The sequence below is a fragment of the Zonotrichia leucophrys genome, chromosome 8 (genome assembly GCF_028769735.1).
Source record: "Zonotrichia leucophrys gambelii isolate GWCS_2022_RI chromosome 8, RI_Zleu_2.0, whole genome shotgun sequence".
Taxonomy (NCBI): domain Eukaryota; kingdom Metazoa; phylum Chordata; class Aves; order Passeriformes; family Passerellidae; genus Zonotrichia; species Zonotrichia leucophrys.
The window spans coordinates 21630622-21917745 of NC_088178.1; the positions used below are offsets into that span (position 1 = coordinate 21630622).

Here is a 287124-nt window from a genome sequence, read left to right on the forward strand (position 1 = left end):
TTCTGTGGGACACAAACGCTGCCCTCACGCCCCCGCTACACTCCTGCAAGAGGCATCCTCATTGCACACCGCCCAGCCTCCTCCTGCGAGGCAGCTCTGGCACGGACGCAAGGGCTGTTCCGCCCGGCACGGCCACCGCTGGCCGGGACAGCGCAGCCCGGAGCTCGCCGCGGAGCCTCCCCCGGGACTCCCGCACCCGTCCGCCCTCAGCGCCCGCGAGTCTCGCTCCTCCTCCCGCAGCTCTCGCGATAGCGGCGGCGGGCGGGCGCGGGGCGGGAGGGGGCGGTGCCGCGGCGGCCGCGCTCGCTGACAGGCGGCGGGAGCGGGAGCGCGCGGCATGTCCGCGCCCGCGCGCCCCGCGCGCAGGTGCCCGCGGCCGCCCCGCCGCCCCGGCGCTCCGTGACCGCCGCCCGCCATGGGGCCCCGGCCGTGCCGCCGTCGCCGCTGAGGACAGGAGGAGGAGGGGAGGAGAAGAAGAAGAAGCCGCCACCGCCGCGATGAGGAAGGGCCGCTCTCGGGGGGACAAAGCGGCGCCGCCGCCGCCGGCGCGGAGGGAGCCCGGGCGGGCGGTGTCCGGCACCGCGGCGGAGCGCAGAGCCGCCCTGCTGGGGGGCGGCGGCAGGAAGGAGCCGGAGGATGCCCGGGCCGCGGGGGCGGCGGAACGGGTAAAGCCGGGGCGCGGGGCGGGGGTCGCCGTTGTTATGGAGACGCGCCCCGCGCGGGCCGGGACCGCGGCGCTCCGGCGGGGCAGAGCGGCGGGGGGCGCGGGGCGGGGGCAGCGGCGGCGCCCGGTGCGGCGGCAGCCCCCGAGCATCCTCGCTTGCTCCGGGCGCTCCCGCAGGTAGATACCCCCAGAAGGGCGGAGGGTGGAGCGGTGGCGTGCCCGTGCCGGTGCTGACGGCGTGGCGTGAGTGAGTGAGGGCTGCGGGAGCCGCGGTGCCGGGAGTCTGCCCGCGTGCCGCGGAAGGCGGGGGAGGATGCAGTGGAGCCGGGTGTGTGCTGTGTGCTGGCTGGTGTTACTAATCGCAGAGTACATCTTTCTAGTAACCCTCTGTGGGTCACTCCCAATCGCGATGGTAATTATGATGCGTTTTCCAGCATTTTAGGTCTTAATTCCAGGAGTGGTTTGTTTAGGAAACATAGCGTACCTTTGCAGAGACTTGAAAATGCACAGGCTTGTTACATGTGAGCGTGTGTAAGTTCAGCATGTCCACTTTTGTGTCTTTCATACCCACAAAAACAGGATCTACTGATGGGTGCTTAGGATTACAAGGACGAGAGACCAAACAGATACTAAATCAAGTTTAGGATCATCAACACTTTGGTTTGGTAGTCCTAGTTCTACAAGAGATAAAAATGGGAGGTGACACTTTGCAGTGGAAAAATGTAGGTGACAACTAATGCTATTTTTTTGTTTATTTGACAAGAAGGAGAAAGTATCACAAGTATGAAGATTCCTGGGATGCAGTAATTCATTGCCGTGTTTTGCCATTTTTTGGAGCAAAGAGAAAACCTAGGTTCTTTGTCAAAAAGGTGTTTTAAATTTACATCATTGTTCCAGATGCACAGCTTTATGCTCTTTAAAAAAGGGTTTTTTTCCCTAGAAAAGCTGTGTTACATTGCCTTCAGTTATGGCGGCATTGGATTTTGGCTTTGACTAGTGGATATCTCTTGAATACAGGTTTATCAGACTGGGCCCTTGAAGAGGAGTCATCTAGCATTTTATTCTCTAGTGCTTTGTTAAGCCAGGTGGTTAAGAGGGGCTGCTGCTTTTGATCTTTATTCTTTCCTGAAACAACTAAGGAATACTGTAGTCTTCATTCAGGGAAAAGAAATCTAAAATCAGAAGAGGTCACTCAGTATCTTCCTAGCTGTCTGTGAAATGGGCAAATTTGTAGAGCAACCAAATGCAGCAGCAAGGTGTTTGTTGTACTATTTTGATGTATGTTTATGATATTGACACGGAAATGGAAGGAAATGATTTCCATTCTTGGTGGTGTGAGTGAAACGTACAGATCTTGCATACAGAACATGCTATATCTTGAATAATGTACTGAACACTTGGGCAGTTTCACTGAAACAACCCCAATGCTGCAAACCAGGGAAGGCTGCAAATTCAGAAGTGTCAGTTTTTGAGATGCACCAGGCTTTTTAATGGGAAATAGTGTCAATTTGTGTTTAACTTGGGCACTCTGACTAGGACCTGGAGTGACTTGTAAGAGCAGATGTTTGTGTGCTGGCAGGTATTCGGTGTGTTGGAAGAGGAATTTTTCAGCTAAAGTTAAGAAGGCTTCTACTCAACCATGCGTGAGATACTCCCCAAACTTCTAAGAAGAAGCTCTCATCCCTTCTCCCCTTTTGCCTTTCATTTAAGGTTTTGTGAGTGTGGTAAACAGCTGCAAATAAATGGGTGTGTTGGACAAATGTGACAAACAGCATTTCTGTCTTGAATAGCAATAATTCAGCGTTTATTTAAATGTTGGTAGTTGGTAGTGTGCGTGTGGTAGAAAAGGCCTTCTGAGATGCAAAAGACAGCGAGACACTCCATTTTCACTGATCCATCTTGTAGCTTGACAAGTATTTCCTTTGGGGCCCTTCTGATTTAAGTAGCCCAGTTGTTCCCAAGTCTGTAATGTGCCCTCAGCAGTGCCAGTGCAACAGTGTGCACAGCTGCAGCAAACCATTCTGGATTAAATTCCCATCTCTTTGTTTGCCATACATTTGCACAAGTTTGTGGCTGGGAGAGGCTGAGCTACTCCAGTGTTGAAAAAAATCCTTATCAGCCTGTGCCTGCAGCAGTTAATCACTGTACTGACCTTAAGGCCTTTGAAAATCTGGTCCTTTGCTGTGCTCGCAGTTCCGACGTGCCCACGATGAATGTTTGCGCTTTCTCGTGCGTTGTGCAAGAATTAAGAATGGCTGTAATGGGCACATTAAAGATCCCTCTCGCCCAGTGTCCTGCCTCTCCCAGCTGCCAAGAACAGATGCTTGGAGGAGAGTACAGTGTATATTGAGGAAATGCCTCTCCCAGCCTCCAGTAATTTGTGGCTCATAGGTTTCCTGAACCAGAGGTGATATTTGTTTTTAGAGCCCCCAGTGGGTTTTTTCTTCTATGAATTTGTCCAATTAAGTGTTTGAAGCCATGTATGCTTGTAGCATCCACAACATCCTGTGGCTGAGTTGTAGGGCTTAAACACATTTTGTGTGGAAAAAACACTTATTTTTGTTTGCTCTTAAACTTTCTGCCTGCTTGGTTTCATGCCTTGCTTGTTCATTCTTGTATTGGTAGAGACAGTGAAAAGGAGAATCCATGTCATTCTGTGCGCCTTATGGGTTGATGACTTTTTCTTGTATTTACCGTCCCTTGCTTGTGACTTTTCCAGAGGCACCTCAGAAAGAAGTTACTCTACCCCTTTCATTCTCCTTGCTGTCTTCTTTGCACCTTTTGCAGGTATGTTTCTGAGTGGAGACAGTGATACAGGAATCCAAGGAACAGGGTTGGGTTGCAATTACCAGGACCAGCTACAGTATTTCAGCATATGCCACCCAGTAAACTTACATAGCATATTAGATTTCCTTCTTTAATCTTTTGCATGCTTTTTCTAGACAATCTTTAAGCATTGAGTTGGCATTTCTGTGGAACTGTGATAACTCCAGTCACTCTTTTAAGTGGTAATAACTAGTTCAGAACTTGTGATTGTGTACATATTTTTTAAATACTATGCATCATTTTACAACTACTTGCTATTTTACAGCCCACTTAAACAGTATCATTAAAATCTTCTTCAGATCTTTGGTCTTAGCTTTTGCAATCTTCAGTAGCTTTAAGCATTGTCAGCAAACTCTGTCTCATGATTGTCAAACTTCTTTGCTAGATTTTGCCTTAAAATACGGAAGGTGTTGACCCCAGGAGAGATCCTTGTGAGACTCCAGTGGTGATCCTTCTTTTTTGGGAAAAAGGCCAATTGCTCCAACTTACTTCCAGTTCATCAGTCATTAACTCATGACTGAATTGTCCTTCTTACTCTGTGACATTTTAGTTTCATTGAGTGAGGGCATCTTTGTCAAACACAGCCCACTTGGATTTCAGTAAAGGATCAGTTTAATCATGGTATGGTTGCTGACTGCACTGAAGAAGAAAATTGGGAAGTTGAGGTGAAAGTGATTTTTGTTCATGAATGACAGTCACCCTCATCCAGAGGCACATTTCAAGCACTAGGCTGTTTCCATATCATGCTGACATAACTCGTTTTAGTGATATTTATAGTGAAAGATTTGACATGGATCATAGCCAATATTTGTCAGAATTGCTTTTATTAGCATTTTTTCTTCAGGTAGAAGACAAAGTCCCCATAGAAAGGATTCTTCAGTTTCTAGAGGAGATGGCTGTAGAGGTTGTGATGGAATTATACAAGACCAGGGGGTGGGTAGCAAACAGCAACTTGCTGTGTCCTCTGGTATTGAGTGTTGACTCAGGCTTTGCAAGAGGTGGATCTTCATGCTCAAGGTAATACCTGTACTTTGTATTTTTTTTCCCCGAGGGATGCAAAAGATCCAAAGGAGGCGATTAAGAGTGGACATTATTTAATAGGTAGGCCAGATCCACCTGAGGAAAACCCCTGAAATCAGCTAAAATCTAGGAGAACATTGGAATGGGGCAAATGCATGGTGCTTGCTTTTACTTGTCTGTATGGAATGTCTTTGTTGTTTTTTCCATGAAGAGTGGGAGCTAATGTATCCCTAACAAATCTAAATGCTGTCTTCCTCTAAAAGCAGAGGGATGATAAACAGAGGTGAGGAAAACTGTAGTATTGTCACAGGTCTAGTGGGATGGAGGTTGAGAGAGAGTAAAAATAGAGAACACTGGGCATCACTGAATGACATTTTCTGCTCTAAAGGCATGCAGGGAAGTAGGGAGTGCAACCCAGGGTGCTTGCTTGGATACATGACAAGGTGAGGGAACAGAAACAGACCCCATCACTTCCGACAAGCTTCCCACTCTTGCTGTGGGTGGCCAGATGTGCCACCCATTTATGTTTGGTTGCAAAGTATTTTCTGAGCTTTAAACAAGCTGAGTTGCAATCAATTCATTTAACAATAACGGTCTCTAGGAACTGTAGTGCTACAAACTTTCTGAGAGTAACAAAAATATTCCTTTTTTTTCCCCACCTGTCTTTGAAACATTTTAGATCTTTCTGTCCCAAAGCCAAAATGGAGCACTGAGGTTATTCAGTGTGCTGTCTGTGGAGCTTTCCTGAAAGATAAAGTGAAACATCTCTCTTAGGAACTGATCTTATCTTAGCATTAGATCATGGTGTGTTTGTCACCTCTTCTGAAAGCTCTGCCAATGTTTAATTATTCCTGCAGTTAGAAAACTAAACGACATTTTACTTCAACGCTTGTTTTGTCTAATGGCCAACTTTCAGCTGTGGAATATGCTTGTGCTAGCACAGGCAGTAAAAAATCTCTACTATCTGATCTCTTTTCCATGTAGAAGTATTTGAAATGTAAAATTGAGCTTTGGTTGGAACAGAAGACACTGAGTTCTTTTGCTTCTAGAACTGTGTGCATTTCCCTCTTGATTGTTCTTGGAGTGTTTGCCAAACCCAGGTAATGCTCTGGCAGCAGCCTGGAGTAGTGTGATTGCAGACAAGCTTCTTCCTTCACCACTTTTGGATACTTGTCTTTTTGCAATTTTTGGGATTGCATTACCACAGTTGGGTGTGTCATATGAGAGAGGGTTTTGTAACGTTATGCATATGTGGATATTTCTCCTCCATCTATGAGTAAAATCATGCAAATTGGTCCAAGACTACTTGTAAACGATAGGTTACAAAGCTTATTACTCCTTTCATGTTGTCATTATATTTTGATTCTTTTTTTTTTTTTCTTGGAAGGAATAGCAAAGGATCTTTTCCACTGACTTCTCACCCTGTTCTTTTTTGGAAAGCAGTCAGTGACCAGCAGGGAGAAACTGGCCAAACCCCAGAGTGCTACTCAGATTTATTTTGTCTCCACAACTGCAGAGAAGCTGTTACCATGCTTTCCTTGCTGCGTGGCAAGCCTGGAAACTGAAGAGATCTTTCTTTTTTCCTAATTAGAACTTCAGTAGTTCAAATATGCTAAGTGTTTTCTTTTCTTTTCCCTCTAGGTGACATCAGTGCTAGTAAAGGCAGTACCCCTGTTGTGATGAGCTCTGTATGTAGACTGCAGAACAGTTTGGTGTTCTTTGGTTGTTTCTACCATGAGTCTTCCCTTTTGATTGACAAGTGAAGAATAAAGTTTTTGGAGTTCAGTTGGCACTTTGCTTCTCAGTTTTCTCTACAGCTCTGACTCAGGTTGCTGGTCACAGCTGTGTTGCAGCTCTCCCAGTCATGGACCCTGTGGGTGACAGCTCACAACACTCAGAGCTGTTCTGTATAACTTCATGTCAAAGCCTACAGGCTGGGATGAAACTTAATCTGAAGAAGATGAAGGTTTATTTTCAAAATTCAAGCACATAAACCAAATCAAATGGACTTACTGTTAGCCATGCAGATTGCATTTGCAATCTAGTGTAGTTTGTACAATTCACATTACATATTCTATAAAAGCAACCATAGCTTAATCATAGCCAAATATATTCTGTAAACATCATTGCTCCTTTTATTAAAGGAGGGATGGAGTGCTGCTAACTTCTAGAAGATCAGGAACCATCTGTTTATATAAATGCTTATTACCACCCGTTACGTGAAATTGTTTAGGGTTGATTTTAGGGTAGTTCTGACCTGTGTCTGTTTTGTCAAGGGAGCTAAAGAAATTTCCTAAGGAGGACATTGATAAAGACTCCTGAATTGCAAGTTGTGATTGTAACTTTCCAGTAAAAACTCAGTTACTGTTTGCAGACCTCAAACTTCCTTTTCTCATCTTCCTTTGTTGCTGTCTAGCTCTTTTTCTTATGGCAGGAAGAAAGCAAAAAAAAAGTGCTGTTTTCTAATAAAAAGCACAATTCTAGCCTGTGGAACTTCTAACATGGTTAACCAGAGTCCAGGGTGCATGGTTGGATGGCAGGCATTCTTACTTATCCTCAGACTTTATTTTCTGAAGTTAATTAGCTTTTCTATGGAGAACTAAAGGTAGTCAGGAGGCCAGGGTGTAGCTGTGGAGGAATCAGATGTTCTCTTGTGACATGTTCTTTGTTTTCTTCTTGGTCATTTCTCTGAGGAGGCAGGAAAAGAAACCAGAAAGAACAAACCTGTCAGTGCCCCATAGGTGTGTCTCACTGCCTGCCATGAACTGATTCTTGTTGATGCCAGAGCTGCTCCTGCCTGACTTCTTCATTAGCCCCAGTTTTGCCTTTCTGTGTCCTCCTCAAACAGAGATGGCAGCTCCAGGAGAGCTCTTACTCTGGGTTCACTTCTGTGTTCATACCAATATTTAAAAATATGAGGTGCTGAAAAAGTGACTGAGGGAAAGAGTCATCTAAAAGCAGGCAGAGGGAAATAGAATCAAGGGATCAATTCTGTAATGTGCTTATTAGATAATAACAGAACTGAGCCAAAAGAGACATCCAGATGCAGACAAAAGGCATGTGGAGTCAAGTGACCAGTTCTGCAATGGGCTTGTTGGGTAAGAGCAAAGTGGCACCAGAGGGCTGATGGCACTTCTCTGGCCTGAGAAAATGGAATCATCACTTCTCTCAAAGTTGAGTATTAATGGACAAATTTCTGTTGTGTAAATCAATATTTAGGAGGCATTGCATCAGCAGCTTAGATGATTCAGCTTGCCCATGTGAGATTTCGATTTCCTGTCACCAGTGAAGAGTAAGAGCAAATATTGTATTAGCCACATTAATTTCATATCTTGCATATTAGAATAGCTAAGCAGGCAGTGGAAAGATACAGTACACTGCATTTCTTGTCCAAAAGCAGAATAGAAGTGAAGGAGCCAAGAGAATTCTTCCAGAAGTGCTAGGGTTTGGTGTGGCACTGCTTTTCTTTAGAATAATTATTAGCCTTAAGGGGGAAGCTGCTGCTACTTACTGTTTGTTACAGAGCACTTGAGGATAACAGTGGGGTGCTGTCCAAGGCTTGGATTAGGCAGCTGCAAAGCACTCAAAGATTTTGGATGTATTCCTGACTGGATGCTTTGGGAAACCAAGTAGCATATCCAAGTGTTATTGTGTTGGAGGAATGGGTATGTGTTATTGACTTTACACCTAGCAGTTGACTTCTTGAGCAAGCTCACCTGCCTTCTTGCAGCCCAGAGTGTAAATGTTGTCCTGCCTGTCAAGGTAGTTCTTAAAGAGTCTTCAGAAGGGGCAGTTCTTAATTTTGCTTTGATAGGTATTTTTTATTGCCCATGCTGCCTGCCATAAGCCAACATTGCTTTAGTGCTATAAGAAAGGCGATGGATTATTGAAGATATGATGATAGGCATTTATTTGAAATGAAATTTTTTTAAAGTATTTAATTCCTATTCATGGAAGCTGAGTAGCTGAAGCTAACAAAGCACTGAAGACCACCAGGCTGGTGAAATGTTTGAGACTAAACCAAAATGCTTTATCCATCAGCAAGACTTTGTTCCTCAAGAACCACAATAGATAAATGGACAGGTCATATAGAGTCTCAGTGATTTCATTTCCACATCAAATAATGATGTGCTGTGGTTAGTGTATTTTTGTAGTGATGTTTGAAGCCTGGTGAAAATGCTGCTCTTTGAAGGAAGAAGCATGAACACTCAAAAGACTGCATTGAAACCAGATTTAGAACTTTTTAATTTGCTCTTCCTCTAAGCTGTGTCTTTTGTGAGTTTTTATTTAACAGTTAGGTTCCATGAACCCCAAATCTAGTAATCTGTCAGAAGTTATTTTCAAATGTTCTGTTATAAATACATGTTACAGTGCAGTGAGGGAAGAGGGTTCAAGACTGATGGCTTGGTCTTGCAATAATTTGGAAGTCTAGCTTATAATTTTTTTTCTATTTGAAATTGGTGTAGTGTTAATGGAGTCTATTCTGTACATGGAAAACAGGATGATGCTGTGTTTCTTTTCAGGAAAGAATGCTATTGGACTTGCATCATAAATATTTTCACTTTTTGTTATACATGTAGTAAACATTTTTACCAATAAAACATGTTTAAAACCTTTTAGTTGCTCTGGATTTTTATGAATGTAAAAGCAAGACAGCAATTCAAAACATTCCATGTACATGTTTAAATTTCCAGAAGCAGATGGAACTGTTGAGGGTGGGCTCTGGAGAGTGTAAGAATTTTTGAAATGTAATTTCTGATTTAGTCTTCATGAGCTGTCTATATAGGAAGATTTTCTGTAATGATTTTTCGTTATAAGGTGTGAGAAATAATCCACCATAAACATTCTCAGCTGTTTGTAGCCAAAATAAGTTGATTAGTTAATTGATTGATACTTGGCAAATTTTTGTCTTGACATTTACTGAGTCATGCTGTGTTCTGAAACTCTTGTAGGTGTTTAACATATCAGCTAATTCAGCTAATGCTAAAAATACTGAACAAGAGTTATAATAAGAAGCTGATTTTCATTGCACTTTTAGAATGCACCTTCCATTATCTGCTCATTGTCGAAACAACCAGCAATCCATTCAGGACAGATTTCCAGTGAAGTTTTTGCTTCTAAGGGGCCCATTCAGCTGGTCCTGACTTCTTGCAGTGTCTGTGAGCTGTCTTGTGGAAATTGGCTGGATATACACTGTGTGTGTTTATCACTTGGATATGTTAGCTCCTAGCACAGCAGGATTGGAAACCAATAATAGGTTGTGTAGGTCCTGCCATCCCTGTTGAATTTCCCCTATGGGATTTGATGGAAGAGTTCACAGAGCAGATTGTCTTTCAGGATGGAAGAGACACTACAGAAAGGTTACAGTAGTAAACAAATGCTGGCCTGCAGCATTCAGAAGGCAGTTTTGCTAAAGACTAAAATTATGTGTGCAGTTAGACCCAAACTTGAGACACTTTTGTTTGTTTGGATTAACAAAGTACAACAAAGCTAAGTGGAAAAGGTACATCCACCAAGGAGTGAGGGAGGTTCAGTCTGTGGGATGAGAACTTGAGAAAACATTTCAGCTGCATTTCAGGAAGCTTGAAGACTTCTATGAAATCCAGTACTTGTCAGATTGATTAATTGATGCTCAAACTTGGTTTCCTTTTATCCTTTAAAAATATAGCTATCATGTTTTGAGCTCGATAATAATGATTTAAAAACCTAGTTTTCTAATACATTAGTTTTCTTATATGCCTTTCTGTTGCTGTGTATGATGGGAACTTTGCGCTGCTGCCTCTGCAGACTGTTTTCATCCCACTCAGGGTCATGCACGTGCAGAAGGACTGCACAAACACCCGAGTTAGACTCTGCAAGTGGTTTGAGCCTAGGTCCATGTTTCCAGGATGTGCATGTGGAGTTCTTTTGGTGGGGCCTCTTGGGATAGGACAAGGGCTAATGGTTTTAAACTGAAGGAGGGTTGATTTAGATTAGATATAAGAAGAATTTTTTACCAAGAGTGTGGTGATACACTGGAGGAGTTTGCCTAGAGAGGTGGGATGTGCCCCACGTCTGCAGGGGTTCAAGGGCAGGTTGGAGGGGATTTGAAACAACCTGGTATAGTGAAAGGTGTCCTTGCCCATGGCAGTGGGGCTGGAACAAGATGATCTTTAAAGATCTCCTAACCAATCCCAATACACTATTCTATGATTTCCAGGTATCCCAGGTACTAAGCTAGAGATTTGCTTCTCTTTGCATTGAAGGGCATACAGCTCAGAATGATCAAACTGTGTTTCTCTGCACTCTTAAAATACCATTTGTCATTATGAAACAAGTACACAAATGACAAAACTACCTTTGTCTTCTATGCAGCTTTCAGAGAATACAACTTCACTAATGCAAGCAAAGTGTTAAACTCTGGAAAAGACAAAACTGAACAAGAGTGTGTAATGTCAGCGTGGGGTGCTACTTGGAAAAAATGCACTGATAGTGAAATGATTTCATGTCTAGCAATGTTTCTTTGATGTTTGTTCTGTTAATCTGGTAGCTGTGTGTCCTCTGTTCACTGAGGACTCTCAGCAGCTCTCATGACTGTATCATACTCCAGTTTTATTGTAAAGGAGCTTTTATAATGCCCCAGAGCAAGGAAATATCATCTCAAAAATTGAATGCCTAGTAATTAAAACATGTTTATTAGTTGCTGAAATCACAGCATTCAATATTTAGTGTATTTACAAGCATTTTATTATCATCAAAATAACATTTTAATATGGAGCCTTAATAAAGACCTTTAGAAGGAAATGAAGGAATCAAGTCAGAACTGATGTCAAGTGTTCTGGGCAGCACCAGAAGATCAGAGAACAAATGAATGAATTATAATCACTGTTTTGGAGAAAAGCTTATAAATGAGTTGTCTGGCTACTGGGGTGACTGAAGGCATTTAGATATTTAAATATCCAGGCATAGGTGGGTCCAGTGACATATTAGTAGCAAATAGGTCTTTATTAAATTGCATCTGTGCACTATGAAGGTGGCAAAAATATGACCCTGAAAGCTAAATTATTCATTAATTTAATTATTTGTACATTCTTTGACATTTACATTAATCTCTGTTTTAGGACAGAGGTTGTTTCCAGGGTTGTTTTGCCAGTTTAGCAGACACTTCAGCAGGAGTGTCTGCTGACTCCAGTCTTTGTTTGAGCTCAAGGCACGGTGCTGTTCATAAACCCAACACTGGGCATTGTTTCTGTTCTCAGGCAGAAGAAATACGTCTTGTCCTTGAACAAATTTTGCCTTCTGTTCCTTTGTGATGGAACTGTATTACCCTGCTTGGTGAGGAGAAGCTTTTGTGCAGATTATAGAGTTTCCATTTCTTTGTGCAGACATTGATAAGAATTGTGAATTACCTTATCTTTGCCATTTAATGGGGTCTGTGACGAGAAGCTAAGGACTAAGCACTTATTGTGTGTCCAAGGGTTGGCTTAGTTTTGTTTAGGTCTAAAGCCACTGGTAGTTTTAGTCACAGTTTTATAATAAATTGGTAATTTTTTCCCCTGTTCTGTACATGCAGATCTGCTGTTGAATCTCAGGGAAAATTTGTTCTCAGGAAAAACCACACACAAGTGCTTCTTATTTTTGGCTCTGAATTGATGTGCTTATCTCATTTGTGGTAGGAAGTGAGAAGGTTGCAGATGTTTTATGGAAACAAAAATATTGATGCCAAAGAATTGGAACTTCACAAAAAACCAAGTTTTTTTCATGGTCCAAATAGAAATCCTCCTCAGTGATGATAACACCAGATTAAATTGAATCTTGGTCTCTCTTTGTCATGTATATGAACAAATAGTGTTTTAACTCTTAGCAGTCCACTGGTTCTTGTTATATTTTATTTTGCCAGTAATCTCTGTCTAGCTACAGATGGTTTCACTACTGCTACTATTCAGGCCATATCTATGATCCATAAAATAATCCTGGGCAAAAAAAATAGGGTTGCTAAAGTGGATTCCTGTTGTGTTTTCTGGTTTCATACCTTGCTTTGTGCAATATTTGTTATTCAAGTGAGCTTTAACAGTTATGATCAAGTCTTAAAATTGTATTACCCATCTGTAAGTAGCCATTCAGTGTCTGATTAGAAAAACCCCTTGAGCTCACCTCAGTACTTCTCCACCAAAGTTCAATTTATGAGTTATTTTTAAAATTTTCTTTGTAAGCAGCTTCATTTGAAATAAGCCTTGGAATAGCAGTTGGGCATGGATTTCTTTCCTCTGGTCCCCTTAGTCTTGGGACATATTTTAAGGCAATATCTCAATACTTTCATTAGAGATTGTACTTCAAACTTAATGCACCTTAACATTTTTCTTTGGAAATTGCTTTTTGCAAAACAAGATTAGAACTCTGTATTATTAGTAAATAAGTAATTTTTATACAGCACACACATTTTAATACACTGTTATTGTTCACTTGTCAAGCTTTGTATTTTCAGCTACTATTTTATTTTAAAATGTATTTTATTTGTGCCTTAGACATGGAAAACTCTATATTGTTTTGGGTCAGGAATCAAATATGAATACAGATAACACCTCTTAGGTTTTCCAACTCAACCTGGAAGTTCCTGTCTGAAATATATAAAATCAGATAAAACTTCCTTCCTGGTTCTATTGCTATGAAGCAATTGTTTGTTCGTGTAAATTAAATGAACTTAAAACTTACCATTAGGTTTTGTTCATCTCTGTTCCTAAAAAAACAGGGAGTTTGACATTCCAAATAAAAATTCATTGGCTTGTAACATTTTACTGGGCATTAAACAGAGTTTACACAGGTATAGGTGGGTATTTTATGTTGATTTGTTCTTTCCCTGTGAACGAGACAGTGAGACAATGTCAGGTGCACAAAAATCAATATAGTTGGAGATCTGAAAGCTCTAAAGCGAGCCATCGGAGTTGCAGGGCATGAAGGTGCCCTGCAGAATCCTCTGGTAAGTCTCCTTTTTATAACCAATAGGAAATCACAGGTTTCTTTGCCTGCATGGATGAAAGTGCAGCTGTTCCTGCTCTGGCTCCACGAGCAGTTCCCATTCTAGTCTGACCCACAGCCTAGGTGTGCTAACAGGGGTTTAAATTCAGTGTTTTCTGTGTAATAAATATCTGAATAAACCTGTGAGGAACTGACACACCAGAAAAGTTTGGCTTGCTGATACTGTGGATTAGGGTCTTCAGCAGATCTAAACATGCACTTCTATTTAACCATGTAAAACCTCATTGACAAGAATAGGGAAGATAAATGAGATAAATTTGATAACACACAGGATGCTAAAGAGAACTTGAAGTTATCCTAGTCAGTGATGCTGGGACTCATCACATGCTTGGCACATCTTTTGAGTCTATTGAAAGAAAATCTTCAGAAAAAAGTTGTTTTGATGTCTTATAAAATCCAATTTTATTACAAATCCCTTTTTTGGTGGGGGTCATATTTCTTTTAATCCTTACAGCATTTGAGTAAGGATGATGAATGATAGAGTTGTTTTGTTTTATCTGGCCAGGAGTTAATTTCCCTGCTCAATACAACCTTTTAATGTTTGCAATACTCATGCTAGAGGAGCAATGATAAAGGAATGAGGTGGCCTTTAATGCTCAGTGTCTTTGTTCAGACTGGTTTTGTTGTGAGTGCAGCTACTGAGCCTGGTGTGGGGTTTGGAGTCTTGATAGATTGATAGTGGTGTCTTTGAGCCTCTGTGAAGTCTGATACAGACTTAAGAGGCTCTGTTTCTTTTTCTTCCCTTGATGAAATTAATTTGGCTTTAGGCATTTACGAGCTGAATTCAACAATTACTCTTCTCTTTTGGCTGTTGAGGAGATCTTGAATAGGGTTGAAAACTTTGTTTAACCCATTTGTGTTTTCATGTAAGGACCAAACATTCAAGCTGATATAATTTAATCGTCAATTACCTTCTTTTTTAGACTGTGGTTCCATTAGGAATAAAACAATTCTGTATTTCAATAGGCCTCATAAAGGGGCTAATAGTGTACATAGTTATAAATATTTACCTTTTCTTTTTAAATACCTTTTTCATGTGATCCTGCAGCTGGGATGCTTCACAACAGAGTTAACAGCACTGACTTCCCTGATGAAACATTAAATCTTCTAATTCATTTGTTCTAATCAAACATGCCATGTAACTCCTGAAGAGTTAACAAGAAAAGAAATCTCATTGAAGAACAAGATAAGGAGGGTGTATCTGATAGTATGGGCTTCTGATACTGGGTCTTTTAGGGAACTTTCATTTATTTTTCTTGTTTGTTTGGTTTTCGTGCTGGGATTTTTTTTAACATGAAATTTTGAGTTTGTAACCTTTCTGTCATCTGTGATATAACTGCCAATGGGTGTGCAGAGGAAGCTGTAGGTATTCAGAATGGTAAATGTGTGCATGATGTGTTCAAAACATCGCTGTGGCAAATAACACTTGGCTTTGCAGTCATTTTGCAAACTTAATATTGACACTAAGTTCAGTTTTTGTATTTACTGTTGTAGGAATGTTGGAATTTATTGCAAAGTTCTTTGAATAAATCTACTACAGAGAAAAATAGTGTAGAGCTCTTTCTGCCTTTAAATACTGACCCTTTTATATAATGCAATACATTCTGTAAAGCTTTTCTCTGTTGTTGATGTTGTAAACCAATATATTATAGCCCCTAAGAGTCTATGTTGATTTACTGTAATTTTCCTTGATTCTGCTGTCTCTGACATTTTTCAGGGTGCTGCTGGCAAGTACATGAGTTAAGCAGATACAGTTAAAAAGAAACTTAGTTGCAAATTCTTATTTAGCCTATAATTTTGGTCACATGTGGGCTCACCCCAGCTTCCTAGTAAGCTGCTGGCCCTCTCCTCTCAATGTGTAATGCCCAGACTAGAAAGTTAAGGCAAATTTCAGTGCTAAATACTAAAGCATAAATACTATGATTCCATTGCACTAATTGCTACTTATACAGATAGATATTTGTTCTGTGATCTGTTGTCCAGGCCTTTAATTTTCAGTGTATTTTAGAGTATATTAGAGCAGGCCTAATGACAGGATCAGATTTATCTTTCATTTAGGGTATGCACACAGATGATATAAAGTGATGAGGAAAGGCTGAGAAGAAAAAGAATGCTTCTCAGATGTGCACACAGCCCTGACACAATAAGCTTTTATCTTTTAAAGGACAAACAGTACTGTGTTAAAAAATAGAATGCAGCTTTCAATGTTGACTATTTTTGGTGCTTTCAAAATATTCAGAAAGTATTAAGTTTCCCTCAAGATACATTGCTCATTGGTTATATTCCTTAGAAGATGGGCTAATAAGAGTGAATTCTTGGCCAGTTTATTGTAGTTAAATTTTCATTCTTCCTTCCAACAGTTTGCTAGGATTCACTTCCAGATGACCTAAGGTTGTTATGCTCATTAGGCTTCATAAAAAAGGCTTCTCATTTTTCTTACTAATGGATTTCCTGTTCATGGAAAACTTTTGTGTAGATTCTCCAGCCCCTGGCTAACAGTTTAACATATTTTGACCTGCAGACTTGAATATTTGTCAGTCACAATTGAGTGCTTTTGCTTGTTGTAGAGATTGTGAGGCAGTTTGTGTTTGATTTAATTACACCACAGTTACATGCGAGGAAGTGCCCTTTGCATGATCTGTTATTTCTTAAATATAGGCCATAAAAACAGGGCTTGAGAAGTTTTATCCCAGCTTTGGTCTGATGCTGATGTATGAGTCTTGCTGACTGTGTGATGCTTCACCTGGCAGTCAAGCAAAACAAATCCACACTTGCAGTATTCACCTGCCTTTTGGAGATTAAAGACCTGTGCTGCTCTCTTGCAGCACCATTAAATGAACAATGGTTAAACAAAAGAGCTTCTGACAGCCCTTGCAGTGGTTTAGTGCTTGTTCTTTTATATCCTGCTTTAATTGCTTGGAACTCTTCCTGTGCAGTGAGGGCTGAGGAGGATCCTTGTAGCTGTATTCTGAAATTACCAGATCAGGTTTTTAACAGGGGTTGTAGTGATCAGGCAAATTGAGAAGCACTTTTGGCTTCTTGTCTTTTGTCTGCATCCCCTGTGACAATCTGGTTCTGCCATCCAGCTGTGTGTGATAACCCCAATGTGAGGAACAGACTTATTCCAGTATCAGAACTCTTCTAGTGCTTTTTCTGTGCAAGTGTGGTGAGTGACTGAGCTGAGAAATTCAGAGCCTCTTGATAGCCAGGAAAAGCTTTGCCCATTCTTCTTCACATCCTGCTATTTCAAGTTATGTGAGCAAACTTTTGTGTACCTTTGTAGGGAGTGATAGCAATAATCTTTGCCTAGCAAATCAAGATTATGTGATGCTTTTATCTTCAGCCCTAAGCTTTGCAGGAATCAGCTGGCTGTTTGAACCTGATTTTTAGCTTGTGGCAAAAGCCACAAGCCCAAAGTAAATGAAGTTCTTTATCACCTTTGAAAAGAAATGAATGGAGAGAGGCTCACAGTCCTTTTCACACGGTGTGGGCAAAGTGTTACGTGCTTACTAATGCTTTCATCTTTAGGGCTGTAAAATTGTTTTCTTTTGGAAAGTGGAAGTGGAGTCTTTAAAATTATGGCAGTTTGTTCTATCTAATCTATTCTTCAACCACTTGCTCTGATAGATTCATTTACTAGTTTGAAAGCATATAAGTAAAATTTTGCTCTACCACTGCAAAGAGTTTCTTTATTCATCAATTTGGAATGTTGTGTAAGATTTTTGTGTTCTTTATAGGTATTGCTTTGGGGCAAGGACAAGGGAAGATCTTTTCCTGTAGTTTTTTCCTTCCTTGTTTGAGAGTGGTAATGTAATCTACTGCTATTTTCATGCAGTTCATCTGTGATCTGCAATATCAAAGCAGGGCTTTGATGGATGAGTGAAGTAAATTGCAGTCTTATGGAAGACAGCTCTATTGTTATCAAGCTAAAACTTTCCCTCTTCATTGTTTTTCTGACACAATATGGACACAGCTCTTAGAAAATGAAATTTTAAATTGGCTGTGTTGCACTTAGCATTTTTTAAAACATAATAGGATGTCTCAGAACAGTGCACTTTTAAAAAACCTTTAAAATATCTATTTGAAAAGTGACTTTAACAGTATATTAACCTGCAGAATTTGATTGGAAGTCTTTTCTTCCAGACATTTAACTCAGAAGACAAAGTCTTCTGAACATTGCCCAAGTGTTTAATGTGCTTAACAAGAAAAGGGTTCATGAAGAGGTTTCCATATGTAATATGTACCAAATCCTTCATTTCTAGAAGACACCCTGGGTTCTTTGGTGAGCGTGGGAAGCTGTATTTACCTTTCTACTATTCCTTTCTTATCTCTGTAGTAGTTTTGGTGGAAAGCTGAACCTGGGGACAGCTGTCACAGGGAATGGCTTTTTGAGAAGTAGCTTATGCCGCTGGGCTGACCTCAAAGGTGTGTGTGGGCAGGGTGCTGGAGCTGATCAGATGCTGTGCTAGGAGTAGGTGTGCCCTTCAGCTGGGGACCTTTTGATTTAGATATTATCAGAGCTACAGGATTTGTGTACTGTAACTCAAGAAGACACATTGAGAATTTGTAATTATTTTTGCCAATAAAAGGAGACTGCATAGAGGGAAAAGGGGAAGGGTGGGGAAGTGGGCACAGTACTTTTGTTTCTGCCTTCAGTGCCTTTCCTTACCTGGTGTCCCAAGCTGAAGAATGTTCTTATTTAGTTGCAGCTCACTGAGAATGATTGGTGAGCGGTTTGTGTGTGTGTTTGTGTGTTGAAAGGGAGGTGAATGTGCACCTGCAGGGGAAGAACCAGAACAACAAAGCAAACGAAACCTCCAAAACACCAACAAACACCCCCAAAACTTTGAAGAAAGAAGTCCCAGTTAGAACACTTCAGTTTAAGTTAGTCTTTGACATTTTAATTTTAACTGCTGCTGATGTGCACGGGGCCTTTCAACACATGGTTAATTTCAGGGAAGTAGCTGGATACTGAAGGATGCTGGGAATATTTGGAATTGAAGCATAAGGAGTGTGAGAGTGTAAGCTGGATGAAGTTCTTAAGTAATTTGTTTGTAAGCTGGAGTGCCCATGTTCATTTTTTGTTTTTTGTTTTTGAGGCATGCTAATTTCAGTGTCACAGATGGTAAACATGTGCCAGATTTCAGGCCCTATAGGTGTAGGACAGGCCTTATTAAAAGTGTGTGCATGTTTCTGTGTGTCTACTTACAGTAATATACGCAAATATAACCATGTTCTTCCATCCTAAATAGAAACAGCAGACTCTCTGCCCTTGGCCTCTGCAGCTTTCAGAGTCCCCTGTGCTGGGGCACTGCTAATGCTGCAATTTAATATTATTTAGCTTACTCCCAAGTACAGAGAGAAAGACAGGTAAATGCCTTTTCAGCTCTCCAAATGACAGAAAAGGAGAAGAGTACAGGCTGCTGCAAATGAAGGACTTCAGTACCTTTGTGGGGAAGGTCAGAGACAAATGAAAATGCGATGCTCTTTGCTCCAAGATGTGCACAAGGAACCATAAGATTGAAACAGTTTTTCAGCTGAGCAGTTTTCTCCATTTCCCCCACTCTTGCACCAGCACAACTGCTTGCAGCTGTATGGACTGGGTGACCTGACCTGCTCTGGTACCCAGCTGTCCCTGTGATCTGCTGTAGACCCTATGGAGACTGAAAGTCTGAATTTTATCCAGAGCAGCCTGGGAAAGTCTGCAGGAAAGCGTGCACCACTGAGGCTGATGTGGAGCAAAGCACTGCTGTCCCTCAAACAGTAATAAAGTTATTCAGTATTATGAAGTGCCAAAAATTTCATGATTAGAAGGAGATGGGGTCTAAGAAAGGTTGTGAATGAGTGACTCAGAGTTAAATGAGAATTCTATTTCAAATCCCAAATCTTTTTTATTTTTCATATAAAGCCACTTTATTTATCTCCTTCCCCTCCCCTCTCTTCCCCTTGAGATTTTTAAAGTGTGTGCTTCTGGTCTGGATTTGACAGTTTGAGGCATAACACTGTAGACTGAATAGATTTGAATTAATGACTTTAGAAATAGAGTTTGACTTGAATCTGCAAATTCTAATTAAAAACTGTAACTGGTAAACTAGTTTTTGATTTAAACATAATTTAAAATTATGTTAAATCATGTGGTCATGTATCATGCAGGGAAAGTTATTTTTTTCTGCCTCAGATGAGATTTTTATGAGGATGAGCATGGCCTGAAGTGCTGTATAGCTAATGAGAGGCATTTGAAATAAAATGGAGGAGTCCATGAAAACAAGTGGAGTGTTTCACACTGCAGAGAAGGGAGAACTTGAACTATATGGGCTATAATGGAAAGTGTCACCTCTTCAAATCCATATCTGATAGCGAAGCTTGTTGTTCTCCTTTGGGTGTGGAATGAGAGTTTGACACTTCCAGAACAATGAAAAGCATGAGGAAAGCACTCACAAGTGGTTGTGCTTGACACTGCTCTGCCTACGCTGTTTTGACTGAAATCTTGCTGTATGCTGTGAAAGGAATTCACATGTGTGGGCGTGTTTCTGACAAATACATGTCTAATTTTGTTTGTAGTAATAACAAAGACATGACACAAAGGCTGATCCTTATCCTAGTTATTATTTGGTTATGCATATGGTCTTCGTAGAGCTATAACTTATAATAGCAGTTTTGGGTTGCAATAGACATTGCAACAGCTTCTGTATAGGTATGTTACTCATAGGCTGGATGGAAGAAAGATTGAAGAAGATTGGAGAAAGTACTTTTGCTTTAGCAGGAAATAGCTTTAATCAAAGCTGAGCTTGTTTTTCATTGCCATTTTGTCCTAAATACTGTAAGAGAAAAGAACTGCTGTAGCATAATTGTGTTTTTCTGACTATTATTAATGGCATTTCTTGCAGCAGTGGTGTTCAAGGACCAGAGTTGACAGGGACCTTGTGATGTGCTTTCTGTGCAGCTATGGGGCACCAAAGAGGGGGATGTTAAATGTTGTTGGTTTGGTTTTTTTTTTTTTAGTGGCGTGTGTTTCTTTGTATTTTTTTGAACAGTCTCCTTTATGCTTTGGAGATTGCATGTTTCAGACAGGGGATCCTTGGCTGGCATTAACAAAGTTTTGCATGTTTTTCTCTCTCCAGGAGATGATAACAGAGTCCACTCCACTGCGTTGCAGGAAGCTCAGCAATCCTGACATCTTTTCATCTGCTGGCAAAACCAAGCTCCACCGTCAGCTAAGTCAAGATGACTGCAAGCTACGAAGAGGTAGCTTGGCAAGTTCTTTGTCAGGTATGCCATTTTGTAGAGTATGACACTTGGTTAGTATTAAAGAAAATTCAGCATTGTTGGCATAACAGTCATAATAAAAGATACTGGTAAGGTGACCTCTTGTTGGCAGGGCATACAAAATTTGATGTAAGAGAAAGATGCAAAAAGAAATATCAGTAGGGAAGAGTGAAAAAGCCTGGACTGAGATTTTTTATATTGCCCAGAGTGAAAAGTTAAAAACCAGGGTTTAATATGTAAAGTTAAAGAATGGAGTTGTGGAACTTTAGGTGACACATTGGTGTATTCTTACCCCTTTTAACATCAGCACTGAATGTAAACTTGCCCACTTTGCCCTTTTGTTTCATACTGGGAGACTGACTTTTATATCATGTTTAAATTACTATTTAGTTTCTTTTTGGCTTCAAAAACATTGTAGGAAATTGTCATTCAAAGTAAAAAATCTTATTAACTTAATGTTTTTTTCAGTTCATGTAAAATTTGTTTTTTCTTGTGAACGTGATATTCAGCCTTGTAATTGAATTTAGTTTGTCAGCTGTAGAATCATTGGAGCAAGCATAGGCAAGTAATTAGCCAAAAATGGACCAAGTTCAGTAGTTTTCTTTTTTTTCAAAGTCTTTGTTACTGGGCTAGGGGCTGGTTTCACAACTGTTTAAAACTGATATCAGAGTCTGTGGTGCTGGAATAGAGCACAGAGAGCTGCATGATCAGTCTAGAATGAAAGAGCTGATATGCCCGAGTGCCACTGTTATTCTGTAGGGTTAAGTTGCAGCCCATTTCCTCCCTAATTAGGCTGCTTGCCTATTTGCATGTTAGTGCAAGAGCTGGGAGAGTTGAAAATTCTCAGTGGGAGAGAAAGAGGAAGAAGGTGAAACCACTTTTTTTGATTTATATGATTGTGAAAATACATCCATCTTTTATCAAGGGAAGATAAATATTTTCATGTTTGAGGTGTTAGGTGTAATAGAAATAAATAAGCAGTAAATTATGTGTATTTTATTTTGGCTTGGCCTTGACTTAGTGTTTTGTTTGTAGTAAGTGGATAGTTTTTGAAAAATGGAAACATTCATAATGTTTTGTACATGTGCAAGTTTGTTCTCCAAGGTAGGTTAATCACTAGAGGAGAACAGAACTTTATGAACCACACAGCTGTTGACTGACTTCAATGGCCTAAGTTAATACTGTAGCTTTTTTTTTCCCTTTGACTAGAAGAAAGCAAAGTAAATAGGAGGAAGCAGGAAAACTGGACTGTCTGTTCTCTTTTAAAAATAATTTTTCTGTTTGGAGATTGTAATTTCAGAACAAGAAATTCTATATTCTCCAGAACCTGTTGGTTCATCTTGATTACTTTTCAGTCTACTATACCTGATTCAGGAAGGGGTAAAGAGCCTGAAAAAGATCAGTCTGAACCAAATGGGTAGAGAAAATGTACAGGTTTAGATGTGTATTTTCAGTGTAGGTGTTTGGAATGTGTGTAGAACTTGAGGCATGACAGGGAAAGGCTTTAGCTTTAAGTTCCATCCTTAAAATGATTCCTGCTAATTTTTTGTCACAGAATCAAATAAGTTTGAAGAATGCAGATGACTGATTGGCTGAGATTTGACTCTTGATGGAATTCTACCCTTCTGGATTCATGTTTTGTGGAACAAAAGGAGATATTGATAACCATATCTTATAGAGATTTAAATAAAATTATTCTTGTCCTCAAGCATGGGTATTTTAGACTGCTGGATAATTATATTATTTGACTTGCTATTACAGGATATCTTTGTTAGTGCTGTATAGGGATAAATACAGCAATGTACATTTGTGTGGTTTTAGATCTCTGCTGACGAGTTGTTGTATTTATACATTATCTTGAAAATGATCAAGCCATGAAAATCATGGCCACAGCTGTAAGCAGCTTGAGTGGGACCAGGAAGAGGGTGCTAATATGTTGTGTCTCTGTTTGCTTGACAAAGTTGGGCCTGCTCATCTCTCACACACTTTGACTCTTTCTGTTGGTGTATACTTGGCCCATTGCCTGTAACTATCACAGAAAATCAATCTTAACAAGTTTAAAAAAGAAAAAAACCACACCACTTCCACTCCACACCTTTCCCCAGCATCATGGCTGGTCACATTATGTGGCAGCCTTCCAAATATTGCAGCCACTGTTATGGAATGAATGTAATAATTCACATTTAATTCTGAGGTGCAGTTGAATTTGTAAACACCTTTCTGCCTCTGAGAGAACAAGTCTTTCTGCAGCATATTTGTGATTAAAGGTGTAGCCTTCCTGCTACTTACTGCAATAAATGTCTCAGTCCTCTGTGATTCCTGAGCATGTAGTAATCCATTGAATGCAAGAATCTTTACTATGGTTGGAAGAGGGTGTGTTATTTAGTCCCATAGTCCTAATTTTAAGGAACAGAGGTATTATCCACTTCCATTTTGCAATGGGGAAATTGCAGTACAGGGCTTGGCTGACCAAACTTACAAAGTAAGTCATGTGGAAGCTAATAACTGAACCCAGATTCACAGACTTCTTCACTTATGTGTTTTTAACCACAGAAATATCTTCTCTTTTTTCTTTGTGGATGACATTGTACATAAAAGGAAGCTGTCAAGCTCTGTGGAGTCAAAATATGACCTACTTTGACTTTGGTTCTTTCTCATTGTGGAAATTTACTGCTTGACATTTTTCAAAAACGAGCGTTGCATTGACTAGAAAATCAGTGTTGAGCAAAAAATATCCATCCATTGTTCAAAGCAAGACAATATTTAAACATACACTGTATTATGTTACAGCTGTGTGAAATGCAGTGCTCAGTGTTCCAGTGGTAGGAGGAGGTGGGGATGTCTACATGACCAAGCTACTTAGAGGAGACAATATTTTACAATTAGGAATCCATTTTCAGAAGAAATTTTAAAATTATACTAAGGAGGTTTTGCCTTCTTTTTGGGCATATAATGTTTCCTTTTTAAAGTGAGTGGAATATGGGAACTTATAAAGTGATAGCAGTCTGTTTTTACAAGGTGTTTGGATTTCCCCATTATCTCACAATGTAAAGTAGATTTTTTTGGAAATTGTTAGTTATCAAGCATAATGAATTTACAGGTAAGGTGCTCTTACAAATTTCAACCTACCAAAATCTTGAAATTGCTTTTTTTAATAATTTCTTTTTCTTCCCATGCAGTATTTGTTCTCAGCTTTGTACTTTGAACTTGCAGACTTGTTTAGAAACAAGCTGATGGTATTTTGATTTTATTTTTAAAGGAAAACAGCTACTTCCCTTATCAAATAGTGTCCACAGTGGAGTGGGGCAGACGCTGTGGCAGCCTCCTGGAGATACCTCCAACCTGGTCCGCATGAGAAATCAGTCTCTGGGACAATCTGCTCCCTCCCTTACTGCTGGTTTGGTGAGTGCCTCTGGGAATGAATACTCATGGTGCTTTTGGGCTATAAAAAGTGATGGGATCCTGTGCTTTAGTTTTTACCTTGTTTCCCCTGTTCCTGCTCAGTGAAAGCAGCATTTTGTTCCTGTGGGACTTTTTAGGCTACAGGGTGAGCCAGGAAGAGAATGTGTTCATCCTGCTTTAGACAGAAAGTAGGAGAAGATGTGTGTTGAAGAATCATTATATCATTGGAAGTCTAGGAGATATGAGCATGGGAACCCAACCATTTCAAACAAGTTTAATTGGGAGGCAGCTTTCTGAATATCTGCCTCTGCCTGCTTTTCTAGGGAATAGCTGGGGGGATGAATCTGAAAGGGATAACTCTTATGTCCAAGTAATTGAAGAGCTGAAATTGATACATGCTCTTCTTTGTGGTTTCTGTCAAGAGGTTTTGGTAAAAAACTTTTGGGAAAATATTTTCAAGGAATGTTGCATCTGCTAAATTAACATTTTCTAAGAAAAGAGTGGTCTGTATGGGGAAACACACTCAGGTGGCTACAGTCAACTCTGAACTGCACACAAAAAGGAACACAGGTTTTGTTTGTAAATTTTTCTTATTATCTATAAAATTCTAAAATCAGTGACATGTGAGGACAAGAAAAATCCAAGGGTAGAAAAAGACAGTTACTTGTGAGCAGGCATATATGCAACAGAAATTGTTGGTAAGTAGTAGATTAAAGCCAAAGTTGATTTTTTTTTTGCTGAACAACTATGTGCTATTTGTATAACACGTTTTACTTAAGTGAGGAATTTTGGTGTGTGCTACTTATAGTGCTGCAAATAACTGGGTAAATTTATGTTTTATTGTAAGACTGCTTAGAAGCAATGACCCCTTAATTCTTTTTTTAAATTCTGGATAAAGCCCTGAGAATTTTTTGGGAGTTCCTAGACAGTTTGGCACCACCGGGTTATGAAAGGAAACTTAAATCTTTAAGGTTCAAAAAGTCACACTTTTGTGTTACAACAAATTTTGATTTCACAATGAAGTAATTGTGGTCTTGACATTTTCAGACTTGTTACTATATTGAAATTCTTCTGATTTGGTTTAATTGTGTTGTGTCTTAATTTGGTGCCTGTTCAGTGTTTGCCTTAAATTTATGCTCTCACCAATGGCTCTAAATTCAGTGGCAACAGAAAGGGAGAATGCTCACATGAACTTGGCTATAAGTATTTATCTGAGAGGGATTAGAAAAAGTAATATGTTAAAACACAGGCCTGTTCTCTAGAGGCAGATAAATGCCTTGAAGCTTCCTAGCTTAGGTTAATGAAAATAACTGTGCTTTAAAACAAAGCACTAATTCTCAGATATTTAATTTGGAGTACTAGGCTGTTGCTTAACAGCTGTGTACAGCTCAGCGAGCTGCAGATGTTTGCATGTTACAATTCTGCATATTACTCATATTATATCCTGTGTTTTCAGTTTGTCAAAGCAGTGTTTGTGCTGTCTATCAAATGTTCTGATCTGAAACACAATGCCAATGAGTTATTTTAAAATAATTTGAATTTCTCTCTTTCCTAAGTAAGGCAGAGAAATTAATTAATCTCTGAATCCAGTTTTTGTTCCTCTGTGATGGTGTTAAGGTGTTGAACAATATGGTCACTTTCCTATCTCTGTGTATTCTATGATGGGCTGTATGTTTCATTACAGTTGCACTTAATTAAGCCTAGACATTACAAATTTTTATGTGAAGTGGGTTTCAAAAGCAGTGACTAAAGAACATCACAAGATGAACACCTAATTAAATGCAGTGAGTCCTGAGATTTTGGAGCCACTTACATGTTTGCAGCTGTTTTAATATGCTTGTGGTATTGAAATACGTTTCACAAATTAGAATAGCAAAAGGTCTCTTGCCAGTATAATTAATCTCCTTTGAAGAACAGCTCTATTAAGAGATGAGTAAGTTCAGTAATGCAGAGTGTCATTTTAATATGCTAGCCCTGACTGCTAGAGCATTTAATTCTTCTATTATTTGTTATAATACAGTAGTTGGATAGCTAGAGAGAAGTGGAATGTGATTTAGGAAAGCCAGGAAAGCTGTGTGCATTGTTTCTGCTTCCGCTTTCTGGGTCTGCAGGTGTCAGTAGATTTTGCTTTGCTAAATTTCTTTGTGGCATTAAGTAATGTGTTTTTTTTTTTTTTTATTTCTAACCACTGCTAATCCTATAGGTTGTTTACTGTGCTTGAATTGCATTCTTTCACTCTTTAAAAATATTTGCAAAGTTAAAAGGTAAGTTAACAATAGCAAATCTAAAGAAATAAGTTTTCAGCTCCTGAAACAAGCCTGATAACTTGGCTATTTATCAGCAATGACTCCAGAACTGGGAATACATAAAATTCTAACTTGCTAAACTATATAAACACAATTTATTGTTGGGCAGGATCTTTCAGCTTGTACATGTGTGATAATCTGGATTAATGTGCCTGCACAGCAGTTGCCACTAGGTCCTTGACTTGAGAAAGATGCCAGGGCAGAGTGAATGCTGAGTGCTGTCATTGTGGAGTGGAAGGTGTTGATCTGATCTGTGTGCCTTCTAAATATATGTGAGGATTTTAGAGGATGACCTTCAGTTCATCATGTACCTTAAGACGAATGGCTCTGATCCTATGAGATTGAATTCTGCTGGGGAGTATCCTATTTAAGACTTTAAATCCCTAAGATAGCTGAGGAAGTAATCAGAGGAAAACACATAAAGCATCATTGTGGGCAGCTCAGTGGGATTTCCTGCTGTCAAGACCCAAACGCACTAAAAAAACTGGGTGGAGGGAATATGTATGGAGTGCACATTTAAGGAACAGAAGGGTAATTTTATGGAAGATTTCTTTTGACTTAATTTTGGGTATTTATCTGAGATCTTATCCTGTCATAAAAAGAGTTAGACCTTGGACTGTGTTTTTTTTTTTAAGGGATGTAATAGAATTCTAGAATATGCTGAGTTGGAAGGGACCCACAAGGATCACTGAGTCCAACTCCTGGCCCTGTGCAGGACACCCCAAGAGTCACCCCATGTGCCTGGGAGTGTTGTCCAAACCCTTCTGGAATTCAGACAGCCTTGGTGCTGCATGTGTTTCCCTGTGGAGCCTGTTCCAGTGCTCAACCATCTCTGGGTGAAAAACTCCTTCCTGATATCTGACCTAAACCTCTCCTGACTCAGCTTCATCCTGTTTCATTGAGTCCTGTCACAGGAGATGCAAAAGATCAGTTATGTGGGTGCATTCTCTTATGAAATAAGGCATAGAGAACATCAGGGTTTCTAATTTTAGAAAGGAAAACGACCTTGTGAAGAGATGGCTGTGATTGTTGTAGAGAGGTAGATTGGGAGTGTCTTTCTTGCAACTGTTAATTTTGACAAAACACAATGTGAATGAAACTGATTGCCAGGAGCAATGCCATAATAATAATATTCCATAGTGAGCATTTATTGGTGGGCAAGGGGTGACTTTCCCCTCGTTTTTATTAAGGGCAGGATGCTTAACTAGAGCACTACACTAATGCTGAATATGCTTCTTTATTTGTGAAGACTGATTCTGTGTGTGTGTCCCATGTCCTGGCCCCTCACAGAGAGCATCTCAAGCACCCTCTCCAGGGTTTTGTGAAAGAAACATCTGATAATGTGCAACCCATTAATTAGGACTACATCTCTTATGCATTGCTCACCATCTAATGCCTGGAAAAGTCTGAGATGTTCCAGGAATAAGAAACTGTGCATGTTCCTTCTGCCAAGTGTGGCGATAGGAAAACGTTTGAAGAAGCCTGTCAGTGGAAATTTAGATATGTTTGTGAAAGAGATTTTCAAATTCTTTTTTTGATCCTTACAAACTCGAATTTTCTGAGGTGCTTCCAGTACTGAACTGAAACTTGTGGCACTCCTTGAACTGAAGAACTGCACATAATTTTTGAAAATGAGATTGATGGTTTCAGCTGGGTGGTTGCAGCTCTATTTAGTGTAAACTTTTTTCCTTATATTCTGGGGTACATTATGGGATGTGGTCAGAGCTGTTTCTTCATCTTCAGAGATGAAGGCTGCTGACTGTGCAGTTGGTGCTCTGTTAATCCTCTGATGCCAGACTTGTAAGATTTCCTTGTAGGGTCAGTCTTCACAGGATAATTTCAAATGCCTTAGGGTTTTACATTTACTTTCAAACAGAGTGAAAGTTGAAACAAAGTGAAATAATTGCATGTTCATTGTGATTGTACACAGTGCCAGAGTGTTAATCTTTCCCTCATCTTGCTCTAGAAGAAATGGTTAAAGACCCAAGCCTCTTAGATTTTGAATAATGATCTGGAGGGTAGAAAAGCTCATATGCAAAGATTTGAAACAACTCTCAACTGAAGTATCTCTGTGGAACAACACTCAGTATGATTTATTGTGAACATTCAGTTCCTCAAAGCTGTGTGGATTAGGCAATGCTGAGTGGAATGGGGAGAATGGGTCATTCTTGTGATGTTGGGGCCTTGGCTTGGCATGTGCTGGGAGCTGGGAACAGACAAACCTCCTCACACTGGGGTGTGGTGCCTTTGGTTGCCAAGTTGGGGTATGCTTTTTAGATGTAGGAGATGATATTGAGTTTTTATTATCTAAATTTTTGCTCTTTTTTTAAAAATTTATTTCGTATTAGATATATATTAGGAATAGAATCAATTGTACCCAATATATAAAGTTCCCCTAATAGCACATTTCCTTTGTGCAGGATGCTGTATATTAAAAAGAAAATTAAAATGTGTTGTTCCTGGCTAATTTGCTACAGGTTTGAGTTAGTGAGTGAGATTATTACAAGGTGGGTGATTGCCTTTGAATGCCTGTGGAAGTGGAATGCGAAGGCTGTGCTTTCCTAAGCCTGTGCAGGGCTCTGTGGAGCTGGGTTGCCATCTGCTGGTGTGCCAGGGCTGGGGACAGGAACCGTGAGCTCCACGATCCAAGTGAGTTTCTGTCAAACGGCGTTAGAACCCCAGTAACCATCAGTGATTTTACAGCAGGGCTCTGTTCTTTCCGGGACCCTGTCCCACAGCAGCCCCTTGTTAATAACTGGCCTTTTTCTTCAGCTGGAGTATGAATTCACTTTGTAATGCCGTGCTGTGGTTTGCAGCATGCTTTTTCTGGTAACAGAGAGATGATGGTTGGGACATTTACGAAGAAAAAAAGATTAAAAAAATAAAAAATATTATTTGTAGCCGATTCTATAAATAAAATCGGGAATTTTGGGTGGCGGCTGTGTGAGTTGCGCTGCGGCCTCTGGCCTGGCGGTGGCGCTGCAGCCCCGGGCGTCTCGCGAGCCGCGGTTCCCGCCGGGAATGTCGGCCTGGCTGTGGGACGGGCCGGGGCCGGGGGCGGGGATGGTTCCCGCAGCTGAAGGAGACCTCAGTCCTGTGTTGTTTGTCAGTTCAGAACAGGAATCAATAATTCAAGAGGCCTGGTGAAGTGCAGTGGAGCTAGAAGTTCCAGCTTCAAGGGAAATTCCATCTCCGCAGCTCCTGCTTGGCCCCCAGCGCTTTAATGCATTTATTATATATTTATTTGTTATATCCTGTTTATTATTTAGCATCTCTGCACTATGCAGGCACCTGGGCAGTGGCTGTTAAACTCAGGGATGAGGTCTTGGAAGGAATGGGGTGGGCAGACACCAGACACAGCATCTGCTCTCCCACCACACCCTGCATCCACCAGTGAGGTGCGTGCATGGAGCTTAGAGTTCCACCTCCTCACAAAAGAATTAGATAGAATCTCTTTTAATTGAAAAATACGGCACTAGTTCAGGGACAAATCATTAATGCCAGTTTTGCACAGTGCTACCTCCTGTGGATACTTACTACAAATCCAGGCGTTTAATCTGATGGGAAAACTTCATTTATGTTTGTGTCTTATAAAACACACAGCTGCTCTTTTCCCAAAATGTTTTGTCATGGATAATGTTTCTTTTAGTTTGCATTTTAGGTGGTAACATGTTGACTATTTAAATGTTGCTCAATACAGATAAAGATAGTTTTGTTTAAGAATAGTCCTGAAAGTCGTGGGTGATGAAGGTAATAAATTATTTCTTATTTCTAATTTCTTATTAGGGAGTCAAGAACATTCAATACTTGACTGTACAAGTAGGATTTCATATTTTTATGTTGATAGAAAAGGAAAAGACAGCAAGAACAATGGCTGCATGAATGAAGGGATTTTATTACTTTATGAAGGCATGGAAATTGCATTTTAAATTGGCAGTTGTAATAACCGGAGTTAGGAAGTAAGTGGATTTCCAAATTAAGAACCACGTGTGAAGTCTAAGTTTATGAATACTAATTAGATATTTGCATGGACATATGCTGCAGGGTCTGTTGGGGAATCTTTGGGGACATTATCAATTTTGGAATTTGGATAGGGCCTGAGAAAGAAGTATGGAGCAAGTTCTAGACATTTGGCAGTGTTTAGAGTGCTTGCAGAGACTCACCTTTGTCACAGCTTTTAAGGTGTCTCTGGTAGGAAACCAAAAATGGATGTGCTGTGACTCTGTGTTTTCATGATAGATTCAGGACACTTGCTTCACACTGGCATCCAAAACTGGTAGTTCTGATTGGTTTTTCACTAGAAAACTTAATTCTGAATAATTCATGTAAAGAACAGAAAATTTTTGTGATAAATTCTATACTAAAGTTATATTTACTATATAGTGCATATTACTAAAGCACAGTCAGCATCTTGCTCTGAAGAAACTTCAGCATATTACTTAAAACACAGTCAGCATATTTTTGCTCACTTCAGTTATAAGTGAATTCCATTTTGGAGTGGACTCATTGGCTTAAAGGAGGTTTTTATATTTGAAAGAAAATGTGAACACCCTTCTGTGTAACCTGGGGCTTGTCATTGTAGGAAATATGAATTCATAAAACTTGCCTTGTGATAATTGTTAGGCACTAGACTGTCAGTTTGAATGATTGCAGTTCTCATTATCTTCAGATGCTGCATGTTATTTTTTTTGTCTGTGAATATGTTGAATTGATTTTTGGCACATGCAGTCACTTCTCTTCCTGACAGCAGCACTATTGTAGGTGTAAAGTGAGAAACTGCTGTAGTGTGCATGGAAAATTAGCTGTTTTGCTTGGGGAGCTATGGGGAACTTAAAATACAGTTATTCAGACTGTCTTGAACACACTCTGTGGAAGAGTGAGGCTTTGTTCCTTGAGTGTTGTTCTGTGGTTCTCAATGACCTCTCTATAAACACATACTGATGTACACAATAAAAGGTCTGGGTTTTAATTTAAAGTAGTTGAAAATCTGCTGTTTTATTTCTGGCAGATATTTCCATAAAAAGGCACTCTGAGATGTCTGCATTTAGTATTTTAATATGGCTGCCTTCTGTGGCTGGTAATACTTCTTGAAATAGTTTCCTAGGATGTGATAATAGGAGGATGGGTCTTAAAACATGAAATTGTTTGCTTAAGTTTCAAGCTGCTTTCTTTCAGAAATGCAAACTGTTTTGAGCCTTAGGACATTTATAAGAATCCCCTGTAGCATTTTGACTGAGCAAAAGCTTTGGACGTGCTCTGTAATTAGTAGCATAATCCTCCATGTTTGGCTGCCACTTTTTGTTTGGTCTGTTTCCCTGCACTGTGTCACTTTGGTTTATCCAAGCCATGCAATGTGTCTTTCCAACAATCCTTTTCCAGCCCCAGAGACACAGGGATTGTTTATTTTACCACTCTCAGGACAGTGGGAATACAGAGGTTTGTGTGCATCCCCTCTGAAGAGCTGCAGCTCAGAATCTTTCCTAGGAGTTAATCTAAAATCCTTATTGCCTCGAGATTACCAGGGTGGGAGAGGTGAAATCTCTTGGCAGAGATAAGGGTAGCCTTGTAAGTGAAACACAAGCCTGGGACTTATGCAACATGCTGATATGTGAACTTTGATAAGCTCAGGTACAGAGAGGTTCAGTCCCTTGGTCACCTCAAGAGCTGAAAGTGAAGCGTCTGTGAGATTCTGTAAATCTCAGTTTATTAATGTTTAGCAGATGTTTGCAGCTCAAATGGATGGTGCTGTGGAATAATTTAATGCTGCAGTCACTGTATATAGTGTGCCAGGATAATTTTCTTATTTCTGACTGTATTCATATTTAGATTTTCAAGTCAGTTGTTTAAGAGCTGAGGCATGCCATGATTTCTTACCTGCCCTTGCTGGGTTATTATTGCTAACCTGAGCATTTCCACATTAATTGTGAGTTTCAGACTCTTCCCTGGTGGGAACTGCAGAGTCCTTGTGCTGTGAGAACATGAATTCATGAGAAGTATGAAGTCAGAATAACCAATATATTACCAAGCTTGATTTAGAGTCAATATCTCTAATTCTTCCCTTATTGTGGCATTTTGGATTGATCAGAATTCTTTTCACTGAAAGCAGTTGTGGCCAACTAAGTACAAATAATGTAAAATTTGCTGAGAGGGCGCCTTACTGACTGAGGGGCTTCTGCTTTTGTTGTTTATTGCAGTGACCAAGTTTCCATTAAATAAACAAGATTCTGTGTTCATCATGAATATAAAACACTGTCATGTTGAAACTATAGTGTGAGTATGCAAAAATGTGTCAGTGTGAACTCTCAGCTATTTGGCAAAGGGCAATGTTTATAGAAGAGGATTGAAAGATGTGCAGGGTTTCAGATCTGTCATAAAAGGATGTGAAATGTAATTAACCTAAAATAACCTTAAAAATATTTTTAAGCCTGATAAATTAAATGAGCTGTTGAGATAACTTAATGAGAGATTTTAATTTTATACCTTAAATAATATCCTATTAAAATCCTGAAGATTTTGCTTTGTGATGGAATCCACTGAGATTTATATTTTCACAATGACCTCATGATTCAGTAACATTGTTAATATATTTGGTGCATACTTGAGGGGGAAGGTCTAGGTTAATGGCAGCATTTATTCTTTAAGTGCTTGAAGCCACAAAGCTCTAATTGAAGATTGGAATGTTCAAACCTCATTATTTTAATGTGGTCATACAGTATAGTGACACTTAAAGTAGTTATATGATGAACTCCTATGGCAGGGTTCATAATTTGTCCATGAAAACAAATTATTATGTGAAACTTTGAATTAAAATTCTCTGCCTTGGAGTTTAAATAAAACATGAAACTTCAGGTCTAACATGGTTTCTGTATTTGTCTTTGCTCAAATTAGCAACAAGCATTTGCATACCTTTAACGCAGAGAATTCTGCTGTGAATTGTTTACACAAAGTTACGGTGCATGCACTGAATCTCTCACACAAAGCTGCCTCAGTAGGTGCAGTGTGATGTTTTTGTTTCAGGTGGTTAAGCCTGCAGAGGTACTTTTGGCAAATCCGCATCTCAAATTTTCTAAATATTGAAAGTAATTGGAGTAATTTAATGGATGAGCTGTTGTCAAGGAAAATACATGCAGTGCTTATCACAGAGTCAGGAATCCAGGGCTTGGAGACAAAGGTCGGAATGTTCATTCCTGCTTGCATTTCATCAGTGCTGCCAGCCTTGGTCAGGGCACTTCGCACACTGAGCTGCCTCCACTCTGAGCTCGATCCTTTTGAGACCTTCCCACCTCTTCTGTGTTCCCAAGCTCTCCTTTCTCTCCTGTGTTCTCCCAGAATTGTTTATTTTTCTCCACGGCTTTCCCTACCCCCAGAAAAAACCTCCTCACAGTAAAATTCAGTTCTTATTTCTTGATGATAGCCAGAAAATTCTGGCTAATTGTGAATTTGGGCTGCTTTATGCACAGATATACTTCTACTGTGACCTCTTTAGCCCCTCTCCACTGTCAGTTCTTTGGGCTGTGGGCTCCTGGTCTGGGAACTGTGAGCACTGTAGAGTTGTATCTTGTATTGAAGCTCAAAATTCGCACTCCCCTTTTCTACTGTACAGTTTCCAGTTCTGGTACTACCTTTATTTCTTTAGTATCTCCTTGCTAAATGAACATTGTTCTGAGTCATGAACACTGTTCATTTAGCAAGCTCTTTGAGTATGTTCAAATGACAGTAATGCAACATAAAAGTCAAATTTGTGGGTATTATTAAATCTAACAATAACTATTTGTTTGGTTTTAGGTAAGGTTCTGATGTTTTGCCTTAAAATTCATCTATCAAATATTTTCTTTATAAGAAAGTAAAATGTAGAGTGTTACGAATTTCAAATGCAAAAATTTCTTATCAAAGTTAATTCTTGAATTTTATTAGAATGAGATAGATAGGCTACTGAAAGGGAAGTTTGGCAAGATAAATGATTAGGTGTTTGAAAGGAAAGAAGAACAATGTTTAATATGGCAAACATGCAGAACTTTCTGAATGGAGAGGAAAAGAGCTATGTCAGCATTGCCAGATCATATTGATCAGGTATCAGCATCAATCCTGATTAAACAGGCAGCTGTTTAAAGTGGTGTTTTTGACAGTGACATCTTTTATTTTCTGTATGATTACTGGCCTGCTGACATGTTTACTTTCTCAATATAATTTACATTTTGTGTTTAAAATGTTGCTGACTGAGAAATTGTTGAATTATGCAAGGCAGAGTAAAAAGAAAATCAGACCTTCTTATTGCTGATATGAACATGTATGAATATCAGGTAATGCCTTCAAACAAACCAGTTGATTTATGTAGCAACTTAATTCTAGGAAAGCACTCTAATAAATTGAATGGCTTGCTTATCTTCTTATTTTTTTATGATAAAGGTGATTTAGAAATAATTTTATATATATATATATACACACATACACATACATATGTATATATGAGATTTAAAAAGAAAATGGCTGCACATGTTCGTCTAAATAAGAGCTGTTGAAACCCTTGGGAGACCCTGTTCCATGTGGTTTATTGTCAGACAAATCTGTGGTATCAACTTCCCAGGGAAAGTGTGAAGAATGGATTAAAAACAATTTAAGGGTGCTTGGCTATTAAACTTGGGTCTGCAATGAAGTGATAGATGTCCCTTACAGTTCTAATTGCTGAATTTCTCTATTTTTCCATAAGCAAAAGGTGAACTGCTCTTCCCCCTGGCTTACTATAAATTGCAATAATTCCAAGGGAAATGTATGATGGTGCTTAGTTTCTTCAGTGGAGTACATTAATGATGCATGCCTTTCCATCTGCTTTGGATATTTTTTTGTCCCATTATCAACAAGGATTTTATCATCAAGCTTTGCCTCCATTGAGTGCAATCTCCATCTGAGAATAGTCATGGACAGCTGTTTGTAATGGTCAGATCAATTTTTCTTTGCACATCAGGAAACATCCCCAATAGTTTGGGTGTTCAGAAATAGGTAACCACTATTTCACATTCTGGAGCAAGCCATGAAAGATTGTTTGAGCTTCATTTTGTGTCATGGAAAAAGGATAAAGTTGATTTAACTCCATTTCACCTAAGCTATATTATTGAGCTTATGCTTTGTAGTATAAGCTTCTGTTCTGTGTTGAATCCCCCAGTTCAGAGTAGTGGGAAGCATATAATAATGTTTCACTGCCCATAAGTGTAATTACTACAATACTGTATGTTTTACAGATAATTAATCCCATAAAATGCTCAACTTCTGTCATGGCTATGCTGAGGACTGCCTGTCTCATTCACATGCAGTTCTGTGTCCATTATCCTGTCCTCAGACTGTATGGGAAAGATTTTGGATGGGTGGTGCTGCATGTTTAAAGCCCCTGCTGTCTGCTCCCTTTTGAAATAGGCAAAGCACACACCACCAAGCCTTGAAGCTTGGGTCTAATTAAGATGTATTAATTGTGCATTGCAGGGGATGCTGACTGCAGTGTGCTAAGGAGGAATGGGCACCCTGGAACAAAATTTTAGTGGGAGAATTTACTTGCTTCTGTGCAGACTGGGCACATGCCATGATGAGAGCAGACTTTACATGTTCAGTGATGGTTTCATAAGACTGATCATGCTCCAGCAAAGATCCCATGGGAGGAGGAGCTGTTTGTGTCCTTAGCAGTGCTCAGTTCTGGTTTTAAAGGTAATTAAAAAAAAACATCCTAAGAACTGAAATAGAAATAGAGGTATGCAAAGCTAAAAACAGTCAAAAAACAACCTGCTTTGAGTTTCAAAAAGATGAGCCAATTTAGAAAGAGAAGCATGAAGAACAAGGAACATTAGTGAAGAGATCTGCATCTTTATAGTCTTCACAGAACTGAACTAAGGACCACTCCTTCAAGGCAGCAGAGGAATGCAGAGTTCCCCTATCCTACCTATGAATAAAAATTAAGAATGGTTAAAAGAAAAGCAGAATGGTGAGGAACAGACCAAAGTAGGTTGTTAATTCTGTGAGTAAAAGGAGATAATGACACAGCTTTAAAATAATTCAAAGATGAAATGTGTGAACTACTATTTGTGCTGTATAGGCAATTGCTTAAAATAGTCTGAGGACTGGAAAATGGCAAATTGAGTACCAGTATTTGAAAAAAGGGATCCATGAGAGATTAATGGAGTTAGAATTGCAGATGTTCCCTTCATGCTGTAGGTGCCTAAATCTTAATTCCTGTGGGTGTAATTTACCATTTGGTTGCATTAACACGGTACATGCACGGAGCAGGTCATTCAGATCACCCTGACAGTGCTGACCTCACTGTTCATTCTCTGTTAGAATTCATTTGTCATCAGTGGCTTTACTTTTAGGTCACCCATTCAAATAATGGAATCATAGAATGGCTTGTGTTGGAAGTGACCTTAAGGACCCTTTTGTTACAACCCCCTCCCATGGGCAGGGACACCTTCCACTGGACCAGGTTGCTCAAAGCTTCATCCAGCCTGGCCTTGAACACTTGCAGAGATGTGATATGCACAACTTCTCTGAGCAACCTGTGCCAGTGCCTCCCCACCCTCATAGTGATAATAATTTCTTCCTCATATCTAATGTTATATGCATGGCTGTTCTTTTGACATAGAAAGGTCATATTCCCTAGCAATTCTTCTGACAGCTACTTTTAAAAATTCAATTGATTGGCAGGTTCTTAACCCAGAAAGTTTTGCTGTTTCCTAGAGATACATTTTCTTTAGAAATGTGGTTTTCAGTCAAGCTGTAAGCATGGAACAATTCAGAGCCTGATGTATACATGTTTACTTGATCAGCAGAGACAGTCATTTAAACAGCCCAACCTCTACCTCTCCCATCCAAAAGCTCCTAAGAACTCTTCTCAGAAGCCACAGTGATTTATTTACAGCATTTTTTTTTCTATGAAAATCGCAATAATTAATTCTTTAATGCTATGATGCTTCACTACTTGTTCTTTGGAAAAGCTGATACAGAACTGAAATAATTATTTTGCCTTGGACATTGTCCTAGCTGCTCTGAAACCTCCTTGATAATCTGCTTACTTGTTTGGCTGGGCAGGACTGGACTTTGGCTTGTCCTCTGCTTCCTGTTGCAAAAGCAGCTTTGGTGGCAGTTCTGAGAAGGAAAGGGAGCTGCTAGCGTGGGAAATTCAGGAGCACAGGACAGAGCAAATCAACTACAATCAACTGATAATGCTGATGTCTGATAACTCAGAGGTATATTTAGAATGCTGCTGCTGTTTTCATGTTTGTCTTTTGTTGTCCATTGCAGCTCACACTTTCATTTAGTTGCTTTCTACTTCAGTGACTTCGAAGGAAACCTAAGGAGACAGGGGTTTCTTCAGCTTCATTAACTATTCTGGAAAGAGCTTCTCCTTGCCTTGAATTCCACCTTGCCTGTAGACATTTGTGTTCTGCTATGAGATCATTCTGTCAATGTAGGCTTGTTTACTTTACAACTTCAGCAGTTTTGGGAGGCTCCTTTCAATACTGAAACATCCACCTTTTGCACTAACAGCAGCATGAGACTGTGAATTACAACTGATGATTGTCAGTGTTTCCTTCTTCTAGGAAGACCTAATGGTTTGGTAGAATTGAATTCTCTGTTTTCTAATGTAGTTTCCTGTGTTAATTGGTTTCTTGCTGGATCCTGTCAGCCTCACTGTGATACCAGCCTTCTGAGAAGCTTATTTTGTGGATGCATTGAGAAAAGGCTCTCCTCCTTTGATGGAAAGAATTTTCTCTAGGGACGCTGCCAAGTCTCAGAAGACCAAGAAATGATATGGTTTTGTATATAAGTGTAATCAAACTGGCATTCATGATCATTTTGTCTCTTTAGAGCAGGAACAGCTCTGTAGATGAATATATATTTTTGGCATTGGCTTTAACCAAAATTGAAAATAATGGTATAAATGATCCTGACTGCCAGAAACACTGAACAGTAGTAGGGAGTCAAAGTTTCTCCAATTGTTCCTTCTTTCCTCCTAACTTACAAGCTGCTGGCCAGTTTCATCCAGGCTTGAAAAGAATAAGAAATGTCAAAAATAACTGTAATTGCAATAGTATAAGAACTGGAAAGCAAGTGGGAGACACCCCCTCACATTCTCTCAGTGACAGTCAGTTTATTGTTGTTTATTGTGGTTTGGCAGCACTGGTTGACACTCAAATATGACAGTGCTGGAATAACTGGGGGAGATGCTGTCTTCAGCTGGGTGGAGACCAGAGCAGGAGAGCCAGAGTTACCTCTGTCAGGGCTATGGGAGGGAGCAGGAGAAAAAATGCCAAACTCAAGTCTGTAAGAAATTGGGCATCTTTAGTCCTTATTGTTGAAGAAGCAGCTTGTTTATACTGCAGTAATGAAAGAATCTGGCAACCTTCTGTTTGCAAGAGCATGGATGTTCATGACCTAACTCTGGGCAAGGTTGGGAGGGCAGCTTTTGAAACACTTCCCTGTAGCCAGTTTGGCATGTTGCTTTTGCTGTGGGAGGAGTGGTGGGATGCTGCTCCAGCAAACTGAAGATCTTTCCATGTGGTGGCCTTTGCAGTGCCCTGTGTTTGTCCCAGCCTGGGGCTGCACTGCAGGGTCAGCACAAGGAGTGATGGATGTCTTCCCTGGACTGTAAATCTGACCTTCCAGAAAGGAGGGAAGGGAACCCTCATGGTTTGCTTGTGCATATTGGAGCTGAGCATGCTTGTGGCATCATCTGCAGTTTATTTCTTTGCTTTTCACTACTAACAACATTACAAAAATTAGTATTCTACAAGCTTGAAAGACAGACTATTATCTAATTGGCTTTTGGTTAGGAGGATACTGATTTCTAGGTCAATGTAAAACAAATGAGCATTTAAATTGAAGAGGAGCAGCTGTTCCAAAGCCCCTTTCCACAGTGCCTGGTTTTGTTAAGGATAATTATGTCTAATTTTAAATTATGATAGCTTTGAGTATTGAGCTTTGCCTTGTTACATCCACTAGCTCATTCTCCTTCATCAGTAAGAATGTTCTATCATGGAGCTGGGTTTCTGATTGGATTTATTTTTCTGGGCCTTCTGAATTATGAAGAGAAATACAGCTTTAAGGATGGGGTTTTCAACACTTTCATGCCAATGTTACCACACTCACATTTTATTTTTCGAGGTCTCAAAACTGATACAGCGTGTCTGATTCCTGTGGAAAGATACTGCTGGGAAAATACATATTTATGTAAATGTGTAAGATTTTTGTTCATATTTTTAGCTTGACTATGGAAACGTCAGACTCTAGTGCTGAAAAATCCAAGAAAGCTCTTGTCAGCCTTGGAAGGAAACATATGCTAAAGATGTCCTGTGGATTATGTTCTGCTTGTTTCAATTAACACATTGATATTCTCTGTCACTTCTAGAGACAAAAAGCCCAGGTGACAATTCAAATGATGCATGAAAATAACATTTCAATTTTTACTGGTGAGCTCAGATTTTTTTTTAAACAAATAACAAAAGATTTCAACTGTTTTGGTCAATGTTACATTAGTAACTCAATAGTATGTCTGAATTCTTTAAGGAACATATATTGTAAAGATGCTGCAGCAATGAAGCACATTTGTTTTCTGAAACATTTGCTTCTGGACATGTATTGTGTCACATGTAAGAATTTTGTGTTTGAATTTAATTTGGAGTAAAGTGTAAATGTATCAAGAAATGCAAAACGTATATATTTGACTATTAATTTGAAATCCAAGCATTTTTTATCTGCTACTTTTATGGAAGGAGACATGTTTTCACATGCCTTTTAAAGTAATTATTATCACACTTTTCTTTTGAGAAATATTCTGTGAGTCTTTTAAGCCAGCAGTTGTACTGTCTTCTGTTTCTTCTCTCCTGACTGAATGTAAATGGTTCTATTAAAAAACACCAAAAAAAGTTCAAGAGATTGCCAAATTACTATTATGTCTCTACTCTTTTTTTAAAATGAAAAATAGCTTTCAAATGAAAAAAAAAAACCAAAAAACCATAAGAACTCATAAAAATGGGATGTCTGATGCAGATCCTGGAAAAAAAGTGAGACTTGAAAAAAAAAGTTATCATTGTACTGTAAATCTTTGAAATCCTGAATGAATTCATTATTTTTGCCTTTCTTCCTGGTTTTGTTCAAGTTTAGTGGATAAATGTCAGAAAAAAAGGATATCTATAAAAAAGCTTTTAACTTGTCCAGCACTTTAGGGAGATGACAAAATTGTGAGAAATCAATAGCAAAGTTTTGTCTGAGACCAGAAGCGGAAGAATAAAAACCTGTCAGAATCCATCAGTAAAAAACTGCTGTGAGATGTCTCCCTGGATATCGATGTGAGCTTAGTCAGGTATAAACAAGGAGAGTAGGAGAGAATAAAGCCCTCTAGTTCCAAATGTTTTGGCTTATCTTCAAGTATTTATTTCAAAGGTAGTGTTTGATGTATATTATGTTGGTCTTAAGGCAGCAAAATGGTACAACCTTTGGAGTCTTGTTTAAGCACTTTAATGTCAGCGGGAAACCAAGGTAAAATTCATGGTATATAGAAATGAATTCTATGTGGATTAAGTTGGAAAAATATATTCAGTGCTGTAGACTCTGTTCTGAGCAGAATAATTAAAGAAAAAGCAGTTGTTGAGTTTCATGGCATTTTTCCTAATGGGTTTTTTCTTAATGACAGCGTGAATCATTTTTTGTAACTATTTTACCAGTGTAATAGAAGAGGTTCCTTGTGTCATGAAAAATCAAGTGTTTGTTTTGAAGAAATGAGTGTTCAAAATGACAAATATCCAACAGATACAAGTGGGAGGAAGATACAGTGAAATACGGCTCGATTTGGTCTCACACCTCTGCAATTTCTTGTCCTTACAACTCTTTAATTGAAAAGTGCCATCTTTCTATAAAAACTGTCTAGCTTGTACTTCAAAGTTAAATGTGGCTTTATTGATGAAGGAAGAGTTGGAAGCAGAAGTTTGGGAGGAGTTCACAGAAAAGGGAAGTGTGTATATGCAAACCACTGCTGCTGTGGTGAGGCTGCAGCAAGGGCAGTGCTGGTCAGGGGTGTGGATAGTGGGGTAAATCCTTTGTGTGCAGTCAAATTTTGGGAGTATTTATCAGTAAGTGTGTTTGCATGAGATATGAGGTAATGCATCTGTAATTTGTAGCTTTATAGAGCTAGTTTCTAGGGCAGAATAGCTTCTGGGCTAACTGGATTCAAAATGTCTTTTTCCTGTGGGATTCTTGAAACTACAGCCTTTGTTTCCATAAGCATTTCAGTAAATGTCAATAGCTTCATTTGGGAAACACACAAGTTGGTATTGAGTTCTTGAGCTTTGGGTTTGTTGCTGTTCTGATTGGAATTATTAATTGCTGAGGTTTAAGTCCTAATGTCTGAAACATGAGGGTTGTCTTATAATAAAGTAAGAGAAACTTGATTTTGGTAGTCATCAAATGTTTAGTAAACAGAAATTATATTTTCTTCAGGCTTAAATTTGCAGCCTATACTGAGAAAGGCTTTTCTGCCTATCAAAACCATGTTTCTTTTAAAAATGGCATTGTGTTTGAAAGGTAGCATGAGAGGAGCTGCTTTCCATTCTGCTCTTATGGCAGTTCAGCTCCAGAATATGAATTTGCATAGCGAGTCCCACTTTTTCTATAAATATGAAATTTAATTGGAGATTCCTTTCCAAAGATGTTAGCCTGAGCCAAGGTTCTGCCTGGAAGCTGGTGTCTCTTCTGTATGTGCCTCCCTGTTACAGTATGGAAGCAGTTGTTCTGTAGATGAATGAACTCTTTCCTCCAGCCTTGTCGGCAGCAAATTTACATTTGTATGGAAGATGAGTGGGAGTGCCGCCTTTCAGAAGGCATTGCATGTGGGGGATGGGGCAGTCTGGCCCGGGAATCTAAACCCAACAAACCGGGAACAGACAGTGTGCTGTGAAAGCCTGAGTAGTGTGTAAACCTTGAGGATTTTCCGCATTTTTCAGCGTTTCTTTTTCTGGGACCAAGGCTTGTAAGCGGTGGCTCAGGATGAGTTCCTGCTGTAGTTCATTGCTAATGCTCAGCTTTGCTCCAAAGGTCTTACTTTATCAAACTGAATCTTGTAAATAGGCAAGACATCCAGAAGAAATTCAGACAAGCTGTCAGGCGAGTTTCCTTAGGTTGGCTGCCAAGTTGTTGTTTTTCTTTTTTTAAAAAACAAGTTACCTCATCAACCTTCCTGGTTTCAGTATTCTGTCAGCGTATCTCGAAGAGACACATTTTTAAATCTCCAGATAAACACAGCTTGATCAAAATAAATAAAAAAGCCCCAAGCACTTAAGTTTCAGTTTGACAGCGAAACATTTGGCTTATTTTTTTTTGCACAGATAAATGCTACCAGAGACTTAAAAAAAATGTCACTAAAGTTGTCAGCTTTTAAAATTTTGGAAAGTGATCTTTTTTTCCCACCAGACAATATGTTATGTAAGGAAATGCTATAGCTTTAAAGTTTCCCACAGCTTGATGTCTTGTTGCTTTTAGTTTTGATTAAATAGAGTAAAAACTATAATGAATTAGCAATGATGAAATTCATAATTTACATTATGAAAAATGTAAATTTTGAATCTCAGTATTTTAGAGTAGGGCATTGGTTCAAAAAACTCCTTGATAATACAATATGTAATTAAAACCATTGCATCTTGCTGCAGAAAATTGAAAAGCTGTTGGTCTTTTTAGTCTGATTTTTGGATGGGAGCACTCTTTGTGTGGCAAAATGTGAATTGGTGATCATCACAAGATCATCCTTTTGTGTAGTGCTGCCATCCTTCACACCCCATCTCCAGTGATGGGGCCCTGGTTGTGTGAGAGACTTTATGGTGTTTTTGTAGTTATTATGAAATATCAAAAGTTTCTAAGTGGTCAATATAAGTGGACTTGGACCTCTGGAAGGACCTCCAAATTCTCTGGAGTTATGAATTTAAGGAGTGCAGCTATTGAATTCACTTAAGCTATTCTAGACAGCACATGCATTTTTGATCCACAATGTGATGATTTGATTGCCAAGATGACCTTTACTGGTTTTGCTTTTTTGGTAATGGAAGGTTTCAATTCTGATGCAACAGTATAAACCACAAAAGATGTCAGGATGCAGTGCCAAGAACCTGAAATGACTAGGAATTCGTAGCAGAATTATTTGCCTTATTTTAATTTGTAGTTTTTTCACGGATGTGGAGTGATACCTGAAATTCACTGCAAATATCAATTACAATTTCAGATAGGTAGTTTATATTCAGCATAGAAAGTACAGTATGCAAACTGAACACAGCTCAGAGATGAGCCACGTGATTCCACACAGATATGTCTTTGTGCATATGTAAATGCACTCTGATATAGTAGATACAGACTCCTTTCTTATTTATTCCCCTTTGCAGTTGCTTTGGTGAGTAGAAAATGTGAGTAATAGGGTAATAGCTTATTCAAGAATTCTCAATTATATTTCAGTAAAATGTATTGTACACAGGTGCAATTGCACAACTTCTAAGTGACTTCCTGTGGTCATTGTTTTTCTGACTGTGAAATTGGTCTGTCCTTGGTCATCTTCCACTGATGCTATTTGAAAACCTGTGGGCTGCAGAAGAGCTGAAAGAGTTGTTGTTTTGATGATACTGAAGTTAATAGATGGAAAACTCCTGTCATTTTCACCTCGGAAATGTTCTGACCTCTCAGATTTTTTTCTTCTACAAGACATAGAAGTGATAGATTTTGGTAGCAGGCAGTGAAATGGGGTCTGAATCAGCATGAATGAGAATAGATTTCTTCTTATCAAAAGACATAAAATGCTGTCTAGAATCCAAGCACAGACACCTCCTAGAGACCTCTGAGAAGTAGGGTTGTTTGCTGTCTACTGTGTAAAAAGTAAAATTCTAGGTCCTCTTAATATTCTTCAATGTCTTGTCATACATATGGCTTTTCCTGGGATAATTAAAGGAGATTAAGTTCTTAAAGTCTTATAACACTGATGTTTTTCTACCCTGGAAACATTTTATTTTGGATTATTCATTTTATCAATATTAATTTCAAAATATAGGCCACAGACATGATTTTCCATGGTGATGTCATCAATATTGTATCTAGAGACAATACCACTAAATTTATGATGTGTAAATTCTCTTGGTCTGTTCAGAGCTTCCTTGAACTGTCATAGCTACACCTACACACTATTTTTAGAATTACTTTTTAGTTTACAAATTCACTGTTACACCTTGTTCCTTTTTGGAGTTTGGGTGCCTTTTAGGATGCAGGACACTCCTGTCTTGGGCAAGCACTGCCTTTGGGCTTTTTACTTAAACAAAGCCACAGAACAGTTGCACTGGCTGAGGCCAGTACCTTATCTCTGATTGCAGGTGTCTAAGGCAGAGTCTCTTCCCAGAACACTTGCAGCTGTTTGTGACTCTGGGTCAACTTCAGTGTGTTTCCCTCTTTTAAGGGTTTTGGCAGATTCTTCAATGCATTTGTCCAAACACTTCTGCCCATGCTTGTGATTCTTTTCCCCTCCAGCCTTTTACAGCCAGAAATAGCCCAATGTGACTGTTGTGTAAAGCAGTAGCTCCTTTTGTTTCTTTGGAAATCGCTCTTAGCCTGGTTTAATTCACCCCAGTATTGGCAAGCTGATAAACTGCCCTTCCCTACTTACCAGGCTAATCCTTGTAGGAACATACTGGAAGTTCATGGCCATTTCCATTTCTTGATGTCTTCAAATCAACATTCAATTAAGAACTTTCTCAGAGCTTTTTCAGAGCACTGCAGCTAAACAGGAATTGGTTGGATTATGTCAAGGAGATCCCAATGCTACACTACCCTTTCTCTTTCCCTATTGCTGCAGAGCAAAGCAAATTTTCTCAAGACTTGTAAATTTGATGAAGGGAGGAAGAACTGAATTAGGAACTTACCAAAGTTGTTGGTTAACCAACCTTGAAGTCCCTACTTTAATCCCCCTTCCTAATTTTTTTTAGTGAAGTTGAATATTAAGGTAGGTACTCTTCATTCTTAAAGGATTCAAGTATTACATGACCTCCTTATTTTGATTTTTCCCCCCCCTTATTAATAGGTTTTTTGTTAGACCCTTTCTTGGTGTTGCCTGCATCTGGAAACTGTTTGGGAACTTTCTTCTAGAATGAACTTTTTATATAATTGATAAAATTACATTTTGTCCTTTGGTTTCTTTAATATCCTTCAGTAATACATGCTCTAATGGAATGCCTTGTACAATACTTTCTCATCTCTAATTGGAGACTTACCTGCAGACCTTTTAGGATGTTAAAATCACTGTCTAAGGGTGGTGTAATATTTTGGTGAAACGATGAGTAAGTTTAAATTTTTAAAGGTAGTATTTAGTAAAAAAATGTTCAATGTCAGAGAGTTGCTTTGAAATTCCATTTGTCCTTTGCTTGTTTCAGTTTGATCCTAAGTATTTTCTCCCATCTTCTTTCATCGTTGATTTTCTGTGGTAGATTTTGCTGAAGGAAGAAAAAAAGAGGGTGGATGAGTCTTAACAGTTAAACAGGAGAGTAGAAAAGGTGCTTGCCCCATTTGTGATGTTTTTGGTCGTGGTTTTTGATCTGACATTTAAGCAAACACTGAAGAAGGGAAGGGGACAGGGAAGCTGGAGGAAAAGCCATGCCTGTTTTTTTTTCCAGCAGCCCCACTTGGCTTCTCTACCCCAGAAACTGGGTAAGTGTGGCAGGCAGCCAATTTGAAAGCATCCTTCCCAAGAAAGCTTGAAATTTGGAAGAGAACAGATGATTCTCATGGTATTTCAAGACTCATGCCAGGCTCAATCAATTACAAGTCACTTGTGAAGACATATTGAGAATTGGCAATGTCTGAATATTACGGTAAATAATCCAGGAAGGATTAGATGTAGATGTGCCAATAAGAATGCTTCCAGTTATGTTATGAAAATAAGTTATGGTTATATACTACTGTTATCTGCCTGAAACATTTTCATTTAGTGGTTGATATAGGAGGAGAATACAATGGGAATGATGTTGCATGATTGTTAAGATGCCTTGATTCCTCTCACAGAATGTGTTATTTAATGCTGGTGCCTTTAGAAGAGGTAAGATCAGTGATCCTGCTAGTTCATGGTCTAATAGAAATATTTCTAAAATCTATTGTAGACTAAAATAAACTGCAAAGTGCGTGTAATGTATGTGAGCATGCATGCCAAAATGTTTTGTTTCTATGAGATTTTCTTAGGTAAAAATAGAATTTGTATGGTACTAATGTCTGATAACTGAAGTTAGTATTTTGTATTTTTTCCTGAGGAAGCTTACTTCATGGCAGAATGCAAGAAATTATATTGAAATCCATCATGAACATTATCCCAGTGAAGTCCTATGATCATTTTACATTCCTGTATGCTTTTAAACAGCTTATTCTGTATTTTTATGTCGCTGTTCTCCCCGGTGGCACATCCTCAAGTTCTCCCGCAGAGTTTTGTGGCTGGCTCGCAGTTCCCCAGCCCCATTTGCAAAAGCAGATGCTGTTCCTTTAAAATGAAGTGGCTCATGGAGTTGTTTTCACTAGCGCAGGTTTTTATATGGTACAGTAGGCTCCATGCAAATGAGCTCTGCCCTCTCCGGAGCGCACAAAGGCGCTGCAGCCCTCGTTCGGCATTCGCTCGTGTAAATCGGCAGATGGATGGAGGCAGGCACGGCAGCCGCAGGATTTATTAGCTGCTCTCAATAAAAGACCACACTCGCTCCGCCGAGGATCAGGAAAAAGCCTGGTGAATGGGATTGAGTTGTATCTGCTTTCAGCTGACTTTACAATGATGTGTTCAGCTCATGTGACTGGGTCACTTAGCACGAAGATGAGCTGAAGATTTCCGTGTAAATCTCCGCTGCTCTAAGCGCGGCCAGCCCCGTGTGCTCGGCCGGAGACTCCTTTGGCTCGCAGCTGTCAGAGCAGCGCTGCCCGGGCTGGGCACACTTGAGGATGTCTGCCTGAAATCCCCTCAAAAACACAGCTCTCGATGAAGTTTGATGTGTGTATCTCATGAAATCCTTCAGAAGTTAGGTTCTTTTTAAATACAGTGTTTATATTCAGAAGTTATAAATAGACTCTCTTCCTAAGCTTCTATCAGGAGATGAAATCTGTTGCTTTAGCTTTCTGCTAAAATATTGAAGGTCATTGCGGCAATAGGTTGTTCATTATATTTGCAATACTTTCTTTTTTCCTTTTTAACCTAGAAAGGGCATGTGTAGGACAAAGGCTTTTTGACATGCTCAGAAATTTAAATGATACTGGGATGAACATACCTAGATTTTTGGTTTTACTGAAATGGTGTTCGGTATAGCTAGAAGCATTTTTGTTTTATTTTTCAACACATGCTGTATGCTCGTGTTTTAAAATGGCATTGGCATTATGGACCTAAAGGGGCAAAGCCCTTTTTGACCTTGCTGGAGTTGTCTGTGTGAAGGTAGCTGGAAAACAGAAACTGCAGGACAGACTGAAAAAGCCTCAGCTCAACTGTGCTTTTTCATCTTTTTTCCCCCCTGCCTTTTTGCTGTGGATGACGATGAGGGAAGGGCTACTTCAGACAGCTCTGTCAGTGATGAATAGATGAATGAATTCTTAAATGTTCAGGACTTGCAACATGTGTTCCAGACCCTGCAGCACATGAGAGTCGCAAGATCTCAGCAATGAGCTGAAGAATGTGCCGTGCCTGCTGCATGGAGGAGCCCAGCATAGCTCAGAGATAGCAGAAACAAAAGAATGTGTGACAGTATCTGAAGAATCTCACAGTTGCTTTGTCTTGCAAAGGAGTAAAGGAATTTTTCAGAATTGGGAAAAATAAAATTTCCATGGTTTTCATAGCGAGATTTTTCTGTATTTTTTCGGTGCCAGTGTATCATCCTGTGTGCCCACAGTATTGCTTTTTTAGTTAGCATGACTGTGTGTTTTTTAAAGGAAATGTGACCTGGATTTTGTGAGCTTATTATGCACAGTAAATGAAGGCAGCTGTTTTAGCTTACTGATCCCTTATAACAGCTCGAGTAAATTGAAATAAAGCAAAAATGCGTGTGTATGGGATCTGAATTAAATTCCACTCTTTGGCCTTCTGTGGAGTTGTGGATTATTATTATTATTATATATTTGTAGACAGTTTTGTGTATGAGGGGAGTGAGACATCCAACCTTGAAAAGATTTAGGAAAGTCGAAGAGATTTTTTCAAATGTGACCTGCTAAATCTGCCACAAAGAGGCAGACAAAATTACATAGAGATAGTCAGAGATTGGGCTGCAGCTCTCCCTGACAGGCAAGTGAAAGACCATGTCCTATTTTTAGCAAGTGGACAGAGGGCGAGTGGGAGGGGGAGAAAAGTTTGAAAATAATGGACTTCTTTAACAGTTAGAGAGCAAAGCTAGTGAGAAGCAAGTGAGCTTTAGTGATCAGCAGTGGAAATATGGATGATTCAAGTATTCTTCGAAGAAGAGGGCTGCAGGTAAGTGTAACTTCAGCCTTCTTTTATTTATTCTTCTGCTTGTAATGTGACAGTCTCATAAAAATGCTGACAGTTGTTTGGTGTGAATCAGATTGACTGAGAACATAGCAATGATACTAGAATTTGAGTTTTTATGTTTTTACCTAGTGTATATTTTATAAATTAAAAGCAGGATTTTGTATGCAGTAATAAAATAATATTCTAATGTCTTGGATTATATCCAATAGTTTTGTGACCATTCCTATGGTAAGAAGGGAAGTATAAACTATGAGGCTTACCTTATTTTTGGGTATTCACTTTTACAGATACATAGAAAAATCTGTTACATGACTTGTCAGACTTGCCTTAGAGTAGCCATTTTACTTGAGCATTAATTAAGAATTAAATGTCAAAGCAGATTGAATATTCTCATTTATTTTTGACATATGCTTCTTTACTACTTCAAATGCACAGTAATCCAAAACCAGAATGCAGTTCAACTATGCAAATAGTATTTATATTTTACTTTCAACAGCTATCATTGTTGCAATAAATACTTTAATTTGTTTTGAACCCAAACATCCTAGTGAAGTTTTATTTTGTGTTCGTGCTGTGGAAGCTGGACTGAGTTGCACTGGTCTGACAAGCAGCAGTCTGTGCCAGTGTCAGTGGTGTGTGATAACTGAACTGATGCTTATGGAATAAAACTGCTGGAAGTGAGTGAGCTCCAAAATCTTGTGTGAGATGGACAGGGAATACATTTGTGCTTGAGAGCAACATATTCTTCCCCTCCACCCCCCTTTTCATTGTAATAGGATGGTATATAGCCCATTACATACTTGCTAGCATAAGTAATTGTTTATAGACCATGAATGTTGCCTATTAAATTAACCATGTCTGTCCCATTGTTTAACTTCCTTTGAGGAAAATAAATTTAATATTTTAACATATTGCTATTCATGCCTTGCTGATGCTTTAAGGCAATTACAAAGTAATTGCTGCCTTATGTGAATATGTTCTACATCTCACCTTTTCATTTATTTATTTATTTCTTATTAGTATTACTGAAATAGCTTGACACAGTGTGCTGCATATACCATGGTGACAGTGTATTAGGATAGTGCATTTCCTCATCATAAAATTAGCTGTATTTACTTTCTGTATAGCTGAGTATATAGGAATAAGTAAGACTATTTGGGGGTGAATTTTTGGATAAATTAATATTTATTTTCAGTGTATCTAATTAATCAAAGTTTCATAAGCAATAAGATTTGATCATCTGTGGACAGAAACAATTTTTTTTAAAGCCATTTAGGGCTTTTCTGAACCTAGCATTTCTCGTGGATGTTTTATCTGTTTGACATGCCAGGGAGTGGTTCTCATGGTAATTCTTTAGGGGAGTATTGGAAAAGGAAGGGAGGTTAGAGGAGACCAAATGTCCACCAGTGTCAGCAGAAGACACTGCTGGGGATGTGAATGCATTTCCCTGGTTTAACTATGTAACATGGTGAAATGCCATCATTTTGGTGGCCTTCAGTATTTACTGTCTAGATGTGGTGTTGTGTCTTTCCTCAGTTGGGTAGGTAGTGTAAATGCATATGCATATATATATATATATATAGGTGTAATCAATATCTACATCAAAAATGCTTCAGGAACAGAAAATAGGCTAATAGGATATCAGGAAATAAGGCAGATGTTCAAAAGGAAGTTAATGCTGGATGATTTTTTTCCCCTCTGTATTTTGGAGTAGAATTTTTGGAAGAAATTGTAGCTTGGAAAAGTGACCATTTTATAGTCAATTTCAACTTCAAAAATCAGGAAAAATTAAAGAGCTATTGGGACATTGCCAAGGCAATATGTTTAATTACTTCCCTTGGAGAGCTGGGTGATACTAGTTTGAAAGGCCACTGATGAAAAAATTAGTTTCTTAGTTCAAGCTGGATGTTGATGATGTTTAAAATGAACATCACAGCCCAAATTAGGTTTTCTAATCCAACCTCTCCTCTCAAAGCAATGCTCATTCCAAAGTTAGATCAGGCTGCTGAAGGACTTGTCCAGGCTGGTTTTGAATGTATCTAGGGATAGGAGATTTTGTAGCCTTTTTTTTGGCACCTGTTCTAGTACTCAATCAAGTGCACTGTGAAAATCTTGTTTCCTTTATGTTTCCCTACATGGCACTTTCTAAATGCACACAAATGTTTGCCTTGTGCTCCCTTTTACCTCCATCACCTGAAATGCTTGTGATACCAACACTGTGATAAATTTGTCTTCCTGGGGAACTCTCTCAGCCCTGATCCCTGCAGGAACTAGATGTGGACTAGAGGGAGCAGATAACCTAAAGGAGCAGGAATGTTATAAATATATATATATATATACATGCAAAGTCAATATAGTGGCACGTGGCCCTTCTGTATCACCTTCTTTATTTGTTCAGTTCTGCTTTTGGTGCATCCTGTCTGGTGCCACAGATTTGGTCTACAAATTTGTAGTGGTGAAATGTGTGGAAATTTAAGGTCCAGGAGAGGCAAATCAGATTTCTGTGTACATGTAACCGTATATATTTATATATTTATGGTATGCACACACATATAGCATGCTCACAGTGTGATGTAGCTCTGCAGTAGTATTGAGAAAAGGCTGAGAAAGAGCTTCTAATAATGGAATATTCCTTTAATTTCTAGGCTTTCATTTTAGGTAATGAACTTGGACTTTTGACATAAAATACTGCCTAGGAACAGGTGCTAAGTGGTGGAGCTGTTTCTGCTGCTCCATACAGAGATGTGTATTTGGACTTCTTAATTATTTGGTGTTACATAAAATGCATTGTGATGTAGCCACACGTTAGGAGGCTACCTAGGTTTGTTATTGTTCCCTGTACATTTGTTGTAGCTGGTATTTTAGTGCAAATCATAGCAGTAGTACCCAGTGAGTCCCTATGAAGATGAACTGGTATTTTGATCATCTTGCACTAGAAAATGGTGGGGGTTTTGGTTTCTTTTGCATTGCAGGAGCTGATGCATGTGTGCTTTTACTCTTCTCACGCATGCAAGAAATTGGAGATTCTATCCCCAAAATCCTGATGAGTGAATGCAAGTAAGAAAAGTAATGGAGAGTGTGATATTCCAAATTTCAGACACTTGCACACAGTTTATATTCTGCATTTGTGCTATGTAAGCAGTATTCACATGTGGCTGGACATTATCACCACAGTTCCCTGCATCCATATTTCCTTAGAGTGTGGTATCTCCCTTTCATTTTCTGCTGAAACTTGGGCTAACTTCAACTAGCTAATTTACTTTGTGGGACCACTTCTGTGCTTGAATGTGCTTATCTTGGCTAGTGTTTCTACTGCACAGCATGTTTGGCTAAAATATAATATACCAAAAACCCCATGCCTCCTAGCCCACCAGAAGAAAAATTCATTAGTTTTAGAGATAAATCTAACATTTTCCTCCTGGGGGCAGGGGAGAAATAGGGCATAGAGAGTATAATCTGAGTATTTGGTGGACTTTTCCTTGAGCTGATTTATTTTACTCTAAGGACTGAGCACTTTTTTGTTTTGTTTTATAGGGAAAGGGAATCAGAAAATCAGTGGAATCTCTAAGCTTGAATATATTTAACAATAGGAGGCTGACTGCACTGTACAGTTTAAGCCTTCTCTGACACACCTTTGGCCATAATTTAGAGACCCTGAAACTTGACTAGCTCTTCAATTTTGTTTCCTAAAGAGTGTCTTTTAGAATTCTTGAAGACCTTTTTTGCTGGCTACAAAGCTATTACAAGATCTGATAAAAATGGTGTTAGTAAGAATGTTGCTTTTTATTGTATTTTTATAAAAAATTAAAGTAGAAATTGCTCACTAAAAGCTTGTAAGTTGTTCACAGTGAAGGGAGATGCTAAATGGGACTCAAAATTTGATTTTTCTGTTTTGCTGTTAAAAAACTTCTGAAATACACATTAACTGAATAATTAGTATCTACATTTGAAACTGAAAGTTACCTTAGGAAGTTTAGCGTGAAGATAGATGCATACATACATATGTAATGATCTTCAGATGTTACCAGTCTCTTGGATTTGAGTTTTTGGAACTGTGTGCTGCAGGGGAGCCTGCCATGGGAAATATATTAACAAGACTTATTTTCTACTGCTCACAGATTTACTAGGAACATAACTGAGCCCACAGGTCAGATATCTGCTGAAGAGCTTCCAGCAGTGATGATGTAGGCAGTCACCACGTACACTGACATCTGAGGAAGAGGTGATAACATGAGAAGATAAATAAAAATGATTTATTCAGATACTGAAATTTTAAACTCAGCATACCAGAAAGTGCATACCAGTTTTCTTTTTAAAAATATTAGTTAAAGAAAAAGATTTTTTTTTAGGTTGGTTTCCAAAAGAAGCAAGATTTATGTTTAGGCTTGGTTCCTGTTCCCTTGGTAAATTTCCAACACCTGAAATTAATTAAGAAGACAGTCTGAGTTGTTTAGCTTCTGTGACAATTGGCAGCTGACAGGAGGAGTGGGATGTGCATTGGCATTACCTGTGTGGAGAAGGGAAATGACCTTGCTCTTGTGCAGGGGCTGAGGGTGTCCAGCCTGTCTGGGCAATGTGCTCTGTCTTCTGCTGAGGAGGGGAGCTGGGGAACTCTGACTGCAGAGGAATGGCTGCTAGAATTCATTAACTAGATCACTCATAAGCAACTGGTTTTGACTAAAGCCAGTGGAAAAATGCTGTGAAGTTTCATTGTACGAGTCTGTTGTAATCTGGTGCTGGGATGCTGTGTGTCACCCCATGGGAAAGTGGATTGTTGTGAAATCTGTGTGGTACATCTCATTGTAGGACTGAGAAATCGTGCTCAGACAGGTGTGAAGCCTTGTGGGTTTTTGGTGATGTCTTTGGGCATGTGAACTTTCCCACTGGTTTGGTTTCTCAGGATTGGTGCTTGTCGTCCACTTGGCAATGGAGTAGGGAAGGGAACCAAATTTGGGGGGCCATGAGCTTCTGGCATTCACTTTGAGGACACTAGAAAATGTACCAAGGCAAAAATGTGAAACCTTGTCAGAATAAAAAGTCCTTGAAACATGGACAAGGAGAAAAGGTTAAATGGTTTGCTCAGGCAGAAAAGATGGCATTTAGCTGCTGTCTTCAGGGTACTGTTAAATTGGTTTGATAATTTGCTGTAGTTAATGCTTAAATAAGTGCTTTCAGTTTGTCAGTAAGGACATTGTGAATGCTTGTATAGCTGCACGAAACTATTTATTTTCAGGCTGTGAGGAAAGATAAAAATACCAGTAATTAATATTCTACTACTTCAGGAAGAAAGGTTTTGTTAGCAGGTGACTGCATGAAAGAATGGATGTATGTGTGTGAACCTGAGCCCAAGGAAATGCTGGGTAGAGGAATTCTTCCCAAAAATAAACAGCAGTACCTGTTTCACACATTTCATTGGCTTGAGCATGTCAGCTGGACTTGCTTGTTGCCTTGAGTGGTGTTTGCTGCTGGTGGCAGGGGTGGCTGTGCAGGGAGTGGGAGTTTCTTCTCCTCACCATCAGCCACTTGGAGTGTTCCACTGGTGTTAACATCGCTGCATTTTGTACTTGCTTAATGCTGGAAATCCCAAATCTTAAAGGGAAACCAGCTCTCCAGCCTAGCAACACAACATAATGCTGCCATGCTGCAAAACTGGTGTTTAATCTGCTTATCTTTAATAGTCTTCACTGCTTACACAGACCCACTTACCTCTTTAATGAGAAGAAATGTCCTGCAGTGAGGCACTGTGTATTTTGCTTCTAGGCTTATGTCATCAGCCTGGAAGTTGAAATTGGTTAGAGCACATTTTATTTTCCTGCTGTCAGTTCTGCTGGTTATGGTTGCCTCTTCAGTTCTTCAAACACATTGAAGGATGGTATAGAGTAGGTGGTGGTTTTTTTTTTGTTTTTTTTTTTTTGGTAAAAGGAAACCTAATTAAAACATGCCAAGTGAAAAAATCTAATTTTGATAAACTATCACTATTCATTGGGAGTAGGCAGTGCTTTTGTGTTTTCAACAGATAAATATTAATTATCTTTGCATTCTAAATATTTGTAAATTGTGGATAGTAGTCACATAAATTACAGAAAATGTTTGAGGAGTAGTGGTATTTAATAACACCTAGAAAAGGATCTCTAAAATGTCAAGAGATATTTAAGGTCAGTTGTAAATATGTGGCAGTATTTCCCATGTGATTTATTAGTTGGTCCTCTTTTATTTTGTATTAAATTGCTTTACCCAAGCCATTAGTATTTATCTGACCTGTAGAAGGTATGGGATTTTATAATTTCTGAGATCAAGACAGGATAGGCTTTTCAGGGTTGGTGATTCTTGAATTTCTAGGAGCTGCTATTAAAAACATGAAGTAATTTGTGGACTCCAAAGTGTTTCAGTGTTATTCTCTGAAGGAGCTGATATTAAATCTTAAGATTTTTTTAAAAGAAATGAATACCCAAGACTTTTTGATGTGCATTCTTAGCACAACAATGAGAGGCAAGAAGCTGGATTGCTTTATTCAGCAGCTACATGAATAGCAGAGTGGTTTTGCCCACCAGAGCAGTGTGCAAATGCAACTGTTTTACTCTTGGCATCCAGATTGGGTCAGGTATTCCCTGTAGTTTGTTTTCAATTGTGTGGATGTATTCTGAATTTTCCAATCTGTGACTATAGTTTAGCAGCTCTTTCTCTCTTTCTTTTTCACAAAATGTTTAAAGTTTACATAGTCGTTCAGTAATTGAGGACATGGAGTTGGCTTTGGTGGAGGTGGACTTAATATTTATTAAATTTTGCTCACTGAATTTTCCTGTTTCTAGTTGTTAAAGGTTTTTCTTAGTTGTGTGACTTCTGGCCTGGCTATCTGTGACATTCAAAAGAATTGCTAAACAAAATAAAACTTGCCACCTAAAACTACAGTAAATTCAAGTGGTATGAAAATTATTTGCTAGGCTAGGTTTAATGTAAGCAGGTATGCTTCAGAAATATGAATTTTCACTTTACTCATATCTTGTGAAAACATTGGGTTTGTACTGTAAATAATGCAGCAGAGTTCCTTAAACTTGGCTTATGAGCTTTGGAATCATCATCTCTATTTAAAGATTTGCTATGAATCACACTTTCTAGTTTTGTGATTCACAGTGTGAAATTCTATTCCATGTTAGAAAGCTAATTTCAGCTTGAATTCAATTATTGTATACTGTAGTAGAAATATATAATACATGACATTTTACATAAATGCTTCTGTGTGATTAAACCTTGAAGTTTCTTTTGTTTCAAGGATCAAGAATGAGATCCAGTAAAAAGTGTTTGTTTCAGATTTTGATTGTCTTTATTCTAACATTCAGCCTTACTGTCCATAGCTGTTCTCCAATATCAATTTTATTGATATGTGTGGAGGTAATTAGGGCCATTTTTCCATGCATCCCCATGTGTTTTCTGCTGTGGGGCTTTGGGTGAAGTGCTGCACTGCAGGCATGTCATAATATAGTGAATTAAGGGTTTAACTCTTCCACTTTCTATGCAGAATGCTTCCTGATAGATGTCATTGCTGTCCTTTGAATGAATTTCTTAAATAGATAATGGCATTTATAGTTCATTTTCAGAGATGAGGTATATATAGAGATCTTTGAAACCTGACTTTGAAGTTATCAGCACATCATCTGTGGATACATTCTCTGCATGGAAAGTGGTTCAGCTTTGTTTTTACCTGGTCAATTCTATAAATGACTCATTTTGCTAATAGCAATGCTCCCTTTAAATCAAATTGTTGAAGCACAACAGATGCTTTTGTAGCCAAAGGTTTCTTTTTCAAAATGCTCTTGGGTATTAGTGTGATAAAATCATGTTTGGAATGAGGATGAATATAAATATTACCTATTGTATGGCACAGCTTAAACAACTGTAACCTGATATAATTACTTTTAAATTACTTTCCTCAAAAGATGAAAATATTAATTGCCTCTGACATTTATCACTTGTTTTACATCAGCATAGGCTAATAAATGTCACTTGTACTGCCAGCCAAAAAAAAGAAATGCTATCAGATGTCACTGGGGTAGGTTGGTGTATATTCTGTGAAAAAGGCCCTTTCTGCTCCACTGGTCCATGAGCTGTGGTTTGTTCTGCTGGGGGTGACTCCATGGTCTGAAATGGAGCGAGCCAAGCCCATGGCCAGCACTTCCCAGCAGATCTGTGGCCCTGAGAGTGTTTCTGAGTGCTTCCAGTACTACACTGTTTTTTCCCCTTAGGTGTATGTAGTGATCTCCTTTTAAAAATGTGCATTGTTTGCCTTATTTTTCATAATTACAGTGAACAGTTTGGCTAAGGTGGAAGAATGTGTGCTGACTGGTAGAGAGATCCCCTGGGGGGGCAAATTGTGAGGTGCCTGTTGGGAGGCAATTAGGATCTTAAAACACCTAAACAATGGGGATAAATTTGAAGGCTGAAAGAGGAAAGAGGAATGGATTGTGGTGAGCTATGGGCAAGAAAAAGATTGGAGGTGACTTAAACAGGGACATGAGTGATTTTACATTTGAGATTGATTTCAGATTGCAAAGGCTGTGGGCTGACAGTTTATTCTCTCTAATGGTCCCCAGTCATTTACTGTTTGTTTTCCTAGCTTTTATCTTTTCCTCTTTCAAATGTGAATGTCAGGCAGCTTCCTGTTCTGGGCTTGTTGACTGTTTTGGTAGGCCCTTCCTTAAAACTCTGTGGACCAAGTTTAAACCTGGCAGTTCTGTTGCACTTTGTCTCAAAACATTATTTATGAAATAGCACCCAAAACTTCTTGTACTGAAATGGGCAAACATTGAAGTTTTTTAAAAACAATTTTATAATCTGGGATAGTTTTGCTGTGTGGTGACTGCCTGCTTGTAAATTTTGAGAGTTTGACAGTGCCAAGCTGATATTTTTCTTCCAAAGTGGCTACCATGAAGAAAGCCCCTCAGGGACATGAGACTACTGGAGACCTTCAGAAAGCAATGTTGTGCTTGATTAAGTTTAGACAGATGATGGAGTGATGTAGTAAAATCATTTTTGTTAAGGCATAATACAACATAGAATCCAATGTAGTACCATTGGGACTGATAAAAATGAAATACTAAAGAAAAACCATGCCCTTACATACAGCTTTCAGCAGCAGATGCAATAGGTGTAATTTAGTTGTGTGGTGCTGGGAACATAATATTGATTTACCATGAATCAAGAGAAATAGTTTGTACCTTGCCTGGCTGTATGGATTGCAGCAATCTTGGGGAAACCTGTTACCTAAAAATGGTGCTCTAACAGAGTCCCTTCTCTTTGATAGTGGTGGGGAGGTGAGTGTAGCCAGGTGAAAAATCCAGGTACATATCTAAATGGGGGAGAGCGGGTAGAGGTCCTTACATGCTGCTGCTGTGAGTTGCCAATTTTCCATGTACTTAACTCACACTTCTTGAAAAGACCAATTTTTTTAAAGCAATCCCTTGCATAACTTGCATAGAATTGAAGGCAGTGGAATGAGAGGGGTTTGGGGTAGATCTTGCCTTGTATTACTTGCAGAAATAACTTCATCCTTGTGTAGCACTAGATAAAGATATTTTTTCTCTTTAAAAAAAATATCAAGTAAAAAAGCATTTGTGGTAAAGCTGCAGTGACTTCAGAGAAGGTCAGGCTGGTCACTGTGGCATGTGAGTTCTATCTGGGAGGCAGTAGTTCTCTTGGTCTTTAACAGGAGAATTACTGGATGAAGTGATTACTATTTGTGTTTTTTGGCAGACAATATAATGCTACCAAAGGGTTTTACTAACTTCACCTTTCAACCAGAAAGAGCTGTATTATCTTACTATTTGAGGGACTGGTGTATGGCTTTCATTCATTTACCCCTTAATCCTCAGGTGACCTAGTTTATCCTGTAGTGAGATGGCTTTAAATACCCTTGACATAGACCCTGATACTGAAAACAAAGCACTCCTGTGTTGGTGTCTTGGGTCTCTTTATGTGCTCATGACTGATATCAGGTGAAAATGAGTGTTTCAAGAAACAACTATTCATTTTTGGTTTTGGACTTAAAAAATTTCTGCGTTGTAGGCAAATTGAAGCCTTGTCACAAGAGGCTTTGCCTCCCCTCATTACTCGTCATTTATGCCACAGTGCAGATCCTTCTTCCAGATCCCACTTGTTCCACAGGTGAAGTCAGACAGAACTGTGCATATTCTATAATGGGACTCAAAAGGGGGTTTTATAGTTGAGTTCCTTCTGTTTTCTGAAAACTTTGGAGTTTAACAACCATCATTTCAGTATTCTCTGCTTTTCTTTCAGGAAGTGAGCTTGATTAGAGGGCTGCTAAATTAACGTCAGCAGGGTGCATTGTGCAAATGAAACCTGACCACTTTAGAGCAGAGGGGATGTTTGAAATGGAATGGTTGCCTTTTTTTTCCCCAGCTGGCAACCTTGGTTTCTCCCCAAATACTCTTGGTGAGGAATTAGTACTTCTAAACTCCTAGAAGGCAGATTTCAGAAAGCATTAAAATGATTCCTGTTGGTATTTCAAGAGCCCCCTGCTCTCTTGGAAAAGAACCAAAATAAAACCCAAAAAATCAAGCCAGCAAGATACTTAGCTGTAGAAATAAAAAGAGGCCACCTTTGTACCTGGGCTGGGTTTTTGGGTCTTTGCTGAAGGCTCTTATGGGAATGGTTGATTTGGCTTTTGTTAACTTTATAAAAAAAAGAAATTAACAAATGCTGTTTGTTTTCAGGAGCCAATGAGAGGCATAAATTTACATTGGTCTTGTGTGGAACAGGCTGTGGTTAGGACAGGGAAGGATGGGTGAACCAAATATATGTGAAAGCTGCAAGCACTGAGTTTGGGATACTGAGTTAGTTCTGACAGAACACAAAACAAAGGGAATTCCTCTTTAATATTTGTGTGGCAAGCAGACTTAGGAGTATATTGTACTACACAAAGGCAGGGGAGAAAAACCTCTTTGCCACTTTTCATCTTGGGTGTATGCCAATTTTAAAAAAGCAAAACTAGAATACAATCCTATTATTAGTGTAACAGATCATGATTGATAGTTGTTATGGCTAGAAATTGGTTTTAAGCACTGTATTTTGGAACAGCTTGAGCAATATTATAGGCTTTTACCTAACATGCCTCTCTTAAAATCCTGTTTCTGCTCTCAGTCTTTCAACCATGCAAGGTATCTATTTTTTATCTGTTTGAAATAACACTCACTTTACTGTTCAATAATCAGCCCTCTTTTTTTCCCCTCTGAAGCTACCATTTGTTATTTGTGTAGCTCTAAACTGCTCCATAGCAGCAAGAAAACCATAATGAAACTGAAAACAAAAACTGATTATGAAGACAAAAAAAATTTGTAAATATAATTGAAGTAGTAGTTGTAATAAAAAAATGTACTTAATTGCTTGAATAAAGATTTTTCCAAACTAAGGCCATTTTGAAGATTTATGCTTAAAAAATGTAGCCAAAGGAGTCAAAGTAGCTGTAAAGATCATAAAATGCAATAAGAGAGAGAGAGAGAGCAATAAGGTAGAGATAAACATTCATTACATTTGAGCAGGATATTAGTTTTTAAAGGTTAAAATATTAAATAAAATTCAGAGGAAATCTTTCCTAATTAAAAATGAGGTAATGTGAGAAAAATGAAAGTTGAAGTAGAAGTTGCACTCAGATTTGTGGTCAATGCTTGATGTCCAAGTGGGGACCGGTGACGAGGGGTTTGCTCAGTTGGGGCTGACCCTGTTTAACAGCTTTGTTGGTGATGTTGGATTTGGGCACCCTCAGCACATTTGCTGGTGTCACCACGCTGAGTGGAGTGGGTGACACGCTGAGGGGAAGTGATGCCATTCAGAGGGACCTGGCAATGTGTCAGAAATGTTCTGTGAGAGCCTCATGAAGGTCACCAAGGCCAAGTGCCAGGTCCTGCACACGTGTTGGGGCAGTCCCAGCCACAGATCCAGGCTGGGACGTAACAGATGCAGAGCAGCCCTGCCCAGAAGGAGCTGGGGATGCTGTGGGGAGAGGCTGGACATGCCCCACCCATGGGCACTCCCAGCCCATGATGTGAAATGTGTCCTGGGCTGCATCCAAAGCACTGTGGGCAGCAGGGGAAGGGGGGAATTCTTCCCCTCTGCTGTGTCTGGTGAGACCCACCTGGAGTTCTGTGTCAAGCTCTGGAGTCCCCAGCACAGGGGACACATGGAGCTCTTAGTAAAAGACAAGTCGATATTTGAGCTTGTGTTTTGGCTGATTGAGAACTTTGTGAGGTTAACAGGAAATTAGGGAAGCAGGAGGATGAAATCCAAATGCCAGGCTGTGGGAATGGTAAGAACCCAGAAGGTCCAGAGCCTTCCCGTGCCTTCCCATGTGAATCTTTATGCACAATGTTAATTCTTGTTACAGTGAAATGAGTTCTTGAGTCAGTGGCAGGTAAACTGAGCAGTTGAAATCCCAAGTAAAAAGAGATACCTGTCAACCTGCTAAGAGTTGTTTGCCTTTGTAAATTTAACAGAAATCAAAGTCATGGAAACAAAAATGAAAAAGTAGAAGCTTTAGATTTAACAGTAGTAAGATGCTTAGAGGTTATTCACCATTGCTGCTGTGAAGTAAACTGGGAGGTTATTGAATTTTTGTCTTTGGAAAAAATTACTTTAGAAATAGTACCCCAACTTCTAAGGTCAGGCAGGCTAAACCAAATGTTTTAAAAATTGATTTATCAAGTAACTGTCAAGTTCTTAGGGAAAAACACAGAATTAAAAAGAATAGAAACTTCATAGGTAGAAACCAACAAAATGCTACATCCAAATAATTGAGTAAGTTTCCATGAGAGAAATGCTGAAAGGATTGCTCTGGAAATATGCTTCTTGTGTTTTAATTGCTCTGTCAGAGAAGACGATCTCATTAACTTCTGTTTCTCATATTAAAATCCATGTTTGGGTCCTGTAAGTGGTTCCATACATCATCTATTTCTATTATCTTTTACTAAACGTCTGAGTTGGTTTCAAATTCATATTATGGACGAAAGGTTGCACTAAATGTTGAATCTAATCATATGGATATACTGTCTTTTGAACATTCCTGGAAGCAAATCTTATTTTGCTGCTTTAATATGTTTGAAGTCCAAATTAATCTTACACCTAGATTAGCATTACTGGGATGTGATAATGGATTAAGTACTGATCTTTTCTGCCCCCTGTTTCATCAGCTGCTTTCTTCTGCAGGAGTGGTAATTGCTTTGGAATGGAAATCTTCAAATAGTATTTCAGTTGATAAAGATTTGTGCAATATCCATGCAGATATTCTTTTGCATTAAAAAGGATTTTTCTACTATTTATTTTGACACACGTTAAATAGTGTAAGAGATATCAGAATGTGAATCATAATTCCTTAAAGAACTCATGTAATAGCTGTATGAGTCGTCTTGCAGAAATAAAAAATCATAACATGGAGATCAGCTCATGAAAATCTTAAAGTAAAAATATGAGTATCAAATAAGAAATAGAACACTTATCCTACAAAATACCTAATGCCACAGGACTGACAACTTACAAAGCAACACTATGATAAGGGGAAAATATGCAGTATTAGCTCAATGAGAAAAATACAAACATTAGTACTAACACTACAAGAAAAGTGCTAATGTTGCTAATGTGAATAAGGTCTCCTGTTTTTTGTTACTGGTAAAAATTCATCTGTACTATTTTGATCTCAAGCGTTCAAAGACAAAGCTGTCAGTTTCATGGAGCTTCAAATTAAAACATAACATAATCACAATTTTGGAGTCCAAATAGAAACACAAGTCAGCTTTTAACTTCAGATGAATTCTCCAGGGCAGGCAAGTGTTAAGAAAGTTAATTAAGATAATGTGAGTAAGGCTTTTAATGGACTTGCAGCTGTGCACGTGGCCACCTACTGCATCAGCTTTGTGTCTTTGTGTCTTGTCCTTACCTGGGCAGCTCCAGGCATTTAACCACGGCCTGGTTTGCAGACAGTTTGAGAATTAACTGAGAAATAAGACCATTTATGCTGTTCCTCAAGGACAGTCATGAAACAATGGAAAAAACTCAATTGCAATATTTAAGGGCAGCCAGTATGCACTGAGGTTGCAATAATAAAACCAGCTTGCAGGGAAGAGATTAAAACTTCACTAACAACAAAATATTAAATATGATCACTTGCTAAAAACAATTTGAACTTTCAATAGAGAAAAGACATAATTGTACAAGAAATTGATTTTTGGGCATGGGAGGCTGCATTCTGATGCACAAGACATAATAACAAGCTAATGCTAAAAGAAAAGCACATTAGCTCCTGTTGTCCCCTAATACTGGACACAGTAGAACTTTCTCCAAAGTACAGAGAATTATAATTTTAATTTTTGCACAGAATACAAGATGCTGATGCATTACCAACACTGCCAGCAATCTGAGTTAGATCTGAAATAATCCTTTCTCAGTTAAGAAAGATTGCATCTTCATCTCCAGAAGCTGTTCAGGAGAGACCTGTCACTCTCCTCCTGTTGCAGCATTAATGCTGGAGATTAACCAAGCAGTGTAATTCCAAAGTCCATATTATAAGTATGTGCAGTATGAAATTTAACAACCAAGTCAAAATTCAAGTAAATATTCTCACTGATTAACATAAAGGTGCTAATTACTTTTTCAGCGGTGAAAACCTCAGTGATAGAGATGCAAAAACCTGAAGTAACAGCTCTTAATAGTTGCTGGTGGAATGGCAGTCAAATGACAAAGCCTTTGAATTCTTGGTAGCTCTTCCTTCTCCTGGAAGAAATCCTGATCCACAGTGTCTTCAGGAGTTTGATTCCTATTCCTGGAGTGCATCCTCTTGTGAAAAGATGTGGTGATGTAGCTCCATCCATCCCAAATGACACATTTGTGGCATAAGAAGTATTTCCGCTGAGACTTCTGTGTATCAGCAGCAGATGGATCCCTCTGTAGTCCTCATTTGCTGGAAATTGGGGCTGAGAGTCTTGCAGCAAATCCCTCAGAAGTAAACTGCAGTGCAGTAGAATAATGGAGTGGAGTAAAAAGCCAAAAAGGTTGATTGTACTAAAGAGGATTCACTGAAGGTGGGCCATAAAACAAACAGAAAAGTGCTCCCACAGAAAATGGCAATGGCAGCCGTAAAATCAGATAATAAAGGGATCCTACCATGAAGACAAAAAAGCAAAAAACAATTAAGCCCCCCCAGAGAATCAAACTAAACAGAAAACAGAAAGCAAACAGGCTTAGGACAGGGAGACACAGGCACAGAGCAGCAGCCATGTTGCCACTAAAAAAATCCTGTGCTTAAGCAGATTAGGAAAATTCCTCTTGCCCTAAGCTCTCACAGTTTGCCTGCTATATATATTGTAGGCTATTTTTGAATGCCTCCATAAATTACACATGTAGAAAATGCATTCCAGAAACCTGTGGCTTTCAAGCCTTTTGTTTTCCAAAGAAAGAATTCAGTTGTAAAAGGTGGTGTTGGAAATAATGCTGTTATCTGTGGAGCATCGGAGCAAAATTTCCTTTTGTGGTGTCTTTGAAGTTTGTATATATACAAAAGAAAATGTGGGAGCTTTCCATTTATCCCAGGAAAATACAATTTATTTGTGTCTGTGTATTCATAGAAATCGTGTGTATGAAATAATGTATATATATTGTCCAATTGTACCTCTTTAGTACTTAAAGAATTTAAGTACTTCATTGCTACTATTTTACAAGCATAGCCTTCTGAAAATCAGAAACTTTTAGTTTCCATTTGTATGGAAATGGAAACACACCTATTTGTATGCATCATTTCTTGTGCCAGCATTGTCCTTTGTTTTGAGTAGCTTTCCTTCTGTGAGAATTCTTCCCTCAATTAATCCATGAGATTGTCCTCACTGCAGCCAGAGACTTCTTGTGCTGAAATGATGGCTGCCAGCACTTGAATATTCATTTTAGATAGACTGGAGGCTCTCCTTGCTGAGCTGTGGAAGGCATAATCATATGGATATACTGTCACACTGCAGGTGTTTGAAGATACTTCTCCTTTGGCTAGAAAGAAAAGTTATTTCCTTTCTGATGAAAACCTGTTCAGTAGTGGTTGGAGGGTTTTTTCTAGCTTTAGGCTCAAGTATGTATTCCATAGGAAAATGAATTTCAGTAATAGTAGCAAGCTGTCTTGTCCAGGAGTCTGGCATTTTTCTTTGTGAACAATGTGCCCAGAACCAGACATGGCATCATAGCTGCTGATGTGCTTCTGATTGAGCTAATGCCATTATAATAATTTCCATATTATGTTCCATCTTGTTCCTGATGCTGCCTAGCAGCCTGTTTGCCTTTCATTCCCCAATTAAAGCTGTCCATTGTCTTCACAGTTTGTCCTCTGTCCTTTTTCAAATTAGTTCTAATTTGGCTGTATGTGGGTGGGTGAGGAGTGAGTTGTGTATATCTGATTCTGGCCCTCTTGCCTGAAAAATTCCTCACACTGCCAGGATTTACAGGAAACCCACATTTGGTTCTGTGCAGTATCTGCTATTGCAGTGTAATCTGGAATTAAGTTAGGAAAACTCAATCTAAATGGAAAACTCAAATCTCAAATTTCTAACATTTTGCAGTAATAAAATAACAACACACTTTGGAACTTTGCATTAGTTGTTTGGGTTTTTTTTTTAGTTCTGTAAGTTTTTTTGACCCTCCTCAACATTAGCCAGCTGTCTGCCTGATCATCTGGGATACTGAGAATGCCCAATGTGTTCAAAGATGCAGGAGTGAAAGGAAAAGAAATTTCTAACTTGTATGTAGAACAGGGGACAATGAAAAGGGTGGCTGTCATCAGCAAAGAGAGAATGCCTCAAGTCAGCATTTAAGAAGAAGCCCATAAACTCAAAAAACTGAACTTGCTCTTGGATAGATCTCACCTATGTTTAATTTACTTAAAAAAAGTAGAATAGATTGGGAGGAGAGTAAGTTTAATTACTACTTGAAGGAGAAGCTTAATTAGCATTAAGTTCTAGTACCTTACACACTGTTAAACATAAGAGACAGGTAGAAATCTGGTGTCTCAGTGAAGGCTTCTCCAGTTTTTGCAGAGAATGCAGCTCACAGGATGGAGCAGATCTTCAGTGTGTTTGGGTGTGTGGTTCAGGGAGCTCTCAGCACTGAGAGCACAGGTTTGCTCTTAAAGTGCCTGAACTGGGCAAACCTGGTAGAGAGTCTCAGAGGTGAGACCTGCAGGGACACCACAGGGGCAGCCCCACTGCGCTGCTGCTGAGGGTGGACCTGACCTTTTAGACAAGATCCACCTTCCACCATTGCATCCTTCTGGTCTGAGGAGGCTCCTGCAGCAGAGATGATGTCCCCAGGGATAAGGGAAAGCTGTGATAGTGGGTGATTCTGTGAATAAATGCAGCTAGCTCAGGTTCTGTGTGGGAGGTTCAGGGAGGGAGGCTTCCAGGGTAACTCGAGGTTGCTGAAATACAAGATTTCTGTGATAACATTCTCTGGAATACCTGCCAGTTCTGTGTGTGAGAATCTGTAGACAAGAGATTAGTAGACCACATGTGTGGACAACATAAAGGAGTAAAAAGGAGGAATTAGGTGTGATGGGAACTGATCACCTCTTTGGGATCAAAGGCTTCTGCCCGGGAGGAACACTGCACCCCAGTCAAGACAGAGTCATGCTGTGGGCACTAAAAAGCAATGTAGAAGGCAGAGGACAAACCCAAAACAGCATCTTTTTTAGAGATCAGACTGCTCTTTTGTTATCCTGGTGAAGCACTGGCCCAGATTGAAAACTTCCATTGTTGTGACTTGTTCTAATTTTGCAGCTTCCCTGATCTTATTTAATGTTTCCTGATTGTTGCCATTGCCTTGAACTGAGAATTGGTAGCACAGCCCTGGAACTGTATTTTTGGCTCTTACAGGCTGGGTTTCCTGCCCAAAGGGATTCTGTGATGCATTTCTTCTGTAATATTTTTATCCTGGTAAATTTCATCCACAGAGCATCTTCCCTGCTCCCACAGCTTAATCCATCAATCCTGATCAGTAAATACTGACAGCGCTATCCCACAGATTATCCTCCTGTGGGCAGGTGTGTGGGATGCCTGTTACAGAGGTGGCTGTTTGATACCAAATATACTTTTGTTTTATTTTCCAGGCTTCTAGAATTCATGTAGAAGCACTTGTAAGTTCTGCTTTGCTTTATGCAGTACTGCACATGGTAGCTCCCTGGCATTGTAGCCAGATTCATTTCCCTTTCCTGTATCTTGCTATTATATTGTTTATTTGCCTGTTGGCTTTTTGAGCCCGTTTTTTGCTCTCTGCCTTTCCCAGGCTCCAGAGACTTATTTGCTGTGATAGCAATACCTGAATCTGTGAAGCAAAAACCTTCTAGGCATGAAGGAAACCATAAATGGAGATTTTCAGACTCTACAATGAACCGAATTTCCCACCTTTTCCATTGAAATGAATGGACATTTGTGTAGTGTGGTTCCAATATTATTTTGAAAATACTATTTTTTGGTCAGTCATTTGCTTTAATAGTTTCTAGGTCTGAACAGTGGAATGCTGTTTAAGTACACTGAAATTAGGAAAACTTGAATTATTAAGACTGAAGATAAGGTTTTGCTCTCCTCAGTATGGTAATTTTACAAGCAATTCTTTAAAGTTTGTATAACAGTACAGATTCTGCTTCCTAGAACCTGTACACATTTAAATGCTCTCTATCCATTTGCATTTAATGTTAAACTTGGGTAGAGAGGCTATAAATATTCAATTAGAATAAAATGAAAATGGGAAAATGAAAAGAATATTTTATTAATCTATAATGTCTATTGATTTTTAGGTGAGTAGGCATAATGTCTATTGATTTTTTTTTTTTTAAGGAGCATGTACATAACAATTTAAGCACTCTGGACATAAATGCTGGGCAGCTTCTTTGAGGTGGGGGAGGGAATATGACTTGAGTTGCTTTTCCTTCTTCTGAAAAATAACCCAACACCATGTTAACAAAGCAATAGACTTTCCCAGGGGCTCACCTAGTAAGACACCAGGCTCACTACATCTGAAAAACTGCTTTTAAATGTTTTTGTTGCCCAGTCTCTGGTAGTTCTTGTGTCCAGGTGAACCATCCTAGGATTTTTCTTAAATAAACACTAACCTGACTTTTAAATTTGTTTGAAAGATAAATGCTCCTATAAAAGTAAGTGATGGGCAGAAGAGAAATATTCATTATTTAAGAAGCTACTGTGGAATTAAAAACAGTGAAAATAAAGTGGTACCTGTGACACACCTTTTTTTTTTTTAATCATGTAAGTGAGGAAAGATCATTTGAGATGCTAAGTCTAAATTGTCACTTAGCACATATGTAAATCTGGACTAACCCCAGGGATTGCACTGGGTTTGTTTTGGGTGTGTGTGTGTTAGAGAAATCCCCCTATAGCCAGTCATGTGTAATTCCTTGAGTAGATGGTGGGTTTGCTTCCTGGTGTTAAAATTCTGAATTTGACAAGTACAAAATTTGCATTAAAAAAATAAATCTAATAAATCTTTAAATCTCCAAAGTTTTTTTCCTCCTGGTTGAACTGAAATGCTTAAAATACAGTGGTGAATTTGGAGCAACGTTTCAGCTCCAGGAATAGGATTTAAATTGGAATTTAAGTGGGAATCGCCATCTTACCTTTTCTTTGCTGTGCTTTTTACTTTGTGAGAAACTGAAAAGTGAAACATGTTAAAAGAGCTTTCAGCCTGTTCCAGTCAGATCACATTGGAACTATTTTATCAGTTTCTAAACTGTTTTATTGAAATGAAAATTATCAGTTATCACAGAATTTAAATTTGGAGGTGAATTAATGAAATTAATTCAATTTTGTGTATGCACTGAATGATTCTACAGGATCACTTTAATGCTTTTACTAATCCTTTGTTCTGGCTGCTGAAGTTGCACTTCTGTTGTGGGAATTTGGGAGCACCAGGACAGATTGTGACAGCACTGCCTGAGAGAAAACATTGTGGAAATAGGGATTAAGGAGTTAAACAGCTAAGGGAAATAAACCAAGAATTTTCTTGATGAAGAAGATAACTTATCATACCAAGGAGCATGGGTAGATGGTTGCTATCAGGAAATGAAACCTTGAGTCATTCTTTCAAAGCTATTTAGGTTAGTTCTTCACAGATGGTCCCTAAACTTCCATTTTTTTGTTATTTCTTTGAAGTTTGGTCCCTCTCAAACAAAAATGTAACAAGTTCAGTGAAAAATCTCATAAGGCTTTTTTTCCCATTAGTTATCAATAAGAATTGCTTTATTGTCCACAGCAAACATTCTTTGTGTAGGATGTCCTCTAATGTACATAGCAGCACATCAAAATTGTAACTTCTACTCTGAAAACAGCTGTTGAGTTTGGGCTGATTGTTAGTGAGGTGGGATAGACAAAAGAAAATTACAACAAAACTTCAAAAACAGCAGTGGGAAAGCTTGTGCACAGGTATAGACCATTTGTACTTAAATGCTTCGATGTACTGAAGCTTTTTGCCTGTTAGATAGTTTGTAGTTTCCATGCTGCTTTTTCTTTCCAGTATGAGTAGCTTTTTTTGTGGCTTTTATGAAATATGTATCAGAGGATTTGGTTCTGGTATTCAAGTTCTCCTACAGTACATTACAGACATGAGTTAAAAACATTGTATTAAAGACTTTTTGGCTCCCCAGAAGCTATTCTGAACTGAATGCTTTAATCATGCATTGAATTCAACCTGAAAGTGTGAACAAGGCCATTGATTAGACTTGTGGTTTTGAGACCTGTCAAGTTGAGGAAAAGCCCCTTCCTAAATCCTCTTTGAAGAAAGAGACTGTTCAGTGACAATTGGTGATGAATTTTCAGGTACTGCGAAGTCTTAGGAAATTTTTTCTGTACCCATAAATGCAAACAGGAATATACCTTAAAACCTCACTTTGAAGCCAACAGCTAAATTAAAAAAACCCTTGCAGTTTCTTCTAAAAAGAGTGGAGGATGAAGAGGAATGCACAGCAGAGAAATTGCAGTGCAGACAGTCCTCAGTACCTGCAAGGCTTTTCCTGGTGACGAAGTCAGTGCTTGTTCTAATTTGAAGTATGGTAAAGGACAGAAGGCAGAAGTTTTAGATATTGATTTGTATCTTTTGTCTTGATATTTTTAGGAGAGTCCATATTTATAATTTAAATGCAACAGAAAGAGAATCCTTGCCAGAACATGTCCTTGTAATAGAATCAGCTGTTTCTGTCAGCCCATTACAGAGCACAGTAATCGCCCATCAGAGCTAAAAGTCATTAGGCACAGTCTGCACTTTCTCAAATCTGTGCTTTGGGAGTGAGTGCCTGGATTTTACCACTGCTTTAATTGGGGATGAATTTTCCTTTACTCTGAAACAGATCTCTTGGCACTGAGTAAACCTGAATTATCCAACTATATTAAATGTAGGGTTGTTCATAAATAAATCTGTAAAAGATGCTTAAATGTATCCCATGCTTTTTCATAGGAGAAATCTGAGTGATCCAAAAACTTCAGTTCTCTTGACATTTGCAGAATTTATGATGTAACTGTAGGACAGAGTTGGATGTGGTTATTTAAAAATATGCCCAGGGATGAGGTTGGTCAGTGTCTGTGGTTCCCAGCTCACCTGTCTTTCATTTTGAAAGCAATAAATGCTGCTTTTGTGAGATATGTTCTGTCTCTTCTAAGCCTGCAGTTGTTCTTACCTACACGAGTAGAAAACTTTCCCTACATTGGGTTTGATCTGTAAATGAATGCTGAGCTTGGCCTAGAACCACTTTGCAGTTTCTTATTTTATATTCCATCTTAGAGCATTGTCACACTGTTGAACCCTTGAAGTTAATATAAGATTGTGATTTTAAAATTAGAGTTCAGTTGGTGGTTATTACAGTTCTGTCTCACTGAAATGGAGAGGACAATTTAATTACTTTTTTCTAATATATTTTTTTTCTTTATGATTAATTTAAATATGCCTAAGCAGAAAAAGCCCCACCAAGAAGTTTGAAAGTATGCATGAAAGATGATAGGAAAGCATGTTCCAATTTAATGTTTGGTTTTCACTGAAATGATTGTTTTTCAGAACTAATAATAAAAAGTTGTGGTATAAAGGCTTTGTGTTATAACTGAAATGAGTCATGCTAGATGTGTAACCACCTTATATATCCAGGGGGTGAATATTCTTCCCATACAGATAATATGTGTAAATGTCAAATAACTGTGGCTTTTGCTTTTGGTGAAAAAATTATTTATTTTTGAGGAATGAAGCAACAGAGCCCTTTCTTTCATCACTTTTGTCAAGGGTTTGTGCTCCAGTGTGGAGCCCAGCAGGCATAAGCAATATCAGAGACTATTCACTTCTGAGGGCAGAAAGAGAAGTTAAAATTCTCTTGTTTGCTTACAGAGGTGTAAATACTGTCTGGCTCTGATTATTCCAGGTTTTCACATGGTGCTCAGCATGTGGATTTCTTCATTAAGTGGCTGATGTCTGTAACTATTCCTTTGCAGGAAACGCTCAGAGCACCCTGTCTGTCCCTCCTTCCGTGGTTTTGTGAGAAGCAGTGATTTGAGAGGGGTAGGCTGAAGTGCCTCATGTAGCTTAGCTGAGCAGTGGAAAATTACATCTGCTTGTTCTGTAAATAATGTCCAGTCAGAGCAGATGTAATTAACTACTGAACTTAATGGATGCCACGTGAGGTTACAGATGCTATCAGTCATAAACTAGATGAAGGCAAGGGAGCTTTATTTGCTTGGAAATCCTTTTAGGACTAATTACTAAATATCTTTAAAACTGATTGCTTATGCTTTCAATTTCTGAGAGTGTTTTACCATATCTATGTGGAATGGATTTGATGCAGCTTTAAGGAGGGATGGGAGACACTTTTATTGTTGAGGTTTTTGAGGAGCTAAAAGATTTCTCTTCCCTGGGACTTTCTCCCAGAGCTTTACTGTCAGGAAACTTGGTGATATTTTAGGGCTGCCCAAGCTGTTCAGCTGTCTGGCAGCACTGGCCTGACACATTTTTCTTTTTGTCTAAATTAATTGAGAAATAGACAATTGTAAAGATAAAATTCTGTTAGTGTGTCACAAGCCTTAGCCTAACATTGGCAAAGCAAGTGCAGGCATGGGCAGTGCCTCTCAAAAACAACCACCAAATTTAATTTCTGCCTGTTTGCTTTCAAACACTTCACAACTGGGGAGTCAGTGAGAAACCAGCCTGACAGACTGGGCTGGTGGGAGAGATCTGCTGCTGACATTAACTCTGAACTGACCATGTGCCTTTTGTTCGTTCAACTATGGTATTGAAGAATGTCCAATTTATTTTAATATAATATAATACCAGTGTATCTCAATGTAATTTTAGGGGCAAACTTTGATTTTTGTTCATGGTCTGTATTGACAGTGCACTGAATGAATATGAGCTGATGAGCCAGGGCTGGAGTTTTCATGAGATGCTCATTGTTTTATATAGATTTTTGTAGGATAAACCAGAAAGGTTCTTGTGGAATCCTTTTGTTGGGGTTGGTTATTCAGTTTTAAGAGATATTTAAAGAGTTTTAAGAATCAAATTGGTTGTCAGGTAGCCTTGGTGACAGTTAATTTGTCTAGAAACAACATTTTAAGGAGTAGACGTGTGTATAGTAGAAATATCAACTGACTTAATCATAGATTAATATTAGTATGAGCTACAAGGGAGAGAATAACACTGGATTTGTTTATTTGTAATGCTCTTGGCATTTTTAGCAGCTGTGACTGTTTCCTTGTGACCATTGCATGCCCAGTCTTGAAGGAATTTTTGGTGCAAGTCAAGACAGAGTAATTTTAAGGGTGGTTTCTAACAATAGCATTACAGCTGGAGTTCTGTACAGCTCTGAGATGAGACTCTTCCCTGCATTTTCTAAAATTTTGCAGAATGTGACCTTTTGACTTAAATTTCTGAAACTGGCGCCGTCTGGCAAAATGGAAGAGAATTTTGAACAGTTGCTCCCATTATTTGGGATGAGTGTTCAGTGCTGGGCAGGCTCTTTCACACATCAGGAATCTGCTTCATGGCCTTGTAAAACTAGAATTAAGTAATGAGAAAGATTAATGAGCTGTCTAAGCTGTGTGCTTTATTACTCTCAGTATTCCTTTGCCTTTAGGCTAATTTGTGCAAAAATATATAAGGAAGATTTGGAGCATTTATTATTGGCATTATTTCTCAGGTTTTAAAGTATTACCTTTTATTTACAGAGGACTGCCATGTGTCTCACTTTTTATTTTGTTGCTACACACACACACACACACACACACACACACATTTTGGGTTGCTGCTGTTGTTTAATTTGGGGAATAAGTCATCATAATGATCTTCCAGAGCTGCTGCTGTTGCAATTTATGGATTGTCTGTTAGGAGAGTAAATTCATAGTTTTTCTTCTGCTCTGCTGTTTTTTTTTCTATGCTTCTGCATCACATCTAGGACTCTGGGTGCAAAATTCAAGCTCTAATATTTAAATTTCCTTTTTCCTGCTAATGAAATTGCACCTTAAAAACATTGTCTCTTATGTGCTCTGTAACATTTAAAAGTAAGTTTGGTAAGTGTACTTGAAGAGGGCTGCTTCTATGATTGGTTTTATTTTTTTAGCCTTGAGGAAAGCAATCAAATTAATAGCAAATTAGTTTGCTGATGTCTAAGGACTGAACAGCTGAGTTACTGTACCCCTGCTATTGTGGCCAGGGCTCTTAGAGCTTGTCTTAATTTTCAGAGGCCACTCTTTGTTTAACCACAGCTGAAAAGCTTGGGATCGAATATAAATCTAGGAATTGTCTTTATTATGGGAAGAAAGAGACTTCTGCTTGGCTGAGGGCATGAAATCAGAATGACCCTGTGCTCCTGGTCCTGAGAAACAGAGACAGGGACGAATCCTGTGGAGGAAATGGAGCTGCAGGACTGCAGTCACTCACGGCTGCTGAGGACGTGTGGGTGCCACCTGCCCTGGGCTGTGGGTGCCCCCTGAGCTGTGGAAAAGCTGTGCCTTGTCCTGGGGCTGGGCCCTTCATCCCTTGGGAATGTGGTTTGCATCCCTTGTTTTTATTGCCATTTGCCAGCCATGACGTGTGGTCTCAGTCCTGTTTGTTGCCATGAGCAGTGGCCCATGCTGTGCGCTGTGTAATGTTGTATTTTGGGCTGGAAAACATGATGTAATGTACAAAATATGGAGCAGACACTCCAGCTTACTGAAATACATATAGATATAGTGTATATATATATACACATGGGAGTGGGCACTGAAAATATTCTGAGGAAAGTGTGAATTCTTGCCTGTTTTGAGATGTATTCTGGAATTATTTTAGGTCAAGTAGCAAAAGTCCATAATCTTATGGAAAGCCCTGAGGTTAAGTGATATGAAGGGTTAGTGGGAAGCTTCTGGTCACATATATTCTTGACAAGTTAATGCACAGATGTGACCTGGATCCTTAGCTTTGCTCACCAAAGAATAAGTTTCTGTTGCCCATTCAGAAGGGCTGGTGGGGGAGGGAAAATAATTTGCTGTGTTTGAGAATTTTGCTTGAAGTTTAAAGGGCTTTTAGCTTTATTTCCTTCTGCAGTAACTCCAGTTTGAAATAAATCCAAAGGCTTTTTATTTTGCTGACTAGTAAGGGATTTCTAAGCTGAAGAGAAAAGAAAGACTGGAAGATCTAAAAGCATGAAATGCATCATTGGCTGATTTGTGACCTGTGGGTCGAAAGACTGATATACACTGAATATTTAGAGAAGTAGGGCTGCCTGTTAGTTAAGCAGCTGAGAGTTTTTTCCCCATTTGGTTTTATATGTTTGTTGCAAGTGGTATTTTTATTGTCATGCAGCTTCTGCTGAGGTAGAAAATGAATCAAAACAATAACTTTATTTTGCTATGAACTTGTAGCATGTTTACGGTAGCACTGGGTGAACAGATACACTATGGACTATTCTGGTGTCACACACATTTTTCTGGAGGCTGTGGCCCTTTGCCACCATGAAGTGAGATTTCTTAGGAAAGGGTGGTTCCAGGCAGTTTGTGTGGCACTGGGAATATGGGGGGATGCCCTGGGACTGAGCTATTCATGGCATTTTAGAATTTGTGTGACGGCAGACATAAATTCAGTAGAGTGCAGAGAAAGGTCTGGGAATTAAATCCATGTCCTCTGAATATTTTGAATGGTATTGGCAAGAAGCTGGATATTCGTTTTCTGTATTTTAAGTATCTCTGTAGCTAAGCAGATGAGCTAACAGTATGATCCTGAATTTAGTTTCTAGAAAGTCGGTAAATTACAGAAAATATCTGCAGCATATTCCATAGGTTCATCTGACCTTCAGTACAGATACAGTTTCAGTGTTGCTGTTTAAAATTCTTCACTGATGAGTTTGGGAAACAAGTTCAGATGTAATCATTTCTAGACAGAGAAATTGAGAAGTGCTGTTTTTAATAACCATTTACAGTGATATGGTGAAAAGAAGGAAATTATTTTTCCTGACAGATTCTGATAGCAGAAAGAAAAGCTTAGCATGGGGCATTTTTTTTTTTTTCTTAATCACCATGAAAAATTCTTTCCTGTTAATCTGATGGATGGATTACAGTTTGTCCTTGCACGGCCAGGTTGTACTTTCCATCAGAATTGGAGATTCCAGCCCTCATTATATCATTTCTGTAATGCAAATGGTTATGTATAGAGGGAGATTTAATTAATCCCCTGCTGGTTGGTAGTATACCCTAAAGCAAACATAGTCAGCAAAGGAAAAAAAATTAAAACAAGAGTGCATGGTACCAGGTCACTGACTGTCAGTGGAATTTCATCATCTGTGAAATATTAACTTATTAACTGAAATGTATTTACTCTTATAGCTGTAAAAATATTTGTCTATTGTCCCAACTGGTATGATAGTGAGTACCTTGCAAGGGAGCCAAGGTCAAAAGCAATCTCAGGAATCATGCTGTCTGCTCTGGCAAAAATATGGAACATCCTGTGTGGTGATGGTTCTCATTTTAATTTGCAAGGACTCCATTTAAGCTGCCATCAGTGCAGGCTCCAGCATCCAACTTTGCCTGTGGGTCTGTGCCATATGTGCAGATACATATTCAAGGACAAATTACAAGACTGAGAGAAAGTGACAAATTTGAGTGATGGGTTCCTGTTTTTTCACACTTTTGTAACATAACGGATCTGCTGGAACGATGTGGGCTGTATTGTAGGTCAGTGAACAAATAGATTTCCAGACTTTATTTCCTCTCCATATTGTGTGCACACACCTATGCAAAAAGCCAGCACTCTTCCTGCTGCTTGAAACATTCCTGTTTTCAGAAGCAGTTTCTGTATATAAAAAAACTGAATAAATGTTTCAGTATCTATGTATTAAACAATGTATTTTACAAACAAAAATGATCTTTCAAATGACTGGTATTTTTTCTCTTTAGCCTCTTTGCTGCATGTAAAATGAGAATTGAGTTCTCTTCTGTAGCATGATGTGGTGTCCAACTGATTTTATAGCCTCATGATTGAGGTGATGAACTTAAGATAAAAGGAAATATAAGGAACTCTTTTGAAGGCAGATATTCGAATCAGCTTTTTATACATTCTGCGATGCTGATTTTCTTTCCCAAGGTTCCTTTTTAACTGCTCATCTGAAAATCTGCTGCTTCTTTTGTCTTGTAGAGATCAAGTTGCATGTTTAATAATTATGCCCTGAAATGTGGAACTGGTACAAAAAATTAACTTTCAGAACAGTCTGTTCTTGTCATTTGGGTACTGCAAGATTTAATACACTCCTTATTTTTTAGGATCTGTGAAAGTAGTTCTTTATTTCCACTTCTGAAAGTTCTTTGTGAATAATGTGCACCAATATTTTATGGTGTTCTTATGCTATTTAGCACTTCATATAAATCAAATATAAATGTAAGCCTCTGTTTGGAGGGTTATATTGTTGACCTAGAGAGCAGGTGGCATGGAGCTGGCTGGAGTAATAATGGTAATATAAATATAGCTGCTGGCAGCACAAGTGCTCAGGGAGGCAGATGTGCTGTTGGGAGGGGCAGTTTGGAATCTTGCAGGTTCCTGTGTTGTTCTCGTCAGAAGGGTGGGCTTTAATGAAAAATGTCCTTCAGGATAAACTAGCATATTGAAAGGATTGCAACTGCACCCTTTAAATAGTTTCAGACCAAGGAATCACAGCTCAGCACTCTTTTATTAGTTATCTCACCTCTTAAAATGTGATTTATTTTTTCAGGATACATGGAAATGTAATGCCAAACTCCTTTGTGGTGTGGGTGGAAACCAGTTAAATCATACCACCTACCTCATAATGTACTAACTAAAACATTTAATCTCTATATAAGTGATACTATGTATGATTCTGAGTAGACTTTAGTCTTTATAGGGTGCTTATGGAATGCTGTTGGACTTACATTTTTCATAATTATTGAATCACTGCTTTTGTAGTGCTGCTCCATATGTTTGAAACCACCCTGTCATTATAAGATCCAAACTCTCTTTGGTCCCATTGCACACATTGAGGTGTTGAGCTGTCTTAAGACCCAGCTGAGTCTCAACCCTGCGAGTGTATCCCCATCTCTGGGGGGCATTTTCATTGTCCCCTTGATCCCCTGGAGATCTGCAGTGTTCTCCTGGCAGTGGCATCCTCAAAAAGTAAATAGTTCAGCAGTTGTCTGCAGTCTGCTCCCTCCTTTCCATCCCCAGGCGTTTTCTCTCTGGGGTGTAACTTCTTCACACACAAACTCTGGTGATCTGGGAAAGCAAATCTCATCATTACACTGCTCGTGGTTGTGTAATGTCCAGCTCTGGTGCTTTTACCTTGGCCCATTTTGGGGGATTTTAGGGGTTGTTACTGGCTCTGGAGAGGCAGAGAAGGGCAGAGAGTTGGGATAATGCATTGTCATTTCTCCAGAGGCCAGGGAAAGTGCTGCAGAGGCCAGGACATGGTGGGCTGTGTGGCTGTTAGGGTTTGTGAAGGGGATTTTAAGACTAACATGAACTGAGGCACAGTGGAACAACAGGTATAAAAATTGATTGTTTTGATTGTGCTCTTTGTTGTCAAGACCACAGCGGTATTAAATGGGAACTGCTGCCTATTGATTGCACAGTTGCAATGTGTTTGTCAAGGTGGTGGTGCAGAATGAAGACAATTCCTGCATGGATAGGATAATATTTCAATTGCATTGAGATGTCATCTGCCAGGACATTGTTCCTTCCTTATTTGGAAACTCAGTTTCCAAGGGATGTTTTCAGGAACAAAGTCCCAGGCAGTCCTCCTCCTAACCTTGCGTGGATTTTATCCTGAATTTCTTACATTATAGGAAGTATTAAAGGTCGTATTGTTTGAGTAAAGCAAGAGTTCTGTACGGGAAAGGATTTGTCCATTCCTGTTCCTGGGCCATGTTTCTTGTGATGTATGTCTGGTAATTACAAGTCACAATTACCAGAGCTATGCTGCTGCAAGGGAGTGTTCTCTCTTTAAATGACTTTTCAGCTCTAATGACTAGAGCAAAGCTTGTAAAAATGAACCCTAGAAGTTCAAAAACTAGAAGGTAGTTAGATTTAAAGGTCACTGTTTTGCTTTTTCATCCAGTACTATGAAATTCCAGAGTTTTATACATACATTCTAAACATTCCAGGGACTTACTGTGTTGGAATCAACAGAAATACATCATTTGAATAGAAAAGTGCCTTCTGCCAAGGGGTGCCATCTTCTTTGAAAAGCATAAATTAAATACAGCTGCTCATATGACGAAAGAGATGTATATGCATGTCTAACTAACACACTAAAGAAACATCTAAAGAAACAGGATAACATATAATCCCTATATTTTATCTGTTTTTTTTATTCATTTGCAGTAGCAAAAGCTGTCCTTGCTACATAGGTTTCACAGTTGGAAACTAATTCTTTCTAACAAATGAGAGTGGAAGAAATACCTTTTTTAGAATATAAACCACACAACCTGTTATAGATGCTAATGATTTATTATCTTACGCACTTGAAGTGTTTTGATTAGATCTTGACAAGTTTGTCTGACGACAGGAATTTATTTCTCCATGCTGTAAGCTGTCAGCCTTGAGATAATTCACACATGGAATTTGCTCGGCACTGTTAAACTGTAATGAAATTTGAAATTATGGAGAACTAATACTTGGAAAGAATAATGGCATGTGAGAGTTATTTATTCACTTATTTGTTATTAGTGGCTGTAACTTTTTGGTATCTTTGAAAAACTTCAAGCCAAATCCAATGTGTTACTGATCAGACCAGTCAGTGCCTGTCAATAGCATTGTTAGTCATGTCAGTCAGCACAAACACTGTGGCTAAAGATGGAAAAGAGATTACCTTACCAGTGTTATGGATTTGATTTTTTTTTCCTATTGATTTTTTTTTCAATATTCAGTGAAAACACTGATTTTTTTTTTTCTTAGAGGGGATGAAAAACACATCCCGTAGATCAGTACCCTGACATCCAGCTGGTGTTTGCCGTGCTGGTGCTTGCTGTGCTCAGCCGAAGCGAAGCGGCCGGGGATGAGCGCGGCCCGTGCCGATGTTTTAAGGAGAAAACCTCCAGAATCAGGGGCCGGGCCGGCGGCCGCGGCTGCCACCTGGCGGTGTCCGGCGGGAGTGCAGCCTCTGCAGCCGGGCGGGGCCGGGGACTGCGGACAGGGGACAGTGCCGGGGATGGACCGTGCCAGGGGATGGGCAGTGCCGGGGATGGACAATGCCAGGGGATGGACAGTGCCAGAGGGACAGAGCCAGGGGATGGACAGTGCCGGGGATGGACAGTGCCAGGGGATGGGCAGTGCCGGGGATGGGCAGTGCCAGGGGATGGACAGTGCCCGAGGCGGGGACAGGGGACAGTGCCGGGGATGGACAATGCCAGGGGATGGACAGAGCCAGGGGATGGGCAGTGCCGGGCATGGACAGTGCTGGGGATGGGCAGTGCCAAGGGATGTGCCGTGTCCAGCAATGTCCCCGCCTGGAGATGCCCCTGGGCTCTCTTCTGCAATAAAAACGGAAAAATCCCCCGTCTGCCTTTGCTTGTGCTGCTGAAATGCAAAATGCTGCTAAAAATCGGAAATAGTGTTTGGCCTCGAATTTTTTATGATAATACATAACATAACTAATGTGTATATTTAAAAAAACCAAATCCAAATCACCTCCCAAATGCACTCTATGGCATTAATTCTTCCTCTTGGTGAGAGTGTGAGCCCATACTGCAGCAGCTGCAGGCACACCACGTTCCACACTTCTGGAAGTGGTTCGGTCTGATGCTGATGAGGTATGTAGGACAGAATTAATTACTGCCTTATCTGTGCTCAGGCTTGAATTTCAAAGTTATGTTTGCTCTGTTGAGTACTTATGATTTTTAACTCCAAAGGCAATGATTGTTTAGGCAAAATGAGCAACCTTCATACCCCAGACTGTGCATTGTGAATGTGCAGCAGCAGAGCTGTGCAGTTCCACACTGAGCATGCGCTGGGAAATGTCCAGCTCTTTATTCATTCCACCTCAGTCATTTATTGATAAATAAATCAGTAATATATAATAAAAAGTAAAATTAACTCAAAATTTTTTGTTTTTTCTTCTAGAAAGAGCTCAGTCTCCCCAGAAGAGGAAGCTTGTAAGTATAATTATTTTTTATTCATCCCTTGGTTTGTTTTGAACATATATAACTGTTCAGTTGTGGAAGTAATTTAGATGGGCAGATGCTCTGTTTTCTCTGTTCAACATTTTCGAGAATCTGTCGTGGGCTTGGAAAGAGCTAGCTTGGATTTCTGTGAGACTGAAGCCTCTATTCATTTCCCTAAGTGTAGCAGGAAAAGCAGGGGTAGTGTAAGCTTACTTCTAATTACCAGCCTGAGCTTGCCCTGATACCAAAGTAGCTGCAGTGTTGAGTGCTGCCCCTGTGACGGGGCTGAAGGGACTCCAGAGGAGCTGCTGATTGTTTATGTGATCTGGACAACTCTGATCACTGCTCTCCAAACAGTCTGTTGACAGAAGTCTAAGCACACAGCTCCTGGGCCACACAGGTCAGGGGTTTGTGGAGCAGGCAGCCTGATAGAGGTGTCTCAATAAAGTAGTGCATGTCAGGAAATGTAGGCTTTTAAAACTGTCATTTAAACAAACAGCAATTTTTTTTAATGCATTATGATGCTTAAAGAATTTCAGCGAACTAACTTGGTGTTTCAATGGTATTATAAGAGCTTAGCTTCTGCTATGCTTACAGATTTATGGTGGAAGAAATTGCATTATTGATTGCATTATATAAAAGAGAAAGCTTTTGTACTGCCTGCTATTGCATTATGATTTAAAATTGTTTCCCAAAGCTTGTGGACTACAGACATGAAGCTCACAAAAGCTTATAACCTTTCTTCCTCAGGTTTCTGGTTCTAATGAGAAATGATTTTCAGTCTTTCAGTGTAAGCTATCCCCTTTGTAACAGAAACAGTGTTTGGAAAATGCTGTGTAGAGCTTGTGATTCAGGGCTGAACAATACAGAGGATCAAAAGGTCTTTTTTTAAAAGTGGGGCATGACCAGACCTTTTTGTTTAGTTCATATGACAATGATAAACCAGTCAGGGAGTTATTTAAAGAACATGAAGCACTGACTGGTTTTGGGGTTTTTTTAACCAGTATGCCTCAAAGGCTGGCTTAACGAGATTTGAGAGCTTTCTAAGACAGGTGGTGTTCATCATTTGAAGATTATGAAAGTTCTTTGATCAAATAGTGGAGCAGTGAGTTACCAGTGAGTTTTTTGTTGAATGTAATTTTTGCACAAAACTTTTGGAATTGAAATTGAGGATGCCAGAGATATTCCAGCTCATTCCAGCATGGAGGTGGGTATGACACAAGACTAGTCATGTATTTTCATTTGAGCTGTCTGAGATACAAATGAAGTGCTTCAGATGTGTAATGTTTTAGTTACTGGTAACTAAACCAAATGACTGAATATTTTATTTCTGTATTACTTAACTCCTGCAATTTTCATTACTTCACTTTAGTTTTCTTCCACGAGTGAGTGCCTTTTAAGCTGTCACTATATGAAGTAATTTAGCAACCTGTGTCAAGAAGATCCAGGCCATAAATTTTAAGCACAAGGTTTCAGCTATTAGTGAGACTTAAGATGTATGAAGAATTGAAATGTCTTAGTTGCCTGTGTTGTCTAGCTGATTATTTGATTGTAGTTTCTGGAATTACAGATTCTCTATCAAGTCAAGTACCAAGTGTAGTCCAGAACCAAATGATGTTTTGTGGTTTGAGAAGTTTTAACTGTTCATGAAGTCAGTGGTGCATTGTGGCTGATACAGACCTGTGTTGATGATATACTATGAAATGTACAGGCTCACTGAAAAGGCTCTTGTGGAGTTGATCTGCTTGATTTTGCATATGCCAATATCAGAGTGCTTACTTGATTAAAAAAAAAAAGCTCTTTGTTTTTGAATTAGAAATTAGAGAAATTTATATCAAAGGAATAATTATAATATATGCATGTAATAGAAGGTACAATATACTATGTATAAATTTGTTCAACCATTTTGTCAAAAATAATGGCATTTCAACTCTAGGCAGTTCTTGGTTCTTCTGGAGGGTTTTCCTCTGCTGAAATCAACTTTAATGTGAACCTCATATTCAAAAACAAATTCTGAAAATAAAATTTATTCTGAAAAGCTGCTGTTGTGCTGTGGCTGATGAGCACAGGATGGGTGTAGCCATGTCCTGAGTCATTGGCTGTCAGCCATTGACTTTTGATCACCGACAGAAGCAGAAGCAGGAATGGACAGGAGGATGAAGTACCTGGCTTGGAGCCAGAAACCCTCAAGAGGTGCATGAATTTCCTTTGCAAACTCCAGCCTTTGTAGCAGTTGAGTAGCAATTGAATTATATACAAAAATCAGCCACTCAGCATTTTTTTGTATGCTAGTCTGGAGGTTGGGGTGCACTTCTGTAAAAAATCTGCTACTGCTGAGTCGTTTGGTGATTGCTTTGCTGGATTGTTGAGTTACAAAGGTTTTAGCCTGTGGATCAGCTTGGGTATTTGTCATTGCTGAATGAAAAAGGATGAGCTATTCCTGAAAATGCTTCTAACTTTTTCTTTGTGTGACTCTCAATATTTCATATTTCCTGAGTCAGTATGAGTAATCTCTGTTTTATTGCAGGGACTGATTATAAGCAGGGACAACAAGAGCTGCTGTGCTTATTTGTGCTAAGGAAAAGGAGTGGAGTTACATGTCTCACTGTTTTTGTCAGGAGAACATGAGAACTTTTGTCACCTAAAGAAGCTCTTGGGTGGGAGCTGAAGAGAATGAATGGTGGGATGGAGCCTGTGAAGTCTGTTGATGAGTGTTGATGACTGTTTCCATATTAGCAGAAGGAAACACAGGCATGCTGTAGGGGATGGCTTTGCACTTGGGTATCTTGCAATCCTAATTTTGAAATAATCAGCACAGAGTGAGCAGACATGTAAAACAGATGGGGGAATTGTATGCAGGGTGACATTAAGAGAAATGCCTGATAATTTAGATACCATTTTGTTGTTAATGTGCTTAAAGTGTTTGTGTTTCTATGGGGGGTTATGTTTAATGCACTAAAGGAGATGATATTCAGCTGAGTTGTAGGCTGCTGAGAGACTGAATAGTTAGAGAACAGGAATAAGTAGTTATATTTTGTCTCTGGTGTGGTTCAATAATCAGAGTTCAAAGTTTTCCTTTAATGAATTATGCATATAAATGTATTGGTTATGTTTTTCCCCATGCTTTGTTCACAAAAGAAATAATTACCATTCATGAATATTTTCTTTAGTTTCAAATAGTGGATGTGGAGTGATAGACTCAAACTTTGATCTCCAGCCTATTAATCAAAGTGGTTTAATTATTTTCAGCCATTATCCTGTTCTGTTCTCTGTAGAGATTGGTTTTTGTATTGTTGGCTGCAGCTTTCACATGGCTGTGATGTGCACCTGCATGTGAATCACAGCAGAGACGTTCCAGACTGGAAGGGACAAAGGTGGGGACTTTGCAGCAGGAGCATCCCGTGGTGCAGCACCTCTGTGTGTGTGTTCATGTGTCTGGGAGCAGTGCAGCACCCACAAGATCAGGCTGCAAACTGCATTTCCTCCTGGCTGCAGGATGCCCAGCACCAGCCTGGAGCTCACTATTGCTCCTACTTGTCTCCTTGGCTGAGCAGTAGTCACTAAATCCAGTTGGGGTTGCCCTTGAGCCATCTGGTTTCTTGTTCAGCACCCCAGTAATAATAAATTAATTATAAATTCAGTTCTTTATAGCATTAACTTCATTGACCTGTTCAGGCTTTTTAATGAAAAATGTGAAATCCTCATGGTTTCTAAGTCAGTGTTCATGGTTGCTGTAATTTTTGTGCTAAATGTAAAATTTTCTGAAAAGAAAACACAGCTTTCCCATATTATGTCCAAATTTGAAAAGAGTAATTTCCTCAGCAAACTAAATTTGCTAAACCAGTTTCTAACTTCAGCTGTAAGTTTTTTTTGTTAATTATTTCCTGCTATCAACCATCTGTATCAAATATACTTTAAAAGGCTGTATACAAATGGAAAAAGAAACTGGAGGCATAAGAAACGTGAAAAAATAGTTTTAGTCCAGAATATATCCAGTAAAAATACACATTTATATGAACCAAATATTATACATTGTTGTTTTGATGGTGATTGGTGCTGGTAAAGAGTAGTATTTACCTGAAGTTTTTATGTCTGTCTCTGAAATATGGTAAGCAACATAAAAGTGTTTGTTGAAGATGTGTGCAAGCCTTTTATGGTGGTCTTTATTCCTTCTAATCACTTTTTAAGGCAGCTTATGTCCCCTGTGGGACTTGTTTTCTCTCATTCTCTCCCCCCTTCTCTGCTTTACCATTTTAGTTTAAACCTCTGAAAATTCTTAGTTTCTGCTGCCCTAGACATTTCTGAGAGGGTTTCATTAAACAAGTCTTAATCATAATTTGTTAAACTTGCCCCCAGCTTCTTGACAGTAAAATAACACACAAACACACCAAGGCATTTCTTTGGGGGCATGTGTTGAACTGCTTGTATTTTTTTTCGAATGTTTAGACCTTGGAAACAATAAGAAGTTTGATGGCAGGAAAGAAAATTTCTGGCCTTTAGTGGTTTACGTCTTCGTGCTGCCATGCTCAGGTGCGGTGGGAATTTGCTCTGTGTCTGCAGAGAAATGGGGTATATAATTCAGTTTCTGCTCCTCTTGGCGGGTGAGTGTTTCTGCTGGTGATGGATGGATGCCGTTTCCCTGCCAGGAGCCAGTGCCACTGTCCCAGGAGTGGGAAAGCCAAAGTGCAGGAAGTGGATGAAAAATGGTTCTGAAAAGGAGTAGAGAATTTTGCTGCTTTTGCACTCTGTTCTGATTTGGATGATGAAATAAAGTAAGAAATAATGCCTCCAGTCAGTGCATTCTGCTTGTGGTGCTTTATATAGATGGGGAGAGAAAGAGGTGCACTCTTCTGACCACCCCATCCTTCTATGAGCATGTAGAAGCAGCTCACAAGCAGTAGGTCAAAAATAACCTGCTGCTCTTAAGCTGATCCATGAGGCTGGTTCTGGAGGTGGAACATGCTGAATTATTCTTGTGGAGCTCCACAGCACTGCTGCTATTCCTGTATTAGACTTTAAAAATTATTTGAAAGCATTGTTTCTTCAAAAGAAGTGATTTGGTGAATCAGGAGTATTTTAGTGTTATGTATAGACTGTAATCTCAGAGACAAAGAATTTATGGAGGTTTTCATCAAGGATTTAAAAGTGGAAAAAGTATTTTGTGCAGTTTTTATTGTCAAGTTTCCACTACTTAATCCAGGCTCTCATTTAATAAGTACAATAGAGTTATTCGTAGCATACCAAATTTGTACTTTTTGTTGCTTGCTGTGCTGTCTGACTCCAGAGGCACAGTGTGGGGACAGGGGCTTTGGTTTTGTAAGGAACAGGGAACAGCCATCCTGGCCCTTCCTCCTCAGCCCGGCACTCTGCTTTCCTAATTGCTGAGAGATTGCGATTTTGTAGTGTGGGGCTGCGATCAGAATCGTGGGGAGGTCTGAAGATCAGAATTGTCACCTGGAATTTGACTTGGTAGATGAGTATTTGTGAATGGCAGCCTAAATACAGCCTTTAGCACTCTAAAACCTATATAGTTTTTAGAGTGCTAAAGGCTGTATTTAGGCTGCCATTATATATATATATATATATATATAAATAAACCCATATATGTAAATATAAACATACACGCATACACATATATACATATACACATATACACATATATACATATATACATATATACATATATACATATATACATATATACATACATGCATACACACATATATACATATATACATGTATATGGAGACTTTTTTGAGGAAAGTGACATTCTTACGAATACACATTTAAAAAATGTTGGGCATCATTTGGGGGCAGTTTTGTTAATAGCACAGAATTGATTTTGAGCTGGTTGAAGTCGCTGTTTGCAAGCAGAAGTGTAAAGGGAACATTTTCTCCTGGTGAAGGTGTTCCCCCGTCCTTCCCTCCGGCTCCCGGGCTGCTGCCAGCGCTGCTGCCCTGTTCTCGCTGCTGGAATCCATAAAGTCTCTGTGTGGAGCACAGTCTGGGGGTTTCGGGAGCTGTTTGGAGCTGCTGTAGCCGAGGGATTGATTTCGGAGCGGGCAGGTTCCCGTGTCCCGCCGCCGGGCGCAGCTGCTCCCGCTCCCTCTGAGGGCTCTGCCGGGCATCGGGAGCGAGCGCCGCTCTGCCCCATCGCCCTGCGGTGTCCGGGCTGCTCCGAGAGCCCTGCCAGAGCCCTCTCACTGTGCCGTGCCCCCCTTGGCTTTGCTGGGGGCGGCTGCTGCTGCTGCCGGCAGCCCCGGCGCTGGTGGATCAGCGGGTGATGTGCGGGGCTCGGCCGGAGCGCGGCAGGACCGCGCTGCTGGCGCTGTGACAGGTCAGATGGCCCCTCTGTGTCCTGGGCTCCTGCCTTTCCTTCTGCTGCCCTCCGCTGCCTTTCGCCGGATGCTGGGAACAGCCTCGCAGGAGATTTTTTAAATCTGAATATTTTATTTTTTTTTATAAAGAATTAGGTTTTTGACATGAGCTGTGTGATTAATCTGGACCATTGCTGAGGTGTCTGTGACACGGGGGTGTGTGAAGAGCTCGGCATTGCACTGATTGTTCCGTGCTCTGCGCTGGAGCGATAACAGTGGCCTCTCCTCCCCAGCCCTAAGCCTCTTAGGCTGGGAAGAGGCATATCAGTGTATCAGCACAATGATGAAGCGGAGGAAACAGAGGCTCGGAGCCCCATCTCTGCGGATCCAGTAAGGACTGTTGTGAAAAAGAAATTGCACTTAATCGTTTCGAATGGAAGCTATGAAGAGGAAAAACTGGCCAGAATTTTCTGTGGCCAATAGACGTTGCTTTGATTTGTTAGAACTTTCTTTATCTGTCATGCTTATTTGGCTGTACATGAAATTTCAGCTTTAGCATTTTACTTTTGGGGAGTGTTGACCATGAAGTATAGCCAAAAAAAAAGAGCAATGTTTCAATGTTTTAAACTGGGATACATTGTGGTTAAATTTTGTCCCAAGCATTAGTGTAGTCAGACTAAATGTTTGTAACTCTGTCTTTCTGGTTTGATCATTCTTCAGATTTAAAAAGCACTTTTAATAATCTGTCAGAAAGCTGTCACAGCGCTAAAATCTTCAGAAACCTTTGTTACCTTTGCTGTGTTCTAGATTTAAGAATGCTTTTGAAAACTTCTAGATTTGAAGCAAGAAGTCTTAGCTACATTGCCACATGTATTTCTACAGATGGAATTTTAACAAGCATTTTCTTTTTAAATGCTCTTCCTTTATAAGTGCTTTGAAATCTACTAATGGAAACTGCTATTTATGATCATAATTATATTTATTATTTCTATTAAGTAAAATTAAGGAAATTGTATTTTTAATACTGTGTTCTTAAGTAGAGGAGGTGAAAAGAATCTGTGGTGTAGTCAGTGGAGGGAGGAGCAGGGTAAGAGGCAGGCTTAACCTTTCCTGTCTGCACACTGTAAAGCTCATCAGCTGTTTAAGCAGAGATTGCTGTGGGGAGGATTTCCAGTGTATAAAGGCTGCATTACTGATAAGTATTTGGATTCATCAGGAAATTCAAAGCTTAGGAGCATGGACGAACATGCTTGACTTCAGGACCCTAAGTGTAAAATATCTGAATTATTAACCAAAACAGAAACATGCCTCAAATTTCCATTTTGCTCACTTTTGTGTTTAAATATGGTAAATAGAAACTTTTTTTCAGCCCTCAGTCAAAAATCAAAGTTATAGGTATAAGAATACACTGGCAATAATTTGTATTCTAACACATAAGCATAATGTATACCAATAATTGTAAGTTAACTTTTACTTTATTTTTAGTGAAGGACATCTCATCGTGTATAGTTCACTAAAGTAGGTGTTAGAATCTCTGCTCTGTGTTTATGTACAAGTCTGTTTGCAGCTTTTTGCAAAGCAGCTACTTTGAGACCTTTTCTGTGCCCTGTGTGAATACAAATGTGCCTTGGCTGCTGAGCCTGCAAAAGCAGGAGAGTGCACAGAGCTGAGCACAGAGCTGGGCACCAGCACCCTCAGCTGCAATCCTGATGCTGCCGTGGATGTGCTGTGGACATGTCACTAAACCTCTTCATGCCTCAGTTTCCCCACTGCTAAAATTAGAATAAAGCCATTTTGCAGTGCTGCTTTCAGGCTTAATTAGTTGTTGCTCTAAAACAACTGCCACTGCTAAATGTTGTTTTCTAGTTAATGGTTTGTGTCATTCATATTTTCACAGTTGTGTGTTTTGGTTATTGCCACAGCTGTGGCATGGAACCATGGCTCCCAAATTGTGAAGGCAGTGATAGAAATGGTCTATGTTTGCTGATGGTGCCATTATTAATTTGTTCATTTTTCTCAATTAAGCACTTTATATTAGAGATTGACAATGATGTGTATTCCAGAAAGCCTGGAAATCACTGCAAGAAAGGATTTGGATAATTCCATATTGGAGGATTTTTTGTAGTGGAAAAATAACATTGAATAGATATTAAATTGACTGAAAAGTACATTTTGATTTGGATGATAATGGAAAAAAATTACTTTTGACCACTTAGTTTATTGCATTTGTTTAGAAGATATAACTTGTATTTTGAAATTATCTTTTTTCTTTATTGAAACAGAAGATGTAATATTGACTCTGATTTTTTTTTTTTCTACTGTGGTACCTTGTCAGAATCTCCTCTCCTTTGTTCTCCCACTGCCGAGGAAATGATGTTCATCAGCACATGTTCTCTCCTACATCTGCTCCAGGTCTGCAGCATCTTAAATTCCCATTTAGTGCTGACTGTGCACTTGTCACTTCTCCTCTAGTATTTTACCTGAACTCACAAGCCCAGAGCAATCCATCTAGTCCATGCTACAGCCATCCTTTTCAGTGGAGGTAAGGACAGGTATTAACTAGGACTTTTTAACAGTTTGGTGTTGGTATAACCATCTATGAACTTAACAGCTTTACAGTTCAAGAGAATAACACCTAACAGAAGGAAACAGCTTCCTACTCAGAGCTTACTTCCAGCCTTTTAGTGTTCAAGTTGATGTTGTGTTTTGGGACAAAGTTTTTGTAGCTTGCATGTAGCCCTATGTAGGGGAAAAGATAAATTGGATTTAGGAATGGAAACCTGTCTGGTGGTGTGTGCATGCCTGTTCCTGGTGGTACCTTGTGCAGCTTGTACCGTGCAGCAGAGGAGCCATCACAGGCATGTCTGGTGTCAGGAAAACCAATTTAAAAGTCAAGCAGCCTAAAGTGGGGTCCTTAAAAACCCCTGTTTAAGTAGTGAGTCTATGCTAAATACTGCACCCTCTTCTATTCCGTGGAAATCCACTCTGCTTTCTTACAGAGTTTGGCAGGCTGAAGTCTCCAAGCACAGGGTACACAAAGGATAAGGAGTAGAATCAAGCCTGTTGTGAGCAGGCTTTAGTGAAGGATACAAGAGTTTCCAAATCAAAAATAGCCCAAACCAGCTCAGTTTATATTAAAGCATTTAACAGCTCAACTGATACATTTTCCCTTCAGGATTAGCTCTTGCTCCTCGCTGTGCTCGTGTAGCACAGGCACAGCCATCAGCCACCCCAGTGGAAACCTTCAGCTTCTTCTCTCAGGGGGAATGTCACCAGCTCTCAGGGGCACAGTCCAGGCAAAGGCTCACACACGCTGGAGATCTTTGCGTGTGTGGTTATGAAACTGGAGCTCAGTGGTACCTACTTAAAACTTGAGCCAACACAGCACCACAGGGCTGGTTTTGAAGTTCACATGCTGCAGGGTGGATGTGGCTGGTCAAATTTCAGTTACTCATCAGGTGGTAATGCAATAGCCCCTGAATCGAGATGTTATTTCAGAGGGAGGTTGGTCTTGCTGGCCAGCTCTGGTAGGACTAACCAGAAAATGTGAAGTTGAACTATTTTAGGCTTCTGCCCCTCTAATGCAGAGTAATGTATATGACATCTGTTGAGTGGAAATCAGGTTGTCAGCAGAGGAAAGGGACGCTGCATGTGTCTGTCCTCACTGTGCATGGCCATAGGGAAAGGCTTGCCCAGCCTCTGCTGCTTTCCCTGCACGTTGGGCAGCGCTTGGTGACAATTCTTAATAAGGTGCTCACTTTGGCAGCACTTGGGGGAAGTGAAGGGCAGCAACTACAGAACAGTCTCCTAACATTTCAATGTCATGGCCATCAATCTAATTTTAAATGAATTTTTATTATTTAAAGGCTGGTATTGGGTAATGTTCCTTTAAACAAGGATGATTAAACTCGATTAAATGCTGTTTAGCCTTGGGGCTAATTAACAGACTGGTAAGTGGCAATTAAATATCAAGATTAGATTATTGTTAAAGTCAGCTGAGAATGGTTCTTTTTGGAGATGAAATCTGATGCTTATTGATTATTTTCAAAAACCTTTTTGGTACTTACTGCTTTTTCTTCCTCTGAGAAACCTTCAATTTTCAGAGTTCTGACATGGGTCAGTGAATAATTTACTCTTTAAGAACAATTCATATAAAAGTCTTAATAGCAAGCTTTATTCCACTGTTACTATGGACTCCTTGATAATAATGTTTTTCACATATGGGGACCTTCCAGCCATCTGCTCTTTTAATACTGAATGGTTGATGATTCACAGATACATGGTTCTGTGTGAGAGCTTAGGTCGACTATAATAAGTTTTTATTTTTGTCGTTGTTGCTTTCACCTGTGCAGCTCTTGATCCTGTTTTATCCTGTTTTTCTTTGTTGTAGTTTTGTTTACTTGGTTACAGTGCCAGTGATAGCCATTCCTGCTTGCTTAGAGCAAAGGTTCGTCTTGGCAAGTTCCCCCTGTCATTGATCTGCTCAGCTTAGCACCTCAGGTTAGCCAGGCAGTGATTCATTTCCATGGCTATGCAGGGAACTGCTGGAAAATGTAACAAGAAAAACTTGTGCCTTCACTTTAAATCTTCCTCACTTTTTACCTTTGGTACATTGCATTTGCAAGAATTCGCACAGATTTTCCCTCCTTCCCTATATTTCGTGGTGCCATTGATAATTTTATGTTGACAGATGAACAACTGTTGGTGCATCTGATGTCAAGACAGATGGCATGGAAGTTCATGGCTTCTGAAAGAATTAATCTAATTAAGATTGAAAATATTTTATACATAACCTTTGAACAAATGAAAATAATGTAAACCTTGCAAAAGAGTAAAAGGAAATGTGGTCTGATTACAATAAAACCAAATTGATAACAGGTGGAATAAGACTGCTATAGTTGATGGAAATGTGGGTTGGAATTAAGGTCATGCATCTTTAGGAAGAAAAGAGAATTATGTCCAGAATTAAACAAGTTGTGATTTTTGTCTTTGGGATCTGGCTTGCACTCTTCTGGGGGTAACAGGAAAGTCAAATTACTGAAGAAGAAAATGAGGCCATGGTTCACAGCTGGTCCTCTTTATGAGCTGGCAAATCTTTGTGCACCCATATTTGTCCTTTAATTTAATCAAAATATGAATTTACAGCATTTTTTGCTCTCGGGTTGCTTAAGAGATGTCATGAATTGATTGTTCTAACTTGGAAGTGATGAACCGTGAGATTAAAGGAGAGTGCAATTACCCCCATTCCAGAAAATGTTACATTCTGTGTAACACCCTCAGTGAGATATAAGACATTTTCAGTCGTTCTAGAAACAGTTTAATTTGTTTGTGGTAAAAAGGATGAAAGTGTCCAGGTGCTGTTTTTCTGGCATCTCTGAGTGCTGCAGCTGAGGTGAAGTCTCAGTGGAAATTTGCTTCAATTTCCTAACAAACCAAGGGAAGAGTTGGCTTCAGCTGCATCATTCCAGGGGCATTTTCTCGTGCTATTTCAATTTCATGAATTCATACCAGTTGTGGAACATGTTCTTATAGGGATGTATGGTGGAGGTTATTTTTATAGGAATGTTTTCCCTTGGAAATTCTAGCTTTAATGAAGTCTATTGGAAATAGCTATTAATTTTTTTTATAGCTTTTCAGAAGAGTTTAATACAATTTTTTCCTAGCCTGTACAAAATCTGGTCACCATTTGTGGATGTGATGGTGACCAGACCCTTGCTGTCTTATTTAAGTAAAACAAAACGGGAAACCTAATGTTGCTCCAAAATAGTCTTTAAGCACACTACATAATTACTTGATCAGTGTGTAATTACAATGTTATGAGTTTTATATAATTAGGATTTTATGGACATCTGTGATATAATTTAGGAATATATTAATTTATTTACATAAAAAGGCTATTCTAGGAAACAAGCCTTTCATCAATAATTGTGGTAAGTAACAAGAATATATTATATATAGGCATCCAGCAAATGTCCTGGAGGGCTGCCTGCCTTTATTTAAATCCTTTTTTGTACAAGCTGTTGCAATGGATGAGGGCAGGCCTATATTTAGAGCTATGGCTTGTTTGGGTGTGTGAGTGAGGTTGGGTGGGCAGTGTCCTGGGCAGGTCTGATCCATTGCAGTGAATCCAGTGGGCTTTCCAGGTTTGCAGGGTGCTGGTCAGCAAACCCTCCCCAAAGGGTGGGGATGGGACATCCACCTTCCTGGAATGGATCTCCTGTTAGGCCATGGCTCTTGATCCTGTGTGTGAGGATTGCTGGTGTGCCTCGATGAGAGCCTTGTAACTCCAGTCCTGCTGCTTCAGGCAGGTCAGAAATCCCTTCCATAGCACAAGGATGTAATCTTGGCACACACATCCCCAGATCACCTGAGGTCTGGGTTTTGAAGATTGCATATATTTTACATCAGGGCCGTCGCTGTAAACAGAAGTTCCTTATTTTTAAGGAAGATCAAAAACATTTTAGAATTCAGACTTGATAAGTTTCTTTGTTCTTATTTTGAAATACCTCAAGGCTTATCAAAAGTTGTTGATGGTTTCCTATCTTTGCCTAAATTTTGCTTAGTGTAAAGTCACTTGATATCATACAGGTTTTAAATTTTTTTTTTTGTTAGAATTTCCTATTTGACAAATGCTGGAGGATTAATGAAGAGGCCTATGTTCAGTTTGAATGACATTTGGAAATTGTTCTTGTTTTGCAGTAAGTGTTATCCTCCTGGTTTAGTGCTTGATTTGGTACAGGTTCTGCTTTCTTAAATGTGCTAAATAATTGGTCAGAGTTGACTGCAAGATGGCATAATGTCACTTTTGGAAACAGTGTAGATCAGCAATTCAAGAATAATGAGAAACAGAACAACTTTGTGGATATATCATTATGCATAATGTGAAATGATGAATTTTGAGTAGGTAAGCTTTTGGCAACTGAATTCTAATCTACATCTCACATTGAATGAATGAGTTTCCCAGAATTAATTTCTTTTTTAATGGAAATTTTTCTCCTTATTCCTTTTCCTTTGTACTGGTTATTATTCTTGGGAATAATTTTTCCCATCTAAGAAACTACATGGGAGGGTCACACTGTTGATACTTGAAATGTGACAAGCTCAGATAACTTCTTGTGTGTCTTAGGCTGACAGGAAACTGTTTGTTTAATATGGTTGGCAATATTGAGGTACGGTGGCCTGCATGGTTTAATTTTTTCATGTGAAGGCATTATGCAAATGCAAAAATCCCTGCATCCTGCCTGGAGCTGCAGTAGCAGAAGAGTTAAACCCTGGGGTTTGGAGCCCGAGGTGTGAATTCTTGTCTCCTTCCAGGCTCACCATTTGGCTGCCCTCCATGGGACCAATTGTAAATCACAACCTGGTGGTTTGACCTGGGAAATTGGAGGCTCCCAGAGGGGAGCTTGTTCTTGTGACTAGGAGTTGGAGAGCTTTGCTGTTTGTTGGCCATTTCACCTGTAAACCGTATAAGGTTATGGTTCATAACTGGTTTTTCTATATAATCGTGTGATCTATATGTGATCTGCTGGTGCACCTGTGTGTGAGCTGACTCATTTACTACCCCTGCACTGTTCAGAGTTTGGGATGCTTGGGATAAGTCAGCAACTTCCAGGGAGGAACGAAGAGCTCAGAAGGTTCTTAAGAGACTGTAGTAAATACTGAAGCCTTTCTTTTTCTGTCCTTATCCTCAAATAACAGAGAGTTCCTCAAACGACAGTGGTGTGCTCCTTCCAAGTAGTCTCTCCTTCAAAGACTTTTTGATCTTGAATACAGATGCAGAAACATCCAGAGCACTGAAAGATTCCTGGCACGGGAATAGTTCTGAGAAAGAAATAAATTCTTAACCAGACAGTCATGTGTTTAGTATTGTTGATAGACAGGGCCATGCATTTTCCAAGATTTGTTTTTAATTGGACTATGAGGCAACCAGGGGCTATTTTTAGTTTTAATTTGGAAAATCAGTGAGTATGCAAAGAGGGCTGTTAATGTCCTGTGCTGAAGCACTGATAGTAGAGATGTCCTAACAGTGAGTAGCTGGTGTCACCTTCGTGGCCTGGAGCTGGGGGGAATCAGAGGTTATTTTATACACACAGCTGTGTGTGTCAGCCCAGGACTGTTCCTGCCCATGAGCAGTAGGTTCCTATCCAATGCTTTTCTTTAAAAAATTGCTTTTTGAAGACATGTGTTACAGATTTTATTTAGTTAGAGAAACCATTTAGTCGATCAATATTAACCTGAAGGCTTAAGGAAGGTTTAGGATGTAAAGAAGGAAAGAGATTCTCAGGGTAACTTTTCACCAATTTTTGGAATGGCAACCCATTTCAGCTATGTCTTGCTATCCTGAGCTATGGTGAACTTTTGTCTCAAATTTATGCTCTTGTTTGAATATTCATAACTACCATGCCAGAGAGCCTGCAGAGCTGCTTCTGCTGTAAATGGACCCACTCATGCTCTCTTTTCTAGGCTGCATCTGTGCTCCCCTTTTTTTCAGTATCTCTCTATTCCTGTTTTTGTTCATTCATCTCAAATATGCTTCTTTTAGTGCTCTAAGTTCCCTCTTCCCCTCATTTATCTCCTGAAATTTTGCTACTTTGGCTACTTGTTATTATTCTGTCATTCAATCCCTTGTGTGGTACTTGAGAGCATAATCTTCTAACCTAGTTTACATTACACTGTCATTATGAATTATTAATGTTCTAAAATAAAATCTTCAAACCGTAATCTTTGCTGTGGTGAAAGAGCTCTGTGTGCTTTTGTTTCCTTCCTGTTCTCCCTGTCCTTTCCTTTCTTCAGACCTTTAGGTCTTTAGAGCAGGGATGTTATTGATCCAGCCGTCTGGGAAAGACTTGCTGCACTTAGAATTGCATTGTCACATCTCTGGGCTGAGATGGGCATTTATTATATAAACACTAAAAAAGCTACTTTTGGAAGTAATTCTTTTGATTCTCATCAAAGACATGCTGCACAAGTAGAATGATAATGTATGTTTGGGTTATAGCTTGTCTGAGAGGTGAATATTATTTTTCATACTCTTTATTAAAATTTTGTTTTGTTTCTGGGAGTCCCACTTGTATTTGTGAGCAGAGGAGAAATTTAAAATAGCAGAACAGGTCAAGTGATAATTCTCAGCAAATTTTTAGCGCAAAATTTTCCACTGAAAGACAAAACATCCCTACTAGCTTTCTTCCACACTTCATTTAATGCAACTGCTTGCCCATAGTGCTTCTGAGAGAGTGGAAGATTCCAGAACCACAAAACGCCCAATTTTCCGAGCAAATCAACGCACAAATATTGACCAGAAGCGTTCCTTTAAAGCCACGAGTGTCTGCACTGCCCTCGCAGGGAACTTGCAGCTACTTGGAGCCGAATGCAGTTGATTGGAGCTGCGTGTGTCTTTGGCATGGAGGAGAGGCCGCGGGGACGTGTCCCGGCCTGCGCCCCAGGGCTGAGCGCGCAGCCTGGGCCGCCGCCGGCATGGATCCCGCAGCCGGGACGGCTCCCAGAGCCGGGACCTGCCGCCTCTGCAGCCTCCCCCTCCGCGTCCCCAGCAAGGACAGCTGCAGGCTGGGCCGCAGGACGCCGCACTCGCTGCTCTACATCGTGCTCTTGTGAGTGCCCTGCCTTTGGAGCTGCGCCGGCCTGCAGGGAGGGCTCGGTGTGCGCGCCTCACCTGCGCTGTGCCCGCTGGTGCGTTTGTTCAGGAGCCTCTGTGGGGTACTGAGCACCGCGGCCGGCTGCAAATAGGATTGGCTTTTCTTGCTGGCTGCATTTTAATAGGTGGCACAGAAAATGGTTTTCTTAAAAATATTTTTTAATATTGTATACATTTGTGCTTAATTTTTTTCCCTTTCCGTAATCTCTAAAATCTCTATAGTGCTACATCTCCTAATAAATATTTCAAAGAAAAGAAAAGAAAGTGAATACAAGATGGAAATTCCCATTTATTAACACCTTCTCTTTTTCTTTCTCTTTTCTATCTGAGATGGCTTAAAAGTTCATTGGTGAGGTGGGTTATGAAAGTAATTTATTTAAAAACCAAGAAATTTTGTTATAAATTTTTGTTTCTAGCTGCATTATTTAGATTTATTTGTGCCATTTTTAATGTTACAGTAGAGTGTAGTAAGATACAGCATTGCAAATGGATAAATTTTAGTTTTAGTATTTATGAATGTTTCTCTGGAGACTGCAGAAATCATTGTGAGTTCCATATCTGTCCATTCTGTACTTTATTTCAAAGCTGAGAATTCAGTTTGAGTCAATTTATCTTAATTTATTAAATCTGCTTCTGTGTTCTAACACTTATGTCTCCACTTATATATAGGTAGACACATTAAAGTCATATATAAAATAAATGTCTTCATTCAAGACCTTCTAAATAATACGTGTATTTTAGGAAGCCTTGGTTTTGTAATGAACCACCTTTGTGGGTTTCTCAGAATTACAGTAGAACAGTTGATAGAGTTGTATAGTTATTTAGAACTGTATAGTTATTTAGAGTTGTAGTTACTTAGAAATCTGTGGTCCAGGCTTGTTCTTGTGTTGGATCTGTTTATATGTTATATATTTTTCTGAGGCTCACAACCTGGAGTAGTTTGTTTGTCTGACAGTTGATGATATCACAGTTTTCCCAGACTTTAAGACTAAAAGCTAAGCTTTTGCTGTGAAGATTCGTAGTATTCCAGAGGAATGGCTAAAATAGGGGCCAATTTATCTTAAAAATGCATATCCAAATAAGGATGTAATTCTGCCTTTAAAACTAGATAAACTTTTTCTCCTTTTTTTGTGTGTGTGTCTGTCTACTAGCACCCCTGATGTTTCCCAAGCATGGTTTTGATTTCTCATGTCTCTTTTGTACCATGCTTATTTTGTAAAGTCTATTCTTATCCCATGCTCTAACTTCATTAAGAATTTATGCTTGAAAATGTAAAATTCATCCTCTTCGTCTGTTCATTACATTAGCATTCCCCTTGCTCCCAGAATAACTCTTCTTAGCCAACATCCTACAAAATAAGCTTTTTGTCTCAGAAAAGCCATGGTAAATGCAAGGGCTTTACAATATCCTTAACATTTCAGCTGAGCCCAAGTGTGTTAACCAGGGAAAGAGGAAACGAGCTGTGGAGTGGAACGTCCTGCGCCAGAGATTTGGGTTGGAGCAAACAACCTGAATTATACTGAGAAACAAATCAGATGCCAGGGCTTGTTTTGGAGTTCAGGCTTGATTTGGTCTTCAGGGTAATACACTGTGAAACAGGTGACAGCTCTCCCTGCTCGCTGCTCACCAGTGTGCCCTGAGCCTGGGGGCATCATGGTGATCCTTGGCACGGGCTGCTGCCCTGGGATGTGCTGGGGGTCTGTGGTCCTGCATAGATGAGGGGAACCCTTTTTGCTTTTGTGAGCTGGTAATTGAGAGCTGAGTAACTCAAAGCCCTCTAATTCACTCACTGAAATACAGCTCAGTTCCCTCCCTTTGTTGTTTGCTTTGTTCATTTTACCTTAATGACTTGCCTGTTGTCTTGGTTTAGTTTTATCCATCCTTTCTTCTTCAGTCCTCACTCCCTATGAAGATACAAAGTCTGCCAGCCTCCTTTGCTGCTGCTCTTACCCTAATTTCTCCTTTAGGCTCTGCACTGTTGCTTCTCTGTTAATGACATAGTTTTGTTGGAGTGGCTATGGATCCTGCCTGTCAAGGACTGTGTGTTACAGCTCTCTGGGATATGTACAAACCCCGTGTTACAGGAATTAGCAGTAGCCTGGTGGCGTTACTCAAGTACAGGGAGTCAGAGGTGGGAAAACTGCAAAGAGTTGAAGTGCTGTACTTCATCATGGAGAGGCTGCTGCAGGCTGGAGTGGCAGGAGAAGAGATTAAGCTGTCTTCCTGTTTGCAAATCCAGTTGCACAGTGAATTCATTAAGACTGTATTACAGGTTAAAAAGGAAGTTTTAAGTGCTTTAGGATGAATAATACATGACAAAGATGAGGAAATGCTGTGGTGGCAAGAGGAGGTTCAGTCTGTATTTTTCCTTTGGATAAATTTTGGCTGGTGAAGAGGAAGAAGAACCTTTGGAGGAAGATGTTTGGGCTACAGCAGCACTCTGTGATGCTGTATTTTCTGCAAGTGCTACTGAGTGTCCTTAACTACATTTTGGATAAAGCGTTAGAAGACTTCTGTGTAAACAGGAAGTGACATTTTCAGATCTGATATTCAGTATTGTTGTTTTTCAAATAACATTTCTCAATTTTTATGGCATTTGAATCACATATGGAGGTTACATTTGATTAAATTGGACAACTGACATTTGAATCACACATGAAGAAGGCTGGGCTAGGGAAAGAATGCAAGATCCAGTAACTTATTTAAAGAGGATAATTGACCTTTCCATGGCATCTGAACCCAATTGTCAAGTCTGTGAGTTTGAAATTATGTTAGGCTTGTGTTATATTGGAGTAGCTGAACGTCTTACTAGTGTTGCTTGGGAAGGATAGTGTTGCATGGAGCATGAACATACTAATAAATGATATTTTTGTAAATAAAAATACAGAGAAAGAATATTTCTTATTAAATATTTATAGGATTTGGAGCACAATTAACTTGGTATTTTAGCACTGCTAACTTATCACTTATTTAGTAGTGTCTTCACTTAAAAGATTGTGATGATGGAGCTGTAGTTGGCATCCTCTATATCTGAGTACAATTTTGTGAGGGTTGTTTTAGACTGAAATCAGAGCAGTTACTTGTGCTTAACTGTGCAGTGATATTGTAGTGCATTAGATAGCATTTCAGGCTGTCCTCTAGGATGGCAACCCCTGTTAGTTCAGTAACTGTGCCCAATTAAAGTTACATGAGGAGCTGGCAGTTCCATGCAGGTGCAGTGCCTGATAGCTGCTTCAGTGAATGTTTCTGATCCTTTGAATCATTAACTAGTGCAATCACTAGGCTGTTCCCTGCTTAGGGAATACACACCAGAGGGAAGTTTAGTTGTTCTTCACCCCCAAAACCCGTGGCCACAGCTGTTTCTTGAATCTCACACAGATACATCTTTGGGAGCCCTTTTATACAGAGGTAGCAGCTGAAGCCCTTGGGTGCCACTGTAGTAAAAGACTATGGCCCTTTGGATCTTGGGTGGTGGCTTGGTGATTTCTGCCCCAAAAGGGAGAAATCTGTAGTTTTGTAACTTAGTAAATGATAGAAAAGTGAACCTTGAAGATAACGTCCAACCTGATGTTTTCTGTCAGACTGTTGCTTGGGAGTCTCGCGATTGCAGGCGGCTCAAAGACAGTCTGTTCTTCACTTGCTTAGGTCACTGTTCAAATAATAATGATGCCCTAAATAGCTCAACACACATCTCCCATGTCATTTTTTTAAAGGAACCTTCCCTTTTTTTTTTTTAAGCATAAATGAAGAATTTTCTTCTTTCCCTCTAGTGCAAGACCAGTTTTCTGCTGGGGTTTTTACACCTTACACGCTTTTCAGTGTACGGTGACACAGAGTGGGTATCTTCACCTGTGTTAACTTACGCTCACTTACAATGGAATAATTTTCTGTGCTTGTTGGGCATACAATTTAAAGTTTAAAATCAGTCAATATGCTGTTTGTAGAGATGGAAGGTATCTACTTATGTTGTGACTTCTCCAAAGAATTTGGCTTTGCTAGCAAAATGGTTTTAATTTCTGGGTATTTCTAGTGAATAATTTGTGTATTTCAGTCTAATGACTGAAAAAAAAGTTATGTCCCAAGTATCATGTTTTTATGTGAAGCTTAATATAATGTAAGCATGCATGTGATGGTGTAATCAGCAAGAGGTATGTTTTTCCCACTGGCATTTCAACTGGTTTCCGTTATAAGTTTTCCTTTACCACAGTGTAACTTGTGAAATTCATCTTAATTTGAAAACTACTGCACTATTACACGGTTCATCCTGGTTTAAGTGTTTAAAAATATAATCAGTACTTTGTGGAAACTTTTCCTGATACATAGTCAGCTTAAAATGTAGTCAGTCACATGAGTTTTGATCTTTGGGATATTCTTTTTCAAAATTACCTCATTGATCTGCTTGGTACTGCTTCAGACTTTTCAGGGAGTTCAGCTTACTTCTAAAATGACGGATTTTATTTAAAAGATGATGATCTTATACCGAGGAAATTTATTTAATGATAAATGTAGCTGCTGTAAAAAAGTCCAGAAAGCAATGGGTTTCATGTGGACTGTTTGCCTAATTGCGTTCTCATTTAATGTCAAGCTTAATTAATGTCTTGCGTTGGTAATGGTAAAGATGAGAAATAGGGAAAGTCGTTGACACTGACTATTTATAACTGTCCAGTGGATGCAGTGTCATTAGGAGGGCTCTGGAAACTGTACATTTGGTTGACAGAGAAATACTCCATCATCACAGGAGCTGCTGAAATGTTCTGCAGGTGGTCTTTTCAGAGGACAAGTTGGGCATAAAGAAGGGAAGGTGCATTAGGAAGATTGATGGAGACTAAATATCCTGAAAGGCGAGTGAGAGAATGTTGTAAAGGAAGAGGTTTCTTCAGGCTTGGAATAATTCAGGGCCTGGAATTCACAAAGAGGTGTTAATGTTATTATGAGTTAAATAAAATAGAAAACTCATCTTGTAACCTATTTGTGTGAATGTGTTGTTGACATGTGCTCTTATATACAGATATGGTATATTTTTGAATCAGTGAGAAGTTTCTGGTCCAAATTTTCCAAAATGTTTTGCTGATTGTGCAGAGACAGTAAAGCAGTTCCTTCAAAGGATTTCATTTGTCATTGTAGGTGTGAGAAAATCCTTCTGCTTCCTATATTTGTTGCTACTAAAGACAATTCTGCAAATGTTGACACTGTCATATTTTAAGACATGACTTATTTTAAAAGCTTTTTGACAGTTTGGTTCTTCTGTTTTTCTAGCAAAAGCAAGTGCTTCTGCATCTTCAAGTGTGGTGTCTTCCCATTTTTTTGGGTACTCTGAATTTCTTGGGAATCTCTGGGTTCCAAAATGAATGCTTTGCAGGTGCTGATTTGCAGGATTAGAGTCTGTGACTTCCATGTGGAACAGGCATTTTGAAAAGCAGGAATATAAAGTGTTAAAAGAAATTTCTGCTGGTTTTGAACCAGTGTTACGTAATTCTCAAAGTGCTTTTTGCAGTTCTTGGGTAAAAGCTCTGCAGAATTGTGTTAAATAGCGAGATGGGTGAATGGATGGGTTTCTGATGATCGCAAACAGCCCATCCCCTTCCCTGCTTGGGGTGCCCTGTGTTGCCCAGGAACAGCAGAGGATGGACAGGGTTTAGCTGGATTAACATTGCTGTAGGGCTGTCAGTCACTGATGCCCATGGAGAAATGTTCTCCTAAAATGGCTTCTCCTTTTTGTGTCCTTCCTGCAAGAGATGTGAAAGTGCTGCTGCTGAGTACACTGATAATGAATGATATGTCTTCAACTACTGAGTTTTCAATCATTTTTGTAAAAAGCGTGACTAATACAGATTTAGGGGTGTTAGCTGATTGTGATCTTATTTGCTAACTATAAGCAGTCAGAAATTTATTTCTACTGTGATAGGTTTATTTTGTTAGTTGACTGAACACTTTTATTCCACCATTATTGCTCATGAATTTCAATTCATGTTTTAGCTGACAGAGTAAAATTTTCATACCTTTTCAAAACCAGGGTTTATTGGAATTGGAAGGTCACGTAATATCCTGAATATAATTCCAAAAGGCTAGTGTTCAGTTTCTACTTGATTGGTATATGATATTATGTGGACACAGAAATGAGTGTGTTTATTCTTTCTCATTAGTAGTAGACAGTGGCAGAGTTTGGTTCAGTTGTACTCTAAATTGACTTTGTGAAATCAAACCACTATGTAATGTAGATTAACTTTGTAAAAATGTTTAAAAGCACTAGAAAAGACAGTCGTGTTATGCAGAGTCCAAAAAGTCCCATTTGCCTGTTTTGAATTCCAGATGGAAGGGAATACTTTGCTCAATCAGATACCGTGATTCCTGATTAATGTATGTATTAAAAATATGTAATTATTTAATGGAAAATTATGAAGACCATCTAATTCTTCCATGAGATTCTGCAGAAAGCTGAAGTGAATCTAGTGGGATTTCTTTCTCCCAGACATTTTTGTGTATTTTTTTAGGGCTGTATTGTGCTTGGAAGGCTGTGCCAGCTGTTGATTGTCATCTTTCTCATGACTGTGATAAAAAGCCACTCAAGAAGGCTGAAATATGAGAACGTCATTAGCTTTCTTACTGGCAGAAGTGCTTAAAGAAACCACAACAAAAAGAAAATAGATTGCATACTGAAATGAAAAAAAAAATATAAAAGCAGCTCCAGTGAGGTTTTGTTTAGACCCAAGAAAAAGCAAAAACATGGCAAGAAGGTTCTACAGGCATGAAGGGGAATAGTGAACTTGTGGTTAATGTGCAATGGGGGTGTGTGGGAAACCTCTGATGTGCATCACACGAGTCCTGCTTGTGTTTTGTTGTCAAAAATCAGCTGGTTGAGTTGTTTTTGGGCACCAGGTGCCACGTAGGAGTTTATGTTTACTGTGACTGACATGGATCTGGTGTGGCTGACTTCAGGGGGAGAATGGATTTCTGTTTTTAAACTGATCTTAGGAGGCATTAGAAGCTTTTTTTTTTAAATTAAAAATCCACTTGGGTTACTGAAGATGAAAGATGGGATTTGTTTAAAGGTGGGAGATTAATTAAGAATAATAAGCAAAATGCCCCATATGTGCCTCATGTAGTTAGGAAAAGAAGAGCCACCATGTCAGAATAAAAACACAAACTAGGCAGGCAGTGGTGCTTTCTGTGCACACACAGCTTAAACCTCCCTGTGTTATTCAGGATTGCAAGCAGTGCCCAGTTACGATTTTGAAAATACTGAAAATATTTTGCTTGTAATTAGATGAACACAGAGAGATGTATAGAAAACATGTATGCTGTGCATTCAGCAAACTCCAGGTTTAAAGTGTATTAGGAAGAGAATAAATATCTCGTTTTGCACTGCCTCCTAAGGTGGAGGGAGGGAGGCAGGGATGGAGCAGGGAGAAAACAGAGGCAGTGGAAACAGCAGCAATATGTACGCTTGCCTGCCTGTCTCACATTAATGGAACAGCTTGCAAGGTCTACAGGGAATTTGCATTGGCTCTGTCACTGGTATTATTTAGTTCCTTATTTATTGCTAGTGGCTTGATTGTGCTGTATTTTCCCAGCAATGAAAGCTTTTAAAGATCATGTCTGACTCCTTTTGGACAGTGCTGTCCAATTTCTCTCTGCCTGCTACCAGCATGTTGAGACGATCCAAAAGGTAATCTAAGGATTTTCTGAGTTATTCTTACGATGTTTTTCTAAGCTACTTGTTTTAATACTGTTTAATCTTGCTTTTTTTTTCCTGTTTTAACAGATTGAATCATATTCCTAGTACGTTAGATATGATTTCTTAATTTCTGAATGATTTGTAATTGTATTCATTGTAAAAATCATACTGTGCAGATCCACCGTTCGTTCTTTTTAAAGATATTTATTTAAAGGCATTGTTCCTTCTCATACTCTGTGAATATGATAAGGGGTTTGTTTCTGCAAAATGATGGATAGATGCTTGTTGGAAGGAAGCTGCTTTATTATTTGAAGTAGCAAAACGGTATTATGTTGAAATAGGCAGCAAATGAAAGACTTGCAAATATTTTGACTTATAGCACTTACGGTCTTCACAGAGATATGCATAACCTTAAATTTTAAATAATGCTTAATACATTTAGCATCTTTCTTCTTATTATAGATGTGAATATGTTAATGTAGCAGTTAATAGGATGAGTGTTTGCATTTACCTTGCTCTCTGGATTTTGATAAAATCCCATTGAAGTGTGTGAACTAATGAATGGTATCGGATCTGATGCTGTACAGGGTTGTCCCTTCAAGACTGGGAAATATCAACATAATTATCACTCATCAGGTGCTCTGTGAAGCTTAGCATTTGTAGCCTGAAAACTTACTGGTAAGACTGGTAGGTAGCTAATCCTGACTAAAGCAGTATATTCAGATTTATGAGTAAACAGTTGCAGCTGGTACCAGAATTTCTCAGCAGCTGGTTTGTTGATACAGTTAATAATCTGTGTAAGACTCAGAATATAAGCTTTGGCTTAGGTTAAGGGTGAATTTTGTTCATCAGCTATTAGAAATTATATTAATCTTTTTTAGAGGATTAGCTTCTTACCAACTAATATTTCAGGGGACTCTTTAATTTTTGTTATTATTCCACATTTGTGATTTAAATTTTATTGAGGTTCTGTTCTGTGCTGCCATCGACTTTTAGAAATCTTAGTGGCAATGAAGAAATATTTTGTAAATAAATAGGGATCTTAGTTGCCAGGAATTGCATTAGCAATGTTACTATTTTCAAAATTGTTGCCTTCAGCCTGTTTTTTTAAAGTAAAAGAGCTCCTTGAGATTCAGGTTGTGTGTTGATGTCTCTGCTCCAAGCAGTAACTTTCACATCCATTGAGCAGTTGTAGGAGTGGTTTCATGGAGTGACAGAAGTGACAAAGATAAAGCTTCACATTTTCTTACAGATTTCTTGAATTTGGCTGGGGAGAGGAAAGGGAGGCAAATTATTCTCCTGTGCCTCCATTTGCACAGGCTGAGGTAGGTTGGACTTGGCTTCCAGGTGCTCTTGGCCACCAAGCTGTGGGATGGGAGCAGCCTGGTGCAACGAGCCCTGGCTCTCTGTGGAGCCAGGGGAGCTGGGCAGAGCCAGGAGCTGCTCTGGGGCGCGTGGGGAGGGAGCACACCTGTGCATAAAGAGATAACCTGTGTTAGACCTGCAGCTTCTGGATCCTGTCATTACTGCTGCTTGCACAACTTTGGTTTCCTGAAGCTCCTCCATTCCAACTGGTGACTTAAAAGGTAGTATTTTGTGAAAATTCAGCAATAATAGTCTTCCAAAGAGAGTAGACACCCACAGTGTCTCTCACAACAAAAATAAATCATCCTTGTTTTTCAGTATCTTGTTAGTGTGCCATTTTGAATATAAAATTACGCATCAAAGTCAGAAACAATTTAGCGATACTAACAAGGTTTCAGGTGTGATATTTTGTCAGAAAACTCCTGCTCAAAATTTACAATTCCATTTATTGTTAGTAGTCAGAGTACAAAAAGAAAGAAATTGATCTGTAAATCCGCTGAGCGTCTTAATGGAAAAGAGATGACTTTTTATTGATTTAATCACATAAACGAGTATTAGGTATTTCAAAATGATCAAACAGCACTATGAGTATTCAGAGCAGAGAGCTGCTGCACGAAGTCATGTGGTGGAAATCCTATTTTGCACAGGATGGAAACTGCAGCCTTCAGCCAGCCTCAGCAATGAAATATTTGAGCATGTGTGACAGTTTGCTGGGAATATCACCTTCTGCCGAGCCAGGCTGGCCGCCTGCCAGCTCTTTGCCTGCGTCTTGGGGGAGATGGGTGGGCAGGTTGGGCTGGTCTGAGGAGTATTGTGATAAATCACTGCAATAATGTGATTCTTGCCAGGGTATCCATCCTGAAATCCCATGTCCACATATGCAATGACTGCTCCTGAGAGTATCAGGGCTGTGAGAGTGGTCACTGCACATGGAGTGCGTTGCAATGCCATGACCTGGGTGTTTTTGTGTGCTAATGTTCTCAGGATTGTGGCATCTGGGCACTAGGAATGGAGTAGTCTATCACTAAATAAATAAATAAATATTTTTCAGTTTTAATTGGCCCCCTTTTGAAGCACAATGTTTGCTTTGTACACTTCCTTTAAAAATTCTGATTCCAATTTAAATTTCTCCTGTAACTTTGCAATCTTGGTCATGTTTACCAGTAGAGAATTTTTTACTGTGGCAAATATTTGATAGAGTTTTCCTCTGCTCTGTTTTTAAAACTTCTGTACAGTCCCTTGCATTAGTAATAGCTTGTGTGCTCTTAATTCAGGGCTTCTCCTCCTTGGTTTTCTCTCAGTTTTAATTTGGTTTCACATTGCAAGAAGGGGTTACTTGTGGTATTCTGCCTACTGAGCTACAGCACATTTCTCTATAATGGCTTCTGATATGTACTAAAAATCCTAGAGGGCTTGACTCCCATATGGCTTCCCCTGCATTAGGAGGCAAATGGGAAGGACTCCTCTTTCTGCTCGGTGCATTTTGTGGAAATGAGCTCTCCCTGCAGCTGGTGGGATTCTCGCCGCAGCTAATGGCTCTGCAAAAGTGAACCATCTGCTGCTCCGGTCAAAGTGCCTGCCTTGCTTCTGCTCCAGCCTATTCCCAGAAGGATAGAGAAAGTCAAGAGCAAACTGTAAATACATAAGTTTCTCATGGGAGGGGTGACATAAACATAAATCACATTTACCTGTCAAACTGGTTCTGTATAAATATTTATGAGTTTAAACTATAGGAGAAATATGAGAACTCCTCAAAGGGTTCAAAGGGCATATGGGGCTGGTATTCTGATATCGGCTCTACTGAGGCATTGCCTATTGAAATTGGATTATGGAAAGATAAAGCATAATTCTGACATATTTAAATTAAATGTCTCTGCATTTAAGTCCTTTTGTTTCTTTACACTTTGGGCGTATCTTGAATATACTCTTGCAATTTGATAGTAAGAGCGCTGTAGAATTGTGCTTGTTGTGTTTGCTGGTCTTGTAAAACTGACTTAGAATGCTGATTTCTAATGTTTCCTCATTTTTTCATGTTAATCCTCTCTGGGTTGAACCAGCTGTGGCTGTGGGTTTTAATGATATCACTTTTGTTTAGTGGCTTTCTCTTTGCAAAGTTAAGATGGGAGATTTGTAGGTTGAAGCGACTTTAAAGATAATTCTGGAGGATGAAAAAGGTGGATTTTTGTGAGGAAGGACATCTTGGATTTGTATCTACAATTGCCATTGATGCTTTAATTCTCTTTCCTCTTCTCCTTTTAATGAAAGGGCTTTAGCAGAACGAAAATTGGTTAAAATCACAAGAGTTAACTGCTTGTAAAGTGTAAAGCAATCTTTAAGTAGCAAAACACCTCGAAGATCAGTGATTCTGTGGAAATCATTGTAATTCATACAAACAGCTCCTTTGTAACTAAGAAAAATGTTTTTCATTATTGATATAGTCACAAACAGTAAGAGAACCCACCTTTCCCTGGGATGTAAATGGGTGAATGGCAATAATCAGGTGGCCAAGAACACATAATTGGTGCTTTCTGAGGCATTGGTGTTTTTTTGGTAACTTTTCAGTTGCCATAACAGGACCACCTTAGACAGTGAGTCCATACATATTCTCCCCAAATGTATTCAGTGTCTTTTTTGTGCTGATTCATCTGGATTGACATTAAAAGCTGTGTGTGTCAGAAGGATGCCACCTCCTCCATATATACATTGTCACTTTGAAGAAAAACAATTAGTTTGATTCTAGCAGAATACTTACTTTTTTGTGGTAACATAAAGCTAGCGTTAAAAATGTGAGTCTATACTATAATTAACTTTAAAGTGACAGCTGTCTCACCACACATTTCCTTGCTTAAATGAATAACATAAGAAATATTTCCCTTATGTTGGGAGGGATAGGAAAGACCTGGAAATCTGATGCTTTTGATAATACTTAGCTCAATTCTTTTTGCCTAGCTCAGCATATTAAATGACCATCTGACACTCATAATTGGAGAGGAAATTTCATTCAAATTACTTCTGCTAGGTGTTTCAATATGGCCTTAGGACAAAAGCACTGCTTGGGGGAGAAAAGATCTCCACCTTATCTTCTGAAAATCTCTTTATGACAATAGTCTGTTGGATTGCATGGAAATGTAATGGATATTTTGCTCACTAATGGATGAGTTTTGGTGAGCTTCCAATACACTCTCCATTACAGGATATTTGCACTACTTAAATACAATGAAAGAGGGTGGTCCAGTGAATGGAAGGGAGGTCCTCCTAAAACCCCCAAACATTTTTAATGATTCAAGCAATCCGCCTGGACTGTTTGTATTTTCTAGTTTATGTGGGATTCTGGGTAAATCATATTTTATGTTGATTTTGAATACTGTTGGCAGATTCCCTCTTGACTAAAACCCAGGGAAAGGGTCTTAGAGGGTTAACATTGAAGTTTTGAGCCTTGAAAGCTTTTTGTTCAGATCGAAACTCTCTTGTATGAACATTTGGCTATTGCCCAGGACAAACCAGTTTTTCAAGTCAAAACCTTTGTGGAGAGGAAATGAAGCAACACACAAATTGCAGACAATTTCATGAATTATTTGGATCCTTCACATGAACGAGACTGCTGAGTATAAAATAATTTTGCACTGTTGTTTTAAGTGAGATAAATGAAATAGTGGGGTAAAAGACTGGTTTGAGGAGAGGTATGAGGAAAAAGGAGATCCTGAACTTTACAGAGGACGCTCAGATCAGGTCAGTTCTGCTGTGGAAAGTAAGACAGGGAGTACACGCTGGCACGTGATTGGCCTGGAAATGTGCAGTTCTTGTGTTTAATTGAAGTCGACACATTTGGGTGTTGGAATCCTTACAGAGTCTGTGCATCTGCTTGTTTTGACTGTTTTTTGTCTCTGACAAGTGCATTTTAAATCTGAGTGCCCACCAGCCTTAAGCTTTGGGATGGACTTGGAGATGTATCTGGATGTGAGGAACCCCTGCCCATGCCAGGATGTGACTCTTTGCAGGCCCCTCTTCTTTGGGCAGGTGCGAAGTTGTGGTCAGGAGCAGACTAAGAGATGTTCTCTGGTGCACCTGGGATTCCTCTTATTTTACTGCCAGCCAGATGTTGACCTTACAAAGAACCATACAACTTATGGCAATTTTTTTATTTTATAAAAAGGAGACCTTACTTAAGGAGCTGAGGGACACATTGTATGGCATGTCATCTTCTATCACCAGACACCTACCTGGAGAGAAATTACTTAGTTTTCAGCTGGGTGCTCAACACTTTGGATTGGCCACCATTTTAGTTACTATATTCAGCAAGTAAATATCTTTTCAAACTATAAGGAGAACACCTTTGAAGTGATATGATTCTACATTTGTAGCTAATTATCAGATAATCCCTGAATAGTTTTTCTCCACTCATAGCCCAATAATCTTTTTTTCCCTATTATTTTCAGGACTACAGATTAATACCTAATATTGTTCTTTATAGTACCTATTTAATGTACCTAATTAATACCTTTATAATACCTAATGTTCTAATTAATACCTAATAGTGTTCTTAGAGTAATTTGCTGATAAAATGAAACATACTTCTGTAGTGAAATGTCATAGGTTATTCCAGGCCTCTTAAAAATTTAAAGTCTGTTTTGGTGTTTTTTGAGGGTTTTTTTGGTTCTATGTCAGCTGAAGGTGGAAGGATCCAGAGAACTGGAATTCAGAAGGAGGATGCTTTCAAGTCCTGTGCAGGGTAGTCCTTGTGCCAGATATGAAATCCAAGCCACCTGATACCAGTCTCTTTTGTCTATCATTTTAGGCAATGCTATGCAGCAAGCTGGACGTGTTTTGAGATTGTTGGCTTAATCAATCACTATCTTCCCACAAAAATGCCTCAACTGTCATGTTTTATATGAGGACAAAGCTTAGTAATGTACTGAAAATCTAAGCAAGTGTTATACATCAGTATGATGTCTCCCCATATTCATTGCTGCCTGCTGTGTTTACGTAGCACTCAGCACATAATTTCAACTCCTTCAGAATTTACAGAAGATGCAAACGTCACTTGCTGTGTTCTATTTGGTGTTGAAGGAGTTCCTTGTGGTGTCATGCGACACTGGCAGTGAGCATGTGCCAGAGCAGAGGCTCTCAGTGACGTGAGGTAAAAAATCTTTTGCAGGCACACATGAGAACAGCCATGCCCTGGATCTTTGTTCTCTGAGGAAGCAGGCTTGGATCCTGCAGTGCCATTTGAAATTACTTATTTCCAGTACATTGTGTGTTTTCCTGTCCTGTAATTTTTTTTTTTTTCCTAGTCTTGATTGCATGGTAAATTAGGATGTTACAATTAGCAGACCTAATTTAAATTAGGCATGATTGCTGTGGAATTTGAATACCTGACTTTCTCTCAGTGTTTGCATTTGTCTTCCTCTGTGTCTTCATTTGTGTATGTTCTGCAATTTTCATGGGTCTCATTTGTTTTCCTGCTGGCCAAGCTGGTTTCAGTCTATGTGCAGAACAGAACTAGGGCAGCAAGAATGCTGGGATTTCACAACTCATGGCTCCCAGAAATGAATTTTACAACAATCTTTTACAGAAATAGGCTAATGTTATTTAACAGCCCTATCTTTCCCCACTTTGTCTCACAGAAAATTTGGGCTGTGTTTTCCTGTGCTTGTGAGTTTCTGCTGGAGTTTGTTAGACACCATTTGTAAAAATAATGCACAGATGTTCTTAGTTTCTTTAGTTATAAATAAGTATATAAAGTATTCAAAAATCTTTTAGCAGTTTCTTTGCTTGCATTCTGATCCAATTTTACACAAGGTACATTTATTAAATATCTGCTTTTTGAACAGTTGTGTAAATTATGGCTCTGATCTTACTAGGTTTTGGTTTTTTCATTCTTTTATGATTTCTTTTTGTTATCACTGCTACCATCCATTTATTTTTGATACATTAATATATTTATACATACTGCTCTCTACCATCTTACTGGAAATGATTTTGATTTTACTTTTTAGCCTTCTTAAGTAGAATTGCTCTTAAAACAAGCACACTTTCTTGGCAGTGGTGAGCTGCTTCACCCTTTGGATGTTCTACTGGTACAAGCTTTCGCTGTCTGCTTGTGACTTCTAATGTTTGTGTTTTTCTTCTGCTCAGTTTTGTGAATGGTTGTTCCAGCTTCAGTCCTCTAAAATTTCAAAATCCTGTGTGTGTGTATCTATTTGTAGTACACAGTCGTATAGTTATTAAACGGGAACAGCCATCCTTGTATGAAAAATTGATGGCTGTTGGATAATGAACATTTGGCTCAGCAAGTAGGCTTTACACAAAAGAATGAGGTTTAACATGTAATCAGGCTTGATTGTTCCAGAAACTTCCCCTTGCTGCAGATCTGAGGGCTGCTCTGTGTGCCAGGGCAGGATCTGCGCTCGGGGCCTCCCCCTCTCCTCCTGCCCTTGGTGGTTTTGTTGCTCCATTAACAGGAGATGCCTTCTACAGGTGTATTATCTTATTATTTTAGTAGTCAGCTTATTTGATCTGATGTACACTGAAGTATAGCTATTTAATGTGTTATTGTAAATAATTTTGTCATGTCTTTTTAAGTGTGTTGTTTTTATCCAGGGTAGTGGTTTATTGACAGACCTGCCTGTGTAAATGAGTAAGGACCACATAAACCGAATACTTTATTTATTTCAACACTGCAATGTATCTCTCTACATGAATTTACACCAGTTTTAGTGGCTACACTGAGCATTTTCAATGTCCACAGAACTTCAGCTCCTGTCTGTCCCCTTCTTTGATGTTTAGAGCCAAATCTCAATAGCCTCTTTTCCCTTTCTGCGATTCTGTGAGTGCATTGATTAGAAAGGTCCCAGGCAGCATTTCCTCTTCCAAAGCTGAAGGGAGCAACCTGAGCCATCTGTATTCTCTCTTTGTATCTGTTTCGAATTAAAGCACCACCTTGGCAAACACATCTCACCTTTATCTTGCTCTGGTAGGGGACTGCTCTGCTCAGCCCTGGTGGAGTCCAGGCAGGGAGAGCATGGCATTTTCCTGTCTAAGCTTAGTCCTGGACAAATGTCAAAAGTTTTGTAGCCTGCCCACTGAGATTGCAGGTTTGTTTGGGCCAGGTATTTTCCTAATATGTCCACTGGACTAGTATCAGTCTACCTTAGTGCACTCGTGCTTTGCTGTTATTTTTTAGAGATGTTCTTGAGGCTTTTTCTCCCATCTTTGTGTGTGTCTGTGCAAACATGAGCAACAAACTGTTTTCAATGCTTCTGTTTGAAGGGCTTTAGAGGCTGAATTTTTGTGTGTACATGTATATATATATTTTAATACTTGCACAGGAAAGTGGTTTTCCCCTCTTGAGGAAATGAACCTTTCTTCGTTGGACTGTCTTTTAGAAGTAACCTGTTCTTTTTTTTCAAATTTTATTAAATTGATGCTGATATTTTTCTTTTGGTTTTATTTTGTAAGAAACTGCTAAGAGTTGGGAAACATTATTGCTTTAGGAAGGAGAAGGTTTTGGTGATGAAAATAGAAAGCACAATCTCACCTTCTAAGTTTAGAAGCAAAAGTATAAATGTAAATGATCATTGTAAGGTAGGCAGATGGAGACTGATTTACTGCATCTATGTCATTACCTACTACACCTTGCAACTGGGGGTGAATTTGAGAATTGTTTGTCTATTCAATGAATATTTTTCTATATATTCAAATTCTGCAAAGTTAAGAAAGGCAAAATGGAATTCTAATAAGATAAAAGAGCATGATTCTCATAGCAGGTAATGGTTAGGGCAGTGCCTGGATCAGAAAGATAAGGAGGGATGAGAGTGTTGATGTAGCAGTGGTGCAAAGCATGGTAATGTATATGTGGCAGTTTACCTTGGTTTCTTGCATATTTTTTAAAAGGCCAGATATTTTGGTCCCTTTAGCTTCTGTGTTAAATCCAAAATATCTCCAAAGCCTTTCTGTCAAAAGGTATGCAGAACTGAAAAATTGAGGGATGATGGTTTTACGAAAAGCTATCTAAAAATGGTGTGGAATTGGTTGCAGATGGGGACCAGGGGAGTGGTTTTATTGTCTAACAACATGCTCTCTTTGTTGTCTGCTCTTCTGGCACATCTGTCCAGATGTGGTGCTGTGTTCTGTTCAGGATTTTCTGTGCTCTGGTATGATGGAAGCTGCTTGCATGTTAAATATGCTGGGTGATGTTTGAGGAAGTTGATGTTGCTGAGCTGAGGATGGCAGTAAGTGAGGCTCATGTGCAAAAAGCAGAGGCACCAGGGGTGGAAGCACAGCCCAGCACTTGTCTGAAAGCCACAGCAGAGATGTGGTTCCAGCTGGGAGGAAAGCACATCACAAGTGTAGCATTCTGCCAGGCAAGCACAAACCCTGACACTCTTCAGTTGTTCTCCATAGCTGGAGAAGATGAGTCTTACCAACATAGCAAAACCTTTCCAGTGGAGCTCAAGAAAGCACCTTAAGAACTTGTATTTTTAAAATGTGCAAATAATTTGATTACAAACATCCTAGTTTTGTTGAGAATGTTGCCACCCTGGTTATTACTCTACTGGTCGACCATGTGAAAATCTGTGTTCTATGCAGTAGAGGCAACTCCCTGGACAGTCTGGAGATTAATTCTAGAATAGTGCATTGTTAGAATAGATTTAAAATTAGAACAGTAATTAATCCTCATGCTGAGGTTTGGAACCGCAGGTAGCTGGTAATGAGCTAATTTGTAACATTTTTTGATTCTTAAACTAAGAAAATGCTCTGAAACAAAATGAAGAGAACTGATAGTGTTGCGTGCTGCAAAGCAACCAAATGAGTTTTCTTATTGTTTTATGTAACATTTACATTAAACCTGAAAAACTTTCTTTCCATTTTCAGCTCACTTGCTTTGTTTGCTGGGTGCATCTTTGGGGAGAGTGTTTAGAGTAGGTTTGTTATATTGCACACCTGTATGTAATTGTACGCTCCACGGTTAGAGGATTTGAAACAATATAAAATCACTTTGTCATTTCATTCTGGAATTTGTTTACTTGTATTTTTTGGAGGAAAAGAAATGTGATAAACCAGCTTCCGTGAGAATTGCCAAGTAGAGACTTATTTAAAAAGCAGCTATGCTATGTGAAGCATTTAATAATAGATTTGGAGGAAATGGGAAATGAAAGTATGCAGTTATGCTTAGCATTCATTCAATCAGCCTTTCACACTTTGTGATGTAACTTCATGGCAGTATAATGCATAACACAACTGAAGTAGGAGATGGTAGTGCTTGAGAAGGTTTGTTTTATGTTTTTGCCCATTAAATAATGTCTGTATTTGTTCTGAGATCTCTCTTCCATAATCAGAGATTTTTCCTTACTTTTGTTCCTTTATGCTAAAACAAAAATAGGCTTGGAGTGTGTTCAGAATAAAGTGGATTTACGTAGTTGAGAACGGCTGTACCAGTCACTGTAATTTGTTGTGACATCTCATTTTGTTTGGCCTTGCAGAGTTGTTCCTGTGTTGTTAATAATGCAAAAGGTCTGGACTATACAGAGTGGTGTAAGCAGGTGTGCCCCAGCCTCAAGCATTAGGCAAATTAGACATAAATTTGGTGTTCACTGGCAATTCCAGCCTTTTCTTTTGTAATTTCTTAGCTTGCGGTGATGCTGCTTCTTCAATTCAAGCTCTAAATGAAGTAGGAGGGCATGTCTAACATATAGCTTGGTTTAGATGAAAGGAAAATGGCCTTTCATGCAATAAGTTAATTCCTAAGTACAAAGATGTTAATTTTCCTTAAAACAAAAGAACCATCTGCACCCATTTTACTCCTTGCTTTGTAAGTCTTGCATTGCTTGACTCTGTGTTCACCTCGGTTAATGTGTTTGGTAGCAGGCTGAGAGATGTGGTGGCATTGTGGAAAATGATGTCCCTCGTGTGTTTTATCCCTGTACACTCTCTGGATATCTGTACAGAAGCACAACCCACACTTCAAAAGCTAACTGCATCTTTTTCCTCTGTGCTCTTCTTTTTTTGTCCAGTTTATTCTGTCTCATGGGCATCAAAACAATGGGCAGTGCAAATTTGAGTGGAGCCTGGCTTGCTGAACAACTTGCATCTGTTACTATGCTTGTAATAATTAAATTGTAGGAAATGTTTTGTGGAAGAGGACCCTGCACTCAGGCAGTTGGTTTTCATTGTTGTTTTTATTTAAGTTCCAAAGTTAAATCCTATTTGAAGTTCTTCAGAAAGATGGTGGAAACAGGAATACTGTAATCCAGTCTCAAGATCATGGGAGTTAGGGATTGATCTTATAGAGGAGTGAATGGCAGGTACAGATTGTCCAGAGATGCACCGGATAAAGGCTCCTTACTTGTTTAGTCTGGCCAAACAACCAGGAAGGAATCCAAATTCAGGATGTTTCCTTCCTCCTGGGACTTTAATGCCAGGAAATAAAAAGCAATTTTCCTAGGTAATGTTGGGAAGAAGATAGTTCTGTGTCTGTTGTGGTGGAGACTCTGCCTGCAGCCCTTAAGAAGTTGCTTGTTGGACTCATGCTTCCACCCTTCATATCTTAACCGTGTGTAATTGTATTCCTTTACAATAAAAGGAGTGTTTATTGTAGGAATGTGCAACCCCCCAAACCTACACCATGAATAATAACACTTTTTTCCCCCCAGCTATTCTAGGATGAATAATTCTTAAACTATTCTTGAATGTAGAAAAAAAAAAGAAATCAGTTGAACCAGATGCTTACTTATCTATTTTAGAGAACTAATTATCCCTGTTGTTGGTAGTGCTAAAGCTTACAAAATTGCTTCCATCTTTGAATTACTATAATTAAGACGATAACTTCCACATCTAGTTAACATTGCTGTGCAGCTGCTGCATTCATTGACATGCAGATTTTGGATTTTGTAAATTTTCTGTCATTGTGAATAAAAATTTTAAATACTTATTTTCATTTCCAAAATGTCTGTTTCTCATAAAGAACTCTTTGTAAAGCAAATCAACTGAAACCAAACTTCTGTAATATCAGAGGAGAATCTGGTGAAGTTTGGTTAGGTGATATTACATTTTAGGAAAATATGTAACCACAAATAACTTTAGTAGATATGACTGCTCTGAATTTGGATCCCGATTCACAGGGATTTGAGGTCACTAAATGGAGTGTCGAATCTGGAACAAGTCTGATGTTTGGCTTCTGAAATGCTATTTTGAAAGAAGTTAGTGCAGGCAGGAGTTAATCTGGGACTCTGACAACCTGAGGTAGTTCAAGAAATTTTAAAATTAAAATTTTTGGTTGAAGATTGGGCTTGATGATCTTGTAGTTCTTTTCTAATTTTAGTGATTCTATGACAAATCAATAATATAAATAAAATGCATTCATGAACGGTAACCAAAATGTGATTTAAGCTATACTTTTTCCAAGTATCTTATTTCTTCAAGTTGATTTCTGTCCAAGTCAATGAGAAAGCTCATGCAATCAGTGTTTTCAGTGTTATCCTGTTTACTTACATACTCTAGCAGTTTCATCTACGAGAAATTCCTCAAGGCCTATAAATTCAGATGGATTTTGAGAAACTTCCTTATCATTATTCATTTATAATAACCAGCATCTCTATGAAATTGCATGATAGTGGTGGTTGGTTATTTATATTTACATTGTTTTTTTCTGTGGCCCTTGCTTTCATTACACGGATGCCTCCTGGGCATTAATCAGTTTTGCTCGATGAGTTGAAGATGCCCCCTGAGTAAACTGCTAAAATAAAGAATCAAATATCGATTCATGCTGAAACTGAGTCATTGATTTCTTTTTCAGACTAAGTAGACACAAGAAACCAGGTGCACTCTTGTTGCTCCTTTCAGAGGCTTGCCCTGGGCTGGCCGTGGGTGAGGAGGAGGAGGCAGGTTGGGGTGCAGATGAAGAGCTGGGGGCTGCGTGCAGGTCGCAGGTACAAGGCCAAATGTGCTCAGAAATAACTCTGGGCAAGGCTGCTGCCTCGGGGCACATTGCAGTGGGTCCAAAGGCAGTGTCCAGTTACCGGAGCCGGGCCATGTCCTGCGGGGCTCGGTTTCAGGAGCGCGCTGGGGACACTCCAGTACACGTAACAAATGATATTTTTACTGCAGGCAGACAAGTTAACTCCAGAAACAGAGTAAAAGCTCTATTTCCATAGTGATCCAAAGGCATTGTTTCAGCTGTTTCAATGTAAGATATCCATATTTAGAATTAAACCGAGGTGCTGCTGTGATCTCACAGGTTTCTGGACTCGGGTTTGGCTGTGTGTGTGTTTGAGCGGGGAAGGGAGGGCAGCACCTCCAGAGCTCTGCATGGGCTGGAGCTCAGCCCTACAGCTTTGAGCCCTACAGAAACTCTGTGCTTTTAAAATTGTGTTTTGCCTAAGCTGGAAGACCTGGAGGGGATTTGGTCTCTGAAATGATGAAGTGAGATCTGAGAAATAAAAAGGTTAACAAGACCCGTAGCAAATTGTGAGAGAAAAGGAGGTTCAGGGCAGGACTCACCTTGAGTTTAATGAAAGCAGCAAAACTTTGGCTTATAAACAAATAATAATGCTTGAAATCTCTGTGGACTGGTTAAAAACTGATTTTTTTTTTTTTCTAGTTAAAAAGTAAGATATAGCCAACCTTCTCCCCTTTTACTTTCTCCTATTACTCCTGTTTTCTTATGTAGATTGAATTAATTTTTGAGCAAGAAAACATACAGTATTGTTTCAAGAATTCACAAATGGTAATAAATAATAATTAATGCAATTTAAAGGATTAACAATACGATCTCATTATCTTTGGCCTGGTAGCTCACTTTTGAGGCGAGCACTGTCTGTCTGGCTAAAATGAGCCTTCCAGGAAATGATTTTTTTTTTTCAGTGGAACTGCTTCTGCCAACACTTAAATTGACTAGTTTGAATTTCTTTGGCACTAAGCCCTGCTTAAAGCCAGCTTTGCTTCTTTCATATTTATCTGTTCTTTAGGAGGTGCTCAAATGCTGTCATAGTGACTTGTGGGGGGAGAGGTCGTCCCACTGAACTCTGCTCGTTACCTCCTCCCTTCACCCTTTTTTGTTTTAGTGCCTACCAGAACTTCATCACTCTTGCTCTGCATTTCCTCTAGGATTCCTACATCTCTTAAAAGCTTCTTCTCTATATGCAGAGGGCTCTCTTCCACCAGTAGAGAGTGTGATTGTACTTGTGTATTTTTCTCAACATAGAACATGAATTTGAGAAGTTGGGTGTTGTGGTTTTAGTCTCTGTGTTTAAGTTTTGCCTTATTGCCAACACACATAAGTCATAGCAATGGCTAAACAGACCCAAGTGGTGTTTCTCTTTTGCAGATGAGAGATCCAGGAAAATTAAAAGTTATCCAATGCTGAGGGTGCAAAGAGAATAATGTTTTATTCCAAACTTGGGCTAGGCTTTCACTCCAAGCCTTCTCTCCTCTGGGTACATTTGTGTAAACCTGGCCTATTTTAAGGGGTCTCAGCTGTGCTTGCTCTCCATCCCCTTAACCCTTTCTCTTTTGTCTCCTTATATTGGCAAAGACAGCAAAGAAAATGGGTTTATAAAACTCTGTTCAATTGGGAAAATGCAGGCAAGCAGTTAAAAAGCTCTGAGGCTCTGAGTTTGGGACAGTTCACTTCCCCTGTTATGCTGTGGTTTAAATATACCAAGTTTCCATAGTCAGCTCCAGACATTGCTGTGGTAAAGTGTGCTTTAGGAACTCACTTTAGCAAAGAGATAAAACTGTAGAGAATGGAGCTCTGTTTTCTCACTGTACTAGTGGTTTCTGTGGAGCAAGATCTTAAATTCTTACATTATATTTGATACTAAAATACCCAGGATTTTTTTTTATTTCTTACATAGTAATATATATTACACTAGAATACTCAGGAATTTCATGATTCAAGAAAGATTTTGTGCTAATGTAAACAATGATTATCTAGTATTAATGTTGGAATTGAATATTCTGGGTTTTTTTTCAGCAGTTACTGGAATAGTGTAACTGAAAACATGTTAAAAATATCTGTGAACTGGGATTTTAAGCTTCTTAAAATCGGGCTGTTAGTTTTTCCATGAGATGTGCACAATGGCAATCAGTTTTTGGATGGACTGTTGTTGAATAATACATGAATGTAAATGGAGATTGTATGGAATCAGTTGGATAATTCTGAGGAATGCTTTAAGTACACTAAAGAGCCTGAATAGCAGTTAATGGTGCTTCAACTTTATTACTGTTTATTATAGTTGGCAGTTCAGTTGTATTTTTTTCTGCATCAAGTTCTCTAGTTTCCTATAGAACAGCAATAAAATAAGCTTACAAATAATAATAGTCAGATGCACTGTATCCTGTGGCAGCAAAATAGTTTTGCATTAAATTGTAGCTCTTGGCAGGCCGAGTGTGTTTATTGTTGGGCAGCTCCAGCAGATCAGTCAGTGCACCAAGGACCTGGCAGGCGTCAGCATTTGGGGTCTGCAAGCAAAGAGGCTTTTCCTGTGCCTGGGGAGCCCAGTGTGGAGCTTCACAGGGCACCCCTGGAGTGGGGCCAGAGAGCTCCTTCCTCAGCCTTTGCTCAGCTTTCCCTGCTCCTGGCTGTTCTCCCACCCCATCAGCACCAGTGGGATTCGAGGGACCTGTTTTGGGAACTGCTGAAGTGAGCAGGAATGTTTGTGCCATGGGGGAAGCAAGCTGGAGGCACAGAGAATGATGTATGTAGCTGTGGTGCTGGGTCAGTTCTAAGATTTTGCTGGCAATTTCATTTCTTCTGTTTAAACAGCGGGAGAAGTGGCAATCACAAAGGGATTTAACTATCTAACTGCTCTTCTTCACAGATCCCATAATTTAAAAATGTTTCCCTCACCCACTGTGATTCCTTTTGTCATCTTTAGAGCTAAATGTTTGCTACCAGCAGTCACAAGCTGGGAAGCAAATGGAGGAACACATCCTTCTCTTCACTTGGCTCAGCTTTCCCAACAGGGAAAAAATAAATCTGAACTGTCCCATAAGAAGTGTCACTTTCCTTGCTGGAGCAAAGTCAGGGCAATGAGTGGAGTTGATGTGGTGGAGGCGTGTCTGAAACTTGCTTTGCAGAGTTTTCCGTCGGTATTGCCACATGTGTTCACAAAGATTTTTGGATGCCAGGCTTTAAGTTTGATTAGTAATCCCACTCATCTGCTGGGTTGTGCTAACACTTTGCTCTGTAATTTTAACTCTGCCCTAAGGAATATGCTCTAGTTTCTTATAACCAAGCCTACAATTGTAACGGATTTATTTGCTACGTTGGGTATTGGTAAGAGTATCCAGAGCACTCTGGGCTATATTACATTGTTTTTTGTGTGAGTTGTAAAGCATGAGTAGCCCATATTCTGTGAATCAGGAATAAATTACCAGCTATCTCCAGTGGCCTGTGCAACAAATGCTTCCAGAGTGTTGAAACACTTGCTGCTGACAAAGTACCTCTCTTCCCTGTACATTTCCTTCTTTGCAGGATCACTACTGAGGTCAAGGGTATGAGAAAATCCCACCCTAAATACAGAGAGATTCCTCCTTAGCAGAAAGAGATTCTGCAGGACCTGCCTTGAGGTGCTGTTGTCCATCTGACCATGCCTAATGTTTGGTTTGTCTTTCTTCCCTTTTTTTCAGCTGTCGGACAAGCAACCGGAAGAGTTTGATTGTAACATCCAGCACATCTCCAACTCTCCCACGGCCACATTCCCCTCTTCATGGACACACAGGTAACTCCCTAGGACTGCTCCACCTGGGAAGCATCAGCACTCACTGCAGTGAGTTTGAACATACTGATACTCAGCATCAAAGTATGCCCTATGGAAATTACTCTGACTGTGGTTTTTCACCTTCTCTGACTTGTAAGAGGGTCCTTATAGTTTTAAAATAAATAAAATAAATGTTTTATGTTCTGCACTTTCTAATTTGCTTCCATATCCACCCTCCACTCTTCCTGGGGGATTCAATCCTCTTACATCCTGCAAAAGAGCCTGAGATGGAAAACGAAGCCAAATAAAATTAGATAAATACATTTCAGTAAATCTCTTGTTCTGAGTCTCTGAGCATGGTTAATTTGTGCCAGTGATTTAACTGCAGTTCTCATGAGGAGGAACATCCTGCCTGTCTCCATGTGCCTCTGGCAGCCTGGCAGCTGTGCAGTGTGCCATCTTATGGTCTCTGTCTGCTCCTCATAGCAGCATGAGGTGTTTGGGAGTTTTATTTCTTTTTGACACTGCTCCCAATTTTACCATGACAGCAGCTGGGAAATGCTCATTTCAGAGCACATGGGCAGGGGCTTGTTAGTCATTGAAGTGAAGTGTGTGGAGATGTTCTTCCAACAGAAAAAGAAGGAATAATTCTTCAGAAGGGGTCACACATGCAGATTCAACAGCTTGCCTGAACAGCATGTTCCCTTGTTTTTATTGCTGAGGGAGGTAGATGGTGTGTGACAATTTTGGTTTTGCTGTTTCAAAATGCCAGAGAGGATGACTGGGCTCCAGGTAGGTCCCTGATGGGCACCAGTCAGTAGCAGGAAACAGCTGGAAGGTTTGTGGCACCTCACCCACAGTGCAGCCTCTCTGCAGACGCGTCAGCGCTGCGTGTGAGACAGGAATGTTGTTTTCATTGTAGTCACACTGCCTTCCTCCTACATGGCAGTATGTTCTGTAAATGCTTTCTGGAGACTGAAACTGAGGCAGTGCTGAGAAAGAACAGCAAACTGATGGGAGCTCAGCTAGAAGGAGCCATCTGCTTCTGTTTGCAGAGCTTTGCATCCCGAGAGGGGATATCCAGCCTGTTGAAAGGAAAAGGAAGGCTGAAGTTATTGTTCAGGGATGCCCATAAAAGCCTCATTCACTCTTAAGTTTTCGTAAAAATCTGCCACATTTTCTTGGGATGCTATAAAATGTTCAGTTACAGAAAGCTAGGAACATGCTTTAAATACATTGTTATTCTACAATGACCCATGATTTTCAAATTAAAATGTTAACAAAATCTTACGGATGGTATATTAAAACCATTTTCTGCTTCAGAATCTGATAGAAAATGCAGGGCCAAAAATGTGTATAGGACCATCTCCTTTCACTGCAAACTCCCTTGTTGCTGTTGTGTGGTTATGGTGGCAATAATTTTGTAAAATTTAGTTTAAACAAGGCATTTTTCTTGGTAGACATTCTCCACTTAGTTATCTTGTGTTTTCTGCTTTGAATTCATATACATATATATGTAGTTGGTTTCACTAAATTCTAAATTAGCTCTACAAGCGCTTAACTGAGAAAAAAATGCTTGGTAGATTGCAACAAGATATTGACATGATCATTGGTCAGAAAGCAAATGCAGAAATGTTCATAATAGAAACATGTACATTGTATTTTCTTTTGATTTACTTTTCTCCTCTGCTTGAAAATTTAAATTTTTTTCTGGTGGTTTTGATGCTGTTTCAGGCTTTATAAGCTTATAATTTATTAAAAGTGTGTGAGTGTGTTCTGAAAGGAAGAGTAACTACTCAGTGGTGTGCCACCTTACTTTAGCAGTAATTTTCAAATATTTCCTTTTTTTCTCTACTGTTGCATATGGGATTTAAAATTATTAATTGAAAGGGCATCCTTTGCTACCTGCAAGAGTAGCCAGTACTGCAAAGGAAGATCAATTTATTTAATTTGGGTCCTCTACCAGTACTATATTTAGGAGTCTTCCCTGGGAAAAAAATAATTTATTCAAGAGACAAAAGTAGATGAAATTTAGAGTAGAGTCACAAATATTTTCTTAAGAAATATCATATATGAGGAGTGAATTTGAGAACAGGCTGTGATATTTGTTTAGTATTTGAACAGAATCTGTCAGTCTGTTTGTTCAGGCACACGCAGTGATGAGTTACTAAGAAATGCTGGGGCCTCTCCCCGGCCTCTTTTGTCTTGAACTTTTCTCTTGTCTTCTTAATGCCCATTCTGAGCCTCTGCTACAAATGAAAGGAACAGCAAGCATGCAGAGACACCAGAGAGGCTTTCTAAATGTTTCTGTTCAGACACCATACTAAAATAAATTCCTAAAATACTAAAACAAATACACTAAAATACAATGCACTAAATACACTGAAATAAATAAATGGCAGTAATATCAGGAGTTACTCTGCTGTACATGATGTAAAAGTCAGTGGGTGAGGTCTAGGAGAGTTCTTTCTGTCAGGCAAACCTGGCTCCTCATGAGCACTGCTCCAGGCAGAGCCACTTACTGTCTCAAACAGCATCCCAACATGATTCCAGGCAACTTCATGTCCTAGAAAATGTAGAAGAAAAGTATTACTTACAGAGCTCTGAACATTTGAGAAAGAAGTACATCCAAACATTTTGAACCCATGAAATCACTTCTGAATCAAGAGCACTTAAGTGTGCTAGTTCAGTTTTCAGACTGTGTGAAACAGCATTTTCAGAATGAGCTGGTACTTTGGCATGAAGAGCTACAGCTTGTGGGGAGGTCACTCTGCTGGTTTAGTCTCCCAAACTTGTAGTGGCCATTTTTAGGAATGCAAGTTTGAAAATTTTGCCTTTATTCTAAATTCTTTTTGTTTTGAAATGAGAGAGGGAAGTAAAGAGGTACACATGTGTACTCCTTATTTTTTTTCTATTTCTTTGAATCCATTTTTTAAAATCTGAAAATTGCAAAGAGGTTACACCGTAAGGATCATAACTAAATTGCCATAGATTATATTTTAAATCAAAATTCTTAAAATCAAAGTTACATTGTAATTTAGTAGTAAAGAGATAGGTGATTACAGTGGGAAATTGAAACTCTGGCTATTTTAAAATTTACTTTCCACAGCTGTAAGTTACCCAGGTTGCTCTCTGGCTTCCAGTGGGGCACCTGTCACTGCTGGGACCTTTGCCCTGCTCCCATCTGTAATTGCACACGGAGGGAGCTGCTCACAGGCAGCACTGTGAATTAAATGATTCTGCTATTGCACTGCAAGTTCAGTTCCACCTTCTGGCAGAAAAATGGCTATTGCTGAAGTACCTATTTATTTAATATTTTTAGAGTGTGCAGAGTATGTAACATCCCACCCTAGATCCTGCCCTGGTTATCAAAGCTGAGGTTCATCAGCACATCATGCTGTGATCCTTGGCTGGTCTGAGAGCACTGGTCTGAGGCATTCATTGTTTATGAGACTTGTGGTACACAGGGTGCTTTAAATATGGCCATAATTTTGAAATTTGTGTGTGCTGGAAGGCATCTAATTCTGTAGCATGTGCATTGTCTTTAGCTGCCTGCTTTAATATTCAGCAAATAATTTGAATATCCTGCATAGAAGACCACAGAAACTTAGCTTTTGTGTTTATTTATTGATTTTTATGGCTCTCAGAAGCAGGTTTTACAGCATGGTTCTGATGTGAATTTTGGGGTTCATGACCTGTCTGATGAATGTCATTCATGTTTGTAGAGGATGTGTGAGACTGTCATTGCCTGTGAGGTCTGGTTTCATATTTTGAAGGTAGTGGATTTACAAATGCTTTGGCTCCATCCTTCTTCCTGTGTCCGGAAGATGTGAAGGTTCCTGCCTGAATTATTGGCATTGGTGTTGCTGTGTTGATTTACCTAATGGGCAATCATTCTGTGTAACAGCCTCCCTTGGGACAGGTATTTCAGGTTCAGTAGTAGCCAACTATAACCCTGGAGCAGCAGGGGAATCTACCTTTGCTGCAGAATAAATGGGGTTTCGATCAGCCTTGGTGAGCAAGGCCATTGCACTCAGGCTTCTCTTATTAAAATACCTCCATCTACAGCAGATGCAGCAGTGCTGGGAAATTTTAGGGAAAGTAGAAATTCCCCTTCTCCCTGTTGTTGTTTTAAAAGCTTCACCCAGACTTGAATTGAGTAGAAAAACTAATTGCTTTTCATTTTAAAACTAGAAGCAAATCACAGGGGATCTAATTAAAATTCCAGTGTCTGAAAGGAAATATGCCATATACATCTGAAAAAGTAGTTGCTTAAAAATTAGTAGTATCTCTGTACCACACAGTGCAGGCTCAGAACAGTTTGAACACCCACATACTTAATTTCAAAATTTAAAAACTGTCATTACCCAATTTGCTCAGTTATTCTGAAATTCCATTTTGATCATAGCCCAGAAAGTTCCAAGATTGATGAAGATGTAAAAAGGCAATGACAGTTCATTGCTTGTTTCTAACAACATTGGGCAATGAGGTTTTTGATCAAAACTATCATCTTGACACAGTAGTGTTCATTGCCAGTAAAGTTTGAAAAATGAGAAGGCAAAGGCCAAGGTTTCCAGCAAAGCTGGCAGCCTTCCTTGTTTTGTCAGCTCATCTGCATCACCGTGGAAAGGCCTCACTCCTGCAGCATCCTAAAATGCTCCTTCAGCTTTCTGCTACCAAGTGGTTGGTGACCCTGCCCCTAAGGTGTGTGCTGCTGCCAGGACATGAGTTGTCATGCATGACTCAATTCTCCACTTGGATTTCCTCAATCCCCTTGGAAGCTTGCAGTGCCTCCCAGACTGGAACTGTCAGACCTCTCCATCTTCTTGTGGTTCAAAAGCAGCAAAATGGTTCTGGTTTTCCACTGTGACCATAAGAATTAAAATGAGTACAAGCTTAATAAATGAAACAACAGAAGTTATTTAGCTATGGGCCTCTGATCACTCTCTCCCCTCTGCACTTGGGATATACTGGGAATGAGTTAAACAATGCCCAGTTTTGGATGAAGACTTGAATTGTTTTGTATTCAACTGTAAACTTGTTGTTAGTCTTAGCTAACAATATGAAAGGAAACCAAGGCAAAGGAAAACAAACCTGTTGCTCAAACTCTTTGTTTTTAATTTACTTTGCTCTTGATGAAGCAGATTGTGGAGTGGTCTGGAATTCACTTACCTCTCCAGTTCTCTCATCACCCCATGACACATGTTCCATCAGCCTGGGGCTGGTTTAATCTCAACCAGCTGCTATTTTTCCCCTTGCAGACTTGCAGACCAGATGGAGTTTGCTGGCCTGTGCTGCACTGTGGCCATCCTCCTACCCCAGGAGGTGCCAGCCCGTTCCCCCTCTCCTCCTCCTCCTTCCCTGCCCTGACACACGAGCCAGGTGTGCACACCTTGCCCACAGAGGCTGTGCAGAGATGCTGCTGCAGACTTTTGTGCCCCTTTTGTGAGGCTGACGTGGGAGGGAACGTTGCCTTCAGCTGAGCACTGTGCTCAGTGGAACAGCAAAGGTGTGTGGATAACTTGGATTGAAATTAATGTGACTTAATTATAAGCTTAATTACAAGCTTCAGTAGGCTGCTGGATGGGACTGTAACCTCAGGATCACTGCTGCCCTGAGGGGCAAGCTGGGCAACTTGAGCTTCTGAAACAGAGACAAGTCCCTTGCAGATGGCTCATGCTTGAGGTTTGACTTTTCAACATGGCTTTTAAAATAAAACCATTTTATATGGGATCTAAATTTAAAACCATTTCTGATGTACCTTGCAGTGTATTGCTTTTCCAGAATCTATTTCATTTTCCTGGTCTTATTTTAGTGCTATATTGTTGTGTTTGCACTAAGAAATTGCTGTTGACACTTTTACTATGGATAGTTTCTCTTCTGTGCCTGTATTAATGATAGGACAGAGCAAACCACTTCATGCCCAATAGAATGCACACTCACTGATGTGAAGCTTCTAAATTCATCCATATCTTTGAAATATTTCTGTAGTTAGTTTGTAAATGATCCTGGCTTTCAGAAGGGCTTTCTGTGTGATGGTTGTTTTTACTTTGAAATAAAATACATTGCAATAAACCACTCACCATGATTACACACCATATGACAAAGCCCAGAGAAAAAAAAAACACACCAAAAATTAACTGTTTTTTCTTCTTGTCTGTATAGTTTCACTGGTAGTTTCATTTTCATGATAAAGTACTATTTCAGAAAAGTGGTAGTTAGTGTGAATGCTGATAGGTTTTAGCCCAGTCATCTTACATATAAATAGTAATTTTATTATGTGCAGTTTTCATGGTATATCCCTTTTTTTTCCTCAGTGAATTTTGCATTCAACCTTAGCATATATTAGGAAGAAATGTTTTGTTACTGTTTATTTTTCCTGAAACTGTCATGTGCCTCTTCTAACTCAGCTTTTTCATTGACAAGTGTAAGAAAAAGCTTGTAGATAGAAATAACTGCAAAATAATATAAGACTCTCTTGTCTATGGGTGGTACATTACTTACCTGAAAGTGGGAAATGAAACATACCCTTTAAGTTATTTTAAAAGGAGGAAAAATACTGGTACATCTATGTCAGAACATTTCTTTAGCAAGCTAATGCTCAAAACTCAAAGACTCAAAGCTCCATATTTCCAGTTATTATTGACTACAGTGTACAGTTCAAAGTCTTTCAGAAGACTGAAAACTTACTCCATTTGTTTCAAATGCGAACAAAATGGTTTTGAACTGTTAACTTTTGCTTTCTTAAACAGGTAGCAGCCCCTTGGACAGTCCCAGGAACTTCTCTCCAAATGCACCTGCTCATTTTTCCTTTGTTCCTGCCCGAAGGTAAGGCAAGATCTGTTCTCTTTGGACTGGCAAGCAAATAGTCTGTGCATTTTTTTTACTAATGGCCTGTGGGTTAGAACATTTTTGATTGTGTTTTACTTTCTTTGATATCTCCAATTTTGTTTTATTTTACTCCTTATGGCTTACATCTTGGCAGCACCAGAATGTATTAGGGGCTTTTCAGACCTAGAAAAAGATAAAGTAAATGAAGCAGTTAATGCTGCCTGAGGAAGAGGCAATGTTCTCCCAGAAGAACGACATGTAGGGCATGTGATATGACACATTATTTAGTCAAAGTGACATTAAAGCCAGTCATGATTAGGGTAATTGTAACTTAGTTGTAGTCCTAGATGTTGCTCTCACTGAGGTGTATTGAAAATGTACTGATCTTCTTTGCTGTGTCTGCACGAAGGTATAAAAATACCTTAAATTAGGTGTGCACCACCCTATGTCTTCATTCCCTGCCTTCTCACTGGTAGTGACTCCTGACTTTTCTCTGCTGTCTGGGCATTGATGTCAAGAGAACATTACTGCTCAATGAGGAAAATAGCTGATAATTGAAATTGCAAGTCTAAGAGAACCTCTACAGGAGCAGCACTGAGAGACCCCAGTGTGGAGCTGTCATTTGTCCTGCAGCAGGGCTGGACAGGTGCTGCTCATGCTGTGTGTCAAACTGCTGGGAGGAAATCTGATCCCACAGCGGTGGATTTAGTGTAAGGAACAGGAATGAGAGAATAGAGACTGCTGGGAAAAGCAGAAAAATGGTGATTTGAATGTTGAGTCCCAGCAGGTAGGCAGAAATGGATAATGACGCAGAAAGTTAAATTTTGTGAGAAAGAAAGAACAGGGAAATTAGAGAGCTCCCAAGCAGTGCTTGTACACAGGAGGTGGATTATTAGATGATGAGGAAGGTATTTTGGATTTATTAAACTCTGCCTTAGTTGAAAAAAAGCCAGTCTGTATTAAAATGATCTGAGAATAGGAAATGTGTGATCATCCTGAGAGGAAGTAAGTTTTCTGAGAAAGGCAGATTTAGCTTGAGGACTAGTTAGAAAAAATGATAAGTCTCAAAACTTCAGAGAAGAATAAAGGGTTAGGATTTGATGGAATAAAGTACACTCTTTATGTGAAGGGCAGGAAAATCCTGGAGCATTTCTCCATTGAGGTGATTTGCTGGAAGACCTGGTGTCCTTGGATTCTGTGTGAAGCAGACTTTGGTCTTCTAGTCTTATGTAAGAAAATGCTATTTAATAGCACATGAAATGTAAGAGACTGGATATGTATTTTCCTGTTGCCTCAGAGAGAAAATTAGTGCTTTAGCTGCAGCTTAAACAATTCAAATGGACTCATCCACATTTGTTTTTAAAGCCTGATCTGGATGTATTCAATAAGCTCTGTTGAAATCAACTGAACTTTTACCAGTTTTCACAGTATCTGAAGTATCTCACAGGAGTTCTGGATCCTGGAAAACAGTAGAAAAGTTGCAGCAGAAACAACAGTTATTGTCAAAATTTAATGTAATTTTTCAACACCATGTTTCAACTTGATCCTTCAATACGGCTTTCTAAAACTCTGAAGAGTGTTCTTCTGCACTTTTCCACTTTTTAAATCTAATTTTTAAAGAAATAGGTGAATAAAGGTTAAGCCTGTCCTGTTGAGTGCAGTGGTTCATTTTATAGTATTCATGTTCCTCTCTACACTTTTCCTGCCAGGGAAAAGAACACTTAAGCACTGCTTGTTTTAGAAACCTGTTTCTATTTTCTGCTTGCATTACAGCCTGAATAGCTATGCCAGCAGTAAGAACAGATACATACTGAATTACCCCATACTGGTATCAGAATAACTTCTATATGATGGAATTAAGGAATTACAAGTGTGGTGCCAGAGAAATGGATATTTCACAGTACCCTTTTCATTGGCATTGCGTGGGGCTTAAGAGATCAGGCCCTTGCCTGATTTCCTGCCTTTGCCATCACAGGAATTACTTGTTGCTGATTTTCTGCCTTTTTTAGTGATGTAATTTCTTCATGTATTATCCTGTTTGGACATAATTTGTGAATTCCATTCTTTCTTTATAGTCCTGTGATGAGTTCTTTCTTGAGATGGAATAGGAAATTTGTTTGGAAAGCTTGTGTTTTTGTAAAGCCACTACAATTTCCTGCGTGGTTGTCCTTAGTCTGACTTGTGATTAACCATAAATCCCTTGTTAGATGCCCTTTCAATGATTGTGTCATAGCCACAACACTATGGGCAGGAATGTATGGTTAATTCTGCTCATACTCACTAAAACTGATATTGGAGAAATACCAGTAACAGAAGATGAAGGTTTTTTTTTTCAGAAATCACATGCATCATTTACTGCTCCTTCTCTCATAATTATTGTACAATTTTTTCCACACAGCCATGGACACAGAGCAGACAGGTAATGTGGATCCCATTGCTGCTGTTTGTGTGTGTGTGTGAACTGTGCTTCTGTGCAGCCAAGCTCGTGCCCCTAACAAGTTCATGCTGTAACAACCCCATTTAGGCATTCAGCTTCTAGTCTTTGTAGTAGAAACAGAAAATCTTGATATTTTGGCTTAAAATATGATAATCAGGTAGTGCTCTGGAGAAGATGTGCTGTTTTTCTAACTCCTTGTTTGAAATTTATCTGCTTCTTCATGAAATAGCATTTAGCTGCCATAAAAACACCTCCATAATTAACTAATTAAAATATCATTATAGAGGCAAAATTTGTTGTTTGCATGTCTTTGTTGGGCTAGCAAAGCATCTATATTAAATAAAAAAACCTAAAGTTGTCATTCCAAGTGTCTTATCCTGAAGTAATATTGCACGTTGTCTCGCTAAAAGTATGTTTATTAACAAAACAATAAAGTACTTTGAAATGCTTTGCATAAATGTAGGAGGAATTTGCTTTAAAGGTCTTCCCCCTTCCTTGATTTGGAAGATTTTCACTCTTGTCCCACTTCTTTCTGCTAGAGTAGAGCTGATATGTTTGTCCTGACTCTTAGCACATTGCTTGCCTGGATTGCATCAGCAGAAAACAGCCTAAGCATGAAGGGCTGTGCTGGAATTTTCTAACTGAAAAAGATATTTTCTTTTAACTTGGTCAAAATGAAAATTCTAAAGTTATTTCAATACACCATTTAGGTAATTCATTTTTTTTTTAAATGAAGCTTTTCTTTTGCAAGAAATGAATAACTTGTGCAGCAAGAAACAGAATGTTTTGCTCTGGGACTGAGGATCCAAAGTGAGGTTGAATCATTGACATAAATATTTCCCCTGAGCCCCTGTATGTTACAAGAAACTCAATGAAGATTATTGAAGTTAGGTGTTCAATCCCTTACCACAGCATGCTACAACTTTGTAATGTGGATAGTTGTTGTTTTTCAGGGTTAAGAAAGGAATTCCATTTCACTTGAAACGATTTTGAGATTGTTCTTTTACATTTAATTGTCTTGCCAGAGAAAACATCACCTGTGGCTAAATGGGGTTTAGCTGTACCATAGGCATGCAATAAAAATCTGCATTACAGACTTATTATTTTTTTAATGCATGAAGCATGAGTCTTTTTAAAACTCTATTGACATAATATTCTTTCAGTGATGTGGAACAGTGAGTTTATTTCCCTCTCATTCTAAGATAGATGACAAAGAGAGGTGTGCATCAGTGCCTGAAAATAAAAGGAACTAGAGCTGGAAAAACTGTAAACAGGGGTTTTTGTCTTGGTGGGCACAGATAAAAGCACCTTTATCTGGAGGCTTCATGGGTATGGATAGTGGATGAGAAATATTACTGTGAAGATAACAGTTGAGGTTTTTATAATTGCTATTTCAGACCTGTACCAAATATTCTATTTTATAATGCCATTGCATAAATGCACTGTATCTGTGTGTACCAAAACCTCCCATGTCTCTCCAAAGTGAGTTAGAGCTGTTCTAATTCAGCTTCATGTTACAACCCGTTACTGATAATCTGCTGCATGAAAAAACCCAAGCAAACAGAAACTGACGTGAGGAGGAGACTTTTAACATCCATCCCACTGTGCAACAGGACATGGTTGTCCATTTTAAGGACGCCATGTGGGAAAATAGACCAGAGCTAGAAAAAGTGCTGTGGGACTGAGCTGAACGTAGTCCAGTTTCCATCCTCACTGAGATTGGGTTTGGGGGAAGAAGAGAACTTCAGACAGGGCAGCACTGATTCTTCTCAAAGCTCTTGTGTAGTTCCTCAGTTCCTCAGTTTTGACACTGGCAAATCAAGACCTTTCTGCAGTATCACCACAATATTTTGGTTGTTTTCTCTGAGGAACATGTTTATTTGGCTACAACAGGGAAGTAACTGCTGATGTTATAGTGACTGGAGGAGAAAGGACCCTAGGTGAGATTTCTGTGATTTACTCGTGTATTTGGAGTGGGCCCCTTGGCTCTATTCCTATCTGCTGGGTTTAATTTTCCAGCCATGCCAGGCAATGTGCTGGGCAGGATGCCCTCTGAGTAGGTAAACAAATTAATCTGCTTCCAGTTGATTGTTGATCTAATGTAATTTTTTTTGTCCTCAATCTGAATCTTCATTTGGAAGACAATGAGCTGCATAAGTATGATAAGCATGAGTGTCTTTTTCAAAGAAGTTTGCAGGGAGCTGTTTGTATTTGTCTGTTTTAGGAACTCCAAGTTTTGTACAAGTACAAAGCATTTACTTAATGCAGGATTCTGGTGCCCCTTCACTTTAGCTTTTCTGAGGTCGCCTAGTTTTGCTTTCAAAACTTACTCTAATTGCTTTTCTATAAGTGTGATTGTAAATAGGATACCTGATTTATCTGAGTAACTCAAGGCATTAATAAAAGCGTGAGGTTAGGAGATACAGAGGAGGAGCTTGCTTATTTCTCTCCAGAATTAGCCACACTGTGTTCCTGACTGTGATTTCCCTCATGTTTTCCCCAGAACGGACGGACGCCGCTGGTCCTTGGCCTCCCTTCCTTCGTCTGGATATGGCACAAACACTCCCAGTTCAACAGTTTCAGTAAGTGACACTGACTTTTCCAAGCAATTCAGTTTCTACAAACACACCCTAACAAATCAGCTTCTGAGTCTCTACTAAAATACTGGATCTTTCTTCATTGTTTTGCTAACATTATTTAATATACTAATTATTTTAAAAATTATTTTAATTACTGGTTCTGCTGCTTTTTTCCTCCATTTCCCAGCTCCTGTCATCTTGCACTTTGCCTTCAGCATTGGTGAAATCCCAGTGCAGCACTTGGCTCAAGTGATCATTTGAGAGGCACAAAGTCTCCAAAGTGGCAGGACTCAGAGATAGTGCACAAATACCTTCCAGCTCTCGGCTTTTTGTAACTGGGGAATGAAATTCTTGTCTGCTTTCAACTACTTAGTCTGAAAACCTCTTCTAGTAGGCTAGCAGAAAGAGAAATTGATAAGCCACATCTGTTATTCAGCCCCTGTAATTTGAACCTCCTAATGAAGCTTTCCAGTTCTTACACCCATCATTAGAAAGGTTGGCTGCAGTGTGCTTGAGTTCTGTCAGCAATACCACCAAGCTGGTAGCACCATGTTAACCCTTGTAACTCTGACATGCTTCCTAAAATGAATCTTATTTTTAGTTTAAGTCAGCTCAGCGTTGTGGTTATCCCCATTAGAACCTTGTAAAGACAAAGATAGAAATATTGGAACTAAAAAGTACAGACTTAATGTAACATGCTTTTGTATGTGTCTATGGTGTCTTCAACTGTGTGGTAACAAATCACTGCCTCTTTCCATAATACTGATCATTTGGTTTTGTATTAATTATTTAGAATGTGCTCCTAATAACTGTAACACCTTCATTAATTAGGGCTCATTACTACACATTATGCAAATCTTACACTGTATCATTGTTTTCCTTGTGAACTGTTCTAAGTTCATCCATAAACTTTCTAGTGCCTCTCAAACACAAATTTATAAGGTTTTTTGGGGGTGAGTGTTAAATTCAATCTATATAGAAAAAGAAGAAATTGGGGTCAAAAGTTTCCTTTCAGTATAAATTGATATGATTAAAATTTGATTCTGCAATGTTAATCTTATCTCTATAACTTCATTTCTTCAGACACATTCTTGCAAACTCTAGTTCACACAATTTCTACCATTTGTTACTTTCTGAGGTTCAAGACATTTGTTTTCTTGTTGAGTTTGGGGTGCTTTTGTCTCCTTGGAAGGCCGGTGACCTGATTTCAATGTGCATACAGATATGTGGGCAGGAGCACAGAAAAATGTACAGGAAAAAGATGTCCCTGGTTGCACTGCCACACATTATTATACATTCAAGCACTTAAGAGCAGCTGTTAAGAAGAGGCTCTGCTTTGGCCTTTATAGTCTTAGGTTAAATCTTTGTGGGCATAATCCATGTCTAAGTCCTCTTCAAGCTATGGGAGCATGGAGCAAGCACAGTTGCCTTCCATATGGATGGCATCCAAAATTAGCTTGGTCATTGGTAGTCACTGTGACAGCTTCCAGTTTGCTTGTGAAGATGACACTTTTGGAGGCCAAACTGCAGTTTTTAAAGAGTTTGTAGTTTGACCAGACTTAAAGTGGATGCCTGTGGAGAAAGAAAAAGTAACAACACCAAAAATCTGTTGGAAGCATCAGTTCTTGCTTTGAAATTGGGACATCAAGGCCACTTTTAGAAAGCTTTTGGCTTTCTGGCATGAGAAAGCTGAGAACTTTCTAAAGTTCTGTGGTTTTTTCTGTACTCAGTTATCATACTTGTCTCTTGTCATGTTCCCAGAAATAGATAGGCCATTTTGATTAATGTTTTCCCATGAAAAAAACAAACAATTCAACAAATCTGAGATAGACATGTCACATAGAAAGCATCAGTTCAAATGGTAATTTTTCAGTGTAAGTAACAGAGAAGTGTAATGAAAAGCATAAAGTGATACTTGTAGTTAGACCTGAATTCAGTTCATTCAGGAAATTGGTTGAAACATGTAATTCCAAGGCTTTTATTTTTTTTTCCCTAAGTGACTAAGTTCCTCATCTGTAGACCTTTTGCTGGTTCAGTAGTAGAAAGACTGAAATGGGCTGTTTAGTAAGCAGTGATGCAATTGTTGGAGCTATTAAACCTGGTATTACATTTCTAAGCCAATCCTATTATCTCAGTATTTCACAGATTAGAATTAATTTGAATTGATCTGAATAACACCTCTGAAGTTGATAAGCAGTGTTATTCCTGCATAGACTTGGAAACTGAAGTAAGAGGCAGTGAAGGGGCTTGTGAAAAGGACACAATGAATTAGTGCTGCAGATAGGAATTTAGCAGAAGTTTGGGTTTCCATTTCATATGATCAGTCCTCAAGATTGTTTCTCTCTCAAGCAAGAAAAGGAAGCCAGTAGAGCTTTGCTCTAGATGTGCCAGTGGGAAGTGAAATATCAAGAAGGGCCCAGTCCATTCTGTGTCCTGCTGGTTGAGTTTTTGTGTGAAAGCAAGAGCTGACCCCCATCTCTGTGACCAGAGATCACCTGCTGCACCAACCTACTGAACAACCCAAGGCATTTACCTAGTCCTAGGTCAGTGAGTGAGAACCTGTAGATTCTGCTTTACTTTTTACTTCCAAATGAGGGATGACACTTCAATCAAAACCAAACCACATTTACCCTTTTCTTTACAAATCATGAAGACCAGATGTAGCATCAGACCAACATTGAAAAAGCTGAAGAAGACCTTTCTAGTTAGGTGAATCAGTTAGATGGGCCAGTATACAATTATTTTTAAACAGTTAATCTGCTCTTCATTTTCTAGATGCAGAGTTAGTTTACAATCAACAATAACATAGATTGATTTTTTTTTTTTTTACTGGAGAATAGTTGGCTAATTCTGCATGTGTAATTAAGACACCAGGGGGATATTTGTATTAGTCTGCTGCAAATATTGAGTAGTGTGATGTGATTATCTGCAAATCAATACTTCAGAAGTGTTTCACTTTGCTTTCATGCTTTTTCATTGAAAGGTCATATGCCTTAATACTGCTAGAGAAGCCCTTGGCAGAGAATGTCCATGGTCTTTATCTTCAGGGCCTTCATTAATTATTCTCTGGAATTCTAAACTTTGTGATCTGATTGCTTTTAGGGAGAGGAAGTGTAGGGAGGATTTTGCTGTGCTGTCCATGGGCTGACTAGCACTACTTCCCCAGTGATTTTGCTGTTGGGAAACATAAAGTTTTTAATGATTTTTCTAGATTATAACTTTTGATTTTTTTCTCTCTAAAAGTAACTATGTGCTAAACTAATTTGTTTTGAATCAGACATGCATTTGCAATACCAGAACTTGGGTATCTGTTAAGGCAGGTTTTTAAGTGTCTTTAGTACTTCCTTTTCTGTAAAATGCCTCTGTGCAGTGCAGTGGGAGTGGATCTGGAGCCAATTAAATTTTTGTCTAAAATAGGATCTTTAGGCTGATATGTTCTTATATTACCAGATTTTCTGTTCCTTACAATACTTGGAATAAAAACTACACCATTTGAACATTCTATGTAACTTGTTCATCTCAGATTTGCTGCCTGATTGGGTTTTTCCCCTCAGAAAATGTCAATCCAAGTGATCCAGCTATATAAGTAAAGACAGATATGCTTTCTTTCCCATGCTAGGGGAGTTAAATCTTTGGTCATATGTTTTATAACTCCCTCCTACCAATACTTCTGGTACTAGGATCTAGTTCTTCCAGTCTAAGTGAAGGTTGTTGTAGCAAAAGGAAAAGTTTTTCTGGAACAGTGTACATAATTAATTTCATCAGATAATAAGGAGCTGTGGAACTTAGGTCAGGGTGATGTTTTTAATAAGGCCCACTGGTGTTGTTCAGTGCTACTCTGACTATTCAGCACTTCTTTTTTTTTAATTTTCCCTTTTGTTTTTAAAGAGAATTTTTAATTTGTCCTTACGTAATTTATTTTCTTCTCTAAAATGGAAAGGGGCATTGAAGAATCACACACAAAAAAATACATTTGTTACTTGACCTTCAGCTTTTTCCCCTGGAATGTCTAACTTTGATATTATTAGTATTTTCCACTAATATTTTCCACAAGTACTTCTTTTAATCTCAGGTTTTATGAGGTTCACAAATTAAAACAGTTTCATGTCTATTATTATCACAGAACGGGTCATATAAATGCATCAACTTGTTTGCAGAAGAATAAAACGTTTAGCTCACTGATGAAAAACTTTGTTACTCTTACAAGTCAGATACTTTATTTATTATTGCTTCCCTGGTTAGAGAAGAATCCTGATGGGTAATGAAAAGGAGAAATAAAATCCTGATCATTTACAATAACAATTTCCAGTGAGAGCCAATAACCAAAAGAATCTGAGGTCTGCACAGCTCCATAGCATTTTGCATGCCATGAAGCTCCTGAGCTAAGAGAATGTGAGGGAAAAGGAAAGAAAGTTGCTCACCACTCCAGGAACCTCCTTGTCCTTTCCTGAGTAGTGCTGGTACTCACGTGCCTCCCTTTCTGTCTCCTGGTAGTAAATTATCTGCATGATCAGATGTGCTGGTTCCAGAATCAGATGCAATGGTTCCCTAGCCCTCTCCCAAAGTTTTCCTGATCTCACCAACTCTGTCATTGAATGTAAGGGTTGGCTTAGCCCGATGAGAGCAATAAAAAGAGGCACCTGGTCTGATAAATAGCTTTCTTTTCCACTGGAGTGCGCAGTGTCTGGCAGAATCCATTCCTCTTCCATTCATTAGCTGACCCCTATGCATGCGTTTAGTGCATTTCTTTTCTGTATTTTTTTCTGTACTCAGTCATCATGCTCATCTCAGGAGAAGCTGCACCAGCTGCCCTTTCAGCCCACGGCAGATGAACTTCATTTCCTGACAAAGCATTTCAGTACTGAGAGCATCACTGATGAAGAAGGGCGCCATTCTCCAGCCTTAAGGCCTCGGTCCCGCAGCCTCAGGTGAGCTTTGGATTGCTTGTGGAATTTTTTAAGATGTTGGACACATTTATTGCATTTCTATATGTGCTTTCAGATCTAAGAATAATTACTTGTAGTTGCTTTGTTACGTGTGTTTGAAACTTTTAATCAGCATTTAACTCACCTCATCTGATCACAAAGGATTTTTTCTCACATTGCTGAGCTTTTGGATTGCAAAGTGGTTGGTATACTCTGCTTTTGTATTTTCACAATAACTCTATGAAAACATGATCAGCAAGTGTCTCAAACTAAATGCATAGGGTGTAGATTTCCTTTAGTGAAGTTTCTTCTCAGAATTTTGCTGCAATATCATAAGGATGTGGTTATAACCACTTTTAATAACTTTTCTGGCAGTGCTTCAGAATAGATAACGTCAAAACCTTAAATGGAGTTGCTCCCCATCACGATTTTTTAATAGTGCTGAAAATGTTTCTGCTGCATTAATAATTGAATAATTTTACTTTTCGTTCAGAGAACTGGTTGTTCAAAGATAACTGTCCAGGTTATTTCCTTGTGTAGTTGATTTCTCCCTACATAAAACCAGAAGCAACTAGAATTTCATCTTCCACAGAATTACAGAATGGCTATGGTTGGAAAGAATCTCTGGAGGTCATCCTGTGCAAAACCCTTTTCAAGCTGGCTGCCCAGGATCATGTCCATATAGCTTTTGAGTATCTCCAAGGACAGAGATTCCACAAACTCTCTGGGCAATCTTTCTGCAGATCTCTAACAGCTATGTGGAATAAATCAACAAACACTTTGTATCGTGGCAAAAGCCTCCAGTTTTGCTATGCCTTTGGTGCTGGACCAAGTGAACAAAAGTCTAGGGAAAGTCTAGACACACCTTGTGTCTAGAAAGAAAAGGGTTTTTACAAGCAGGGTTGAAGGAGGTGAAGCCTTCATTCATCTGAGGATGCTGGAGGTGGATATCACCTTTAAATTAATGAACGATACTCAAAAACTCTGCCAGCTGGAATTGCTGAATCAGTGTGCCCAGCTCAGGACTTGGGTGGGAATTTGTAAAAGTAGGAAGTGAAACAGGCCAGGATAGTAACAAAACCCATGGTGAATATCATGTCATGGCAGAGCTGACCTTTCAGGATTATTTGTCATTATTTGTGTGTTCTAAACTTCAGTGCAGGCTGCATGGTAATTGCATATGGACCTGCTAAGTGAGTGCTGTGGGTAGTGGCACACTCAGCCAGGCACCTCCTCAGTGCCATGTAGTAAAGACTAATTGTAAATTCTGTACTAAGTCCCTTTGAACCATAGTCCTGCCACCGATAACCCTGACCCTGCTGAGCAGTGGAACTGTGGTGGCACCAGTTCTGTAGGGGTGAGGCAGCTCCTGCAGACACACATGCTAAAGTAATGATTGTCCTCTAGCACAGGTGTCATCCTGGTGTAGAAAACACTTCTGCTAATGCAGGAATGATATACATCATCACGTAAAGAGCCCAATTTTATTTTCTTCCTTGTTAATATGGGTTATCTGGTTGCAGAGAATTTTGCCTCTGTGAGCCAATTTGAAGCAGACTGATCATGGAGTAGGTTTATAATTTGTGGTGGGATGAGATTAATTCAGTGTGTCATATAACTGATTAATCTTCTTCTCTTGGATACCTTTTCTGGCTCTCTCACTGGTTTTTGTTGTGAAAATGTCCACCCTTATTGGTATTCCAAAGCTTAGAAAGAAGTAATTTAATTTTTTCAACTCACTGTGCCTCATTTGGTTTTCATTTTGCTTATTGCCAGTCCTGTGATGCTGTGTGACTCTGAAGCACCCTTGCCACTACCAAGCATTCATGCTGGTCCTTGCACCTCCAAGGAAAATGGATAGGTCACTCCAACCAACTGCAGCAATGTTTGCAGGAGCAAAAACCCTCTCACAGAGGGCAGCCTGTGCTTGTAAACAAATACTGAAACACATGCAGACCAGACCTTGTTCACTGCACAAAGCTTGCTTATTTATTTGCCCACACTTCAGAGTTACCCCACTTGGTGAGAAGATATTTTCACTTACTTAAAAGCTGAGAACAGCTTTCGTTTTTCAACATTGAATTCAATTAAGCAGTAATTTCCTAAAAATGTATTTTTTCACTCAGTGGTCTTGTTTGATCAGCTTTAATGAAAAGCAGATGAACAAAATACATCAGACATTTCCCTTAATTGGCAGCCATGGCTTTATAATTTAAAAGATGGTGTCATAGTTAATGATGGTGTCATACACATAGTTAATGTGTATTCATTTTCCTTCCTATATGACTGCAGCCTTACATCTGTTTTTGAGAGAGGAAGTGGCATTTTGAGATGTCACTGCCAAATGCTGAGATTGTTTTTTTGTCTCTGTAATCCAAGATAATTTTTTTAGAAGTGCAGATGATCCTTTTATGCTCCTAGGTATAGAATATTGCCTAGATGTAACTTTTGGAAAAATATATGTACTTTTTTGGCTAGAAATGTACCATTTTCTAGCTGCAAATGTTCTGTTCATACAGAGCACTCTTAATGATCAAACCGGATGATAAAACTTACATAGTGTGCAGTCATGGAGGGTGCACTGACAGATTGGTAGCACCTCTGCTTTGCTTGAGGTGTTCTGCCAGTGTGCCTTGAGGATACTCATCTTTTATTTAATCGTGCCTTATTTGAAATGCCCAGAATTTCTGCCCTGAAGAAATGGCACTGGTTCTTTCCCAACTGCTTCCCTCTGCAGGGGGAAGGAGGGAACAAGAGACCAGTGCTGGAATGCAGAGGTGTGACATCCTTATAAAGCTGCTTGCAAAATCCAGGAGCCTGTTCTCTCATCTGTCTCAAAAAGGTCCAGTACTCACATGCTCAGTCAAAGAACATATTTCTATGTGATCCACCTGTTTAGGTGCTAGTAGTGTGTCTTCTGTAGAAGAAAAGACTTCTTTATTACCTGCACAACTAGTTCCTAAATATCATCTCTCAACTGTTCTCTCTCTCTCTTTTTTTTTTTTAAATTTTTAATAATGCAACCTTCAAATTCTTTCAAGTTATTGACCAACAGGGAGATCCCCAGGCTACATTTGTTTTGTTCAGATCAATCCTGGCTTCACCTGAACAAGATCTTTTCTCCCTGGAGTAAAATGCATGAAAAGTTGTGAATACTTGCACTAAACTTGGCATCATTACTCTTTTTAAGTTAAAGAGATGCTGCCTTCCATCTTTTCCCAGTTCTCTTCACTTGTCATCTTTAGCAGTTGCTCACATGTGGGAATGTGTGGATAATGTCAGAGATAAAAGTAGAGTTAACTAATAAAGACTTTTTCAGGAGCTGCCTTTGTGCAGTCACTCAGCCCACCAATCTGCCCATTTTTCTTGATCTCTTTTTGTATTTCAGGATAATGTTGTCTAGGTAAAAAGGGCAGAAGATTGTTGCAGTGAATTTTTATGTAGTTGGAGTAGATGAGATCATCCTTCTTCATCTCTTTGCTGGGTAGTGCTTTTTAAATGCAATCCCCCAGCCTGACTTTTAGCACGCTGGATCCTGCTGTTGAGAATATACAGACAAAACAACTGGAAAATACTAAAAAAGACTCCTGATGATAAAATGCCCAAGAAGCAATAGGTGTTGTGGAAACCAGTGGCCCACACAGTCCATTTTTATCTTTCATCCTGCAGGCTGTGGGGCTCTCTCATCTCAGTGCACTTCAGAGGCAGCTTTAACCACTTGAGTAACCGTGGTGTGTTCATCCCTTCCCGCTGCTCTCAGGCAGGGCCATCCACCACAAGCTGTGGAGCAGGGAATCAATCCCCATGGATTTGGGGAAGGATAATAGTTTTATATTCTACAGCACAAGGCATCTGGTCCTTCTGAAAACACATTCTAACTGCATTACAGATAATGTTGGTCTCTTTCTTCCTCTTTCAAGACAGTGTGTCCTGTGAACTTTACTTGAAAAGGTTTTTCAAAGTGGTCAGTTTTATATTTATTAACTTTTGGGTTCACTCACCTTTTCTGTGGTTTTCTGTTATGAAGAAAACTGGGTATCTTTATTTATTCTTTGCACTGCTCATTACTCCAACTTTGTGTTTTCATTCTAAAGCAGTCTCAGTCTTTGCTGACATGCATAAAACCCCTGAAGTATTGGAAAGCAGAAGTTGCAGCCCCTGCTGCTGGGGAAGTTTTCTGACTTCTAGTATTAATGTAACTTTCATTACCTCAAAGATTTAAATATTTATTTATTGGGAGGAGAAGAAAAAGTCTCACCTTCAGCAGAAGGCTTATCTTGGTGCCTACTTTATCCAACTTTAGCTCTCTGGTTTTCAAATTCCTTATTTTGTGTGTCTGGAAATGACAGAAAATTAAAGCCTATAGTTCTGCGTTTCCCATGAGAACTGACTTCGATCATATCCTGTAAATACAATCTAATTAAACCTTTATATACAGTGTGAAAGCAGAGGGAAACACAGTGCTTTTTTGCTTTTTCCTAATAAGTACAGCTGTCATAGTGAAGGAGAAATTACCTATTCATAAACATCTCGGTTTTATTTAGTCATCCTTAAATTAGATTTTGTGAGATTTAAGTTATTGCGTAAACGTTGCTCCTCAAAATAGCTCTCTATAAGCTATTTTCACTTTGAAGCATCAGATAAGGAGACATGAGTTTTGACAGGTTGAAGGCAATAGAAATCTTTGTGGGAGATAGATATCCCTGAAAATCCACCTCCTCGTTGTCTCATAAAGAGGAGGAAGCGTGAAGGAAGGGAAAAGAGAGAGTAGTTTTTCATTCTGCTGTTAAGCTTAAGGGGACAGATATTATTCTCCTAATGTCTGCTCTGCTGAAATGAAAAACTCACTGACAATAATCACTTCTTTGACCTACCTATCTGCACCAAGAAAAGGGAAGGAGCCTGCCTTTTGTTTTAAATTTTATGCACGTGCACAGCATGTGTCCTCTGTTTTGCAGAAAATAATCTGTTCTTCTCTGAGGCTTGAAATGTTAGACTGGTTTGGTTCTGCCTGTGAAATGTTTGGTGCTGGGTAGATGTGTGAAGCTTTTGCATTTGAAAAGATGTCATGCCAGTAAAATGTCTTAGACTCCTTTTATCTTATTTCTAAATTTCCTTGTGTTCTCCCTTGGTGGCATTCAGTTATCTGTCCAGTCCTTGTTCCTTTTTCACCTGATTGTGTCCTAGAGGTGCTGTAAAGAACCTGGCAGTGCTTGGCAGGGCAGCCTTTGGTTAGTTATTCAGGTATCCAGCTAATTTGTTCCTTAGTTTACCAAGCTGAGGATCAACATTCAAAATTATGGTGCAGTATATATATATGACAGTATATATATATGACAATGTGCACCTTGAACCGAATTTTTATCCAGAGATTTTTGGGTATTCTGTTGTTTTGGTTGGTAGAAAGTGGTAGAAGGTGAGAGACAAAACTGCAAATGCCCAAGGAAGCACTTTCTTACCAATTGGTGTGCACAGAAATTGTTTTCTAAACAAAAGCAAACACAGTAAATTCTCCTATCATGGGTCTCCCTAAGGAAATGCTACATCTGCTGGCAGGACAGCTCAAGTAGCCTGATTTCTGCAGAGCTCTTAATTTCCTGTATCCGTATGAATAAAGTGCCTTGAAAGCAAAAGGCAAAATCCCTCATGTTTTATTGTAGCCCTAAGACAGCAAATACTTAAGCATGTGCAAATTTTAGTGTTAAAGTGAAGCATGTGTGTGCCTCAGTATTTCTGTGTAAGTATCAAAGGGCTCATATATACTTGTAATTTATACCTCACTTAGATCACACAGAGAAGAATTACATCAGAGAAAAGTAAATTCTTCAATAACTGTTCACCAAGTCCTCCAGCTCCATACGAATTACCAGTAAACAGTGTAGTGTTTGTGTCAGCATGTTTGGTCTTAAGAGAAAAAAGGATAAGGACAGCAGGCTAAATGTGCAGGGGAATTTGCTTATAACTCTGCAATTTGAATGTTTTTACCCAAATGTTTAATTATGTCATACATTACATATGAATATAAATGTAGATTTCTTTTTAAAGAAAATTCTTCTTGATTAAAAATAGCTATCTATGAATCTAAGGGAAGCTGATGAAAATGTCTTTTTACTTGCTATTCATAACATCCAAATCAGTTTTCTTCTTCTTCAACATAAGGATTCAGTGACAGATTTAATCTGAAGTGCATTTTCTCAAGCTAAGGGATAAGCAGTAATAAAAACAAGACATGATGTAAATTCATGGAATTTCAGTACAAGGCATGAAAAGAGTTAGGTACTGCTGCAGTCTATGACACAATGAGTTAAATTTTCTTTGAGTTGTTAATATATGTTGCCAAAAGAATGTTTTTTGCTCTAAATAGGTTAGCAGGAAGGTAGTAACTGTAATGCATTCCAAGTTTAAAATGCATTTATTCCATTTAGAGATCGATTTCATCCTTCACTGGAAAGTTTGAAATGTTTGAAGGCATTCAAGATAAAAATGTATCTTTTGACATAGAGTATTTTTAGTAGTATTTAGTACTCTTAAAATCATGAAGACAATAATCATATAAGATGCCAAATAATTGAAGCCCTTGTTTGTTTTGAACACTGAAACAAGGTAGCTGGAGCACTGTGCTGCTGCAGGCGATCTGTAGCTGGGGATTATCTGCATTACCTCATCCGCCTGTCCTTGGTGGCAGAGTGAGTCAGAGCCCTGCATACCATCAGATGTGATGAAACAAGATGCAACCTTTCTTTAAAAAACCCACCCAAACAGTAACATAAATGCAGCTCATCAAGATTTACTGTCCTGGTTTTTTTTTGAGTGCCTTAAAGTTTCTTGCAAACTGTGCATAGATGCATATGGATCCATGGTGTAATGTGCATCAAGGGAATGCAGCTTTCATAAAAGAAGTCTGTCCCTGTTGCCTGTGGGATTTCTTTTATATGTAAAATTTAGCTGAATAACACTGCTCGTGCAGTATCCTTCAGAAAAAGGAAAACAAATCATCCCAACTTCCTTACTTCCTATTGCCCTGCTCCCTTCTGGCACTGGAGACTCCAGAGCTCACTGTGATTTCTTTTGGAGTAGGGCTGCTCCTGCTGCCATGGAGGGCAGTCACAGGATGAGGGGAATAGCAAATGTATCAGCAATAAATGTACTGGGGTTTTGCAAGCTTCTGTGTTAGGGTTTGCATTCACTGGAAACGGAATAGGGGGGTTTCTGCCAGAGCCTGTGTGGGGACAGGGATGTCAGCATCTCCAGGAGACTGCAGACTGTGCCAGGATCTGCTCTGAGGTCCATTAACTGCATAGTACTGAAGTGACCTCAAAGCTTTGGAAGGGCTATGGTCAATGTGGCAGATTTATGATCAGCAGTGGGTTTTGAAGTTTTGGTGTGATATCTGTAAATGATAACGTGATTTCTTTTCTCCTCCAGCCCTGGTCGCTCTCCAGTTTCCTTTGACAGTGAAATAATAATGATGAATCATGTGTACAAAGAAAGGTTTCCAAAGGTAAAGAAATACTTTTTGAATAATGCATTCAATGAACTTGTGTCCAAGCTCAGAATTAGTTTGTAGGGCTGGTTGGAGAAGGAGTCCAGCTTTTCCAGCCCATTTCCAAGCAGTGATTGAGAGTTTGAAGCTGCCTCCTCATCTTCATATCTTAATTCTGCAGTAGAAGAAATAGCTTTGGTATATGTAGAGATTGGGATGGAAAAGGCTGAATTGGTTTTTTTTTTTTGTTTGTATTTAATATTTGCAAAATTTTGATGTTGTCTATTGACATGAGAAATTCTCACAAGAGTGAGAAGAAGAGCCATGCCTTGGCTTTTTAAAAAGCTGGATAATGAAACCTGTGGAAGCAAGTTAAAAATCAAAATCTCATTGAAATGAGTGTAAAAGATTGTGTATCCCACAGCTGTCGATATGGCCATTCCTTCCTGTTCCACCACCAGCAAAAATAGATGTTTCTCTGGAGACAGGATATCAGGGCTTATAGTGATAGAAACGCTGCGTCTTTCTTGCTTGGGGCAACGATTTTCAGCTTCCACAGTCTTGTCTGAAAGTTCTGAAAACTGCCTCACATCTTACATCCTTACTTTGGAGACCCAGGGAGGAATACAGCCTCAGGACCAAGATATTTTATGGTCATTTACATTTTCAGAAAGCGTGTTTAGATTAATTTTTGCTGTTTGCTCATGTGAATATAACTTTTGCCTCTGATGTGCTATCTTGACTCTCAGAAAAGGCTACTGTATTTTGGAATATTTTTTAAGCCTCGTGCCATTTGATATTGCAAATGTTTCTTTAGCACTCTACTTGTTTATGCTTTAAGGTCTGCCTTAGTAAAATTCAGGAGTAATTTCTCTTTATTCTGCACTTTTAGGCCACGGCACAGATGGAAGAACGGCTGGCCGAGTTTATTGCCTCCAATGCTCCCGAGAACGTGCTGCAATTAGCAGATGGGGTCCTAAGTTTCATTCATCATCAAGTTATTGAACTGGCCAGAGATTGCCTAGATAAATCACGTGAAGGTCTTATTACTTCTCGGTACTTTTATGAGCTGCAGGAAAACTTAGAGAAACTTCTCCAGGATGTAAGTGCCCTCTGGAAAGTAGAATATGTTATTTTGATTGAAACTTTAACCAATAAGCCAGAGCTTTGATTTTGGGAGAGACAGTATGGATTCCAGGGGAGGGGCAGCAGGTGGGGGGTGTTAGGAGATCTGAGATGTTCCAGTCTCCTGGAAAAGGATCTACTGTGGGTGGATTTGAGTAAATCACTTCACCTGTGAACTTTGTTAGTACAGAAATTAAATGTGAATATAAGTAAGTCAAAGGCAGTCTTTACCATTTAAGAAAATTGAGTTTATTCAGCTGAACAAAATTACTGAAATATTTTCTCATAAACTTCAGGACTCTGAATGACTTATTAATTGCAATAGAGCCTTGAAGGAGTGAAAACACCATAGCTATTAGTGTTGCTGTAAATTTTTCACAAAAGATTTTCTTGAGCTGAACGTAATCCAGTTGTGGGCTTTTAGTACTTGGATGTGTTTTGTGGCATTCAAAGCATATGAAAATACACAAGGGGGCGTAATTTTAATGCAGTCTCAGTATGCTTCAGCTACTCATTAAAAATTGCTCTTTCCCTTCAACATGAAAACAATATTAAATTTCAAACATCTCTTAGAATTTATGCCATAACTGTTGTGAAGAGTCTGTGCTATTGCCAATTGCTGAGTCCAGACCTCTGTTTAGGAATATCTTCCTAATCCTCTTCTTTAATGATATAGCAAGCTGAAAAAACTGATTTTATAAATATTGCATTCTCAGATATCAAATATCACAGAGACACCTCGAAACAGAACATCTAAAATACTTGGTTTTCTGTTATGATTTTAATTTTATTTTATCTTTATTGCAAAGTTTGCCAAGTCACTGGCATGACTTGCACTAGATTGCGTCCCTTTGCCACTCTTTTCAGACATTAGAAAAAGGAAAATGAGTAAAAATACTATATTAATATACATTTGTTGTATTAAAAAGCTTTGTGAAAGCTGCAGGAACTTCCCTTGTATCAGCTAAATTTTTTGGCTGCCCCATTTATGTAAGTGTGGCTGTAATTTTTCTGGTATTTGTTATGCTTGAGAGAAAAATGAGTAATGTTTGGATCTGTGGTGTTCTTCTTGGATGGGGAATATAATTTTGACAGACCAAGAGAGGTAGGGAATATCTTTTGAGGGTCTATATGATTGTCTGCCTATTGGATATAACCACTTGTGAATCCCCCTTCTATCTCCAGAGTCTGGAAGCAGAGTATTTGCACATGTCAGCTGTGAAATAAGGGATCAGGTCTCTTTGGGTGATGGTTTGGAAGCTGGGAAGGTTTCATTAAAAGTGACTTTGTATGCTCAGCAAAATCCCTTATGTTTCAGGGGCACAGGGGGACTACGCTGTGTTTTACTGCTTCTGGTAGCAGATCCTTGGAGCCTGAAATTCTCCCTGTCCCTGACTTTCCTCCCGTGTGTGGACAGTGATTTCTTACACCATAAGGAACTGAGAGAGCCATAAATTAGGGCTGGCCACTTCCAGTCTGCATTTTCAGTCCTGTCTTCTGGCCTGAAGAGGTTAATCAGGGTCTCAGAGAAGGTGTGGGACAGATAAATCAGCTTTTCCTTTTCTCCCCTTTCCCTCAGAACAAATCCTCAAAATACACTTAAATGTCCCTTCTCCCTTGATCCTACAGGCATTATCCTGCTGCTCTGAAATACTGGGAAAGGTGCCATTGGACTGTGATTAGAGGAGATGCAATGGTCGTCCCTGAGCTTGCTCAGGAATTGACCTTTGGGGCTTTCCTTGCCCTCTTCCTCCTTAACATCTGCAGAGTGAGGGCGAGAGAGGGGTCAGCTCTTGAGTGTGATTGATTTACTCTGGGAAGTCAGGTGGGCTAGAGGTGATTAAAGCAAAGTTTAGAGAGGCAGAACAGGCTGGGAAGGAAGGGAACAAAGACATTAAAGACATTGGAGGAACACCAAAGGCTCCATTCCACTTCTTTCTCCTTTGTTTTTTTTTTTTCCTGTCCTATGGATTTTTCTGTTCCTTAGCTTATCATCTTTTAGATTTTAATATTTAAGAGCTACTTGTTTCCTCTGCTTGCCTAGTCTGTGCTTTGCACTTCAGACTGCATTCTGCAAGGAAATAATTGGAACATTTTAGTAAAAATATATAGAAATTGGTGATATTATTTCCTTTGGAGGACTCACCTGAAGCACAGGACATTTTGGAATCAAGTTTAAATTATTCCAAATTTGATGGCAGTATCTTAACCTTTGTTTAGGTTGTAAAGTATCATAAATAATAGGTACATAAATAGTACCAATTAGAAGGTAATTCAAAGAGCTGTTCAGCTTGGGAGTTGTATGGTCTGTGTAGGAGGCTATGGAGTTTTATGGCATATTTTTATAACATACTGAAAGATTGGAAAGATGCTTTATTGGTGAATAATGAGGCCAGCAAGTGGCAGAAATATCCACAGATTTTCTTACAATTTTACTGTGAAAGAATGGATTCTCTCTCTTAAAAATTCTTTTTAAGGTATTGATTCTAATACCTGTTAACAAAGTAAACTTGCACAGCATTTCAAACTATAAAATGGAAACTTGATTTAATATATTGTAGTTTGAGTAAAAATGTACAACAGACTGTTTGGGTATGCAAATAATGAGCTGTTTAAATGCACCAAACCAGAAAGCTTTTGCAAGACTTTTAGATCCTGGCTTTTGTAATAACAGGCCAACAGATCTCATTAGCTATGGCAAATGAGATCTTTTCCCTTGTTTGGAGCATGAAATACTTTCTTTTAGCCAGAAGAACTTATCACATCATTGAAATAATCATGAGGTAAAAATGAATTTAAGAGATTTTCTTCATTTTGGAAAACATGAACTTGAATGCTACACTTCACATCAAAGTAGAAATACAAAAAAAAGAAGATAAAGCACTGCTATAAAAAAGAACATGTGACGTTCAGTTCTTTACCTGTTACCATGGGTTAGAATCTCAGGTTACTGAGGAACAAAAGGTTATAGGCAGTTATTCCTTGGCTGAATCAATAGGGTAGAAGTAGCCAAGGTGTAGCCAGTTGGGCAGGAAGGTGAAGGATTACAGGTGTTTCTGTGCTTGGAACAAAAGGAGCAGGGGAGGATATGAGCATTCTACAGCAGTGACTGATGCTGCATATTGGCAAATGGATATTCTGGCTGGGGTTGCTTTCTTAGTAGGAGCCTGAGTGTGAATTTATCAGTCCTTGGCTTTGCAGGTCTATTGTTTTGGTTTCCATCAGTATTTTAGCTCAATTACAGCGTTGTGACTTGCATATCCCAGTTATTGGTCCTGCTGAAGCCCAGGGGAGGACAGTGATTTTAATTTCATGCCCCAGCAGCCACAGTTAGTGACGGATGGGTCTTTCAGAGGAGGGAGTCAGTTTGTAAATTACCCATCGCTGCCTCCTGTGCACGTGTCACCAGCAGCGTGTGCAGGAATGGCAGCAGCCCCTGCCCAGAGCCCTCCTGGGGACCGCAGGCAGCCCTGAGATGCCACCAGCAGCCGGTGTGTGGTGCTGGGGCCATACTGCTGAGGTGGCACAGCTGGCACCTGGCTCAGGGGAGCAGCAGGTGGTGCTTGGCTGGACACACCTCCTGCTCCGGGCTCTGTCCGTGGCACACTGGGGACGAGGAGTCCGTAGGGATGTCCGGGCTGTGCTGCGGGAGCAGCAGAGAAGAGGAGGCAGTTTCACTGCGGGTCTTGGAAGAGCAGCGCTGTGCAGAGATGATGGCTGAGTGGCTGTTACAAGTTGTGTTTTGGTTTTTGTAAATGCTTTTTTTCTTTCTCCTTTTGCTTTTCTGTATCATTTGGCAGTCATGGTCTAGCTTTTCATTTTCAAAACAGACACCTGATTAAACTAGCTGCATTTTTAAATTGTTTTGCCTGGATTGTCAGAGATGAGAAAAGGAGAAAACAAAAGGACTTGATTTTAAAGACTAAGTTCTCTTTAACAGTACAAATGGGTGCAAAATGATGAATTATATCTATTATATTATATTTTTGCATACTATAACCTATGTGGGGGGGAGAAAAGAACTTTCCAATTGCATGGCTCAAGTTTAAAATATTACAAAGTTGTTGATGTTTTATCTATTAATTTCAGTGCAGCTGACCTCTGGTGATCTGGAATGGCTTTTAAAATATGAAAGCATTAATTTCTTTCTAAAATTTATATTGTAACTTGTAAGTTTGCATAATGCATTAGAGAACACAAGGTGACTTTATCATTTTTGTTGTGATTATTTTCTATTTTATAATTTAAAAAATCTTTTAATTAGGAAAAGAAATCACAACTTATTTCAATATTTCTAAAATAATCTTTTTAAGGCTCCATAGCCAGGAAGGACCTCTGTTGTTGTTTTTAGATAAGGAATTAGCAGGTACATCAATCTCTTCAAGGTTAAAATTCTAGCCAGTGCTTACCAGTGCAGAAGGACACAATCAACATTTCTATTCTGACTGGTGTCGAAATGAAAAATAATGAACCTCTTAATATTTTTTCTTTGGCAGCAAAGTATCAGAGATATGTTATATAAGGTGCTGCTTTTGTATTTCTAGTTCTGAGTTTCTGCTCCCTGTGTTTGTATTGCTCTTTTAGGTGGTCACCTGTGTGATTTGACGTCTCAGACATATAAAGACATATAAATATGTCTTCTTCTTAGGTGATTCAAATGGACAACATTAAATGGACCTTTTAGTTGATTGCTGCTTGCACTGTTGTTGATAAAATATCACTCCTATAAGTAACTGGATCATTGCCAGCAAAAGCTCATTTATTAAGTTCTGGACTCTATATTTGTGGCTGTGTTAAAGCACAATTTTTAGACCTTGGGGAAAAATAGCTGTACTTTGTTTAAGAGTTTTTGCATTGCCATTTTTTTTATCACTCTGCAATGAAATACTCATATATTTCTGCTCCAGAACTCATCATGCAGCCATTGTGTGCTTCATCAAGAGAAGGGTAATTTCTGAGGGTTTTTTTGTGTTGCCTTTTTTTTTTTTAAATTAGTATTGTTTTGGTGCGTTTGGTTGTAAAAAGACATCCCATCGCACAAATACACACATACGTCTTGAAACTAAGACTTCAGTTTATTCTGAAATCTGGTGAAGTAACAGACAGGACTAAGTCCTCTGAATTAAGTTTTATATGCTCTTTTCTTTGCTTATCTGCTTGGACTTACATAACATATATTGCAATTTTGGAGTTATTCAACAGGATTGATAAAACTGAAAAGGGAGAAACTGAGATTGAGTTTTTCTTGATGATGAAGAGAAATTCTAGTTCAAATTCTAGCTGAAAGTAAAGCTCAGAAATGTGTCTGTTAGTGATTACCTAGATGTCAGTGTTGTGTGGAAGGTAAAATTGAAAAAATCAATATTCCTCTGCTCATTTTAAAAAATAAACTGAGCCCACATTGTATCTATTATAATTGATAGGTGATATAATGCAAATAGAGCCTTTGAAATATCTCTTGCATGATAATGTGAGTCAGATGTGATGGAAGAGCCACGGCAGCCCTGAGCTCAGCCTGCCCTGACCCAGCCGTGCTTTTGCTGCTGGGTTGGTCACTGAGCTGGTGATTGCCTTCAGCATGTGAGACAGAGAAATTCAGAGTTCAGTGCTGGGCCCTGACGTGCTGTGTGCTCCCCACAGGCCCACGAGCGATCCGAGAGCTCCGAGGTTGCCTTCGTCACGCAGCTGGTGAAGAAGCTGATGATCATCATCGCCCGGCCAGCGCGGCTGCTCGAGTGCCTGGTGAGTGTGGGCCTGGCAGGCTCTGACAGTGCTGGGCACTTTAGGAGATGAGGGACACAAAGCCTGCAAAAGAGACCTTTGCATGCTCATTAAACACTGATGAAAAATAAATGGATATTGAAAAAGAAAAAGAAGTGTTAAGTGGCTTCTGCATTAATATAGAAGTAGTTCTGCAATGGACTGTCAGCTGTATCAGCAGCTAAATTGTGTTTTAGTGTAAAGTTTATGGCTGAGGGGCCAGATGTAGCTGTCAACATCATTCCATGCTACTTGATGCCACTGGATGTTCCTCATGTTATTAGTAGCTGCTGAAAGGAACCTGTAAATGTCTGTATGGGGTGTGCCCAGTGTCCAGGGTGCTGTGCTAAGGCAGAGCTGTCACTAAATAAGAAGTTTCATGACATAAATGGTGTTTGGGCTCTGGGACTCAAACCCTTCCTGTAGACCCAGCAATTGGTGAAACCTGGTGTCAGGTTTTCCAGCTGTGTACACACAGTGGGATACCCCCGTGTGGGAGCCAAGGAGATTTGGAAGCCTGGGTTTGAAATCCAGTTTGGTGCTTTGGAATACAAACAAAAGCAAGTTTCACTCCTTTCTAACAGGAAATATGTCTATTTTTTAATTTGGCTAATAATTATGCATTTTTTTTAGTTTAGTGCTAGAAAATTCCAAAATAGGCCTCTGTCCCAAAGGTCTGCAACTACAAAAATATTTCCTTGTTGTGGTGGAGAAGCATCTTGAAAACCTGTATTCTCATTGTCATGCCATAGCAACAGGGTTAATATAAACATTCAGTATATATAGAAAGAGGTCTACAGAATTGGAACAGCTCAATTCAGTGACTGTATTTCAAAAGGATGTTGAAAAATTAATGAGAATGTAGGGAAGTCACCAAAAGTTGTGGGGTGTCACAAATCTACAATGGAAATTAAGGTAATGACCTGTGCTCCTGGTGTGTCAGAGCACACTCATGCTGGTTCTTTCTGGACATAAAAGTGAGAGAGATGCTACAGCTGTTTGAGACATCAGAGAAGCTGGATGGATTAGGGATCTGTGGCTGGCTAAAAAACCACAGTTAACATGTGGGTTATATCGTGGTCAGTGTGTCCATGGGTGAATTTTATCCCTGGAGTCACTGAAAGATGAATGGCTTTTGTGAGGCTTTCTTTGACAAAGTATACAAGAGTGGTCCAGTCTTTGATACCAGTTTTTGGAAACACCTGCAGAAGTTCTGAGAACCAGTTGACTTTGGAGGGTTCCTTATTCCTCCTCCACAGCTGCCAGGTGGATCACTTTGCTGGGAATCCTGCAGTGCAAGGAAGGCCACTCTCAGTGAGGAAATTGGCTGCACAACCCAGCAGGACAGATACCTTCACTTACTGATTCCAGGAATCTCTGCCAGACTGCACTGAAAATCCTGGCCACAACTCCATTCAAACTGGGAATTCCTTGGTTTTCAAACCATATTTGTAATTTAGATGAGTTTTTATAACTCCCATCTATCTTCTTCCAGCACTTCTTCAAAATTTATTTTGGCAGTGAAGGCAATGGAGAAAGGAGATAAATTTAAACTCACTGTGTTTGTATTTGCTGCATTCACCATTGTCATTTTTGCTTGTGTACACTCATCATCTAGGAAAACTTGGGACCTCAGGAAGCCTTGGGAACCCATGTCTGTACCTGCTGAGTTCCAAACTCAAGGCAGCTCTTAGTTGCAAATCAAGAGGTCTCCAGGTCCTTCTATGTCTTCTCCACCTGATGTTCTGCAAAATGAGTGGGAGCAGGTGGAAGCAGCAAAGTCATTGAGATTTGAGTAATGAATTCCCAAGTATGTAGTGACAACCTTGACAATCAAGTGGCCAGACTCCAAAGTATAGCAATAGTATCTGGTTCTGTGGGTTAGTCTTACCTGTTTTTTTCAACCTGCATTGCCTTTCTAGCAATTTTTTCCCCAAATATTTATTTTAATCTGGTGACATGAAAAACTAAATACTAATGTTCCTTTTGTCTCATAAAACAAGAAATATAGTAATGGATAGTCAACTGTCTAAGTAGCTTTTGAGAACTAATTTTCATTTTTATTTTTAACATACTTTTTTTGTAATTCAATCTTTGGCTTCAATTATATGTGAATTTATACAAAGTTTTTCTACTATTTAGTATTAAGGTTAACTTTAGTAACGCAGCTCATTCTTCTTTTTTCCTTGTAAATGAAGTAAATGTCCATATAGACAGTTCTTGTGATGATTGTGATTGTTTTAATGCTGTCAAAAACGCTTAAGTATTCCAAAGTTCAGCTATTTGCTTTCTGTTTTTGCAACACCTGTTGGACTATGAAATGTTTATTGGCAGACAATCTCTGAGACTTCGAGAATATGATAGTGTGGTTTGTGCATCTCTGAAACCATCTTTGGGGAAAAGTATCTAATTTTTTTGTTGTTGTTTATTTTTCCATAGCACCCACCTCCCCTTAGTAGGGTTCATTCACCTGTATTCAAATGATTAAACCTACCATAAAGAAGTCAGAACTGGAATTTATATAGTTCCCTAATGTTTTGTATGTTTGGGTTTTTTGTCACCAAGTTGATTTTCCCCTCTCTTTTACTCACCAATGAGTGACCTGCAGTTATACCTGGAGAAGTCCTTCCTTGGCTCCACCATCCCTCTCCCTGCATTCTGGTGACCATCTCTCTCTGTGTCCTCTCTGGTCTGGCTCCTGCTCTCTGCTACTTCTGGGACTGTTGATTAATCCTTTTCCAGAGGAGTTGGGAAGGAACTTTGTTTCTCACATTGTTGCTGTCTTTGATGACAGCATCTGTCCAAGCAGCATTGCTTGGAGCAGTCATGGAAAAGTGCATCTGTTCTCTGTTCAGGTCTCTTCACATCATTACAAGCTCTAATTTCCTTTTCTTGTTTGCAGTTCAGTGCTCTTTTTCTCTCATGTTGCTGACCACACAGCAGTTCTTTACTGATGCCCTCACTGTTATCTGTGCATGCTCAGCTGTTTGCTCAAACTCTTCCCCTTTCACCCTCCCAATTCACTGGAGAATTTTTGAAGAGTGTTGGTGAAGCTGCTCATTGCTGGTGAATGATGAGGTTTGTAGTGGGGAGAGCTAAAGTTGACTGGTGAACTTGTTCCTAAGCAGAGTGCTCCTGCTGCCCAAAGCTTGTTTTTTTTTGTTTCCTGCTGTATCTCTTAGTCCAGTGCAAGAGATCACACCTTCTATAACCTTTTCTGGCCTGAGAGATCACATGCATCATGACTGAGTTGCTAAAGTGATCCTGTACTGTAGAGTACAAGAAACAGGGCAGCAGTACTTCTTATAAAGAAAGTTGTTTTATTGATAATTTTATTAGCAATTGCTGAGGTTAGGACAGTGGCAGGATTGAATGGGCATATGGCTTGATCAGAAGTGACAACTGACAGCAGCAAAGGCTTAACTTGGGTTAACTCACCTGTCAGATGGAGGTGCAGAAGGTGGTGCCTCAGTTCTCATCATAGACCTTACCCTGGCACATCTCAATGTGACAAAGCTGGGAATTGTGTCCACACTTAACACTTATGTTAACCTTTTGAAAGTTTGGGTTTGGTTTGTAGAAAGTCCCTATAGTCCTTGTTCTGTTTTGATTTGCAGATCTAAACCTGTGGACACCCCGTGGGATGTAACTTTGTGTTGGTTTTGCAGAGCAGAGTGGGAAGCATTGCCTTGCTTGTTGTAACTGGAAATGTTCTGCATCATGCTGAGCCCAGAATTACCTTTGGATGTTTCTGAGGATTCCCCTCTAAAGGGGAGAAACCTTTCATAACTGTAAAGCTGTATCATTTACCTCTCTCTGTGTCTCTCACTGCTTTGCTGTAGGAGTTTGATCCTGAGGAGTTCTACCATCTGTTGGAAGCTGCAGAAGGCCATGCCAAGGAAGGGCAAGGAATTAAATGCGACATTCCTCGTTACATTATCAGCCAGCTGGGGCTCACCAGGGATCCCCTGGAGGGTGAGAACTCTTCCTATGTACTTTCCAAACTGTTGAAAGGATAGTCAAATCTCCTGGTCACTACATAGCTGAAGGATGCTTTTGTTTTATTGATTGAATTTCTAGGCCATTTTTCCTTATTTTTCTGTTTGCTGTCAAATTCTAGACTGTCCTTTTCAGCCCCATGTCTCAAAGGAATGTTGCTGGGGTAAGGATGGCACATCAATAGTGACAGTTCTTTACTTATGATGTTAATAATGTGTCCCTGTGTTGTAGCTGAAACAATGTTAGAAAATAGCTTTAGGATTTAACTGTTTTCTCTGTGCTATTGGACAGTAAAAGTAAATTTACCTGTTATTTTTCTGATCTGCCTGGCCTGCTAGTGGCCTGGTTGGAAAGTATTTTGCCATCCCACTTGATTGTCCTCTCTGGGAAAAGTGTATTTTTTGTGGTTTTCCATGAGATTACCACAATGAGTATGAATTTTTAGCTGGAGGTGAGATTGAAGTTTTACATCTTGTGTAGCAGCCAAGCCAAAGAGAGCAATGTAAGGACAGAAAAAGCTTTTCTGCAAGGTGCCAGAATTGCATATGGTAAACTTAATATAGACATACATTGGCCCAGAAGATTGTAACTTTAGAATTAGTGAGTTAATATTTCTGCCTGGCACTTTGCTGGCTGAAATGACAAGTTTTCTGAGCTTGTTCAGCAACAATAGAAAGTGTGACAGAGACTGGAGGTTACTGCAGAATATTTCAGTGATTGAACTATGCTTCTTGTTACCTCAGGAGAGCATAATTTTAACATAAATTAGTAGTCTGGCTGGGACTAGTTTAACTTCTCTGGTGTTTACTGGAATGACAGTGACAGGTTGACTTCAAGTGAAGAGCTCTTCGGGAAAATTTATACCAAAGATTGCTAAATGCAATTTAATAGCATTTGTTGAAATCTGACATTAAAGGGAAATTTCCTTTGATCCCTGTCATGGGAGAGAACCTTTCCATTGCTAATTCCCCTTACTAAAGTCAAATTTTCTTTGGAAATGTGGGGAGATGTCAAGGTGCCTTATTTCCTTTCTGTAAGGAGGGCACCCAGAAATGTCAGTGATGTCTGTTCAGAGCCTCGTAGCTAAGGTAGAATTTGGGCTTGCAGAATTTACAGCACCTCCTGCCACAGCTGAGTAGCCCAAACTAAATGACTTTCCCCAGTTTGCTGCTGCTCAGTGTTTCACAGAATCAGCCACATCACGTGGAGGGCAGCTGTTTGAAATGTGATGCTTTTTCTTCTTGGAGCACAGAGATGCCACCAGGCTACAGGCAGACATATCTGTGTGTAATAGGTTTTAATATTAACTAGACAGCACTTTCCCCAAACATGCATTTATTGCTTTTACTTATTATAGAAACTATCTAGAGTAAGTCAGGCTGAAATTAGAACAATTAATTATATTCATCTTTATATATTATACTGCCTGCAGCATACAAGATGTTAAAGGTTATCATTGTATAATTAGGGTGACTTTTTGCAGAGGGAGAAAATGTCCTTCGTCATCTACAAGCACCTCTTAAAATCCTGTTTTTCCTGCATAAACAAAGAGAATAGTGTTTGATTGAGATCATTAGGAGTAATCTTTCCTCTTTCTTTTCAGAAATGGCCCAGTTGAATAGCTATGACAGCCCAGACACTCCCGAGACAGATGATTCAGTTGAGGTAAAGCAGTAATACACTCACTCTGTCTAGCACTTTTTTTTTCTCTCAAAAGAAGTAGTCTACAGTAAAGAATTAATTATAAGGCAGAGTAATTGTAATTTAAAAAAAAAAAAAGTGCAGACATTTAAAAGCTCATATTAAAACTAGAGTACATGCTCATAAAAATGTGAAAATCTTTTTGCGGTGGTGGTAAAATGCTTAAAATATGCAAATAGGCATTATTACCAAGTTTTGTGGATTTTTTAAATTTTTGGAGTTAAAAATTAAAATCACCTGGAGGAATTCTTTATATTCTTTATATTTTACATTTGGAAAATGTGATGGCTATTGAAAAGAGTTGACTTTAGTAAAACCACTGGAAAACTTTAATTATGTAACTGGCTAGGTTTCAAAGATCCTTATTTTATTGCTTTTTAAAAAAATGTAATATTAAGGAAAAGCCTGACAAAAAGTCCACTGACTTTTTGTGCTAATAATTTGTGGAGGGAATCTGCAAACACCCTATGGATACAGGTGTCCTAAAGCTGAGGACTCCAGAAATTCAGAAATGGATTGAGTTTGAGTTAATGAGTGCCAAAGAAGAAAAGGACAAAAATAATCCCATACAGATTTAAGTCATTCCTGCTCCTGATTTCCATTTTCTTGTTGTCTTTCCCCAGAGCCGTGGGGCCTCCGTCCAGTCGAAGAAAACTCCGTCTGAAGAAGAGTTTGAAACTATTAAATTGATCAGTAATGGTGCTTATGGGTAAGACTTTTAGACTTTGAATTAGAGAAAATGCTATTGTTGTCCTACCCAGCAAAGGGCTATAGCAAGGTTTGGCAAATGTCTGGGTTTTGTGGGGTCCAAAGCATAAAGTATTCCACTTGGGTCTTACAGAGGTTCCACAGTTGTTGTATCTTCTGCATTCTTCTGGGAGATGCCATTTCTTTCATTTATTCAGATTATATATGTAACATATGTGGCTGTTTGTGAGCACTTGAAATGCTTTAAAGAAGTGCTAGAATTACATTGGGGTAAATCTACTGTGAGGAGTAATACATGAGAAAGGCTATTAGATTTTATTATCCATTGAAGAATCAAGTATGAATTTAGTCAGTTACAAGTTTAACCACACACACAAACCTATCCAGAATTTTAAAAGGCAGTTCCTGACTCTTTGCAGTTCATAAATCCTTACCAGTGAGGTCATTAGGCTGTTACTGAAAAGCAGTGATACTCAGTAGGTCATAACAACAAAACCTGAGCATGTGCTTGAGTGTTTTGTGGAAGTGGGTGCTTAGTTAACAACAAATCACTTTTTAAAAATTATATGTGGAAAAAGTGTAAGCATGGGTTTTTTGTGAGTGAAGACACGATGGAGCATATTGAAGAGTCATTATGAGACAAAAAGATTTAAAATCTCTTCAGTCACATTTTGCACAAGCCCCATGTAACTTTGTGAAAAGGAGAGAGAGAAGTGGTAGTTTTGCTGTTAGTCACATGTCTTTATCCTGGGTTTATTTTATAGTCAGTGGCTAGTGAGACACAATACCACGTTAAATGTAATATACTCCAGAGAAAATTAAACAAGTACTGATTCAATAAGGCAGGCAGACTGGATGAAAATTTTATTTGCAAACTGTATTATTAATGTGAAGGAATCTAATGATCTGCAAATGATAGAAGTGTAAGAGATACTTTACTGAAGGAAATCCCTGGTGACCGTGCTGCGTCAAATTAATTTTATGGAGCTTGGAAAGAACTCCCGCTGATTCCATTGATTTTGGACAATTTTTTAAGCAAAGTGGTCACTGTAGTGTTGAAAAATGCATGCTGCTCTGCAATGGTGCTTATGGAAATTTGGTGTTTGAGATATCTCCTTGTTTGTCACATCAGCAAAAATGCTGCTTTATTCTGGAGGGCAGATAGCTTTGGGAAGGGAGCATCATGGGGCTCCTTCTTTTCTAGGGAAGCTTGTCACTGAAACAGGATTTTCTGGAGCCATAGATAAGTCTGTCAGGATCCATGCAAAACGCTAACATCACTGTTTGAATAAACCCAACAAAACCACAAAGAACTCCAAACCTGAGCCCACAACAAAGCAGTTTGAACTGAAAATGGACCTTTTGCTCTCGGTGTGGTTTTGCAGAGCGGTGTATCTGGTGCGGCACAAGACCACCCGCCAGCGTTTTGCCATGAAGAAGATCAACAAGCAGAACCTGATCCTGAGAAACCAGATCCAGCAGGCCTTTGTGGAGAGAGATATCCTGACATTTGCTGAGAACCCCTTCGTGGTCAGCATGTTCTGCTCCTTTGAGACCAAGCGGCACCTGTGCATGGTTATGGAGTACGTGGAAGGTACGGTTGTTGGTTTCCACTCCTCCAAAGGGGCTGTGAATCCCTGATACAACATGTTGGCAGTGAGCTGAGCCTCACTGCTGAGGCCAGAAGTCAGCATGAACTTTCCAGTCTTCGTTGGAAAGGAAACCCTTCCTCCTGTGGGATGGCATGGCTGGATCCATAGCACATTTGCTTGACATTCCACTTAGAAAAAGATTTAAGAGACATAAGTCTTTGTTGTTTAGGAGCCTTTTTAAAAATAAAGTGCCATTTTATGCTGGGGTTGGTTTTCTTCATTGTTTGATTTGCTTATTCTTTGAAATATAATTTGATTTAACTTTATCAGTATATCTTATTATAAGCAATATCCACTGGTGGATAGGATTAATTTCTTATGCCTGGCTTGCTTGACTGAATGTTTGAGAAATAAGATTATAGTTATTGTATCAGTGCTCTTTCAGATAAATTAGTGGAATGAAATCAGATGTATTGACAATAGGAAATTTTAATATTAATTCCTCTTTGCAAGTAGAAATGAAGGTCGACTGAAATGTGTGGCCAGTGTTCCCAAGGAAGCTTCAATCAGGAGTCCACAGACTTATTTTCTTCAAGGCTTCCTTCAGTTTGCAAATGGCATCTGTACAATTCCTGTCCAAGCCTGTCCAACATATATGGATCTCAATTTTCCTAGGATTTTAATATTTGTTTTAAGTTCAAGACAGAGTACAGAGAGATCTTCAGAATTCTTCCTAACAGGGTTGTGAGAGACAGCCTTTAGAAAACCTGGTCTAATCTTGTACTGCAGACCCATAGCTGTTGTTTCTTACTGATATTTGCCATTTCAATGTGCCATTAGTGCAACTGTTTTGTTTCCAGGAGGTGACTGTGCTACACTTCTCAAGAACATTGGTGCCCTACCTGTTGATATGGCAAGGATGTATTTTGCTGAGACTGTTCTGGCACTGGAGTACCTACACAATTATGGGATTGTTCACCGTGACCTAAAACCTGATAAGTAAGTCTTGGGGCCCTCAGAGGGAACAGAGCCAGTCCTTCAGGGGCTTTCTCTGTAGGTAGCAGGACATGGGGGCTGGAGACAGCACTGATCTTCAACAGCATCTGACATGCAGGAGGTTTTATGGAGTCTCCTGCTACTGATGTAGAAGCAGATAGGCACTGTGACAGGGTGGGAAGAATGTCTTCAGGTGTTATCCCAGAGTTGTTACTACATTGATGGTGTTTTGGCAGAAGATAGTCCCCCTCCTAGCTGCCTTGTCTGCTCTGTGATATTTGGCTGCATAGGAGGTTTTTTCCTTGTGTTTAATGGGGGTGTAACACTGAGATCATCCTTTGCATTATCTTTTTGTTTGAAATTGCTTTTGGGAAACAATTAAATAAATGTTGCATTGTTTTACTTCTCTTTCTTTTAGTCTCCTCATAACTTCAATGGGTCATATTAAACTAACAGACTTTGGACTGTCCAAAATTGGGTTAATGAGTCTTACAACTAATCTTTATGAGGGCCACATTGAGAAGGATACCAGGGAATTCCTGGACAAGCAGGTAAGCTGAAAAATTTTGTCTGTTGATGTGGGATCAGATGCAGGATTCTGTCATGGGATAGAATCAGAGTTAGTAGCACTCCTTCTCTGCCTTGATGTTGTGCACTGTAAAATGGGAGGAAAACATACAAGTCCATTCTCATGTTTGTACATAAATTGATATAGTTTGTTATTTCAGCTTCTTGTTTTGGAGTCATGCACTTCAGCTCTTAGTTTAGGATGCTGAAAGGATGGCCCAGGCAGCAGTGCAGGTGTAAACAGAAGTTGGTTTAGGGATGTAACATGGATTGTGCTGAAGGTTGTTCCACGATCTCCCCCTTCTGGTGCTTAGAAAGTTCTTGGCAAGTTTCTATATGTTTCTTGTAATTTTGTCTAACGGCTTAAACATTGATTTTTATCCTCATGATATTTGCTAAGGGTCATTTTTCTCCTTAGCCTTCATTTTGCTAGGCTTAACCAGCTAAGTTCTTGTAGCTAACAAGATAGATTTTCCTTTGATGAATGAATAGCTCTTGCATGTAGCTCTGTTTGAGTTGATATTTTCTGAGCATGGTTGAAGGAACTGTTCTGGATGCAGTCTCACCAGTGCCTTGTATAATGGGATTAAAAAATGCTCCTCTCTTCTGAAAATACCCAGGATCACAGCTGAATTTTTCAGCTGAATTTTTATTTGTGCCAAGTGTTGATTCATAATTATCCTGTGGTGTTGTCTTCCTGTTGTTTTCTGAGTAAGGATGCTTTTTCTAACAGAACTCTCCTAGGTCATTAGATCATATTCTTGTACTTTACAGTAGTACATTTTTTACAACTGTTTTGTTATTGTTGTTGCTGCTTCTAAGCCCCAGGCAATTTAGATCTTCCAAGGTAATTTCCTTAGCCATTGTCCATGCCAGCTGTACCTCCCAAGATTAAGGCTGAAGTGTGTAATCATGCTGGGCTGCTAATTCTGCATCTGTGAAACTAAATTCTGTTAGCACAGAGATGTGAGAGGTTTGTCAAAACTCAGTTCCTGAGAGCTGTAGCTGTGCCAGCAGACATCCATCAAGCTGTCAGACCTAAACACACAGAATATGCATTTTTCCCATATGCTTTCCTGTTCGTGCACCAAAGCACTATTTAGCTGGCATGTCCACACCAGGAGCATTTAATTTCATGTGATGTTATTTCTGTGCAGGTAGTGTCTTCAAATATAGACTCTTGCTCCATGGATGTAGTTCACAGCATGAAGTGGTTAAATGGCAAAACATTAATAACTTCCTTGTAAAGGTCTGAAAGAGAGAAAGAAAGAACGGAAAGAAAAAAGACAGAATAAGCTTTGACATGCAATTGGCAATTTGTAAATTTATTGCTCTCTTGCATGTTTCTCTTGAGGTGTGTGGGACTCCAGAGTACATTGCCCCAGAAGTGATCCTGCGCCAGGGCTACGGGAAGCCCGTGGATTGGTGGGCCATGGGAATCATCCTCTACGAGTTCCTGGTCGGCTGTGTCCCTTTCTTTGGGGACACACCTGAAGAGCTCTTTGGACAAGTGATCAGTGGTAGGTTTCTGCTCTGGCTCTGAAGGGGTTTCAAAATGTGTTGTGAAAATATTGAGGATTCACAGTTTAGTCAGGAAGGACTAAGTATAAAATAATGGGGTTTAATTTTAGTGTTTCTAAATTTCTGTGTCAAAGCAGCTTGCATCTGATTTCAGCTGTGGAAACTTGTGTTGCTTAACATCTTCCTAAATATCTTCCTAAATCATGGTGTGGGAGTCATACAAATCCTTGTGGGATTGAGGAAAAATATATGAGGATTTTTCTGTTCTGTCTTTTAACTTAAATGATGGAGAATTTGAAAGGAGTAGCCACCAACTGGTCTATTTCAGGCTGATTTTGGTTATTGTTTTTGTAGGTCCAAATGCTAGTCAATTAGTAATTTTGAGTAAGTGAAATGAAAGGAAATTCTGAGCACAATACCTTGAAAGTTGTTGTACTCAGTACCTTCACATCTTGTGGCCTTTTATACCTTTCTCATGCATGGAGTTGGACAGACAATTGCTTTGTGTTCACTCAGTGAATATGCCAGTGAAATAATTTTCTATTGGGAATGCTTTCTGAAGCAGTAAATTTTTAACACACTTGGCAAATGTCCTTTGTAAAAAGAAAATTTCATCAAAGCACTAAATATGATGCATGAAATCGTTACCTGTGAATTGTTCTCTCTGTTCCAAGTATAACGACTCTGGAATGTGCAGGCAGGAGATACAGCCACAGTATTGTCACTGCCTTTGTTTATGGATTGTCATGGAAGTCCCATTTCATACTTTATTAATAGAGTCCTTAAAGCTTTTTTTTTTTTTGTCTCCACAAGCACTGCTTGGATTGACAGCAGCTTTAGCTGATGCTGAATTTTATGCATTTTGAAAAATGTCAATGCTTGAATTATATTAAGCTGCTGAATTCAAGGTATTTGCGCTTCTGGGGCAGTTCTCAACACTGCACTTTGAGGTGTAGGAGTATGAATGGTTATTCAAATTAGTTGGGAAGCTGGTAGAAAATGTCAAGTCTCTTTTTGTCCCCAGATGAAATTGCCTGGCCAGAAGGAGATGATGCACTGCCCCCAGATGCCCAGGACCTCATTTCTAAGCTTCTCCGCCAAAATCCTCTGGAAAGAATGGGAACAGGTAAGAGCCTTGTGCACAGGAAAACCCTGCCCAGAAGCAGGGTGTGAGGCCACCTTGCCAGTGATGCACACCCACTCGTGCTGAGGAATGCTGATCTAGAGCTGGGGAGCAGTTTATGCTGGATTCAGCGTGGTGGAGCTCTGGGAATTGGTGCCACGTGTCCATGAGCCAGGTGGATTTTGCTGTCCTGTCTGGGAAGCAGGAAAGGGGCACTGTCAGCTTGGCAACATCACTTCTCTGGTTTGTGCTGTTCCATTATTGGCTTGAGGGTTGTGTCTCCGTTTGAGCAGTGTATAATCAGATTTCTTTGAAGTTCTCTTTGAGTAGAAGCTTAATCCCTGCCATGGATGTGAATTCCTGGGTGTAATAAAGTAAATGAAAACTTTCCCATTCCTAGAGGCCTGTAGTGTAGAATTCTCCAAACATCCAGCAAAGTCTGATCATCTGTTTGGTAAAGTCAGATATGTCTGTCAGTCATTCCGTATTATAGTGTCAGGTTGGAAGTTTTACAAGCCAACACTTCTCATTTCCTCATAGTAAATAATCATAAATAATCTCTAGCTACACTCTTGCTTTAAAGTAATTTGTGCAACACTGTGGCTTCACATGACAGCTCATCTTTCATTGATTTGATTAGTTTAATTTAATTTGGGATTTTCAATTCAGAACTACACTTTAAGGATAAAAAAAAGCTTAGAGATAAATATATAACAATTCCAAAAGGTACATGTATTCAGCAGATTTAGCACATGTGCACACAAGGGTGATGAATAGATCATGAATTAATAATGATATCAGATGGTTTTCACATGTTCTTCTCTACTTAAAATCCATGTACTTGAAAGATGTTGCTGTCATGGAAAAGATGTAGAGTTTCTAGCCTTATAAAAGGAGTTGATGGACTGATTTTTTTTTGATTTCTTATATACCTGTAGTGCTGAGACTGCTGTTTCATTTGGCATGTTGTAGTGCCACTGGCACTCAGCAAACCTTTTATCTCTTTTCCTCTGCTCCTTTCTTTTCTAAAAAGATGGTAGCATCTGCAATGAATATTAATTTCATTTGAAAAAAAATGCATGAATGGGGAGACAGATAGTCTTTACTTTTTCCTTCTGGGTACTCAAGCTTCTGAGCTTAATAACAATAGATACTAATTTAGGAAGATAGGTGAGCCCTGTCTTGTTCTAGGCACATGAATGAGTTTATTCACAACAGTGGAGTTGTAAGTTGTCACTCACATTCTAAGTGGCTCTCAGAGTTTGCTTTCTTTATTCAGTTATGAACAAGATGGTGTTCAGAGTTCGAACATTTTAAATTAAGGTCTTCTTAATCTTGAACTCGCTGTGGAATGCAGCAGCAGATGCTGTCTTCCAGCCTCTGTGTTGTTGCTGAGCAGGAAGAGGAGGTGGGAAGGAGGAAATCTTGTTCAGGTTTTATCCTGCATGACCACTTTGGTAAAAGGATAAATTGTTTCTCAAAATTCCTGGAAAATGTGTGACTTAAAAATACTCGAGTACATTCTCTTAGGCTCTTGATATTTTTAGGGTTTGTTTTTCATGGTATGCAAATGCTGAAAGAAATACTCTGCAATAAAAGGTGCTTATTTCAGGTAGTGCCTTTGAAGTGAAGCAGCATCGGTTCTTTAAAGATCTGGACTGGAATGGATTACTCCGGCAGAAAGCTGAATTCATCCCACAGCTGGAATCTGAGGATGACACAAGCTATTTTGACAGTAAGGCTCGAGATTTGGCCTAAACAGCATCATATTTCTTGTGCATATTTCATTTTTGAAATTGTTAGAGATAAGTCATTTTAGAAATTGAATAAAACGCTTGATGGGAATTGCTTTAAAAAGTTTCTTTTGAATGCCAAGGAAGGTTTCTTTGAAGGCAAATTAATTTTAAATGAAAAAAAGTTGCTGCTGGAGTCAGTTGGCCTTTCACTGGTGCCTGTGCTCCTGCCAGCCATGGGCCTGCAGTGAGAGGTGCTGCCATTGTCATGCTGGGTTCATTAAACTTCTTCCAAAGCATTTGGTAAATCCAAATTCCTTGAGTTTTTGAGCAACATGATCTTTCCCTAGTGACTCTTTTCAGCCAATAAATGTTTTAAAAAAACCCCAAAACAAACCCTAGACCTTGAAGACAAGTATGTGGGGAAAATTCTTAAGAGATTTGAAGTAATTTGAATTATTTTTGCTGCAAGTGTATAGTTTTATTTTAGTATTACTAGCTCTAATGAGATATGAAGTGTCTGTCTGGTGTGTATAAATGTCTGGGAACTGCCATGGTATCAGTGCTGTGTAAGGCTCCTGTTATTTCAAGATAAGCACCAGACAGAGTCAGTGCTCTTGGGAGAGAAGGGAGGAGCATCACAGGAGGGATGGAGAGATCTCTGTTCCCAGAGCCTCTGCTCCCTAACTTTTCTCATTTGACTTGGGGAGCTGAGCAGGTGGAAGGGACTTGGTCAGGGTGAGGCCTTTCCCCCTCTCCAGCTGCACAATGGGATACTGGCTGTTTCAGTTCCCTGAGAAATGGAAATTTCTGCTCTTCATCAATGGAATCTCTCCCATCTTGGCCTGGTTGAATCTGTGTGAAGCACATTTTTTCTGTGCTCCTGTGCTTTGCTGAGAGTGAAAGGCGGGAGAGAGCAGCTGCCTCCAGCCCCTTGACTCTCACACTGCACAAGCAGTGATTCCATTTAGTGCTCTTCCGGTTTGGGGAAGGGGCTTTTAGGCTGGGGCTTGTTTTGAGAGGTAGGATTGGCAGAGAGAAATGGATTGAGAAATCTCTGTGTGGTTGTTGCAGAGAGCAGCTGGAGTCAAGGTGTGCAGTGGGGGCAGAGGTGGGGCTTCCACATGTATTGAGGTTGTACTGGTGCAACGTGCATGGAGAAACTGATGTGGTGGGCTGTCCTCACCACTGCCTGCACTTACAGGATGGGGAAACTTTGGTCACTGAGTTGGGTCAGTGACTGGCAGAGGCCCAGTGCAGCAGCCATGAGCAGATCCTGGTGGATGAAAGCAAAACCACTGGGTCTGTCAAGCCAGAACCATGGGAGACTCCCCAGGTGCCCTGGCACACTCGGTGTCAGGGTGACCTTGGTGTGACTCCTCTACAAAGGCTGGAATTCTCACATCAGGAAATATCTCACATAGACACTGATAGGAGGTGGTGTTGCTGTTATAAACCCTAATGCAGAAAATGTTAGAATGTATAAAAGTAGCTTTCTGGCTGATGTGGTGCAGCAAATTTGGCTCAGTGCAGTTATCAGCTTTCTGTAGCCAAACTTATTAGTGCCCACCCCACAAAATCCAGTGTGGCTGGCTTAGAAATCCAGTGCTGCAAATCTCAAAGCACAAAATCTCTTTGGAAGAAGTTTTTGCATTAAAAATAGCTTTGCATATTGGCTGCTTGCCCATTTTCTTTCACAAAATCTAATCCTTTTCCTAGTTGCAAGAGGGAAAAGAAGAGATTTTCTTTTGGGTAAATATTTTTATTTTTTCAAGTAGGCTTGTATGTATGTATGCAGGACAGACTTCGTATAATCAAAAAGCTGTTTATTGGGAAGCTGGACACTGAATTGTTTCCATGTTTCCTTCCACGTCATTGTTTGCTGGAAGAAATATCCCTACAATGAAGGGTCTGCAGGATTAGGCACCTTTTGAGTATCAGCTGCTTCCAGAATGGAATACAGCTGACAGGATAAGATAAATTCAGTGCCAAGGAGATATTCTTCACTGGCAATTGCACGGGATGAGCAAAAACCGGCTGGATATGTTTCAGTATTACGGGAAATACCCTGCATGGTGTATAAATATTCCAAGTTTTTTAAGCAGACCAGTAGCAATGCTTGAGGTGTGAGTTGCCAGCACTCCCCCACTGATGGAAGTGCCATGTCTCGTTCCCAGCCCGTTCAGAACGGTACCAGCACCTGGATTCAGAAGAAGAGGAGGACACTAATGATGATGATCACGTGGAAATTCGGCAGTTTTCCTCGTGCTCACCCAGGTTCAGCAAGGTAGGGATGTGCTAAGCTGTTGAAAGAAAACAATCTAGAGAGGAACACACTTTCTTTGCCTCCTATGGGGCAGATTTTAATCATGTGGATGCTCTGTGGGGTCTCATGGTGGGTAGTATTCAGTGAAGAAAGAAAACACTGCATGAGTTGTTTATTCTGTGGTAGTTTGTGGCTTGTTAGAAGGTGAGTACCAGAATAATTGGAGAGTGACATTTTATATTTCTTAATATTTCACCAATATGCAGGGCATTGTGTAGTTCTCTTCTGCATCTGATGCAGTCTGATGTTTTCACCAATGATCTGGATGCTGGCACAGGGAGTATCCAAAACTTGCTTTGAGCAGTGTCCTTCTAAAAGGACCTTCCATAGGTGACAAGATGATTTTGGGAAGAAAATCAATTCTGACATTTGGAATAAGGATCTAAAATCAAAGGGGTAAGAACATCAGTGAAGTTTACATCACTCATTGTCTCAAATACAGCCTGAGGAGCAGAAGGCAAGGTGACAATTTCAAAGAGAAGGGTCTCAGCACATAGTCCTTCACAAGTTAGATGCACCAAATTCTGGAAGCAATAATTTTCCATACTGGAAAATTGTACTGGGCAATGTTCTTGAAAAAATGGAGTCCAGAGGAAAGCAATGAGAATGACCTGAGTTCTACAAAACATAAAATCTTGGGTGTTTTCAAATACATAACTAAAAGGAAGGGACTACATTGGTCTTCCTGATAAAATATAATATGTTTGGGAGGGGTAGAAGGGAGAAAAAATGCTGTTTTGAGGCAGCCACTTCATGAATTGCATTTTCCTCTTACTGACATGGGAGAAGGAATTTTACTTAGGAGCTCTGAAAGGTATTTTGGTTTTTCACAACAGTTCCTCCAGTTTTCCACTGCTGAAGTCAGATTTTAAGGACCAGTTTGTTCTTTGTCCTCAACCAGGCTACAGTGGTTTAAATAACAGTTACTCTTAATTTAATGGAGTTGCTCCTGATTTGCATCACTAAAAGTATGTTTAAAATTGGACCTGAGGATTAGTTGGTGTTTTGAAAAAGTTCTCATGAGTACGTAAGAGTTTCTTTTCTCTGCCTTTTCTCATCATGAGTATTACTCATTTGTTAGACTGAAGCTTTTCTTTAGGGTTCAATGTTTTTGCCACAAAAAGAAAAAGTTCACTTTTAATGAATTTATTTTAAGACCTGGAAAATTATACAGCATTTGTAATGTGGGAGGCATAAAAGGCTCATTATATTTTGAAATTCTTGTCTGACAATTCAGCCATATGATTTATTAATAGTTATCTTGTTGATGCTCTGAATTTTTAATAACATTATTTTCATTAATCTCTTCTTATGTAAATTAGGTCCACAGTCAAGTGTAGTTTTAAAAGGATGGATTTTTTTGCTTAATCATTTAATTATTTAAAGACGGCTGTAAAACCAAGAAAGGCACTTTCATTAAGCTGTCAGCATTATAGTAGATTCCTTGAGGAGGGCAGGACTTTTTTGTTCTGAAATAAGCTTGGGGCAATGCTGATAGACTGATAATGAAATGGGGTCATGAGCATGATGCCTATCACTGAAGTGAATTTGTGTAGTAAGATTTCAAGATCCAGATGCCAGCCTTCAAGAGTTGTGCAGCTGTCTTTAGCAATAGGTCCTCTTGGATTTGAGAATTGTTAAAACCAAAACTCAAAGTATTATTTCATGAAGTTTGTCAGTATTTCTGTTGTGTTTGCAAAGTAGAGTTATTGGGTGCTGTTGTAGAAAAGCATTTTAGTGTTTCTGAGGCTGGGCCTTTTTCCTTTCCTCCTTGGCACACCTTGAGCATGTCACACGTGCACTGTTACTTGGTCAAAGAACATTACCAAGCTCAGGCTTTCAGGAGGAAATTTCAAGAGGAGATTTTTCCCCTTGCTCAGAAAAGGCCCCTGGGTTGCTTTTCCCTGCTCAGAAGGATCTTGCTGCCCACAGGTGTACAGCAGCATGGAACGACTTTCCATCCACGAGGAGAGGAAGACTCCACCACCAACCAAGCGTAGCCTGAGCGAGGAGAAGGACGATCGGCTGGACAGCCTGGGGGGCCTGAAGAGCCGCGACCGCAGCTGGGTCATTGGCTCCCCTGAAATGTGAGTGCTCTGCAGCTGAGTCTTCTGTTCTCCAACAGCAGCTAAGAAAGGCCAGCCAAAAGTTTCTATGACCAGTGTTTAGTGAGGAGAGCTTCTTGTGTTGTATTTCTGCAAGAGAAGCCTGGATTGGATAGCTAAAAGTGAATGTGCAGAACCTCTACAGTTCTAAAATGTATCTAGTTAAGTACTAACATCTAATTCTGTAGCAAATATTTTTAATGAATTTAAAGGTATTCTAACCTTAAGGGCAGGTTTTGTATGTTACGTCAGACATGTACCCACATCAGTTTTTTTCTTAAATTAATGCAAATTCTGGTGTTGCCAGACTTTGACCTTTTGTTACAAAGCAGAGAAATCATTAGGAAAGTTCAAAGTTTCGAAAGTTCAGAATATGCCCGAAAAATCTTGTGCTCTAATAAAAAATGTCAGTAAAATATATGAATACCCACAATTTGGATACCTGCCATGTTTCTGGCATTACTGAAAGCTTACTTTATAAAAGGGATGTCTCTCATTTTGTGCAACCCCTGTAAAACCTTTACACTAATGTTTGGCATTACAAAAAGCACAAAATGTGGCTCTGACCTAGTCTGTATGACTCCCTTAAAAATGTTTTACAGATTGCACTCATAACTGAGGTGCACTTCATTTTGCATTAGGGCTTCCTGGCTTCTAATTTAGAGGAACTTCGAAAGAAAAATTCAGTGGATTCCAAAAGGAACATGGAAGATGATTTGCATTTTACAAGTGTGATTTTTAAAAAAAATAATATTGAATACCATGTTCAGATGTCACTCTTGCACCGAGGTCGGGGCAGGAACAGGCGAGAGGCAGGATCATAGAAAAGGCAAAGAAGGCTTTATTCAAAAGAACCACGTGGTTTTTATAGAGTGGTACGATAGATTCTATTCTATTGGCTAACTAACAGAAACATCTTTCTCACTCTCTGTCCTTGAGAGGAACAGAAAAATAACGTACAAAAAACACCACCTGCAAATTGTTTATAGCCAACAAGTTATCACATCTTTCCAGCTCCCTAAAACTTCTCGCAAGCTGTTGTGAGAAACTCTCGCCATTTCTCTCTCTCTGTCCCATGCCATCCACATTCATTGTATTGTATTTTTCTTTGGGTTTATCCCTTCCTTTCCTAGAAGTTGGAAATCTAAACTCAGGCAATGCCCCAAGCCTTTGTTGTTTCAACTCCCAGGGTTGTAGCTTGGCCATGATACTTCACCATTAATTGGTTTCCTACGTGTGGGTTGGGTCTATGTCCTGTTTTCACCCTTCCAAGCTGGTCACAGCCTGGCTCACCCGGGGCCCTGTCTGGTTCTGCCCGCAGCCTGCGCAAGCGCCTGTCCATGTCCGAGTCCTCGCACACGGAGAGCGACTCCAGCCCGCCGCTGACGGTGCGGCGCCGCTGCTCGGGGCTCCTGGACATGCCGCGCTTCGCCATCTCCGCCGAGGACGAGGGCGCCGCGCTCAAACGGCCCCAGTCCGAGGGGATGCTCCTGTCCACGGTGCAGGCGCGCGAGGGGCTGCCCCTGCCCATCCCAGAGCAGCCTGTGGAGCACGAGCTGCAGCTGGAAGGGGATGCTGGAGCCACCACCCCCTCCACGGCTACCGGCAGCACCTCAGCACTGGCAGGTACATGCTTGGTGTGGGGCATCCTGCTCTCCAAGGTTGTGTTACCTTGCAGAGATGAACTCTGTAAAGCTGGCTCTGGGTGTCAGGGAATGTGAGTGCCTCATGCTATGTAGATATTTTAGTGTAGTTTTGTGGATGTGCTTGACTTTGAAATAATGCCAGTGGTTTCATCGCCTCAGAATTGCATCCTAGATTTCAGTGCTGTCACTTCAAATTGATTTTAGGTCTTAGGTCATTTAGGTCTTCTCATGCTTGAGATTCGTATGATCTATGCCTGCTTACAACCACTGGGTGCCTACCTGAGACAGCATTAATTTAAGCATTAATCAGAACAGATCACTGCTGAGTTGGAGCTGGAGAACGTGGGTGTCAGCCATACCAACAGGTCCCTGCTTCCTGGGGTTTTGCTCATCCCAAGAGTTTGGAGAGACTTGAAATATGCTGGGAAAGTGGGGCTTGTGTCAGGGACATGCTACTTTTTTAACAGCCAAATATGCCGAAATTCATCCAGTTGTTGTCTTAGAAAAGTGCCACCTAAATTTAGTAGAGTGGCTCTTAGAAGTCAGTGTTTGATTTCTCAGCAACTTTGACTGTCCTGGGGCTTTTCCCCAGCTCTGAACCTTCCTGTGGTGGTGCCCTGGGTTGCTGCAGTGCAGGACTGAGCTCTGGGTGCTGGAGTGTTCCCAGCTCCTGCCCCTTTCAGGGCATTGAGAGGACAAGGGGGTAAAGCTGCCTGTTCTGAGAACAGAGGAGGCCAGAGCTGGGAAGTGCTGCAACGTAGTAAGGAGGAGGCAAAAAAGGAAGTTTGGAACAATGGAAGAAAGAAGGGAAGTTGAAATGAAGGTTGGCAAAAGAAAAATTCAGAAAGAAGGCATAATTCGGGGAAGGACTAGATTGTAGGGTTGAATAACAAGGACTAACTGGGTAAGAAAATAAGGAACAAGTTGCTGGGACAAACTGGGAGCAAGCAGGCAAAGCAATTGTGATGCATTGAGAATGGTGAGGAAAGGGGCACTGAGGAAGCAGTCAGAATGGCAGCAAGAATGGACCAGGTGGAGGGCACTGGGCAGATGTGATGGGGGACTGATAGCAGAAGGTGGAAATGCCCTAGAAGAAATTTGCCTCCAGAGTAAAGCCAAAGATTCCTACATCTTATTGCTCCTCTTCTGCAATCCACTCTGTGAAATTCCTTCAAAATTGTCCCATTCCCCTTCATTGCCCATGCTCCCTGAAGGGGCCTGGTGCTGCCATCATCTAAAGACGAATTATAAGGATAAAGGAAGGAAGCTGCCTCATACTTGCTTGGCATAGGTGCCATAAGTGAAACCTTGTTCTCTCAATTTCATGCTAAGAGCCTAGAAAGATGCTGTTAAAAATGACAAGAACACTTCCATTGCTAATTTGAGTATCTGCAATGTGAGATTGGCAAAAATGAAGTTCTCCTGGGCAGCCTGCTCCCCTGAGCTCAATACATTAGAGCAGTCTTTGATCTAGTGCATGGAATCCAGGGATACCAGTGATTCAGTGTCCCCAAGTCAGAGGCTTGAAAGGAATTTAATTCCTGTCAGTGTCTCAGACTGCTCCTCTAATTTATGTGGCACCTTTTCCCATGCAGCCTCCAAATCCGGGTTCCTCATTGTCTGGGAGCCTGATTGGAAACTTTGTGCCTCCTAAATGTTGAACAAGCATCTGGTCCTGAGGTCTATGGGAATAGTGCTTCGAATTTTTATTTTCATGATACTTCCTGCTTCACTTAGTATGCAGAGCAGTGCTGCCCACTTAAATAACGATGATCAATGTTTTGTTCTGTCCTCATTGTTCAAAATGTGGCCCTTAGGCTTTATTTATTGCATGCTGCTTAAAATTTGCTTTTGAAGACAGAATGATTAATTTCCCTTGTGGAGTTGCTGTGATGCTCACCACTTTCATTTCTAAGCACCTTGTAAATTCTAATTACTGTATTTTCACAGTGCCCCTTTAAGGTATCACATGGGGGACTGGGGCACCAGCCTTGAGTACAGGACCCCCAACCCCCAGCATCTGCTGCTCTTACATGCCCAGTCTGATCTTCAAGATTACTTTGCATTTTATATATATTTGTAGCAGGTTAAGTAATTCAAGACTAAATTGCAATGGTGCACAGAAGGGGGCAAATTGAGGTTGTCTTTGCAATCCACATTTTTACTTCCCCTGACTTAGTATTCTCTTAAAGTGGATTTTTTATGTGCAACTCCAGTAGAACCTGGCTCTTCTATTACAGGCAGTTTTAACTTAAAGATTGACAGTTCTTGCTGGTTGTAAAAATGCAGCACTTTCTATAAACCAGTTTTCATCTGTGAACGATCCCATTGAAATGGTGTGCAGAAGTGCACCACAGCTTTAGGATTCATGGAACTGCCACTGAGCAATGTGATTTCATTAGCCAGCTTTTCCACAGAACAGAAGCTGCTAATTTTCTGTGTTCGGAATAACACCATTTCTGTAAATAAAAATTCAAGCCCTGGGGTTTCTTCTTAGGAAAATTTACTCTTGGACTTCATGTAAACATGACTTTGATTTAATGTATTTTGCCTGTAGGGGAATAGACTGTTAGGAATTCCCTGTGGTTCTAATCTGTTTTAATTTAAACTGTAGCTGGGAGCACTGCAGATTTCTCTGATCCACGAGCTCGCAGTAATAGCAATGAAGGCCCAGACTTTACCACTCCAAAAGCCATCAGCGATTTGGCAGTGCGGCGGGCACGGCACAGGTTGCTCTCTGGGGAATCAGGGGAGAAACGCACCTCGAGACCTGTCAATAAAGTGATTAAATCAGCATCCGCCACTGCCTTGTCTCTCCTGATTCCCTCAGGTAAGAAATGCCTTGAGTGAGGCATTGTCAGAATCTGCAAGCACTAAACAAAAGGTCTGCAGACTGATCCTCCCCCTTCACTCTCCTGGAATAAAGCCTTGGCTGGCAGGAGGGGAGAGAGCTAACTTTTACAGTGGGTTTAATATTTCCTGCTCGCAGGTTGATGTGCCACAGACAGCAGCGCTGTGCGTGTGGTCTGATTGCAGCTTCTGCAAATGGCAGCTGGGCCCTGTACCTCCCCTGGTTTTGTTTAAATTGACTTCTAGCTGGTCTCTAGACAATGGTGCAGCAAGGAGGTATAGAGAGACAAAATTATTTTAACCCTCAAAGTGCTGTTTTTGGGGCCACATGCTAACTGGAGTGCTCTTTGGGAATGAAATGTGTCTGGTGCATTTATGCACAGGGAACTTTCAGAAACTCCAGATAACTTGGTTGAGATTGAGTACTCAAGAACTGAACAGTGTAAGTAACTTAAGTCAATGCTAAACTGCTCACCTTCTTGGCCCAGCTATGTCTACAAGGAAAACCAGACTTTTACAATTCCCAATGCCAGGTGATAACTCCTAGAGAGCAGCTCAGCCAGTCTGAGCTGTGACAGACTGGTTCAGCAGGAGGAGTTTCTCCCCTTTTGGGGGATTTTGTCCCTTTCCAGAGGATCAGACCATGCTGTATTTCCAGGGCTGGGCCTGTTCCTGCCTAGATGGGAGCAGGGAATGCAGCTGGGCCATGAGCAGTGCCCACCTGTTCCTCCCAGCAGTGAGCTGGAGGCAGGAATGCACCTGCTATTGGCAGCCTCGTGGTGATGCACATCACATTTCTTGTGCTTTGGGCATCGGTTGCTTTTTTAACTACAAACTCCCTCATGAAACCCTCTAAAATGTGTATTTAATCACCCAGCAAAGGTTTCTCCAGGGCTGCTCTCATCTGCCAGGTAAATATGTGCTGGGCGATTCAGCAGGTGTTTCTTAATGGATTAGAGATTACCTTCTACAGCTGCATTTAGCATTCCTGCTCTTTGGGTTTATTTTACTGATGTTGACCAGCTTCACTTTAAAATGAGAGTTCTGTATTTGCTTTGTACTTTAAAAAGTGGATGTTCCACCAGCATACAGAGGTAGGTAGTTTATCTGACAGTCCAGCCCATGGCTTTTCATTTGGGAAACTCACTCAAAAGTAACTTATGAAGTTGCTATTCAGTAGTAAAGTCCCTGCAGTAGCTAATATTTTAGATATTTTTGCCCCTGTGAATTTAAAACACTACCAAAGCTGCCTAGATGTGGTTGTTGTCTGATCACCTACTCATTCCCTTTGTGTTAATACTAACTGATTTGGATTTATCTCAGCACCAGTGTGTAACTTGCACCAAGATCTAGAGACATCTGATTTTCTGGAGGAGGATAATACACGATAACCTGGAAATGTGGTTGCAGGATTGTGCCTAGAGCAAATGCTCATTGTAAATCGTGGAAAGAGAAGTAGAGAGCACTGTGACCCAACCATAATTCTGTAGGAGCAGTGCACTAAATGTACACCTCCAAATGTGCCTTTTTGGAAAGTCTGCTGTTTGTATTACAAAGCATGAATTAGTTGAAGCTGCAGACAGACCCAGCTCTGGTGAAGGCCACCAGCTTTAAGACCATTAGCAGATACGGTTTGGTAGCTGTTCTCTAACCAGAATTTTCTCTCTTTTGGAGGCCTGTTTCCCTAATTTTTGCCCATCTTTATGTCATCACTGTAGATCACCACACGTGTTCTCCATTGGCCAGTCCAATGTCACCTCATTCTCTCTCCTCCAACCCATCTTCGAGGGACTCCTCACCCAGCCGCGACTTTTCTCCTGCTATCGCAAACCTGAAACCACCAATCATCATCCATCGGGCTGGAAAGAAATACGGTTTCACTCTGCGCGCCATTCGCGTCTACATGGGTGACAGTGATATCTACACTGTGCATCACATGGTCTGGGTAGGTCTCTGCTTTTCTGCACACAGGACCCTTGGGCCACAGATGCCTCTAGCCAGGGGTGTGGGGTTTAGCTTCAGAGATTGTGTTTTGCCACTTTGTTTTCTCTGTCCCTAATCACACCCAACGTTGTCTTTTTGGTGGGAGGAACCCTAGATAAATAACTAAATAAATGACTGCACTTTGGGTCTTCCAATAGTTTTCAAGCCCATCACAGAACCACAGCAACCTTTCTTTCCTTCTTTTCTCCCTGGTTACATGAATCCACCTTCCTTCACCTGCAGCACATCCTTAAAGCATGTTTTTGTGTACATACCCTCTTTCTCTTTATTGGGGTTGTTGCATGAAGGCCCATTATAGCTAATTTATTCAGGCCTGTGTTAGTGATTATAACCTGCTTCTGATCAGTTCAGTCTGCTGGGGTTTTCCAAGCAGTCGCTTGGAATTGATTACAAGCCTTAAAGCATCACTGCTGCTATGCTGATTGCCATGGGATTTAGCTCTTGGCTTAGTTGTGAGCTGTGCTAAAAGGTCTGGTTTCCATGTCTGTATCGCTTCCTTCCCACCGCTGCTGGTACTTGATCTCTGTGTTCCTTTTGTGTCAGTGTAGATGACTTCTAGGAGTGATCCATTCCCTGAAGCAGTGTTGTTAGGATTGTGTAGGTAGGGAGATTGCAGTCAGGGTAAAGGTGATTCATTTTTTGCCTTGCACTTCTGTGTTCATTAGGTAATATGGACTTTACACCCTTTGGTCCTTATTTAACACTCAATCTGAGAGAAATAATCTGAAACTGAATTTTTGCCTTGCTTTTCTTGAATGATGCTGAGTTTACCAAGATACTCATTTGGAATCTTTCCTGGCTAGAGGGAGAGATGTGCATTCCCCTGCACATCTGTCTCCTTATGGTGACGGAGGCTTACATTCCAGGGACAGGGGAAAGGCAGTGTGTTCACAGGGAAAAGTCTGGTATTGGATAGGTTAATAAAGGATGGAAAGTAGAAAAAGAAACTCTGTTTGGGATGAGATGCAATATAGGCACCTTAAACACATGGCACAATCTTCCTTAAAAGTCTGTTGGCCACCTTTGGTTCCAACATGTACATGGAAGGATGCTGGATTTGAGATGGCAAATTGAAAGAGACTGAATGTTTGTCTGGAAATCAAGAGCATCTGGGTAACATTCCTGAGTGGTGTAAGATTTTTGGACGTGTGTTAAGCCTTTTGCTTTGGGAAGAGCTGGTCTCTCGATCAGCTTAACCATCCTGGCTGCCTTGGATCAGGATAAGACTGGTGGGATGCTGGGGAGGGGTGGAACAGCGCAGGGTTTTGTGCTTGGCCGTGCCAGGGGTGGGGGTGATTGGTATCCCCCATCTCAGAAGCAGCTGGGGCTGGCTGTGGCAGGATGTGACATGGATGGGCTTTGAGTCCCATCTGGGCCAGGGGCCCTGCACATGCCCCTTCTCAGAGCAGTCACCCCTTGTTGTTGGCAGCACGTGGAGGAAGGGGGTCCGGCCAACGAGGCGGGGCTGCGCGAAGGGGACCTGATCACCCACGTCAACGGCGAGCCGGTGCACGGGCTGGTGCACACCGAGGTGGTGGAGCTGATTCTGAAGGTAAGGGCTCAGCACTGTTACAGTTTGGAAAACATGAGCAGCTTGTGTAAAATGTGTGTAATTTTGGCATTGTCTGGAATACAAGTGTGCACACAGCACCTGGTGGTATTTAAGAGCAGCTTTGTACTGGTTGGTGTTGAAATTATCCAGTTAAATTGCTTGTGTTTGATTCCTCTCTGAGCAGAATCTGTTTGCAGAAAAAACACCCCAAAGTTCTGGACTGTTCCAAGAGACAAACATCTTTGGGATTGCAAATAGAGGAGCACTCAGTATTATCATTTTTTTTAACATGAGTGAGACAAGCCACGCTCTGTGTTGCAGATTCATCATGATAGATGCCTGATATGCTCACATCTGCCATCAGTCAGAGCATTGGGAATAGAATTGGTGACAGAATATCACTTTGTTCAAGTTTCCAAGTATTACAAGTATTAAATTGAGTCATTTGGGATCTCAATGGGAGAGGTCAGATGCTGTGTTCTGCCTGCTCTGGGAAGCTTTACCTACCAGCTGGGGTCTGAGCTAATCATTTGTGAAAGCCTGACTAACGAGGGCTCTCTCTCGGCAATTCCTTAATAAATGATAGGTGGAAATGCTGAGGGGAAAAATGGAGTTTGACAAAGGATTACAAAATGGCAGGCAGCAATAAACTAGGAGCCTACCTGCTTTGCCTGCAGATCTGCTTCAAATAACCATGTTTTAAGCAATGTCTCTTTGTCTTGTGTCTGACAGAGTGGAAATAAAGTGTCCATCTCCACCACACCATTTGAGAACACATCCATCAAAGTTGGTCCAGCTCGAAAAGCCAGCTACAAATCCAAGATGGCTCGTAGGAACAAGAAGAGCAAAACAAAGGATGGTCAGGAAAGGTTTGTTTTGATGTTTCTCTGTTAAAATTAAGGGTAACCAAGATAATGTAAAAAATCCTTCGAGAGATCTTGTCAAATCCATTTGCAGATAATATATATCAGCAGATATATCCTTTAGTTCTTCCTTTCTTCCTTTTTTCTCTTTTACTGTGACACAAAATTGACTGAAATGTGCTAGTGAAGGTAAATAAATCATTTGGGCTTGTAAACACCTTTCGAATGCTCTTCCCCAGTAAGAAGAAGAGTTCTCTGTTGAGGAAGATCACTAAACAAGCATCGCTGCTTCACACCAGCCGGAGTTTATCGTCCCTGAACCGGTCTCTGTCATCTGGAGAAAGTGTGCCTGGCTCTCCAACTCACAACCTGTCTCCTCGGTCACCAACCCAGAGCTACAGATCCACTCCAGAGTCTGTACACTCAGGTAAAAAAAAAAGAGACATGAAGCAAAAAAAACTAAGCCAAAAATCCAGTCAAACAAGAAAATACTGGAGGAGACTTTTGCTGATTGATTAATTTTGGAAATAAAATACACAGCAGCAGGTAGCAGATCTCTCTGTGAAGCAAATGACAGCAGTGATGTCGATTACCTTAAGGATGGATGTGTTCTTGTTCATTGATTCATTTAAAAATGAAAATCCATACATCCTTTCAAGAATGCACTTGCTGTACTACAGCATCCTTCCACTTTGATGAAAATGTGTGTTATAAGTCGCAATCTTTTCGTAGCAGTTTGACACATTTTCTGTGTTCAGAGAAAAGAAATCAAAACAGTGTGGCAAAGTCATATTTGAAAATTGAATCAGCTGCTGGAATAAAGAGATTTGCATCCAGAGAATAGCAATGAAACACGTGGTTTGTCTGATCAAAGGGGGTTTTTTCCAAAAAAGTGTTCTCATAGCTTAGTGTTTCTTACTGTGCTGTGGTGTTGGGTGCTAATGATGTGAATTTCCATCAGAAGCCTGACAATGTTGCCTTCAATATCACTGCTGTGCTTTGGAGTAACATGGCATTGTGTCTTGACTTATTTTCAATAACTTGTTTTAATGGCCAAATATGTATTAATCTTCTTGGTGTTTTTTGATTTGTTCTTTTTGTTTGTTTTTTTTTTTTTTCTTTTAAGTTGGTGGCAATTCTTCTCAGAGCAGCTCTCCCAGTTCCAGCGTTCCCAATTCTCCAGCCAGCTCTGGACACATCCGACCCAGCTCCCTGCACGGCCTAGCACCAAAGCTCCAGAGGCAGTACAGATCTCCGAGGCGTAAATCTGCAGGAAACATCCCTCTGTCCCCGCTGGCTCACACTCCATCCCCAACCCCTCAGTCCACGTCGCCGCAGCGCTCCCCATCTCCTTTGCCAGGACACTCAATTGGCAGCTCCAGTATCATCCAGTCTTTCCCAGTAAAGCTACACTCCTCTCCACCACTGGTGAGACAAATTTCTCGCCCCAAAAGTGCCGAGCCCCCTCGCTCTCCTTTGCTGAAGAGAGTGCAGTCGGCCGAGAAGCTGGCTGCCTCTCTGTCCTCCTCTGAGAAGAAGCTGGGCTCCTCACGGAAGCATAGCTTGGATATCTCCCACTCTGAGTTCAAGAAGGAGATGTTGCAGCGGGATCCCAGCCTGCAGAGCCTGCAGGAATCTGCCAACGAGACGACGGGCGGCAAAGTCGGGCTGGCGGAAAAGGGGATGCTGCAGAAGCCGGGCTCGCGGAAACTGGGCGCCATCCGGCAGGACAGGGTGGAGAGGAGGGAGTCCCTGCAGAAGCAGGAGGCCATCAGGGAGGTAGATTCTTCTGAGGATGAAACAGATGATGGTTCGGAAGATAGTCAGGATGGGAGGAGGGTGGACAAGCCCCGTGGCAGTGGAGACCAAGGCTCGGATTCTTTTAATGAGCAGAATAAGTTTTCATCTAAATTGGAAAGCAAGGATAGTATTGAAGATGATGCCTTTCTACCTGAGGATCCAAAAGGTACAGAAGATGTGCAGAAGGGAAGTACTCCACAAGCAAAGCCTGTTTCAGAGCCACTGCAAATCAGTGTGCACCCCTCCCCACCCGAGCTCCCCTCAAGAACTGCTCCAGAAAAACTAGCTAATTCAGAAAAGCCATCCCTAAAATCAGAAACAACTGCAAAGGAGCATAAATTGCCAGAAAACAAAACTTTGGAGTGTTTTGGTCCAAAAGACAGGTCTTCTGAAGCAATCAAAGATCTTGGGAGAGCTCCAGGTACTCAAAAACCAGTAGATCTCACAGAACATATGCAGTGCCCATCTATCAAACTCCTGGAACTTGAAGAAGGTGATTCTTCTGGGGCCTCCTGTGGTAAACTTGACTTGAAAGAGCCTGTGCTAACAGAAAGCAATCAGAAAAACCAGGATTCCAAACCTCTGCTGGCACTTTCCTCGTGGTGCCCAGCAAACACGAGCACTCCTGTTGCGGTGAGCCCCCCAGACCGCGGCGAGAAGGGTCACAAGGAGACACCTCAGCCTGTGGAACAGCACAGCTCCTCATTTCTGTCTCCTGGGAGCGCCAGTGAAACATCCCAAAGAAGTCCCAGCTCTGACAAGCAGCAGCCCAGCTCATCCCAGGCAGAGGGTGCTTTAACCTCCAGCAAAACCAGCCCAGCAGGACCCGTGTCCTCCCCACTCCTCATCCCCAGTGCCATCTCCGTGTCCCAGTTGGTGCCCCTGGCCCAGAGCGTGCTGGGCCCTTTGAAGCTCAGCATGTCTGGGTCTGCAGAGGTGGAAACGAAAAAGGATTTGGGTGCCTCCTCTAAAGAGGAGAGAGATTTGAAACAAAAAAGGCAGGAAATTTCACAAGTAGCAGAATGTCAAGAGAAGGCCAAACCCTCTAGCACAGATGGTCTGACCACGACGAGCGGGTCCTGTGCAGAGTCCTTACACCCAGCAAAGCCCTGGGAGTCATCGTGTCCTGTGGGGGCCAAAAAGGACGCAACATGTCCTGTGGTGGTCAAAAAGGAGGCAACATGTCCTGTGGTGGTCAAAAAGGAGGCACTTTTTTGCAGTGCTAAAGCATCTGAGGCATTGGCAGGCAGCTGCAAAATCACTCCATCAAAAGAGCTGTCTCATGCTCTTGGACCAGCAGCTCTGAGAGCGTCTCCTCTGCCAGATGGCAGCACGAGGCCCTGTAAAGAAGGGACTCTGGCACAAGCAAAAAGCAAAGAGGTTGGAAATCAGTTAAAAATACAAGACTTTCCCCTGTCACATGATGATGCTGTAAAGAAAACATAGCAGCATCGCTGGTACTTATGGACTGGAGCGTTCTACATTCAAAATAGAGACTGCATGTTTGAATTTTGTAATATACACTAATATAAAATAGAACTTGTGTACATCTATTTTTGGGAGGGTTTTTTTCATACTGTTTTTTGTGTTTTTTCATCCTTGCTATTCTATTTTTGTACACAGTAGTGCTTGCTGTTTGAGGTCTCTTTAGAACAGGGTATCTTTAAAGCAGGGCTTAAGAAACACTTTGGTTTCATGATTTTTCCCTTCCATGCCTTTTATTTTGCCTGAGTTTAGGGCCTGATGTGCTCTTCCCTCCAATTCTGCATTTATTTGAGATCCCAAAAATTCTGTGTGCAAAAAAGGCGGCTTGTTTTTAAATTTCTGCTTTTCAGCATTCTCTTTGAAATTCCATTGAAATTCACAAATGTCAAGTTTTTGCTCCAGTTTTACAATCTGATGTCCCTTGACAAGAATAAGAGCCTACCCTCTTGTCTGCAAGTTATTCTGAAACTACACACCCTCTTTGGTGCAAGTAAAACCTCTTTGTCACCCTGTGTCTTCACAGTCCTGTGTCCTTAGAGGATGTGGAGACAAAGGACTTGGCTGGAGAGACTGGACAGAGAGAGATCCCTGTCCTCTCTTTAAAACAAGTAAGAATATTTTTCAATGGAATTGTCAGAAAGAGAAATCTCCAATCCATAAGCTGGCTTTTTTGGGGATTGTTTTTACTTATCTGTGTGGGACACATGGCAACTTTTCCTTCTGTTTTTAAAATTTTAGTGATGTTTTATCTTCCTTTTTCTGTCTTCAATTCATAACTTGCCCTGCCTCAGAGTAAGTGACCCCAGGAAAGGGGTGCCTGTAGGTTGGTTTTAAAGTAGAAAAATTTGTAGTTGCATATTCTCCAGTGTGTCTGGCAAAGTTATCTCAATGAAAAACGACCTTTGGAGACTTCTTCTCTTGGTGAGTCTAAATAGGTAGGGATTTTAAGGTGTCCCTTAACATTTCTGAATTGGGGCTTGGGAAACTTGCTGAGTTTCCTGAACCTGCCCGTTTTAAAAACAAACCTATGAAGAGTTCAGACTTCTCGAGTTCTGTGGTCAAGCTGCAAGCAGACTTTAAAACACATGTGATATTTTCAGATTTCAGCTTTAATAGCTAGATCATTTCCACTGCTGAGGTCACTTTGCATTAAAAGCTTACTGTTTGCTCCTAGGTTTAGACATCGCTTTGCTCTAAGTGTGACCGACTCTGGGTGACAGTGCTCCCTGCTGAGGACTAGACCAGTAACAATGCACCAATAAATGTGTTGAGTGGTGATACCTGTAGCACTGTAAGCCCTTTCTTCATCCAGTTAAAGGTTCCTCTCAATGAGCACTCCCATCATTTGTCCCAGATTGTGCTCAGCTTGTATCCCAGTCTTGTCTGAGTGGATCTCCCTGCGGATCACCCGTGAGGGATCGTTCCCTGCTCACTGGCTTACTCTGTTAGAAGCAGAATGACTGTGCAACAGTATTCCAGGCTAAAACCCATCTCTGTTGGTCTGATTTCCTTACACTGCTGCTTCCTTCACTGTCTTAGCTTTCTCTGAACTTGAAGTTTTGATTCGCTTCCCCTGAATGCAAATATCTTTATTATATAGGGATATATTTTCTCTGTCTCTTTCAATCTGATTTCGGTACAACCCACAGCTCAGAAAAAATCTCTGGAATCTCACCCTGTTTCTTTCTGTGTAGCAGTTGATTCTCCCCATTATATACTTGATTTTGGCTGCTTGGATTTCATTTCTGGACCAAGGTTTGGTTTGGTTTGAGCTTTTCTTTTTTTTAACATGTTTAAATGAGTGTTTACTCCGTGTGTCAGTGTGAACATGTATGGTGTTGCTACTACACTAACCAAAGCCTCAGCGCTCCCAGGTAACACCTTAATAAACCTGGTTGTGGTGGTTCTGAGAGCAGAGCCTGCTGTGCTGTCTCTCTGCTCTTTTCCCTGGAATTCATAGGCTGCTCATATACACTTGGTTTGCAATTACAAACCACAGTATTTCCACTGCCTTGTCAGGGTCCTGGGTGTCTCCAGCCTCTCCAAGTGCTCTTGGTGGTGAGTGTCATTCAGTGCTGATTTAGAGCAGTAGCAAGTAAGGAACAGACTTGGCAGGATCTGGTACTTACCTGGCTGGTTTTCTCCCTGATGGGTTGATCTGCTAAAAAACTGTTGAGAAACAGCGCAGGATATTATGGCATGGACAGGAGTAGTGAAAAGTGGATTTGGCATCCTGAGTCTGTGGTAATTACAAAGACAAGCCTCCTTGACAAGCTGATCTCCTGAGAGCACCTGACCTTGGCGAGATGGAAGTGTCTGTGTAAATTAAGGAGTTGTGTGAGGACGTGGTCTGACCTGGCTGTTCCCTGGGTGGCAGATCCCCCTTTTCCTTCTGTGTTTAAAAAACATGAGGAGAAGAATGACCAGTGCTTGTAGGTGAGCACGGGGTGTGAGCCAGGCTGGGTAACCTGGCTCATCCCCACGGGCAGGGTGGGACCCTGTGACAGTACCAGCTCTAAGCTGCTGACTCCCTGCCTTTGCAGCCACTGCTTCCCATGCTGAATTGCAGAATTATCCTTTCCTAGGCATAAAAGGAGGAGGGAAAACCTTGCTATGTCACAGCTTTTGCTGCTTTTGCCTGTGTTGGTCAAAGAAAAGGTGAGGTATGTGTTTTGTTGCCTCTTTTGTAGCTACGGTACAGAGAGTGGTCAGTGCAATTAAAAATCCCTGGGTTTTTGGAAGCCAAAGCCAAACAGCATTGCCAGGAAGGCATTCTAGTGAAGCCTTGTGTCCCCTGCTCTTGCTCAGTCCTGCAGTTTCCCTCAGTGTGCCAGGTGCCCCATCATCCCTGTTCTACCTGCTGTCAAATTTACATGGCGCACTTTAGCAAAGGGTTTGGGCAAAAACACTTTCTCTCTTAAATTTTGATAATAAGCCAGGTAGATACACCAAGACTTATTCCTTGCTCTGCTATAAATTCCTTAAACACCTTCTCAAAAAAAAAGCTTGCAAAATGCATTGGGAAGGACCAGGAAGTTGGAAAGGCTGTGTCTGAGGGGCACAAGTGTGTTCCCTTGGTCTCTGTGGGTAATCCCGAGCAGGCAGGCCCAAGGTGAGGTGTGTGTTTGGTGAATGAGCCGTGCATGTCACCATCCAAATATGCTGCTTTCCTGCTTTGTTTCCCTCTTCCCTTCTGTCAGCTTGGATGTGTCTCCTGCTCCTCACCTGTGTTGGGATGGTGGCGCCTAACGTGGTTCAGCCTCTGCAGCTCCTCTTGCTCCTGCATCCCCGCCCCGTGCCTCAGTGTTATTTCTCCCTTTGTCTCTTACTGTTGCAAACTAAGAGAAATGGATGATATTTATTGTAAATATTAGACTTTAGCGTTGTCCTGGCCACTCCTGGGTCTGAATGTTGGAGGCCTTTGGCTGCTGCTGTACTAAAGAGCGCTTGTGGGGGAAGGGGTAGGAGTGACCTGTGGGTTTGTTTGCCACACTTGCATTAAGGTGTGATTTGGAGTAAATTTTTTTTGTTGTTGTTTTGTTTTGTTTTTCTTCCGAAGAGGGGAGGATAAAGTCTTTCTCTGGTTTTCTCTTACTGGATGTGAAGGATAATTCTGTACTTCTAGTAGAAGATTTGACAGAAGTGTGTGTTTACGTTGTGTTCGATTACCATATCCAGGTGGCTGTGAGAGCACCTCCTGCGCTGGGCTCTGCCAAGCCGTGTCACTCAGCACTTAGCTAGATAAGAGAAAGTGTGGAATTTCTGTGTTTTTAGAAACTTGAACAATTGCCACATAATAGCGGTGCAATAATTTTTATTCATGTTGTACCTGCATGTCGATGTTCAAATCCTCCTCCAAAATAAATAATTTTTTTTTTTTACATAAATCCAGACTTGTGTTTGTCTCTTGGTTGGTCTCCCCTCAGTTTCTCCTAGCTCTGGTGGTGGCTGTACTCCCAACCTGCCTGCTCAAGCAGCTGCTTGATGGGGCAGAAAATGGCCTGTGGAGTGTCTGGGTACAGGAGTAACTCTGCCAGGCTGTTTGGGATTTTCTGCTCCACAGACCAGGTGTGTGGCTAAGCCAAAGCTTTCCACTCTGAATCTGCAGCCCGGAATTTACCATCCTGTAAGTTTATAGTGTTTTGTGTCCCTGCTGATGCAGGTTCCTGATGGTAAAAACATGTAAGGGGTAAAAGGGGTAAAACCCTGTCAGACGTGAAACTTGGCTGAGCAAGATGAGGATGTGACTGGCCACAACTGCACACTGTGGGTTCAGGAATAAGATGCACAATACAATCCAAAGGGCAGGGGCTTGGCATGGGCTTGGATTAGCCAGGGGGCAAGAGCCAGCAGGTGCTACACGGCCCCTTTTTCACCCACTCATTTGGGCAGCCTTGATGCTGCACCACCCAAAACCTTTCCAGGAACAGATCTTTGCTTTTAACATTTGCAGGTGTGTGCCCTCCACATGGAAAAGCCTTCAAAGGCTGTTCCTGTCCTTGGAAATAGAGCTGGGGAGACGTTCATGTCGGGGGGGGGGGGATTGAACTAATCCTCATTCGCTGCTGCCAAGGATGCTCAAAATATCCCGTGTCTCCGTGCTCCGGCGAGGCTGCGGAGCGGGAATCGGGGCGAAGCTCGGCTCCGGCCGCGGGAGATTTGCGGAGCCTCCGCCGGCAGCCGCTGCCCGGGCGTCATCACTGACGTGCGCTCATGGAAGGGAGAGAGATGGAGATGGAGATGGAGACGGAGACGGAGATGGAGATGGAGATGGAGATGGAGACGGAGATGGAGATGCTCCTGCCCACGCCGAGGGGCCCCGAGGGACAGCGGTGCCTCCCCTGGAACAACCCCCTGTGTGTCATGGCAAAGGATCCCGCTCCTGACTCCAGCTCTGCCCCACTGCCCAAACCCAGAGCATCATCCCCAGCAACCCACAGAGCAGCCCCCTGGATGAGCAGAGTTTGGTGCAAGGGCTTTTCAAATTGCATTTTCATAGAAACAGAGATGTTTTTCTCCTTTTTTAAGGCTCACTAGCTGGAATTTAATTAGGGTTGTTTTAGAGATATTTTTCTCCTTTTTTAAGGCTCACTAGCTGGAGTTTAATTAGGGTTATTTTAATGTCTGCAGCCCTCCTGTAGAGGTTTCCCCAGCCAGGAATAAGTAATTCTCAGTCCGCAACAGTTTATTCTTCCAGAGGATTGAGCCACAACAACTAAGGGCCATTTTTTCCTCCCACATGGAAGTGGTAGCCCAGCACACTTTGGTGCTCACTTGTCAGTGCTGAGATTTGACTCCTTCCCCCAGGATCAGAGGCTGTGGGTGAGTCTCTGGGAAAGTCCCACTGCCAGCAGCCTGGCTGCCTGCAGCTGACCTGGAATCCTGAAGGTGGGAGCTGTGGGGAGAGCCAGAGCATCCTGCACAGGTGCACTGGTGGTCAGGGCATGGAGCTGATGGGTTTGACCCCTGTATGGGCCATTCACTTAACAACTGCACTCACGGTCCTTGTGGATCCCTTCCAACTCAGAATATCCTGTGATTCTGTAAACAATCTGCCCAGAATGGAAGCCACAGCTGGAATTGCTGTTGGGCACTATGGGGACTCCAGAGGAACCTGGGGCCCCTCAATGCTGCACCCCACGTTGCAGTTCCCATGTGAATCCAGGGCACCGAGTGCAGGGGCTGAGCTCGGGGGGATGTGCAGGTGTTTGTGGCTCCACAGGGTTTAACTCTCCCCATCTGCCTCTCTCTGTGCAGCCTCATTCCCTGTGGCCATGGCAGCACCCAGGGCTGGCCTGCAGCCACCCTCTCCAGCCTCCCTCATGTGCCAGTGGGCTTTATATTTTAAACGCTGATTAGGGCTGACCTCATATTTCAGAGCTTACTTCATAGTCACTAATGAGGGATTAGGAATGTTAAGCTAATTAGCAATCAGCAAACGAGGGCTCAGTCAGCCTCCTCAGCCTGACACGCTGTCAATGAACGAGTTATTTGATGATTATCGTAAACCTGCTCAAACGGGTGCCTAATTCTGATGGGCAGCAGGGAGGGAGCCAGGGCGAGCTGCAGCCCAGGTGATGGCAGCTCACAGCCTCACACAGACCTGGCCACGCTGCTCACACTGGAGGGTGCAGGACCCCTGCTCCTGGAGCCAAAGGATTTAAATAAGAAATTGGGGTGGGGTTTTTTTTTTCCATCTCAGATTTGTTGAGTTCAAACTTCCCAGCCTGCCTGTTTTGGGAGAGGCTTTATCTGATGGGTCACCTGAGAAGAAATTTGGCCACCCCTGGATGCTGTTCAGCTCCAAAAATACCCTCAGACGAAACCTTCCCTGCTGGGAAGCCTCCTCACAGGCCTGCCAGAGCAGCCTGGCTTTCGGCTGGGTTTCAGCTCCCTGGATCATTTATTATCCCATTATTTTGATTTTCTCCCACACCCCACCCTCCACTCCATGAGGGAAGCAGGGCAGCCAGGGGGTGTGGTGGGGTGGGGAGCGGGAGGGTAGCAGGGACCTGATCAATATTTCACTCTGGAAAGGGGGAAAAAGCCCCTAACCCCAAAAATTAAACCCCAGAGTGCTTGTGTGGATGAAGCAAAGGAGGAAATGGATGGCACTAAAGGGCTGTGCTGGCCCAGGAGGGATGCAGGGATGCTGGGCACTGTCCTTCCTGCTGTTTCTCTGCTCTTTTCAGGGCACTCAGGACCCAGGGAAGCTCCACACCTGCTGATGGCCCATGTGCATGGGGTGCTCAGCCATGTGCCAAGGACACACTCTGGCTGTGCTGAGGGCAGGATGGGAAAGAAAGAAGGTACGGGAACCAGTGGCATTGCTGTCAGCCCAGTGCCACTGCAGAGGGGATGGATCTCTGGGAATGAGGGAGCTGCCTCTGTCCTGGGCACAGCTGTGCTTTTTGCTGGATGATTCCAAAAAGGGCAATTTCCACCTCCTGGATGTGGAGGTGTGTGTGGTGGCAAAGGCTGGATGGATCTGGGGCAAGGACTGAGCAGGGATGCTCCTGAAACCCATTTTCCTGCCTTTCCGGGGCAAAAGTAAAGCTTTCTCTTCCTTTGCAGCCAGTTTGGAGAGAGGTTTCTCCCCGCCAGGTCTCGGTGCTGGCCAGGACATGCGGCTGTGACCTCCTTGCTGCTGCTGGGGCCGGATCCAACCTGCCTGGCATCCGTGCCCTTCCCATGTGCCACCCCAGCCTGGCAGACTGGCAGCTAAAAATAAGCGCAATGCAGGGGATAACCGGGTGCCTAAATATATCCCTTCTTTAATTAGCGCCAGGCGACCGCCTCGCAGTCACGTCCGTCTGCCCGCTAATCCCGGAGCCGGGCCCGCGTCACGGGGCTCCCCCGCCGGCTCCCGTGAGCGCCGGCACGGAGCGTCCCCGTGAGCATCCCCTGAGCCCGGGCACGGAGCATCCCTGACAGCCCGGGCACGGAGCGTCCCCGTGAGCATCCCCGTGAGCATCCCCCGAGCCCGGGCACGGAGCATCCCCGTGAGCATCCCCTGAGCCGGCTCACGACGCTGACCCTGGGCGAGGGAGGGCGACACCGCACAGGGGTCACAGCACAGCGAGGAGGGCCAGGGGGCACCGTCCTGCCGGTGCTGAGCTGTGCCAGGTGGGGGCCAGGGTGATGCCCCGGGCCGGGAATCCCTCTGGCTCTGGGATGCTCTCCCATGGCCTGGATGCCCTGGGGACTCCTCCTCTTGCCTGTGCAGAGCTGGGGCTGAACTCGGTGGGTCAGGCTGGGAGAGCTCCCTCCTGCCCCGGATCTCACCTGGAGCATCCCTGGTGCTCACCCGAGGCAGAGGGTCAGGAGGATTTAACACATCGCAGCTTCATTGAGATCCGTGGTCCTTCAGGGCCTTGGAAGATGGAGTTGCACCACAGCTACTGGTTTAGCATCTTTTTCTGTTTCTAATACAGACATACCAATAACTCTTTCTGGTTTGCCCCCTTGCAAGGGCACTGGGTGCCATCAGGAAGGGATGAGCTAAACCTATGGCTGCAAACCCTTCTCTGGTCAGTAGCTCTTCTGCTTTCCTGAAAGGCTGGATTTGCCCCAAAACAGCTTCTGGGGGGCTCTGTGAGTAGCACAGTGGGGCAGCATCCTGAAGGATTTTCCTTTGGGTTCCCTGAGAGCACATGACTGAGCCATTTCTACTGCTGGCAGCGAGGACATGGGGTCTCAGTGCTGTGTGAGTAACTCTGGGCTTTGCTCTGGGCACCCCTATTAATCCTGCAGGAGAAGGTCTCTGGGAAAGGTGCTGCCCTCCCAGGTCACTGCAGCTGAAGGTGGCATTCCCCAGTAAACAATTCCTGTGCTCATCCTCTCATCCCCTGACAGCCATGGTTGTTTTGCTGGAGGTGAAAAGGAGAAGATTAAAATGTAAAATGAAAAAGATTTTAAAGATTTCAAGCCCCAGGTCGCTGGTGTGACACCCCAGCCACTTTCCTGCTGGATTGCTCACCAGTGATCTTAAAAGTAACTGGCTCCTGTTGCCTCCCTCCCACCCTCTCCTGATGTTTTAGAAGTTGAGTGGGTGGTGGAGCCAGCTCGTTAATTCTGGAGCTGTCATTAATGAGGGTGCTCCTTAATCCTGCAGGTGCTGTTGGTTTGTCCATGGGGTGCTCAGGGGTGCACATTCCCAGAGCAGGAGGGATGCTCCTGTGGGACAGGGAGCCTGTGCTGCTCCCCAGCCCTGCCCACATTCCCTCTCACTGTTAGAACATGAGCATATTTAGAGAATTTAGAGTGTCCCTTCCTGTCCCCCCATTCCTGGCATTTCCATGTGCTTGCTTGCCTGGTTCTTCAGCCATGAAGGACTTTGGGCAAGGAGGAACATTCACCTCCTTGCCTCTTTCCCAAACCTTGGATGGGAAAAAACCCTGGATGCAACAACATCCAGCAGAAACCTGTGGGGCTGTGGCTGCTGTCCCCTGTTTGGGGAGCCAGATCCAAGGGAATGTGCTGGAGCAATGCTGGGGAGCAGCTGAGCCCTGCCCTGCCTGCATTACGGTGCATGGGCAGCACTCACATCTGTTTTGCAGCTGGATGAAGGCCCCACTTTTCCCAGGAAATCTCTGTGGGAGTCAGGCTAGTGCTGCCCATGCAGCAGTGCCATGAGCCCACCTGGTTTATGTTGAACTCCTGACCCAGCAGGCAGGAAAAGCCCTCCTGTTTGTGGGACACACACACTCCAGCCCTGCTTCCCCGTCCTTAGCTGGAGGAGCAGGTGCTGGCACTGGGACGGGATCAGATCCGTTGATTTGGAGACCAAATTTGAATTTTTGGGGGTCTTTGGGGTTTGGCAGCTTGAGCTGCTGTGAGAGTGCATTTGGAGTTGGGCTGGAATTCCTTTTCCTTCCAGCCTGCTTGGGGTAAGGACATGCACATGTGTGTGCAGGCAGATCCCAAATTCAGGGCAGTGCACTCCATCCTTCTCCAGCTCCTGCTCTCAGGGGAGCGAGGCTGGAGCGCCACCAGCACTGCTGCAGACCTGAGGGTGCTGTGGCCACGTGTTGGTGAAGCTCCAGCAGGTGCAGATAACATAAAGAAGGGATGCCAGGGACATTCTGGGCAGGTGCTGCACCCATGGGAACTGAGGGATGTTGCTCCTTTGGGGTCTGTTTGCAGGAGGGGCCATTTGCTGCTCAAAGAGAGGCGGATGAACCCCAAAGAGTGTTGAATGTTGCTCATTCATTGAATGAAAGAGCCCTCATGGGGAGGGCTGCAGGGATGTTCCTGAGCATCTGGGAATGCAGTGCAGAGCCAGGAAAGGCCCAGTGGCACTGGCAGCCCTGTAGGCTGGCAAGGGACAGCCCCCATGGCACCTCCCCTCTGTGGAGATACCAACCCAAACCTTGGCACAGCAGAAAAGCATCGTTCCCCCAGCATGGGGCTGGTCTGGGGCTCCCGTGGGGCAGCTGCTCCCTTTCCCAGCCCCTGCTGCTGTTCTCCAGCTGAATTCCAGTGCTGGGAATTGGGGCACCCGCAGGTGCTCCCCTGGAAGGCCGGGGCTGCCAGCAGCCGGCAGGAGCAGGGTCTGGCTGGCGTCCCTGTGCACAGACAGTGATGGATTCCAGGCAGGGCTCACCACAGCGTTCCTTCGGCAGCTGGGCTGCCAGGGCTGCTCCAAAGGCAACATCCGTCAGGAGGCGGTGCTGGGAGCAGGAGGAGAGGGATGAGGAGCAAGGGGAGAAGGAGGAAGAGGAGGGGGATGGTTTTATTCCCTTGGCTGCCACAGTGACCTCTCAGGGCTGACTCAATTTCTCCATCCCATCTGTCTCCTCCAGGCCCTGCATGGAAGGAAGGCTGGCAGCAGCAAAGGCATGTTTCCAACTGCCTAAAAATATTTGGGATGTGGGCAGTGGGCAGGGGAGGCTCTGCCAGGGGTGTCAGGCGTGGCCCACACTGTGTGGGGAACCATTCCCTGGGCTGCAGGAGGGAGAGCCCTGGGTGGGTGGGCTGGGGCATTTGGGGTGGGGAGCAGCTTTAGACAGGTGGCAGAGGAACTGGTTGGAAGGCAGCACGTTTGGGGGCTGCTGTCCCTGTCACCTGGGGAGTCTGAAAGGCCACCTGAGCATGCAAACCAGTGAGTCCCCTGGAAGGGATGTGGTTTGGGAGGAAGGTGCACAGCTGTGGAGCCGGTTCAGGAGGCTGGGGCTTATCAGATATATTCAGAAACAACCTCTGAAATGAAAATGATGGTGATGAACACTTGTGCCTCCAATGAATCCTGGAGGGGGGATTTTTCTCCCTCAGGACAAAGGTGAAAGGGCTGTGCAGAATGTGCATCTTGCTCCCAGCAGAAGATTTCTCTTCCCAGAGGGGCAAGAAAATTCCCTTCGAAATCATAGACACACACAAAAATTACACCATGAAGTAGGAAGGAAAAAAATTAAAGAGCAACACAAAGCAGGAAAGGAAAAACGCCAACAACCCGCCCTGTGCCCAGGATCAAAGCTGGGAGCCGTTTGGGAGCCCTTGGACAGGAACATTCCCTGGTTCCCCTGGCCAAGCCGCTGCTGTGAAAGGCTGCTTTGTTCCTGAGGCCTCAGCCTCGCTTTTCCTTCTGCGGACTTCGCTCCCACCGGGGCCTGGGCAGGTGTGATGGGGCAGGTGAGATGGGCAGGTGAGATGGGCAGGTGTGATGGGCAGGTGTGATGGGCAGGTGAAGCTGGGCAGGTGCTGGTTCCAGGGACACTGCAGCAGCAGTGCTTTGATGGGGGCAGAGGAGCAGGAGGAGGCGCCCCAGCTGCTCCTCTCCCCACCCAACACTGAGGGCAGGTATAAAACACCCAGAGCTATTTATTCCATGGGTGATGTGCATCCAAGTGCCCTTGCACTCCTTCTCACCCCTTCTTCCACCCTGAATCCTGCTTTCTGCTCAGGTCTTCACAAACTTTAGGCCAAATTAACATTTCCCTTTTTTTTTTTAAATTTTTTTTTAATAACCTCTGTTTGTTGTCCTGGCTTGGTGTTGAACCACACCATTACATGACAATGGAATTTCCCTTCCACAGCTCCTTCCAGGTTATGGGGCCTCACCACCTCTGCCTGCAGTGCTGGGACAGTTGGGTTTGGCCACCATTCCCCTTGCCAGAAGTAAGGAGAGGCAAAGTCCCGCATCCTCTAGGTCTCCAATCTCCAGGGTCCTACATCCCCAAAAGCCACATCCCAAGTGCAGGAGGGGCTCTGAGGCTGACTCAGCCCCTGTAGCTCGGATGTCTCCCCTCAGGGCAGCCCAAGCCCTGCCCGGGTGCCGGAGGTGGTCGCTGTTCCCGGTTTCCGTGGGGCAGGAAGGGCGGCTCTGGCCCAGCCCAGCCCCGGCTCAGGCCGGCACTGTGGTGAAAGCTGCCAGAACAGACCTGCCCTGTGCAAAAACGGGAACTTGTGCTGCCCATGAACAGCGCTTTCTTTGGGGAGGATGTTTGTGTTTCCTTTGGCGGGGCGGCGGCGGGAGCGTGCCCAGCACCTGCCCAGGGCGGCTGGCCCTGCTCTCAGTGCACCCATCCTGCCCCTTCCCTTGGAAGTGTCAGCAAAGGCAAATTTGGGAAAGGGTGCAGACACCAGGCTTGTGACTATTGAGTGCCTCTCCTGGGAAGGCTGGGATCCTGCCCAGAAGCCCATGCAGGAGCACAGGAACATTTTTTGGGATGCAGGGGCACACCCTGGCCCCTGCCCTCCTGGCACCCATCCTAGTCTGCCTGAAGATGCTCCACCATGGGCCATGCCTCTGCTTGACCCCGAGGCCTTGTGACAGCTCATGCTCCTCTTCCTGCTCCTTATCCCTCTTCTCAGACCCTGAGTTGCTCCAGTTTGCATCAGGGCTGGGAGGCTGAGCCAGCTGCCTGTGAGGAGCTGCCTCCTCCTGCTCCAAGTGAGAGGTCAAGGCTTTGCCCCTCGTCTGGGGGGGATTTCTTGGGTCTGGTGGGGCCAAGGAAGGGAAGGGCTTGGGGCAGGTGGCTGTGCACAGGAGAGCTGGAACCCACACTGGATTTTGCCCTGAAACACGCCAGTGACTGGGCAGAGGTGGCCAAGGTGTTTCCCAGGAGCCACCACCACCACCAAGGATGGGTTTGAAGGCAGGAGAGTGGGCAGCAACCCAGGCTGCTGCTCTGCAGCCTTTTCTTCTTCCTCCAGCACACCTTCTGCCCAGGGAGCACAGAGACACCATGCAGAGGGTGCCCTGGCATTTTGTCCCCTACCCCTCCCTTCTCTTCAAAGTCAATTACATCTCGGCAAGAAAGATTTGCCATCAGAAAGAACAGATCTGGTGAAAATAACACTCAAGATGAAATGTGGAGAAAATAGTAGACAGAAAAGTGGATTATGTTGGTCAGAGTGAAGCCTCTGTCCTTCCAACCCTTCTGGGCTCATGGATAGCATTGATATAGAAAGGCTAATGCTGGTGTGGAACTGTGCCAGCTCAATAAAAATCAGTGTGGGATGTTTTTTCCCCCTCTTGAAAGTATTTTCCAGAGTCAAATTTTGTGCATGACCATTTTTTGTTCCAATTTGGATGAAGCCTGACAAGCAAGAGGATGAGATTGCCCATGAAATGGGGACTCTGGGTCTCTGGCCAACCCTAATCCAGCAGCTCATTTGAAAACTGCTGAGTGCTGCTCCAGGCTTGGACTTGATGCTCCAAGGAGGGAAATGCTGCATCTCATGTCTCACAGGGATGAACTGTGGGATTCAGGCAGCTCTCTCTATTTTGGGTACCTTCACATTCACCCCAACCCCAAACCCAGTGGGACTGGTGTGAGAAGCAGCTGCCCCAGTTGCATTTCCAGGCTCAGGCGCTTCATTCATGGCAGAGGCACCTGATGGATCCCACATTCCTGCTGTGCATGTTGCAGTGGGATGGAGGGGACAAAGAACCACATCCCTCATGGATTTTGGGCTGCACACTCACCACCCTGCCCTTTACTGATCACTGTGGTACTCGGAGCCATGGCTGTGGTTGTGTTGCTCCTGCTGCCCAGCAACACAGTGTCTGTTAAACTAAACTCTTAGACTAAAATAAGTCTGTTTTGAGAGATGAAACCAAGGAGGAAAAGTGGAGCAGCTTGGTTGCTGCAGCAAGCCCCAGGTTTCAAACCAAACCCTGATCCCTTACTTCAAGGCATTATGGCTGGGGGAGGATGGGCTTTTGGAGGTGTTTGGGATTTTCCTGACAGATTTCTTCCCCATGGGCAAGATCCTCACATGAATCTCCCACTACAGTGGGTTCCTTCATGGAGGGGAAGAGAAATCCCATGAAAGCAGCCTGGGGACTTCTGTCCATCCACCCATCCTGCAGCCCTGCCCTGTGGTGCCACGCCTGGGGGTGCCAAGGCACTGCCTGCCCTGGGAAGGGTCCTGTGTGTGACTGGGGGGGACCCAGGGGCTTGCAGGAAGCTCTGTGGAACTGCTGAGGATGGAAAAATCCTCAGGATCTGCCCTTTCTCTGAGAAGACATCTGAGCTGGGAGGTGTTTTTCTTTCCATCCAGTCAGCAGGGCCGCTTGGAAATTTCCTACGCCGGCTCTGGCTGTGATGTTTTCATAACACAACAGGCAGCCTGGCAAAGCCCTGAAAATCCATTCGCCAATTAGTGACTTACATCTTTCCTGCAATTCTGCCTCATTAGCCCTTATTAAAAAGAAATAAATTAAATAATAATAAAAAAGAGCCAGGCCCCTGGAGCATCGTGCAGTTCCTTGCTGTTTCCCCATTGCTCTCCCCTTGCCTGGGGGTGCCAATGCAGTGAATGCTGGCCCACAGAGCCCATGGCTCATCCCTTGGGTACCATGTGGCTGCTGCTGTTCCAGGTGATGTTTCCAAGGGGCTGCATCCCTCCAGTGCTGTGGGCAGGACAGCAGGGAGCACCCCGAGGTGCTGCAATATGGGGTGAGCTCCTTGCTGGGTATAATGGCAGATGACTGAGTGAGCCCATCAACTCACCATGTGGGTGCTCCCAGTGCCCTGCACCATGATCAGGGGCTTTTCTGCCCACTGGTGGAGGGGCCTCTGGTGCGGGAGATGGAGGGAATGCTGACTCAGCAGCTGAAAAGGCTTACATGGCCCTGTGAAAAATGCTGATGCAGCATTTTGTTAAAAAAAAGGTTGATTCAGGAGTTTGGAAAAATGTTGCTCATTAGTCTGCAAAAAGATCAACTCATGGGGCTGCAAAAACCCCGAGCCACACACACAGCCACAGCCACTGCCCCTAAATTTCTGAGGATGCTCGGGTGGCATCCCATCTGACTGCCAATTTAAGGGGCACTACATCCCCCCAGGTCTGCCCTCCTGCCATTACCTGTGTTTGTAATGAAAGAGGACCAGCAACACCACCCCCAAACTCACTGATTTTCAGTGGTTCCAATGCCTGGTGCTCATGAAGGAATTGGGAAAGCAAAGAGTGATTTCCCAAACTCCTGCAAAACCCAGGTGAGTGGATGCAGCTGAGCCATGTCTTTCCCAGGTCAGCTCAAGTGGTGCATGCCCTCCTCTCCCCCCAGCAGCACGAGTGGCATCACCAAAGCTGGTTTTCCCTGCTGGCAGGGGAGGCAGAGCCGTGCAGAACACTGCTGATGGCTGCTGCTCCCTCGGAAGAGGCCGCGGAAGGAGCGCAGGGAAGGCTCCATTAAGGAGCGCGCGTGTGCTACGTGAATTCCTCCCTCCTCCCAGCCCCAGGAGGGGCTTTCTCTCCAGCCTAGAGGAAATCAGATCTCTTCAAGTCTTTTTTTTTTTTTTTAAAGCTTCTGTTCAAGATGATGCCCATGGCCTCGGCTGGGAGACAGACACAGCTACACCAAGGCAGCCCAACCACGCTGCAGTTCGGAATTTATTAGAAACAGCTGTCAGTACATCCTTCTAAAACATTACATGTCAATGTGCTTTATTGCAATTTTTTTTATTGCATTTTTTTTGATCTAGAGCAAGTAGGCCCAGGATGCTTAGTGTCTGGGATTTAAAAGCCCAACCATCTAGTAAAAGAAAGTACAGCAAAATTGTAACACACCCGGTGACAAGTACAGTGTTGCATTACTGAGCTAGAAACTACAGGATGACTTGTCAGAAAACACTAACATACACTTGGTTTCCTTATGAAGCAGTTTGTTTCTTTTCTTTAAAAGTTAAACTACATGAATTCCTTTTTTATTTCTTTTCTTCCCCCCCACCCCCCTCCCCGACTACACCATAAACGACAGAAGAACAGATTTTACACAAATAACAAACAAGAGTACCAAAGTTACATGCTGGAATTCATCTGGAAAACAAAATAATTCAATAGCTTCTGGAGAAGCAGGTTCTTAACAGATGCAGTTTCCCTTAAAGAAAAAAAGAAGTCAAAGAAAAGCAGAAACATTGATGCAAAGGTTGTACAAAGGAGTGTGCTGTTATTTCAGCCCTCGACACAAGATCAAACACCCACTCATGCTTTACATTGAACCACACCTTGTACAAAGAGTCCACTCACAAAGGGACACGCACCAACACCACCCATTGCACATCAGCTCTGGACAGGGGGCACTGAGGGGCCACTGCAACGTGCAAACAATCACTGCATCTCACACGAGAGCAAGAGGGGTTTCTTTTGCTAAGCCTTTGCCTGGGACACGGTTGAATGCTTTGTCCCAGAGTAAATAACATCCCAAATCAACTCTGTTTACAAATATAGTAGCAACCCCCCCGAGGAAATCCAGAGTTCAGCATTTCAGAAGCACATATGCAAGATGAATACAATAAACTCCTTTTCGTTTGACAAGAAACCAACCCGATTCTGCCTAAACACGTGGCAGAATGTGCTAACAGTGAGTTTTGTTTTGTTTTTAAGGGGCAGTGCCACTTACAGCTAATGCATATAAATGTGTACGTGAATATATTTTACATATATCTATATACATACAGTACATATACACACACACGCACGCGCACACACACACACGGATGATGCAGACCATTACAATCCCATGGTGCAATAAACAGCCAGATATACAAAATTAACAGGTTTTCATCAAACAGATCTTTGCAGGATGTAGAAGTCACTCACGAAAACAAAACAGATTCAAACCCTGACCCAGCTGACTGAACGTGAGCCCCCCCTGCAGCCAGCACAGACCTGGGGCAGCTCAGGGCTGGCCCAGCATCCTGCAAGCCCTGCTGGGGGGTGACAGTCACCCTTAGAGACCTTCTCTTTTGTCTTTGGATGCAGGAACTTTCTCCAAACGATCCCGAGCCTCTTGCTACAAGCACTTGGAGAGTGCATGGCAGCAGTGCTGCTGGACACAGGGAATGTCCCTCCCCTCATTGCCAATGCCAATCTCACAGAAGCAATCCCAAGGGAAGGTGGTGGAGGGGGTACCAAATTAAAGCTGCTTTTTCTAATACAGGTTGATCATTGAAGTGGGTTTTTTTCTACCAAAAAGGGTCCATCTCACTTTTTTTTTCCTTGCCTCTGAAGCTCATATTACAGTTTTTGAAGGCAAACTTTAGAACAAATGGCCAGTCTAGTCATAAAATAAGGTGAGTCTATGCCAATAGCAATTTAAAAAATGCAAATTCTGCTTTAATTGTATGGAGCCAGCCCCAAAGACCAGCACTTCAAGCACTGTCATCATCTAAACAGTTAACAAGCTAAAGCTCCCAATCTGCCCCTTTGAACAAACAGGAAGGAACTAAAAAGATTTCAAGAGAGATTTTCTTTTTCCCCCCCATTCGGTGGAAAGTATTTCTGCCCACAGAATGCAAGATTCACAAAAATGTTGGCCAAACTTCACGTAACCCCGTCCAAAGCTGCTGCTCACGCAGGGCTGAGCTGGCCCAGCCTCCGAGGAACAGCCAGCGCTTCTTTGGGCTGCTCCTTCCCTTCTCCCAGTGCCAAGGGAAACAAGGGATCAGCAGTGCAAGCTCCCTTCCCATGCAGAAAGGGCAGCAGCTCCTCAAGGACTTGCACCAATTCCCTAAACCTCTCCTGCATGTGCATTTAAGGAGATTACAGCTGGTTATTCCAAAGGGAAGGGTCTGCTCTGGCATCTCCTCTTATTTCATGGTGCCAGGCAGAGGTTTCTGGTTCATGGTCTGTCTCCTGCTTCAAACTACAACCAGAGGGATGCTTTAGGGTGCTGATCCTTCCTCTCCACTAAAGCTATTTGCTTTGGATGCTGAATTTGAGCAAGCCTGACCCCCTCCCTTCACAGCATTTTTGTTCTTCGGGAATGTTATTTTGATTCTGCTATTGCAAAAGCAGAGATTGCAAATCAACCATAAGGAAACTACACCTAAGGAAAATTGATTTTAAACATGGTCTAAACAAAACAACCCCAAACCCATCATAGTGCTTTGTAAAACTGCATTTTGAACCTGTCTGTCTCTTACCCCTCCTGATCCACAAGCAGTACCTGTTTCATGTCTGCACAATGCAGCAAGCATACAAGACTCACTAACATTTCAGATTTTTATTCCCTGTTAGTGTAACAAAAAATAAAAAAATAAACAGACATTCAAAAACAGAAGCGAGATTGTTCAAGTACCAAATAAGGGGCTTTTCCAAACTTAAAGTGTGACACTCCTATAGCAATTCTGCTGTTTTAAACAGCCACAGCGTTCAGTTACAGACATGGTGCCACCTAAGCCTGCAGAGAGCCCAGGATTTGGGGCAACCAAGACCCTCATCCTTCTCCTGTCCTCCCCAAAACAGCACTAAGTGTCAACATTCATTTCCACAGTCCCATCACAGTTGCCTGGCTTTGCAAGGGAAAAACTTTGATGTTTGCCCTGCTGTGACTAGAATTCAGCTGTGATTAAATGCAAGTTTTTTTTCCTGGGAATGGCTTTTGGTTGTGGAAGTCTTGCTAACACTAGTGTCAGCAAGAAAAGAATCAGGCCCATCACATTAAATGGAAAACTTCTTGAACATCTGCCACCTCAAGAGAGAGATGAGTGTGGAAAGAGCATTTTATTTTTGGCATAAGACAAAGGGCTATACTGGATATAACTCTAGATTGCAACTACCAATGGTGCAAAGCAGCAACTCACTTCACTGCTGATGGGAATGAAATAAAAACCCCCAAAACTAGAGCACTCCAGTATCAGAAGGTAGCAATTGCACATTACTGCTTCACACACTAGTGAAGCATCTGTTGGGATATCCTTCTTGTTTCTAGGTTGGCTCTTCCCATGCTCAGATTACTTGTAATTAACAGACAAACTAATGGGAAAAGATTTATAAGGTACTAACTTCAAAAACATGGCACTCGTGGCTGATACAATGGGGCCAATGGCAACTGTGGAAGCAGATCCTGATTTCCATCCATACCAACACAAAATACTGAAACACCCCTAATTCCCTGCAAATATACTTCAAAACAGATTAGAAGAAACTGTGCATATTCGAGTTTCAACATCCCCGCCCCCCTCCCCCATTTAACACTGTGCAAAAGTTATTTATTCAACTCTACATATATATTTAATACAACATGGGTCAGTGAGATCAATGTTCCTTTAACTGCAGCCTGGTACCAGATGGCTGCTACGACAGTGAGGCTACTTCCCCCTTTCCTCCTGATGTTCTGACTCTTTAAATTAAAACCTTCTCACATCTTACTGTTTTAAAAGAACTTGAGTTTCTTTGTTTTGCCTCTTTGTTCACATTTCCTGTATTTGTTTCAGGCTTAACAGCTGCTTTTCATCCCGGGGTGTAATCCTGCACCTCACAGGCCCATTTCTGATTTCTCAGTCATGCAAGTGCAGAGCAGCTCCTGGAAGCTGTGGGTTCTCTCACAGGTCTAATGCTACTGAGCAAACAGAACTAGGCCAAGCACAATGAGAGGTGCAGGATCAAGCCCTTGCCCCATAGATCACACCAGCTACACGTGTCTGTTGGTTTTATAACAATTTTCATTTTCTCTATGAGTGCAAAATAGTTGCAGAAAGAATCTGTGCAATAGCACGTGTGAGTCAATGGGGAACTGTGGCAGTAACTTCAGGTGCCTAAACCACACACAGGGAGAGACAGTGGCAAAACAGCCTCAGGAGACTGCTCAGAATAATGGAGCCAGTACAAGGAAAGCAGGCTTGGTCTGCCATAGCCCTGCTCTGAAAGTCTGGGCAAAGCAGAAATTCAAAGAACACTTCAGGATGGCTTATTGGCCCTGGCTCCATCATTCACAGCAAATACATCACCTGTGATCGGCAAAAAGAGCTCGGGGAGCAAAGGGCCAAGAGTCCCAACTCACACCACGATAAAGCCAAGCTACCTTCACAGATGCTAATGGAATTACACTGTATTTACCTTGGCAGAGCCAGGGCTGGAGCCTGGACCAGACCTCACAGGATCAATCAGATTCCACCACAGGGAGACTTCAGACAGCCCTGCTCTGCTATCCTGCTGCTGTCAGGACTGCGAGGGTGTGCCAGGATTTATGAGCCTGGAAGTAGAGCTGTGCCTGTTTAAAACAAATCTGAGCCCTACCTGAAATTGGGGCAGACCTGAAATTGGGGCAGATGTGAAACACTTTGGCCAGGTTACCTCTGTTACAAAAGCAGGGATCAGAAATATGGGTCTCATCAGCCTCAAATGTTAACACTGCCAGGAAGAGAGTGCAGAGAGATCACAAGGGCAGGGAAAAATCAGACACTCCTCCCACACAGGTTCTTCTGCAGGCATGAGGCACCTGGCTATCATTTGTGCCTTTGAACTGATTTCTTTCATTGAGCTTTTGGTCTCAGCCCAGCATTAAGGGAATGCTAGATGCCTGAGAGGTGTAAGAATGGCAGCTGTACAGCTACCAGATTAGAACTGAAAATTAGCCAAGAAAAAATTCCATGTCCACAGACCACTGAGGAAACCATTCAAGATTTCCACTAACAGCAAGGGCTGTGTCTCATTTTTCCTGGGGAAGTAGAAGGGACACACAAACAGATGTGGTTCATTTTGACATAGCAGCTTATGTGAATTTTATTCTTCTCTCACACAGTTTTGAGATTTGGTTAAGCCTTGTAGGGTATTATTTAAATGAGAAAAGTGGCACCTACAGAATTCCTTGCCTGAAGATTGCACTCTGGCCAATTAGGAAGTATCTGGGATGCGTCAGGGTCATTAGTGCAAAATAAAAAATGTCATGGCATGCCAGGCAACCAGACTACCCTTCCTGCAATGGCTGTCAGTGCTCCAGCCTTGTCACTTCCCTACTTGTGAATTCAAGACATTCAGTGAAATAATACTTCTAGTGTAAACAATATACATCAACAAGCCTGGCATTACTGCCCAGGCATTACAGAAAAAAGCCATTGGAACAGGAAATCAGCCCCAGGGTCAGAAACGGGTCTCCAGCATTCTCAGACCTGCATGACTGTCTGCTTCCTGTCCTGCACAATGGGTGCATTGCAAGGGAAACGCTTCCAGTAATGGGAACAAAAGTAACTTTCAAGGTTGCATGCTGAACAATTACTTTGCCAGTTGTGCTTTGATGCCAAGTGGTACAGTTTGCCAAACTTAGCTCTTTTTCATTTTAGAAGCTTAAGGAATGGAAATAAGCTGCTTTGTACACTTTCCAGGGAGGGGATTTATTTGATGATTGCTGTAGTTGATGAAGCCCAGGACTACCCGCTCCAGTATTTGACAGCAGCCCTTGCCAAAGGATGGTACCAGGCATCCAGTAACTGAGGAGTATGGCTCTCATCCCTTCCTGTGTTTTGCATCATGTCTAAAATAACTACAAGGGAATTTAGATTATACCAGAGTAAAATCTTGCTTGGCTGCAGTGGTGTGAGAGTTCAGAACCCAGCCCACAAAGAACAAATCAGAGGAGATCTAGGATTAGCATGCTCACTTCTTTCAACTGGGAGTAACTATACCTCACCAAAGAACTGGGTACAATAAGCCATCCAGGAGCATTTGATTACACCGACCCTTCTGTACCAAAATCAAGTGTTACAAGAGTCTGTCACTGTTCAGCAAGAGACCTGCAGCAGGTCAGTGCAAGCTTCATTCTGGTTTACATTCTGAAGCACAGTATCATTAAAACTCTGGAAACAGAATCCCAAGCTGAGGAACAGGAGGGAGAGGGAGTGAAGAAAGAGGAGAGTGAGCAATTACATCAGGTCAGACAAATTTAGTGTTTTGAAGCCAGACAATGTTTAGCTTTTCCTTTTATTTGTTTCAAGTTTTGGTGCAGAAAGTATGTGCGGATGCTAATGCAACCTCCCCTGTAAGTGCTCGATCTAGCAACAAACAAAGTTTTGGCATGTTCAGTTTGGTTATGTTTCCTTTAAGCGAAGACCTGTAGTGCCATTGAAACCAAAACTTCGTTACTGTTGGCAAAAAAATAAAGCAACTTTCCTTTTACAAGCATTTTTCCATTTAAATAAAAACCTGAAGCTTTCCCATAATTCCTTTGGTCTTCTCTCACCAAATTCCACGCTACCTCAAGACAAGCCCTCTTTTGGAAGTCCGGCTGAATCGCAGTGAAGCTGCTAAAAATTAGCAGAGAAGAATTGCTGTGGCAGAGTTTCCCCCTAGTTTGTTGGGAGTTTAAGACTGAAAGACATTACCAGTGCCTCGGCTAGAGGCTTCAAATTGTGTCTACTAGAACAAGAGAAAACAAAATCCAATTAGAAGTTCCACTGAAGGTGCCTGGCAAAAAATCATCTCCATAAAATGATGCTCTGCTTCCAGTATTTTCATATGCGTTGCGTTGAGTTTATTCCCCTCATAAGGAAACAAAAGTATCGGTGTAAAAGCACAGCTGAGCTTTTAAGGTAGCACCAGGACACCTACACCCAAGTTGTCGTCTTGTTGCTGCTAGGCCTCTTTTTGATTCACATTCACAGAATCACTTCTTGTGCAAAACAAGCAGTCTAAGGAGAAAGAATGCCCTCCAAGTTCTAATAAAAATCGTAGAAAAGAATCCAAGATAAGCCAACGCTTTCCTCCTCCCCAAAATTTACCTGCAGAGAGAGGGGGGCATCTGTGCGTAGACAGGATAGGCAAGCCTGACATTTAGGGAATCATTGTGTTGGACAAGGGATGTCTGCTGGTAATGAAGAACCAAATCCTTAAGTGTGCTGTACAGGTTGTACGGTTCTGCAAACCCATAACCTCTTGGAGTGCTGTAGATCACACAGTGTTTCACCTCTCCATCAGCTCTGCAAGGAAAGGAAAGAGGAGAGTTTAACATAAAAGGACAAACCCAAAGTCACAAGTCTATTAACAATTAACTAATGCAGCATCTCAGCCAGTCACTGGATTACATAATGGAAGACCCAGTAGATGCAAGTGGAGAAGATTAATATAGTCTGTGAAGAAACAGGGCTTCAGGGCATGTGATTAAACACTCTTGCATAATAATCCACATAAGAGAGCTCTTCCATCCCAGCAGTACAATTCCCTACTGCATTGTTGTCCAAATGGTCCTTGGGAAAAAAGTCAGTAACTGAACCAGGAAGACAAGCACCCGAAGTCAGCAATGACTTTGTGCTCAACTCACCTAGAAACCTTTCCACTAAGCAAAGAAACCAAAACCCACAAATTATCAGGACCTGCAAAGTACTCCATGAAACACAGGGGCTAATCTTCCATGTGCATTTTTTACTGTTAAGCATGGGGCAGGTTCAAGCTGATTCATTATCTGAAGCCATAGCGACAGCCTCTAACTTGGCAAGGCAGCTACCGGAGCACAGCGATTCCAAAGCAGCTACAAAAATGTATCTGCCAGAAAGATCAGGTATTATGTAATCCCTGTACTGGAGCCTGTTACAATCCCAGTCACAAGTAGGAACAGGTTACTTTGTGCCACCCCTTTTTGAGCCTGTAGCATGATCCCAACCAAACAAAAGCATCTGATGAACCCAACACTTGAGTGACTGCAATGAACAGAACATGGAACACAGCAGATATTACAGTCTTCAGTTACCTTGAGGTGCTAAACCTTCATATATTCATTTCTCAGACTTGTGCTCAGAAGCAATTAACCTCATGTGAAATAAATCAGTGAAAGCCATTTTGGACTCCAGGACAAGCTTGAAGGATTTTTAGATAATGGAGTTGGAGTATTTCTGACCTTCATTACACCAGCATAAAATGAAGTGAAATACAAGAAATCAATGCAAGGCTGTGTGAATGTCATCAAAGCTACTGCTCACAAATAATCCTCTGAAGCATCACCATTACCTTACACATACAAGAAAAAGATCTAGAATTGGGCAATATCTGAAAATGAGAATGGAGGATGCCACACCTTTATAGCCTTGCTTTACTTCTTCCCATGTGTCCCTTAGCAGGGAAGAATATGGGAGAATTAGGCCCTTGCTACAGAGCTTCAAGCTGGGATACTTCAGAACTTTGTACTAACTACTGCGGGAAGTGCAGAGGCTGCAGGACTTCAGTTATTGCACATTCAAAGCACATTTTTATGACAAAGCTTTTACCATGCCCATCTTCCTGCAAACATGCAACACATTCCACTGGGTAGGCCTAAGCAAGGCCTGGCTTTTGTTCTCCAAAATAAAGAGCTTTGGTAGAGATTTATGAATTGAGTAGTTGGAACAAAAAGGAAAAGAGACTTACACCACAGAACAAGCATAACATCCTTTCTTGCTGCTCTCACGAATTAAAAATGCTCCATCAGGTTTCCCACAGAGCAAGTCTTCTGCTTGGACACGGTTGAGATCCCCGACAAACCAAGTCTTCTCATCATGATGTGGCAGGTTTTCATCTTCTTCATTCACAAAGTATGTGCTGAGAGGATACATTTGTTAACCAGTGATCAGTAAAGGAGTTAATAAGCAGAGTTATTTTCACAGAAATCATACAAAGAAATACCAGAATTGCCCAAACTGGGAGGTTAGGCTCCTAACAAACATATATTAAAGGCTTCCACTTAGATCTTAATTTTAATCCTACATGTTTCAGCAGAGTTGCTGCCTCACACGACATCACATGACTCCAGTCTTTTATTGAGAAACTGGTAGTTTTTGTTACCAACCCCACAAGAGAAAACACTTACTAATGGAACACTTCTCAATAAAATCATATGTATACTGACACTTACTCATCAATATTTTCATTTTTGATCCCCAGCCAGTCATTTATTCTCTTCTGTCTCACTCCCTTGTGATTGAGCCATCTGCCAGAAGAAGAGAACATTAATACATTAGAGAACATGTATGGGTTTTCTTAGTGAGCAAGCTGAAGCTCAGACACAGGAGAAACAGTCTGTGTCCAGCCCAGGGACATCAGGAGCTGGATAACAGTGGTGAAATCAAGTGTGTATATAAACAACATAACAGAAAAAAAGTACTACCATCTGTTGTATTAGCCATCAAAGGTTTTGTTTATAACTAATTTTTCTTAAATTCTTTATTTACAGGAGTTGCAGATTGTGCACCTAGTTGTGGCTGGCTCTTTAAATAACGAAGTCATGAAGAGGCCAACCAGCTCTCAGACATCCCCTGCCAGACTGTAGCACCTTAACATCAACAGAACTTTGGTTATGAAAAGAAAATTAAACTCGCATTATCCTGATGGAAACAGCCATTAATCAGATTCATCAGAGACACTATTCTGAGGTATGGGTCAGGCTTACTTACACAAGATACTGATCTCTGATTTTGCGGAGCTGAATTAGGTCAGGCTTGATGCTGTTCATTTTCTTATCAGTCTCCCTGTTGTCCAGAGCTTGTTTCTTCAAGTCTTGTTCCAGGCGCATTTTACTGTCATGGATCTCACCCAGGCGTGATTTTAATTTTTCGTAGTTCATCATTATCCTGCAAATGAATAGGAGAGAAGAGGTCAAACCAGCCCAGAAGGACTGAACCTACTGGTGGCACTTACAGAAGAATATCAAAGAACTGCCATAACAGCAACTCCTCCCTTTGACCACCTCATCCTTACATGAAAATTACTGTATGAGTGACAGAAAAGACATCTTCTCAGAGGGCTTGAAACTTTCAGTTTACCTTAATATATTTCCTTCTGGCAGAGACGCAGGAAGAAATTCTCTGTAGGAAGGTAAACTAGAACAGACTCCTCCCTCACTGACAGATTCAGTTTTTGTTGTAGCAATTATGCGAGCCCGGCAAAGGCATCAGCAATAGCAAGATTTCAAATGCAAACTGCAATTACTATCAAGAGCTACAAGGAAGTAATGCTGCCTGTCTCTTCATTCAAGATTAGTTTGCAGGTTTGGTGTGACTCAGGAAAATTACATCTTGTGCTTCTTAATTGTCTTTACTCAGAATGAAGCACCCCAAGTGCATAGTAAGATTGTTACAGGTAACTGTTTCTGGTCCAAAAACCTCCTTAATGTGGTTCATAAAGCACTATGACAAGTGAGGCATTATACCTGGCCTTTTCTTTGAAGGCCCAGATCCACCTTTTTCTGCTAATACCCTCTTGGAAGGGCAGTTTCAAACAATGCACTCACTGAATTTGTTAGATGACAGCTACTAAACAATGATCTTCTCTGAAAGCGACCAAAACCAGCTACAGACAATGAGATTTACCAGATTTATGTACATTTCACAGTTTGCAAGTACAGAGTTCTGTGAATTATATTCTGAGCAAATCCAAATAGAAATGGGATAAGCAAATTAAATCATTATTTCCTGTTCCTTCCTGGTCCTCATCCCAGTATCTTGATTTACTGAAGTTTAGAGTGGATAATCCTGAGATTTCCCAGCTCTGCAATTCTTTGAGAGAAGAGAGCTTTACTGAAGGCTGAGATACCTTGAGGGAAGGTCTCAGAAAACACTGAGCTTCCAAAGTGGCTTATATGATTTCTATGATGCTGTAATGGCAGTGGCAGTGTGGACACCACTGTTTCCAGGTAAGCAAACAGAACCTGAGAGCTCACCGCTCGATTTCTTTGTCGTTGCCCTCCCTACGGAATCGCTCGATGTATTCTTTGCTGTATCGCTCTTGTGAGTGGCACTGCTCCTCAAATATCTTAATTGTTTCATTAAATGCTTCGATTGCAGTTCTCTTCATCTGAATTTCCTGTGTGAGGAAAGAGTCCTTCATCATTTGTTCATAATACAGATGACAATGCAAGACTCGATTACGTTCGCTAAACTGACTGAGAAGATGATACTTTTTCCCCCCCACTTAGTTAAAATAGGATTAATCAGCTTTAAATTCAGTCAAATGTCTGAGCAGGGTCAGGAAAGAACCAGGCAGACTTACTCCCTGTAAGTCTACCCTCCTCCCCTACACGATGCTCTCTGTTAGGCTGCAAACCCCTCAAACATTTTAGTCATATTTTCCATCTTAGTTTGCAGGAAGACTGCCAGCAAACCTCCTCCCCATATATGAACTATCTTATTTTTCAAGAAGCAGTCCAAATACTGTATTCACACTTCCTTAATGCATAATATCTGGTAACTGACTTGCACGTGATTTCACAAAAAACCTGGACAAATCCCTCTACAACTCTCACTGCAGCATGTGGCAGCTGGAAATACTCAGCAGTGTAAAGCTTCTAAGTGTTGGCCTTCTCCACAGCTTTTACTTTATACTAGAAAGTTCAGCTCCTCTTCTTTGCCCCACACCATATCTCTAGGACTATCAGCAACAGCAATATTCAGTGTTTCCATCAAATATGAAACTTCCTTTCTGTATTCCACAATTTACTAAGATTTTTTTCCTTATACTGCCTTTATTAGCCTTAACAGGATAAAAAAAAAATTCTTTGCTTTTTTAACAACAATAAACACACTCTACAAAGAGCCAAAGCAGTACCAACCTGGGATGTTCTGGTATATTCTTCATACAATTTGTCATACTCTTTGCTCTTTTCCTGATACTGAGCATGGTATTCTTGAAGCTTTTTACCTACTGCATCTATATTATCTTCTTTCACCAACTGATCCTGCACATACAAAGAGCTGTTAAGTCTTCAAGCAAAGCAGCTTTTCCTTAAGAGTATTCATTTGTCCACTTACGCATATTTGCATTTTACAGATATTAGCATCATGCTTTATAATCCAGTTTTTAGAGAGCACTCTGTCTAAATCTGCCTTCCTTTGTGAAACATGTTCCACAGTTTACAGACACAAGGAACTGGAACTATGGTACACTAAGAGCTGTGCCAAAATCCTAAACTTCCAAAAACACACCACACCTTACTTTCAGGATTGCTATCCCCAGTTCAAGAAAGAAGGAAGGAAATTGCTTAGAATCTTCAGTTAAAGATCAGAGTTTGGGGGTTTTTTACTTTTCTAAAAAGCTATGCAGTTCTTTTTCCTTAATGCAAAAATGTGGTTTGGGCTGCTGAATAAAAGTTTAAAAAATGTTCTTGAAAAATTTAGATGGCTATGCACAGAGTGAGCAGCTGCACAGCTCATATGGGTAGCATTGGTGACAACAGCGCTTAGTGGGTTCACCAGGGTCCATGGAGAAATTTAAAAGTTTCTCAGAGGTTCAACTCTGCTGCCTGTCAGGGTTTAAATCCTCTGTTGGGCTCAGATGGAGAGTGGAAACCTGATAAAATGTAGCAGCTTAGATGGTTAAACAATTTGGAAGATGCAAGTGAAGCCAAATATGAAAATTTTGGCAAAAAAAAATTCCTGTTTTCAAAAAACCGACCAACGAAAACAAATAAAAACACACACAAAAATAAACCACCAATAAAAAAAATTATATGCATCTGCAATTTGTTTCTGTTCTGCACTAAAAGCCATTGGGGTCTGCTGAAGCCCTTACCTGCTGGTACCTGGACACAGGATACATCAACTTCACGTCGAGCTTGGGGTTGTACTGAGCAAGGGACTCATTGCGGTAGTGGTTAATGAGCTCCACCACGGAATTAAATGTCAGCGGATCAGAAAAGCCATATTTCCCATCCCGATGGTAGATCTTTATCAGTTTGTTGTTGCCACCCTTCCTGTAAAGCACAGTCATTCAGAGGTTGTGCTGTGTCCCTCCCATCCCTCATCAGCACCAAGGCTGATGATGCCAGTGAGATTCCTGGGCGAGCGGCTCCCACACTGCACACCTTCACAGTGATTCTTTACACAGCAGCAGTATTAAGTAGTTTAAGAGTCAATACACACAGAATTATCATCAGATTATTTGAACAGGAACAAAGCCCAAAGTAAATCTCTTCCTATGTGTTCATTCTGGAGCCAGCTTATGGTATTTAAGTCCTAGCTTTGCCAGAAGTTTTGCAAGGGAAAAGGAGAATTCTGAAGGCTGAATAAAGGAGCTGTAAGAAAACCCAAACCCATGATTTCCTGCAATTCAGGGTCACTAACAGTATACAACAGAATACAGATTTATACAATTATTAATGAATCTTTTTGAGTTATGGGTGCTAATACAGGATACATGAATTTACAATATCCTTTGAGGATTACAAGATGGTTGTACATGTTGTTATCCAGATTTATAGATTCTAGTGGTTTCCCTAAATATAGTGCTTATTTTTTTCCTTTTTTTCCAACAACAGACTGTTTAGACACTGTTCTGTCCTTCTCCTGTACTTACAATTTTGCCTCCCAAAGACAAAAATTCAGTAGAATTCAGTAAAATAACCAAATCATGCCAAACCTTGGCACACAGCCTGTGAACTTGGAGGCAGAAGTTAAAGCAGAATTTTAACTACACCCTTGGGATCAAACCTACCACTAAGGCAATGGAATTTCAAGGCAGGATCAAGTACCTGCCATATCACAGTAACTCCCAAGGGTGTGCTACAAAGGCTGTGGCTTCTGTGCCTCACCTGCCTGTCCCTAACAATCAACCTTGGGAGCCTGTCAGAGGCAAGTGGCTGGGCAGGCTGGGCAAGGCACCAGAGGCAGTCACATGAGGCTTCTGCCTAACTGCAGCAGACAGGGCTGGGGCAGCTCTGGGAAACCTGCCATGTGCAGACATGAAGAAAAGAACATGGCTCCAAATCAATATTCCCTAAACTCTGGATCAGAAAGCACAAGATACTCTTTTTACCAAGACATTGTGTTCAGTTCTGCAGAGCTGCACGCTGATCAGGCATTCAACACTCCCCCATTAATCAAAGGCCTGGTTTACAAACACCTTTTACTTTAGCAGTTCTGAAACCATGAAGCACTCCTGAGCAGCTCTCCTCCCTGAGTCCCATCTCATCTACACAGAGATCCTCAGGGTAGCACTTAGTGAGGGACAGGACTCAATGCACAGAGCAGAACTGACTGTCAGACCTGGCTCTTTATTTGCTTGTTCTGTGATGTGCACAACTGAGAACATCTCTCAGCTTGAGCCACATGAGCTTCACACAGCCAGGACTGTCACTGGAATGGCAACAGCTCCTCAGGGCTTTGCTGAGGGGACCACAAGTGCTCAGTGCTCACCTCAGTGTCAGAGTGTAGTCTCCCTGCATCTTGGTCGATGCGTCGCGCACCAGGAATGTTCCATCTGGCATGTCTCGTAATTTGTCATTGACTTCTTCCCTGGAGAATGGAAAGGGAGGCAAAATTAGAAGTGCTAAGGACATGACCACCTTTGCCACAGGTGAAACATCTGACCCAGCAACACCAATGTCTGCAGAGTTCAATCTTCTGTCACGCTCAGGCTCTCCAGTTTTTTAGGCCACCTAAAGCAAGTCTGAGCTTGTGTAGCTCTACTGAAAAAAAGTAGCTGCAGTCAACTGCCACTTAGGAAGGAGTCTCTGTTTAAACAACAGTGGCAGCTGTGACTCAGTTCACAACCTTTCCCTTTAATCTGTTCAGGTTTTAAAGTCCACACTGGAACAGGTGCCCTTTGAGAAGCCAGTCCTGACCTCTTAAGACATGGTCTCTAGAATCACAGCTCAAAGGTGCCTAGAGTTTAGCACAGTTTTAGTCTCAAGAGGCTCATTATTGGCTTAACTCTGATCTTATTTACAGCCCTTTTAAGTTGCACTTACTAGCTGCAGTGCAACTTTTCCTTATTTACAACTGAGGCAGAAGGATACTCAGTCCAGAGCTTTAAGCTAAACCAAGAAATCTTTTAGTGAAAGTGAGTACCTCTAGGCATTAAGAAAATTATTTCAGCTGAGGAGATATGCATCTTGCTTATGAGCATTTCACCCAGATTATGTATCTCACTTTATAACAGCTCCCTCAAAGGTTTTGGAAGCCCTAAGCACTTTTTAATACAATCATTTGGAAACTAAAGTTTCTCAAGTAGCCTCAACAATTTTAGGTGCTGTAGGAAGCCTAGCTGAATCTTACAAAGAAAAATCAACAGCAGGTTTTTTTTGTTCAAATACTAAGGAACAAAAGTATTCAAAAGAATAACAAAAGAATAGCCTTAGCTTTGATTTAGCTACCTGAAAACTATTTTGTTAGTAAAACTGACTCCTACTGAGTATCACATGCTCATATCCATTTACTCCACTCGGACCATTTTACAGATTGGACCCAGTTAACTCCTTTTTGAATGGACAGATAATGACCTGCAGGTTTGGGCCTGCAAGCTGCACCCTGGAGCTCATGACAGAATTTTCAGCACAAGTTCTTGACTGAAGAACATTGCTCCTGCCCTGCTAGCCTGATGCAGCCTGTACCTGCTGGCTGCCAAACCAGGGTCATAAACAATTCCATCTTTACATAAGCGTGTATCAAGTTTAAATCTAATAAAGCCACTCCAATGCGATTTGCAGCGCATTAGCTCCTGCCATCGTGGGCACTGGTAATTGAGGGACAAATCCACAGTCAATAAACTGATACCAATATTGAGCAGTTTTAAACAAACTGTGCTTAGTGGGTTTTGTGATCAGGTTTTGCCACTCTGCTTCAGCTTAAAATTAACAGAAGAATATCTCTGCCAAGGCCCTTCAAAAGCAAGATATATGAGGGTTAGCTTTATAAAAAGATAAGGGTGGTACAATAAAGATATGAAAACTTTATCTCCCTCAGAACGTCAGTGAGCTCATGTGGCAAACACACTCTTCATGCCTCTATCTGCCAAAGTGCTTCAAAGTACTATGTGCACAAGTTTGAGCAATTCCTGATCACACTCCCAGCACACTCGCCCGTCCTCTTACAGCTCCAAATTCTAGACTCTTCAGAAGTGCCTTAAGAGGGTAGGAGATGACTGAACATTTCAGTCCTTTTCTGCAATTAAGTATATAAAAACAGGTCTTTCATTTTCTGAACCTAGCCCAAGCAATCTATTCTCTCAAGTGCATAAAAAAGGGTTTTCTTATGAGGCAAAATCTAATTTGTTTGGTATGTGTCTCTATCATCTGCTCAGTATAGCTGGGATGATGGTTAGCATTTGTAAGAGCTATTTTTCATATCAGCATGTAATAAAAATTAATATTTTTTAAATTTTAAACAAACGTTAAAGAAACCAAAAATAAGAATTCAACTCCTTTTATCCTGAAGTGTTATACTGAAATTTTGCTGAACTGCATGCATTCCAGGACTGCATGCTTACAACACTTCTTTAAATATCAGATTCAGAAGCATTTATCTTCTTTTTAAAGACTGTATAGGTGTGCAAATTTAGAAACTCAAAAATTACCATCACCAAGACTGCCAATATCTGCACCAGAAGAGCCACAATTTAAATATCCTGAATCCAGCTGAATACTTTCACTTAGGTGCTTTGTCAAGCATGGTCCCAAAGCATTCCCTTCCAGTAAAATGCTGCCTGAAATAGGTATGCTCTTTTTGTCTTGAATTCTAGCAGGCTTATCCCACTTTTAACAATATATATTAATACCTTTTAATTAATATGTTCTAGCAATATTGCTTACCTTGAGATGTCCCCCCAGTACCACTCTGCTTCCTGCAGAGAGAAACTGGAATTGTCCTTTATTCCGTTTGTATTGACTGGAGTCATTGGTTTGGGGGGCTTTGGAGGAAGAGCTGAAAAAGAAAAACAGATTAACAGAAGGTAAACAGGAGAAAATAATCACTAAACTGTTAATGAAATACTACAGAAAAAAAAATAAAACAAGAGAAAATGTGCATCTTGAACTCAGCTTTCAAGCTCTCTCAAACCAAATGGAACTTGTAATCTTAAAGGAAGCCTGAAGTCAACTGTTCCAGTGTGATCTGAGATTTTTTAGTATCAAACGCTTGAGGGAGGGGAAAAGTAAGGAGTATGAGGAAATGTGAGTTTTTGTTAAAAGAAGACTGGTGCAGGCACGACTACAAGGGCAGGTGCCGCCTAAAGCTCCAAACAAATGACAAAGGTGTATTGTGTTGGAAAGCCACAGCCTGGAGAGCACTGGGCACCACCATGGAAAAACTCCAGTTGCTCAGGCATCAGCAGCCCTGAAGCCAGCCCACAAGAGCAAACAGTGAACTCTTCAGAGGGAAAAACACTGCTAGAGAGCAGTGGTGGTTGGGCAGGGCTGTGTCTGTCACACACCCAAGGTTCATGTTTTACCTTGGGTTTGTCACTTAGGCTTCCGTTTGGAGCAAAGACTGTGACATGAGGTGATAAGGGAAGGGGACAGGGGATGATAGGGAACTGTTAGAGTGCCTGCACTGCTTTGCTGAAGTGCAAGCTGAAGTGTTTAGCACAGGAAAGGGGATGCTACAGATGCCCAACAGACAGGCAGAACTGCACACCTGCAGGGCTGGTGCATGCCTGCCCAGAATTCCCCTATCCTGAATTCATGGCAAACAGGCTTTTACTTCCATTCTCAAAATAGGTTACAAATGTAAGGGCATACAAGATACCAAAGCTGTTTCTGTTTGGCCAGTTTTTGCTCAAACAACTTTATCATGAACCTGACTGTAAACCCTGAATCAGTTAATTCAGCAGCCACAGGCACGTTCATGTACTGGGAGAAACTGGTCTGTGAGCAGAAATGTATGATACATTTTCTTTTGGAAAGGTGTCCTGAATGCTCTCCCCTGTTTTGCAAAGACTGGACGCTTCATCAGGAACATTGCCACTGAAAAAGAGCATTTTTAAGGCATTTCATGAGTGTTTTACAGAGGGACAGGTCACATTCTCATTCAGAGTAAGAAAGCAGCTACACACATTGATTTGCTGCTAGCAGGTTTCTAAGTCAGACCCTGAACATCTGCTTGCAGCCCTGTGCCCTCGCCATCAGATTACACAAGCACCAGCGAGCAGTGACACAGTGACAACAGCCATCTTTCAGATGCACAATCCCCAGGTACACACAGGAACACAAATAAAGGCAGCAGAAAGAAGATTTTGATCTCCTGCTGCAGCACAGAATGGCTCGGCACTGAGAGGTGTGCTACTTGGCACCATGCAGCTGCTCACCTCCGAGCCACACCTCCCACATGAAAGAAGAGAAAACAGGCTTCCAACTGCAGCTCCAAATACCATTTCATGCTGAATATCCAACACAGTAACTTCACTGTTCTCTGACAAACCAGCAGATGCTTTAATTGAGCCAATCTAAACTAAATCTGAACCTTGACCCAGACGTTTGCACCCTGGGGTTGCTGACCAAACACCTGATTCAGATAGCAGCATTCATTCTGCGGGACCGAGCATTAAACCCCAGCATACAGGTTCTTTTTATGGGGTGAGCTGGGAACTTTCAGGTGTGCACACATCTAGTGAGGCAATAACAGGTCTTGTTGTAAAAGGAAGGTGAAAACCTTCAGATTCAGTGAAGCAGCTTCCTGGTTAGGAAGCTTCAGTTATTCCTAGCTTAACTACTGCAGTTGTTTGTGTAGTGCACAAGTATTTGCACAAAGCACCATTGAGAGTAAGACATGGCTCCAACCCTACTTTGCTTGAAGCTCCCAGCCCCATCCAGGATCAGAAGAACACATATCCAGGCTAAGCCTGTGGAATCAATTGCATTCTCTGTGCTGTTCCATCTCCCCCTTTCAAAGTTCCAGAATTAGGAAATGTCATCAGGTCCTCCCTGCTCCCAACATCACATCTGGGACAGAACAGCTACAGCACTTCTGAGTCTCATCAGTGTCACAGCAAATCTGAGGTCAAAAAACCTGTAGACTCACTCCAGAATCTTTTGTGGGCTCTGAGTCATCAAAAAGCTTATTAGGTTTTACATAAAAACACACAAGAGTGCAGAGAGTTCTTAGAAAAGTGCACCAGTACCTGCAATTATTTCAAAGGGATCTTCAAATTAAGGCCTGGATATATCAACAACTTCAAAGTATTTTACAGTGTAAAAATCCTGTTTTACACTGGTAGTAGGGGCTTTCCAGAAGGGGGTTTCAAGTGCTCTCTAGAATACTTATATACTTCTTTAGCCCTCCTTGTAAGATTAAGTTTTGCTCCTTTATACACTGTGGGATTATTTGGCAGCTTTGTTAGGGCTCACTCCAAAGTACTGGGTGCAGAAAAGCAAACTAACAAAGACCAGAAAGGTAAGGAATGGGAGTTTGGACTCAGAGCACTGGACATTACACCAAGTGTCCCTACTACAGGTGGGAGTTTCTCCTTTCCCTTTATAGGCAGATATCAGTTCTCACTATCGGGACGTTGCCTACAGAACTTCATTCTTCATGAGAAAACTGGAAGGAAATTCTTTCAGGGAAAAGAACAAGGCTTGGACCAGTTCCTGTAAAACCTGACTCATGGAAGTGAGTCCTTTACACAATAGACTTTTGAAAAATGCTTTTTAATAGCTTGCACATTTCAAAAATACAAAACTATTTGCAAGGGTGGATCCTGTTTCCAGAGAGCTATGTATCTAATTCTTTACTTTCAATGCTCTGAGCTCTTTGAATCACAATAGATTTTCCCCTGTACTGGATGCAGAACCAGGCCCTTGCTCTTGCTTTATCCCATGCCCATCCATTTCAGCATTTCTTGGCTACCCTCTCAGCCCATAGACTTTAGGCTGTACAAATGGAGAACACTCACAAAGGTGGTTTAAAAGCCTCACAGCCCAGCCCTGTGATGACAAAGGGGAATATTTTGTAATGGCATGGCAAGTCTACTGCAACAGAGTGTCATCCACCACACTGCTGCTCTCGTAATGCTGGCCAACCAGCATTGCTAGGAGAGGCATCCTAAAGAAGTTTTTGCTTAGTACCTAGATGGTACTAACAACCCTGCTAGGAGAAATCCTGTGCTGTTTCTGTGAGAAGCTACAGAGAGCCTCAAAGAGTCCACAGATTTTGATTTTAAATTCAAAAGAATTCAGTTTTATATACCTTAGTCAATGAATATTAGAGATCTAAAATCCTAGAATAAAGTAAGATAAGACTGTCTTGAAGTCAACAGAAATGCTTTCAAGAGCAGCCGTGTTTCTTTCCGTGTCACTGAGTCCAATTCTGATCTAGCCACAGGCACAATTTTACTTTATCTCAAAACCAGCTCTGATTAAAGTGAATGATCCTGATGGTTTCTTGCCTCCTTTTTCCTGGGAGAGAAACACTGATCACAAGTGATTAACAGCACAACAGATCTATCTGTTCTAATAAAGAACCTTCTCTTTGCACCAGACACACAAGCATCCTGCCCCTAGCATGTCTCTAGGACAGCTTTAGAGCACAGCTCTTTCCAAACACCAAAAGGTGACAGCTCAGTTGTACCCTTCACTCCCACATGAGAACATTCCAAAGATCAGGTTCAGCCCTCAGTGACCGCCTGGCAATGAGAGCAGACTGGCTCTCCCTCATGCATTCATGGGCATGTCTGGTTTTAATTTCTTCAGCAACTCTAGTTCCCTCTTTCTAGCTTTCCCAGGCAGACTAGATTGAGCTAAATCCCAATGCTAGCTTAGTGTCACTTAGAAGGGGGAAATAAAAACGAGCTGGTGATGGAGCAGAGGGATGGCAGCCAATGTGAGCCGGGCGTGGGATCGGATGTTGCTGACGTCAGGCCCTGAAGGCTGCTGTGCCATTTCCAGCAGGTACAGCCACTCTGCAGGGCCCTGGAGAGACAAACCCATGGACTGGGCTCTGCCAGAGGTACCTCTGGGATGCTTTCTTGACTGTGCAGAATTGTTTTTTGAAAAGGTGACTTGTGACTTTAACTGAGCTGGCTCTCTGAAATCCAAAGCGCCTCCAACACCCAGGCAGGCAGGAAAGCTGGCAAGTGTCTGCAGTCCAACGCTGCTGTGTTTCTTTTAAAGTCTCTCGTAAAAAATCCTGGGCTATATTGGTCCTCAATTTAACTGCAGTGGAGTAGGCCGTGACTTCAATGAGATACACACATTCCCCAGTCAGGTTTTGAATAAAAACTTTACAAGTTTACATGATCTAAGAGCCACCGAGCCCTGTGTGTGAGGGTTTTCAGTGGCACTGATTCAGGAGGAAAACAGGAAGAGTGCCTCAGTTATCCAAGTGCTATATCCTGGGCAGTACCCAGTCAAGCAGGCTGTTTCTTCTCTGGCTGCACTATTTGCATACAAAATTAACCTGCCAGTTAATTAAACTCTAATTTTCACTTTTAAGGCAGATGCCACTTAGTCTAAGAATGGCTCCACAACTTATTTCTTCCAGTATTTTCCAAGAGCTTCAAACCACACACTTAAGAGCACTGCAGGTTTAGATGCAGCATTACATCTACCTTACTGTTACAAATAATCACAACTACCCAGTACTCTGATAAAGTCAATTTTAAGTCCCTCAGCACTTTCATGGGTCTGTTTACCAGCCTTCTTTCTGATGCTCTCAATCTACTCTCTCTACATTGTGACAAGCAGAAAACAGATCAGAGGATTTCCAAGACAGTTACTCAGCTTCAAAAAGGCTGATGTACAGTAGATACCCTGCAAACTGTAATATAAAGCTCTACAAAGTGTCATTGCTATGGAAACATGCAAGTAATCTGCGGTTAGGCCAGCTAACATTTTAATGACATAGTCCTTGAGGAGAGAAGGGCTTTCCCTTTGGAGACATAGATGAAGACTTGGAATGAAAATGTAGGCTAGCTTTGTTGAAAAGAAAAATTCACCCCAATCTTTAACTGCTCTCTGCCGTCTTACTCAATTTCTTAAGCACTCTTCTCAATTTCTCTAACACAGTTCAGGCAAAGCCTCAAAATCTTTCTCTCCCTCAGGAGTCCTGTACTTGTCCCTGCTGCATGAGAACCCCTCCAAGATATCTGTGAAAAAGGCACAGGCTTGTGCAGAGGCTTTCCAGCTGGCAAAGAGGAGGGTGGTGCCCACCTGCTGACAGCAGCTGATTCCCCACCCTGGCAGGTGAGTGATCCTGGCAGCTCCACAGCTCAGCTCCTCTGCCAGACCCCTCTGCAGAGGGTTCAGCACCGATGCCCTTTGGAGCTGCCCTTCCTCAAAGGGCACCGAATGTGCACAGAGAGCTGCTCTGGGAATGGGGAAGGAAGCTCCTTGATGGAATTATTGCTGGCCACAGAACCTCAGGCATGCTCACATTTTCACCCTCCTCCCCCAAAATAGGCCAGATGCCAAGGAGTAAGACATATTCAAAGAATTGAAGTCTTTCAATATCTCATTACAGAAAACAGCAGACAAGTTGGCAGAAGGCCAGGCAGGCTTCCAATGAAAACATTCCCATTATAGCTTTGCTTATGTTTCTATGAACTTTCATAAAAAATGACACCTTTAAGAAATATTTCAGTTTTTATTAATTGGCTTTTTTGATAAAGATCTGTTTTGTTTGAAAACTCCCCAGCTATCCAGCCCTCTCCCACACCTCCCAATCACCGCCTACAACCCAACAGGCTTCTGCTGCACTCTGTTCCTCATGAGCATCCACAGCTACTGCACAGGTTTAAATATTATCTGCTCTGGGGCACCTGCAGGACAGGGGATAACAACAGTCTGTGAAGAGGCTGGATCAAATTCAGTATTCCTTTGGGCATTTCAAAAGCATCTCTCACTACTTTGCAAGCCCTGTTACTTCATGGGCTCTTCCATAAGAAATGGAAGATGTTCACAGTCAGATAAAGGACATGGGGATCTTTGACTTCCTCCCCTTCATTCCAGCCTTTGCTTGAAGGTGCAAAGCCAAAAATCCCTCAGCTTCCCAATTATTTTCATTGCCCAAAGAAAAATAGTTTTCCTTCCAACCCAGAGCCCAGTGTGACTGCTGCAGAGCTACAGCAATGTCAGAGGTTCCATGATCAACAGGGTTGAGGTGACTGTCCCAAAATTAACATGAGGAGGATAAAAAGGATAAGTCCTCTTTCAGCTACCAGGCATAATTAGCACACTCTTAATGAACTGGAGAGGTTTTAGAACTTTTGTCATGTTTCATCACTCAAAGATTATCACTACCCAGTGTCACATGCCCGGCTCAAGGAAGGAATAATTTTATTATATAAACAGCAGGCCCAGGCTTTTGCCAACTCTGGATGAAAGTCCATGACAGACATTTTATTGCCATGAAGATTTCAGCTATTCAACAAGAATATTGTACTTTAAAGTATCAAATGTCAGGTCTAGAAGACTATACAGCAAAAGTAAATGTAAAGTGCAAGGAGTTTCCTTTTGCTTTCTGAGTGAAGCAGCTCCTCATCTGCCTTCACAGAAGAAACACCACAGCAATGTTTTCTACTCCTCCACAGGCAGAGTCTTCAGAACACTACTAAAAGCACTCTTTGCTCAATATGCGGGATCAGATTTTTTTACAAGAGCAAGGAAAACACAAAATTCAGAATAAGGCAAGAAATACAGTGATTGAGAATGAAGAACTGGCTTTTCATTGTAGAAGAGAGGGAATGAAGTCAGGCCTCAGCAGTGACAGCTATGGCTAGGAGACATAGCAAAGCCAAAAGAAAAAGATCTTTAAAATAATAACTAATTTTAAATAATAAATAATTTAAATGAAAACAGCTCAGGGCTGTTTCCCCAAGGTATTTCAAAGACTAATCATCCATCCACATGTCAGGTATAAACTTCACAGGGGATCCAGTTCACAGAAATAACTGGTGCTACTGAGAAGTTGGCTGCACAAGAGGCTATTTAAAAATAATAATACAGCTGCAAATGCATATGATTCTTGCTGCTCTAAGCAGCATTTTATTTCAGCTTACCACTAGCTCCAATCTTTCAGAGCAGTATGTAAAATTGTTCCTCATACAGTACCTGTCCTTGTGCTACGTCAAACCATTTTCCAGTTACCAAAGCACAAATATTTCAACACCACCTAAATTGCTAAAAGTGAGCCATGTAAATCAAGATCAAAAGGTGCATTTCTAAATCAAGACTCCAGAAGAAATTTGCAGGTAAAAAATGTATTCAGAGGGAATCTGTTGTACACTTTGTCATGAGTCATCTTTTTTAAGAAGCTTGATCTTGAAGGGAGCTCTACTGAGGCAGAAGTCCCAATCCACAGGGGGGATCCCACAGCAGAAGGGGAGGTTCAGAGCAGACATGGAAGAGTCAAGCCTGCCCATTGCTGATGCTCAGATTTAATCTCCTTACTCAGTACATGGTGATTTTCAAAGTATTTTAATGAAATCCATTTCAGAGCAGCAGCTTGACTTCTCTCACTGCCCCAAAACTTATCAGTGAGACTGTACTGTACCCTTCAAAACTGAAAGGATCTTCAACACTCATCTCATTGATTCAACCGCCTTGTATCCTTCAAGAGCACTCTTGGAAACAGGAGATGAACCAGGGCAATGAAGCCAAAACCACCAAAGACACTTGGGAGCAGTTCCTTGAGGGACAAGGATGGAGATTCTGACAATGTCCCCAGGACAACTGCACAGGGCAGAGCAGCAGCAGTACTGGAACACAGGGCAGAAATACAGCCTGGGAAATTCAATTGCAATGTACAAATTCAGGTTGGAACAGACAACTTACAGGCTTACGAGTTCAATATTGTCAATGAACTTCTCATCCATTTTATCTCTAAGATATTTTCCTGGGACAGATGTTGAGTGCAAGCCCTACTGCTCACACTCAAAATCCCCACACATCAACAGTGAGACAAATTCCCCCCATTACAGCAATTTTTCTTGAACTCCATTGCAGCAGCTGTGCTTTCAGGGGTTTTGTTTGGGTTTTTAAGGGGAGGCAAGCAAGGAAGGAAAGAATTCCTCCAAAAGAAAATATGATTGTGTGCAGCATCAGATTTTAGGAACTCCAGAGAAAAAGTTAGGATGAGGCTGCAGAAGGTAAAAACCTAAAAAAATGGCTCCAGTATTCTTCTTTCAAGGGTTAGAGGAAGAAACTAACAGAGAGTAAGCAGTATTAATAAAGGGAAAGGATTATGTTTGGAAGGAGAAAACTGACTGAAGTACAAAAGTCACAAAGTGACACCGAACAAACAAAAAGTTAAGTTATTCTGTAGCAAAGGAACAAACAATATTAAGGAGTGGATTGGTATTTTTATAATTCTTCCAAACTCACACATTTTTGTGCAGAGAAATGTGATGCTTTTGAAGCCATTTCTAGGTAACTATTTGTCATCTTCAGGCATATCTGCTTTTAGAAGTAACATTCCTATGAACTACCACTAAAATCACAAAAACTGGAAGAGCCTGGGTGAATGCTGGAAGCAGTCACAGGCTGAAGCAGCTGAAGTATTTCATCTCCTTTTTCAAAGTGCTCTGGATGGAAGGCATCCATCTTGAGTGTGCTGCTGCACTCAAAGCCAGGGAAGATCCTGGATCCTGTTCAGCCACAGGAAAGCTTCAGAGCCCTTTGTGCTTCAGCATCAGGATTCACCAGGCAGCTGGTTGGTGTTCAGCAGGGCAGCTGGAGTCCTTTTTGGAAAGGGCTACAAGAGGCACCACCTGCACTTTTGCCTTTTTTTTTTTTTTGTACTGTATGAATCCTTGTAAAGCTCCCTGTGTACAGACACTTTTCTTCAGAACTATAAAAACTTAAGATACTGGAATATATTCACTGGAACATTGCAGAATCTTTGTCTGTTGAGTGGAGGACACAGCAAACATGAAGGACAACGAAAATATCTTCTAAAGAAGTTACATCCCCTCACAGTTTGGGGACCCAGCACCAGCTCATTGCTGTAGTTAATAGTATGTGGAGAAATGAATTCTTGCTTACTTAGCTATTGTGCAGACTTTAACCTGTCAGAAGAAATGAGATAAAAAGCAGAAGAAAAAAAGACAATCTGACTCATTTCCATAGGGGCACTTAGTACATGAGCAGAGATTGTTCCTTAAGCATTACTCAGCAACCTACTTTACAAAAATGAGTTTTCAAAAAAATCCAGCTAGAACATACCTACTGCGTTAATGGGACTGAAGTTTTACAGCAAACTGTTTCAACACAGTTAACAGTCTTTCTGACAATAATAAAGCCTAAGCTTTAAAACACACAGGGCATGCTGATAAAAGTATTCTTTATTCTCCTCTAGCTCTGTGCCCAAAAAGTGACTCACTAAACAACCAACATGAGGTGATGTAAGGCACCCAACTGCGTTCAGTCCTGGGTGCAGATGTGTATGACCAGCTCTGCCTCTGTTTTCCCAAGCTGTAGAGCAAAGATAAGCACAAACAGCTTCAGTCTGGAATAAGATAATCATGTAGGCAATGGCAAAGACAGCAGACAGCTCTGCTGCTTGGGAAAGCAATAGCTCCACAGAAAACTCCAGGAAGAGTCTTCTCCTTTTAAACATGTGAGACAGAAGGAACACCGTGATTAACTCCTGTCAGGTACAGGAATAATGCAATACACAAAACTGTTTGTAACAACAATTGCAGAAATAACATTTGCTGCAAAAACACATGTTGAAGAGCTTAGTTTATTCTCAGAATGTTCCCTTGAGTTTTAGTTTGCATAAACCTATAGCTTTAAGAACACAGAGCTGAAAAACTCCTTTTAGCAAGTTCTGCCTCCCCAGCTATTTCTACATAAACTGAAAACTTAGTAATAAACACAAATGCCAGCCTTTTAAGGCAGGCTCTCTCATCTTAAGCAAAACAGCATTTCACTTTCTATTAATGATGCTATTTTTTGTGGTCATGTATTTAATTGAAAGCTGATGAGTGATATTCTTTAACAGTTAGAGCCATCAAAAAGAAAATGAAATACAAGGAATGCAAAAGCAAGCCTAAAAATGCAAGCAGAAATAAAAGAATGGTTACAGAAGTCATTAAATAAAAAAGACAGTAGAGAACTCTAGGTGAAACAAGAAAAGAATAGAAGCATTTCACACCACTGCCCTCATAGAAGCTGAGACTCCAATCCAAACAATTTTCCCAGATATGCAGAACACAGTGACTGAGCCTTATTTACTCCCTGCTCTACCCCAAATCAGCCTGCACAAACTTCCCTTATGTAACAGGGAAACTCTCAATCCCAAACATATACTTTTTTTGAAATACAATTTCCTGCAAGACTTTAATTTGCAAAAAAAGACAGTTGAAGCTAGAGTGCTGTTGTTTTGAATACGTGCACTAGGAGGACTATTTTTATTTAAGATGTGCAAGAACAGAACTTTTCTTTGATAAGCTTCTGGAGCCAGATAAGCTGAAGGACAACACTGACAGTGCTATTCAAATTTGCATCTGTTCTCCCACTGGAAAACTAGTCAGGCATAGACAAGAAGTGTTCACCTACATCTGGCTACTGTGTACCACAAACCCACTTTGAGAAGCCACATTCAGTTTCCACTGTAACACTGAGAATGACACAGCACACCTGGAATCCCAGTAAACACTGCCCTGGAGCTCAGAACCCTGTGTTTTCCAAATTACAATTACAGTATCGCTCCCCTAAAATAAAGGTTGTCAAATTATATGTGAGAATAGAAACTATAATGAATAAATACAGCCTTTCCCTTGAATACTTGGCATACTTATCTTACTCATACACTGGCAGTGCTGCCTAAACTAAGTAGCCCACAAATTATTGCTCCCCCTGTTTAAATATTGAAAGATTTTGTAGCAACAACATTGTTACAGCACATGAGGCAAGGCAAAGTGCTGTTCTTGAAAAAGACAGCTGTATCAAATTATAAATGTAGTTAGTCATAATTCAGGGTTCAAACAGGTAGCTCCCATATAGCTTTAGGTCAAAGAGTTATTGTACTATCTGTTCATAGGCAGAGCCCATTCTGCATTAGGAAGCCTGCCTTAAACTTGTGGTTTTCTTCATAACCCACACAAAGGAAACTAACCTCTAATTTGTAGTTGAGCCAAATATCTTTGCTGACATCTGTATTAGAAATCCCAGCGGACCACTCTTACTGATTTTCATCCAACTGTGACAAAATGTATTCAGTGATTACACATTTTATCACCAACACAACTGATAATGCATCCCAGATCTACAGAAGGAAAGACTTTACTTAGCCCTTCTAAGTAGAAGTGAGGCAATGCATAGGTAGTTGTGCTTTAGATACTCTGGTAACTTTTGCAGTCAATTTGAAATCCTCTGTTCTGAAACTTCTGGCAGAAACAAGTTTTTGCAGACCTGAACCATGTTGTCAAGTAAACTAAATTCAACCCAGAACCTATTTTCTTGTCTTTTCACATAGCAAGACCCACAGCAACAACAAACATATGAGTGAACCCCTGACAGTTTCCTAATGCCAGAGCCAGCACATGATGCTGCTACAGCCACAATACTCTAACTTAATCCATATTAGAAAGTTGAGAAGCTGTTATGTTAGCTATATGCAAGTGATGGGCCCATTTGTGTATTTAGATACTGAAAGTTTCTGGTCGCATGTAGTATTATGTGCCATAAAGAGAGCCTCCCTTATGCCAGTGATGCATGTATAAATGCAAAATTAAGTGTAAGCAGGAGGAAAAAGCATGAGGTAACAGGAGTCACCCTTCTGGTTGTCACCACTGTGGTGCCTGTGTTGGTTGTACTGCTCTAAATTCTGCTTTGTGAGGCTGGCAGAGCTGCATCCCTAGTTACACCTCTCTGTCTGGGATAACTGTCCCAACTCCTACGTTTAGGATGGATTAAAGCCTAGCAGAAAGCTTGCAGTTCCTTGTTACTGGATAGCCTCTGCTCGAGTTGAGAAAAAAGTGAGATATTTGATAATGAGAGGCGTTATTACTTTTATTTCTGAACTTTAGAGCAAACCTCGTAGCAGAGAGGCTCCAGGACTGCTCTGAACATCCATTTACACCTACAGCCCGAACAGCAAACACAAGCACACTGATAAGCTGGTGCAGGTGCACTGAGGCCTGACAGAAGCTCCGGCTGCGCTGCAGGCTGCCTGCCATCACCAGATTTTATTTCTGCATTATTATTGGGCAAGGCTAAGGTGGGTATTAAGACGGCCTGCCAAGATAAATTAAAGGTCTACCGGCCCTTAACGAGAAACAGTATCCCCACCCTCGGCTCGGAGGTTACGGGTGACACCGCACATTATGCTCACCTTGCTTTTGTCTTCTGCCTCAAGTTTAGACGCAGTAAAATGTAATCAGGGGCAGTCATGCGTGAGCACAGACACTCGGCTCCCGGGATCCGCCACTGCCCGGTGCTGCGGCGGCACAAAACACAAGCGGGGACGTCTCGGCTCAAGTTGTGCGAACAAAGGAGCGCTCCGGCTGCCGAGGCAGCGGGGCCGAACACCGCCGCTCCCGGGGGGCTGCCGAGGCAGCGGGGCTGCACATCCCTGCTCGGGATGCTGTACACCCCTGCTCTGAGGGCGCTGCACACCATTGCTCGGGATGCTTCACACCGCTGCTCTGGGGGGCTGCCGAGGCAGCGGGGCTGCACACCCCAGCTCGGGATGCTGCTGCGCACCCCAGCTCCGAGGGTGCTGCCCCACACCCCTGCTCTGGGGGCGCCCCGCGCCGCCACCTCTCATCCTCCCAGGAGCTCCGGCCACGCTGCACCGAAAAACCTTCACAAATTTTTGTTGGAAGCGGGCCAAGTGGAGCTCTGGTTGTTACCGGGTGCAAAGGCGGTGACTTTATCCCAAGGCACGCCGAGGGTTTAAGCCTTCCAAATAAATTCCTCCACACTCCCCTTAGGGATGACCTATCATCCCAGGGCAGAAAATGCCTTCCCACCCCGCCTCTGGACAGGGGGAAAGCAGAACCCACTCTACCACACTCTCCCTCCCTGGCCCTGCAATTTAAAAGTTGCAGTTCTATGAAATCAGGACATACACATGGGGATTATCCCATGCATCATTTCCAGCTCTGCCTCGTCTAGTTTAAAAATATGAAAGATAAAGTTACTGAACACTTCAGGGATCAGTAACATGAAGTCCTTTTGCTAACGGGTGTTTGGACTGTGCAGATCCTTGATCCCTGACAAGAGGGCTCCAGTGATGGAAGCATTGGCATTATTAATGATAGAAGAGCTGCTTCTTAATGTAAACTTTGAAAGGCTCTGTGAGAATTTTGCATGGCCAAATTCTTGCAGAAACACTGGAAAGTTGTTTTCTAGCCAGTTCATTTTGTCCAGCCCCTTTAAGCAGCCTCCTTGTACTAAGCCATTCTAGGGGCTTTATTTTTTTTTTTTTTTTTTTGTAATAAAAGCCCTACACTAATTGCTTTAAGTCACCTACAATGGGACTTGAGTTTTTGTTCATTTGATACAAGCACACACAAATACTTACCTCGTGAATAGTTAAAAATCAAAAGCATTTACAAGAAAGATAGCCTTTGAAATTCACAGAAGCAAAGTGATTTGACTGAACTTTAGGCTTTCAGGAGTAACATCTAAAAATAGGTAGCGTCAGCTATGCAAGAATTTAATGAGTAGTGGCCAGTGCTGTGTGTATGAGAGATCTGTCCAATTTTTCAAGTGCCAGAATTACCAAAAGAAGGAAGTACAGGTCCTTGAGATCCAAAAATCTGAGGATGATCACCTCCTCCTGTTTTAATTAAAGTACCACATACCTCCAGAGAGAAAAAATACAGCTCACTGTGCTGAAACAAAGAGAATAAACCACACTTGCAGATACATGCCACGATTCAGGCACAGGTTGAAAAGCACACTCTGAAAGTACGTGCCCCATAAAAGACAGCACTTGGAATTACTTATTTGCTATCAATTTCTCTGCTGGCTAAGACTTTTGGTGGCTATTTTACTGTACCTTCTGGCTGTACAGATCAGAGACCTGAGAAGATAAAGGCCCTTCAATTACCTCACTGCTTCAGCCTGTTTGACTCTCACAGGTATAGATACAGTTTCACCAGTACCCATTTATGCTTACTTTAATTCATTTACCACAGAAAGACTCAACCTCTCCTCCTCACAAGCCTTCCCTCCCTCTTCAGACACAAAAGAAACTTTCTGCCCCATCTAAAAACTTCAGGCAAGCAAGGGATAATGCATTTCCCCATTTTCAGCACTAGCAATCCATGGAGGGGGGAGGGAAGAAAAAGTGAACCAAATCCTTTTGAACAAGGTTATTAAGTGCTATCAAAGTAACTGTGCCTCCAGGGGTGGATTCCAGCCCGTTCCCAAGTATTATCCCCCCATCACCAAAACCCAGCGACAGCACACACCTCATCTGTCACTGCTGGAAGAGAGCTGCGGAGAAAAGGGTCTTGGAGACTGTAAAAGCGATTAAACTGGAACTGAATGGAGGTGGGTAAATCACCACCATCAAAGTGTTACAGGCACATAAAGGCACACAGGTGAAGAGGATAATAAAAGCGCTCCTCTAGGAGCGAATACAGCCGAAAAATACGCTTTTCAATAAAGGTTTTCAAAAAAGGAGACACGGGAGAGGGGCTGCGAGCAGCTCCCCTCCTCCTGCCTCCTTCCATCTCCCAAAAGGCACCATAAATTGCTCTTCTCCTCCCACCTCCCCCACGAAAAAAACCCCAGTATTAAAATACTTTTGCCCAGGAGACAGCGAGCTCAAGTCCCTGGGAAGTTTACACAAAGTTTAACTACAGATATTAATTTTCACCCCCCCCCCCTCCCCCTCTCCTTTTATTTTAAAAGGGAAAAAGTCAGCAGGAGGAGGGAGGGCAGGGATGGACGGCAGCCCCCGACCCGCTGCCAGGGGTGCGGGGCCAGCTCGCAGGCTTCGGCTCCCTACCTGGAGGGTCCATTTCAATGTAAAATATCAGCTCAGTGGAATAGGGCATCATCACTTCCCTCCAGTCCGTGTCATCGCGGTCCATATCCCACAATGTGTTGTACATCGCGACAGCCAAGTCCCGGCAGGGTTAGAAATGAGAGGTTGGATAGCTCGGCTTTTAATCGAGAGGTGGGAAAATAATGGGAGGGATAAAAAAAAAAAAAAAAAAAAAAAAAGGAAAAAAAAAAAGCCGAGAAGAATTCACCTCGCTGTAAAATAACACTTCTAAAAAAGATTTAAAATTGCAAAATTCAACTAAAAAAAAAAAAGCCTCCACGCAAGTCACCTCAGCAGCTGCCCTACAGGAACTAAAGGTAGATAGCAATATATATAATAATATATATAGAGAGAGTGCTTCTTTTTGTTAAAAAAGACACCTTTCCACAGGAAAGCCACTTTCCTGAATTCTTTCTAAAAATCGCCGTTTTCAGGGTATTTTTAAAACACCAGCCAAACAAGCTCCCCACAGGAAAGCCGGGAGATGGTGGGAAGAGCGGATAAAAAGGGGCGATTTCAGTCTCTGGATGAATTCTTTCCGCCGGCGGAGGACGAGAAAGGAGGCAGCGGCGGCGGGCAACAATACGGGCGGGCGCGGAGCCCGAGCGGGGCGGGCGGCGCTGTGCCCGCGGTGCGGAGCGGAGCGCGCCGGCGGGGCTGGCTGCGCGGGGCTCAGCGGCGGGCGGGCGGCCCGCGGCGGGGCCCGCCGTGCCCTGCTGGCGGCGCGGGGCGGCGGGCGGCGGTTGCGGCGGGCGGCGGGACCGGGCTCGGGGCGGCCGCGCACGGTGACATTTTAAGCGGCTCTGAGGGGCCCGGCCGCCGCCACCCGCCTCTTGCCGGGGACCGGGCCACGCCCCCCCGGCGCCAGGGGGGCGGGGCTTCGCGCCGGCTCTTTAACCCCTTGGAGGTGAACAGGGGTGTGTGTGTGCGGGCGCTTCCACGAGGCGGAGAGAAGGGGTGGATAAAAAAAAAAAAAAAAAACACATAAAGAGTAAACGTGCTTCTTCGCACTGACGAGGCAGACCCAAATAGAAATCTTAGCATAGAACAAAAGTCTGCTTCCCCTCTTTTCTGGCTTTTATCCGGCTCGCTTTCGCCACTTTTCTGGACGCTCTTTCGCAGTGCCCCCCCTGTGCTGAGGCGTGCAGTGGCGGTGGTATGTCCCCTGGCTGGCCGGCCGCCAAGGGGCCGCTGCCGCGGAGCACGCGCGGGGGGCGGGGGGAGCGGAGCGCAGTTGCCAGAGCTGCTGCCTTTGTCTGAGGGAGCAGCGAGCGCCGGGATTGGCAGAGGGCTGCGGGCGGCCCAGCCAATCAGCGCGCGGCGGGGCCGGCCGGCTCGATGGCGATTGGCCGCCAGCGCCGGTTACTAAGCGGGACAAAGGAAGGCGAGTGCTGAGGCGAGAGCGGGGTTCGGGGGGCGCGGGGTGACCGGCCGTGCATCCCGACCGTGCATCCCGGCCCCGCACCCGGCCCCGCAGCTCCCCGACACCGCCGGCCCCAGCGCTGGCCCTGGGGAAACTCCTTCTGCTCACACCGCCGGCGGGGCTGCCCCCGCCCCGAGCCGGTGCGCCGCAGCGCCGGGGCTACCTGGCACCCTGCAGCTCGGGCCGGCCGCCGTGTGGGGATGAGGGAGACCCGCGCACAGGTAGAGCCGCTGGTCACATCCCCGGTGGGAGCCTGGCCTGGCTGAGCCCTCAGCCGCTGCACTGGCCACAAACACTGACCAAACACTGGCTCCCCTCCCTCCTCTGCAGGGCCCTGCTGTGTGAGCCACGTAATGTACGTAATAACCTGTCCATCTCCGAGGGCACCGTAACTAACAGTGTGACCCACGAGCAAAACCCGACGCGCTTTCGAGTGACATAACCAGCGGGGAAAAAAAAAAAAAACCACCCAAAAAAACCACCCAAAACCAAAAACCACAGGAAAAGGCACCAAACTGGGTGTCTGTCTGTCACCAGGTTTGGGATAAGTCTGGGCTGCAAACACAGCCGAAATGGAAGCTCAGCCTGCCTGGCAGCCGCATCGCGATGGGCAGCCACAGCCCGCAGGCACCGGCGGGAGGCAGGAGTGCAGCCAGCTCGGCACTCAGCCTCGCTTTTGGCGCGGCGAAGCATCCTTAGAGAAAGGCTGCTGCTGAGAAATTAAGGAAAAGTCCTTTCCCGAGACTCCCGACCAGTGTCGGAGGCACAAGGGTGGACAACACCTTGATCTGCTGTGGAAATCTCAGGGAAGGTTGGAAAACCCAGCACTGAAGTTGTCTGCTTTATTTGCACTTCAAAGCATAGAAGAGCAAGTGACGAATAATTTGTCCTGCTCTGGCATTAGCTCCTGAAAACACCCTCCTGGCTTGGCTGAACCTTAGGGTGACTGCGACATTGAATAACTGAAAGGTTGTACCCGATGGAAGAGTGTGAGGGAAGATCTGAAGTTTGCTGATGTATCACAGCTTCCACAGCAAGCAATTTAGAGCAGCCTGCTCCAGGAACAGAGCTCCTTGAGGGATGGATGGCTGCAGAAGAGCACAGGGCTTTGATTCAAGTCACTCACTGTACATAAATTAATTTTATAAACCCATCCACAAACTCTGATTAATCCACGATAACCAGATATGATTCCTTTTTCTAATTTTTAAATTAAATTATTGAGCTGATACCACGTATCAGCTCCAGCTTCTTCAAAGGGAAATGGTCTCTTTGGAAGCACAGCTGGCTCCCCCAGTGAAATTTAACATCGTGCTTTGTGCCCAAGCCATCAGCTGCCCACTGGCAAGGTGTGGGGGATCCCACAAGGGTCAGACATGAAGTGGATGCTGCTTTGCAGGCCCTGCGGAGCTAAAAACTGGGGCTGTGGTCCCTATGGCAGCCCCCAAACTTAGATTAGCAGCTGTGGCAGAGAGGGGGAAGGAGGCAGACTGAGGTTGAAATTCATTTTCCCCCTTCCTGCACCTCATTATAAGTTCCACCCACATAAGACCTAATTACTTGGCTTTTATGCTGGCAAAGTGGATTTCATCCTTGCTGTTTCCCATGGTGGCTGCCTTCATTTTCATGGCGGCACCGATGGTTACAGCTTATTGATGTTTTCACTTTAGTGATTTAAAGCAGAATACATTTTGTTATTAGCACTGGTTTCTCTCATTGCTGCTTTAATCAAAGATGCAATTTAAGGCAGAGGATTGTGTGTAATGGTAAACAGTAGGATAATGCCTTGAGAGAACAGAATATTAATGTGTTTTTATTTCTCAAAACTGTGCTTATAATTTACCCAAGATTGCTTGGCTCCCAAAACACACATAGGGGGTGCTCCCTTTCCTACCACACTGCCTGCCCTGCACCAGGGATGAGCATGGTGTGCATGTGTGTGCCCAGGGGGAGAGGGAGGCACATCTGCTGCCTAACACACTGCTAAAGCCCCTCTGCCTGTGCCTCTCCCGCAGGCACAAGGTCTGAGCATTGGAAAGCAGAGACAAAACCGGGAGCACGCCGAGGGCTCGGGGATGCTCCAGGTCTGGGAGCGCTCCCACTGCCAAAACCTGGCCATGCAAACCCAACACATCACCCCAAGATGGGAAAAGCTACATTCAAACACTGAAACAAAGTAATGGTGATTTGTCAGTGCCTGAGCAGGGGTCAAAGTGCTGGAGGAGAGGACCTGGTGCCCCACACTACGGCTGAAAGACAAGAAGTGAGCCCAGTGCCTGCTGCCTTCCCAGCATCCCAACATCCCGTGTTGATGGCTGTGCATTTGCTCACTTTCCTTTCCTTGGATCTGACAATTTGCATTTCAAGGCAAGATTAAATATTGAAGTTTTGAGCGCTTCCATGTGCTTCAGGAGGAGCTGAACAGACCTGCACTGGAGCAGACTGAACACAGAAAAGCCATTTGTGCCAAACTGCTTGGTTTCCTCTTTGCCGAGCCATGATAATGTGATATCCGACAGCTGAATGTAGGCCACAACAGGCTTTTATAGTTGGAGGGCTGCAAGAGGGAGGGGGCTGGATCCACAGTGCTGCCAGCCAAATGCATGAAAAGGATGAGAGACTTTTGGGGCAGGCAGGAGACTCCTGAACACTCCCTAGATCCAGATATTAGCTGCACTATTAGCATGAGCTCAGGGCCTGCTGGAGGGAAGCTTGGAGAAGGCAGAACTGTGTTGACATCAGCAAGGACAACTCCCTGGCCTTTAGCAGATGCTCCATGAAATTACTGGCCTTTTGCTGCACAAGACACTGGGATTTTTGGAGAATGTGCCAGCTTCCCACGGGGGCAGCCACACCTTGCAAGGAACAGCACAAAACAACCAGTTATGGCAGTTTGGTTTAGTTAACGGATTTTTCCTGCCTCTCAGGAAAATTTTTCCTGCCTCTCTCCTGTGTCTCAGCTCCTGGTGACGAGGAGATGAGGGAAGGTGTGAGGGTTTGTCTGCTTTGGCTCAGATGCTGCTGCTGGGTCTCAGTGTGGCTCAGCACACTGCAGACCAACCCTGGGCTTGCTGACAGGAGAAGAGGTGTTGGGAATGGCAGAGGTTCATCCTGCCCTCCTGAACCACGGGGACAGTGCAAGCACCATCCTCCCCCTCAGTTGTACAGTCTGAGCCCCCAAAGTGCCACAGAGACCACAAAGCTTTTGCTGCAAGATTAAGAGTATTAATCCCTGCAGCAGCAGTTTGCTCCCCTGCACCCTCCAGAACCTTCATGTGAAATGTAATGGCTGTTTTTAACAAGGACTGTGCTTCCTCTCTCTGCTTTATAGTCATTTTATGTCCTAACAGGCTGCAGAACAGTTGCCTCACTCCACCCCAGATGCGGCCACATTTCTGTGGTGAGGAAAAACTCTGGCAAGTGTGCTGAAGTCGGGTGCTTTGGTTTGAAAATTATACATTGCATTAAAAACCTGTATTAAAGAATAATATGTGGTCTGCAAAAAACATTCAAGTGAAACACTTCAGTGTTAGGAAGTGTCTTATTTACAGCAGGGAGAGCAGCTTGTGCCCTTTTCCCTCCCCTGTCTGCTGGGTAAGGAAAGAGTTTGAAATAGGGGCTCATGTCCATAAAGGTCGGAACACAAGGCATGCACATAGAGCTGAGCTTGTGAGGAATCATACATTAGGCATTTCCTAACTTAAAAGCACTTGGCTTTGCATTGTAAACAACATTCTTTTAACATAGGAAATAACATTTAAAAAAAAAATAAAGAAAAAGTTCTTTTAAATAAATGTCTGCAATGTAGGTTGTTGCAGCTGGACCTAAGGTATTCCTCAGCAAGGCTTGGACTGGTCTTTCCTCACTGCTCCAGAGGCTTCTGCCCAAAAAATTTCAGGAGTAACGGTCTGGGATGGAAGCAGAAAGCTGCTCTCCTGCAAGGGGAGAGGAGGAGGTGTGTGTGGCTTTTGCAGCTGGACAGTGGATGCCAACCCCGTGCTCTGCACATGGGTGTCTGGGGTGGGCACACCTGCACCTGGAGAGTGCCCAGGGATGGATGAGAGGGTGGGCACGGGGGGCAGGGTGAGGGAAAGGGCACGCTGCACTGAGCTGTGCTGAATTGCTGCTTTGGCAGACAGCACCGGGCCAGCTCTTTAGAAAGTTCACGTTCAGTTATTGTTTTGACAGGCTGCCAAAGTTTTCCTGAGGAATGCAGGCAGCAGAAGGGAAATGGTGATTTTCAAACTTTTTTTTTTTATAACTCAGCCAAACCAGAATGGAATTTCATGGGAAAAGTGAAAGGTACATCTCTAGCCTCGGGGCATCTTTGCTGCCAAGTTTCAGGGTCTGGCTGCAAACAATGGAGGTGTCGGAGCATCTCCAAAGCGGAGCACCCTTGCACGCACTTACATGGGCTCACGCACACTCACACACACGCTGGAAGCATCTTCTCTAATGGTGACTGCTCCCAGAAAACTGACATTAACCCGCAGCGCTTTAAAAAGAGTATGCGCGGTGTAAAAGCCGGCGACAAAGCAGCTGATGAAAGGTTTGCGGCTTGGGAGGACATTTCGATGCTCTCCCCAGCCCGCGCCTGGCGTGCAGCCAGCCGTGGGGGCACCGCTGCTCTCCACATGCTCTTCACTAGGTCAGTCCCCGAGCCACGGGGTATTTTTGCAGGTCTCCCTACCCCTAGGAAGGGCAGGAGGTTGTACGTTTCCCTCCTCCTCCTCGTCTTCCACAGAGGAGGAGAGCAGCCGGTGAGCCGGGCTCCAGCGCTGCAGCACCCCGGGGTCTGCGGGGCTGTGGAGCCGGGCTGGGGAACTGCCAGTTACCTTATATTTTCCAGTACACTAATTTCTCTTGTCATCTTGCCAGTGACAAACAGAGAGAGTTAAACAGAGCAATCCATTAAAGAAGCAGCCTGACAGACCGATTGTTAAGGGTTTCAGCGATCCCCATTTACACTGGCTTGAAAAAAATTTTGCCTCGAGCAGCTCCAATTACAGAATTATCGGACCACACTCTGGTCCCTTTGTGCACTTCGCATCTCTGTCATCGTTCCAGGCCTCTCTCTATTTTGTTGCTTAGAAATGGTGAGCAAAATGGAAGGAGACTTGTAACAAATTCAGAGAAATTAGAGGGGGGATAAAAGACAGAAAAGCTCCTTCCCTGATTCTAATGACTTAAGCCAGGACACTTTTAAAATGTAACACTGTATAGGAATTTAAAATATTTTTCACTTCCTCTATTCATTGCTTTAATGCACTGGAACTACTTGCTTAGATTTCCCCCCCTCCCCCAAGGAATGTACAATAACCACTCTGTAAATTCCTCAGGTCTGATTTTAAGAGGTACTGTAGAACTTTATTCATGGAGGAAAGAAATAATCCCAATACCTTCCTGCAGTAACTCTTTTTAATAAACATGGCAGTGTATATTTTGATCCCAGCCAGTGATGCAAGTAGCAGGAAGAGGAAATCAGCATCACCTCTAGGAAAAGCAAGGTCTCAGCCCTGCTCTCCTGACATCCCACTTGGTGACCTTCAGGCCGGATTGCCAGCATGAGTTTGAAGGTGGCACCATTCCCGGTAAGAGCAATTCTGAAAAGCCCAGAGGATTTTCACTTCCGCAAAGCAAAGCTTGAACTCTGTAGATTTGTTATTATTATGAAAAAAAACCCCAACATAATTGTTTCCCTACCCTAGGATGCAGAGCTGAAGGGTTTCCTAACCCTTCACCTTTGACTGAGTGAAGCATGGCCCCCATGATGCAGCAGCTACATGATGTGGACATTATGCCCCCAACCCAGTGTGCCATCACCTGTTTATCTTCCAGCAAAGTCTCCCATTCCTGGCCTCCCAAACACTGATTTTACCATCCCTCTGCCAGTATTATTCTGGTAGCAGTACCCTTGTAAGTCTGCAAAATGTAAAAACCTCCTTCCTTTCCTTGCAGTGGAGATCATCTGGTTTCAGAGGGAGAGAAAGTGAACAAAGCCACCCCTGGGCAATGCTGGAGGAAGCTGAGATCAACCTTCAGTCCTAATGCACCAGGGAATGCTGGCTTCCCTCTGGCCCAAAACAGAAGGAAGTTTCTCATGGCTGAGTCCCCAGTCCTGCCATGCAAGTCCTTTTCCCCCATCCCTTTCCCTGGGATTTGATGGAACTGACCTATCAATTTCTCTGTGTCCAGGGAACCTCACTGCAGCACATCCATACTTGGAGCTCTGCACAGCTGCAGGAACAGAGACTTCCCACCCCAGACTTTGGGTGGAGATGGAAAGAAGGACAAAAACTCCCATAACAAACTAGGGAGCTCTCAAAGATATTGAAAAGTCCTCTCATTTCTTCTTAATCACTTAGGCCAAGAACCCAAGTGTCGGCAGTGTGTTGGCCAGGGTTGTTTTCCTTGCAGTTATCCACATGCAGTTCATGCCTTGGAAAATGACCCATTTACCATCATGCATTGTTGCTTAGCTACACGCGCTTTCCCTCTAAGTTTTCCCAAATGGAAACATGGCTCTATTTGCTTTGGAGATCATTTTCCCTGGCTTTCTCTGCTTTACAGTAAATAAGCATAAGAAGAAGAACCTCTGAATGCTGAGTGGAGAAATAAAACAAACAGCGCGGTGTAGGGTGAGCATTTAAAATTCGGCATGTGAATGCAATGCCTTCCTTTTCCAGCCAAGGTGATGGGCAGGGAGGGTTTTAGCAAAGGCAACTTTCAGGTCAGGTTCATTAAGACCTTTTTTTGTCTGTCATTTGCATAAAGGTTCTTTCCCTGCTGAGGATTTCCAAACAATTTTGTTGAGTAATTCTGGGTTCTCAAAAGAAGAGTATTATTTCCCTGGAGGACAGGTGAGACTTAGGGGCACTGAGAACTCACTCTGTGTCTCTGCTGCCATGCCTGCCTTGTGGAATCCTAGGTATCCTCTAGAAACATGCAGGAAAACACCTCCCTTATACTGCAAACCGGACACTACTTTGAGCCACTAGACAAGACTTTATCCATCAAACCCCAAAATCTCTCGCGTTCAGTAAGTCCTGACTGCACTCTCATAGTGCATGGTGGGCACAGGCTGGCAGATCAGCCACTGCAGCATGAAGTTCAGCTTCCCAGCACACCAGGTCAATCTTTGGGCCATTTGCTGGAATCCTGAGCCCACCAGTGCCTATGCTGCACAGACATCCTCAAAATATGCAACAAATCCAGAGATTTTGGAAAGCACGAGCTTCACAGCCCATGGACAGAGGGACTGTGTGGCACAAATTCAGCCATGTCCCTGGGATCACTGGTCTTGCTTGGCATGTGCCTTAAGGCTGAGCTGGTGCTTGTGTCCAGGATTTCCAGATGTCCAGCAGTTCATCTGTTCCTCAAGGATCAGACAAAACTTGCTGCATCTTCAGATTTTGCTAAGGACAAAGCTTTTGGGTAGAAAGGCAGCCAAGTGTCTCTCACAACACATAGGTCAGTAGAGAACTCAGGGAAAACCCTTTTGTTTCCTGGTGCCATGAATGTGCTGGCCATGAGCTCTTTGTGCAGAGCAGACACAGGCGTCAGCTGCCAGAGCTCCCAGGAGCAGGACGCTCTGAAGGGTGAGCTCTGCCCTGCCTTCTGCTGACAAAGCATAAAATCTATATTGTCTCTGAGCAGAAAAAGGGGGGAAACAAAGTAAGTCATGTGATGCTGGTTACCAGGCACAAAACACTGAACTGAGGTTTAATACAACAGTTTCCAGAGTGCCAGAAAGTGAAGAGGGATATTGTGCCTATGCAAATCCTGGCTGGTGGATTGACACAACCCAAACACTGCACTCTGTGAGAGCTGCCAGCACCTGAAGAAGCACCTTTACTCCCCTGTCGCTGGAAAGCTCTTATCTTGCTTTGACCAAGTGTACACAATAGAGCTTTGTTTTGGGTGATACCTCCCAGATGAACGGCCTCTTAGAAGTGCTTTGAGGAATTAAATGAGTGAAAACAGTAGGAGAGGGAGGGGAAGGGGAGCAAAACTTGCTGCTGCACTACAGGTGGCAAAGTCGGTGCATACTAAACCCACTAAATAAGGAGCTGGGATCTGTGCCAGACCGAAAGAAGCAAATGTATGACCCAGCTCCCTGCCACCAGAGGCACCTCACGACAATGTCTCAGTCCCAAAGTGGGAATCCACTTCACTGTCCCCTGTGTCCCTGCAGCAAGGGTGGGGATGCTGTTGCTTGCAGATGCTGCCCAGGTCTGTGGTGTTCCCTGCACACCAAGCACAGGCACCTCATCCTCATGGTATGGCCTCCTGGCCCCATCTCTCTGCAGTGGGTGTGCTTCAGCACAGGCATTTTGGGGAGCCCAGCAGGTGATGGTATCAGTGTGTCCTCTCCTGCCCTTTGCCATTGCATTTCTGCAGCTGAGGCCAAACCCTGCTTCTTGCAATCCTGTCTGCTCCCTTTGGTTGATGGGAGATGCCAGGTCTTTCTTGCCCTGAGTGAAAGGATCACTCTGGCTCAGGCTAGGCACCTGCCTTATGTCCTGGAGCTGAATCAGGCCAAGGGCAGTTTTCACGAATGGAAATCCCCCTGGTTTTATTGTCTTTGAAGCCTGGAAACACCTGCCTGTTGCTCAGGGAAACAAGGCAGTCAGGATAAGGGTCTGGCAGCACCTCCCCTTTGTTCTGTGTCCTTCCTGGGCACCCTTTGGAGCCCAACCCTGCCAGCACCCTGTGCCCCCCATGGTTGGTTAGGAGTTGGCCGTGTGAAAATCAAACATCAAAGGGCTCTTCCAGCAAGGGCTATTTCCACATCAAATGCTTACCTCCAGTCCTGAGCCATTGGGGAAAGAATTCTTCATAAAAGGAGAGGGAAGATTAATATTATTTTTCAGAAGTATAATGGGAGGTTTCCACTCCCCAAGCACTTCAGAGTTGGTTTTTGCACAAAGCTAGAATAATTTCAACCCCAAAGGAAAAAGAAAAATACATAAGAGAAGGTTAAAAATGCCTGAAAAAATAGTTGGTCTGAATAGAAATGTTCAGGTCACTGTCACTTCAGGGGCTGGAAGAGGCTGCTGCTGGGAGAGCCTGAATGCATGTCCTCCATCCTGACTCACAGAGCAGCCAGCTTGAGCAGGGGAAGCAGGGAGAGCCAAGGACAAGCTGTCAGAACTGTAAACTGGTGAGAAGAGGAAGGAGAGGACAAGGGGTAGAGAAGATGCTGGAAGCACTCTGTTGGGCAAGTGGAACAGGAAAAGCCCGCTGTGAGTGCAGCCCTCGCTGAGACTCTCCAAGAGAAGGCGGCACGGATCCGGCCGGGCGACGGGCTGGCAGCGTGCCTGGAGCGTGGCAGAGCTCTGCCTTGGAAAGGCACCTGCAGCCTCAGCATCTTCCTCTCACAAACATGCCACAGCATCACGGGGGAACCACAGTCCTGCAGCCTGACAGCCAGTTTCTGCTCTGTGAGCATGAGCCATTGGGCCAGACGGGTGTATGAACAATTATTTGATCATTTCCACTGCAGGAACCGACTTGACAAATACCTCCGATTCACAAGCTCGCAGTCTGCTTCTGAAAAACCAGACCAGGAGCAAGCTTCCACTCTGGAAAATCCCTTGCCTGTCTGCTCTGCATCCTTTCCCATGCTGGGAAATGTTGGGCCAAATGCAGAAGGCATCACGGAGCTTGCAAAGCTGCTCTGGGGCAGTATCCCCAGGCTGGTGGGTCAGGGGTGGCAGGGCTTAGCCCCTGGGACGTGGTCTGTCCTTGGGTGACCTAGTGCCTTGCTTGTTTCTGGTTCTTGGTCATTCAATAGAATGAAATTTTGCTAGTGTGTACCTCACCTTCCTCTGGACTTGGGGTACAGATGTGGAGCACAGTGTGGGACAGTCATTGCAGCCCCAAGCCTCACAGTCTCAGGTGACATGCACCCCTCAGTGATTTGCACTTAAAATGGGGGTAGGAAGAAAATATTTGTGGATAATGCAACATATGCTCCTGAGGGCTCAGGGAAACTCTGTTGGTTACGTCAAATCTTGCCTTTTCCCAGTGCTTGAAGTTACCCATCCATGAAGAGGGCTGAAGCAGGCATCTTCACCCCATAAATCCCACTTAAGCCCTAAAGAAAATGGTGCTTCAGGTTCATCTGCTGGCCGCCACAGGGACAAAGGCTTCACACTGTCCCAAGCAAGCAGAAAAATCCCCCAGCCCCTCTGCTGGAGATTGGAACTGATGGCCAGAGGGCAGTGATGGGAGAAAGCAGCAGAAGAGGGTGATTGGGCAGCAGTTTGTGGGACTGTGCTGGCATCACTGTGTGCCCCAAAATCCTTCCTCACCAGCTTTCCTGTGCACCTGGAGCCAAAGCAGGGGGGTGATGGCGATGCTTCTCCCCTCCCCGCGACACTGCCAGTTACCAGGAAGGCGGGGGAGCCCCGGGACAGTGGCTGTGTGCTGGTGCCGGGGTGTGACACCGGCGGGGCAGTGCTGGGAAAGCCAAGGGGAGCGCTGGGAACAGGAGACGCCTGCGGCAGGCGCCGGTGCCGGAGGACACGGCCGGTTCGCTGCCTGCGGGACTGCCCAAAACAGCTCGCTCTCATTTGCTGTAAGCGGCAGCCAGGCCGTCCGTCCGTAGCTTGTGGTGAACATACCAGCCCAGCCTGCAGAAAGGGCTGCGGAAGCCAAGCTGGCCCCTTGCCCAGCAGGCTGGAGGAGGGGAGCGGGGGGGCTCTGCAGCCCTGCCCCGGCACGGCACCCTCAGCCCCGCAGGCCCCAGAGCCTCCTTTGGGAGCACACGAGCTGGATTTTCTCTTGCCAGGTGCTTTCTGCACCCAGCGTAAGGAGGGTGTGATGCTGTGGATGGAGCCCCCCCGTATGATTCCCCTGCTGTAGCACTCGGGCAGCTGGACGAACGCAGGGAGTTCCTGACTGTGCAGAGGCTCCCTATAAGCAGCACCGCAAGGGACTCAGGCCGGGCTGGGTGCCGCTGGCTGGCAGCCAGCTCATGCCTGGGGCACCTGGGGCCACGGCCGAGCCGGGAAACCCCCCGGCTGCGCCCGGCTTCCGGCCTTTGTGAGGGAGCCGCTGGCGGGGCGGTGGCAGCGGGATGGCTGCCACCGTGTCATCTTGGCCCTGTGTGCCTGCGGCCCGAGAGGTGCTGCCGGATGGCGGGACACCATGCAAGGCCTGGCCGAGGGGACCCGCTGTCCCCTCCCACGCAGCAGTGCTGGGAGGGAAATTTCCGACACTGCCGGCTTCCCAGAAGCCAGGGGAGATTTCATCTCTGGCTCTGCTGTCTCAGCTCATGCGTCTTTCCCAGCTCAGGCTGTGACCCTGGCATGCGAGGCTTAGTGCCAGGGTGTGGGGTGAGGCCGACGGTGGGCAGCCCAGGCTGTGTGGAGCCAGGCACAGAGCTCCAGCCCTTCTCCTGGCCGCTCTCCCACTCAGACCATCTTTGCTGGTGTGTCCCCTACAGTGCTGTGCGCTGCCCAGTGCCAGCCAGCTCAGTGACATCAGCACGTGCCACATCCCTGTCCCCTTGCCCCAAAGCCTTGCACCAAAATCCCCTTTTGAGGCACCATGGTCCCGGCAGTGTTGGGGTCACTGTGCTGGGGGTGCCACAGGGATGTGCTGCAGGGCCAAGGACCAGGGGTTTTGTCTCTTGCCATCCCGGCATGGATGCAAAGCATCCTGCAAGGGAATGCCCATCAAGGGAGGGATTCTGCTTGGCACAGATCTCTGTGGCATGAGGGTTGGTGCCATAGGTGTCCTGGGCTCTGAGGGTCGATGGGCCTGGCCCTGTGCAGGCAGTGGAGAATGTGGCTGCTCCAGGGTGGGATAGGGGAGTCAGGGGACACTGGCCATGTGTCAGGTGACACTTGGTGTTGGGAGCATGAACATATCCTACAGCAGCCATCCCAACCTTCCCCAGCCACCCAGCACTGGCTATGGGTATTTTCTGTTCTTACAAGAAATCCAGCTAAAAACAAGGGACTGTTCCAACCAGGTGACTCCTCCAGAGCTTTTTCCTCTGCTCTGTGTTTAAGCAGCAGTAATTTTTGCTCAAGAATGTCCAAATCTTTTCTCTGCATAGGCTCTGATTTTGTGCTCCCAAGGACTGAAGGGCTCCTGGCACCTTCCCATCCCCTGCCTGTCCTGACTGCAGGGCCTGTTGCCAGAAAAAAAACTGAGCCTGGAACTTAAATGTCCGGCCCAAACCTGATGTGCCTGAGAAGGAGGAGCTGTGACCCTGACCCTCGCAGCCCTCCAGCACCCGCTCGGGCTTAACTCTCTCCTCTGCAGGAAGATTTGAAGCCTTCCAGTTAAATCCGGGAAGGAGTTAGCAAGTCTTTGTGGCAGGCGGATTAGAGGCAGAGGTAAATGCTCCTGCTAAGTGTAATCTGGCTGGTTAAAAGCTCGGCTCAGCCTCTATCCCAGCATTGTCCTTGCTTCTGATAAATACAACAGGCAATTCTGCAAACACAGGCTTTTCCTATTGCCACGCAAGGGAGTGGTGAGAACCTGTTCTACCCTTCTCCCCAGGATATCATTAGGATTTATTACCAACCCCCAGTGCCCTCCTTTCTCTGGGATGGGTTGGACACTGGCAGCCTCTGATCCTGCGGGTGCAGCAGCAGGGGGATTACAGCTCGTGGGGCCACAGGTCAGGGCAGGTAAAGGCAGCAGAAGCTCCTGATGCTGGGGAAATGGGACTGGGGGCTGAACCAAAGCCCTCTTTCTCCCCATAAACCAGGGGTTCCTCCAATCCCATGCCCTGGGGAGCCCTCTGGATGGGATGGGGCAGGAGTTGTGAGGGGATAGAGACTGGGAGGCTGGGAGTTCTGGTCATTGTGGAGTATACAGCAACTCAAAACAGAAATGAAAAATGATCATAACCATGTAAAAATAATTTACACTTACTTGGTTCTCTCTGAAAACTTCTGAAGCTGGTGGCCCTAAGGGGGCACAAGAGGGTGGCAGGAGCCACTGGCCATGTGGCAGAAGCATCTGTATCCCTGCTGTTCCCTGCAGGTGACAGGACTCCCTGGGCAGTACTAGCCAGGACCTTGTGTGCCAACACCAGGAGTTTGTGGGTGCCCTGGAGGGAGTCCCTTGCTCCCACAAATGGAAGGTGCACAGATGACCTTCCAGGGGATTATGGCTGAAGTGGGGGGCTTTCATGGGAAACATGAGCAGGCAGGGATCAGGGTCTTACCAGGATTAAGGTATTTTCCATGCATTTAAACTAGTTGTCACGAACCCAGAGCTACCCCAGAGCACAGCACCTGGGGGACAGGGGAGAAAAGGGGGGAGAAGCTCATGCCCATCCCAAAACCCACCCCAGGCCTTGGAGGGAGCAGGGGGAAGTTGGTCACAGAGGCTTGGAAACCCCCAAAGCCCCAGAGATGATCTCTGGTCCCCAGTTTGCAGAGATGAGAAGGTGCTGCACAACCCCAGTGAGGTGCCTGCTGCGGGATGAGAGCTTGGGGGCTCAAGGGGGACAGCAGCAAGTGCCAGGGAGACAGCAGAGCCCTGTGCCCTCTCTGGGGCCAGGACAGAGGGGTCCACTGTGGGAGATGTGAGAGCTGGGTGGCTCCAGGAGCTTGGTAACCTTAATCCTCCCTTGGATTAATGCTTAGGGGAGCTGGGGACAGTATTTAAACCTGCCAGAGTGAGCCCTCGTGTTGAGCACAGCCCTGTAGTGGGGTCGGAGGGGGACAGAGGGCACGGGGTGAGGACAAAAAGAGGTGCAGGCAGCCCTGTGGCCTGGTCTGACATGCAGCCTCAGATTTTGTGGGCATGTTCCTGGGCCCTGCCCTCCCTGGGAGCAGAGGGATGGGCAGTGTGAGGAGCAGCCCTGTGACAGGGTCACTTCTGGCTGCTGCTGCTCTGGCTGTGCAGGGCCACTGCAGGCTGAACCCCTTGAGCCTGGCCAAGGTGGAAACCATCTGCCCTTGGAAGGGTACTCTTCTGGGGGAATATCTGCCTGTAATGAAGTCTCTGGGATGAAATCCCTCTCTCAGGAAAAATTGGCTTCCCTAGGGCTGAGCTTTCAGCCTGGCTCAGAGGAGCAGAGCAAGGATGCCAGGGATGCTCAGACAGCCCATGTTCCTGCCCACACAGACCCCAAACTGAGCCCAGACCCCAGCAGAGGACTCCCTAGCTTGTGGCAATAGGAGCCACCCTCCTCTGTAGCCACTGGCCATGCTGGGGGTTTGCAAGGCCATGCAGAGGCAGAGCAGTCCCAGCTCCAGCTCTTCCCCTGAAGCACCTGGGCCCAGCCTACCACACCAGGTCCCCGTCCCCCGCCCCAGCTGAGCAGGAAATGCCACAGGGATACCCTTAGAGGATGTTCCCACCCCTGGCAGGGTGGGTGCAGCTCTCTCATAGCATCCCCTGTCCCAACTCTCTACCAGGCACCTGGCTTCCCCTGGACCCCAAGCACCACCTCCACCACTCCAAAGGCTTGGCCCCTCATGGGAATCCCCTGTCCTGTGCCTAGTCCAGACCGTGTCCTGCCCAAACCTGCTGCCAGTCCCAGGGAGCTGCCACAGGACATTGTCACCCATCCTGATGTGGCCAGTGTCACCTTGGGTGTGTCCCTGGCAGAGTGGGACTGCCCTTGCAGGGGCTGCAGATGCTGTGTGCCTGTCCCCTGGGGCAGTGAGGGAGGATCGGGATGTACTGTCCTAAGTGGCATCTTAACTAGATCTGATCCAGTCTTGCAAAGCCACAGCGCCTTCAATTCCCTTAGCGCTCCAAATCTGCTACTGTGCATCTAAGCGGATTATTTTAAATACCCCATGATGGACTGCTCCTTTGTAATATAAACCAGCCTCATGTGTCCCATTCCCCTCCTATTTGCTGTTATTTAGCTGCAGCTGTGACAGCTAGAAGTCTCCCCTTGTCCCCCTGCTCCCTAGGAAACATCCCTTGTACCAGCCCCTTCCCAAATCCTCTCTTCCCTGTGCTGCTGGATCCTGGGGATGCTCCCTCCACACAGCCTTTAAGCTCTTGGGGTGAGTGATGGCTGTGGGATGTGCTGCCCCAGAGCTGCTTCATCTCTGCCCAGAGCTGAGCCCTGCACCAGCATCTCCCCCACCTGCACCCCGGGGCTAGGCCGTGCCTCAGCTGCCTTCACCCACAGAGGGGCCATGCAGGAGCCCTTTTGGATAGGTTTTGCCAGTTTTCAGGTTTTTGCTCAAGCTGACTGGCTCTGACACCTCAGCCCTCAATGAAGTCAGCCAAGAGAGAATATCCTGCCTCCCATTCCCACTGGAGGGGGGTTTGGGGAGCACAGAGGCTGTCCTAGAGCCCACCCAGCCCCACTCTCAGCAACGGCAAAGAAGCTGCCACTTTTCCAAGCACTTCCCTTTGGGGCTTGTCTGATTAATGAGGGCTTGTTATTTCCAAACTGTTTGAAATCGTGTTTATTTTATCTGCCGCTGGATTCCTCTGACTCAGGGCTCATCGTTAACTGCCAAAGATGAGTGACAGATCCTGCTAATTACAGCTAATGATTGCCTTAAAGGATCTCTGCACACACACATGTGTTTGTGTGCACACATGCCAAGGGCCATTTATAATTTAAAGTGGGGAGAGTCGTTAGCATAAACCATGCCTGGATTAATTGCAGAGAGCAGCCTCTCCAGGGAGGATGCTCACCATGAGGTTGTGGTTTCAAGCACTGGATGCTGAGGGCAGCACAGGCTGCCTGGGCAGTGGCAGTGTGGTCCTGAGCTGAGTGTCAGCCTCGGAGACACCAAATCAAATCCACCACACAGGAAGTGTTTGGCACAGAGCAGTTGGGAGGGACCAGAGGACACCAATATGTGGCATGGACATGAGTGGCTCAGAGCCATGCAGGGCTGATGGGAGCTGGTGTCCAGCCCCTGGAAGAGCTCTGTGGGGTGTCTTCCAACTGTGGGGAGGACCATGCCCAAGAGACCCAGTTCTGCCCCAGTTTCTGTAGGAACAGGCAGAAGGAATGGGAGACATTTTTTATGGCTTTACTGAGGATAAAGTTGCAGGAGAACCAACCCCTTACTAGACATTAGAAACCTCACCCAGCGGGCTGGTGTTAGCAGTGCCCACTGCCCTGGACGTGCTCTTCCCTCTTCAGTCCCTGAGTAATCTAGCCCTGATGTGGTGACTTTGCTTTTATGTTTTTCCCCAGGAGGAAAAGAGAGAAGATGGAGACAATGAGGCTTTCTCTGCCCCTGGGCTGGAAAATGCAGAATGAGAAGCAGTGGCTGCAGGATCTCATGGCCACCACCCTGCTGAGGGGATGGGCAGAGTGGGCACATGCCATGGATAGCCTGACTGGGGGCTTCCACAACCTTCCACAGTGAGGTTTGTTCCAAGCCCTTCCCTAAATCAGCTCTCCATTTGCCTGGGATGACTTTCACCCACCCCTGTGAAGCAGGCACACAGGGACAGACCCATGTGTCCCCTGACTCCATCGCCTCATCCTTCCCCTCCCTGGGGGTCCTCGTGATGCCATTGCCCCTCTCCCTGTCCTGCCATCTCATGGAAGAGGTATCCAGAAGGAAACCAAAAGCTGTTCCAGATGGCAGAAAGGCTCAACAGAGCAGAACAACTGTTCCCCAGTCCTTACATTTCTGCAAACCAAATCCACCTTTCTTGGAAAAATGTAATTCAAGCTCCTCAGCCTTCCTTGGAGCTGGTGAGCAGCAAGAGCAAAGTGCCAGCACTGGCTCCCTGGGGAGGGAAAGTGCCATCCTGCAGAGTGCTTCTATATTGGTCTCTGCCACGAGCAGGTCTAAATTGGAAGTGATGGCAGCAGCAAGCGCCAGGATGCTGAGATGGACTCTGAGGCCTGCACAAAGTGATTTCAGGGGCTGCTTGTGCTTGGCCTGGGGGATGCCTGCCAGCACAGCACACTGCAGTTCTAATCCCACTAAAAGCTAGGTGGGAACAACTTGGACAAAGGCTTTTGTCTTTCTTGCTGAAAAAACCAGATTCCTGTCAAGACTGATGGTTTGTGAATTTGTCTAAGATCTCTTGAATTGTTCTGGTCCCCAAAACACTCAGGCTTCTCCTTCTGAAACACCCCAAATGTTCAATTCAAGGCTTTTGCAGAAGCAGCTGTCAGAAGCTGCAGAGCAGAGTTTCCTTCAGATATGTGCAGCCACTCAGTGGTTGTGACTGCTCCTGAAACTGCCCTGGGAGGCTGTTTGGTCAGGGCCAGCTCTTGCTTGTGCTTTTTGCATTGCCAAACTCCTGTCACTGTCCTCCAATCCCTATTCACACAGGGGTCCTGGGGGCTTGTGCTCTCCTGACCCCACTCTCCCCTGGCATAGTTTCCTTTCCCGTGGTTCCCCACTGGCATTTTTTGAAGCCTTCTCCAGGCCACCTTCCTTATAGCTTTAAACCCCACTGTCGCAGGGTCAGGAGGTTTCAGGAAAGATGCTCTGGAGGAGCCACAGGCTGGGAACAGAGGAAGGACTGTTGTGGAAGCAAGAGCAGTGCCAGCCATGCTGGGCACCCACTTCACCATGCTCAGTGTCATTTTGCCACAGATGCAGAACTCTGGTGGCATTGGTGACCTTGGGGACATCAGTCTGCAGAGTCCAAGTCTATGGTACAGGGAGCTGTACAGCCCATGGGAAATGGGTAGCTTTGAGGTCTCAGGGCAACTTTGGGGTGTGCAGAGCTGAGCAGTCACCCCCAAGCCCAGGTGGTGTTTTTCCCTCTATGCTGTGGCCAGGGAGGGTCAGAGCCGTGCGAGGTGTGGGGCACATGGCAGGACAGGCCACCACGAGGCACCACGCTACAAGCTGCTTGCTCTGCAGCATGCTGAACCCTGCCCAAATAGCCCCTGTGGTCACCATCACCCAGTGAGAGAGCCCAATTGCAAAGAAAATAGGGAAGCAGCTGAAAAAATAAAGTGTTACCATGGCACTGTGTGCACCAGGTCGGAAATTTGGGATGGTGCCGAAGCACAGCCTCGGATGTTCCTCCTGTCCCAGGGTATGAGGAGCCAACACAGAATGGAGAAAGAAGTGCCAAGAGCCAGAGAAAAGACACACTCCTGATGGCACCAGTGTTGGCAGTCAGGGCCTGTAGGTCCTCCAGATACTTGGGAAGAGCCAGGGATGCTGCAGCCACATCTGTGTGGTGTGAGGTGAAATGATCTAGCCCTTGCTCCCTGTCTTCTGAGCATGACACAGTGCCAGCCTCTGTGGGTAACCCAGCCCCTTCACCATCTGCAACCCTCCCCAAATGCCTGAAGTATCCAAAAGACAGAGAAATCTACTTAACCAAAGAACAGCCACAAGTTCCCAGAGACAGTCCCATGGGGCAGTAACTTATTTTTGAGTTGAAAGATGAACAGAGATGAACTGAGCAGACACAGCTTTGCTGGGAGAACCGGAAGGTGATGCAGCCTCAAAATCAGGATCAGAGGCAATGCCTGCCTCACAGCCCTGCACATACAACTGCCACACTGAGACCACCAAACTCCTGCACCTCTGCCCCGTGCCTCTGGTTATCCCCAGCATCAGCTGGCCTGTGCCAGGACAGGTCACAGCCCAGCTCTGTGCCCCTGGCCCTGCAGGCGTGGGCAGGGTGTGGGTGGAAGCAGCAGTCCCTGCCCTATCTGCCAGCCTCTGGGATTAGCTGCACACATCGGAGCAGCTCTAGCAGTGTCTGGGTAAGAACAGATAGACACAGATAAGGCAACCTGAATCCTGGGGAAGGCGAGCCAGCTGCATTAATCCCTGTGCATCCAGGCTCTGACTGGAAGATGCTATCATCCCCTTTCTCTCCCCAGCAGCTTGTGTGTGGCTGTCAGTCCTGCCTCACGCAAGGACAAAACCCGGCACTTGCATGGGTGGCCCTCTCTCCCAGAGCTGCTAAGTGGCTCCCATGGGGACACTGCTGGTGCAGGGATGCACAACCCACACAGGGATAGAGCTGGTACAGGTGTCCACAGCCAGTGTGGGACACCACAGCTGGTACAGAGATCTATCCTGGTGCAGCCAGGATGGAGATGGCCAACAGTATGAGGAACACAGCCAGAATGGGGACCCAGCTGGCATGGGGACACATGCAGGGGGACTCTGTAGAGCCCTGGGACATAGTGATGCTGCAGGACAAAGGATGACCTGCAGTATCACCCACCCCTGTGATCGCTTGGGGTCATCCCCACATCCCTCCCCAGGCTCCAGCTCTCCACTGCAGCAAGCAGGAGGGCTCAGCACTGTGCAGGCACATGGAGAGAGGAGTGCCCTGCCAAGTCCCTGCTGTGTCCCCATGGCTGTCATGCTGCAGGCTGCACGGTGTCGGGGGCAGCACGGCACTCCCCAACCCGCTAGCGCTGGCATGAAAGTGCCGCCACTGCGGCAGCTGGGCCTGGCCACCATCTCCACTTCCAGGTAAACAGATGAAACAAGCGGCTCAAATTCCCTCCCCGCCCCGGCATTCCCGGCCACACAGACCCACCATTCAGCCCCGCCACCCCGAACAAACCTCCAGTGTTTGGGATAGGGCTCCTGCTCCCGGCGGAGCGCCGTGGGGGGGGACACGCTGCGGCCGGGCCGTTGACACCTGGCCAGGCTGGAGCGCGGCCAGGGAGCACAGAAAGAGATGCTGTGTTTTTGGCCGGATCCTGCCGTGCTGGGGCAGGGGCAGAAAGGACCCCTTGTGTGCATGGACCCAGGGATGCCCCCATGGTTTGGCTGCAAACAGGGTTCCATTAGGCCGTGGCAGTGGGCACCAGTGACTCCTTGGAGTGGGAACCCAAAGGGGTGAGGGAGTCAGAGGTAGGGATGCCCTGCTGCCATTCAAAAGATTTGCAAAAAGTCACAAAAAGCAATGGGGATGATTCACCACATGCAAGTGGTGGCAGACGCAGGAGCAGGAGGCAGCTTTCCCTGTGCATCACCTTGCCTTTTACAAGGATAAGAGAAGAGTGCCAGCTCCTGCCCCTTGGACTCTTCTCCTCCAACCTCCCAGCCTTCTCCCCAGATTTTCTTTGGCTGGGGGTCCATCCTGCAGCACATTCTGGGATGCTCTGGCCATGGATGGGGCTCAGAGGGATGGACATCCCTCCAGGGAGCCTGACACTGAGCTGAGCACATCCCTGCCTCACCTATGACAGTTACTGTGGGGCCAGGCTGAAATGGAGAGGGGAAGGCAGGAGGCAGAGCCTTGATGCTCCAGCATCCTAGCTGTTCCTTCTTCTACCTCCATCATCCAAAAGCAGCTGTCAGTGCTGTTCCCAGGGACATTGTCCTCTCCTCCATGCCTGACACCTTCCTCCCTTGCTGTCCCTGAGAAGGTGGTTTTCCTCCCCAAGGAGTGCAGGGAAAGCATTTTCCACCACAGCAGATGAAAATGGATTCCAATCCAATTTTACCCTAGTACCACTTCAGTGATTTTGATGGAGCTGCTCTGGATGGGTGCTGGTTGGAGCCAGAGGACAGCTGTCGTGGCTCCATAGACCAGGGGTTTCTTATCTGTGTCACCTTTGATTACTGTAATTGAAATCCTGCTCTGATCTGAGCCGTGCCCGAACGTTTGTGCTGCCTGTACGGCTCTCGGCTCCAACAGCAAAATGACATTAATAGATTTTAAAGCCAGGCAAGGCCTGTAAGAGCATTTCTGCCTGACCTCCCGGATGGCAGCCGACAGCCACCACTTACCCCAGTCCCACGCTCGCTGCTGGCACAGCCCTGTCATCCCCCTGTGACTCATTTTCCCTCCTGGAAGCACAAATCCTGCCTTTCCCCAGAGCTGCTCGTGTGTCTGTGCTGGGTAGCCTGCCTCCTCCCACCCCTTTGGAACAGAGCCGGCACGCTCTCGAGGGAGGCAGGGTCCAGGGGTGCTGGTGGGATTACAGTGGGATCGGCTTCCCTACTCTAGCATGAAATTCCCCATGGGAAGCATTGCCCTTTTCTGGCATCTCCTGGCCAAAAGGGCAGCAGGGGGGACCTGCTGCCAGGCAGGAAGCAGGGGATGGAAATGCCACTGCACAGTCGAAGATGCTCCTGGCTGTGGTGCCAAGCTGGACAATTGGCTGTGGCTGGTGGCATGGCTGGTGCTTTGTCACCCTCCTCATCTTCTTTTGTGAAGCTGCCCGTGGTGTTTGGGCAGAGGCTGCGGCAGAAAGGGTGACGCCAGCACAGACAGCGTCTGAGGGCAGGAGCTGGGAGGACACGCGCGCTGGCACACACATTCCCGCAGTCTGGCTTGGCCAGCAGCCGGCACAGGGAGCGAGCCAGCCCCCACCACTGTGGGACAGCAAAGCTGCTGGCTCCCTCTGCGTTGGCGAGGTTCTGCTCAGCCAGCCTGGCCTCCGGGAACTGCCCTCTGGGACAGGCAGAGGTGTCCCAGGTTCAAAGATCCATCCCAAGAGGATGAATTGCAAATCCCAAGGGCCAAACTCTGCCCGTGCCAGACAATCACCCTGAACCCCCAGGTTTTTCACACTGGCAGCTTTTTTCATGACCATACAGCTGAGAGCCAGTCAGCTCTCTGTGTGCTGACACAGCAACCTGGGCTGGCACCAATCTGACAGAGCCATCCCAAAACTTCATACACTGGCCAAAGGGAGAGCAGGCTGGCCAGACAGCAGGGCACTCCAGCACCCCACCACCGGCACACAGTCTCCCCCTGGATCCGGGCTGGCCGAGCAGCAGCGTTTCCTCTCACGCTGGCGGGTCATGGGCCGGCACAACACACAATGCTGGGGGTTATCCAGGCCTTATCAGCTCTGGCCATGCAGTGCAGGCAGGAAAAGGGTTTCAATCCCAGCCGAGCCTTGTTTCCGTCAGGAGCCATTCCCTCTGTCATGGGGGAGGGCTGGACCGCGCTGTGCTTTTGACATGGGGACCAGTGGAGCTGGGCTGTGGGGAGAGCAGGATCACAGGGCTCTCATACCCCAAAAGCATTGCCAGGCTCTCTCCTTTGTGCTGGGAAAGCTGCCTGTCTCCTGTTTCTGCCTCAGCTTTACACACCAGAGCTGGTGAGTCCCAGGAAAGGGGTTGCCTTTAGGGCATGCAGCAAAGGTCTGGGCTGGCTGAGACATCCTTTGCTGGGGGTCACTGCTCCCCATACCAGGGAGGCATTCCAGAGCTCTGACATGCCAGGAAAATGCCTGCTCAGAGCTGTACAGGCAACCAGAGAAATTCCACAGCAAAGGTCACCAATGCCAGCCACAGGGGGGAAACTGAGGCATGAGGAGATAACATCCTTCCCAGAGCTGCTCCAGCCTCTTAAAGCTGACTGGAGGAGAGGACTGTGGCACAGGGTCTCTCAGTTCCTCAGCCAAACCCACAGGATCAGAGAGTACCTGGCCCCTGCTCCTCCAATCCCTGCAGCAGCACATGGGGTGGAAAGGGGAGGCACTGGCAAAGGCTGGGCTTGCTGCAATCCCCTCCCGCTCCATGATTAATTGAACACAGGCTAAAATTAGCCCGGAGGCAGCACCCCTGGGGTCTCCCAGCAGCATCCCACTGCCCCCGGGCTGCCTGCAAGTGGGTCAGGCTGCAGTCCCTCCCAGCTGGGCACCTGGGTGCTTGGGGGACCCCCCTGCTCTGCTGAAGGTGGGAGCATCGCTCCTGGCTCCATGGGACTGTTCTGCACCTCTCACCTCCCCGCTGCCGCCCTTCCCGGAGGCTTTTCCCTCTCTGGATTCACCGGGCAGGGCTGCGTTATGAGGAGCAGCTGGGAAGGCACAAGGCTGCCTTTTGGGATGGCAGGAGTGTGGATCCCCGTCATGTTCCTCCCCATGCCTTCAGGGATCTGTTATTTTTAGCCACTTTCTCTACCTCATGTTGCTAGCTCGGCTCTGGCTCTTTTTCCTCCCCTTCCCCAGCGTTAATTTGTTTTCTCTGTATTATTTGCAGATTCGGGGAGGCAGAATGAGGTGTTTTGGCACAGGGGACCACTCAACCATGGCTTCTTCATGCTGCTCTCCACCCAGGGTTTTGGTTGGGTTTTCTCATGGCTATTTTTAACCCACACCAGCAGCTCTGAGGGGATGAAACACCAAGGGGTAATGAAAATTTGAGGTTCTCTGTGGCCCATGTGCCAAGCCAGGTGGGAGGATGCTCATGGTTGTGCAGGGATGCTCCTGGGGAGGCAGGGCAGCACCTGGACACAGCCCCCAGCTGCACCCTCCGTGCTGGATTACATGCAATACCTCCTGCTCCCTCCTGACCCCCTGCACATCTAAGTCTGCAACCTCCCCCGTGCCACATCAGCTGGGGAGAGCAGGGAGGCTGGGCTTTTCCCTTGGATCCAGAAGAAAGCAAACAGGGAGAAAGTTAATTAAAAACTTCAAAGCCAGATCCTTCTAATTTGGCTTTACACGGCAGTCCTGCTCAGCATTGATGCTGTCCCAGAGGTGCCTGCTGGGGCTTGGGGTGGGAAGTGCCCAGAGTGTCACATCACACGATGTTCATGGGATTGTCACCCACGACTGCCACCCCTGCAGCCCTGCTGAGCCCTGGGGATGGGGTGCCACAGAGCTGGGGCTGGGCACCAGCCTTCCCAGGGACTGGTTTTGAAGCCACTGGAAGGGTGATTCCATGAGGAAACTGTTCCTCAGTTTCCCCATGGCACAGGGCTGCCAAACCTGCTTGTTGGGAAGATGTTTTCAAGGCACCTGGGGTGGTGCTGGTCCCCATATCCTGGCATGATACCACTGCCCCACATGAAGCAGGGCAGGGCTGGGGCTCCTGGGGGAAAGCAGGGGGTGTCTGCCTCAGCAGGGTCCAGCAAAACAGTGGCTCTTGTCCTAGGCTGAGGACCTGGCACCACGGGTGCTGACCCCTCCAGCCACTGCTCTGAAGGAGGTAGGGGACATCTTCCTTGCCCAGTTCTCACTCCTTTCTCCAAAAGGAGCCAAAAGTCCTCTGTTTTTTTCCAGAAAGCTACGTCACAGGACAGTGATGCTCCTGCCCAAGCGCTCTGCCGCCTTGCTCTGCCTCCTGCCCCCGCTTTCGGGTTTTTTTGGTGGTGGGTTGAGGTTTTTTTCCAGAACTTTTGGCTGCAGGGTGAGTAAAGGCATCCTGCTGTCTGAGGGCTAACGGCTTGTTGGAGAGATAATAAAGCAAAGGGGAGTAAATTAAAGTGACTATAAATAGCACCAGGAGAGGAAAAGGAGATGAAGTCATCTTCCTTCAGCTGAGCTGGTATTTGCATCACTCCTTCCCTTTGCCTTCCCCTGCCCCCTCACCCTGCTCGGGAAACAGTCATTCCCAGACACTGGGATCCTGCTGTGAGCTCTCTGTGCTCTCCTGGGTCCCCATGGGGCTGAGAAATGTCCCCCTGGGGTGTCTGCCCAGTGCTGGGAACTCACTGGAGACCACAGCGAGGTGCCAGTCACTTGTCCCCAGGCTCTGTGGCAGCTTCTTTACGAATCTGTGGCTTTGCCCTATGCAAACCAGAGCAGGGCTCTATGCAAACCAGTGCCTCCAGCATGACCCCAGCGCTGTATCCTAGGAATAGCTTTCAGGAGCCATCACAAACCCATTTTCTCCTTTGCAGCTCATAAAACGGGCAGCTAAAGAGACCCCCAGGAGCAGCGCCTGGAGGAAGAGATGCTGCAAACCCAACAACAGCAAGTTCACCCAGAGAAGCCCCTCCAGGAACCAAATTCCATAATTCACATTTTTATTCTTTAAGATTTTAACATCCAAGACTCAAAAACTCCCCCATCAGTCCCAGGACACATGGGAGAGGAAGGATCCTGGCCCTGTAGGAGCCTCACTGGAATCAGCAGAGAGCTTCAGATCTCTCCCCAAACCTCTCCATGCCAAGGAGGCCACTGCCCCTGCAGCCCCAAGCAGCCCCAAGCCCCCCAGCTGCCCCCTCACATGAGGTATATTTACATGAGTCAGAATGAGGTCACACCACGGTTTCCTTATGTCAGCTACCGACTCCTATTCCTGTGCTAGGCACACACACCCGTGTTATTGCAGGGTATTTATAGCTATTTTACATGTATAATTATAAAACCACAACTCCACACACACACAGAAATAATCCCGGTGCCGGGATGCAGGGGAGCGGGGCCAGGCTGATGGCAGCAGGAGCAGGACCTGGACCGCACCGCTAATAGTAATTCTTTGCACTTTATATATAGCCCCTTTCATCCACAGCTCTCAAAATCGCTTTGCAGGCATTTAATTAAGCTTCCCAACATCCTAATGTGATGACAGCCAAGTAATAATATCCTCGCTTTTAGGTACAAAGAGAGGGGGGTGGCAGGACTTGCCTGAAGTCCCACAGCGAGTCCAGGTGTCCTGTGTCCTGCTCCACACTTGTGGGGTGACCACAGGGGAAATTTTGACTCAGAAAGGTGATGAGGACCTCAAGATCCTGCTCAACCCCTCTCCTCAGTTTAGGGTGGTGACACAGATGACATTACAAAGTCTGGCGACAACAGCAGTGACCCCAGGGACTGCTGGGCTGCAGCTGCCCATCAGCTGGATCAGCAGGTGGAAGAGACAGATGCATCCTGACAAACTCATGGGTGTGAGCTTGGGGGAGAGCAATAAATGAGATGACAGGTCTGAAAGGGCTGATTTATGAGGAATATTAAGAGTCGTAATCCAGCCTGGCCTGGCCATCCCCCAGGGAGGCAGGGTGGTGGCAAGGACCCAGAGACATCACAAACCAACAGGATTCACTGAGGCCAGCGTCAGGATGTCTCCAAGCAGGAGGGCTGGAAGCAATTGTGCCTCTCAGGCATCCAGGCACTCAGTGTGGGGGAAGAGATGGGTCTCAGTGACAGCCTGGAGATGGGTTCCCACAATAATGGGTCTCTGTGGTCCTCCAGGTCTGAGGTTTGTGCTCCCTCCCATGTACATCCCTACTTGGATGGACCAGTTGCCCCCATCCTTGGGGTGCTGCAGAGGGCACAGGGAGCATGGGCTTCAGTTTTGGACAGTGATGGGATCACAAGCTGCCACCCAGCAAGAATGACACAGCAAGAGAAGGCAGCAGCAGAGCAAAAGAGTGAGGAGGTGCTGGAGACAAACACTAGTGTTGGCAATGAAAGGGGCAGGATGCAGCCCTGGGGGTGAGGCTTGTTAACCACCTGCAGAAAAAGCCACTCTCCTGACTGCTGCCCATGCATGGAGAGGTGGAGGCAAGTGCCTGTCCTCATCCCCACCCTGGGGAGCAGCAGTGGATGCAGTGTGATTCTGCACACATGGGGACTAAATGTGAGTCAAAAATCATAAACCCTGATTGGATCCTGTAGCAAGTACCATCCTGCCATTTTATGGTCATGCTGCTATTTTTTTCCTCCCAGATTATATCCAGATCCCTGCTCTCTGAAACATGCTGCACATGAGCCCCCCACCAAGAGCCCCCAGCTCATACCAAGCCCACAAGGTGGGGGACTAGAAGTTGTTTGCATGACAAACCCGGGGATCAAAGAGCAATGACAGAGACATGAAGCCAGAAAACATCTGCAAACCTTCTGAGGGGTGCAAGAAATGGCCCCAGATCAGTGTCTGTGAGGAGAAAGGAGAGAGGGAAACGGGGCAGGAAGCCAGCAAAGCCTGGGCACTGTCACAGGGACAGAATCACCTCCTCATCACTGAAACTACCCCATGGCTTGCTGCTGTCACTACTCTGAATGCCACCCCTGCTGTCCCCCCTCCACCACCAGCCAGACGTCTCTTACCAGGAGCTGCTGGCAGCTCTGCCACCTCGCTGGCCATGATGAAGGACTCGAGGATCCTTGCACGGAGCTCAGGGCCTGCCTCGGTGCTGAGAGGAGAAGGAGAGGTGTGTGAGGACACCAGCAGTTCCACCTCCCTGGAGACCCCCAGCTCCCTGGCACAGCAGGCAGCTACCCCAGTGGGTCTGCTGTGGGACTGAGGCAATGCTGTGGGACTGAGGCATTGCTGTGGGACACAGGCAATGCTGTGAATCCCAGTGTCTGCATCGTGCCTGCTCGCTTTGGGCACTGATGTGATGTCTGAGCACCACAGCTGCAATGGCAGCTTCCACATCTGGCATCCCCCTTCGGAGAACGCTGTGCCTGGGGTACTGGTGGGCTGTCATACAGCAGAACCAGCTTGGCTGGGAGCAGCCTGTCCATGGGCACCCTCCTGTCACCCTCCCTGTCCCATGCATGGCAGGGGGACTCACCTGGCGGCCCCAGGGCGCAGCAGCAGCTCCCCGAAGAGCTCCCCGAGGAGCCGGGGCGAGAGGCGGCTGCGGTGGCCGCCCTGGCACAGGTGACAGAAGTGGCGGGCGAGCTGGCGCAGGAGCAGTGCCTGGGGCTGGGGCAGGGCTGGGGGGGCCAGCAGTGCTCTGGCTCGCTGGCCACATTCCTCTAGGCCTGGGGTCTCTGTAGCAGGAAAAAAAAAGGTCAGTCTGGGACGTTAGGGGCATCCCCGTGCCTCTCATGGGAGCTCAGCACCTACCAGCACGCAGGGCATGAGCTGTGGTATTTCTCTGCCCCTCCTAGAGACCCAAAAAACCTGACCTCAACCTCTCCCAACACTATTTTTTTACAGCCCATCCCTTCCCAGACAGGCCATGGGACTTGTGGATATCCCAGGGTCTGCAGAGATTTTTTCTTCGGGGTCTTGGCCACTTCTTTTTGGGGTTTGTCTGCCATGTTTACCCAGTCACACCACCCCAGATCAGGCTGTCAGGTGCCTTTGGCACATTCCCCCTGTCAGCACATCCAGGGAGGGAGCTCAGAGGGCTGAGCTGCTCAACTGGTCAGGGCTGCACCTCAAAATCCCTCAGTGCTGCTCAAATGGAGAATATTCCATGGTGCAGAGCAAAGCCATAGTAAAGGCAGAGGTGGGAAAAAGGGCACCAGCTTGAAGATCTGCTGATTTGAAAGGCTCAGCCCTCCACTGCAGAAACAGTGAGCTGGGAGGGAAAAGGGGTTTTAGGAATTAAAAATAATGTGCACTTGGGCTGCAGGTGGGGCTGCAGTGAGGCTCCTGCAGCCTCCTGCATCATGGTCTCACTCTCCATGAAACACAGCGCAGGGAGAGCTGACAGGGGTGCAGCTGCTTCCAATGATAGTGGAATTGCCCACATGGATAAAATCAGACAATGGCATTGCACATCACAGAACAAAAACCAAAACCACTTGCTGCCAAAACCACTGTCACGGGTGCCCTGAGCAGCCCACAGCCCACAGCCCCCACCATGTCCCCGGTGCCCTCTGGCAGATTTGGCCGGGGCTCCCTGGTCTTGTGAGCTGTGAGCTCAGCGCCCTGGGACTGCGATGCTGCCCCAGGCACAGGAAACAGCCACTCTCCAGCCATCCTCCATCCCTGCCTTGTCCCAGCCCTTTTATCTGCTGGGGACAGGGAAGTCCCCAGGGCTGGGCTGCTCCCAGCTGCCTGAAAAGCCCGGCCGGGCCGGGGGCTGACTCAACTCCCCGCGGCTCTTTGCATCAGGACTGAGGCTTGGCCAGTGACCAGCTAGCTCCCGACATCCATCCTTGGAGCCAGGGTGCACCAGAGCCGGAGGGGCAGGGGTCTGGGCTCCCCTCCAAAGCGGGTCTGCACCCCAGCTGTGTTGGTGAACCCTTGTATCCAACAAACTGCTCCTGAGGGATGTTTAGCTTTGCTCCAGGGCCTTCCCTGCCGTAATTCCGCTTTTTTTGCACCTTTTTGCACCTAGAGGATCCTGCAGTAGAAGGCTCATGGCCAAAGCGGGAATTTGAGGATGTTTTTCCCTTCCTTTTGAAGGTGGTCATCTTGCTGCTCTCAGCCTCAAGCAGGGCAGAGGAGCCTTGCAGGGCAGGCTGCCAGAACCCAGCACCGTCTCCTCAAAGACTTACATTTTAATTTTTTCTTTTAAGCCCCAGAGAAATCCTCTTCCCATTGGCTTCTGCACCGTCCTACCCCCTCCTCCTCCTGCCCCTGTTGTGCCAGGAGCAGAGCCCGCTGCAGCACAGGCTGCAGGGAAAGGCGCTTCCCTTTGAAGTTGCTTAACGAGGCAACCCAGCTAATTGCTTCCTAATTGCGTTTTTATCCTTGGAAGGGAGGCAGCCTTTGATTTCTCCTCTGACGGGTGAGGGGAAGGCAGCTTCTCTGTGCCACCAGCCCCAGGGGTATTTCTTCTGGCTCTGTGTCTCAGCACAGGGCAGGGAGGATGGGGTGGCAGTTATCCCTCACCTTCTCCCTGTGTCCCTTCTGCTTTGCTGGAGGCCACAAAGAGCCCGTGGTCTTTGCTCATCAGGACATAGTAGGAAAGGCCACACTGGTCTGGGTACTGGTGATCTTTTAGTGCCTCTTAAGGCAGCCAGGAATATGATCTGCCCAAGCGCTAATCTGGCTTAGGATGGGGAGGTGATGCTCAGGGATGGAGGGTACTGCAGCAACTGGCAGTGAGATGAGAGCTGCTGTGGAAGGGGAAGAAAACCTGGTTTCACGAGCAGCAAGAGGTTCAGGTCCTGTTGAACACAGTGGGCAAGGGTTTCCTGTGCCTGGTGATGCCCACGGGCCCTCAGGCTGGGAAGGGCTGAGTGCCTCTGTGGGGACTCACTTGAGATGGGTTTTGGTCTGGCCTCACTGTTGGGATGGGCCATGGGCTCTGCTGACCTGGGTATGAGCCCTGCTCTGTTTATTTGAAAAGAAATCAAATAAAACCAAAACCTTGATGGTCTCCTACATTTGCACAGAGCCTCAAAACCTTGCAGGGATCTAAAGGCACTTCCTAATGGCACTAAGTTGAAAAAGCTGAGAATTTTTTGTGCCCATATAAAGCCAGGAGTTAATGAGATTACAGGAAAAAATTCCCAGGCAGCAGAGCCAAAATATTATAATAACGCTTTCTTCTGGGGCCAGCATCACCCAGCCTTGGCAGCTGCCCGTCCTGGCAGGCAGCACCTCCTCCTCCAGGCACTGCAGAGGGAGAAGACCACGCTGTGGTGGGGGCAAAGCAGCCCCCTGGATCTCCCTTCTTTCCCAGAGCATCTCCCAAATGATGCTGTGCTGCTGCAGCACAGGTGATGTTCCCAATGGCCTTTCTTAGAATCTGCCTTTAGTACAGCACTGGGCAGTGGATGGGGTCAGAGCCACCCTGGAGATTATGGGAAGCCTTTTTAGTGGCTTCCCAAAGTTTCTCCAGCCCCACAGAGGTCCCAGGTGTGGGGGCAGCCCGTGTGTGCTTACCTTGAGCCATGTGGACCAGGTCATTGTAGAGAGCTGGAGGGATGAGGGGTGTGGGGAGCTCCTGGAGGTACCACTTGAGGGCATCTGCCAGTGTCTGGGCCTCGTACAGGTCCATGTCCACAGCTGAGGCATCTGGGGAGAGAGACACAGGGAGCCCTGAGCCCATGGTGCTTCCCCCTGGCACAAAGCTCAGAGCTCTTCATCCCTGTGCAGACAGGGGGGCTGATTTCTGTGCCCATCTCCCCAGTGGGGCAGTGCATGATTTCACTGCCACCACTCACCCAGCAAATATTCCTGTCCCAATTTCCACTGACCCTGAATTCCACGTGCCCAAGGAGAGCACAAGGCAGCATCTCTGCTCTGAGTAAACTGTGCATGGGACAGGGAGGCTCACCATCCCACTGGGGTCCCACTGCAGGATAGGACCCATGGGAAGAGCTGAGCAACTGCCCCTTCCAGTTTTCAGGGCCAGGTGCCATGTGCCAACCCCAGCCCAGCAGGACCTGCTTGGAGAAGGCATCCGTGGAATGGGGTTATGGTTCCCAGACAATTCAAATTGCTAAAGGCTCATGTGATCCCCAGCAATCCCAAAATGGTGTGAATGTGCCCCAATTGGCATCACTTCCCCCAGGCCTGAAAGGTGCTGCACTGGGGAGGTGGTGAAGGATGCTCCAGGAATGGGGAAAGCACAGGAGGCCACACAGTCTGGGCTCAGGGGCTCAGGGGTCCTGGGATCAGGACAGGGACAGTGCTGGGAGCAGAAATGTCCCATGGCCTGTCAGGAGTCAAGGGGTGGGATGTGTCTGTCTGAGCCCCACGGCCAGGCCAGCACAGGGACATTGCTTCACCCTGGTCCAGGGGGAAGAAGCCTTTCAGCATCCTTTGGTATTGCCTCATGTGTTTGTCTTGGAGGTCTCCCATCCTGGCTGGGCTGGGTGGTGGCTGTCTGGAGGGTGATGGTGCCTTTTGCAAAGATCTGAAGGTTTCAAAATCTGGCATTGGTTCAAGCTGGACCCAAATGCAATGTTTTGAAATTATTCTTCTTGGAGAATTTGGAGGGCGAGGGGTACAGGAGGATGGGAATAATTTAAAAAATGAACATATTTGAGATGGTCTGAAATGTTTAATTTAAAAAAAAGAAAATGAAATTTGTAAGTTTCTTAAAGATGCTGTGTCAGGCCCCAAATGGCCTGGAATGACAGAGAAGAGTGTGGGCTTGCTCAGAGCAGGTTCTGAGCCCCCTTCACTCTGCTCACTGGATCTTTACCCCCTCAATGCACCTTCACTGAAATTGAAGCCATTTTGGAAGATGCTCCATCTTCCAGCAGAAAATGTTGTGAGCTTTCAACCACTCCAGCTGTGCTTCCTTCTGGGGCAATAAACCCAAAAGAGGGGAGAAACCCTCTTTCCTAGGACAAGGCTTTAGAGGCACACATTCAGCAGGGCTGGGATGGGGAGCAGCTGGGAAAAGCTGTTTTTGAGCACCTTGACCTTGATCTCCTCTGGTTGGAGTGTCCCTGCTGTGCAGCAGGCAGCCTGGGAGCCTGCCTGCCTGCGTGGGAACACCAAGCTGCAGAGGGTCCCTTATGGCCAGGGCCTTCCATTTGGCTCCCAGACGGAGAGCAAACAGATTGGCCAATGCCCGAAGGGAAGCCTTTAACCCAGCCATTGGAGACGCTACCTCACTGTCAGCAGCTGGGAGCCGTGTCCCGGGGCAGCCTGGGGACAGCTGGGACAGATGCCACCATGAGCCATCCAGCGTGGCCAAATGTGAGCCAGGGCAAACGGGGTGCTGCCCTTCTGGCACCCCAGGAAGTCACAGCATCTGCCCTTGGCATCCTCGAGATGGGCAGGGCTGTGCCAGCTGCACCCTGGCCCCATTCTGGTCTGTGCTCCTGCTCCCATCTCCCTGCCACACTTCTGGCCCTCCTTGGCTGGCCAGAAGGGTTATTTCTGCCAGGTTTGTGGGGGCATGACAGCCAGGTCCCCATGTTTGGTAGCAGTTCTCCTGGAGCTGTGAGCTGGCAGGTTGTCTTCAGCTGGGCAGGTGGAGGAGAGTGGGGTCATGGATCCCACAAGATGCTCCAACACCTGGTTTTGGCTGAACACTCACAGTGCATGGCTAAACCCCAGGGATGCTGCTGGGGGTCCCAGGGCCTCATTGCACAGCAGAGAGCTTTTCCCATCACTGGAATGCACCGAGCAAACCCCAGAGCCCTTCCCACATGCCACGAGGGTTTCTGCAGGGACCTGTCACTCGCCTTAAGGATGCTGGCACGGATTGAGGAGAGCAGCCACAAGCTGTTCCTGCGCAGGGAAGGGGCCCTGCCGGGCGCTGGCCCCAGGCGATCAGCCCCGGGCTCCACCGTGGCCTAATTAGCTTGTTTGCCTCGTTAGGCATGAGCCTGGGGGGGTGTTCAAAGGGAAGGCTCAGCCGGTTTCAAAGCGAGATTCAAAAAACATCTTTACACCCGGAGAGAGGCGTGATGGGGAGAGCAGGGGGACTCACACGGCGCTGACAGAGACTGATTGCTGACAGCACCGTTCTCCGTGGCACTGCACTAGAAGTAGCCATTAGCCTGCCGTCCCCGTCCTCCTGGAAATGCAGTGGCATCCTCCTGCCCCAGAAGGAGTTCTCCCCCTGCCCCAGAGGCTGCCCTGCTGAGCTGGGCTCCCCATCAGGCTGAGAGCTCAACGGGGATGCTCCGAGCTGTCCCCCAGCTGTCCCGGCAGCTCGGGGAGGCTCAGCCGGCAGCGGGGGAAGGGTTAACCCCGCAGCCTTCCCAGACAATTACCACCGGCCTGACCCCACGGATGCTGCTCTCTCCTTATCTGAGGGAAATGATAACCAGCTATAAGAAGTTAATGAAGCTGCAGGATGAGTCAATGCTCTCCTGCTGCTCTCCAGATGTTCCCATCCTTTCCCCAGGGGAATGATGGAGGAATGACGGAGGGATTCCATCTGCCTGCCATAAATAGAAGGAAAACACCCCAAAACCCCAACCTCGACCCCATACCAACCCCCTCCAACACACAGCCTGCTTGCTGACCTGCTGGCAGAGCAAGCATCTGGGGACCAGCAGCGAGCATGCCTTGCCCATGGAGGGGTGAAAAGCAGGAATAAATTTTGGACTGGGGACAGGGTGTGTGGGATGACCACTGGCCCAGGGGGAGGACTCCCACTGGCATTCCAGACCCCACATCCCAGCGGAGGCAGAAAGGTGCTGCAGCTTTGGGCTGAGTCAGGCTGGGCAGGAAATCCAGGAGCTCTCCCGCAGCTGCGGCCGGCCGGGGAGGCGTGAGTAAGGCTGAGTTTCGGTAAACGAGGAGGATGTTTGGCCACAGGGCTGTGGTGGGGAGGCGGGGGCTGTTCTGAAGGAGAGGATTGAGCAGGTCCTGGTAACCAGCTGTCCCCTGCATGTGGCCACAGGTGACGCTGCTCCCAGAGCCCTGAGCAGCTCATGGGTGACAGGGTGCCTGCCCTGCCCAGCACCCAGGGCCCCTCTCCCTGCATGGGAGATTCCAGCAGGCTGAGCTGGACCTTGGCCACCGAGCGCTGCTGCAGTGAGATGCTCTCAGGTGTGTGGTCACTGTGACAGAGGGGCACCCAAACCAGCCTGGGGCTGACTGAAATACCGACCTGGGAGTTTCCCTACCCCTTGCAGACCTTTTAGTTTTAGCTGTCCCTGCGTGCTAGAGAGATGTCCTCGCTGTCCAGTTGTGAGGGCTGTACGTTCCCATCTGCACGGATGCTGACCAGGCACTCGAGCTCCTGGGCATCCCATAGTGAGGGTTTACTGGGAAACTGTGCACCAAATCAGGGAATATTTCCCAGCTTTGACTCAGCATCATTGTAACATCTCCCAGCCAGCCTGCTGGTACCTTGTGCTGGGACTTGGCAGCTGCCAGGACACCCCCTGCCCATGCACAGGAGCTCCTGCCAGCTCCAAACACTCTCCCAGCTGGGCTTCACCCCACCGTACCCTTGGCTTGCACTCAGCCAGGGTGGAGGTGCTGGGATCCTGTTTGAGGGTGCCCACTGAGCCTGCCTTCCCCCACCTCACCTTCCCTAAGGCGATCCCCTTCCTCAGTTTTCCCAGTTGCTATGGGAGGGGATGGCAAAAACTCACCCCCAGTTCTCCCTGATGGGTCTGGCAGGGATGTCTCTGCTGCTGCCGTTTATTTACCCTTCTTTCATCACCACCAAATATAAGAGATGAGCTCATGCCTCTCGCCAGGCTCTGACGACACGGGGTTTATTTCCACTGCAGGTATAAATAAAAAGCAGTGCCGCAGGCACCGGGGCGCCTCACGCTCGGGAGGAAAGTCATCCTGGTGGAATGAGCTTGCCCAGAGTAAACCAGAGCCCTTGGGGGCCTCCGATGCCCTGTGGCATCCCAGGGATGAGGATGGGGATGCGCTCCCTCCCCGCGCATCCTCACCGTGGTGACAGGGGCAGCGGCGTGAGCCCCCCAAGCCGCTCCTCACTCCCCGACCCTTTCTGCCTAGCAGCAGCTCCTGGCAGCCCCGGCGCAGCCCCGGGACCCACGGTGTGTCGCTAATCCCCACCGAGAGCTGACCTAATTCCCGGGCACGTGAGCATGTCTCCAGGCAGAGCGCAGGGAGCGCGCAGGGCCGGCAGCGCGCCCGGCACGCCCGGAGACACCGGCTCCAATCGGCCGCGCTCTGCCGCCGCCTTCCCCGGCAGCCCCGCCGCTGCTGCCGGCCCTGACAACAGCGGAGCCGCTTCCCATTGCTGCGCTTGTATCTGGGGAAGGGTCTCCGTGTGTGTTTACAGCGTCTGCAGCTGCGCGCCAGAGCCCCGAGCAGAGCGCGGTTCTCCAAAGCGCGGGGGAGGGTTCGGTGCTTCGCAGCCATCCCGGGAGGGCTCGGTCCCACCGGGGCCATAGGGAAAACCCACGGACCCCGGAGTGAGCTCTCTGTGCACTGTCCCCCGCCAGGGAGCGGGGTAAGGACACAGACCTTCCCTGTAAGGGGTGGCAAAGCACTGCCCGGACATTCACACAGGACTTTGCAGCCATTCCCAAACCAAACCTCCCCCAGCTTGGGTCCCTCCGGTCTGAAGGGCTACAGCACCCACCAGCCCACCCACAGCTCTGCTGCTACCACCCAAAGAATGTCCCAAGTGTCCAGCAGCAGCAGTGAGAAAGCTGCCTGCCATGTCCCAGGCGTGCACAGAACCCTCAGCAAGCCTGGGGGGAGAAGACATCGGGTCTGGGCACTGAAGGAGCTCATACACCTCAATGTCCCCTGGCACTGTGGGGTTCGTGGGTGATTTGCCCCTTCCCTGTACCCCAAACATTCCCTCAGCTGGGGACAGCAGCCCAGGGACACAGGGGACAGCAGGAGTGCGGGCAGCTGGAAACTCTTCGGGTCAATGTGTGGCCCCACACCACAGAAATACCCCAGGACGTGAAGCAGCTCTGGCTCCCACCCAGGCACTGCAGGGAGTGTTGAGGGCAGCAGGGTGAAACTCTGCTTTATTCCTCTTTCCCTGACACTGCAGCAGGGCTCCTGGCTGGCTGATCCCCTCCCAGCCTTTGCTGAGCTCCCCCCAGCCCCCTGTGAGGCTGCATCTTTCCTTTAAGTCCCTTTTTGGTGCCACCATGTGACTCTGATTCTCATGTTCAGTGATGCTGCGTGCCCCCCTCCCCTCTCTTATTTGTTCTTGCAGCATCCATGATGGAAATATCAATTTTGGTGCACAGGCTCTAGACAGCAGTCAGATGCCACCGACCTGCAGAGTGTCACCAGTGCCAGCATGGGGACAGGCTCAGCTCAGACTGTAGAGCCATGAGGAGCCACTCTGTCCAATGCTGCCATGAGGATGGGAAACCTGCATCCCAAACCTGGCTGATGATCAGCTCAGGGACTGCCCACAGGTAAGATCCCCCACAGTAAGGGCTCTAAAAGGGCCAGGGATGGGGAAAGGGTTCAATCAGCACAACTCAGACCTGTGCCTGCACTGCCAGCCCTGGGAACACAGTGCCCATGGGCTCCTAGGGACAGCCAGGACTGACTTGCACAGCTCCTTGTGTCCCAAGGTCCTCCTCTTTCTTCCCACTGGAAATTCAGACGCTCTTTCAGTGCAGAAAACATGCCGAGTCCTCCAACACATTGAGATATGGGGGTTAGAAAACCAACATCTGAACTTTTCCAGCCCTTGCTCCTCTTCCCTTGCACTCTGTAGCAGTTTTCCTGCCACCCCTGCCAAACACCAGTGGGATTTGGGTATCCACAGGGAAGCTGAAACCCCTGGTGGGTACGTGGTTTTCCCCCCAGCCAAGACAAGGTTTGGTTCCAGCAGCCACCAACCCTGGCTCTGATTTGTCCCCATTCCCCAGGATGAAGCTTGTCCTTTGCAGGCAGAGAGGGGAGGCTGGAGGGACAAACCACCAGGAGCACGGGAGGAAGGGAGATGTGACTCTGTCTTCTCACCCACAGGGCAAGCAAACTCCAATGTTCCAGCACGGCTGTTCTACTCCACTGAATGCAATGAGAGAGGAGACAAAGCAGAGATGCTCTCCAGCCCTCCCCAGCCCAGAGTGGGCTCCAGCAGGGTCCTGGGGAAGCACCCTTGGCTCTGTGCTCTGCAGGAAGTTGCAATAGGAGTAGGCTGCCAAGCTTGGCCTCTGCTGGGATGCTTGACTCGGGCAGGAACATCATTCCCATCCTGCTGCAGAGCATCCCTCTGGCATGGCTGAGCATCAGCCCCTTCAGCTGAGAGCTAACAAGTGTAGGACTTGTCCTTCCCCCTCTGGGGAGCTCTGGCTTTGCCCAGCTCAGTGTTGCCGAGCTCAAGGGGCAGCCCCCTGCAGTGCCCAATTAAAGATTTCAGTCCCAGAGGAGATGTGGGCTTAGGAGTACCAAGTCTCCCAGGGCTGCTGGTGTTTTTTAAGGGCTTTCAGATGTTTTGAAAACCACAATGGCATTTCTCTGACCAGTGCTGGGCCCTGCCATGGGAGATGGTCAGACCTGGACAGACCCAGCAAGTGCCCAAAGCTCTGGCCAAGCCAGTGGGGTTTGCCCTGGGCTGGGAGGGTCTCCTAAGGCTGAGCAGGATTTTGGCAGTAGCTGCAGTGGTGCTGCTCTGTGGGGAGCCCTGGACCTGCCTGGGATGCTGCACCAGCTGCATGGGAAGAACAGAGGACCCATAACTCCTTCATGTTTGGAAAACAAACCATCCTTCTTGTGCTGGTACTGCTGCCCATGCCCAGCCTAGGCACCACCAGTGCCCAGGGCAGCCCAGGGGATTGCTCTCGGATGCCTTCACCTCCTCCAGAGCTCAGACAGTAAATCTGGCCCGGGCTACAAGGCTGTGAAGAAAAGCATCCACAGGAGAAGAGCGGGGTGGTGGGGTTAGCGCCCCTCAGCCCCCAGCCCCCATCCCCACCGCAGCCCTCCTCGGGCAGTGGGGAAGGAGCATCCCTGCGAGCTCTCCTCTCCTCTCCTGCATCCCTCCTTCCCCGCCCGGCGGGACTCGGCTCCCGGTGCGCGGGAAGCGATGAGGTCATGGTGCTTAATATAGCGATTTCATCACAGCCCTTCTCCCCAGCAACACCGCCCGGCTCCCGCCGCCCCCCGGCCGGCAGCGCCCGGCATGCGGCGGGATGCGGGCCCGGCCCGGGGCTCGGTGGGGCCGCCCGTGCCTGGAGTCACAGTGCCGCCCTCTGGGCACGGCGGCCGCAGGATGGGGATGCTCCCTGCACCCCCCACCCCCCAAAAACCCAGATCGGAGCGGCACGCTGGATCCACCGCGTCCCTCCCGCCCCGCGCCGTGTGCCATCCTATCCCAGCCGCGGGTTTAGAAGCAGGTACGGGGAATTGTTTTTCTCCTTCCCCCCGCCCTGCTCATGCCCCTAAGTCCTGCAAACAGCTTCCCATTCTTGCAAATAATGAGCTTTCCCTTTCCTCTTTCTTTTTCCCTGTCCCCAAAGACGCTTTCTCCCTGCCCTGCTTCTTAGATACAAACCCTAGAGATTTAAAAAATCAAGTATTTTTTTCCCCCCCAACCCCCCAAAAAATATTCTTTTAAAGCACCCTTTCCCCGCACCTGCATCACTTTTGTCTGCATCACACGGGGAGAAGAGGGGGTCGGCATGCAGGCAGGGCCGCACAGAGCTGGGATTAGGAGATGTTGGTGCTGTAACCCCTCCCTGCCAGGGTAGCATCGCCCCCACAGCCCCCTTCCCTCCGGGACTCACCAGCCAGGAGCGCCTGCTTCAGCTCCGCATCCCCCAGCGCGGCGGGGCCCGGCCTGTAGAGCGCCTCGCTGTCGGGCCCTGCGACACAGCCGGGAGAGAGGGGTCAGTGCCGAGCCCACCGACACAGCCGGGAGAGAGGGGTCAGTGCTGAGCCCACCTCGCCCCTCCCGACACGGGGCAGGCGGAGGGGCCGGGAACACCGCGCTCCTACCCTGCCCTGCCCCGGGGCTGGGCAGAGCTTCGGCTCCGCGATGCTCTTGGGGCGCTCTGAAGCGGGCAGGGCTCTGTGGGCAGCCGGGTGTGCCCGAGGCTGTGCCCTGGGTGTCCGTACCTTGTTTTTCCAGCGCCTCGATGAGCCTGGCCACGGTGTGCAGCACCTGCTCGGGCAGGGCCGGGTGCTCGCTCAGCTCTGCCTGCCCGGGATGTCCTGCGGTGAAAAGAACGGGAGAAGGGGTTTGGAAATTCAGCTGCCCCAGGACAGGATCAAGCTGCTGCTTTGGCACAGCCACAACCAACACTTTGGCTCATGCATGTCTAATTTTGGAGCAGTTCTCCCTTTATTTTATCCTCTTTTTTCAATAAGAGTCACCGCTGGGGGCTCAGCCGCTTGCTGAGAGGCAAAGACATGCTCAGGCATGTGCCCTGCCCGTGGGGAGTGTCCCATCCTGGGCACGGAGATCCTCCAAGCCCAAACCCCTTCCCCACCTCTGTTGCCAGGGCAGTGGGATGAGACTGCCCCTGCCATCACTCACAGTGGCACAGGGCAGGAGCTGGGGACACAGACCCGTGCCCAGGACAGACAGGGCCCTCTGCAGCTCTCACCTGCTCGGGCTCTCTGCTGTGCACAGCAGGGTTGAGCACAGGCCCAGGGAGCATCCAGCCTCCCCTTGGCTGGTACAGACCCCCCTCAGCCCCTAAAAACCCTCCAGCCAAACAGGGGTCAGCACAGACCCCCGTGTGCTGCTCACTCCTGGCTTTTAGAGCAAGGACACCTCAGTGCAGACCATGGCAGAGAGGAGCAAAGCCCTTGGCAGGCAGGAGAGCAGCTCTCCTTACTCCAGGGCATGTTGTATCCATCCATCCATCCATCCATCCATCCATCCATCCATCCATCCATCCCTCTTTATCACCCCAGCTGATAAACCCCTCCTGTGTGGGTTAAACCCAGAGAGATCTTGGCAGGGTAGTGCTGGGATTTCTCCCTGCTCTCTCTTTGGTGGCCTTGAGAACCCAGAACAGCAGGGGCAGGGGCTGCACACACAGGGCCGTGTGTGGCTGCTGCTGCATGGACAGCCTGTGGAAAGGCCAAAATAAATATGAGAGGGACTTTGGGCAGGGCCAAGGTGCCTTCAGTCTTCTGCAAAAAACACAACCTGGCTGCAACAGGTAGATGCAGGCTCTGATCCTCACCATGGTGGTGCCCTGGTGCTCTCTGGAGAACAGATAATGATGCAAACCTGCCACTCCTGGGTGGCTGATCCAGTCCCCAGGCATGGCCGCGACCCCCAGGCACAGCAAGGTGGTCCCCTCTGCCACCCAGTGAGGATGTGTTGGTGCCTTGGGAACAGGGAAGATTTCAGGGTTAGAAGCAAAGTGCATCATGTGAAGCTCATGCAAAAATGTCCCCACTGCATGAGTGGTTTCGTAATTAAGGAAACTGGGCTTTTCCTCCAAACCAGTGGCTTGGGAAAGAGGTGGTGACTGCAAAAAAATAACTTTCTCCTGACTGGGAATGGCAGGAATAGCCCCAGGCTGTGCCACGCTGGACCCCAGCATCCTGCTGCCCCAGGGGAGGTGGAGGTGGTGCCTTGTGGCAGTGGTGCTGCCCAGGACAAGTCAGGGGCAAAACAGCCAGCGAGATCCCCTGGGACTCGGATCTGCTGCAGAGCCATTTTCGGGATGTTATTTAATTAAGAGAAGGACCATTCCTCCCTGCAGAGCCAGCCCTGGCTCGAAGGCATGGCTGGGACATGCAGTGTCTGTCATTCAGGGCTTCCTCCGTGGCCTGAGCCAGCCCAGGGTCCCCTGAGTGGCACCAGGGCTCGGTGGGAACTGAGGGCACTCAGGGGTGGGGGAAATGGGGTACACTGCTGCCACAGAAATATAAATTTGGGTGCTTTTTTGCCAGAAAAACGTCCCTTAAACCTCGATCTGGAAATGGAATCAGTATGGGAAGAATTCAAAAAAACCAAAACCCACCAAACCAAAAAAACACAAACCAAAAAATTCCATACCAAAGCAAATGTACCTTCTCTTCCAAGAGGACGTTGGAGATTTTTACTCGAAGGGGAAGCCTGTGAGCTGGGAGGTTTGGGTTTAAACTGACACAAAATGGCACACACTGCTCCTGTGCTGCAGGAAGACGTGGTTGTGGGACAAAACATACTCTGGTGAGGAGCCTGCACACCCTGGCATCACCCAGGCACCCCAGGGAGGGGCACCCCACGGCACAGCACTGGGAAGGCAGCACCCAGTGTCCCCCTGACAGCAGGGCTGGACACCTGGCCATGGCCAGAGCACGTCCTGCAGCCTCCCCAGCCTACCCCAAAACCTAGCTGTAGGGATTTTTTCCCTACTAAAAACTATGGATTTTACATTTTTAAAATGTTGTTATCCTTTCACCTGAGTGCATGCAGGGCTGGGGTGCCTACACTGAGACATTCCTGGTGGGCCGGGCTCTCCGGCCAGGACGCGCTTCCTGCTGCGGACATGCCTCGGTTTGCAGGGAATCTCCACATCCTCAGCACCTCTGGGCAGGGGTCCCTGGGCACATTTCCCTCAGAGAGGAGCCCGTGGCACCCCCTGTGTGAGGGGCAGCAGAGGCAGGAACAAGAAGGAGGCTTCACCTTCCCTGTGAGCAGGGCTGGACAGCCCTGGGGTCTGCTCCGGTCTGCCCCGAAATCTCCACACAGCACTGAGTTTTCCAGGGCTCTGCCTGCTGAACACTCAGAGGGCTCACCACTGAGCCGGACTGGCCAGGGGGCTCAAACCCCTCATCTGGCAGGATAAACACCCCCAAAAAGTGGCCTCCACCCTCCTGCAAATCCAGCACGTAGCTGCACACGGAGCCTCACCAGTGCTGCTGGGACTGCGGCTGCCGTGGCGCACTGGTCGGGGAGGAGCACCTGCATTTTGGGGAGGGGAGGTGTGGGGGGCCCAGCATCCTTCCATGTGGGGAGCTGCATGCCAGGAGCTGCATGGCAACCCCACACATGGACATGGATGGTGCTCAGCCCAGGAGCCAGGTGGTCCCCCCTCAAATCACAGTGACAAGGGGGTCCTGAATCCTATTTTGGAGGGAGACAGGCTCCTCATCAGTGAGTGCCCCTCTAAACCCAGACCCAGCAGCACATGGGCTGCTCCTTTGGTCACCACACTGGTCCCAGACTGGCCAGGAGGGTGTCTGGGGTGCCAGACCAGCAGCTGGGCAGGTTCTCCTGCCACGGCTGAAGGCGATGCCGCTCTCCCATCCCCAGGCTAGCACCGACAGCCATTTCTGCTCCATCCATCCCGAGCAGGGGAGCACCATGGCTTTGACTGGGGTCACTGGCATGTGCCTGGCTGGAAGGGGGCATTCTTACTTTGGTTTTATATTTTTTAGCTCATGTACACTGTGGAACTGCTGTGAAATCCCCCCTGGCCCCAACGCTTGGCCACGGTGAGCGGCGAGGGCAGAGCTGGCTGCACGAGCTGGGCAGATCCAGGCAGAGAAATGGCTGCAGGCCCTTGTGACAGGGAAGGTCCTGCCAAGTGTCCCCCCAGGGCTCTGCTGCAGCCCCCAGGGACACAGGAGCCCCCCAGGGACTCAGCACGCTGCTTGCCAGGATTGTCCCCTGTCCCAGCTTGCACAAAGTGACGGCAAGGCTGGAGCTGGCCCAGGGCCAGCGCTCGCCCGGGCACTGAGAGCAGCCTGAATCAGGTGCCGCAGTGGTGGGGAGAGGAGCACTTGGAGAAAAGGTCCCTGGAGACCACCATGGGGCTTTCTGCTCCTCTCTGAGGGGCCAAAGAGGCCTTGCATCTTCTCCTGTGCTCTCATGGATGTGCATCCCCTTGGACACTCCATGCCAGCACGGCAGCCAGCCTGGGATGCTGGTGAGGAGCCATCCCTGCAGCATGTTCGGCTGGGGGGTAGCAACACTGTGATCATCCCCTGCCCCTCCTGAGGCTGCCTCCATACACCAGGGCAGATAAATTCCCAGCACAACTTCTTTTTCTGGGGCCAGATCCCCATCCCAAGTGTGGTTTCCCACCAAGCCACCTCAGCTGCAAGCATCCACCCTGCTCCACACCATCCTCACCATCAGGTGAGGGGACACCCACCCGTGGGCTCCCATCGTGCTGCTCCCCTCACACTCACCCCAGGGCGCGGGGGTCCCCGCGGGCGGCAGGGGCAGCGGCCGCGGCCGGGCCTTGGCGGCGCTGGCGGCGATGCGGGCGGGACCCAGGTACTCCACGTAGGTGCCGGGGAAGTCTCCGCGCTCCTTGGTGCGCTCGTTGACGCCGTGCAGCCACCCCTGGGGGTTGCGCTCGTCCCCGTCCTTGTAGTTGGGGCTGCTGAGCAGCCCGGCCCTGCTGACGGTCAGCACATCCCCGGGGCACAGCGCCAGGTCCTCCTCGCGGTCCTTCTGGTACTCGTAGAGGGCCCGGTACTGCAGCCCATCCGAGGAGGCCATGGCGGGCTCACAGCAGGCCCAGCCCGCCGGGCATCGAGGCCGCTCGGGGCAGCTGGGGCCGGGCTGGGGCACTGCGGGGCTCGGAGCGCTCCCTGCCCTGCACACACACGGGGAGAACCTCGCTGTTGGCAAATCTGCGGGATGGAGAGCGGCTGCTGACCCTCCGAGCCCGGAACTGCTGTGGGGCCTCACCAGCGCCTGGGAGCCGCTGGCTCAGGTGAGGGCAAGGAGCTGTTTCTTCACCGGGGCACACGGAGGGAGCGAATGAGGCTCTTGGGGGTACAGGGGACAATCGGGGTCCTCGTTAGCCTGGCTTCATCCGCGCCGTGCTGGGGACATCCCTCCCTGCCAACGAGAGAAAGGCAGCGCGTTAGTGACCCAAGCCGTGCCCTGGCCCGTCCCCCATGCCCGGCTCCCGGCGCAGGGAGAGCCCCGCGGCTCCCTCGGCTCCCGCTTCCCAGGGAGCTCCCGCCAGCAGGGCTCGGCCACTGCACGCAGGGAAAGTACCGGCAAGAGTCTGGAAAGTAGGGCAAGAGATCACGCCACGGGTTTTTAAAATAGACATATGTGCTGAGAAACCTCCTGCCGCACGCAGCTCCCCTCCGGCAGCTCCAGCCTGGCACTGCTGCACGGAGCTGGCAAATGAAGATGTAGATTTTTCATATGGGTTTGGTTTGGGGGGTTTTTCCTTTTTTTTTTTTTTTTAATTTTTTTTGGTGCATTTTTATGTATTCCTCCAAGAGTGACATCATCCCTGGGGGGAAAGACTGTGCTGCTGCCGCCCCACTGTCCCCCAGCTTCCAGCAGGACCCCGCGGAAGAGGGATGGAGGGATGATGAGCAGCAGCCGTCTGTCCGTCCAGCCATCCACCCGCCTCCCAGAGCCCTCCCGCCGCCCCTCCAGCCTTACCGGGCGCGGTGGCTCCAGCGGCGGGAGCGGAGAGCGGGAGCGGAGCGGAGCCGGCTCCCGGCCCCGCCGAGCCGCGCTCCGGCGGTGATGTCAGCGTCCCTCCTCCTCCTCCTCCTCCTCCTCCCGCTCGGTAGCCGGGTGGCCCCCCCGCCGCAGCGCGTCGGGGGGCGGGGGGCACCCGGCTACCGAGCAGGAGGAGGGAGAATTGTAGGAGTAGGTGGATGACTTCATTCCCAGATGCAGCAGCTCTGCTCCCAAATTGCATCCTCTGTAGGATGGAGATCTCCCGTCTGTGGGTCTCCATCCATCCTCAGGGGTGCTAAAGGACAGGAGGGGACCAGCACCCCATGGACACCCCCTGATGCCAGGCAGATCTCCCTGTGCACCCACACAGAACCCCATTCCTTAACCAGGCTGGAAAAACACGCACAGGACAGGCAGAAGACGTCATGGAGAATCCCAGCTCAGGGATGCTCTGGTTCCTCACTCTCCTCCTGAGCTTGGACGAGCTATCCCAGTGTTTGTCTGTCTGTGAGGCACAGGGAGATGGATGTGATGTTCCCAAAGGCTTGCTTTGGTTGTTGTTCTTTTATTTTTCCCTAAATCCTTGTTTTTCATGCTGACTTCTCTGAAATGGTCGTGGCTCCTTGTCTTTGCTGCAGGTTGGACATCCTAAAAATAGATGGTACCTAAAACACGGGCTCTGGGAAATGCATGCTGGCTGAATGCAAGCCACTGCAGGCAGCAGTGCAGGGGTGGCACAAAGTCCAAGGAGGAGCACCAGGTTCTGGGAAAACTGAGGAAGCAGACTCAGAGGCCAGCAGAGCAGTGCAGGAGATGTGTGACCCTTCTCATCCATAATTTCAGCAACCCCCCTTTGTTTCCCTGTAGTGCACAGCTGATGGTGCAGGGCAGCAGCATCCTGGGGGATTCCTCCTCAGCTGCACTTCCTTGGGCAACACACAGCCCCAGTGCCCCTGTCCCCAGCTGGATCCAGCCCACCTGCTGGTCCTTGGGGATAAAAAGGGATTTTTCTCTCCCTTGTCTCATTTCTGCTGGCACCATGCTGCTGTCACTGCAGGTGGGATGGGGTCAGAGGTGGCTGTGAACAGCCAGGTGCTGCCCTGCCCATGGTCCTGCTTCCCCAGTCATGATCCCTGTGCCCCACCAAGGGTGAAGAGGTTTTGCTGAGCGTCTGGTGTCCCCAGCGTGTCCCCAGGGCTGTGGAGTCAGCCAGGCTGAGCACAGGGCCAGTGGTGCTCTGGGGGCTGCCTGGGGAAAGGCAGGGAGGTGTTTCCCTCCTGGGCCAGGATGGGAGCTGGGGAGGCTGGTGGGCACATCCCCACCAGTGTCACACCCATCCTGCCCCAGGATCCATCCCATACACAGCCAGGAATCAGCACAGCCCTGCAGCTCAGGGGCAGGGGAGCAGCCTGGCATGAACCCCTCATCTCCCCTTCCCAGGCTGCTGATGGCATCCCTCCTGCCCAGGGCAAGTATCTCCATTTCAAGGGAGGCTCCTGCCTTCCTTAGCAGACATGACATCTGTCTTTCCAAATTAAGACAATCTTTCCCTCCTGATGCACCTCGAGGTCCCCAAACACAAAGGCACCATTTCCTGTTGGGGTCAAGTTCCACTGCCCCCAACCCTGCAATGGTTGTGTGGGGCTGAGCATCACCCCAGCTCTCAGTGGCTGGCTCCTGTCCCCAGAACCCCCAGAGCAGCCCTGACACCCCATTCCAGCTGCTCTGCACCAGGATCATCCCCAGAACTCTGCACCCTGGGCTGCCCCTCACCCTGTGTCACCCTGTGTCACCACCCCCTCACCACTGCAGCCCAGGGTGGGCACATCCCCCAGGGTGGGCAGAGGGCCCTCAGGAGCACCCTGTGAAGGCTGCAAGAGGTGCTCCAGAACTTCTCTGCTATTGATTGAGCCAGAGGAGCTGCTGGTCAGGCCCTGATTAATCCACCCTCGCTGGATTAATGAGCAGCACTCATGGCAATGAGAGCTTTGCCGAGGCTTGCCTGGCCTTGGCTGCTCTGTGGAGAGCAGGAGGAGCTGTCCTTGCTCCCTGCAGCCCACAGCTCCCTTCAGGCCTCCTTTGCTCCCTGTCTGGGCAGCCCAGGGTGGCTCTGTGGGGAGGAGAGCGATGTGTCCCCAATGGGGTCCCCATGTCCTTCTGCAGTTTCTCTCCTCCCCTGCCTGGAGGGACAACCCTTGGTGGGAGCATCTCCAGGGAATGCTCAGCTCATCTTGGCTGCCTGTCCTGGCCTTTCCAGAGTGGCAGGGGTCCCACTGCTCCCTCTTTTCTTTTGGGGGCTGCCATGCTCATGTCCAGGGCAGTTGGCCACATGGCTGTGAGTAAATAGAGCAGAAATAGAGCTGTTAACATGCCCGGCTGCAGAAAGTGAGGCTGCAGAGTGGGCTGAGCCCTTCCCGGCCAGAAAAAACGTAGAGAAAAGATTTTTGATTTCCTTTGACATTTTAGAGGTGGCTTTTTTGGTATCGCCACTGTTTTCTCAATTCAGAATGGGTCTTGCTTTGCTTTCTCTTTAGAAGCAGGAAAACTCCATGAATCTTGGTTTTCTTCCAAGTGCCCAGAACTGAGCTATGTGGATTCTGGTTTAGGGAGAGCCCCTTCAAACAACCTCCCAGTGTGGCATCCACGGACAACCTCTCACCACTTGCTCCAACACCCCCAAACTGCCTGATGGGCTGGGGCTACCCCTGCCTGGGGAGGCTGCACAAAACCCCAGGGACACAGGGATAGGCTGGAGGGGCTGCTGGGGCTCTCTCCTGCCTCTCTGCAGGGCTGGAGCTTCACAGCAAGGCAGCTGCCAGGAGCTGCTGGAGGGGGTGTTGCAGGGCACCCCGGCCTGGGGACACAGTGCCACCTCAATGCCACCTCAATGCCACCCCTCTGGGCAGCAGGAGCGGGGCTGGGCCGGGTCCCACACCCGAGCTGGGTGGGAGCAGGAAGCTCCAGCACCCTCCAGCCCCGGTCACCGTGTCTGGCGGGCCGGCACAGCCGCAGCAGCCCCGGAGCGGCGGCGCTCGCACGGAGCTGTCCCGGTGCGACCCCTCCGCATCCCCGGCGCGGCAGCCGCCGATCGGCGCGGCCCTGGGTAGGGAATGCAGGGGGATCTGCCGGCCTGGACACGCGTGGGGAACAGGGAAATGGGGTCTGGGCTTTGGGGGACAGGCGCGGGTGGAAACCCAGCCCGGCGCAAAGGAGGGATGCTGCCATCGGGCCCCTTGTTGGTTATCAGCGTACAGCTGGGACAGCACCGCGATTAGCACCACATCATCATCCCTGTGAGACTCAGGGACAGATCCTCCCCTGAGGGACACGCACAGGGCAGGGAGGCACTGCTGGCACACACTGGCACTGCTGGCACACCCTGGCACTGCCCCTTTTCACCCCTGGGTTTACACCCCGGCCCCACTGGAGAGGTCGCGGCACCGGATGGGGCAGCTCCTGGTTTTGTGACTCCAGCCGTGGTTTTGCATAGCCACAGGAATGAGGAGCGCTCCCCCGGGAGCGGGAGCTGCAGCCACAAGGAAATCGGTGTGGTCGCACTGCCTGATCCCTCCCAGGGTGGGGGAACTGGGATTTCCCCAGCTCTCCAGCCAAAATGCTTTGACTCCCTTCGAGGCTGAAATATTTCAAGACATCAGAAACTTTTGGCTGATGCAGATGTTTATTTCTCTGAATCAGGAGGTGGGAAGTGATGAATTCAGCTCAAATCTGCAACATTCAGTAACTTCCATCTGCAAGCCCAAAGTCAGGTTCATCGCTGGCACATTGCCGTGTGTCTGTCCATCCTGACTGTCCCGGTGTCTGGACAGACAGCTGGGTAGATGCTGCCAGCCCAAAACAGACCTGGGAAAGCCCTTTGCAAGGGACTCACCTGGCTGGGGAAATCCCAAAATGCTGTCAGTCACAGACCTGGCTGGTCTCCATGGCTGGTGATGCCTGGGGCCTTTCACCCAGTGCTTTACCAGGAGGGAAACTGAGGCCACTTCCCTGCTCTCAGTGTCCCAGGGAAGCTGCCTGGGAGAGCTTTGCTGCCCCTGCCCTGGTGAGAGGCATCCCCAGGCTCCAGGGAGGGGATGCTGAGGATCCAGCTGGCCTGTGGGAGAGGATGGGGACAGCAGGGAGATGGTGTGGCCTTGCTGGGCAGCAGGGACGTGGGAATGTCACTGGACTCGTCCTTCTGTGGTCAGATCAGGCCTTCCCAGAGAACCAGAAAATCCAGCCCTGGCTCCCTAATGGGGCTCAGGGTGGGATGCTGGGGAGCAGCTGAACCCCAGGCTGTGGCACCAGGCGCTGGAGAAGGTGAGGGGAGCAGTCCATAGGTTGTTCTCATTTTTCCCCTGTGGCTGGCAATGACTGAGAGGGACAGCAAGTATTCATGTATTTGCCAAAACTGATTTTTAGGGTGGGGGATTGTGTGCAGCAAAGAGGGCCAGGTTGGGATGGGGCAGCTTTTGGGAGAGGGACAATATGAGAGGGGGTTTGGGAGCAGCTGTCCCCCTTTGGGAGAGGAATGAAGGCTTGGCCCCGACCCTGAGCAGCTTCCTGGCAGGAAGGACTGAGGCTACAGGCACTGAGGGGGCGAGGGCCACGGCCCCCAGCTGCAGCAGGGGCTGTGCTCATGCCCAGGGTGCCTGGCAGGGTTAGAGGCTTCCCCCAAATACCACTGTGGTTTGGCTGGAGCCAATGGGGCTGACTTCATCCTGCTGAAATGTATCATTACAGCCAGGCAGGGAATGTGCTCTGGGGTTTTGGGGGAGCTGGGTGTGGGGTGGAGCGTGCTGAGCACACAGAGCCTGGTTTCCTGCAGGATGAGGTCTCCCCTGCCTCCTGCATCGCTCTGTGGTTTGATGACAAGTTGAAGGGACATGCTGTGGGTTCTGGTGAGGGGACCAGCACCAGCTCCTGCCCCAAAGGAGCCCTTGGACAGTCAGGGATCACTGCCAGGGCCAGGCCTGGCGAGGCAGCATCCCCCTCTGGGCTGTGTGACCCTTGCAGTCCCCCTCTGTGTGAAACCAGCCCTGTTTCAAAGCGTCTTTCCAAACAAAATCACTTTTGGCAACCCTTAGGCAATGGCAGGTCTCCGCTGACTGCTCCAGTGCTGGCATCTGTCATGGCTGTCACTGTGTCACTGTCCTCTCCCGCCTCACCCTGTTGTGTCCCCGCCAGCAAAACTCCACCTGGCTGTGCAGCACCGGGGGGACGGCCGGTGCAGCTTTGGGTTCTCCTTTGCAAAACGGCTCGTGGGGCCGTTCCCCATTTGCCAGCTTCTCCTTTGGCCCAGGATATTGGAAATTTGGGGTTTGCAGAGCCCCCTGCGGTGCTGAGGAGGGGGAGCAGCAGGTCACCCACAGAATCGGCCTGCAGGGATGGGGTGCCCCAGCAGAGAGAGGCCGGGGTGTGACCCCGTGAGTGCTGGGGTGCCCCAGCCGAGGATCCCCGGGCACGGTGCCCAGGGCGCAGCGGTGGTCGCGCACGGCCGCGGGGACAGGCAGGGCTCAGACCCCGCCGGGTGGGGCTGGCCCCGCTGTGCCCTGGCAGTGCCCCACGGCACAGGGACCCCGCGGGGAGCCGGAGTGTCCCGGGGAGGCGGCAGAGGGCAGCAGGGCTCCGGTGCGGCGGCCCGGGGGTGGCCCCGGCGGGGCGGGGGGCGCGGCGGCGGGGGCGGCCCCGGGCGCGCCCCGTTAAAAGGCGGCACCTGCGGGGCGGGGGAGGCACAGCGGGCTGGGCAGGACGGGGCTGGACGGACGGTCGGATCTGCTCTCCCTTCAGGTAAGTTGTGTCTGTCCCTCCCCGCCCGTGGGGACACCTGGAGGGGCGCTGGGCTCTGGGGAGCAGCGGCTGCGCTGGGCGGGGGCTCCCCCGGTAACCTCTCTGCTCTCCGCAGGTGCAAAGATGGGGTGCTTCACCTTTATCAAGGTCATGATGATCCTCTTCAACCTGGCCATCTTCGTAAGTGCGCCGTAAGGGGGCTGGGGTCTGCGGGAGGGGTCCCGGGGAGCCCCCGGAGCCCGGTGTGGGTGGGTCAGGGTCTGGCTGTGCTCTCCTGCGCCTCCGGACTCCTTTCTGCGGGCCATGGGGTGCAGGTGGGACCTGCCGAGCCCAGCGGGCTGTGCCGTGCTCCGGGGACAGTGGCTGTTGCATCAGCTGCCCCCGTCCCTCGCTGTGTGAAGCTCGGCAAACTGCTGATGCCCCAGAGCAGTGGGTTCGCTGTGTCCCTGCCTGGGGGCTCTGCCTCTGTACGGGAGCAGCCCCCGTGTGTGGCTGTGGCTTTGGGGTTCCCGAGTGTCGGGAATTCAGAGCACTGAAGGCTCTGCTCCCACCGGGGCAAAGGGAGTGGAGCTGGCAGGAGCTGCCCTGGCCCTGCAGGAGCCACCTGGAAGGGGCTGTGGTAGGGGAAGGAGGGGGTGCAGAGCCTCCCATCTCGCTCTGCTGAAACACCCCCTCTGTAAAGCCCCTGCCAGGATTTGAGTGTGGTGGGGAAAGTCGAGGGGGCAGAGGGGAGGGCTGGCACATCTGCAGGCTGCCCAGAGCTGACCTTGCCCAGGAGTACACGGCTGCCTGGGGTCAGGGGCTGCCCAGTTTCTCCTCTGGGTAGGCAGGCAGCCGCCCTGCATGAGGAGCTTGTGGCAGTGGGATGGTGGCCAGAGCCTGAACTGGCCCTGTGGAATCGTGGTGGCACTGCTGCCTTGGCTGCTCCACTGCTGGCACCGAAACCCCTCAGCTGTGACACTGCCCAGGGGAGGTGCTGGTGGTGTTTCAGGGTGCTGACCTGTCTGGCAGTGCCACAGAGTCTTGCTTTGGTGTGGTGAAAAACTGCCAAGGGGAGAAACACCTGTGCCAGGGCTTTGCCCAGGTATCAAATCTCGTGCCTACCTGGATGCTGACATTGCCTTTCTCTTCCCAGCTCAGTGGTGGGACCCTCCTGGGAGTTGGCATCTGGGTCAAAGTGGATGGAGAGTCATTCCTGAAAATATTTGGGACGCTGTCCTCCAGCATCCTGCAGGTTGTGAATGTGGCCTATCTCCTCATTGTCATTGGTGCCATCCTGCTGGTGATCGGCTTCCTCGGGTGCTATGGTGCCCAGAAGGAGAGCAAATGTCTCCTGATGATGGTATGGACCTGACTGACCTCCTTATCAAGCCTCATCTGAGCTGGGTCTGTGGTGGGGGAGGCCTGATGGGCAGATTTCTCTGGGGATGTTTCCATATGGTGGCAGTCTGGGTGGCCCTTGGAAAGGCAGTGCTGGACTCAGTCTGCTCCAGAAAGGGTGAGAGGAGGCAGGAGGGTGTGCTGAGTTGAGGTCCCTCTCTTGGAGAGTGTCCAGAGGGCCCAGCCCTACGCAGGTGGAGGGCTGGCACAGCCCTGGTGGAGGGAGGACCCCAAAGTTGAGCAGAGCTGAGGGCAGTGAGGCAGGAGGGCTGGAGCCCTGGGGAGGCAGATGGGTTCCGGGGGTCCCTGAGGATTCTGGCTGTGGTTTGACCTCCCTCCCCTTGCTGTGTCCTAGTTCTTCTCAGTGGTGCTGATCATCTTCATTGCTGAAGTTGCTGCTGCCGTGGTGGCTCTGGTCTTCACAGGACTTGTGAGTGCAATCCCTGAGTCTTGGGTTGGGCTGATCTGGGACACGTCCTACCCCTTGGGAAAACAGGAGCCATGGGCTGGCAGTGCTGCCCGTGGGTGTGGCTGCTCAGGGTGGTCAGTGCTGCAGGAGGAAGGGATATTGGGATATTGTCACTGCTGCCACCAGCTATGTGGGCAAGCTGGAGTGGCCTGAGGGTGGTGGGAGCAGGGTTCCTGTTCTACCATAACCCCCATATTTTTAGGACAAGTTTTGCCCACTTTCTGTCAAGCCCCTCAGTCCCGAACCAGCTCAGGCCTGACACCTCCCCACCTCTGAGGGAGGAGCCACTGGAGGAGGAAGTTCCTATTGCCTCATGCTGAGCAAACTCACCCCATTATTAGGCACCTGAGAAACCACCTGGCGAGAAAGGTGACTGCCTCATTAGGCACTGGAGAAGTCAGCCACAGGGCAAACTCATTCCTGGCTCCCTCACTTAACGCTGCTTATCAGATGACTCAGGGCATAAGTGACCTTGTGCCATAAAGCTCTGCTTGGTGGGGAGGAGGAAAACTCTCTGTGGGTCAAACGGCCATAGTGTGACTGCTGGCCATGCTGGGTGTTTTTGGTTTTCTCTCCATAGGCTGAGACCAGTATGGGGGCTCTCAGCCCTGTGGTGCTCCCCAGGACCTTCTCTGATGGTGTTTTCCTGCCCTTTCTTCCAGGCAGAGACGTTACTGACAGGGCTGGTGACCCCCCTGCTGAAGGAGAAGTATGGGGCGGATGACGCATTCACACAGATCTGGAATATCACCATGACAGAGGTGTGCTGAGCCCTGTGGGTCTCACCTGAGGGTTGGGATCCTCCCAACTTGGGTTCAGGTGGTGCACATCTGGGTAGGACAGTGAGAGGGAAGTGGGGACATGCCACAGTCCTGGATGTGCTGAGCTGTCACCACCTCCTCAATTCCCCAGGCTCCTGGGAACTGCCTGCTTGGGGCTGGTGGGGTGGGAGCTGTGTGTGATGGTGTGTGGGGCAAAACCCTGGTGCCAAGGTGATACTGAGCAGGGTGGAGCTGGGTGATCCCTCCATGAGCCAGTGGGGTCCGGATGGTGTCAGAGCATGGAGGGAGACCTGAAGGATGCTCTTCCCATCCCTTCCTCTCTGTCCCTCCTAGGTTCACTGCTGTGGCCTGAATAACTACACAGACTTCAACAACTCCTACTATTTTGATACACACCACGGCTACCCCAGGCAGTGCTGTGGCACGGAGGAACCCTGCAACAGCACTGTGGCTGCAGAAATGGCTGTCCAGGTATGGGTGTGCTGCTGGCAGAGCCTGGCTTGGGGTGTGCCTGGGCATGGGGAGGGAGACCTGTCCTGTAGCTCCAGCCCCAGCTCTGCACATGGTGCTCCCACGGGCTTTAAGTTCTGGGGGGAAGCTGTGGTGGCCTTGGCTTGTCCCTGCTAGAAACAAGTAAAGTTATTATGTTGTCCTGGTCCTAAAGGGAATAGGGTGGTATGCTTGATGCTGGGCATGAACCCAGGCACCACTTTGCCTTTTTGGGTGATTTTCCTGCTTCTTCCCTTCCTTTCCTTGCTCCCCACCCAATATTTGGTCTGAGAAGTGGCTGAGTTGCCCCTGAGGCCTCAGACCTTCCCCATGGCAGTTTGCTCTGGGTTGGAGGAGCAGTCCCTCCCTTCCTGGGGGAAGCTGTGCCCTGGCAGTTGGGGTGTCACCACTCTTGCCATCCTCACCCATGTGGTTGCCCCGTGCAGGGCTGTTTCAACCAGATCCTGGAAGAAATCAGGACCAACGCAGGGGTGGCAGGCGGCGTGGCAGCCGGCATCGCTGCCTTGGAGGTGAGTGCCTGAGCCCTGCTCTGCTGCTCTCCTTGTGCCTGGAGGAGGGGCTGGGCCAGCCTGGGGGCCCAGGGGGCTGGTGCAGCTCCAGATACTGAGCCTTCTTCCCTGGGCACGTCTAGCCCTCTCCTGGTGCCCTGGGCATGGTGGGCTGTGACCCAAAGCCCTGCTGGGAAGGGGAGGGAGGCTGCACATCTGAGGGGGCTGATTTGCACCTTTCCACCCCCAGATTGCAGCCATGGCCGTCTCCATGTACCTGTACTGCCGGCTGGATGAGAAGTGACCCCCTGAGGCAGGAGGATGAGCTGCCACCCCCCATGCTGGGGTGCACCTGTGATGTGCCATGCTGTCAGGGGGACCCCATCCCTCCCCGGGTCTGATGCTCTCCTGTGCACTGTGATTTGTAGCTGTATTTTGATCTACTGAGCTGGGATCTGTAGAGTTTGTGTATATTTTTGTACTGATATGGCATACAGAGCTTGTACATAGAGATTTGGGGTGGGTTTTGATTGGGAGGGGATGTTGGGAGAAGCTGCTTGGTCTGTTTGGCTGATGCCAGCAGGAGATAAAGCAGCACAGGGGCTGTTCAGGGCTGCTGATCTGGCAATGGCACAGTGATGCCCTTCCCTGGCATGGAGACAGCCCTGGTGGTCCCTGGCTCTGCAGGGGCTGAGGCTGCCCTGTACCCCGTGCCATTTTGTGCCTGAGCCCCTCTCCCTGCTGTAAAGAATGGCAAATAAATTTTTCATCTTGGATACAAATTATTTTCTGGAGTTGATCTTGGTGCTGCCTTTAATAAAGACCCTCTGCTGGGTTGGGAGTGCGGGGATGAGGGCTGCCTCACCTCCCTCTCCATTCCCTTCCCTGTCCTTGCAGGCAGCATAGCCCTGCCCACAGCCTCCCTGCCCTCCTTGCCTGTGGCTCCCCACCTGTTCAGGTGCTTGGAAACAGAGCAGCCCTGTGTTTGCACAACAGACAGGGTGGAGGGAGGACACCACCCTTCCATCCCCTGCCCTCTGCAACAGCCACTGCTTGCTCACAGCACCCAGCCAGGGACTCAGCAGCAGCTTGGCTTGAAAGGCAGGGCTGGCTGGGGGGTTCCTGTGTCTCCCATCAGCTTCAGGAACCTGGAATGGGGTGGTGGAGAGGTGGGGGTGGCAAGATCCATCCCTCTGAACATCTCCACCCCAGTGCTGTTCTGCACTGCCTGTGTCTGATGCACCTGCCCTCCCTCTGTGTGTGGGGATCTGGGAGGTGCGGGTGGGCTTGGGGGGTTTCCAGACACCTTTACTACTCCTCCCTCTCTGCTCTTGAGGATACACTCACTCTGCCTCAGTCTCTCCATTGCAAAACACAGCCTCCCCAGCCCTGCCTCGCTCTGTGCCTGCTGTGGCACCCCCTTATCAGCTCCTGCCCAGTACGAGGCTGCACCGAGCACTGCCGTGGTCTGGCATCTCCCTGGTGCCATCCAGTTCCTGTCACAGGGACACTGGGACAGGCATGGCACCCACTCCCTGCACTGGGTCACTTAGCCCTGAGGAAGAGGGCATTTGGCCCTGCCCCATGGCAGGGTGTGGGGGAAGCTGTAAGAAAATAGCTTTGTCTTTCCCGGACAGGTGAATAAGTAGGTCCCAGTTCTACCATAAACTGGTGCCACCTCATGGGTGGTGTCAGGGCTTTTATGCCTCTTATGCCTCTCCAAGGATGCAGGAGCTGCCAGGAAGCCCTTCCTGGAGGTGTTGTGGTGCCCAGGAACCAGTTGGCACAGAGCTGGGCACATCTGGATGTGCCCTGCTCTGCCCCTGTTTTTGGGATGCCCTGCAGAGCTGGCTCCTGGCACACACCCTCTCACCATCACCCTGTGGGGTGGAGCAGGCTCAGGGGTGAAACTGCTGCTTCCACCTTTGCAGCTCC

General features: G+C 44.2%; 3 protein-coding genes and 1 long non-coding RNA gene across 8 annotated transcripts; 3 read left to right on the plus strand and 1 right to left on the minus strand.

Annotated features, from left to right (window-relative positions):
• Window positions 1–344: 344 nt before the first annotated feature.
• MAST2 (microtubule associated serine/threonine kinase 2) lies at window positions 345–186917 on the plus strand. 4 transcript variants are annotated; one of them, XM_064720422.1, is made up of 31 exons: window positions 345–665; window positions 20647–20794; window positions 24051–24193; window positions 80603–80634; window positions 89296–89502; window positions 121283–121374; window positions 128106–128181; window positions 130583–130603; window positions 133125–133203; window positions 137974–138128; window positions 145551–145626; window positions 146501–146710; window positions 152374–152475; window positions 156336–156468; window positions 158096–158157; window positions 158817–158902; window positions 160287–160495; window positions 161354–161492; window positions 161908–162040; window positions 163411–163576; window positions 164602–164703; window positions 166313–166435; window positions 168611–168720; window positions 170692–170846; window positions 172186–172490; window positions 175125–175340; window positions 177079–177305; window positions 178794–178916; window positions 179649–179785; window positions 180019–180206; window positions 180906–186917. In XM_064720422.1, exons 1-31 carry the CDS (start codon window positions 498–500, stop codon window positions 183023–183025), a joined length of 6243 nt encoding a protein of 2080 aa, XP_064576492.1. In that variant the 5' UTR covers window positions 345–497; the 3' UTR covers window positions 183026–186917. The 4 variants fall into 4 exon arrangements, with proteins under 4 accessions (XP_064576492.1, XP_064576489.1, XP_064576490.1 ...); XM_064720419.1 differs by lacking the exon at window positions 89296–89502 and having other exon boundaries at window positions 346–665; XM_064720420.1 differs by lacking the exons at window positions 345–665; window positions 20647–20794; window positions 24051–24193; window positions 89296–89502 and adding an exon at window positions 48657–48979.
• An 11471-nt stretch (window positions 186918–198388) lies between these two features.
• PIK3R3 (phosphoinositide-3-kinase regulatory subunit 3) lies at window positions 198389–275880 on the minus strand. Of its 2 annotated transcripts, XM_064720374.1 has the most exons (16): window positions 275750–275880; window positions 274525–275185; window positions 270499–270594; window positions 270168–270245; window positions 261943–262074; window positions 258944–259145; window positions 258474–258559; window positions 215280–215391; window positions 212887–212985; window positions 211265–211445; window positions 210306–210431; window positions 209418–209560; window positions 208153–208329; window positions 207615–207689; window positions 207131–207301; window positions 198389–205710 (listed from the first exon to the last, which is right to left on the minus strand). In XM_064720374.1, the coding sequence occupies exons 2-16, from the start codon at window positions 274838–274840 to the stop codon at window positions 205509–205511; spliced, it is 2196 nt and encodes a 731-aa protein (XP_064576444.1). In that variant the 5' UTR covers window positions 274841–275185; window positions 275750–275880; the 3' UTR covers window positions 198389–205508. The 2 variants fall into 2 exon arrangements, with proteins under 2 accessions (XP_064576444.1, XP_064576445.1); XM_064720375.1 differs by lacking the exons at window positions 258474–258559; window positions 258944–259145; window positions 261943–262074; ... (2 more) ...; window positions 274525–275185; window positions 275750–275880 and adding an exon at window positions 230368–230555.
• Window positions 231830–232424, plus strand: LOC135451302 (uncharacterized). Its single transcript, XR_010441268.1, has 2 exons — window positions 231830–232050; window positions 232160–232424. It is a non-coding gene; the product is annotated as an uncharacterized LOC135451302 (long non-coding RNA).
• Window positions 275881–281506: 5626 nt separating the features above from the next.
• TSPAN1 (tetraspanin 1) lies at window positions 281507–285973 on the plus strand. The gene is made up of 8 exons (XM_064719749.1): window positions 281507–281560; window positions 281676–281740; window positions 282696–282902; window positions 283296–283370; window positions 284072–284170; window positions 284525–284662; window positions 285127–285210; window positions 285440–285973. The coding sequence occupies exons 2-8, from the start codon at window positions 281684–281686 to the stop codon at window positions 285491–285493; spliced, it is 714 nt and encodes a 237-aa protein (XP_064575819.1). The 5' UTR covers window positions 281507–281560; window positions 281676–281683; the 3' UTR covers window positions 285494–285973.
• Window positions 285974–287124: the final 1151 nt, after the last annotated feature.

Excerpts from the sequence above, each read along its gene's own strand:
- MAST2 (XM_064720422.1), top strand. The coding sequence starts at position 498 with ATGAGGAAGGGCCGCTCTCGGGGGGACAAAGCGGCGCCGCCGCCGCCG. Across the intron at positions 128,182-130,582 it reads TCCTTTGTTCCTGCCCGAAG|CCATGGACACAGAGCAGACA; the intron begins GTAAGGCAAGAT and ends TTTTCCACACAG. Across the intron at positions 163,577-164,601 it reads CTTTGGACAAGTGATCAGTG|ATGAAATTGCCTGGCCAGAA; the intron begins GTAGGTTTCTGC and ends TTTTGTCCCCAG.
- PIK3R3 (XM_064720374.1), bottom strand. The coding sequence starts at position 274,840 with ATGGCCTCCTCGGATGGGCTGCAGTACCGGGCCCTCTACGAGTACCAG. Across the intron at positions 207,302-207,614 it reads AAAAATGAAAATATTGATGA|CACATACTTTGTGAATGAAG; the intron begins GTAAGTGTCAGT and ends GTATCCTCTCAG. Across the intron at positions 205,711-207,130 it reads TGTTATGCTTGTTCTGTGGT|AGCTGATGGAGAGGTGAAAC; the intron begins GTAAGTCTCTTT and ends CTTTCCTTGCAG.
- TSPAN1 (XM_064719749.1), top strand. The coding sequence starts at position 281,684 with ATGGGGTGCTTCACCTTTATCAAGGTCATGATGATCCTCTTCAACCTG. Across the intron at positions 282,903-283,295 it reads GCAAATGTCTCCTGATGATG|TTCTTCTCAGTGGTGCTGAT; the intron begins GTATGGACCTGA and ends GCTGTGTCCTAG. Across the intron at positions 283,371-284,071 it reads CTCTGGTCTTCACAGGACTT|GCAGAGACGTTACTGACAGG; the intron begins GTGAGTGCAATC and ends CCTTTCTTCCAG.